Source organism: Zosterops lateralis (genome assembly GCF_965231275.1).
Source record: "Zosterops lateralis genome assembly, chromosome: 24".
Taxonomy (NCBI): Eukaryota; Metazoa; Chordata; class Aves; order Passeriformes; family Zosteropidae; genus Zosterops; species Zosterops lateralis.
This window is the reverse complement of record NC_139784.1, coordinates 6,740,448-6,973,309: the sequence shown is the minus strand read 5'-3', so window position 1 is coordinate 6,973,309 and position 232,862 is coordinate 6,740,448. Positions and strand designations below refer to the sequence as shown.

Genomic DNA, 232,862 nt, shown 5'->3' with positions numbered 1-232,862 from the left:
AAGCATACCTGACTCAAAGAAACCCCTTTCCTTGCTATCAGATGTACTATTTCTTCTTTCCTTCCTGTTTCCCTTCATGTTTAGGTAGACATATCCTTCCTGGGGAGCTGCACAGGCTCCAGGCTGGGACTTGTCCCATGCCAAAACTTCCTTATTCTACATTTTGGATTCCACAGCCACAGGAGGGGGCGAGGAGAAGAAACCCTGTAAATAAAACCAGAGAATCCCAGAATGGTTTGGGTTGGAAGGACCTTGAAGCCCATCCCTGCCACGGGCAGGGACATCTCCCACTGTCCCAGGTTACTCCAAGCCCTGGGGTTATCCAATCTTCAAAGGAAGCATGAAAGGGTTCTGCGCTGCCTTCTGCAGATGGAAGAGTCATCTCACTAATTCCACGCAGTCCTGTCTCTCCTAAAAATTTCTTGTTGTGTTCTCAGCTTTGAAAACAAAGTGAATGGAACACTATATCATCATTATCCAACTCCAGGACAGCGTGGCAGGATATAGACAGGCCTAGAGGTATCTCTGCCCCAGCAGAAGACACGAATCTCCTGTAAAACCCCCTGAAACAGCTTTTCTCAGCCAGGAGGAGCAGCCTGCCCCTGTCCCTGTCCTGCTGCCCAGGCTGGGCCTGGCTGCCAACAGCATTCCAGCAGAGGGGGCTCTGAAGCTGGTTAAAAACCACAAGCTGTTCTGCCTTTGGAATGGCAAAATTAGATGGAAGGTGAAGAAGAACGTTAAAAATATTATATGCTTTTAGATCATTACTTCCTCTGAGCTGACAGCCTGGACTGTTTCTAAAATATCACGAATGAAAAAAGCTCAAAATTAAATGCTTCTCCCAGTCACGGGCCCCAGAATAATCCCTGAGACCACTTTTTCTCTTCAGCTATTGCTGAGCACTGTGTTACCACTGAGGTTTTATTTCGAGTATTTTTGAGCCATTTACTGACAGCTGATTAATTATGTGCTTTTCATTTACAGCTGGTGTCAGAGCAGGGACCTTCCCATGGTCACAGAGCAAGGCAGCTGTGCCAGATGTTGGCTGTTCCATAATATTTACAAAAGGCAGAACCCCTCTCGTCTTTTTTTTTCTACCCATGTTCCTTTACATCATTTTATGGCACTTATTTTGCCACACTGACAGGCAACCTGCTTCCCTTGTTATTTACCAGTCCACCACTTTTTGCACTGCTCGTATTTGCACAAGCTGCCTCTTTCCACTGTAGTCGTAGCTGAAAGTTTTTTCTGAAGTATTCCAAAGCCCAGATCCGGGGAGGGGAAATAATCTATGAGGATGCAAATACATTTCTAGGGTAAAAGACAAACAATTCTTAGAAACAAAGTATTTTTTCCTGAGCAGGGGTTACTAACACAAAGTCCATATATAGCTTAAAAACCACCACGGCATCTTTGCAGGCAACTCTTTCCACTGTGGTCATGAAGCTTAATTAGCTTTTATTTCAAAGCCAGTACACAAAGAATTAGAAAGAAATCTAGCTGTTTAGTTGAACTAGATTTAAATCTAAATACTTAAGGAAGTTATCAGTCCTGCTTGCCAAGGCCTAAGGTACAAATTTCCAAGCTTTGCCACGCTATTCCCCTCTTGGTCCCAATTCCAGGCACGACAGCAGTGACTTTGTGTGTGGAAAAAACACCCTTTAAGAGAGGTGACCTTGCCCAGGAGACACTTAGAGCTACAGAAGTGCCCAATTGCTTTGTTTCCCCTTTGCCTGCATTCAAAACACCCTCAGAGACTAATTATTTGAATTCTAAAAAAAATCCTTCTTCCCCTCATCTTAAAAACAAAACCACACAGCAGGTAATTCCCATTTGTTGTGCAGGGAACAAGCAAAGCATTGTTGATTGAATACAGGGACCCCACAGCAGATTTTTAAGAAAGCAAATATTTAATGTACAGCTGCATTAACCATTCTGTGGGAGTTCTGTCCTGACTGGGTTGGTAATAATGTAATTATTTGGGGAAACTTGCAACTTGAGAGCTGCTGGAATTACCAAGTTTGTTTGGGTATTTGTAGGATGAGGGATCAATATACTTCACCAGCTTTGCAGAGACAAGGCAAAGCAATCAGCCTCCTCTTACAGCAACAAATTCCACACAGAAGAAACAAAGTTCATTTGTGGTTCCCTGCTCCCCCCGAGGTTTTCACTCATCACACAGTGAACTGCAGTCGATCTACAAATGTTCCATTTTTATTACAAAGTATGAAAGGCAGAAAATACTGTACCTAATACACAGGAGGCCGAAACTTAGAAAGAAGGTTAAAAAATCCGAATAAAACTACATAGGAAGCAGGAAATAGCATAAAAGGATGCAACATTCCACTTTCAAGCGAGTTCAGAAAATTGCCTTAAAATTTACAGAGTTTCAACAATATGGTTCCATGACTCAGGTGTTAAAATCCATTGTAACAAACCCTTTTTATATTTTCTCCATAAAAAATAAAGGAATATAGGGACACTGCAGTTATCCATGTCAACAATACATGTCTGTTGAATAGCAGGATACTGGGATTCCTCTAGGACAGAATAGTAGCGAAGTTGCAGGTGGAGAAAAGGACAGAAGTAAAATTACTATTGCTTTAACATACTCTAGTGAGAACAAGAAGTCAGGGATCTCATATGGATGTTTGTACAATCATGCTACAAAGATTACACCTTCAGGAAATTACCACAATGGGACTGTGAATGGGAAGAGCAGAAGGGAAAACACACCTAAAAGTTTCTCCTACTCGGCTACTGGCAACAAAAATGCTTTGGCGCGATGGATTTAAATTACATTTTACACTGCTAGCAACCCAAGGGTTAAAAAAAAAAAAAGGTTCTTTTTAAATAGTAGATTTCATAATTCCTATTTCCCAAATTGTCAAAAAAAAAAAAAAAAAAAAAAAAAAAAAAAAAAAAAAAGCAACGTACCTTTTTCCAGCTGCACTGGAACTCAGTCCTGCTCTGGTTCTTGCCTTTCTGCCTTGCCAGGATCCCACAGACCCACCCTCGGCACTGAGAGGGGGCTGGAGTTGCATGTGCTGCACATGGAAAGCAAACTCCAAGGGATGGGAGCTGGACCCACAGGTTTACAGCTGCACATGGCCACAATATTTTGGTCAGGAAATAGCTTATTTCCTTAACTTTGTTAGATTTCCTGAAAAGAGACAGATTTGATGGAAGCCACTGAGATAATTTTAATTATTTTTTATGACTGTGGAAATTCTTGCTTGATGCTGAGTATCAGAGGCTGCAGAAAAGGCCACTGAGGTCCTTGGCAGACGCACTTGCCACCTAAAACGGGCAGCAGCCACTCTCACAAGTGCCTTTGCATCAGGTGTCTGCCATGAATCACCAGATGAGCCTTCAGTGACTGATGTTTAGCTGCATTTTTAATTACTGTTCTTTTCACTGCTGGTGAAAGGTGCTGATTGGAAGTTCTGGAGATCTCTTCCAGAAAACAAACTGAGTCAGGGGCATCCTAAACTCTCCTCAATACCCTCAAGAATGAAACATTTCTGACTCTTCCTGGGTAAGCAGGGGAAGCACAGCTGCATCACAAAGTGCTCTTTAAGTGCCACATACAAATAACTCCCTGGATTCTCTGCAAAGAGCAAGAAAAAACTGGGACAGAGTTGACAGTACCTTGCTCATTGCTCTCCATGCCCACAGAATAGTAAATACAGGCTTGCTCTGGAATATTGGCCTGAGAGTAGAAAGCAGGAAACACGAGTTAAGAGAGAATTTGTGTGACCTGACAGGATAACAGTTTGCATTTGAGGTGCTGGACCCAAACCACTTTGCAATGAGCAGTGGGAAAACTCAACCCTTTTTTAGGACTTTGATGGGACTGAAACTGTGCAGTCTGTTAGCCCAGAGCTTGCCTGTGCTGCTGCTCATCCTTTCCAGGGTGTCTGCAAAGAGTTAAAACACCATTAACAAGCTGGCCAGTTCCATGTTTCAGGCTGTGTGAATTCACAGGCAGCAGCTGGAGTTTTTCCTCTCACAAAATTCAAGTCACCCAAAGAATCCAGGCACATCCCTGTACAACCAACCCAGCACTGCCACCCATCATGTCCCAGTGGTAAAGAAGAGAATTCCCAAACACCACTAAGTTCCTAAATAAAAAGGACTCTCTGGGGGACACACAGCACTACATCCCTTGGGTTGGCCTTACAGGACAGTGACAGTTTCAGAACATGAAGCTTCAGTTTAACATTTACAGCCTTGTCAAGTGCTCATATTTTTGGCTTTCAGTAAAGACAAGTGAGGGTCCACCATGTCCCCAGTTTAGGATTTTGGTGATGGTCCTTATTTAACATTTTCTACACAACACAGACAAATGCCTACCCTACAAGGGCTGAGGAAAAGATCACTCCTCCTAATCTTACCAAAAATATACTTGTTAAAGTGCCATCTGCAAGAGAAGAAAACTGACACACTCAGCTCTTCATTTCCATTGAACATCTGTGAATTCCCTACATCAGACTCCTCCCCTCACCTGGCCTCTGCCAGGCTGTGATCTACACTTGAGACTGAGGCAGCTTCTCATTGCACCACGAGGCAAAATTAGAGCTTTTTTTAATATTATCCAGAACATTCAGTAGAATAATTATCCCTAAGTTTTGAAAGGATCATTAACTTTGACTTATGAGAGGCAATGCCTCCCCCGTTAAACACATTTCAAGGTTCCATAAGAAACAACCTGTTTTAGCAGACTCCTTTCGTATTACTTGAAACCACTGTGTTTTCTTTCTAAATAGATTGTCAAAGCACTCAAATCCTTGTCTTTTAAATCCCTGCACACACAAGTACAATTCCCATCGATGCAAAGCTACCACAGCCCCCCTCATTTAGACAATTCACAGAGTTGGCACTCTACACACTAATTCAACATTCAACTTGTTAACTGTGGGTTCTCACCTCACCAACAGGTTTTACACTGTCAACATCTCCTGGCTGAGAGTCAGCAGGTTGCCCACATAATAGCGAGAATCTGTGGAAAGCTTGGTTTGAACAGAACATACCAACCAAACAACAGTTTAGTCTCTGAATGAATCAGCTGGAGCAGTGATAGAGAACTACCTCTCTCAGAAGTATTTCTGCCCCAGAATCACAAAGCTGCACCAACAGCAGCACGTGCTTTTCTGCTTTGCTCACCTCACCTGTGTTTGCTCTTCCCTTAATCTTTCTACTCAAAAAACACGAGCTGATTGCAGGCAGTTGTATCCTCTGCTTGTGCAGTAAGCACCAAATAAGATGAAATTGAATATCAAAGTATTTCTTTTCATGAACTTTAGGGAAAAAATAATGTTTATTGGGGCTTTACACCCAAGAAAATTGAGTGCCAAGCAGGGGGAATGTGATAAACTGTCTATTTCAATTCACAGCTGCAGTGACAAGTGTCAGGGTTTGTTTTATCTTGCAGATTAACCTGGCCCACCAAACAGAGCATTTCCCACCCTGTCACTGGGTCAGCAGCTTCTGGCAAAAGGGCACCAAGTCTCTCCCTTCCTTGTCTACATAGATGTGCCATTTGCACTACAGAACACCTCACCCGTGAGGATTTTCATGTCTTTTTACTCATTAACCTTTCAAGTGACATCTTTGAAGTTATTTTAAGTATCATTTCCCTGTGCCAAAACAGCCTCTAGTGATTTAAAATGCAATTTCATGTGAAGAATGACAATGGATTATGCCCAAAGCAATATGCTGTAGATCCAGAAGGCATCCCAACTGTCTAAAAAAACAGGATATAGGCTTTATTTAGAATCCACTGAAACCTCCAAGATTCCTTCACTTGCCTTTGATGCATTTGGAAAAAGTGCCCAAGTCCACAAATAGACTCAAGGAGTTTCATAGATGGAAGAACTCACACTGGATCCTCCTCAGGTCTCTAAAAGAATTACTTTCCAACAGAATCAGAATCCACCTGGCTATTCAGACTACAAGCTCCTTTATACAAACTCTCTTCTCATCATCTTAGAATTCATCTTTGACTGACGCCATCTGCACAGGAATAAACTCTGAAACTAAAAGGGGACATAGAAAGTACTGACATTGCAGGTAATTCCCTCTTAGTAACAGCACGTTTTGCCTGCCATTTGTAATTAAGCAGAGCATGACAAGCCTGTGAATGTGTTTCAGATTGACTCCTAAAGCTGTGAATGCCATTAGATACTCCTGCGAGGAAAATCCCAATTTTCACTTTATTCTACAGAAGTTTTTTCCTGTTTCAGATGAAGTGCTATTGTAAAAAGTTATAAATAATTGTTTGGCTAACACTGCTCTGACATCTAGCTAAAGCCTGCCTGTGGAACACACTCCTCTCAGTTCTGGTGTTGTAAGAAAAATTGACCTTCAAGTCAAATCAAGCTTTGTCAGAAATCCCACAACTGAACACAGAGTGTCAATGACAAAACATCAGCTTGAACAGTGTTGGTCTCTTGGTCCTCTGCTATCAAAAGGAGTGATGGAATACAGCTGTCCCTAATGAATTCCTATCAAATTCCTGAGGCAATGCTTTTCTGAGCTCCGCAGTGAGAAGCAGCCTGCAGAAGAGATATTTCTCTACGTCCAAAATGACAAAACTTTGCAGATTCTGTTCTGTATTTGACAATGTTCTCAGTGTCAGCTTCACTGTTCCACAGCAATTGCTTTCCCAACTTGCCTTTCCTGCATCAACTGACAAGATGCAAGTTTGCCACTGTCCTATTTATAATCTACCTCCAGTCACAGGTGAATACTCATTAGGTGGGAAGAATTTTGATGGTTTCTGACATTCACATGGAAACTGGGCTGCACACCCTTGCAGACCAGCTCTGTCTTCATCAGAGAGCACTGCAGAGCCTTCAGCACAGGACCTGTGTAACAGGTAGACTTCAACAAAGATTTTTATCTTGCCTAATCCACTCAGCTTTCATTGAACAGTATTATTGTGGAGTGATCCACTATTCCCAACAGAGGCCCTCTGGCACATCCCCCAAAGTCAGGAGGGTGACAAATGCCAAACCTTGGCCTCAATGGCACAGTTTCTTTCCTTCTAAATCCACCTTTGTGCAACACATTAGGGAGTAATTTCTTTCAAAAAAAAAAAAAAATAGCTTTCTTTTGGATAGCAGACCAGCTTTTCTGACTTGTCTTGTTCATTCAACAAGACCTGGCAGTACAAAGCAAATACACTTGACAAAAAGATTGCTTTGCACTGCCTTCAAGACCTCCCAGGAACACAGGCCAAACACAACCTCTGAAGTACGGCCCAACCACAAAATCTTGCTCACGTTATTTGCCAATCAAGCAAGCTACAAAGTGTGAAACCATTTTATTTTGATTTAGGTAAGGTAAGTCTTCCGAGGGGAAATCATTTGATTGGAAGTGTCAATCCCAAGTCCATTACAAATACATTTTTTTCAGGAGTTGCTTACCTCCTGAGAGCTCATGCCACGCATGGATCTTCTCTCTCAACCTATCACCGCTCTGTTTGCTAACACCACTGCAGGATACACACAAACTCAGTTAGAATTTAAAAATAAGACCTACCATAGTTAACAACTGCCTTGAGCATCAGAAAAGTGTAAAGGAAATTGTGCAACAAGTACTTCACAGCACCAGAAGATTCTGCCCAGGTCACCAGATAGAGGGAGCCAAGGCAACAGTTAATTCGGGCAGGCCTTTACTGCCAGGCAGCCTGCAAGTGTTACTGTGGTTTGTATCCATGAACAGGTCCTGCTTTGGACATATGGAAGTGGATCACATATCAAAAGTAAGAATTAGGGAGAAAAACCTTACTCAATAGAAAGTTAGCCCAATATATAAAAAACATACAAACGTTGAAACAGTTTAGAGGCAGCAACAACAGGAATGATAAAGATTCCTGCCAAGGTGGCCGTTAACATCATTGTCTTTTCCCCCCTCCCCACCTTGTTTTTGCACCTGCATCTATTAAACTGGTGGATGTGCTGCCTCAGCTGGCTGACAAACACATGGACATATGCAGCAACTTAAAAGCCTGCAAGCTTATTAATACAGTCAACAAACAAATATACAGAACTTTTACTGAGGGGGAAAAAGAATTTCACAAGAAAACCAGAACCCAGAAGGTCCAAGAGGCTCAGCACGTCTCTGCATTTTAGAGTCTTGAGAGACAGGAGAGACCCCTGCCATCGATTCTTGTAACAGTTTCTTGTAACAGTAGATGCAAAGCAACAATAGATACTGGCCACTTGACTGGTGGTGTTCTTACTTTAGAGGGGAGGGGGAATGACACAGCCCTGCCTCACTGTGCATGAAGCAGCAAAGTTAGACTCTGAGGATCTCCAGGCAGTTGTTGTAGCAGATGGCTATCCAGTCTGGCTGGGTGGATGCCCACTGAACATTGTTGATCTCTCCCTCGGCTGTGTAGGCCAGGATTGGGTCCTCAATGGCACGAGGCATTTGCTGGATGTCCCAGATGAGAGCCTGGTGATCATCCGCTGCACACAGACAAGAAAGGGGAGTAAAATCAGAGTGTGACAATGTCTCCAGACCTGCCCACTGCAGGCCTACAGCCAAGGAGCCAGGTAAGACACGGCTGTTCCAGTCCTGAGCCATATTCAAGCCAGATACAACACGATTATGCTCCAGCAAAATAAACTTGGACCATTATACATTATCCAAGACAGAGCTGATAAACAAATGACCAGTGGAACTCCTAACAGTAGAAAACACTTAAGAACTGAGTTGCAAAAAAGCTAAGGAGCATTGAAATAGCAGGAGCTTAGCCAGAGCCAATGCACAGTTTGGCTACTGGGCTCACCACTTCCACACAATAAACTCTAGTGGGTGTCTATTTTTGTAAGATTTTAGGAAAGCCACTAATAAAAGGCTTCTAAATTGCAAGTATTCTTTAGCAAAAGGCAGGCAGAGAACTGCATAAACTTTAGGATGAAGAGGATTTTGTAAATGCAGGGAAAGACTCTGAGATCACCCTGTGGGTCACACTTACCTGCTGTACAGATGTGGCAGGAAGAGTGAGGTGCCCAGGCAATCCCATTTACACATGCCCTGTGGTTGTTTAACCTGGCAACAGGGGTGCAGGGAACTCTGACATCCAGAATCACAACCTTCAGGAAAAAAAAAACCAACTACATTAATAAATTGCATTTTTACAAATTAATTTATTCAAAATTTGAAATATTTTGAGACAAGGCTATAAACATGGCTCTTTCCTAAAGGATGTGGTTGGCAAGCAAGCCCTGTTCCTAAAAAACAGCTTCAAGTTGGTCAGTGTTTCATATGTCCCAAAAGAATTCAGACCTCACAGGGGGCTTGTGAGTTAGGCCACAATGGCAAACAAACTGTGCTTCCCTGAAGGAACCTTGGTAACAAACTAAAACTACCCTGGGAAAGAACAAGGTGACTAAAACACCTGCAGTTAAGATTTTAGGTGAAAATTATTGCCCAGCTGTTCACAGACTCCTCTTAAAAAAATCAGCTGAAATATATACAACCCATAAAGCTCAAGTTTATAATGCCAAAGTCACTTCTTTCACTCCTTAATGCACTAAGAACTAGTCCTTAATCATACTTGGGGTACTGACACTGCCCCTTTACCTTAAACACTTGTGTTAAATCAGTCCCAAGTCACCTCCTGCGTGAAAAGCGGGTAGGGGAGAGGAGCTGCTGCCTCACCTCCATGCCATCCATGGCCATCGTGGCCAGGTAATTGGGGTCCTGCTTGTTCCAGCAGAGGCGCAGCAGCGGGTGGTGCTGGGGGTCCTCGTAGATGATGGTGCTGTGCTCCAGGTGGCGCAGGTCGAACATCCGCACCGAGCCGTCGGCGCCCACCGAGGCGAACATGTCGCGGCCGCCGCCCGCGCGGCTGAAGGCGATGTCGTACACCTGCCCGGGGCGAGGCACAGCTGACACCCCGCACTGCCAGGGCAGCCAGGGTCAGCACAGCCTGGAAAATGCCTCCTGCTCCCCGCCACTGCTGAGTTATTACGCTTGCCAAAAGCGGGAAATGAGTGTTTGTGTAATTACGGCATCGCTCGCTGAAACTAAAACATATCAATTGCCCAGACTTGGGGTTTTTTTACTTTAGTTGTTGAAAGGAAAAGAATTTTGCAAGCTGTTTAATGACTTTGATGTGTAGTTGGTTTCAAGTGTAATTTGATGTTTTACCTCATTTTTTCTACAATATTCTGGAGCACAATCTGTTAAAACGAGCACATTCTTAAGTCAAGAGTCTGTGATGAGTAAAAAAAATTGTTTTGATAGCCAACAGTATTTAGGTACTCAAAACTGTATACAATCTTAGAAAAACTGTATACAAGCTTATATAAATGATCTTTTTGAATCATTAAACTGCCCAAGAAAAAAAAAAAAAAAGGAGGAAAATGAAAAAGTTCTGTTCCTTTCCTACTGCTTTAAGAAGATGCAATGTAAAGAATCAAAACCCCCCTTCACCTCTTTGTCATGTGCAATAAGCTGGGTCTTCACGTGGCCAGACACCAAATTTACTCTTCCCAGAACCTGTCCTGTCTCCAGACCCCAAATAGTGCAGGTTGTGTCAATACTAGAGGTACCTGAAACAAAACCACTTTTATTAGCAAAATTAATATTGTCACAAATGATTTAATCACTTCCTGGGTTAATGTAACATCCCCCAACGCCTACAGATCAAAACAGCCATGAGAACAGCACAGAACTAAAATCAAGAATGTCAAACAGCCAGCAGTCTTCCATGCATTTCAATGACCCAAACCTTTTAGCTGCAGAAATAGCCCTCCACACAGGAATAAAGTGTAAATAGCTCATGTCTGCTTCAATCTGTTCAGAAGCCTGATGTAACTCTGAGATCAACTTTCCCATCCTGTACATCTCCTGTGCATGCCAAACCCCAAATTCAATCAGTGTTTTGATGGCGTGTTATTATTAATTGATTGCTGCTGTGGGCTGAAGGTGGGGTTAGCAGTAAAGCTCTTAAGAGATGAGACATGTAACGAAAAATAAATCATGTAGTAAATAATTACTATGACATATTATCACTGTTAATCTCCAGGCAAATCCCCCTGACATAAATGGCTCTTCTCTTCTGGGACACAAACCTCTGCATCAGTCATCCTGGATTCACAATTTGTCCAGTAGGCTATAATTAAACCTTAAGTATTCAGCCCCCTCCTCCAGCTGAATTAAGGACTCTTGGCTCTCTCCTCCTGCTGCTGAAATGGCTTCAAAAAACACACAGCTCAGTGCAGAGTTTTATATCCACTCCAGAACACTCTGAAATAAGTCACAGTGCTGATGCACATCCTTACTCAGCACTGCAACAACATCTTACCAGCCCTGAAGGCCAAGAGTCCCTATCCCCAAATATCCCTGAGTGACACATTCTGCACTGGACAGGGCACCTTTCAATGAAAAAAAAAATAAATCTCCATGAGATAATTGTTTTTATTTTTTAATGTAAAAAACCAGCAGTTTCTACGGTGCAGCACTTTGTGGTTAATTATCAGATTAGCAGTGGACGTGCAGTGACACAGCAGCAGTTACAGCCCAGACTTCATCAGACTAAATTCAAAAGTGTGCCAAAACCGTAACATTTTGTTAGTCTCACCTAACAGGTAAGGATCCACTTCGTTCCAGTCAAATGATGTCAGTGGAGCACAGAAATCCGAGTTCTTGTTGTTGTTCAGCAAACACTCCAGCCGGGTCTCCGTTTCACCCACCTTTAGAGAAAATAAAACATCTGACTTAAAAAACAACATCCCCTGACTTGTTCCACTGGCACAAAGCATTAGGAGTTAATCCCAGGTTTCTTTCCTCTCACAGCCACCACCTCCAACTCCAATAAGCTGATTAAAACAGCAATTGCCATGATAATTCTGCATCTCTTACAGTCTTCATATAGTCACATTATTGCAGTGAAGAAAATCTTGTCTCGAATGAAAAAGAGATCGATATATATATATATATATAAAACACAATTCATGGTTCATCTTTTCCTAGGGAGGATTTACTCACCCTCCACACTCGCAGGTAGTCACCACTGGTGGCCAACAGGTCTGGGTAAACTCCCTTGGTGTCTGGGATCCACATCAGCTTTGTGGTGGGGTAGGGGTGATCAAAGGTGTTCCTGCAAATGAATTCTGAGCTCTCTTCGTCCAAACCAACGAGCTGCACCTGTGAGAAACCGTATTTAAAAGAAAGCGTTTTATCAAAATACTGATTTCTAATGACAGCGTTAAGACTGAGTGTGTTTCAGGACATTTTCTGCCACCTCAAGGACAACATAAAAGGATCATCATGTCGATGAAATGAGGAATTGTTAAAGTGCTGCTGGGGCATGTAAGTAAAGAGAAGCATCTCCACAGTGCTTTGATTTGAAGAGATGATCCCAAATGGACTGAAATCCAATGCTAAAGGATTAAAGACCACCCTTCTCTTTTCCGCATTGCAAAGCCCAGTTTAAATCACAGACTTAAACTGCACAAACATTCTTGTAATCCATCCTTAACTGAACTGGTGCTGGCAATGCCATCTTCAGAGAGAGCAAAACAAGCTGCAGTTTGCACAATTAAAGCACATTTTATGGAATTTTTGGCCATAACCTTGCAGACTGTGATGGATCATGTCAGGAAGCTTTTTCATCACCACACGACCCAAAATGTTCTGTCACAAATGCATGAAAAAAACTCATAAATTAATCACATCAGAGAGGAAGAAAGTAAAACAGAACTCAAACTTTAAAAAAAAAAAAAAAAATTGAGGAGCTCAAATAGTTACATAATTATTCAAATGTTTTGTGTGAACAGACTAAGAAAGCAGAACATTTTAGGTAACTGAGTTCCAAATTAGAATTTTTGCACAGGGATGTGTCAGGGGAAAGGGTCAAACTTGTCCCATTGTGAGAATGATGCAAAACATCTCCATTCAGCCTGGTCATGACAACAACTGAAGTAATGCTGGAAGCCCCAGACATGATGTTATTAGAAAAATATTGACACAGCAGAAAGTGTGCAGAGAACAAAAAGGTGCTGGGAGGACTCGTTTAACCTGCAGTGACTCCAGGAGCCAAAGAGGATGAAAGTGCCACGGTGTGAAATGCTGCTCAAACACAAACACAAACACCACGGGGATGGCTCACTACAATTAGATTATAAGCTGCTCACAGTAGGAATTTCCTACTACTTTCCACACAGCAGCTTCCTCCTGGGAATAGCAGCTTATTGCACTTTTTCTAGGATGTTTATCTGAAAAAAAATCCTAAATTGATGCTTATTCTGGGATAAGCAATTTGTCTAATAAACTACACATTTCAACTAGACAGGAAATCTATCACATTTTTCTCCCATGACAGAAAAACCAACAAATGCTTCATTGGATCTTAAAGTCTTATTAATTTTTGCTGTATGAGCTCATTTAGAGATTGTTTTAAATGCAAACCTTCCCCCCTCACAGTGAGAAGTTCCATCCTTTCCATCCCATAACAAACACTAAAAGATGCTTCCAAAAAACTGAAATACAGCCTGTCTTGGCCTCTCTTCATTACAACCACTCATTATATAAATCAGTCAAAAATCTCCCAGACCTCTGAAGGCATTGACAAATAGCTTTCTAACTCCTTTAGGGATCAGAAATACTTAAGCAGATTTTACAAAGGAAAGCAAATTGTCCTTGGTGATAGAAAATCTTGTGGCAAGGTTAGGATCACAAGACAAATGACCTCTAATCGTTTCTCCTCTGCTTATGCTGTTTTTTCACTCGACATGAGAGTATTAATCCTACACAAAGCAATCACCAGAAGTAAATCTCCAACAGCAAAAAGATCCCCTTTCATCGCTGGTGTTAATGTAAATATTCCTGCAGTGCATATTCACATTTAAGCTGAAGAGCCTGAGGTCCAGCCCAGATAAGACTGAGGTGATGATCAGATCCATCAGTCTGGATACAATTTGAACCATTCTACACCTCCCTGTAAGTCTTTCCAGGGAGAAAATGAGGATCAGTGTCTTTAGTCTCAATTAGTTTTGTGATTGTGCCATGACAGTAGCTAGGAATGCTAAATATTGATCTGTTTCTCCAACATTTCAAGATAGGAAAGTCCACATCTAATTTTAGCATGTTATAATCCCAGCACTTACCAACATAAATCATAATTGCAACAGTGCGTGTCAGTAAAGAAGTGCCTTTAATCAGAATTCCTTAACTTCTAAAAAAATCCCATCTCCAACTCGATCCAAAAGAAATCAGACAGAACTAAATGATGCACAAGTTGGTAACAGCTTCTTTTTCTTCCATGGTTAGAGGAACAGTGAAGTAAATTCACAGCAGTTTGAAAACCCCCAAAACTCCAGCCCTTTAATCTAATTAATAACTACCCAAAACGACATTTCACAATTATTTTAGGGTCACGTATAATCAGAAAGATGTCACTGCACCAATTAATCTCCAGCATTCAATCAATCTTTCTTTGCAGTGCTGGATCTTACAGAACAAATGACCTTCTGGCAGAAGGAGTGCCCTGAACTCTCTCTGCCTGAGGTGGAAATCCCCGGCTCAGAACTTGTCTGATGGGAGCGAGCTGTGAACAGCACAACCTCTGCTGACTCCCAAACTGGATTCCAGTTTTGTCCTGCAGATAGATCCCAGAAATCATCCTTTCCTGGTGTTTTCCACAGGTTACTCCTGATCCATGAAGCTCCAGCCAGGAGCATTTTAAACAGTAAGACCTGTTCCCTCCCATCGTGACACTGAGGGATTACAGTGGCTGACTGCAGTTTCCCAACCCAACAAGTCTAGAAAACATCACCTCAAATTATTTAATTCTTCCAACCAGAGCAAGGCATGTGTCTTCCTGTGGCAGTGACTTGATCATTGAAGGTGTACAAGCTGAACCAAAACTCGTTGGGGTTCAAACAGAAAATCAGAGACAAATGAGACAAAAATCTCCCACTCTTTCCCCTGATTCCCTCCCAGGCATTGAGCCTTTTTAAAGAAACCCTAAATGAGTAATAAGGAAAAGGTAGAGTCACTTATTTGGTTGGACCTTAAACAAGCTACACCATTTCAGACCGTTTTTGTCACTATGGAAGAATTCCAGTTGTTCCAAGAACAAACCATTACAATGTAAAGAAGAGAAATTTTATTGGGACCTTGTCAGAAACCTCTGAAGAGGAGAATGCAAAGATCATGAGTGCAAAAAGGCCAAAAATGAAAATCAGTTTTCATTATCCTTTTAATTAGCGCCAACTGTACTTATAAATGCGTTTTGATGATAGAGGCTGCAATATAAAACATCTCAACCGTGAAGGACAAATTATATGCAGAAGGACAAAACTTCACACACACTCTGTAAAAAAAAATCTTCTGTTAATCCCAGAAGTCAGGCTACAAACCCCACTGCTCCAGGCCCTTTGCTGCACAATATCATGGACTATTTAAATGGGAGCTTCTGTTTTTTTTGCCTTTGGTTAAACCATGTACAGGGACAGGAGCTGGAGGAGTTTGAGATTAGTGCAGAGGAAACATCACTCCCAAGAGTATTCCAGTCCCCAAAGTAAAGGAGACAACATCAACACTCAGCAATAACAACACCTGCAATTAGCCAGGACAGCTCTCTGTTAACTGCCTTCCTACAAAAAGCACCAAACGAGAAAATAAAAATAGAAAAAAAAAAAAAAATCACTCTGAAATATCAGAGACACAGCAAATGAAGGTTACGTTTCACTGCATTGATTGTACAGGTTTAATTTTTAATCATACATCATCTTTATTTCCACAGCAGCAGCAGCAGCATTTTCTCATCCTTACACAATTAGTTTCCAGCTCTTCACACCACACACAGACCTCACAGCATGTGGTGCTTAAATGGACTGAAGTCAAGAGAATCATCATTCCTGGAGCTCACAGGTCGAGAGAAGCCCTGGGTAATATTTACAGCCAGTGATAATTTACACAGCCCTACACAATTCCTGTCTGCAGCGACTGTGAGTGTAAAGCACAGAGGAGAGGAGTTGACTCAGGGGCTTTACACTGGAAGCTTGAGCTGAGAAAGCAGATCTAACCACACTGGGACAGAGAACAACCCCAGGGAATGCTCCAAAATTAAAGAGGTACAGGCAACAAGCCCCTTATTGACCAATTGTGCCACCTCTAAACAACAACTGTGAGCAGATTTGCTGTTTTACCTTCTCAGAGCACAGACTACAGAAATGTTTCCGAGTTGATCTTTGAACAAATTAGAAGTTTTCGTGCCTGTCCCCAGCAGCATTTCCAGAAGCAGGAAATCTCCAGGAAAAAGGAGACAACTCTCACACAAGGCTGGAGGTGCTGATGCTCAGCAAAGCCCGTGTCCAGGGCTGCTGCAAGGGCAGCCATGTAACCCCTCTGAGATGTCACCCCCTGTCACCACAGCCTTGCACAGAGCCCCATCCCCAATGCCAACTTTCTGACAGTGTTTTCCACAATCTCCGTTAAACACCTTGACAAAGCTACACGCAACAAACCAAGCTCTACTGGCAAACCTTCACTTTCACAGAAATTTCAGAATGCTCTGTAACTTCATCCATCTCCTCCTCATCTCTCTTCTATTTCTACATAACTCATTATACCAGCCCAGCACCTTGGAGGCTGTTCAGAAGTGACTCCGTGTGTTCTGAGAGATGAACACACAACTCTCTATCACCACTGTGACATTCTTCACTTACACTTTTTGCAGGGAAACACTCAAGAGACAATCTCATGCCTCATTACACCCTCGTTCTCAGGGAAAAAGTACTGAGGAATCACTCAGAGTGGTTCATACACTTATAAAAAAAAAAAAGTTATCACACAGAAGTCCTCCACAGCAAGAAAGCACAATGAGAACAGTTCATTTCCATGATCCCAGACGCCCTGTACATCACAGAATTGGAAGGGACCTCTCAAGATCACCCAGTCCAACCCCCCTTTCCAGGCAGGGTCACCTGGAGCAGGTGACAGACACGGGAACGTGTCCAGGTGGGTTTGGAATGTCACCAGAAAAGGGATACTCCACGAGTTGCTTGACCAGCCCGTCCCACTGCTCTGCCACCCTCAATGGAGAGAAGTCCTTCCTCAGATTGAAGTGGAACTTCTTTAAACATCTACAAACACCTACAAACTTCAGTCCTGGCCACAAACTTTCCTTTGTATTGACCAAAACGCCAGACATGCCCAAGCCGGGGGACCCTTGTTTTATTTCTACAGCAGCAGCATCCAGACTCATCTCACACTCCACACCTTTAAGTTTTCAGCTCTTTACAGCACAGAGCACTCCCAGCACGCGGTGCTTGTGTTGAAGTCACCACAATGGTTATTCCCGAAGCTCAGAGGTCAGGGGAAGCCTTTGCAGCAGCTTTATCCCAAAGCCAGCAGCACTCGGGGCTCTCCCCACCTCAGGCTCGTTAGAACCTGGACCTGGTTCAGCACCTCGGGGAGGCCCCTGAGGGTCTGCACAGCCCCGGGAGCCCAGGACAGGGTGGACAGGTGAGCCCCCCGCCCACCTCAGCCCCGGGATGGGGCGGGCCGACCCCTGTTCTGCCCCAATCCCTGCCCACCCACCTTGTTGTTGTACTCCTCCACGAAGCTCCCCAGCGCCAGGCGGAACCGCTTGTCGGGCCGGACGCTCCAGTTCATGGCGTACACGGTCCAGGGCGCCTCATACTTGTAGATCTCCTTCCGCTTCCCGTGCAGCGACATGGCTGGGCCGGGAGGGCGGCGGGCCGGGCCCAGGGAGCCTGCGGGGACACCCGGCCGGAGCGGGCCGGGCGGCGGGACGGGCCGGGGGGAGGCTCAGGCGGGCCCCGGGACGGGCAGCGGAGGAGGCACGGCGCGGCCCCCGGGGTGTCGGGGAGCGGGGAAGGCTCCGCTCGGCTCTCGGGGCGGCGGGGGAGGCGCGGCTCGGCCCCCGCGGCGGCGGCAGGGAACGGGGAAGCCCCGGCTCGGCTCCCGGCCCCGGCCCAGACCCGGCGGCGGCGCTGAGGCCGTTTGGGACTCGGCCTCTCACACAACGGGAACGGAAGCCACGCGGGGAGCCCCGCCCGGCGCGCGCGGGTTGGATGCCTTGGCTGTCATTTAGGGCGCCGGCTGCCTATTGGGGGATCCGCCCGTGCGCGCGGCCCGAGCCGGCTTCCTATGGGTCAGTTCGCCCTTCACTCCAAACGGACGCTCGCGCTCCGGCTGGGGGAACCTATAGCTGCGCTTGGCCCCGCCCAGGAGGGCGGGTGCGCTCCTTGTCGGCATCTTATTGGCTACCTGGGGTCGCAGTGACTGGAGGCGGGATCTTGGGTCCTTGTCGTTGATCGATTGGCTGGAAGGGATGTCAGTCACGCCAGCCTGGGGCGGGTGGGGCCACTTCCAGCCCACGAGGGTATCGCGGGTTCGAGTCCCGCCTCGGCCGAGTGCTGGACGGGGCTGGGCTTATCTCTAATTAACAGGAGGTTAATTATGGTGTTTATTTTTGGCAGCAGTACTAGCGAGTGCTCTGCGCCTTACTGGGGGAAGGGGTGCGGGTGGCTCCCTGGGGAGCTCTCTGCTGTGCCCGGCATCTCCAGCTCGAGGCGGAGAGAGGCTGATTGAATTCCCTGCTGGGGGCGGTGATGCCCCGTCCCGGCTCCAGCCCCGCAAAGGGATGCAAAGGGATGCAAAGGGATGCAAAGGGATGCTGGCGGCGCTTTGTGCAGCGCTCTGCTCCTTCTCACTGCCAGGACTCTTGGCCAGAGCTCTGCCCGAGTTGTATTTGTGAGATCATTTCTCACACGCAGCTGCCTGGGATTTCAGAAAAGCTTTTCCAAATCACTGCAGAGCTTCAAGCGCATCCTTTCGGGAAGGCATTGCTGGGCAAAGCCCCTGCAGGCTCCACTCCTGACCTGACACTCCTTGGATGGAGCAACAGGGGGTTTGACCACAGGAAATTAAATCATGGATGCTCCCAACGAACTCAGCTGTAATTCTCATTAGGTGCCAAAAACATCTTTATTAGCAAAGTGTACACTAAAACTCCAGAGAAAGAGATGCTCACAGTTTGACTACTCTCAAAGGGAGCTGGATACATGACTTTTTGCTGGCAGCATAGGACTATCACAGCATCTACCCGAGCGGCGAGGCGGCAGAGCTACGGGGGCTTCTCCTACGGGAACGCTGCGTGGTCTGCCAGGAGAAGGGATGGCCAGGAGGAAGCACCTATTGAACCTTTATCAAAAGAGAGAAGCCTGGGAGGGAGGGCTGGACACGGGGTGTCTGGGGCTTTTCAGCTCTCTGGGATTGTGCTTTTGAGTTTTGTGCTTTATGCCCAGCCCATCTGACCAGTTGGATTTACCTGGGGGAGTTGTGGGATGGGTGTTGGGGGGTTTGCAAGGCGTGAGCGGCCTTGCTGGAGAAGTCAGTGCCCTGGGACTCTTGCTGAAGCAGGCTGAGGTGGCAGGGGCTGTTGGCTTTTCACCTCTCAGTGGCAGTCAAGTAGGAAAAGCTTCTGTCCTCTGTCCTTGTCCTGGGCTTGCAGTTTCCCCTGGACCACACCATGGAGATCTCTGTGACCACCCTGTCTGTAAACCTGCAGGCTCTGCTGGGCTGAGCCTTGGACCAGCACAGTGCTCCCTGCTCCAGAGCTTTCCAGCACAGCAGCCTCGCAGCCGAGAGCTGTGGATTTGCTCTCCTGTGGTCACTGTGACTCGCTTGGCTTGTGCCCTTCTCGGGAGGAAGCCTTGGCAAGGAGGAGTTGGTGGGAACCACCAGCTCGGTGGTGGCTGTCAGAGCTGCTCTAGGTTCACTCTAATGTGCAAATGAAATCTACTCTATGGGAACCGCTGGAAAACGTTGACCTCGGAAGCCAGCCACTCTACATATTCCTGTCACGGTGGCAGAAGATAGCTACAAATTAAACCCCTGAGCCAATGGCATTGTCCAATGTCTTACCCTTGCAGTCAAAATCGACGTCAACTGACTGGGCTTGCAGTTGAGGCTCCTCTTGACTCGCCCCGCAGCCCCCACGTCTTTAACTCCCAGGAAGCACGGGGTCGGAGAGGTGTCTCTGAATGTCCTGGTGCTCGGAAGATGCCTCCAAGTGCTCGGGGAGGGAAGGGAAACGAGAGCCCCTCAAGAGTCCCTGGGTGTTTGGTGCCCTGTGGTGGGGAGGCTCTGGGCTGGGGAGAGGTGGGGAGTGATGCTCCTGCTCGGAGTGGACGGTCATGGTTTTGTCGGATGACACAGAGAGCTGCATCCCGCTCGACAAGGAGTCCCTGGATTTCAGGTGGAGCTTTTCTACCTCCGTGTAGCTCGGGCTCTGGTGGGAAATGAGGAATTGTATGGGTTATGGGAAAAGCAAAACAAAGTAGCCACGCTCTCTCCTCATCAGCCTTGGAGCCTCATCAGGCTTAGAGCCCCAAAATGTTATTTTTCATTTGAGGAAGCCTCAGAGCAGAGGAACCCACTTCCTTCCCTACTGATGAGGCAACCTGGCAGTGTTGGGGATGGCAGCTGTGCCCCAAACCAGTGATGCACTGGCCTGATCTGCTCCCAAATCAAGACCCCATGAGTGTGTTTGGCTGTGCCTTGCCTGGAGAGAACCCAGAACTGGGGCAGAAGGACCCGGGGGGATGCTGAGCCAGGAGAGTGACCTCACCTGCTCCTGGGTGGGCAGCTCCTGGTCCTCCAGGGGGGCACAGGGGGCGAGAGGCTCCAGGCTCCGCGGGACGAGGCCGTACATGGCCAGGCTGTGGGAGGTGGGCGAGATGGGGCTGTAGGCGGGCGGCACTTGGGACAGCTGGCGCTGCAGGAGCTGCAGGATTATATTAATGTCTGACGACATCCTGGACTCCAGCCTGGGGACAGAGCAGCCCGGCGTTAGCGCAGGGAACCCGTTTGCAGTTTGCATCCCGCAGCTGGGCAGGGGAGGCACTGGGAGGAGGTGCCCACCCTGCTGCCCCAGGGCAGTGATGCTTGGCCTGCTGCTTGTGGAGGTTTTTAGAGAGCTTCAAACCAGCGCTGCCAGAGAGAGAGAGATATCAATCCTACCATCTCTCTCCTGCCACACTCAATCATCCTCTGCCCAGTTTTATGTGGAGCCAAACTGGGATCTGGAGTGGGATTTGAAAAAAAAGCTAAAATTACCCTGGAGGGGGAAAAAATTGCAATGGTTAGTTTTAATCTGGATCAATTCTCCAGGCCAGCTGCCTGTGCTGACAGATGGGGCAAGGCAGGTTAAGTGCCAACCACTTTTAACTCAGGAACAGAAGGAAACAGAAAAGTAGAAGTCTCTTCCTTCTTTCCTTGACTGAAGTGACCAGCTCTGGCAGGAGTGGGCACAGCTCTGCTTGCAGGACAGTAGGACAGTCACAACACAGAGTGGGCAGATCTGTCCTCCAGTGCTGGGATGGTGCAGAGACACCTAAACACAAGTGTGGGGTGAAATGAGCTCAACAAGGGCAGCAGAGCCCACAGGGTCAGCCCCTTAAGTGGGCACTGCCTGGGGACCTTAAACCTGCACCGCCAGTGTGGGCTCTTCCTTCTCCTTCAAAAATCACAGAAGAGTTGGGGCTGAAAGGGACCTTAAAGCTCCTCCAGTTCCATCCCCAGCCATGGGCAGGGACATCTTCCATCAGAGCACCTCCAAGCCCCATCCAACCTGACTTGGAACACTTCAGGGATGGGGTGGCCACAGATACTCTGGGGAGCCTGTGCCAGGCCTCACCACCCTCACAGGGAAGGATTTTTTCCTAGTATCCAATCTAAACCTACTCTGTCAGTTTGAAAAAATCATGTATGTTTTTATATTTAGAGGGCAATGATGGTTGTGAGGCTCATTTGCTCAAATAAGAGGAGCTTGTAGGTCTTTGCAGCAGGAAGAGGGGGCCTGCAAAGGGCTCCAATCGTGCCCGTGGATGGTTTAATATCTGCAGTTGCATTGAGTTTGGAAGCCATGGCAAAGTGACAGATCTCAGGTGGCACTGTGGGAGATCCTGGGGGTGAAGACAGATGCCAAGGGTGGTGGCACAGCAGCAGATGAAGGGCTGGGCTGCAGTCGGGGTCAGGACTTGCCCTTTGAGAAGCTGCAAAAGCACTCCCACCCCCTCCCCAGGAATGCAGTGCCCCAGGGGTCAGGATTTGGCGTTGCTGCACACAAATCCCACTGTGGCCACCTCTAGAAAGCAGAAGGTGATGGCCCAGAGCCCCCCAGGTCCTCTCCAACCCTGCCCACCTGCTGAGCTGGGCCTGCAGGAGCTCCAGCCTGGACTCGATCTGCCCTGGCCTGAGGTCGCTGTGCAGGGGCAGGTCCTGTGAGCTGTGCACCAGTGAGATGTGCTGCAGAGGCTCCGCAGGGTGGGCTGGCTGCCGGTCCTCCCAGAAGGTGAACATGTTGGGAATGTCCAGTGGAGTGGCTGGAAGGAGAGGAGACCTCTCAGCACTTCTGTCCTGCATCCTCCAGCCCCACTGGTGTGGAGGTGCTTCAGATTCTGTCACCCTGACAGTACCTGGAGAGTCATCACCAACACACACGTGGAGACACCACCCTGACATACATGAGCCATCACCCACACACATAGAGCCACCACCCTGACATACATGAGTCATCACCAACACATGTGGAGCCACCACCCTGACATACATGAGTCATCACCAACACATGTGGAGCCACCACCCTGACATACATGAGCCATCACCCACACACATGGAGACACCACCCTGACATACATGAGCCATCACCCACACATGTGGAGCCACCACCCTGACATACATGAGCCATCACCCACACACGTAGAGCCACCACCCTGACATACGTGAGCCATCACCCACACATGTGGAGACACCACCCTGACATACATGAGCCATCACCCACACACGTGGAGCCACCACCCTGACATACGTGAGCCATCACCCACACACGTGGAGCCACCACTGACATACATGAGCCACCACCCTGACATACATGAGCCATCACCCACACATGTGGAGCCACCACCCTGACATACATGAGCCATCACCAACACACACGTGGAGCCACCACCCTGACATACGTGAGCCATCACCCACACACGTGGAGCCACCACCCTGACATACATGAGCCATCACCCACACACGTGGAGCCACCACACTGACATACATGAGCCATCACCCACACACGTGGAGCCACCACACTGACATACATGAGCCATCACCCACACACGTGGAGCCACCACCCTGACATACATGAGTGGCACAGGAGGGACAGGGCAGATCCATCTGGGGACAAAAGGCAGTGAACACCCTTGGCCTTGGTGTGTGGCTCCCCTCAAATGCACACGAGCAGCTTGGACCTGCTCCAAGACAAGGCCACCATCCCCAGGGGTCTCTCCCCAGCCTCCTGCCAGCTCTGCCCCCAGCTGGGTACCTGTGTAGGACTGGCTGCTCTCCGCCACCTGCTTCCCAACCTCCGTGTTGCCAACGCTGGTGGTGATGAGGCTGAGCGAGGGCAGAGCAAACTCATCTTTTTTGGGCGTGGGGAAGGGCTCAGCTTTCACAGGGCTGCCGGTCTTGGCCTCGTCGTCGCTGGCCTGGGAGCAGGGAGAGGTGCTGCTGCCCAGCTCGTCCCACTGGTCCTTGCTCAGCGGGTCCTGTGGGTTGGTGAGCTCGGAGTAGGTGTGATACTGCTCTGCATCAGAGACGCCCGTGTCTGGGTCTGTGGGACAGCACAACACTCAGTGTTTTGGGGAGCACCACACATGAAAAAGCAGCTCCCATTCCCTCAAGGATACCTGCAGGGCTGGGGCACCCCAAGGGGAGGGAGGGAGGGAGGGAAGGCAGTTGGGGTGCCTGCAGGATGGTTTGCAGGGACAGAGGCACCAGCAATCTCCGCTTTGGGACACCTGCCAGGGTGGTCATTGATAATGATCCCAGTCTCCCACCCTGGGGCCGGGCTCTGCCATCGCAGCGGGACTCACCGGCCTTGTTGGGCTGGCACAGGGAGCGTTTGCGGCGCCGAGCCCGGCGGTGGGTGCACTCATAGTCCTCGCTGAGGGGCGAGCGGGGAACGCTGTCTGCCTGAGGAATGAGAGGGGCTGGTCACCAGGGAAAGGGGGCCACGTCCCATCCATGTGTGCCATGGGGGCCACAGCCCTTTCCATGTCCTCTGAGGGTGAAAATACCTCTGCATGGGGGCCACAGCCCTTTCCACGTCCTCTGAAGGTGAAAATACCTGGCATGGGGGCTACAGCCCTTTCCATGTCCTCTGAAGGTGAAGATACCTCTGCATGGGGGCTGCAGCCCTTTCCAATTCCTCTGAAGGTGAAGCTACCTCTGCATGGGGGCTACAGCCCTTTCCATGTCCTCTGAAGGTGAAGATACCTCTGCATGGGGGCTGCAGCCCTTTCCATGTCCTCTGAAGGTGAAGCTACCTCTGTCTTTTCACCACTGCCCCTTCCCACCCAGTGTCTCCTGGACTGATTTCAGATTTCAAGGGATTCCTGAGGCCGCTCTGACACTGAGATAAGGGTGTCAGGGCCATGGGGAGGGAAGGAGCACCCTGAGAAGTGGCAGGACATCCCAGAGTGGGACAGGACATGGAGGGAATTTGACTTTCTTTTCTATATTTCAGATCTCTGAAAAAAAAAAAAGTCAGGAAAGGACAAAGTTCAGTCACACACCATAAAAGAGTTCAAACAGCACTGGCAAAAAATGCTTCAAGCCTTTCAGAGATTGCAAACCTGATTATTTAAAAAGGAATTTTCAGAGGAAGCTGGTACCCAATTCAATGAAGCATGAGAATATTTCTGCTCATTTCTTTGAGCAGCCTCAAAACTTGTGTAGCCCATTTGCCCAGGCTGGGGCAGCCCTGTGGGTAATTTACAAGTGCTGCAGAGCAGAGTACCACTGGCATGGCTTCTTGTGCCAGCTTTTCCAAAGAGCTCAGAAACATATAGCAGGACACAGTAGACATGTCCTGCTGCGGGGGAATCATAACTCCCTGGAGAACGCCTTGAGAAATGTGGCTGTTGCACCTGCTGACATCCTTGCTTCAGCCCTCCCACTTGCCAAATTTGAGCATTGAGCACATTGCTCCCTGGGGCAGCCCTGGCACTCACGTCTCGTAGGTTGAAAGTGATCTCTAAGTTGCTCCAGAAGTTGTCAGAGAAGGCTGGGTACATGTCCAAGACCTCCAGCAGGTCCTCACGCTGGATCTTGTGCAAGTCACAGTAGGTCAGGGCTCTCACATCAGCGTTGGACTTCCCTGGGCGGGCGTAGAGGCTGATGGGCTCCCCAAAGATGTCATTCTTCCCTGTGTTAAGAGACAGCTCATCATGGAGAGGTGGGTACCCACTGCTGCTCCAGATATTCTGGTCCAGCACCCCTGATTTTGGGGCTCAGGAATAAGGGGGTGCCCAGAAACCCCAGGCCTGACTGTGTGTGCTGGGGATGACACTGTGAAGGCCACCACTGGTGGTGACACCAAGGCAGGGCAGTGGGTCATCAGTGATGGCTGGTGACTGCTGAGCCACGCCCTGCTCTCCTCTCTCCCTTGCAGCTTCTGCCTGGCATCTCCCAGGGATCCTCCTTTCCCTGTCCACTGGCGTGGGGACTCATCAGAGGCTGGGGAACAACCTTCCTTTCCCCAATATGTGGGGAAGTCCTTTACCTTCACCTGCCACCCTTTGCCCCCTGCTCACTGCCCATCACCCTCTGCCCCTCGCCCATCACCCCTCTCAAAAGGAAGGACTTTTTCACCTAAGATAGCCACCACAATGTCTTCCCTGAGGATCTCAATGGAGCCCCGGGAGATGAAGTAGAGTGTGGTGAGGACGTCTCCGTAGTGCACCAGGGTGTCTCCAGGAGGTGCATGAGTTGTCTTGAACTTCATGGCCAGGGCCCGCAGGCAGCCCTTGCTGGCTCCCCGGAAGGCTTTGCAGTTCTGCAGCAGCGTGCGGTTCAGGTGCAGGCAGATGTCGGCCTGCAGGCAGTCAGGGAAACCCTTCAGCACCTGTGGAGAGCCAGGGGGAGATGCCATCACACCACTGCCCCTGTGAGGGAATGCTGTGACAGAACTCAGAGGTTGTGTGATGCTCAGCATGAAACAATGGGGCCAAACAGGGAGACCTTGTGCCCAGAAAGCCAAAGGTGGGGACATTTTCCCATCCCTGGAAGTGTTCAAGGCGTGATAGGATGGGGCTTGGAGCAACCTGGTCTGGTGGAAGATGTTCTTGCCCATAGCAGGGAGTGGAACAGGTTGATCTTTGAGATCCCTTCCAACCTCAAATCGTTCTGTGATCTCAATGATCTTTTGATCTTCCCTTGGTGGATCCCTTCCTGCCTGTCGCTTTTACTGCTTGTGGCTGGGGACAACAGCAGTCCCAAGCAATAAATAAAAGTAACCAGTTCAATCTATTTATACTCACTGGTGGCATATCCCCTTTTTCATCTTTACACCCACTAATCTCGGATGAATGGGACCAGAAACTGGCGCAAAGAGCACAAAAAGCTTAATTAAACAGCACCTGCCTGAATGCCAAGAGGCAGCAGCATGGGAGAGTTGTCTGCACTGACAGCTAAATATACCTGTGCAAATACCTCTTGTTGAACAAAAGCTGAATGTGAAGGTGACACCAAGGTAAAACTCACAATATGGAGAAAGCTGCTGCCACCAATGACTCACGGTGCCAAGGTGAAAAACCACATGGATTTGAGTTTTTTTGGAGAGCAGCATATGGCCCTGGGGTCCTCCTTGCTGTCCTCTTTGCTCACACCCCGCTGGTGGCTAAATCTGGAACAGCCATGCTGGGGCTGGTGAGCACAACTTGTTTGTGGCTTCATCCTGATCTCCCGTGCTAGCAGGAGTGTTTCCCTACTGGGAAATCAGGGGTGGGAGAATTGATCAGGCTGTGGGGTGATTGATGAGATCACACCGTGTCTCTGCAGCAGGAATTGGTGTGAGTGGTGGCACGGCTGAGCTGCAAGCTCTGCTCTCACAGGGCATTTGTGGACCTGGGTTTGAGCTAAGCCAAGAGCACTTGTTCTTGGTAGGGTGCCATGGCACTGCTCCTCATTACTGCCACTGATGTCCAGCCCAGGGTGTCTCCTCCGCCGGGGAGGGTTAACCCAAAGCTCTCACAGCAGCAAACCCCCAAATGCTGCCCCCTTATTTCATGTGGCAGCAGCAACTTTAGAGGGAGATGCTGAATTCATACAAATCTGTGGTCCTGATGCTGCTCAGGATCAAATCTTAAGGAAAAGAAGGAGCATCAGCTGGGAATGAGTGGGCTGATAACTTGCCCAGAGCCGAGAGACCAGGAATATGAGATCTCATGTCTCTTCTTGCCTTATCCTTTCTCATTCCTCTGCCTTGCTGCTGGCTGAGCCACCACGTCTGTGCACTGAATTCTGGGCCTGTGAGTCCAGTCCCCAGCCCAGAATCCCTCGGCCCAGCCACATCCTGATCCCTGCAGAGCCCCGGCGCCGTCAGCACCAGCCCTGCTGCCGGCTCGGAGACACGGCGCCTCTCCAGCACAGCCCCGCCATTGATCCCCCCTTTGCTAACAAACAGCTGCCTCTCTGGGCTCTAATTAAAATGGATCGAGGTTTATTTAAATGCCCTCCTTTCCCTGCTGTGAGAGCAGGATGCACTTTGCTTAGCAACCGGTGGTGTGGAGAGGAGCTGGATCGATACCTGCTCCACTCCTGTGACACCAGCAGACACCAGCCTGAAAGTGCTCAGTGCCAACAGAGACTCTGAGCTCCCCACCAAACCTGCTCTCTGGCCAGGAAATGTGCTCATCACCCTGGAAAACCTCTGGGTAGATGTAAAGCAATGGGCAGAAAAAGGAGAGAAGGAGAAAGGGGGACGTAGGCGGTGGAAATGCAGGAGATGTATGGATAGAGTCTGTCTCCAGCCTCCCAAGTCTCCGGCCTCTGTCCTGATGAAAAGGATGGAAGTGGACCCAGATCTAGACGTCGTGTTGTTCAGGACAAAGTGCTGTGGGGACACAGGGCCTGGCTGCCTGTACTCACTGCATTCATGTCAATGCCGTTGGTGTAGGACCAGGCATGCTGGAAATACTCCTCCAGGCGCTGGCGCAGGGGGTTGGGGATCTGGTGGAAGCGGATGAACTCCTTGACCCGCAGCATCTGCGTGTGGTAACGTGCTGTGCCTGAGTAGAGGCGCTGGATGATGGCTGAGACGTTGCCGAAGATGCTGGCGTACATCAGAGCTGAAACGACAGGGCAGGACTCAGTGGGACATGGGGAGATGCATGTCCAGCTAAATCAGACCTGGAACCAGCAGAGTCCCAAAGCCCATATCTGCCAAGACCCAAAAACATGTACTTCTATCACCCCACCCATTTGTCTGTGCGGAACAGGCACAGGCAGAGGGAGATGCTCCAACCTCCAAAGCAGGGATGGGGACAGTGGGACACGTGCCAGGCACTCACAGCCAATGAGCATGACACAGATGGAGAAGATCTTCTCAGAGTTGGTGTTGGGCGAGACATTCCCAAAGCCCACGCTGGTGAGGCTGCTGAAGGTGAAGTACAGGGCAGTGACATATTTATCCTTGATGGACGGGCCAGAGGAGAGGTCGCTGTCGTTGTAGCGCTTGCCGATCTGGTCGCCCAGGTTGTCCAGCCAGCCAATCTTGTGCTCCATGTAGGGCCTCTCCACGTTGCCAATGGCGTACCAGATGCAGGCCAGCCAGTGGGCGATGAGGGCGAAGGTGCACATGAGCAGGAAGAGCACGGCCGCCCCATACTCCGAGTACCGGTCCAGTTTCCGCGCCACCCGCACCAGGCGCAGCAGCCGGGCCGTCTTCAGGAGGCCAATGAGGGTGGTGGTCTGCAGGGGAGAAGTGAGAGACCTCAGGGACAAGCAAAGGATAAATATGGCATGTTCCAAAGGCACGTTACCAGCTGAGCCGTGCTTCCTTTGAAGGATAAGAATGCATTTCTAGAGTGTGAATCACCTTGTCCTGGAGGTGACCTCCGAACTGGGTCAGATGAGTCACAGCACAGGAAGGGTGGTTTTCCTCTGCTGACCATAAAGGCAGCAAGCTCTGGGATTAGAGGTGGGCAAGTGAGACGAGCCAAGGCCAAGCCCATGTTTCCTCGATGGTTCCTCACCTTGCCAGCCATTGCTCACAAGAGAGCAATTCACTCCCAGATGTGGAGCCTCCAGGCAGTACAGAACATCCCACTGCTGTGCAATGCACCCCCAAATTCACCCACACAGGCGTGTGAGGCCGGCTGTTAAGCTGAGCCCCCCAGCCTGCTCTGCTGGGTCAGCCTCAGCAAGGGGAGTGGATCCACTCTTAACATTTAGACTAGGGACTGCTCGGCCCTAAAATATGAAATCCCAGGTCCCAGCTGCTTAAAAGCCTGTAAAGACACTCTCCTCCACCCTGTGACCACCTACCCCTCTCCCCATGGGTTTGGCCATCCACCAATTACATCAAACCATCCACATCCCTTTCTTTCTTTCTTTCTTTCTTTCCCATCCATCTCTCCCTATCCATCCAGGAGTCCCCTCCTGCCCTGACAGGCCTGGCTCTTACCTCATCAGAGCCAGAGCGGAAGATGAGCAGGTCGAAGGGGATGGCAGCCACCATGTCGATGAGGAACCACCCCTTGAAGTAATGGATGGCGATCTTGCCGGGGTGGCTCACCACCTCGTCGTTGATGTTGACGTAGGTGGTGCGGAAGTTGATGACAATGTCCACGATGAACATGATGTCCACGATGAGGTCGATGATGTTGAGCGGGTCGCAGGAGTAGCTGCAGTCCCAGCGCTTCTCCTCCACCTGCTCCTCGTTGAGCAGGAAGGCGGCCGAGTAGGGGGTGAAGACGGCGGTGTAGATGACCAGCAGGAGGATGAGCCAGTCCCACACGGCCTTGAAGGGGCTGTAGTGCAGGATGGTCCATCGGTGGATGCGCGGCGCCTGCAGCTTGTACTCGGGAAGGACATCGGCACCCAGGGACAGCACCTGCCAGGAGAGGGGTGTGAGATGGATGGGAGAGCAGGAGACAGGCTGGATAATGCCAGGAACCAAGCAAGGCACTTCCATGTGCTGGTAGAGCATTAAGGAGCACACAATGGTTTCCTACAGCTTTTTTCACCTTTGTTGGCTGCATAAGTGTTTGCCTAGTTGCCCACTGGCTCGCACCGAGGTCCTTGTCTGTCTCTGATGGTCACAGCACCCTTGGGGCAGCTTCTTACCTGCTTTATGTTCTTCTGACCCAGCAGAGAGGAAAGTGCCTGCTGCTGTGCCTCCTGCCCTCAGCTCTGTGCCTCCTGCCCTCAGCTCCGTGCCACCTGCTCAGGAGCTGCTGGGTGTCCCTGGCACAGGCAATGGGCTGGGCAGCGTGGAGATGCCATCCCATGGCTGTGCCACCCTGGGGTGACAGCACATCAGGCATCCTGCAAGCCTTGCTCCATGCCTTTCTTGGCCATAGCAAGTATCTTCCCCTGTCCTTCTGGCACAGTTGTCCTCCAAGCAGAGGGATGGCTTGGGCCACCTGCAGCAAAGCCTCAGGCAATGCACATTTCCCATCTCACCTGTGGCCACCAATGTGCAAACACCATCTCAAGTGGTGAGATGGTGCAAGCACCCTCCCACTCTGTCATGTGTCCCCATGGCTCTCTGCTTTCATGGGGACACTGCACAGCACCAGTGAGCTCCCCACACACCCAGGCCTGGCCCAGCTCCCCCTCCAGGACCAATGCCAGCTCCTGATGGCTCCAAAGCCACTGTGGGGACACAACACAAGGCACTTGGTACGGGAGAGGTGGAGCTGCCCTGCTTTGGGTGCTGAGGGGTGGTGGCACGAAGGGGCTTATTTGGAGCTGGGGGCAGCGGGATCCCCTTCCTGCCCCTGCTGCTCTGCTGACCTCCAGTGTCCCTGTGGTGCTGGGACCAGTGCCAGTTGCAGAGGAGTGTGAGGGGCGCCTCAATTCTCTCTCCTGGCACTGAGCTCCCCAGCTAAAAGGGAGCTTTTTGCTGGGCTGCAGAGGAGAGGAGAGAGGGGAAAGGAAGATCCACATATCCCAAGGCAACAGCGATGAGCATCACCACGGCTCTGGCAAAGATCTGGAAGAAGGCTCTGACCCTTCCTGCTCTGACAGCTGTCCTGTTCAAGCATCTATAGCCCCATCCCAACAACAAGCAGCCGCTCCCACATCCCAGAGCCCCAGGACACTGGAGGATCCCACACCCCAGAGGTGCCCCCTGCTCCTACCTGCCTGCAGCTCGCCCGGCGGCCCAGGCGGCAGCTGACCCTCGAAGTCCGGGTGTCCACCATGGGGGTCCCCAGCCCCACGGGCCCCGGCAGCGTCCGGCACGGCGGGCGCAGCGCTCGGGCCGTGGCATTGCCCACGCAGGCACGCAGGCACTGGGCCAGGCGGGTGGGAGACATGCGGCTGCGAAGGGCACTCGGGAGCCCAGCGCGGATTAATCAAACCCAATCGATGGCGGGGCCCCCGTGGGGACGGCAGCGCCAATGGAGCAGCGGGAGCCGTCGACGTCGTTGGTGGACGGAGAGGGGAGGGATTGGAAAAAGTGACCCAAACACAATCGTTGGGGAGGGAATGAAGCACCAGCTCGGCTTGGGGAGCGGCTCCTCTGGGGATGGTGGGGATGGGGACGAGGCAACACTGATAAAACGCTTGATCCCGAAACTGAGATGGGATGATGTAGAAGACCTGAGATGGGCTCCTTCACCCTGTGTCTGGGAAAACCAGCAATGCTCCCACCCTCAGCAGCTGAATGCTTGTTCTGCCTGGCTGGAGGCAGCTCTGTGGGACCAGTCCTGAATTCAGGCCACCAAATACTGTCCCCAGTGCTGGGGCACCTGCCCTGCCCTTTGTCCCTGTTCCTGGCACCTAGCTCCTATGGCACAAGCAAGAACAGGTTAAGCCCTCTTGCTTTCCAGGCAGGAATGAATGAAAAATCCACAGCCCCAAAGATCTGAGGCAGAAAAGGGTAAAGAAACAACCCCCAGAAGAGCATCCAAACCAACACAGAGCTAGGGAGCAGCTGCAGCCTTGTTCCTCTCTGCCCCTAAGGGATGGGAGGCCTCGGGTGGCCTGGGTGGCCCTGGGAGTCTCTGAAGGTGGCAGTGCCAGTGTTGCCCGTGGTGATCCTCCTGGGAGCCCCTTCTCTTTGTCCCCTTCCTCCTGCACTTACCGGCTTTAGCCGCAGGCTCGTGGTGTGGGGTCTGGCAGTGAGGGAGGGAGTGCAGAAGGGAGAAGGAGGAGTAGGAGGGAGCAGGGTGTGTGTGGGCTGTGGGTGACAGAGGGGGGAGGCTCCTGTGACCCTGGCTAACCCAGGCTATTGCTTATGGCCCGTGGTGCCTGGCACCCATCACCTTCCCAGCTGTCCCCCAGTGTCCCTTGCCTGGGGATAAGGGGACTGAGCTGAACTGGGGGCCACTCCAGAACCACCAGGAGAGCCTCAAGCACAAGTGGCCGGGCAGGATCAGGCCCATGGTGCTGGCTGCAGGCTCAGAGTGACCCTGTGTCCCTCCCAGCACACAGACTGACACAGCTCAGCCCCCCATCCCTGTCCCCAGCACCCTCCTGCCCAGCAGGACAGATGTGGGGACTGGGACACCTGCCACCTGCAGCCAGGACCCCAGTCTGGCGACACCAACCCCACAGCATCCCCGTGTGCCTCCAAGCTGCGTTCCAGAGCTACAGTCCCCTGAGGCTGAGCCTGAGACCTTTATTGCACTTGTGGCCTGCCCTCCCTGCCAGCTCACTGCAGGGCCAGACCATCCCAAACAGCCCCTGTCTCCAGTCCCTGCCCACCCGATGGTATTTTTAGACGGTGTCTGGCCGCCGTCTCTGCCTCACCATGAATTATTTAACAGCCAGGAGCAGGGAGCTGTGGCTTGGGCAGGAGGTGTGGGGGACATTGGGGTGAGGACAGGCAGGGAGGAGAGGTCCATCCTGTCCTGTCCCATTGCATCCCATCCCATCTGGAGATGGAAGGTGAAGGGAAGATTGACCTCTGTGGGCCCTGCAGCCACCACCCACCAGCTCTGACCCCATCACTCCACAACCAGCTACTGACCCCACACTGAGTGACCAACACCACTGTGACAGTCACCCCAGCGTGACCACTGATCCCTGGTGTGTTCCCTGTGATGGGGACTGGGGCATGGAGGCTGCTCACTGTCCCACGGGGGAGTTCAGGGGCTAATCCCGGGTCACTGGTCACCCCCAGGGGCAAAACAAGCCTAAGAACTGTTCCATGATGTGTGAAGTGGGGAGCCCAGCCCCTGTGCACGGAGACTGTGAAGTTAAAGGTTTGCTGGCACCGAGACAGAAGGAGAATCCTGCATAGCACCCCACTCTGATGGAGAAAACTCCCAAGCCTGGAGGCTTTTCTGGGGTCAGATGGCTGCACTTTCATTAAATTTGCCCTGGGCTGCTGCTGGCAACAGTGGGAGGTGCCTTTAGATGTATTTCTCCCGTGCCTCAGTTTCCCCACAGCTAGAAGAGCTCCTTACTCGGGACTGTGGGACACATCAGCATCCTTCACACACTCTGATATCCCCGTGGGATGTGCTATTCCACGCGCGTCCCTTTGGGTGACAGTGCCCAAGTGTCCCCTGCAGTGATGGGCGGTGCCACACGTGTTGGTGACAGTGCAGTGCCACCTGCTGTCTCCCAGGGGATCCTGTGTGACACCAGGCCGGGTCCTTGGCTGGGCACCTCGGGGCCGGCGGTGTCCCGGGGCGTCCATTCCCAGCCCTGGGGGGCAGGAACAGTGGCCAGAGCTTCCCCCAAAAGAGGCCACATGTGCACACAAACATGTCCCCTTCAAGGCCACCGTCAGAAGCGGTTCATGCTGGTGTTTGCCCAGCCACAAATTACCAGAAATACTCATTTAAGGGACTAAACCAAGAATTTCAGCCATTCAGAGGAAGGCATAACCAAACACGGGGATATTGGCATTTCCTGGGATGGAATCCCCAGGTCTCCTCTCAAAGCCACTGGAGTGTTTGTGACTGTCCCCCAGCAGCAACCCCAGCACTCCATCGCTGCCTTGGTGGCCTCTCACTGCCCCACGTACCTGTGTGACCTTCTCGGTGACGTTCTGGGTGCGCTCCATCACCTTGTGGGGGGCGATGATCTCGATCTCGGTGGTGGAGCCGGAGCGATGCTTCTCCAGGTTGAACTCCACAAAGTTGAGCGTGAACTGGGGGATCTGGCTGATGGTCCGGTACTTCATGAGGTCCGAGTCCGAGGTGGAGTTCGGGGGGTTGGGTTTGACATGGGAAGCCTCTGAAAGAGGATGGAGAGGAGCATTGAGAAGGGCATTGGGAGCAGGGACAGATCCCCAGAGCCCTGACCTCGTATAGGACCTCCAGGAGCTGGAGGTGCCACAAGGTGCCACCAAAAGGTGCCAAAATCTGTTTGGCCATAAAGGCTTGACTTCTTCAGGCTGGCTCAGAAGTGGGATGCCCAACATGGGATGCCTGAGAGAGGGCTGTTTTTCCCACACATCACCCATCTTTTCACCATTAAATCTCCTTCAAGGGGCTCAGACACTCAGTGTCCTTTGCTACCCCGATGACTGTAGTGGGTTGGGGACCAACCCACTGAGATTCTTCAGGGAGAGATGCCCAAACTGGTACGAAAACAGGACAAGGGAGGTCGTTCTCCTCCACCCTTGCCTGTTTTACCCTGACAAACACATCTCCTGAGCTGCTGTCTTGGATTTTGGCCACCAAACTGAACCAGGAGCTGGATGATATTCCTGCTTGGATATATCCTCCACCCCCAGCTCCAGGTAGGGAGGTCAGAGCTTTCTCCAGAAGAAGAGCTGTAGTTGGGGTGGATGCTGATATGTCTCCCTGGGGACCTGCCTCTGGGTCACCCCAGTGCAGGACCAGGGAGGAAGTTGTGTAGGTGGTCATTTCATGGTCAGGCTTTTGGCAGCGTGTTGTCATGAATGGGAGCCTGTGCCCAGATCCAGGGCTCCAGGAACATCCCCAGGCACTGCACTCAGTGTGTACCAACCTTTCCATCTCCCACAGGCAGGGCAGGGTTGTATTTTCAGATTTTTACCCCTTCTAACCCTTTCACTCTGACACTGACCCAAGTGGTGGTGTGGGCAGGAGGTGTCTGAGGACACTGTGAAGGTGCCCCGTTAGCACCAGCCATCCTGCTGCCACCCTTCTCCCTGCTCATTCCCCTTCCCTCCCTCTACATTGTGTCTCCTCCTGAGGGTCCACGACTATTGGAGGATCATGAACCCCCAGCCCATTTTTACACCCACAGACTGATCTCTCTCATCCCCAGCTGAGAGGCTTCTCTTTCCTGACCTCCATCTAATTTGTCATCATCGCTCTCATGAGAACCAGAGGTCTGGGTGTGGATAGCACGGTGAAGGATCGTTCCCTCCAGCCCTTCCGAGTGGCCTGGCTGGTGTCTCACCCACCTCCAGCACATGGACACAGCTCACACTGCACATGCCTGCAGACCCCTTCCCTCCCTCCAGGGAAGGTGGGGTGGCATCGGGATGCCCCTGGTGTGGAATGCAGCCTCACACGGTCTCACATCTCACACACAAACCATGGATGGCTCTACCCACAGAGCAGGACCTGCCTGTGCAGGGAATTGCAGGGAGACCAGTGGGCTTTGGGGAGAAGACCCAGGTAACGTCCACTTTGCAGAGGGAAAAGAGACCGAGACCTCCCCCCCGAGACGTGCTGAGGCCATTGCCAGAACTCTGACTCCCGCAGTAGAACCGACACCTTCGGGGTTTTCCCTACCTGAGTTTGCCCTCCTTTCCCTGAATTTTCTCTGGAACTCAGACCTCGCAGCCTCAAAGTTGTCCAAGGAGGAGACCCTGCGGAGGCTGTGGAAGCTGCCCCCGGGGCGAGACCGAAAGAACCCCCACGCAGGGTACGACCCTCGTGGGCCCAGCACGGGAGGCTCTTGTTTCGGGGACGAGTGTTGTAGGGTGGGATCGGCCTCCAGGCTTGACCTCCGCTCCTTTTCCAGGAGGGATTCAGTCTCTGACTGCATACAGTTTTCCTTGGGCGATGTCTTCAAGTCCCTCAAAATCAGGGAGTCACCACCAGGCTTTAAGACAGCCAGGAGAAAGCGTTGTATTAGAAGGAGTCCCCGCGTGCTGGGGGGGAAGGTGAGGGAGCCAGGGTAGGTAAGAGGAGAGGCAGAGGGCTGGGAAGCACTGCAGCTCCTGAGGTCATCTCCAGCCTGGACCAGGACCTGCTTTGGAGTGGGGCGACCGAGTCCCCTGGGGACCTGGCAGCTCCTTCCTCCTTCCAGCTCCCGCCGGAGGCTGGGCGGCCGCAGGGAGGTTTGCAAGGCGATGCTGCACAGCTGGGAAGCAGGTGAGAGCAAGAGAAGAGGAGCCCTAGGGACAGGCTTGTCTGGAGTTCCTGCTGTGCCATGCGTTTTTCTGAGATGTCCCTCTGTCCCACCACTGGGCTGCCCTTCCCTCAGCTGCTGCAAGAGCTCAGGCTGCCACTGAGGGTCAGCGCCCAGGCCCTGTGCTGGTGTTACGGGAGAGGATGTGCTCTGCACCTGGGAGCACTGGAGGAGCTGCTGGGTTTGCAAATTTGGCCATATTGGCCCTCCTTCTCCTACAGCCACCGTTAATCATAGCTAAACCTTTTTCCCTGGAGACCTGAAGAATTTCTGGACTTTAATTTCTGCAATGGGGTGTGCAAAGCAACCACCTTCTGGAGCAGAAACCCGTGAGACTGTGCCCCTGCAGTGATACCCACAGGAGGGGCTGTGGCACTTGTCACCATCCCTAAGGCCCTTAGGGCAGGTTTTAGGATGGGGTGCCTGGAGAGGCTGGCTGCTGGCTGGCCCTGCACCTGCAGGGCTGTGCTCACTTGACCAAGCTCCAGCAAAACGGTGGATCATCAGGTTGTCCTCAATGCACATTTTCCATGTGTGTGCCCTGAAACGCTGCAGTGCCCCGTGCAGCTCCAGCCTGGGGGTACTCAGAGCTTTTAGCAGTGCTGGTGCCTATAGGAATGATGTGCCCAAAGCATCTGATAACCCTACACACATCTTCAAGCTACCATAAGCACAACCTCTGAGAAGACAGGCACCTTCCATCTCATTGCATCTATGATTTGGGGAAGCAGATTTATCCAGGCTGCCTGGATACACCCCACACACTCTGGCACCTGGGGATGCCTTAGCAGAGCAGAAGCCTCCTCGAGCTGCAGCATTTCAGAAAACAACAGAAAAAAAACCACCTTTGACTGGAGGTACCCTGAGCACTATTGACAGTCAGGAAGCCACCAAGAACAGCAATCTCTAAACAGGCCCCACCAACAGTTTTTCAACTTTGGTGACAGCATCACCCTCCACCATGGGAACTACAATCTTTGGATGGCTGAGAAGCTGGACCTGCCTGTGCTGCCTGGTCCCTGCCAGGAAAACATGGGGAAACGAGCTGCCAGTCCCTGCTCAGAGCACACCTGCTCCACGCTCCTACAGCCACCAGCCCGTCCTTTCCTTGAGGTGAGGGGACAACTCCCTGGAGCTCCACCATCCTGGACAACTTGCAGTTTGGAGCCAGACCTTCCTCCCCACTGTGGCACACGTCCCGCTCCCCCCACGAGCCATGGAATGTGCAGAGCAGCACGAGGAGCTGCAGCCCAGGCCGCCAAAGCCCCCAGCAGGGCCAGCCCAGCACCGGCCCCGTGCCAGAGATGGCCCCAGCCACAGCAGCCAAGGGGGATTGGGATGGGGACAGCCAGGGAGAGCACTGGGACCTGGCCTGTGGGCTTAGATCAGACAAAGGCTACGGTTACCTTTCCATAGTCAATGGCTACTCCATCAAACTCACTGGTGGGCAGAGATTTCCGCTGGATTTTGAGTCGCCGCAGGGACGGGAGACTAAACTTCAAACTCCTACCTTCACCTTGTTAGAAAGAAAAACAAAACACAAGAGAGAAAGATGTGACCTAGCTGCATGTGATGGCTGGAGTGGGGCGGGACGGGGCTGAGGAATTTTCGGGTGGCTTTGGGGGACGCACGTGCTGTGTGGCTTTTCCTCCTCCAAAGCACTTGCTATTCCCCTGCCATCACATCGCCGTGTGCTCGAGGCAGAGCCTGACCTGGCAGCAAGCTCCTCTGAGCTGGAGAAGAGTTCCCTACAACTGCAGATGTCAGACAGGAAAGGTGCAGAGCACCCCTAAGCCAATTAAAGAGGTTAAAGCCACTTAAGGGATTTGGACCCAGAGGAAATCGAGCCTCTAAATCTCCTTGGTGGAACTTAAGAGGAAAAAAAAAAAAAACAACAAAAAACCCAACACACACAATAGAGATGATAATTTAGAAAGCTATTGAAAGAAAAGTAGTTCTAGTAATTTTGTTCCTGGATTTGTTTTGGATTTTCAGTGAGGGAATTTGGACCACACAGGTCCCTTCCTGCCATCACAGGGGACCAGGAGACCACCTCACCAGGGAGTGGGGCTGGGACAAGGGCAGCCAGGGCTGCTAGGAGCTGTGGGAGAGGTGCAGGAGAGGAAGAGCCCAGATATGGAGAGGGCTCAATGCTGTGACATTCCCTGGTTGTGACATTCAATGCAAAGTCCTTTTTCCTCTTCTAGAGGAGACAATGGTCACTTCCTACTGCAGAGTTCACACCCTCGGGGCCTGGGTCAGCCCTGAAGCTCATCCAGCAGCACCAACTGTGCTCCCTAACTGCACAAAAGGGGGCCTAAATCCTGGGGCGTGTGGGATGTGGCATGAACTCCACAAAGACCTTGTCCCCTGGAAAAAAAGCATCACGTTTAGGAGCTCTTTGGTTTTGACAAGATTAGCTTCCCTCATCCAGCCCCAAAACACCACTGAGCTGCCTGGGCAGGGTCCCAGCCTGCCCAGAAATGCCCCTGCCCATGGGGTGCCACATGGGCTCCCTTTGCTCAACCCATCCCCACTGCCCAGAGCAGCTTTTCATCTGGAAGAAGCAAGGCATCCAACTTTCCCTGCACGCCAGTGAGCTGGTGAACAGCAACACAGCCACCTGTGGCAATGCAATTAATGACAGTCAGAAAACCTGTGCACGAGAGCTCAATCTGGACTGGCACCAGCAGCTCTGGCCTTTCCACACTCCCTGTCACCAGAGTGGGAAACCCAAGAAACACCCCTTGGGATGCACAAGGTCCAACATGGAGGGAAGTGACAGGTACTCTTGATTTGGGTGCCTTCTGTCTTTGGATGGGATGGGGTATGGGTGCATCATATGTTGAGATATTTAGAGCTGGTGGGGCTGCAAAGCAACACTGGTTCTGGAATCTGGAATTTCCTCTGCGGGTCATATGCAGAGGGTAGCTAAAGCAATCCATCAAAAAATATGAATCTCGTCACTTCACAGAGCTACGAACACAGGCACAGTGATCTGTCCATTCACACACGCACATCCACGAGCCCCCTGTGTGCATGTCTGGCCTGAGCACATATAAACCCATATAAAACTTGCTGCCATACACAGACACCTGAACGGCTCCAGGATATGGATATGCACCGAGTGGGAATGCGCTGAGACTCACACACTGCAGTTCAATGGGCAGTTGTCCCCATTGTCCCCTGATGTGGCCCTGGCTCTGATCCTGGTCGTGCTGTGCCACCTCATGTGCCATGGGGGGACAGACCCATGTTGCTCCCACAACTTTATTTTGAGGGCTGCCCACAGCCTCCCAACAACACCCCTAGGGAATGTCGTCATGAAGGCAGATGTGGGATTATTTCCCTGACTCAAGTAGAGGTGACCAGCGCTGGGGGCTGCATGGAAGGAGGAGATTTAGATGTTACAGCTCTTTGTCAAGTCTAACATCTGCATCCTCGAATATCCACATCCCCTCGAGAGCCTCACCACAGCTTCCCTTTGATTCAGTCTTCCCAAAAAAGGGAATTTGAATTTTCCACTGTCTCCAAAACCTTGGAATGAGCCTAGGAGAGCAGGGAATAGCCTGAAGCTGGGGCAGGCTGAGCAGTCAAAGCGCAGTCACCTTTGTGCCATTTCCCTGCAGTGACATCCCCACAGCACAGCCGTGCTGTTGGTGACCCCAAATGTCCTCCTGGTGACCCCACACACAGGTCCTGCCCCACACCAGCACCTCCAGCCCAAGACAGCGTTAAATATGAAAAAGATCCAGCAATGCAGGGGCGTTCACAGAGGAGACTCCACTGCTCCACTCACAGCCAGACCTCCTCTCAAAAGGCACCATCCCTTGCAGGAGGTCAGTCCCCAGCCCCGTTCCCCACCTCTCTGGGATTTTGGGAAGTGTATGTGGGCAGCTGTGGATGCGAGGGGAGCACAGCTGGCTCAAACAGCCTCTTCCCATCCAGCTGGGATTTGGCTGGACCAGTCCCTGAGCAGGCAGAGCTGCGGCCGTGCACAGACACAAACCTCTTGCCGTGCAGGATCCTGCCCAGACACAGGTGCATCCTTCAGTGCCCAGCTCTGCTCTTGGGCTGAGGGCACCGTGCTGCTCTCCCCACACACACCCACCTTTGCTCCAGGTCTTGGACAGGCGCTGGTGAAGGCTCCTCCCGGTGCTCTTGGCGATGAGCTGGGCCAGGTCCTCGAAGTTGAGGATGAACATGATGACCACACCTTCCTCGTTCTTCACGGGCACCACGTCCACCAGGCAGCGGAAACACGACGCTGCCGGGCAGAGACAGGCTCAGGGGGGCTGCACAGGAGACCCTCACCTCCTCCTCCCTCCCTCCTGCACCTCTTTTAGCAGAAAAGTGGGGTTTTTTGAGCACTTTAATGGGTGCAATCCCTGCTGGTGGGTAGTGGAGGATACGGAACATGATCTGAGCCCTGGGAAAGGGCCCTATCCCTGGAGCATCCCAATCACACTGATCACATCTCTTTTTTTTTTCTGTCCCAGACAGTCATTTATATTAATGTACTTGAGAGCAGCAATTAAAGAGTGAGTAATTAAGAACTCAGGAAGTCCCAGGTAGTGGTTTAACCTCATTAAGCATCCTGCTTGTAATCACGCTGTAGTTAATTGCCCTGCAATCACCAGGCAGATTTTGGGGAATGGATGCAGGCAATGGGGGTGAGCCCACGGGGGCAGCAGGATGGGGTGGGATCAGTGTGGTGGCCCCCAAGGACATTCCCTGAAGGCCTGGAGTGGTCAGGCATTGCCTCGTCTTGTCCTGCCATGGGGAAACTGAGGCACAAAGGGGGCACGAGGACTGGCTCAGTGTCTTGGGAGTGATGGAGGCTGTGAGGAGGATCCCAGATGTGTCCACAGGGATTTTCCTGCTGCATGTCAGCTCAACCCTGTGGCTCTTCTGGTGCAGCAGCCAGGCACCAGTCTGCAATTAGAGGCAACCGAAAACGCCTTTTCCAAAAGGTGAAAACTTTTAGTTTTCCAGACTGAAAATGGGTCTTTTCCAAAGCACGAAGCGAAGGATGCAGGTGGTTTCCTGCCTCCTTTGCCAGCTTTATTCCCACCAAATCCTCCAAAAACCCAACCTCGGGGTATAATCACTGAGTCCCTTCCTTGAGCTCTCTGCTGTTCCTTTGGCACTGGTGGGAGTGGGACCCCCCAAACCACTGTCATGGTCCCTCTGGCAAAACCCCCTGAACATCCCCAAACTCCTGGAGGTGATGGAGCCCCCAGGTACCATTCCAGCCCATATGGAGCCAACCTCTTTGCATGGCAGTTTTTGCCCGGTGCAGGTCCCTGGTCTCTCCTTTCCCTGCTCTGATCTCCAGGGATTATCAGCCCGGGCAGGACCCAGAGCTCCCACTCCAGCCGGGAGGGGCACGGCGGCCTTTCTGCGTATAATTTTAAGGAGCTCAGGGCCTCCCGTAATCAGGAGCAGATGGCCGGCATCGGGCAACTTCAAAATCTGCCCTGACGTCAGGGATGTGTACATACACGGACACACACAGGAACAAGAACGGGAAAGAAATGGATATGGTGAAATCTGTCTAAAGACCCCAGCAGCCATGATTTCTTTTCTTTTCTTTTCTTTTCTTTTCTTTTCTTTTCTTTTCTTTTCTTTTCTTTTCTTTTCTTTTCTTTTCTTTTCTTTTCTTTTCTTTTCTTTTCTTTTCTTTTCTTTTCTTTTCTTTTCTTTTCTTTTCTTTTCTTTTCTTTTCTTTTCTTTTCTTTTCTCTTTTCTTTTCCCTTTTCCCTTTTCCCTTTTCCCTTTTCCCTTTTCCCTTTTCCCTTTTCCCTTTTCCCTTTTCCCTTTTCCCTTTCCTTTCCTTTCCTCTCCTCTCCTCTCTTCCTCTACTGTTCACCAAAGGGAGAGGGAATCCACTTAAATATGTGAGCTGAGGAGGATGGAGTGGATTTTTGGCAGATAAAGCTGCTCGGGGGCTGCATGGCAGGTGGCAGGTTACCTCTGTGTGGAGCAGGAAGAATTGAGCTCTCTTCCCTCTCTTTGTCAGGGTTTTTAGGGATCTTTAGATCAAGGAGTGCTCTGTCAGTGGTGCTGAGTGAGTGAGGTGTGCTGGGTGGGATGACAGGGTGCCATCCCCAGGATGCCACAGCTGTGCCACTGTCAGTGCTGGCACGGTATGTGCAGGGGCTGTGCACAGGGAGCCCTCTCAGGGATCCTTTCTCCTTCGTACTGTTAGAAAATGAGGAGTTGTTTTCCCCCCCAGGGGTGGTTTTGAAGCATCAGCAACTTCCTGGGACCCTCATGGGCATGGGCACCCATCAACTCCATGCTTCCCCCTGGACTGGGAATTCTGATCCAGAAAGCCCAGTCCTGGCTCAGGTTCTCTGCCCTCCTGCATTCCTTCACTGCCTCACGTTTCCCTCCTGAGTTCCTCCATGGCAGTGAGAAGGGATGGGCTCTGAGCTCTTCTCAGGGGGGTCACATCCTGCCAGGCCCAATGTGGCACGGGAAGGGTTAATCCCATGACCAGTGCTGGACAGCTGAAAACTGGGCCCAGTTACATCCAGTTGGAGGGATATAAGGAGCAGCTGGGAGGCGGCTGGGGGTGGGTTTGGGTGGCAGCTGGTGCCTGGTTTGATCCTGGAGATCTGGGAGGTGCTGAGCTTGAGCAGCCCTGGCCAATGTCACTGTGAGCCCCTCGCTGATCCCTTCTCAAATTAAATAAAATAGACTATTTCTGTTGGGAGGGAACTACAGCAATAATCTAGTCCAACTGCCTGGCCAATTCAGGGTGGGCCAGAAGTTAATCCCCCTCCATAACCAGGGGAATCAGCCCCAAACAGGCACAGCTCTGCCTGCCAGGAACTCAGTGCCTGCTCAGACCCACACTGCACAGCACGGAGGTGTCGAGGGAATGGGGGAGGATCAGGGACAGGGATGGGAGCAGCAGATTCCCTTAAGCCTGGCCCAGAGACAGGGCATTCCCCCAGGATTTGGGCTCTCTGTGCTGCTGTGATTTGGAGCACCCCCAGCTCTGTGGAGAGGCTGCAGATGGGAGAGCTGTGGCACCCTCTTCCCCTGACTCAGTTTCCCTGTGGTGAGCCAGCCTGGGCTCTGCTGAGCACTGAGCCTCCCCATCCCTCTTCACAAAAAGCAGCCAGCCCAGACCTGCTGTAGCACCAGTGGGCTGAGCCAGCCCCGGGGGGACCTCAGCCCTGCCCTCCCCTCCTTGCTCCTCGATCGACTGTCCCCATCCATCTGACTGCCTCTTCCTTTCAGCTGTTCAGCTAATCTGTCTCCATCCATCTAATTTTATCCAGCCACCAAATGATCTCTTGGAGGAGCCCTCGGGGCGTTCACAACCTGCCTGTGCTCTGTGGCCACCAGCACGAGGGTGCCTGTGCCCATCTGGGGTGAAACCCAGCCTGGGGGCTGCAGAAAGAGCTTGGCAGGTGGGGTACAACACAGACACAGGTTTGGAGGGTCCCACAGCCAATGTGGTGGGCTTGTATGGGCTGGGGAAACCAGCTCATTCCCCAAACTCCTGGGTTTGATCTTCCAGCACCCCCAAGCTGAGCGAGTGCCTGGAGGTTTCTCACCCGCCGTGTCTTCTGACCTTGATAAAAGCCAACGCTTAATAACATTAAAAATGTCATTGCTGGGGGCCCTCCCTCCCTGTCCCTCTTATCCCCTGCAGCCACCGGTGGTTAATGCATTTGTCAGTATCATCAGTATTAAACCAATCAACAGGACACGGGGGTTTCCGAGAGCCGGACACGAGCCAGTATTGTTATGAATATTAAAAAAGCGAGCTATTAATCTGCGCTAGGAGCTCTTACCCAGGCGTGCCCTCCCCCCGGCCAGGAGATTTAATCTGCAGGGTCTCATGGCAGAGTGGCTAAATCTATAGTGGTATTATATAAAGGAGTAGAGGAGAGGGGCTGGGAAGGGCACGGAGGGGACGGGGACAGAGATGGGAACAGAACTCTGCTCTGGGGGTGGCTGCCATGCCCAGAGAGAAGCCTGGATGACCAAGCTGTGCTCCTATCCTGGGATACATCAGTGTCGGGGCCGGGGAGAACTTCAAAGGGAAGTGCAGATTTCTGGGAAGCCCTAAAGCAAATCCCTGAGTTGGGATGGAAAAAAAAAAAAGGAGATAGAGTCTGAGCTAGTGGGGGATTGGTCACTCTTGGGAGCTGGGGGGAGCCCCTGCAGGTCTGCATCCCCCCTGTGCAGGGAGGGAATGTGCAACACAGGGTCTGTCCCGGCCACTCTCCCCACACCCAGACAGGGCATCAGGAGACTGAAACCCACAGGACACCAGGCCAGAAAAAATGACCTTATTAAGTAACATCAGTGGGACGGAGGTTCCCCTGCGCAGTGAGGAAGGACAGGGATTCATGTGCTTACAGGCTTCTTCTTAAATTCCAGGCCTTATAGGCTGGAGGCAGAAGTGGAGAAGCAAAACCAGGAGTATCAGGTGGCTGAGGGTACCCACCAAAATGTGGGTATCACAAGAAAGATCCAAGCCTAGCAGGGTGGTTTGGGGTGCAGATGGAAAGATGCTCTGACCCCCAGGAGCCAAAAGAGCTCCTGGATCAATACAGTGGTTGGCAAAATGCATCTTAACCTCTTCTGCAAGTGAAGTGAGTGGCCTTGTCCAGGCCCTCAGTCCTTCCCTTGCTAAATCCCACTGGCTGCAGGAGTTAGTCCATCTCAGAGTGGGGCCGTGTGGCCAAAGCTGCAGGGCTGACAGCGTTTCCTGGGGATATCTGGCCACCCCAGGGCCCTGTTCCCATGGCACATGGGGCTGCCTCCCACTCGGGATGCAACAGTCATTAGGGATGAGGATGGAGAGCTCAGGGTGGGAATCAGGGACTCTGCCAGGGCAGGGATTTCAGGAAAAAGCTTGCTCCAGGCAGCATTCTTGGAGGTGCTGGGCATGATCTGAGCCTGTCCTTTTGTTCATAGGACATCAGATCCAAGCAAAAAGCATCGGTGGAGCAGCAGAGGATGAAAAATGTGTCTCTTCCAGCTCTCTGCCCTAGTCACACTGGCCCTGGGGCACAGCCAGGGCAATGGGGGTGCCTGGAGCTGCAGCACAGCCGTGCCAAGGATGGCAGAATCTGCTCCACAGCACAGGATCTCGAGGACCAGCTCCACAGGAGCAATCCCTGGGACCACAGAACAGGATCTCTGGGACCAGCCTTCCTGGCAGCAGCTGCTGGGGACATCTCTGCAGTGCCATAGATGTGCCCTGGGCTGGGGACAGAGGGGACGTGTCACATTTGTGCCCCTGCCCCCTTTGGGTGTGGTGGCACTTCCCAACCCCTGCCTGCCTGGCTGTTTGCTCAGGCCCCCCTGGGGACCTGTTGGGGGGACATGCTGCGTGCCATGGGGCACCCCAATCACTCTCTGCCCCTCCCACTCCTGGACCTCCCGGGAGAAAATCCTGGCTTCTGCACCAGTGTTATGAGTCTGCTGGCCTGATCCCAGCCCCTAATCCCAGTTCCAAGGGGACTGACACGAACTGCTGCTGGAGGGGACAAGCTGTGGGCTCTGCCCAGGAGAGGATGGAGGGGCTGGGGCTGCCCCATCAGCTGCTCCAGCTGTCACAGCCACATCTCCCCTTTCATATTCATCAGCATCACGTTCACGCGGATTAAGCAGAGTGAGTGCCACCAGCTGCTGCTGCTCAGGCCATGCTGGCACGGTGGCACTCAGCACCTGGGGCCACTCTCTGCTCTGGGGACCCTGCGAGCCCTGGCCAGTGGCTTCACTGCAAACCACACCATCCCTGAAGAGGGAATAAACCCAACCCTGGATGCAGCTCAGCTCCACCAGCTCCTTGGTGCTGTCCTCAGGGGATGCTGGAGGATTTGAACTCACCCTGGCCACGGTGGCCAGTGAGTCCCCAGGGCTGGAGGCCACGGCTGCTCCTCGCTGTGGCAGGAGCTGATCCCGTGCTGACCCCCCTGTCTGGGCCAGTTCCAGCTGTGAAGCATCTTGTAAGGAAATTAACTTTTCACTGATCTCCCAGCTTTGAGCTGGGATTAGAGCCCACACGCGCTGCCAACGGGCTCTTCCCTCTTTCCAAGGCCTTTTTGGGGCTGGTGTGGCAGGGAGGGACAACTGCCCTAGCTGGGCTGCTCCCACCTTCCCCCACAGGTGCTTGGTTCCATTTTGGAGCTGGGCTCACTGTTGGTATTCCTGGCTCGTTTGGCTCTGTTCACAATTAGGTGATGACAGCAGGGGCATCCGGGTGGGGACCGAGCAGCCAGGCTGTCCCCAGGGCCACACATCCCCCATCACTCAGCATCCTGCCTGACCCCAGAACCCACTGGCCCAGGCACCCTTGGGTGGCCCCTTCCCACCTACCTCCCTCCATCCCTCCCTGGCCCTGCTCAGGTGTCTCCAACGGGCAGATTTTGGGTATGATATTGCCTCTGTCAGCCAGAAAAGCGAGGAAACAACCCCGCGAGCTGCAGAGCCGGGAGTACCGCAGTAATAAACAGCAGGTCGAGGCTGGAGATTGGTGCTGCTGGTATGAAAAAGAGGACAGGCAGGTTCGGAGCTCCGCCGGCTAATTAAGCAGCAGCTCCCTATAATGCAAAAGCCTTTTCTTTGCCGATAAGACCCATTTATAATGGGCCGAGCGGTCGCAGGCTGAGAGCTGGGGGGAAACAATTGGAAAGCATACTGCTGGTGGGGTTGGGTTTTAAAAATAGACATGAAGGGTTTGCTCCTGGGCTTTTTATTTTTTTTATTTTTTTTCCTCTCTTTTTTTAATAAAAAAGAGAGAAGAAAGCGGCTGAGAGCTGCAATGAGAGTTCCCCATGGCCTAGAGGAAGAGCAGGGCTCTGAGGACAGCACCGAGCATCCCGTGAGCCCAGCAGGAATGCTTCAAAGCAGGGAGCACGGCAATGGATCAGGCTGGCAAGCCAAGTAGTCCCCGGGGACAGAATGGGAAACTATCCTGAGGGAGGGAGGGAGGGAGGAAATGGATCAGGGCTGCACTTGCTGTCCTTGCCACAGCCAGTGCATGGCCACGCTGGCACTGGGATGGGAGCAGGGGGACGGTGTGTGCTGCTCCTCTGTGTGTCCCCAGCACTGCACTGGACTCCAGCCAGGCCCTGCAACTGCTGAAGGGGGGGACTTGCACCCAGAGCTGGCACCACTCATGGCCCCTCTCCACCCAGGACTGGTCCCACAGGAAGGGCCTTGACCGAGTGGCCCGATCCTGGCACCGCGCAGGGTCAGGTCCTGCTGGGATAACGCCGGGATAACACGCAGAGGTGCTGCCAGTGAATAACTCTGGGGGCTGATATGCTGGCACCTGGATGCCAGCCCAGGAGATAGGGTCTTGGAGGGAGGCCAGGACACCCGGGTGCCAGCCCCCAAGATAGGGTGCTGGGCTGGGAGCCAGGGTTCCTTTTGCTTCCAGTGGTGCTCCTCTAACTGGCTGCAGTGGGGTGCAGCCCTGTGCTCAGGCCAAGCCCCCATCAATACAATCTGAAGCAATGGGAAAGCTCCACAGGTTAAAAAAACGGAAACACTTCATATTTTTAACCTCCCATGAGCACTGGGCCTGCATTTCTCTGCCCCTGGGAGCCCTGGCCACTGCTGTTTTGCAGCATCGAGCACTAAATATTTATTTAACTTCCTGCCGTATTAGAACTAATCACTCGTATTTTCCATCAAAGCTTCATTTTCATCTTAACGTAATTCCATCTGTGCACGCACAGCCACATCCTGCTCACTGGAAAGGCAGCTCTGAGGCCGATGGCTGCACCCACTCCCAGCAGAGATGGGGGGTCTGTCTCATCTCATCTTGGAGCACAGACTGGAGGACCTGTGTCCCAGCCTGGCTTCTCCATGGGCTTCCCACTGGATTCTCATTCCTGGTGCAGGGATCCCACAGGCAATGACACAGCTTGTCCCAGGAGCTCCGAGCCATCCCCAAGGCCTCACAAATGACCTGATTCCCAAATTATCTGGCAACATCCTCTATCGCTCAAGGTCTCAATGTGCTCCATGACAGCAGAGATGCCTCCATCACACCGGGAGCCACTATGGATTTGCTCTCAGCAAAGCCCTGAGCCTGGGTGTGCAATCCTGATGCCCTGGTAGCATCAGATCCTGTTTGCCTCCATCACTGGCTTCTCACAGCCCAAATCCAGGGCAGGTCACACCACCCACCACTGGATCACCCCAGGGAGAGACTCTTACTGTCTTTGCGGTAGTAAAGGATCTCCAGCTTGCACTCCTCGGAGCCGAGCAGGGCCTGGGTGAGCTGGGCAATGGAGCTCTTGGTGGTGTCGGGGCCGGTGAGGAAGTCACAGGTGCAGGGCTGCTGCATCACCTCCACGCGGGAGTAGCCGAACATCTCGCAGAAACCGTCGTTGCAGTAGATGATGGCACAGTTCTCCATCTGGGCGTTGGCGATGAGGAACTTGCGGTCTGCAGGGAGGCAGGAGAGCAGGAGGCTTAGAGGGGACCCACAGGGATTGGGGATCACAGCCTGGGCGCAGGGGGTGAGCTTGTGGTTTTTGATGTCACCTGCTGTGGGGTTTATGCAGAGACAGGCTCCCTGGGGACAGGCCTGTGGGGAGAGTGGCTGACCTCTGCCCACACCATCTCAGGTACTGCTCTGCTCTTCAAAGAGAGAAGGTGTCCCCAGTTTCATGTGATTTGTGGCTGTGGGGACAGGGGGACCCAGAGGGGCGTTTCTCAGCAGAGGCAGTTTTGCTGGGATTGGCCAGTCCTGCAGCCTTGACATCTCACCACTGGCATGTGGGGACTCTCTGCTGACTAATGGGCAATCTGTCCCTGACCAGCACTGCAGGCAGAGGGGAGAGCTGCAGCCTCTGTCCCTTCCCAGGGGCTTATCAGGGAGCTGAGTTATCTCAGACACTTTCCACCCTTGCTCAGATTTGACTGAAGTCAGGCAAGGGGCAAGAGGAGGGATGAGTGTGAGGCTTGGCTTCACGGGAAGCAGGAGTGAAACCCATCACATTAATGATTCTCCTAATATTTTATGGGATAATTGTGCCTTTGGGCTGAAGGTGAAATCCAGACCCTGCTGGGCTTTGTGATGTTCAAAAAGTAAAGTGCTCAAGTGAAGGAAAGGGGAAACTGAGGCAGGGAGTGGTGCTGCCCCATTCCCTCCTGGCGCTGCAGCCACCTAGGCTGGGCTGGGGCCAGACTCAGACTTGCTGCCTTGCCAGGGCGTGTGGCAGCACTGCACAGCCCACGTCATCCAGCCCACACAGAGCCATTTCCATCCTTGTCTTGGGGTGAGCTCTGATTTGGTTTGATTTTGTTTTTTTTAAAGCATATAGAGGAGTGCTGGGCTCTGGGACAGGTTTGCTGGCATGTGAGAGGGGTCTGGATGCTGATGTGGTGGATGCCATGTACCCTCCAGCACCATCTCTCAGCATTTGGCATCGGCTCCGAGCTGGAGCTGAAGGCAGGGCTGAGCAGAGGGTCCATTTGGAGGCTGCCTCCCAGCCCAGACCCCAATTAATCTCCTGGATTACCCAGGAATGGCATCTGCAGCTTGCATGCTCCAGAACCCTGCTGCGCTCCAGCCTCACCAGGAATTTTACCCAAATGGAAGAGAAACCTCTGCACAGCTGCAGCACCGAGCCCCACTGGGGTTGGGGGGGACCCCTCCCAGGCACATCAGGGCTCTCCCCAACAGCACCTGAGAGTCCCAGCTCTGCAGGATGCCTCCCAGTAAAACCAGCATCCCCGGGGATGCTGCACAAGTCTCCTGCTTCATCCCACCCTCTGAGAGCTCCTCGGTGGCCCTTTGTGGGGGGACTCCCACTCGGGCACCTTTCCCTTTCCCACACGGGGCTGACGCTGGTGCCGACGCTGCAAACAGCACAAACCACCACAGACAAATATTTTCCCAGTTCCTTCTTCCCGATCCTTCCATACCCAAATTGCTTTGCCAGCTGGAAGACAGACAGCACAAGGAGGGGACCTTCTCCCAGAGCCCTGCTCCTGGGGCACACTCCCCAGCTGATGAACAGTTTCCCCATCCATGGGCTGGCTCCAGTCTGGAGCCCGGCTGGGCTGGCGCAGGGCAGGATTTACAGGCCTGGCAGGGCGCCGGGCCCGGCTGTGCTGAGCACAGGGATGTGACCAACGCCAGGATGGGAAGGAGCCGCAGAGCCAGATCTCCTTGGGGGGGTTTTTTTTTCACCCCCAGTTTTGCTGCCTGCCCTGCCCTCACCTGCAGATTTTCCCTCAATCCCACAGCACCAGGGCTTTGGCAGGGCAGAGTTGGGCCCCTCTGGCTGCGACAGGGACTCACCAGGAGCAGCTGCACCCATGGGAGCTGCGGGCTTGGGGGTGAAGGCACCCACAGGCGTGGAAAAACTCACTGCCTGGAGCAAAGATGTATTGGGTGTGCTGGTTCGGTGTCTCCCAAACACCTGTCACGGCGTGGGGTGATGTTTTAGCAGATCTCGGCTGGTGCCCGACACGGCTGGCAGGGTGCAGGGAGGGAGGGCAGGGACAGGGCCTGGCTCAGTCCTCGCTGTCACCCCTCGCTGTCACCCCTCGCTGTCACCCCTCGCTGTCACCCCTCGCTGTCACCCCTCGCTGTCACCCCTCGCCTTGGCCCCGCTGCTCCCCGGCCGCCGCTTCCCGGGGGAACTGATAGCAACCAGCGACAGTTTTTCTCACTTTCCATCCCCAGGGTCGCGTCAGTCACTGCCAGGCCAGGCCAGGCCAGGCAGACCCGGCAGGGAATTTGCCCACTTGGACCCCAGAGAAAACCCCAAACGAGGCGGGACAGTGGGGGGCGCACAGCCCCGGCACCCCACAGCAGCCCCCCGAGCTCAGTTTTTGGGGGACCCCAGTCCCCTGGTCACCCCCAGCATTGTGGGGGGTCCCAGCCCTGTTGGGGGTCCCAGAGAGCGGAGCCCCCGCCCAGCCACACGCCCCCCCAGCGCTCCCCGGTGCGGACGGACTTTTCCCTGTGTTTGACGCGAAACCAGCCCGAATATTCCTATAAAGAGATTACTCGGAGCAACAGCAAATGGCAACGTTTCGCCAGGGACGGCGGCGGCCGGGAGCGCGGAGTTGGAGGCGAACAGGCAAACAGCGAGCCCGAGCGCGCTGGGGCGACCCCTGTGCCCCTGTCCGCCCGCCGGGACCCCTCCCCAGCCCTCTGTCCCCCTGTCCGCCCGCCGGGACCCCTCCCCAGCCCTCTGTCCCCCTGTCCGCCCGCCGGGACCCCTCCCCACCCCTCTGTCCCCCTGTCCGCCCGCCGGGACCCCTCCCCACCCCTCTGTCCCCCTGTCCGGCCGCCGGGACCCCTCCCCACCAGCCGGGACCCCTCCCCACCCCTCTGTCCCCCTGTCCGCCCGCCGGGACCCCTCCTCACCAGCCGGGACCCCTCCCCGCCCGCCCTGTCCCCCCGTCCCGGCCCGGGGGCTCCGGGGGGTCGCGGTGTCCCCGGGGAAACCCCCAGGCTGGGCTGGCTCGGTGTCCTGTCTATAAACACCCGCGGGGACACTCTGCCTGTCGCCCACCCCTCTCCCCCCCGGGCGGTCTCAGGGGCTCCCCGGGACCCCCGTCCTGCCTCCCCCTCCTCTCCCTGCCGTGTTTCGGACTTGGGGGGCGGCCCCGGCTGCGGGGGGGGGGAGCGGAGGGTGCAGTACTCACTTTGTCCTTCAAATTTGCGGATGATGGTGTCCAGGTAGGTGTTTTGGGGGGCCACATGGCCCCGGCGCACCGGCATCGCCCCGGCCCGGCCCGGCCCGGCTCGGCCCCGCTCCGCCTCACCCCAGCGCCGGCCGAGCTCTGGAGCGGGGCCGGGCCGGGGCTCCCGTGCTCCCGGTGGCCGGAAGGGGGAACCCCTCCGCCCGCCCGCCCCGCCGCGCCCGGCCCCGGGCGGGGGATGAGGATGGGAGGGGGAGGGGAGGGGAGGGGAGGGGGGGAGGACCCGCTTGGAAGCGGGAGAAAATAATAGAATAAAATAATAAGAGTAGAAATCCCCAAAGTGCTTAGTCACCGCTGCCCCGGCCGGTTCAGCAGCAACAGCTGCCGGAGGGGAGAGCGCAGCCCCCGGGGCTCCCCCGGACCCCCCTGGAGCTCCCCCGGACCCCCCGGGGCTCCCCCGGACCCCCCTGGAGCTCCCCCGGACCCCCCGGGGCTCCCCCGGACCCCCCTGGAGCTCCCCCGGACCCCTCGGAGCTCCCCCGACCCCCGCACGGCCCCCCCGGCACCGGCCCCGCAGGAGGGAGGGAGGGAGGGGATGCTCCGGGCGGGGAGGGGGCGCAGGTGGGCGCTGAGGGGAGGGGGGTCCTGCAGGGGCTGGGGCAGGGGGCGCTCAGAGGTGAAGGAGGATTTGGGGCGCTGGGACGGGCAGTGATTGAGAGGAGGACGGGGATTTCCCACGGGGATGGGATGGGATGGGATGGGATGGGATGGGATGGGATGGGATGGGATGGGATGGGATGGGATGGGATGGGATGGGATGGGATGGGGGGCGCTCGGAGCAGCTGGGGAGGGGGTCCTTGGGGGGCCGGCAGAGGATGTCCCGGAGGGTTGGAACTGCGGGTCGTGCTGGGGATTTGGTGGGAGCGCAGCTGAGGGGTCTGGGGGCGCTGGAGGACGGGGCGGGGAGGGAAGGGGCGCTGGAGGAGAAGCGCCGGGAGCTGGCGGGTGGGGATGGGGAAGGAGGAGGCTGGAGGAGGGAGCGATGAGGAGCGCTGGGGGCGGCAGAGCAGGGGGTGCAGGGGGGGCAGGGCAGGGGGTGCCGGGGGGGCAGAGCAGGGGGGCAGGGGGGGCAGAGCAGGGGGTGCCGGGGGCCAGGAGGGGCGAGGGGAGGGGGTGCCGGAGGGCAGGGGGCAGAGCAGGGGGTGCCGGGGGGCAGGGGGGCAGGGGGGGCAGAGCAGGGGGTGCCGGGGGGCAGGGGGGCAGGGGGGGCAGAGCAGGGGGTGCCGGGGTGCAGGGGTGGGAGGGGAGGGTGCAGGGGGGCGTGCAGGGGGGGCTGAGGTGCAGGGAGCGCTGCGGGGGAGGAGGAGATGCAGAGGTGCAGAGGCAGAGGAGGGGGTGCTGCGGGGGGCAGGGGTTGGAGGGGAATGTCTGTGGGTGCAGGAGCAGGGCAGAGGGTGCTGGGGAGGGGGTGCAGGAGCAGGGCAGAGGGTGCTGGGGAGGGGGCGAGGGGGGCAGGAGCAGGGGAGGGGGTGCTGGGGAGGGGGCGCAGGGGGGCAGCAGGGCAGAGGAGGCCCGTCAGTGCAAGGGGACCGAGGGGGGAGTGCCGGGGGGTGAAATGGGGCGCAGGGGAAGGGGGACGGGGGGCTTTGTCGGGATGTTGGCAATGCCGGCGGGTGCCCCGGAGGAGGTCAGGGCGCTCCCAGAGATCCCTGAAGTTCCCAGGAGCAGGTCAGGGTGTTGCAGAGGGGTCGGGGGTGCCCGGGGTGCCCGGGGTGCCCGGGGTGCCCATGTCCCGGGGGTACCGGTGCTCGGGGGGTGCCGGTGCCGCGGGGCCCCGAACCGGCGCTGTCCAGCCCGGGTGGTGCTGAAGGGGCGCGCGGGGCGGGCGGGAGGGAGGGAGGGGGCACCGGCTGCTCCTTTGGGGGGCCTCGGCATGGGATGACCCCGCCTGGCTCTGCGGACACACAGAATCCTGGAGGAACGTGGAGCATTCCGAGAGCCCTGAGAACTCTGAGGGACATGGAAAGTCCAGGGCGTTCTGGGAGCTCTGGTGGACATGAGAACACAGGAGGTTCCGGGGTTCTGGGGTCACAGAAAGCCCCATGTAGAGCACGGGGGGGTTCTGGGGTCACAGAAAGCCCCATGGGCCGTTCTGGGGTCACAGAAAGCCCCATGTAGAGCACGGGGGGTTCTGGGGTCACAGAAAGCCCCATGTAGAGCACGGGGGGTTCTGGGGTCACAGAAAGCCCCATGTAGAGCACGGGGGGTTCTGGGGTCACAGAAAGCCCCATGTAGAGCACGGGGGGTTCTGGGGTCACAGAAAGCCCCATGTAGAGCACAGGGGGGCCCTGGTGGGTCCCCAGCTCTCTGTGGGACATCAGGGCCCCAGGCTGAAGCTGCACTGCTGTAGCAATGCTCAGAGCCAATTCAGCTCTTCTCCAGCCCACCCTGGGGGTGGAGGCCAAGGGGACCAGCTCCCTTTCCCTCCTGGGAAATCTGCTCTGTCCGACCCTCTCCTCCTGTGTCCACTGCTAAGGACAGTGTCCACTGAGGGGCTTTCTATTATTATTATTTTGTTATGCATGGTTTTTCAGGCATGAAATTGGTCTAAGAGGATTATGGTCCATTATCATCAGCAGAAGTGTTTTGCTGGGATTTTCAATTAATATTCCAATGCACCTCAGCAATGCCCGTGTGGACCAGGCCACGCCAGTGGGGCACTTGACCCACAGCAGGGTTTGCCCTGGTTGCCTCCTGTCCCTGGGCCAGCAGTGCAAGTGGGTGAGGCAGGTGCCCTTTCCAGGCCCATTTCAGAGCCTCGGTGCTGTTTTTATCTCCATGTCTCAGAGAAGTCAGCCTTCCCTAACGCAGGAAAACTTGTTCTATTGTTGAAGAGGGTGAAAAACCCATTATCTCCCCCCATCCACTCTGCACACTGCCTCTGCCGTGATTTACTGCGAGTCGTGGAGGATGTTTTGCTCTATATTACACAGATGCAGCTTAATAGCATGGGGGAGGGAGAGGGACACAGAGTCCAGACTCCTGCCTTCTCTGTTTTCTTGTTGATATACTGTGTGACTCAAGGGAGACAGCTCTGTGCCGCAATTTCCTTTAGAAAACAAGGGACATTGGTCACTTGGCCTGGTAAAACCTCTCCGAGATTCCTGGATGACCACTTCTGCAGGGGGAAAGCAAACTATTACTACTCCAGCTAATATGATAGTAATTATGATTATTAATCACCAGGCAGTCAGGATTTAAGGTTGGCCTCCTGCCCTCCTCTCATCCCATAAATCAGTCCGGGATGTTCACGGACACGTCACGTGGACAGGGATGTGTCTGACGGAAAGGGCACGTGCCGGCTCAGAGTCCTTCTGGGGGGGTCCCCAGGGTGGGGTGTGGGGGACCAGCATAGCCCTGGGCATGGGGAAGGGCACAGCTCTGGGCATGGGGCAGGGCACAGCTCTGGACATGGGGCAGGGCACAGCTCTGGGCATGGGGCAGGGCACAGCTCTGGGCATGGGGCACCAGCACAGCTCTGGGCATGGGGCAGGGCACAGCTCTGGGCATGGGGCACCAGCACAGCTCTGGGCATGGGGCAGGGCACAGCTCTGGGCATGGGGCACCAGCACAGCTCTGGGCATGGGGCAGGGCACAGCCCTGGACATGGGGCAGGGCACAGCTCTGGACATGGGGCAGGGCACAGCTCTGGGCATGGGGCACCAGCACAGCTCTGGACATGGGGCACCAGCACAGCTCTGGACATGGGGCAGGGCACAGCTCTGGGCATGGGGCACCAGCACAGCTCTGGGCATGGGGCAGGGCACAGCTCTGGGCATGGGGCAGGGCACAGCCCTGGACATGGGGCAGGGCACAGCTCTGGACATGGGGCAGGGCACAGCTCTGGGCATGGGGCAGGGCACAGCTCTGGGCATGGGGCACCAGCACAGCTCTGGGCATGGGGCAGGGCACAGCTCTGGGCATGGGGCACCAGCACAGCCCTGGGCATGGGGCAGGGCACAGCTCTGGGCATGGGGCAGGGCACAGCTCTGGGCATGGGGCAGAGCACAGCTCTGGACATGGGGCAGGGCACAGATCTGGACATGGGGCAGGGCACAGATCTGGGCATGGGGCAGGGCACAGCTCTGGACATGGGGCAGGGCACAGCTCTGGGCATGGGGCACCAGCACAGCTCTGGGCATGGGGCAGAGCACAGCCCTGGGCATGGGGCAGGACACAGCTCTGGGCATGGGGCAGGGCACAGCTCTGGGCATGGGGCAGGACACAGCCCTGGGCATTGGGCACCAGCACAGCCCTGGGCATGGGGCAGGGCACAGCCCCCATCTCCCCAGCCCCTCTGTGCAATGACCCCAGAAAGGCTTGTCCTGCTCCAGGCACAGCACTGGGGCCCCTTTTTAACCCACTTTTTTCCAACCAAAGGTGGAAGAGCTTCTCTCCCCAGCCCTCCTCCCCACACAGCCCTTGCATATGGAGTTGAGTCATGTCATTCTCTTTCAGGTTATTATTCACTAAGCTCCAGGAGCCTCCCAGTGCAACCCTGGTTCTTCCAGTCCCCTCAGAGCTCCCCAGTCCCCTCAGTGCATCCCTGTGGAGCCAGGTCATCCCTGCCCTGCAGCTGCCAGCCCATGCCCTGCCTCCCTGCCCTCTTTGGAGCACTTTATGCCCGGACTTCTTTCAATTCCCTGGGTTTTAAGCATATGCTTGTAGTTAATCCCATGCTTACATTTTATCCCAAATTGGAAAAATTGGGGTCTTTGGGCAAATTCTCCTGCTGTTCAAGTCAGCTGAAGGGCTCCCTCTAATTTAACTGAACAGTAATCCTCTCTCTCTCTCTGCCCTGCTCTCCTCCTCCTCCTCCCTCACTCAGTTCTACTTCTCCCCCCTCCTCCTCCTCTTCCTCCTCACTGAATGTTTTTGAGGTTTTACTCCTTTCCCCCCGCCCCCCCGCCCCCTTTTTTTTTTCTTTTTTTTTTTCCTTCCTTCCCACACCCTGGGGAATCAGTGGGAAACTACCTGGTTTCCAAGGGCAAAGGAGACCTGGGTGCTTCCCAAGGGTTTCCTCCCCCTCCCTGTTCCTGGGAGTGCAGGGATTTATAATCTGGGCAGGAAATTATCACCTACTCAGCGAAGGGCTGCCCTGGGCAGGCACAGGCACATTGGGGAAGGAGATGGAGCCTTAATGGGGTACGGATTTGGGGTGGGAGGTGTGGGATGGAGGGGATGGGAGCCCACTTGGATCCCAGCGTGGCAGCTGTCGGCTGGCGCTTGCCAGGAGAAATGTTTGCCAACCCAGACGCGACATTTCTCCATATTTCTGTAATTAGAGCCACACTGCAAACACAGCTGGGGAGGGAGAGGCAGAGCTTTCATGGCCCCCAAAGCTGATTCCAGCCATCAGGGCTGTCCCCAGACACTCTCGGGTGTCCTTCTGCCTGGCACGGCTCATGCCCCTGCTTTGCCCTTTACTTTTGGAAGATGCTCTACGGATGTGACTTGGGAGGGAGGAACTGGGGCTGTAAATTTATTTTGCAGGTGGAAGGATGCTCCTTGTTCTGGCTCCTTTCTCTGCCTCACCACTCCAAATCCTGACGTATTTTTTTCAGGCTCTCGCCGCCACATTGTGTAGTTGTTAAGTATGAAACAAAAACCCAAATCAAGGGTAAAAATGTGCAGCCAAATTGAACCCTCATCAGCCTGGGCCTTCCCAGCCCTGGGAGACTGCAAATCTGGAAAGGACTCAGCGACATTAAACCAAGTCACGGACATTGTTTCCTGACAAAGACACTTCCCACTTGTAAAGTGGCAGGAAAAGCCACGGACACTCTGCTCTGGGACGTGGCCTGCTCAGTCCATGAACATTCCCCTGGCACCCTGCCTGTCCTCACTGCACAGCAGGGGAAACTGAGGCACGGGGCAGGCTCGTGACTCACCTGCCAGGAGGATGGATGGGGCCTGCGGGCTGCAATAACTCGTGATGCTGCAGGGAAGAGCAGGGACAGGCAGGATGCAGCCATGGGAAGGGGGTGCTGCCAGTTTCTAACTGGAAACTCTCCTGGGAAAAGGGGGAGAGGAGCCAAGTGCCAAGTTTCCAGCACTTTTGGTGTGGGACGATTCTCTCCCTGTCACCTGGGATGCCTCAGTGGGACAGTGTCAGCTCAGGGGGGAACCCCCAGGGGTGGGGACAGTTCCCCACCAGCAGTGGGACATGGGCAGAGCCTGCTTTGGGGTTCTGCTGCTGAGGCACCCCGAGACAGGGCCATGGTGCCCATGCAGGGTGGGGACCCTGTGGGGCTGGGGAGGCAGTCAGCCCAGCTGGCAGCCCTGGATGCATCCCCTGGTCAGGATGGGAGCAGTGCCTCCAGCCACAGGTGTGGGTGACACCTCCCATCAAGGATGGACATTGGGAAGGTGGAGGTGTCATTTGGTTTTTTGGATTTGGCCCTGTCCCCACTGATAGTGAATTCCAGCTAAGCCATGGGGCTGGGGGGAGTCTGAACTTGCTTGGGGGGTGGGATATGGGGTCTTGCCCCTCACCCCCAAATTCTCCTTTACGCCCCTCAGCCCTGCTAGAGCAGTGGGGAGGGAAGGATGGTGCTGAGCAGAGCTCACAGGGGCTGCAGCCAGGGAGCTGCAGGGATGGAGCTTTCCCAGCCCCTACCACAGCTCCACAATCCTGCTGTCCCCTGAGACCCCCCCCCAACACCACCTCATCCCTCTCCTCTGCCCACGGTGGCCCCTTCTGATGGCCCCCAGCTGCTGCCAAGCTGTGGCTGTGTATTTCCAGGCACTCCTTGTCCCCGGGGAAGGGGAATGTGAGGAACGCAGCCCTGTGCACCCTCTCTGCTCCTGCCTGGCCACCCGTCGGCTAAGAATAGACCTGGCTTGGCCAGGCCCCACCGGCACCAAGGGGCCATGGGGTGTGGGAATCCCCAGCCACCTTCCTGCGAGGGATTGCAGACCTAAAAATCTGAAAAAAAATGGGTTTCTCTGATGTCCAAAGGGTCTTTGTGCTGGTGAAGGGAACCCCAGAGTGTTTATTGCTTTGTATCCGTGTGATTTAAAGCAAATCTCTCTGGAAGCTCCATGTGCAAGCAGGGGGGGGGTGCAAAGCAGCCCCCCAAGTCCTGGTACCCACAGCCTCCTGAGCTCCCCTCTAGGAGTTCTGTGAATTGAGGGGGAATCTCCTCCTTTTTTTCTGCTTTTACATTTCTTTTTTTTTTCTCCTCCTTAGGGAGTGATTTCGCTGAGCCTCCTAATTTCAGCTGCAAGCATGATGCAGGAGCCAGAAGGCAGCAAAATCTCTCCAGATGTTATCACAACGGGGAAGGGAAATCATCCTCGCTTTAAAGCTGTCTTGTAAAACACTGCTGCTGGCTTGGCAGAGCCCTCGGGGCGCCAGCCAGCCCTCCCTGCCCTCAAAAGTTTCACCCAGACCACCCCATCTCAGCCAAGAAGCTCCACTTGAGCTCAAGGTGGGACTTTCAGCCTCTCCCTGGGCTGGACCGGGCACAACCTTGTGTTCAGCCCCATCTCCTGGGTGACCTTTGCACCTGTGTTGAGGGTAGCCTGGTGTCCAACCCCATCCCATCTGCCGTGTGGACCTTGGCCCTGCGTGGAAGGTTGGCTGGTGTCCAATCCCACCTGCTGCCCAGAGCCTGGAGCTGTGCTGAAGGAGCCTGGTGTCTGCCCGTGTCTTCTGCATGTGTTAGGAAAGATGGGAAATTTCTACCTGCGTGGCTGGTGGGCCTGGGTTGTCACAGCTCAGTGCCCCCATCATCCCCCCTCGTGCCCGTGGTAGGACAAATTCAGCTCCTCTGTGCCTTCCCTGGTGTCTGGCCAATGCTGAGTGTGTGTTGCAGTCTCTGAGTGACAGCCTTCAGTGTGGCTTTTTTATTTTTTATTTTTAATTTTTTTTTTTTTTTTAAATCCTCTCCCCCAGAAAGCAATTTTCATGAAACTTGCAGGATCTTGATGATCTTGGAGACCTCTTTTCCTCCACTAACGGGGCAAAAAAAGGAGCCAAGGAGCCTCAAAATTACCCAGTGAGGCGCTGAGCTGGATGGAGCACACACCTGCACCGGGCTGCAGGTTGAAAATACACTTTCACAGGCTGAAAATACACTTGGCTTCCAACTCAGCTCTCACCGTGCCAGGTCTGTGCTCTGCCGGGAAGGGGGCGAGGAGGGAGCCTGGTGTGCCGGGATATAAAGCAGATGCAGCAGGATGTGGCGAGGGAAGGGCATTGGGCTCTGGGGATGCTGCTCCAGGGTTTGGGGACCGGGACAGAAAGAGGAACGGTCCAGGTGCCACCTCCCCGTGTGCGCCCTGTGCTGGAGGAGGATGGAAAACAAACAAACCCCCGAGCGTGGGCGGGCAGACACCTGCCTCCTGCTCGTCTGCCAGGTGCCACAAGCCGCTCCCCAGCCTCAGTTTCCCCGGGTGTGACAGGACCGAGGGCAGAGGGATGGATGGATGGATGGGAGAGGGGCGGCTGCATCATCCACATCCCCTCATTTCCCCTCCTGCTCCGGCCCGCAGCAGATCACGGCTCTTTAAGGCTGCAATAATCCCCAGCCTGGGATTAGTTTTGCACCTAATCACTGCAGAACAAATAGGAAGTTTTATTTACAGAAGCAGAAGAAAAGACGAGGCCGGGGACGGGCAGGACGGGGAGGGGGGAGGACGGGTGGGCCTCAAGCACGGCTGATCCCAAGATAATCAGGAGCTGGAGGGCAGGAGGGATCGCTGACCTTGGACCCCCCTCCCCGGCTCTTATGTAAATGTGTCACTGAGTGCTGAGTCTCAGCACTGGTGAGCTCCAGCCTTGTCCCAGCCCGGCTTGGTGACCCCCCCAAGCACTTAAAGAGTTCATGTCTGGACTTTGGGGATTCCTGGCCCCGATTCAGCCCCTCCCTCAGGCCGGGAGCCGCGCTTCAGGGGAGGATGGAGATGCTGCAAAGGGATGGAGATGCTGCAAAGGGATGGAGATGCTGCAAAGGGATGCTGATCTCTCAGACGGGGGAAGATGGGTGCTGCAGTTCTGTCACCCCAAAGCCAGGCTGGTCCCCAGGGATTTGTGTTCACACCGGGCTGGGGTGGCAGCTCTCCTGCCTGAGAGCCCCCAGCCCACATGGGGTGGCAGCTCTCCTGCCTGAGAGCCCCCAGCCCACACGCAAGGAGAAGCTGAGCCGCTGCTCACTCGAAGGGTGACAAGACACAGGTTTATTTTTCATCCATGCAAGCCAACAGCCTGGCAGCAGGCAAACCAGGATGTGCTCCATCCCTCCCCAGACTGCCCTCTGTCACTCAAGTCTCCGTGGCTTTGCCCACAGGTCAGAATGGGCTGGTGGGTGACCAGGCTGGACCAGCCCCAGCCCTGGGCACAGGGGGCAGCTGGTGACGGCTCCGTGCCTGCCGGAGCCCCAACTTCTCTTTCCCCTGATTCAGACATTGACAAATAAATAGCTCTTCTCTGCCCTGGCTCTTGCATAGTGGAAAGGAATGTCTGACCTGATAGGAGAGAGGAATCCTGGGTTGTGGAAAACCCATGGCTTCCCATGGCATGGCTGCCAGCCTGGCCAAGTGTCCATGCTTGCACCCTGTCCGTGTTGCCCAGCTGGTGGCTGCCTTATTTCAGTTCCATTTCCGAGCTGGATTTGAAGGCCTTTCTCCTGGCTGAGAAGAACTTGACACCGAAGAAGATGGTGGTGATCAGGAAGAGGAGTGCCAGGGCGAGCAGGACCCAGCTACCCGCTGTGGCTTGACTTTTGGTCAGGGACATTCCCAGGAAATCAGTTTTGCTGGAGTCCTCTTGGTCTGGAGTGACTGGAAAAGAGAGAAATGAGAGACGTGGCTGTGGTATGTGGGATCACCCTTGGATGGCCTTTGGCCCCAGCTCCACGAGGAGCATCCAAACACCCTTTTGGTGGTTTTTGGGATGGCCAAGGGGCACCAAGAGAGTTCCATTTCATTCTGATGCTGGTGGGGGCTGAGCCCTGGCCAGTCATGGACCTGCTGTGCGTGGCTGAGCCCTGCTTACCTGTGTAAGGAGTCCAGCTGTACTCAGGCCAGCCCAGGACCTCCCCATTCTTCTCATTCTCTTTCTCCAGCCACGTCATGAGTGGGTTGAAGTAGCTCATCAGGGCCTCTGCTGACATGTTGGGCTGCCCTGTGATGAGCTGCATGGCTTCGGGCCACGGCTTGCTGAAACCCAGCTTCAGGGCATCCCTGTGGCAGGAGAAATCAACTCCAGTTTGTTCTCCATCACTCTCTTGGCTGCCAGCCCCTCCCTTTCCCTTGGGGCTCTTGGTATCAGCATCCCTGGGTACAGTCTGAACCCCCAGAGCCATGGGGCTGCCAGCCTGGGGTACAGAGAAGGACATTTATCTTGGAGGGGGGAAGAGGGGTTTTAATGGATTTAAACCCTCCAGTGAATCCAGCCTGGCGCAGAGCAGTCCCTGGGTGAAAGGGTTAATTTTGCAGGTGCTTTTCTTGAAGCAAGGGGGTTGTTTTCCCTAAGGAACTGGGGGCTGGGAGGAGGAGGAGGCGGAGGAGGAGGAGGAGGAGGAGGCGGAGGAGGGAGCCTTCCCCCTGCCAGGGGCCCAGCTACCATCTAGTGGCTGTTTTTGCAATCACAGCCCCAGCGCCCAGCCCAAGGTGTCCCTGCCCCAGGTATGGGATGGGAGGGATGACCAGGGGCTGTGTTGCCTCCCTTCTTGCTGGGCTGGCTTTAAGGTGTTTGGGGAAATAGATGCCTTGGCTTTACCCTGCCCACACACCTACCCCAAGAGCTTCCCAGCCTCCTGGGACTGGTAGATGTCACAGGTGTGCAGGGGACCCGTGTGCCCGGCTGCGTCACAGAGTGCCTGGTGGAACTGGAACTGGATCACAAAGCTGACAAAGTACCTGGTGGAGAGGGATGAAGAGATGGGAATGGATCCTACCAGTGCCTGTGCAAGAGAAGATGTGGCTCCTCTCATTCTCTGGTTGCACCCTGCCAGTCTGGAGGAGCTTCACTGGCTTTGGTGCTACACCTGCTTCAGCTCAGCTCAACCTGCTGAGGCCATTTCTCCCGTAGTGTGTTATACTTTTGTACACAGAGTGGATGAGCTTGTCTTCCTTGGGTAGGAAGAAATTCCCCTAAATCCAGACTTTTTCTCTGAAGCTCCAGGTCTCTGGAGCTGCCCAGCCCATGCAGGATGGTATCACCAGCCATGGAAAAAGGTGTCATCGCTGGCATCTGACCTGGGGATCCTGCTTCTATATCCAAGTGGTGTCCCTTGTGCCCCAGCCCTGCTGGCTCACCTAATGTAAGGGACGTTGGCAGGGATGTGAAACTTTGCCCCAGGGTCAAAATCATCTTCAGACCTCAGTGCTGGTGGGCACAAGCCCTGGTACTTTATCCTGGGTGAGAGAGGGAGAGTCAGGTCAGCTTGGGGAGGAGGAGGTGGGGTAAAGTGGGAAGGAACATGGTGGGGTGTGAGGACAGAGGGAGGGGTTGTGTATCCCATCATTCCCATCGCAGTCAACGGGACCACAAGGAGAAAACACCCAGCGGGATGATGGCCAAGGCCCTTGTCCCAGACAGGGGGTCTGAGTTCAATCCTACCTGAGGTTCCACCACTCCTTGTTGTACTCATCCTCCTTGATCCGCCCATCAAACACCTTCCAGCGCCACTGGTCCATGAGGTACCCGAAGGGCAGGAAGGCGATTTTGTCCAGGGCGATGCTCATCAGGTAGTTAATATCACTTTCTGCCCAGGGCGTGAAGACGTGAGCAAGACAGTGCTGTATCCACCTCTCCTCCCTCTGTGGGTCGTTCTGCCCCAGAACAGGGTGCTCCCAGCACATCCTGTCCCCTCCATGCATGCAAAGCCACCATCTATATCCCTGAGCCCTTCACCCTTGCCCAGCCCCTCCTGACCATCTGCATTTCCAGCTATTCCCATCAGCATCCCCAAATTCGCTATGTGGCCCTCCAGCTCACCTTCGTTTTCCGTGACTTGGTCCAGCAGATTGATGCTATGCAGGTGTTTGGGGGTGGAGACAGACAAGGCCATGACATCCCCAACAGCCTCATGGAAGCCAGGGTTGGCCCCGTCACGGAAGGAGACAGGCTGGTCCTTGTACTGCAGGAAGTACTGGACGTGGCCCATCTCGTGGTGCACTGTGATGAGGTCGTCCATGTTCACCACTGTGCACTGCTTGATCCTGGGCCAGGACACAAGGGTTGGGGAAGAGGGGAGGTCAGTGGTGGCATGAAAACCTCTGGGAACCATCACATCCCCTTGAGCTATTTTTCCTTTCTATGTGCCCCCTCCCCACATCCGATGCTAGGCCAGGCTGGCCCTACTCCACTGGGTTGGTCTCTCCCTCCTCCTGCATCTCCTGCTGACCCTGCCCCTGTCCATCAGCTTTTCCATTCTCCAGGACAGGATGGATTGCCCTCCATCCACCATGGGGACTCCTGCCAGCATCTTGGGTACCAAGGGAAGTGTCACCGTTGGGGTGCAACAGCCACAGAGCAAGATATACTGTGGTGGCATCAGCCCACGTGCCCTTATTCTACAAGACACTTTCTGCCCCAGCACCACGTCAGCAGTGCCCACCACCCACTCCCCCTGGGCACCTGAAGTCCTTGCGGTTGTAGAAATCCCAGGCTGAGGCATGACACACCACCTCCCTCCCATCCGACGGCTTCTCAATCATGGACTTGTCCCAGAACTCCTGTGGCATTGGGATGAGGCCCAGAGAGGTGAAGAAACGGTCCGACTCTTCAAACATTTTCTTGGGTGTCCAGCCCTGGGGAAAGAGCAGAGACCTGGTGAGGGGCAATGGGGGGTGCTGGGGCTGTGGAAGGATGGGAGGACAGGGGCAGCCTTGCTCTGGGCAGGGGGATCTCCTGGAGCCAGCTAGACTTGGATCCAGGTCTTGGCATATAAAGGTAGGGAGAATACAGATGAGGCATGGATTTTTTTGAAAGCATTAGAGCATTTGGCAACATGAGTGGTGGCAACAGCCAAAAGGTTCCTGGGTCCCAAGGGGCTTCCCCAGAGCAGCTGAGAAAAGCACTGACCTGTTGTTTCATGGCTGGGGTGGCATCCACCTTGGTGGCATCTGGGAAAGGCATCACCAGGTCGAAAACGTTGGACCACGACTGAGCCCACATGTTGCCTGCGAAGCACAGAAGGACGGGACATGTCAGGAGGGAGACAGGGAGAGGAGAGTCACTCCCTCCTCCTGCACAGGTAGATCACCCTGCCTGGTCCCTGCCTTGCCTGGTCCCTGCCCTGTCTGCATAAGGGCAAGGTAGGCAGGAGCCCATCCATGGAAGAGAGGTCAAATCATGCTGAGCGCGCTGCCCTTCCCTTGGGCAGACTGGCCTCTAGAGACCCATCCCAGGGGACATATTCCCTTCAGCCAGAGCTGAACAGAGACCAGCTGTAACTCTTGGCGTGGCACAGAGACAGCCACACCTGGTGGGAGACACAGCTTAGCTCAAGCAGAGCTCTTACCTAGCAGATGGGCAGGGATGGGACCCTTCAGGTTTATGTACTTTGCACCATACTTTTTGTAGAGGGCTCGGCGTACATAAGCATGTAGGTTGAGGTACAGGGGCTGCAGCTGCAGATACAGCTTCTCCAGATCCTCCTCGAAGGTGGGTGTCTCATACAGGGATCTCCAGTAGTCCCCGTTGTCTTTGTAGCCTGTGGCAGGGCAAGAGCAGAAGCTGTCAGACACTGTCCTTGGGCAAGACTCTGTTGTGCTCTTCAGACACTCCAGGTCCCTTCCAAAACTCTCCTGGGAGTTACTGAGACCTCCACACCCTTAGGATTTTGACCCTCAGTTGGATGAAGGGCCCAATCCTCTGCTGACAGGGGGTAGAGCCATGGTGGGCTCTGGGGGAGCAGGGCACTGACCATTGAGCACGGCTGCCTTGTTGCTCAGTTCCACGTATCGCTTGTAATTGTTCCTCATCTTCTTCCCAGAAGCGTCCCGCCAGCCCTTCCAAACGAAGAGGAGCTCGTCATAGTCCCGAGAGGTGGCCATGATGTCTGTGAGGTCTGAGAGAGAGCAAATGAAGCCACTGTGATGCTGTTGGACGGGCTGAACGGGTGCAATGGTTCAATACCCAAAGTGCTGCTCAGGGGCCATCACGAAGAAGGTGAAAGAACCTTCATTGCCTTTCTTCATGCCCCAATTAAAAAAAAAAATCCCTCCCTTCTGGGCCACTGCTGATGCCCTGCAGGACACCCTGCTAGATCTTACCAGGATCCAGTGGGTGACAGGTTTTGTTCTCTCTGCAGACCTTGGCCACGCTGTACGTGGTCTCCATATCTGAGAGGATGGTGTTATACTGCAAAAGAAATCAGAGTATGTAAACTGGTTATCCTTGCTCCTGATATTGGAGGATGTCCCAGCCCACTGAGGTTTTCAGGTGTTTTATTCTGGTCCCTTCCAAGGTCAGTGTCAATACAAGAGGGCCTGGGGCCAACAAGCTCTGTGCCATTGTCACCCAAACATCCAGGCCCCACTGCAGCCTGGGATAGGCAACCTTTGGGTGGGAACCTGAAGACAAGGATTTTGGCTTTGTGTAGAAGGTACCAAGCTATCACCTTTTTTTCAAGACAGATGGTGGCTGCCCAGCGGCATTTCTTAAATTTTGAGAGAAACTTGTGTCTTCCCACAGGATGATGGCAAAGGACACCCTCTCTTGCCACTCACCTCCTTCAGCTCATCCTCAGGTAGGGCTGCCCTCTCAATGACACTCAGCTTCTTGAGGATGCGGGTGACACTTTGGTCCTGGAAATCAGAGCTGTCAAACTGCCTGGCCTTCATGCCGTACTCCAGGGTGTGCTTGGACATGGCCAAATTCTTCTCCAGCTACAATGAGAGAAGAAGAGTTACTTCAGGGACAAGACGCAGGCCAGTACTAGAAACACCACCTGGCATCCCACGACTGACACCCTCCCCACAGCTGCCTTTGTGGGTACCTCACTGGATGATGAGGGTTTTCAAGGAAAATGCACCTCCTGGCTGAGAACCTTATCCCTTTATGAGGGTCAGAGGCTTCCCTGCTTTTCAGAGATTCTGTGAAACGTGCCCTGGGGTACCAGCTGCCTTCCCTGGCTCTTGGTTCTCCCTGCACAGCCCCAGGGTCGTTCCCATACCATGATCTCCTTGTTGTGGTCGGTGATGTTGGTGTTGTAGGCCCAGGATGCCTCGGTGTAGGCGTTCCACACTTCCTCAGCTGTCCTGTTGTACTCAGACAAGAACTCTTTAGCTTGTGCCTCATCTGCTATTTTGTCTAGAGGAGGAAATAAATGGGGGAAGAGACAAGGAAGGTCAGGAGAGTTGCAAGAGCACTATCCCATAGAGAAGCCATTGTAAAGCTTTTCCCAGAACTGCAGGTCCATTGAAGGAATGCCACAACCTGGGAGCAGGCTGAGCTAAGAAATGGTGGAAGAGGTGCCCTGCTGGGGTGTCCCGTTGGGCAGAGGACCAGAAAACAGGACAAGCTGCATGCCCTAGACTCTACCACGTGAACACAAATGATAGAACAGAGAAGGGAAACTTCACAACACTGATGGCTGATGACATCACTACACAGCTTCAGGCACCTGCCTCCTGGGAAGCAACACCCCCTGGGACTTCACTGGAGCTGGGTATTTCTCTTTCCTTGTATGTGGACCAACCCACCCACAGCAGAGACCTCCCTCTGCTTCTGCCTGTGGATTAATGATGTCCCTTGGGGCACCTCTTCCTGACCCTCCCCAAACCTGAGATGGAGCTGCAGCCTTACCAATGCCTTCAGGGTAGCCTTCAGGGATAGGGGGACGCCAGTCAAAGTCAGGCCAGCCCAGCTCCTCATTGGTCTTGTTGTTCTGCTCCTGAAGCCACTTGGTGACAGGGCTGAAATACTCCAGAAGGGCACCAGCATCCATCTGACTTGTGCCAGTGAGATCGAAGAGGATATCCTGCCACGACTTTGAGGACCCAGCTTTCAACACTTCCCTGCGGAGGAGCAGAACAGCAAGAGCCAGCATGAGGCCAGGGGATGGAAGGGAGAGGAGGAGTGATAGAATCTCAGCATCTTAAGGGTTGAAGATGCTGTTCCTGAGTGGGACATGAGCCTGCCTTGGAAGCCACTGCCTGTCCTGCATGAACTGAGGACTCCTTGTCACACACTCATGCATTTAATACCCAGGGAATCAACAGGAGTCAACTGTGCTTTAGTGACCTCTTGTCTGGCTGGGAGCTGGTGACTGGGACAATAGCAATACTCTGGTGAGGACCACTCACCCCACCCCAGTGCTTCCATACATTTCCATCCATGAATGCATCCATCCATCCATCCATCCATCCATCCATCCATCCATCCATCCATCTGCAAAGCTATTTCTCCAGCTCATTTTTCCTTCTTTCCTTCCTTTCCTTCTTCTTTCCTTCCTTTGCATGCCATCAGCTTCCATGCACCCATCTGCCCATGGCGATTTTCCTGACCCTCCTCTGTCCTCACCTGAGTTTGTCTCCAGCCTCTTTGGACCTGTAGATGTCACAGGTGTGCAGGGAACCGTTGTGGTTGGCTGCCTGGCACAGTGCCTTGTGGAACTGGAACTGGAGGATGAAGCTGACAAAGTACCTGCCAAGGAAGCCCACAAAGGTCAGAACTGGGGACAAGGGGAAGCAGACAAGTCCAAGAGCTCCATCCCACCATTTGTGGTCACAAGTGTTGGGAGATCTCTGTGTCTTGAGCAGGAGCTCACGGGGTCCTGCCCACAGAGGTGATCCCCCACCCACTGCACGGCAAACCTTGGTCCCCTTGCCAACACTTCCTCTACCTGATGTAAGGAGTGTTCCCTGGGATGTGGTACTTTGCTCCAGGGTCAAAGTTGCTTTCATTCCTTGAAACTGGAGCACAGATACCCTGATATTTGGTTCTGTGGACAACAGAGAACAGCATGAGCATGGGAATAATAAGGGATCAGAAGAATCTAGTCAAAGAATGGGAAGGCTTGGCACAGTACTGAAGAAACCTGCACAATTAGAGCACGATTCCATGTATATCCATCCATCCATCCACTCATCTACCCTTCCATCCTACTCACCCACCCATCTCTCCATTGTTCTCCCGCCATCTCCATAGCTACTTTTATGCTTTTTTTCTTTCCTTTCCTCTTTCCTGCCTCCCTTCCTTGCACATCCCCAGCTTCCACACCCCCATGCACCCTTGGGGACCGTCCCCTACCTCAGGTACCACCAGTCGTAGTTGTAGCGGCTTGGCGGCGTGCGGCCGCTGAACACGTTCCAGCGCCACTGGTCGATGAGGTAGCCGAAGGGCAGGAAGGCAATCTTCTCCAGGGCCATCTTCAGCAGGTAGTTGATATTGCTCTCTGCGTGAAACAGAGCCTGAACCAGGCTGGAAAGGAGCCCTGCACAGACACCACTAAAATTCTGGAGGTACCAGAATTTTAGTGGGCAAGAGGGTGGGCAGATCTGGATGAGAAATGGGGATAGTATTTCAACACGTAACCTTGCTCCCAGAGAAGGTTGTGTAGGATGCAGGAGACTTCTGTAGATACAGTTATTACCTGGGGCAACATGTGCCTTTTAATGAGAGGAGACAATGATAGTGACAAGTCTGGTGTCCCCTTGCCCTTAGCCCAGGTCTCAGAGTTAAAAGGTCTTTGGTGAGTGGAACTCTTCCTGGGGTCTCAAGGTGGGGGGCTTTGGAGGAGTTTGATCTGCAGTCACACCACTGCAAAGGTTCTGATAGTTTAGACCCAGAACCAGAATAAACTCTAGGACAGTCACCACTGTATCGTAAGGAGCACAGGGGATGATGACATCTGTTTTTCCCCTCAAGGAAACCCGGGGAAGGAAGACCCTGGGTTTGGAGAAAGACCTGCTGGAGACCCAGCTGAAGCTGTGGGGTCAGAGAGGGGTTGGCAGCACTGCCCTGATGGGCTGTTGGCTGCCATCACTATGGTGGCCTGGCTGCCAAAGGCTGGCAAGTCGAGTAGCAATAGCTCGAGGCAGAGACCATCTGCTTTGTTGTGTTTATGCAGCACTGGCCCAACGCTCTTGGCTGCTGTGATGTCTTTCTTGTCATAAAACGTATTTAATGACACGGCAGGAGGATCCCAGGACTGTCCCTCCTCCACCAAGCAGCCGCCTGGGGCAGGTCTGGGAGTGCTCAATTTCCTTTGCCGCCATCTGCTTTGATGTGTGGGCTGAGGGGTGGCGGGTGGGAGGATGAGGCTCTTGACAAGCTGGGCAGTGCCTGCAGGGACAAGTCCTGCCCTGCCGTGCTGGCCGGCAGCTGGACATGTCACCCGCCGACCGCCCTCGTGACTGTGCGTGTCAGTGCTTGGTGCCACCTCCACAGGGCCACGCTGGGAGCTCCAGTGGTGGATGCTTCTTGTCAAGGGAGGGAGGGAGGGAGGGAGGAATGCTGGAAAGGTCAAAGCCAATCAAGCACAAAAATGTTGTTTTCCAGTTTGGGCTCTGTTGGTGAAGGGAAAGGCACAGACAAGCTCTGGAGAGCATCCCTCCTGCCTCAGGGGTGAAGAGGATGGAGCCAAGAAGGGCTCTACTTGGACCCATGGAGACAAGAGGGGGTTGTGCGTGGACCCATGGAGATGAGAAGGGGTTGTGGCAGCTCTGGGATGCATTGCCAGACTGCAACCCACCCTGGCACATCTCAAACCCTTCCCACCGCCACCGGCAGTGCCAGAGCCCTCCAGAACACCCAACTCCCCGGGGTGGCTGCCATACCTTCATCCTCAGTAGCATTGCTGAGGAGACCGATTTTCTCGAGGTGGCTGGGAGTGGAGACAGAGAGGGACAGGACATCGCCGATGGCCTCGTGGAAGCCGGGATTGGCCCCGCTGCGGAAGGACACGGGCTGGTCCTTGTATTGCAGGTAGTACTGGATGTGGCCCATCTCGTGGTGCACTGTGAACAGCTGCTCCATGGTCACCGATGTGCACTGCTTGATCCTGCCACGTGAAAACAGCATTGCCTGAGCTGAGCGAGGGACCCTGGCTGCCTGTGCACCCCCTTGATGGGAAGGACTCCCAGAGAGGGTGGCAAGACCCCACAGGGTAAGGGAAAGTGGAAGGGGAAGGCAGGGCACCGATATCACTCCAGACCTCGCCTCAGAAAGTGCCATATTGGGCTGCATGGCCTGGCTGAGGTACCCAAAAGGGTGATCACCAAGGGTGGTGGGGGAGGGTCTTGCCCTGTAGCCCTGGGACCCTACGTGTCCCCACAGACCTGAAGTCCTTACGGTTGTAGAAGTCCCAGGCCGAGGCATGACACACCACCTCCCGCCCATCTGTCGGCTTTTCCAGCATGGAGTGATTCCAGAATTCAGGGGGCATCTCCAGAAGCCCCAGGGAGGTGAAGAACTCTTCCGAGACCCGGAACATGTGGGTGGCATTCCAGCCCTGGTGGGCAGCAGGCAATGGGTTATGGCTGAGGAAGGGGCTGCCTGTGCCATGGGGCATTGCCTCCAATGCTCCCCCCAGACTGTGGGAAGGAGGTGAATTGCTCCCAGGGACTGAAGTCTTGCCCCTCTCTCTGTGATGGGGAGGCCTAGCTCCAGAACTGGTGTGAACATCTCTAAAAAGCACTGAGAAATGGTGCTGGAGCTCAGCAGGGGCAGGAGAAGGGAGCAGGACTGACAGCCAAGAAGTGCTTGGAGCTGTGTGATGGTGTGAGCACAGCAATGCAGCCCCCAGCCAGTGCACTGCCCACTTTTGTCCACCTGCTGCCTCTTTGGTCATTGCCAGAAATGGAGCAAGATCATTTCTTTGTCCCTTCCCCTCCCAGACATGGATTTTCTGCTGTCTCCTATACGAGTATGAGAAACAACTACCATGGGGTCAATGTTATGGGCCAGCCTTGGTAACACCTGCTTTTTCTCCCTGGTCCCCCCAATGAGTCCCTCAGCCCATCACCTGCTGCACCATGGTGCTCGTGACATCGAGGTTGGGCTTATCAGGGTAGGGGATCATCAGGTCATAGATGTTGTTCCACTGCTGAGCCCACATGTTCCCTGAGAAGAGAAAATAGCTGGAGTAGAAGCTTGTGGCACGTCAGAAGAGAAACACAGTGATAACGGGGACCTCTCCGGCCTTGTGTGTGCCCCTCTGACACCACCAGCACCCCTGGGGAGAGGCTGGGGGAGTCTCATGTCTTACCCAGGAGGTGAGCAGGGATGGGACCCCTGAGGTTGATGTATTTGGGCCCATAGTGATCATACAGCTTCCTCCGGACGAAGGCGTGCAGGTTGAGGTAGAGTGGCTCCAGCTGGTTGTAGATGCGCTCCAGGTCCTCCACAAAGGAGTCTGAGTCATACCAGGAGCGCCAGTAGCTGCCTGTGTCATTGAATCCTACCAGGGATACAGGGAAGACCTCTGTCTCCAGACCCCAAAAGCTGCCCCCACTACCCATCCCCAAAAGGTGGGACCAAGGACTAGCAGCAGGATTTTTTCCTCCTTCCTCAAAGTGCTGGTACTTAGGAAATACAAGTTGGACGCCTGGCTGCATGTAGGGTGGGGAGAGAAGCAGGGCATCTCAATGTCCCAGCCCTGATTTGCACCCCAGGTCCCTGACCACCCCCTGGCTGGGGACCCCCCGGGTTTGTACCATCCATCGAATAGGCTTCGTTGCTCAACTGCACGAACTCCTCATACTTGGGGCGCAGCGGGTTCCCCGCGGCGTTGTGCCACCCCTCCCAGGCGTACAGCAGCTTCTTGTAGTTGCGGGAGGTGGCCATGATGTCCGAGAGGTCTGGGACAAAGGGGACAAGCAGAACATAAGGAAGCAGCCGGAGAGGGAGGCACATGCCACAGCTCTGCAGAGGTGCCACCACCGCCACGCCAGGCTCCAGTGCTCATCCTCGCACTGGGACAATCCTGATCAACACGAGTGGCACGTGCCAACCCCAACCCACTAAGGATGTGGAGACCAGGACAAAGTCATGGCCATGGGGTGCTCAGCAGCTGGCAGGATCAAGGGGACAGGGACCATACCTGGCTCCAGATCCCAGCAGGTGCCATTGAATGGGCACACCTTGGCCGTGGAGTAGATTTTGTCCATGTCACTCAGGATGGTGTTGTACTGCAGGAAAGGAAAAGGTGTTGGGACAGCAGGGGGACAGGAACAGCCCTTAAGGAGGGATCTACAGGCTTCCCAGCTCTGGAGTGTGTGTCCAGATGGATGTGGGGAAGGATTGGTGTGTTTATACAGGATGTTTTTGGTGAGATAAGTGTGCTATCACTCAGGGTTTTGGCGTGGTAGGAGCAGGGAGGCACTTTGGGACAGACAATCATTCCTGCACAGCCATACTCTGGAGAGGGGCTGTTTATAAAGCTATTTGTCAGCAGGGCCGTGGCACAGGCTGTTTATCTAAATGGGTTAAAAAAAATAGAAGAAGAAAAGCAGGAGGTTAAGGGGTATTTATTTCTGTGAACTTCAATAACAGCAAACAATAGCAACAGGAGGTTTCCTGGAACATGCCTGGGAAACCTATTCCCAGGGAAGGAAATTCCTCTGGTCTATCCCTCTCTCCACTCCCATTCCTCTGCTCCAGCTGTGCAGAGGGGATGGAGATAGGGACAATTGCTGGCTGTGGGCTAGAGTTGCCCAGGGATGGGGGAGACATGCCTGATGAGCAGGGAGGAGGCATGATACTATCTGTTATCTGGGAGAAGACAGGGATGGGTTTCCTGGAAGGAACTGGGGCCGACAGTTGTCCGGAAGGGATTGCATCACGAGGCTTTGCCAGGGTTTTGCTGGGAATGGTTGGGACAGTCAGGGAGCTGTGGGTCAGGATGGAAGGGCCTATCCCTGGGCTCACGTAGAGCAGAGTGGCTGCCAGCCTCAGCCTGGGCAGTATTTTCATGCATGGAAATCAAAATTCAGGTAAACTGCTCTGAAAGCTCAAGACTCTGATGGGGAAGGCTCAGGATGTCCTGATGTCCCTGCCAAGGAACGGTGTCATCAAGGCATAGCATTCCTTATCTTAGGAGGGCTCAGGAGCTGGGTGGCTGCATCAGCCCTTCTTTACAGTGGGCTGCATACCTGATGAGCCCAGAGGGGTTGGGACAGCTGGCTCCAGCCATGGGCACAACCCGGCTGGTGTCCAGGTGATGCCCAAGACTGCTCTGTGTAAGCAGGAATTCTCCAGTTCCTGCTGGGATAGCTCCAAGAGAAGGTTAGGACTGGCTAATAGGGCCAGAAGGCACCCCACATCCCCTGAAGATAGCACCCCATCTTCTCCTCAATCACTTTGTAGAGGCAGTGACACTCTCCAAAATGCAACAGATCAGCAGCAGAGTCTGGATGCTTGTGAAAAATTCCCTCTGAAGCATCTCACAGCACCACCCCAGCCACGCCCAGGGCTTCGCTGCCACCTCACTTACCCGCTCTCTCATTGCCAGGGGTAGATTGGAGGGTCCCAAGGTCTGGATGGATCCAATGATTTTCCTCAGCTGGGGGTCGCTGAAGTTATTCAATTTGTCACCATAAAGTTCCTTGGCTTTCTTCCCCCACAGCTCTGTGAATTCCTGCTCCTCCAGTGATGCCTCGACCTGCAGGGCGAAAGGGGACATGGGGGCTCAGGACCAGCCTCAGGACATGTCACCACCCAGCTGAGGACTTGGGGGCCAGGGGCAAAGTCAGGAGGGTTTGTGGGAGTCAGAGGTGACAGGACATGGGGTGACAGGCAGGGATGTCCCCAGCCCGTGGCACCCAAGGATAGAGACAGCAGTTTCCATCTGGCACAGCAATCTGCACCCCTGCTCACCTGTGGAGCTCCCCATGAGCGTCCACTAGGGTGGCCTGTGAGGGTGTTTTGGGGGGAGCTCTAGGGTCTCATATGAGATGGGAATGCTGGGGTTGGGTGTCTGGGCCATACAGTCAGGGTGTCTGGGTGCTCCTGGGCTGGCTTTGACATCTGCTGGACCCTGGTTTTGGAAGGAACTCTGAAGTCTGGCTTAATTTTATTTCTATCCCTGCTGTTTTTCACTTTCACAGAAGGCCATAAGATAACTATAAATGTGCCACATTCACCCTTCTCCTTCCTCTATGTCCTCACTATGTCTGTACACTTCAATTCCCATACATTTCCCAGTTGGCTGTCTGCACCCTGTGGCCTTTAAATGCCACGTCTGGAGTTCACCCATTTGCTCTCAGTCCCCAGTTTTGGGTGTCTCACTGTGCTCCAAGTCCTTCCAGCCCCGATCTCCCTTCCTGGGCCGTGGGCTGGCAGTAAGCTGCCAGCAGCGTGGGGAGTTATTTAGGCAGCTGGAGCTGTGGCCGCAGTTTTGGGATGGGGTGCATTGCAGATGGTTTTATCCCAGCCTGATCAGTGTCAGCTGTAATTTTTGGGAAGCTCTGATCTTTTAAGAGTTGTCCCTGGCCCAGTGCAGGTGGAGTGAGACAGGGCAGAGTGCCTGGTCGGTGTCCATGTGCCATCCTGGTGTGATTTATGGAGCTCATTAGCTGTGACTTGTGGCATTTTTAGCCTGGCTCCAACACGCCTGGTTTATTTTAATTTTCACATTCCCTCAGGAGGAAGCAGGGAAGGAAGGGAGTAGTGGTGTGACAGAGCTGGGGGCAGATACCCACGCAGCTGTGGGACACGGGGGTGGGAATGGCAAAAGTGCCAAGTGCCTCTGGCCACCCAGCACTGCTCCCACCACTTCCTTTGGACATCCCAGTCCCCACAGCATCACTGGTATCAACTGGCCCCGATCCCTCAGCGTGCCAGGATGTGCCAGCCCCACAGACACCCTGCTCTTGCATCACCACTCCAAACAGGAGACACCTTTACCCCTTCCCAGACCCCATGCAGAGCTGGAGGAGCTGGAGGAAAACAGAGTCCAGCTGTGTTTTTTCTTCTCCTTGAACAGGCACCTGTGTTTGGTCAGGCAAATTGTACCATAAACTCTCCTGGCAGCTCTTGTGGAGTGAGTCGAGGCCAGCAGTGCTGCCTGAGACCCCCTCGGTGGCCGTGCCCACCAGTCCTGGCCCTTCACCCCCACACCTGGGATGTCTCTCTGGAGGGGATGCCCCTGTGGGGGGCTCAGAAGCCCCTTGACACCCACAGCCTCAAAGCCTCCCTACCAAAACCTCCTCCCCAGTCCTCCCCACTTGTGGGTGCACAGTGAAGACTCAGGATGCAGCTCAGGACACTGGGGCTGTCTTGGCCCAGGCATCTGCAGTAGTTCTGTGCCCAAACATGAGCAGCCTCCAAGCTCTGTTGCCACCCTCTTGCCCAGAATCCCAGATTACAAAAGGTGGTACATCTATCTGTCTGTCCAGCATCCCTCTGTCCATCCCTGCCTCTGACCTGCTGCCTCTCATGTCCCTTTGTCACAGGGTCCCCTTTTGTGGCAGACCCTGGTGGCCTGACTCAGCCCCTCTTGTGTTATAGGGTTTCCCTGGCCCAGTGCTCTCCCAGATCCCCCAAATCCAGCCTTCTGGGTCCAGCTGTTATTCCTTTATCAGTCAGTGACTCCCCATCCCACCACACCTGGACTGATCTCAGGGGTTCAGATCCCCTCCCCTACCTGGGCTGGATTAGGAGCCTTGACATTGCAGGGAGCTCCTGGACATGATCCCCACACAATTAATAGCACATAAAGCAGGGGGGGAAAGCTGGTCTGGAAATGCTTTTTGAGAAGTCCATGCAAGGTGCTCTCCTGGCCCTAATTTTCGACTCGGTGTAGCTGGGGATGTTCCTGCTCTGCCCCAAGATCCCCAGCCCCACCACATCTGCAGCTAGAGCTGGGCGCCTGCCCAGACATCACGTCAGCTTGACAAAAAACGGCTGAAGGGGCACCTGGGGCCCTCTCGAGTGTCCTGCCAAATTGGCAGTGGCCAGACCTGGCAGTGATCTCTCCCCTGCGCAGGAAGATGCATTTCCTTCCTGCACAGGGCACGCTGTGCTCCCATCCCCACGGCATCTGGGGGGCTCTGTGTGGCAGCTCCTGTGTGACACTGGCATGGCTCAGCACACCGTGGTCAGGGCTGGGCTGCACCTGTAATGCACCCCGGGTGACTTGTCCCCAGTGACCCCAAGCTGGGGCTGGGGACACACCAGGGCAGCACTGCCATCCCTGGCCTGGGCTGTGCTGCAGCTCACCCAGCCCAGAGCACACCCGGCTCCCCGCTCCACTAAATGCAAGGCAGACACATGGAAAGCCCTGAGAAAACGCCTGTGGGATGCTCACACGCCTGTGGGATGCACACACGCCTGTGGGATGCTCACACGCCTGTGGGATGCTCACACGCCTGTGGGATGCTCCCAGCGCCGCTCCCCGCAGAGGCTCCTCCCGCGGGCACCTGGGCTGGGGTCTAATTCTCCATAGCCCGGGGTCCTTTCCCACCCCTGCCTTTGTCCCCCTGGGCTGGGGACGCAGGGACAAGAGGTGGCAGCCTCAGTCCAGGTGCCACCCGGCTGTTTGTGCACTTTGGCTCCTGTGTCTGCCCCAAACTAAACCCTGAGCGCTGGGATGTGCTGACACCAGGCAGGGACGGGGACAGGGACAACACTGACACCTGGCCCAGTCCTGGGAAGGGGGAAATGAAAAGTGGAAGGTGCTGGGAGGAGGGAATCACCTCTAAAAACAACCTTGATTCTGCTCTGGGACCACAGCTGTCATTCTTGGGGCAGAGTCTCTCTGAAAAACCAATTTGGGGCAAAACCCCGCAGCTCCTGGGCTACAAGTCCCATCCCTGGTTCGCCACCCCGAGGTGCTGAGACAGCAGCGCTGAGACAGGGAGGAAGGGACCCACAGCGAGCCCCCCCAGGCCCCAGAGCTGGGGACACCCCCGTGGTGGCATCGCCCCCCACCCACCTGCAGAGCGGCGTTTTCCTCCGTCAGGTTGGTGTTGTAATTCCAGCTGGCCAAAACGCTCCTGAAGAGAACCAGCTCGGCCGTGCTGTTGTAGTCGCTGGCGAAGAGCCGGGCCCCCGCCTCGGTGGGGTCGCGCTCGGGGGGCTCCAGGCCGGGCTGCAGAGCCCCCGCCAGGCTCAGCCCCAGCAGCAGCAGCCCCAGCCCCGGCATCGTTCGGTGCCTCCCGAGAACGGCTTTGCCTCCGCTGCCGGCGCCTTATAAACCGGCAGCTTTCGCTCAAACCCTGCCCACCGAGCCTGCCTCTCCTCGGAGATAAGAGAGGAGTATTCCCTTCTCCCTCCGGCGGCTGCGATGCTCCAGGGAAAGAGAGAGGAGCCTGGGGGAGCAAAGTCCTTCTGGCTGCCGGCGCTGCCCGGAGGGAAGGGAAGGCGCTGGAGGGGAAAAGCAGGAAAAAGGAGCAAGGCTGGGGTGGATGGGGTGGGGGAGATGCAGCTCCATCCCTGCAGAGTCCCCTCCCGACTTGGCACAGAGGGATGGAGCTCCCTTAGCAGGACACCTTCCCCTGGCGGCATCACCCCCGGCCAGGCCAGGGGGGAAACTGCTCCTGCAGGACACAGCCAAGGTCTGTCCCAGTGCTTCCTGCCCCAGTGAGCCCCTTCCCGGCATAACCTCATGTCTGAACCAAACAGCATTTCTCCCGGCCGCGAAGGGAAATCACATCACGCCGAGTGTTTTTTTGACTCGGAGGAATTTCGCTGACGACAAAACGAGTAAAACAAAAAAGTTCCTTCGAAATGAAAACCAGACCCGTGTTGGTGGGCTTGATAATTCATTTGTTTTGTTTTTCTGTTTAATCAACTAAATCAGTTTTCCCCAGGGCCTGGCCTCAGCCCTGGGAATGGTGCCTGGGCTGAACTTGGGCCCTGGGCTGAACTTGAGCCCTGGGCTGACTTGACCTCATTGCTCCTTGTTGGAGCAACCGCCCCACAGGGACACTGGGAACAGAGTGTCTTTGGTGGGGAGGAGAGGGAAATCCCCTGACCTTTTGTCCCTGCTGAGAGCTGCAGAGCACTGGACACCATCGTGGCCCCTTGGAGTGAGTCAGTGGGGTGACTCCATGGGGACACTGTGGGACAAGGGACAAGGGACAAGTCCTGTCAGCACTGTGGACCCCATGGGGTGTGCACAGCCATAAAAAAAAACAAACCCACAAAAACCAAGATCTTAAAAGACTGCGACACTCTGATGTCTATTAAACCTCGCTCCAAAAATCCCAACTTCACCCCCTGTTCTAGCACCCACCCACCGCCTGCCCAGGCTGATGTGGGCACATGAAAACCCTTCATCCCCCTGACCCCAAGCCCACGGGGGAGTCCCCCATGCACCAGCACCACCTGCGAGCCTGGACATCACAGAGCTGCAGGCAAAGTCAGCATCTGCCTCCAGCCCCCCTTGATGACCCCTTTCCCCACCAGTCACAGTTCTCTGGAAAGTCCAGTTTACTGGGAAGTTGGAAAAAAAAAAAAAAAAAAAAAAGGGTTGGTTTGGGTCCAATTTGGCTGGAGACCAAGCGCCAGTGAATGGAGATTTCCTGCCCCCTCCAGTTGCCGTTCCCAGCTGCGCCAGGGAGGGGCTTTCCCAGCTCTGGGTCCTGGTGCAGCCTCTGGCACCAGTGGGAGTTTCAGGGGAGCAGTGAGGCTGAAACAGTCCGTGCAATGTCGCTGGTGCCCCGAAATCCCAGCATGTGAGACTTTTCCCAAGGCTGATGTGTCCAGTGGAGGATCCTGCAGGAGAAGGAAGGGTAGTGCTCCGTCCTTTTACACAAGAGCATCTTCCAAGGTTGGTGCAAGAGGGGCTGCTGCTGCTGCTGCTGCTGCTGCTGCACTTTGTGCAGGAGAAGAAGTTCCTCTCGAAGGCTGCATCTCCAAGAGTGCCCACGGCTCTGTGCCACCCTATGTTATAAAACTCCAGCTGCATCAGGTAGAAAAATACCCCACGTGAAGGAGAGCACTGGCAGGTTGGTCCAGGAAGGCAGGTGAGATGCCTGCAAGCTGTCAGATGCTCCTTGCTACCTCTGTGCTGCCCCAAATCCATCCTGTGCTCCAGCAGCCACCAAGGACAGGTTCGGAGTCACCTGTGGAGCAGCGAGACCAGTCCCTGCTCTCCCCACCCCTCTCAGGGGTGCTGGGGTGGGTGATGGACATCCACCAGCTCCCAGCCTGCAGGGTACCCGGCGCTGCCAGCACCACAGACCAGAGGGGCAGGAGATGCTGAGGAATGTGGAAAACGCGTTGCCACGGAGACGGATGCGGAGCTGCTGGCGGGGACGTGGGTTGGGGGGACGCTGGGCGAGACGTGATGTCCCCGGCAGCTGCCCTGGGCCAGAGGATGCTGCCCATCGCTTTGCATTGCCATCATCACTCCGTGGAGACTTTGTCCTCCCCCTCCCCGAGGCACGTGTGAGAGGACACGTGTGCCATGGCCGGACTGTCACCGCGGCGCATCGCTGGTGACACGGTGACGGCGCCTCACACATGGAGGAGCATGACTTGCTCTCAGCATTTTGGGGTCAGTTCCTTGGCCTGCAAAATCTCCCAGCCCACGGTCAGCAGTGCTGGAAAGGGGCACCCACTGGTGAAGCCCAGAATTCCCAAAAGAAAGAAAAAAAAATAAGGAGTTTTGACAGTAAATATTTCTTAGGGGAGCTGCGAAGTGTCCGTAGTGGTGGCGTGATTGATGGAAGATGGTGAGCAGGTGTGGTGGAGCAAAGGAGCAGGAATCTGGGGATGGCCCTGGTGCTGGCTGGAAAGATTTGGTGATTTATGTGCCCTAAGACCTCTGCCTGGGGATGCTCAAGTTTATTTTCCCCTTCTTTTATTATAAACCACATTTTTGGCTTCTCCATCCCACCATTTCTCAAAGGGTTCGAGGTTGCTTCACAACTTCTGTCTGATCCATCTCTCTAAAGAACCAAGGAGATTCTGGAGGTGAGAGAAAGGATTCCCAGAAATCATTCTGTCCTTATTTAAACCCAAAAAGAGATTTGAGTCCAGAGCGCAGCCCTGTGTGTCACTTTTCCTGGTGGCTGTGGTTTCATGGGCAGGACAACTCCTGCACCTGTTGGTACAAACCACTGCATTGAGAATTTTTCCTGCCTCTCCAGACCCTGAGTTTAAAGGCAGCTGCTTTATTTACTGATGAACTCAATCAATTATCATAGTGTAGAATTCGCTAAGCTGCTTTCCCAGCTGTGGTGACGGTGTCGTGAGGGAGAGGGGAAAAAACACCCCTCCAGTCCAAATTTTTAATCTAAACAAACAGCTGTTTTTTCCCTCATCCTTCCAAAAAAAAAAAAAAAAAAAAAAAAAAAAAGAAAAGAAAAAAGAAACGCCCCAAGCAATCAGGTTTTTTTACCATTTATTTCAGACCTCTGATTGCTAAAACAATTTTCAGCAGCTCCAGAGAGTGTTGAGGCTGGTGGAACCTCCCGGTGTCACCTGGATTTGGGGACACTAATGGCAAGAGGAACACAGAAGTCCTTGCTCCTGCTGTCTGATTGCAAAAGGTCTCTGCTGAGCAGTTTTGGCAGCACTGTGAGGCTGTTTCCCGCTTTTTTCCCTGGATTTAAGGTGTGTTGAAAGCCTGGCGTGTCCCCTCTGAGTGGGAATGGGGGCAATGGGCTCACCCTGGCCCCATGGCAGCCAGTGGTGCTTTATCACTCAAAGTGCACACTCAGTCGAATGCAGCAGAAAGCACCTTATCGTCACAATTTCCACCCCACCCCATGAAAACTCTTTCTAGCACAAACCTGCCCTGGGACAAGGGTTTATTGTCCCGTGAAGCCTGGACCTGGTGCAGGTGTTGGGGTGCCTGTGATCTGGGCTGGCTGCATGGGGCAGCCCTAGGGGGACCCTGTGTTGTGTTTTCCCCTCCTGGCTGGCTTGGAGAGGCTGGAGGTCAGCCAGGAGGGGATGTACATTGTGCTTTTCACCATCATTCCTCATTCCCAGACTGGGACCAGTGCCAGCAGCCCAGGGGTGTGCCCATTGCACAGAGAGCCCTGAGGATGTGCTGTGACACTGCAAGGCCCTGAATATGCAGAGTGCTGAGGGCACCTTGGTGGGCTCAGGGCTCCTAAATGGCTCCCATATTTTGGAAGGGTCCTAAATAAATGTAAGACCTGAATAGTCCAGCCCTTGGGGAGCCCCCAGCCACAGTGCAGGATATGTGCACAGTCAGGAACATCACAGGGCAAGAAGTAAAAACCTGGCCAGAAATCATTGCTAGTTCTTCGTCCTTCATCCTTCATCTGTCCCCTTTCATCCCTCTTCCCTCCACCTTAATTTCTCATCTTTCACCTCTCATCCCTCATTCTTTGTCCTTCATCCTTCATCCCTCACCCTTCATCACTCCATTCCCCATCTTTGCCACTCAGCAAGAGCTGGGCATGACACAGGGTAAGGAAAGAGGCCAACGTGTTCCCTCTGCACCCATCAGCCCAATAAAACATGGCAAAGTCCATTATTCCCTTCCTCCCCCCCCTACCCCACTTCTTAATAAATGAAAACAATCCCAGCCCTGAGGCGAGCGAGCGTGACTGTTCTGGGAGCATTAATCATCCTCCGGGAGCCCGGCGCGGGTTATCGCCGCTGTTTATCCAAGCTGCTATTAAAAAAAATCGCCATAAACGTGCCTCAGCCTCTTCTGAAGGAGATGGAAGTGCTTGCAGGGCTGTGCTGGGCTGATTGTATCACCCACCTCACTCAGCAGAGTTGTGTTCCCTGGTGAGGAGGGACAGGGTGGCTTAATTGCTGCCAGGAGGAGAACCAGAGTCTTTTCCAGCTGATTTGTAGCCTGGGAAGGATCCAGGTTCTTGAGGAAGCTTTGTCCCAGCTGGGAATTACCTGTTTTTCAGCCTTCACAGCATCACAGGGAACCAGAGATCAACCCTTTTGATGTGTGCTTAATCCCAAGCCACTCCTCAGCCACTCTCTTGGCAGCCACTGAACCTTACAACACGGCTCTTATATATTTTTTTTCTCCTATATTTAGTGAAAAAATGGTTAATTTAGCCCCAGGTTTGGAGTTTCACATAGAATAGCAGCGGCTGAGGTTGTTTCAGGCAGCACCTTGGCTCCTCTGAGGCAGCTGGGCTCTGGGATTGCAATCCTCTGGGGAGGCATCTTGCAAATTAGCATTTCTTAGCAATAAAAAAAAAAAATTGATTCAGGAAGGAGAAGATAGAAACCAACCCAAAGAAGTTAGATCAGCAAAATGGTAATTTTATAACCTGTGGTGGAAACAGAGAAGATGCCTGTGCCAAGGTGGGAGGCGCAGCTGGGCGAGGACAAGAACTGCTGTTTATTCCATGAATTATCAGTTGATTGTGCTGTTATTGATCCCTGGGTTCCTGATAGCCCAGGACAAACCCGGAATGTGTTCCAGGCTCTGCCAATAGCTGGGTAACTGGAGCAGCACCTCACTGCTCTGAAGGAAGCTATGGCAGTCCAAGCACAGCTTTGAGCAGCCTTGAACACCTCTAAGCATCCCTGAGCATCCCCCAGGCATCCCTGAGCAGCCTGGAACATCCCTGAACACTCCTCAGCATCCCTGAGCAGCCTGGAACATCCCTGAACACTCCTCAGCATCCCTGAGCAGCCTGGAACATCCCTGAACACTCCTCAGCATTCCTGAGCAGCCTGGAACATCCCTGAACACTCCTCAGCATCCCTGAGCAGCCTTGAACATCCCTGAACACTCCTCAGCATCCCTGAGCAGCCTGGAACATCCCTGAACACTCCTCAGCATCCCTGAGCAGCCTGGAACATCCCTGAACATCCCCCAGGCATCCCTGAGCAGCCTGGAACATCCCTGAACATCCCCCAGGCATCCCTGAGCAGCCTGGAACATCCCTGAACACTCCTCAGCATCCCTGAGCAGCCTGGAACATCCCTGAACACTCCTTAGGAGCCCTGAGCAGCCTGGAACATCCCTGAACACTCCTCAGCATCCCTGAGCAGCCTGGAACATCCCTGAACATCCCCCAGGCATCCTTGAGCAGCCTGGAACATCCCTGAACACTCCTCAGCATCCCTGAGCAGCCTGGAACATCCCTGAACACTCCTCAGCATCCCTGAGCAGCCTGGAACATCCCTGAACACTCCTCAGCATCCCTGAGCAGCCTGGAACATCCCTGAACACTCCTTAGCAGCCCTGAGAAGCCTTGAATGTCCCTGAGAGGCCTCGAGCAGCCCTGAGCAGCCCAAGGGGTCCCAAACATCCCCTCAAGCTGCAGGTCCATGCCAGGACAGGTTCAGGTCACTGACACATCCCCGTCCCAGCAGTGCTGGGAGGATTTCATTACCTCCAGCTCAGGGAGAGCTTAGGCAGATTTAATAAAGCCATTATGCCCCTGGCAATGCCTTTAATTAAAGAGCTCGTTACAAATGGCTGCTGCTCCTGGTAAGAGGAACTGGGCAGTGAAGGGTTTGTTTGTCCCTCAGCTCAGCAGACACTGCCATCCTTCCTGCTGCACGGACAGGACAAAATCCACCTCTCTTCAATCCTGAACACTTAAGGACTGTTCTCTTTCCTTGTCTGCTGGAAGTTGAGACAGTTCAGCTGGACACATGTTTATAAACATTTCTAAACCTGTTTGCTATCGGGTGACACAGCGCTGTTCTGGTCAGGGCGAAGCTTTGTGCTCTTGCCAAGCATCCCAAAGGATGAATCCCCAGATCTCACCCCCTCTGTGGATTTTCCAAGAGTCTCAGCTGGGCTGTGGTGTGAGGAGTCCTCCTCTCTGCTCTGCCCAGCCCATCCCAGCCGTGGCACGACCCGGTGCCTGAAGGTTTTCGGTTTATGGTGGTTTTTATGGCATCATCAGCTGACGCAGGTAAACAATTTTCCTGTCAGCGATAAGGCCCCGGCACACAGCGGGTCCCCTGGCAGTGCCATTCCCCATATCTCCCACATCCCTTTTCCCCGGGTGGTGGCTCTGGGACTCTGCCCCGGGCCTGGACTTTGCTGTTGCTGTGTCAGGGCTCCAAAAGGCTCTGGGGTTTCAGTTCTGCTGAGTCAGGCCGTGTGTCAGCTGTGGGTCCCCAGCTCCTGGGGTTTGTCCCTGCCGGGGGAGGGAGAAGAGAAGGGGGATGTTGTTGGGGGTCTCAGAGGGGTCTGTGTGAGTTTTTGCAGAGCCGAGTGCCCCAGGGGAGGGCTGGGAGAGCAGGGGCTGTTACACCCCACCTTCTGCCCCCCGGGAGCCCCGGATCCCACCAGCTGCTCCAGTGCCAGGACACTCCAGGCTCCCTTGGGTGGTCCCGGGGCAGAAGGTGCTGCAGACCCCGCCGTGAGTGAGGGTTCCCGAGGGCGCTCTGGCCCTGGGGGTGCCCCGGACCCCTCTGGGGCTGCCCCGGACCCCTCTGGGGCTCCAGCATTGAGGCTGTTGCCTGGTCCCTCTGCCTCCTGCGGAGGATCCAGGGCCAGGGATGCTCCCGGTTCTCCGGGCGGTCCCTCCCTGGGCTCCTGGTGACATCTAGCGGTGTCACACCCAGGGACAGACACAGACACGGACACACAGACACAAACACGGACACACAGACACGGCAGGGGGTGTTGGGGGTCCGGGGGTGCTGCTCGCCCTGATGCTGCAGCCCCAGGGACTGGGCCAGGAGGAGCTGGGGTGGGCACACATCTCCCCTGATTTCCCCCCATGTCCTGTCTCCAGGCTTTTTCTCGCTCAGGGATTTTGCACAGGATGTGCCCGGCGGTGCTGGGAGGGTTTGGGGTGGGGTCAGGGGGTCAGTGACCCCTCTGCCACTGCCTGACCCACCGGCCCAGCCCAGGGGCGCTGCTTCCAGGGATGTCACTCCAGTGCTGCTGCAGCGTGCAGGGATGAGCCAGACCCCTGCAAGGCCCAAACACAAATTCAATGGTGTCAAAGCCCCTGTGCAGGGAGCAGTCCTTGGGCTGACTCTGTAGGGCCTGGTGGTGCATCCTGGCCTGTTTGGGGCTGGGGTGTCACAGGGGCTCAGGTGGGTGCCTGGAGCAGCTGGGGGGTGTCACACACCCCGTCAGTGACTCACCCCCCTGGGGACTGTCCCCAGAACACAGGGACCCCCCTTGGTGGTGATCCCCCCTCTGAGTTTGGCAGCCCCCGGTGCTGCCTGCGGTGACACCCTCCCTCTGCAGCGGTGCTGGGGGTGCAGCTCCCCCTGGCTTTGTCATCGCTCCGTTGCCGTGCCAACGGTGGCCCTGTCCCTGCTCAGTCACTGCCACCGCTGGGCCTGGCACAGGCAGCACCACACGGCACCCGCAGGTAGGGCTGGGGGACAGGGGGAGCTGCGGGGGTGTCTGCCTTCACCCCCCAGTACATCACTGAGACCCTCCTCAGCTCTGGACTGGAGAGAATCCCCTCCCCTGCATGAACCTTTACCCCCATGGAGAGCAGAGACAGCCCCTGAGACCCCCCTGGCATTTTGGAGAGTCCACAGGGAGGGGCTGCCAGGATGTGGAATGTGCATTGTCCCTCCCAGGGCACGGGGGTTTGACCAGATGAACCAGAGAAAACACCCCACCAGAAGTAAGGAGGACGTGATTTGCCCTGGGAAGAGGGAACTGGGGATGTGCTTGGGGCTGCAGGGGAACAGAGGTTGGGAGAGGAACAGGCAGCTCCTGCTGACGGGGTCCAGTCACCTCCAGTTTTCCCAGCACTCAGTGGTGGCCAATGGGCAGTTAAGAATATCCTGCCCCCAAAGAGGCACAGCCTGTGTCCTGCTGCCAGGCCCTGTGGCTGGGGGTGATCATTCCCTGTCCCTCCATCCTCAGTGCTGTGTTTGCCCTGTGTGAGCGCCAGCAGGGCCAGATGTTTGCATCTGGTGAGAGGGCAGGACTGAGCTACGTGGGTCCCCATCTGCAGCCCCCAGATGTGCCAGGAGCCCCTCGGTGCGATGAGAGTTTGGGGCTGGCTGTTGTGATATGGAGAGACCTGGTGCCTCTGGCTGTGCCCTCCCAGCCTGGTCCCCCTGACTGTCCCACAGAGCACCCCATGGCCCCAGGCAGTGAGGCTGGACACAGGCGGCCTTTGCAGTGCAACTTAATGGGATAAACCAATTCCCTTAACCCACTTATCTGGCTGATCCAATAAAGGTGGCTGGGAATAAAGTGTGTGCGTGGTCTTAATGCATTCCCCCTCTCCACTCTCCCCCCAGTCCTGACAGCACCGTGGGTCTGTCTGCCACAGCTGGCAGAGGGCTCCTCCTCCCCAGAGCCCCTGCAGAGGGGCCACGGCAGGAGGGGGGACACTGGACCTGGGGACTGGGACCTGCTGGCTCCAGGTGACAGGGAAGAGGAGAGGTGGCTGTGACAGTGGTGAGGGAGGCTCTGATCCATTGAGGGATAACCCAGCACAAAGAGTGAGGCAGGTGAGTTGTGGGGGCCGTGGGAAGGGTCTCTGGTGTGGCTGTGGTTGGGGGTCACCGTGTGTTTGTCCCCCCCACCAGCACAGATATTCACTCAGCCCCACATCCCCATTGCTTTTATCATGGAGGGGGTCCCTTGCTTGCCCCTGGGTGCCTTCCTTCAGGGTTTGGGGGTCGTTGGGGGGTCTGGGGAGGGGGTGAAGGTGGGACACGGGATGGGCATGGAGGGGAGGGATGGGGCTGAAGGGACAGCGCTGGAGGGATGGAGATGAAAAGGATGGAGGGAGGGACAGGCACAGAAGGACAAGGATGGAGGGGTACGGATGGGGGGCCGGTTGTTGCAGGAGGGCTGGGACAGGAGGAACGGGGCAGGCAGGGCACAGACAGGGGCAGGAGGGGTGGGAAAAAGGACAAGAGCAGGCAGGAGGTGCAGGAACACGGGGATGGGTGTGCCCTGGCGGCTGGGAGCCACCTCCAGGTGTGGCTGACGCAGCGAGACCAGGAAGCTCCGGGGCAGGTGAGGGTGGGGCACAGGTGCAGGACCCTTCCCCAGCTCCGGCCAGCGGGACCTGCTGTCGCTTGGGGCCCCTGTAGCTTCACTGCCCCTCTGTCTGTCCCTGCAGGCTGCCATGGATGGGGCCCCGCCGCCCGCCAGCCCCAGCGGGCTCTCGGTGTACGTGGCCGTGTCGCAGCTGCTGGGTGTGACCCTCCTGGCCACCACGGGCGCCTGGCTGGGCCGCTACCGGGGCGGCGTGGCCTGGCACAGCCCCCTGCAGTTCAACGCCCACCCCCTGTGCATGGTGCTGGGCATGGTGTTCCTGCAAGGAGACGGTGAGCAGGACGGTGGGACACCTGCCCTGTCCCAGCTGCAGCCCCCAGAGCCTGGAGCTGCGCTTGGGGGGGGAATGAAGGGGACAAAAGACACGGGGAAGGTGTGCCAGCACCTCTGGGCGGTTCTGGGTGACTCCTGTCCCCTCTCTGTGCAGCTCTGCTGGTGTACCGGGTGTTCAGGCACGAAGCCAAGCGCTCCACCAGGGCCCTGCACGCCCTGCTCCACGGCCTGGCGCTGCTCATCGCCCTCCTGGGTGAGTGCTGGCCTCAGCTGGCTGGGCTGGGCAGGAGGCAGCCCTGGTGCTGATGGGCTCCTCTCCTCAGGCATCATCGCTGTCTTCGAGTCCCACCGGGCCAAGGGCATCTCTGACATGTACAGCCTGCACTCCTGGTGTGGCATGGCCACCTTCGTGCTCTACCTCCTGCAGGTGAGGGGTGGGAAGCCCCTGATGGCCCCCCCTGTCCCCTCCCACCCCACTCTGCAGTGCCCGTGACATCCCTGTGTCCCCACAGTGGTTCCTGGGCTGTGGTTTCTTTCTGTTCCCCAGAGCCTCCATCTCGCTGAGAGGGTGGTACAAGCCCCAGCACATCTTCTTTGGCATCACCCTCTTCATCCTCTCCATCACCTCCTGCTTATTGGGCATTACTGAGATGCTCCTCTTCAAAATCAGGTGAGTGACTGAGCTGGGGTGAGGGGGTGGCCCCCCAGACCTCCAGCAGAGGGATGCCCCTGTCCCTGCTCAATCTGTGGCTCTTAAATCTCCCCTTGAGGCCTTTTTTTTTTTTTCTGCTGCTGCTGCTGAGTCACTTACCAGATGATGTTTGACAAGGGCCTGGATCCTGCAGCAGCTTTCTTTGGGCATGTGGATAAAATGACTAGTGCCACTTCCCTGTGTCCAGGTGTTTGCAGAACCACTCAGGACACTCGTGTCCCCGTGGCCTCTGCTCTTGCAGCTGGAGGACACAGCGATGAGCCCAGGAGACACTTCCCTCTAGCAGGGAGGGTATTGGGCTGCCTATAGCCCCAGGACAGGACTGTGCCACCAGTTTCATCTGCTGCCACCCAGTGTCTCTCCCAAAAGTGAGCAAAACACCAACACTCCTCTCTGGCTCTGATTTGGGGATTTGGGGAAAAGGACCTTTCCCACAGTGTGTGCCTGAAGGATGAGGATGAGGAGAGAGCCCCAGCCAGGATAGGAACAGGCCACCCATCCCTTAAGGCTTGAACATCCCCTTCCATCCCTGCAGTGATTCCTATAGCCATTTTGTGCCTGAGGGCATCCTGGCCAACACCCTGGGGGTGCTGCTGGTGGCCTTTGGGCTGGTGGTGGGCTTCGTGCTGACCCGGGAGGAGTGGAAGCGCCCACCACTGGCAGAGGAGCTGGCCCTGTCCATGGACTTCAAGACCCTGACAGAGGGAGAGAGCCCTGGTGGTGGCAGCCAGTGACATCCCCTGCTCCTGGTCTCTGGCTCCTGGTCTCCTTGTGGTGTCTGAAATGTTCCTGTGCACCCTGTCCCTGGTGGTTTGTATCTCTGCCCGGCCCAGGGTGATGAGGACAGCTGGGGAAGGACATGCTTGGTGCAATGCTGCCTGCTGGACTCAGCCTTGCTTGGCCTTAATCATCCTCAGCTCTGCCCTGTCCAGCCCCTGGTGGCCCCCAAAGCCATCCCAGCCCTGTGGGAATGGCAGTGCTGTGGGCAGGGCAAGGGCTGGCAGGGGCACAAAGGAGAGGGGCTCCCAGGCTCTTCCCTGCTCTGGGGATGGAGTGGGAGAGCAGAAATTTCTGCACTGCAGGTGGCCAAAGCCTCCTCCAGCCTGTTCCCAGTGCTGACGGGCAGAGGGGATGTTTGTCACCACTGGGATGTCCCACTCACTGGCAGCCCCTCACCCCCAGCATGGCCACGTGTGGGGGAGGCTCCCCTAAAGGGCTCCCTGGGGGTTCAGAGTGACCCTTTGCCTGTGCAGGTTCAGCAGCTTTGTGTCTGAAGTGTTTTCTCCCCACGCATGATGTGTTTGCTCAGTGGATGCTCCTGACCTAATAAATGTTTGCAAATAACCCTGTTGGTCCTCCTGACTCTGCCCCCCCCAGATCACAGTTTTGGGGAACCCTCGAGGGCAGTTGGGAGAGGAACTGCCCGGGGGGCTGGGGAGGGTGGGTGGGTGTCAGGGGTGGGATTGTCCTGCCCAGCGCTGCAGACCTCAGTGGTGGCCGTGCGAGGGACCCCATGGGGACATCTCCAGGGTCTGGCCATGCACTGCATGTCATAATTATTATCCAGGACATTATTATGTGCCTTTTGCTGGTGGCAGCAGTAACGCTGCCTCTGTCACCTCCCGCTCCTGGTGGTTCCCAGGTCCCTGTCCCCACCTCCACGCAGTGACTCTGAGACTGAACCCTCACACCATCATTTCCACACCAAGAAGCACCAGAACACTCCTTCACTGACCCCAGTGTGGGAAAAACAGCAGCCCAGACACCACTTCCAAGTGTTAACCATTTATAAATAAGTACATTTTTTTCATACATACAGTTTTCATTGTACAGATTACAATCTGTATACATTGGGGAGGGGGAAATGCATTCTTTTGAACTTTTCACATCTATCTCACAGCTCACATGTACAGACAAGAAAACTCTGCTCAAGCAAATACAGCAAAGGAAAAAATATGTTTTCTTCTTTCCTTAGAGATGAGAGGCGAAGGCCTCTGCTGTTGGCAGGGGCTGCTCTTCCCACTGCACAATATCACAACTGTGTGGTGTTCAATATATCAGAGAGAACAGAACATGCATTGGATAATATACTGTACAGAGAGAAAGTCCTTTACATCAGAATTATAGAAAAGCTAAAGGAAAATTTAAGTGTCTTAAAGATCTTCCCAGCAAGTGTCTCAGAGGATGGCAACCAGGGAGTTGTACAAAGCACAAGGCAGGTGTAGTGGACGTGTTTGTACCCAACTCAGATCCTCTTGGATGTGAAGACAGACAGGAGATGGAACGCTGAACGCGACACTATGGCAAAGAAAAGGCTGGACAGGGATGAGCCCGGCAGTACTGGCAGAGTCCACACGAGTCTCTGGGTTATCGGTGTAGCAGCACAATGGACTTTATGTAGCACACAGTGCTGCTCTCAGTGGCTGGGCTGAGCAGTGCACAGCGAGGCAGACCTGTGGGGACCCAGCTCTATGGGCATGAGGCTTTCCCAGCTACCCATCCTGACCCTGACTCGCCTCCCCACAGCCGTCCCTGGACAGCATCACCCAAAAGGACCAAGTCTTTTGGCAAAGCAGCCCTTTGTTTTTTCACAACCACAGGATGTGATCCCATCAGATGGGACCTGGCTGCTGACTCCCCAGTACCATGACACTAGAAAATGAGCAGGAGGCAGGATAGGCTGGTGGGTTGAGTGTCTGTCGGCCTTCCCCGCGATGGCCGCGCTCGCTGGGACCTCCCGGCTCGGTCTGTACCAGTTATGGTGAGATCCAGCTGTATAGTCAAGAGTTGGACACGAACGCATCTTGCTAAAGAATTGAGCCCTTAGTGGTTTGTATTAGAAAAAAGAGTTTGATTGAATGAAAATCCAGCAATTATTCACACAAAACTGAAAAAAAAAAAAAAAACAAACGCAGATTCACTTTCAACCATTGTGCTTTGTGTCCAACACACCCCCCCACCAGCCTGCGCGGCGCAGCCGGCGTGGGGTGAAGGCATTGATTTGCAGAGGTCCCAGCAGGTACAGCAGCTCTTTCCCTAAGCCCTTGGGTAAAAAAATGATAACCCAGTAAGAAGAGTTACCTTGAATTCCCAAGACTACAGCAAAGTACAACCACCAAGGAGCTCGCGGCAGCGCACTATGGACCCCCGCGGGCGAGGAAGGCGGAGGACGAGCAGGCACGCTGGCTTGCTTGGTTCTCTAGATAAGGCAGAGCTGGCACTTCGGTTTTAGCTAGACTTCTCCTGGGTAACCCTGAAGATACAGCAACCTTTGTAAAGGAGACTGAATCGCTCCCAGTTTACTACCCACCCTGGTTCCAGACTTTATCCCAGCATGACCCCGGTGTTTGGCATACGAAGAATGCTCACGTGTTCACACCAGCCACATGGTTTTTATTCACAGCCAGGTTAAAGAAAAATAACCAAAAAAGTTCAATGCTTGGACAGACTCAGCTGGGCACTGGTGCCGCAGCAGACAGACAGATGGACAGACACACGTCTCGGATTGTTGGAACTGTCAATGTCCTCCCAAACAGTGACACAGAGAAGGCAGCTCAGGCTGTGCCTTCTTTGGAGACAGATCTCAAAGGATCTGTCTTTGTAAAACCCTCCTTTTCCTAAGCACTTCGATGCCCACTCAAGGCTACGTCCAAAGCCCACTGATGCCACTCCAAAACTGGCTGGGGGGACCCTGCAGAGTCCCCCCCTCCAGGAGGGTGTCCCCTCCCCTGGGACCACAGGGAGAAAAGCAAGAGCCAATGAACCCCCACTGACAGATGGGGCAGACACCTGATGCTGGGAGACAAGATTCCAGCTCTGTGGGGGCACACCTGGGTCTTAGAACAGCCACAGGTGAGGATGAGAGACACCTGGTGGGAAGGCTGGTTAAAGAAAGGGGTCAGCTTCAGCATCACTTCTGGCATTGCCTTCCCCGTGCACCCCAAGAATGAAAAGTGGAGTTCCAATGTCATCAAGAACCTGCTTTACTCGGTGGACCCAAAATCCTACTTGGTCAAAGATGGGGCCTGCCAGTGGTACCACTGCAGCTGGGAATGCATGAAGGCACCAGCTGGCAGCGTTGTCCTGCATCTTAATTACTCAAAAAAGTAATTAAATACATAGCACAGACATACAGGACAGCTCAGTGTCTGAAACTGAGTGTGATCCCACAGCGTGGCCTGGGCTTGTCAGACCCAGATCTAAGAGGAGGGGATGAAGGGTCCTCAGGGTGAGATCTGACCTTGTGCTCCCCCCAAGCACAATGGGGCCATGCCAGCACGACACAGAATGACCTCTGCTTCTCCTCCATGCAAAGACCAAATCATGACTTTGAAGACATAGGGGACTGAGCAAGAACAGCTTTTCTAGGAAGAAATGTGCTTCTTACCCACCTGGTGGCCACAGCAGCCATCCTGTCTTGACTGTCCCTAAGAAAATTGCCAGGGAAGTACTTTAAAACCACTGCAAATAATTTTGTATTCAAAAATTACTCAATCTGTTGATGCTTATATACAGGAGTCAGTTCTTGTGCTATAAATGTTATGATTCATTGCTTCATTTCTTTTCTTTTCTCTTTTTTTTTTTTTTTGAAAAATACACTAAGAGACATGAGCTGTTCTGCTATTTTTCTAATGAAGACACTACTCACGCTTAAATATCCAGTATTTATCATAGTAACAAATTCAAACAGTAAAGTGCACCCATTTACAGAGAGAACAGATGGAAAACCATTAGTGCAAGAATCCTGTGGAAAATGTAACACGTGGAACCGTGGAAAAAAACCTGCATGCCGCAGCGTTTCAAGCCTTCTTCAGCTTTGTGGTTGCGTTAAAAGCGTGAGCTGTTTTCTTTTTCCCTTGAAACATCTTCAAAAAACTGAAAAGTTACACATGGGAGTGCTGTGGGGAGATGTTTTGAAGGACAGGATGTTTTGAAGGCGTTGAGTGGCGAAAGCAAAGCACGGGCAGTTCTCCTGTCACTGCTCCTGGAGCACCCTGTTGGCGTCGCAGGAGAGGAGCCACCCGTGGCCAGACAAAACAGGGACAGGGCTGAACTGGGTTACTTTTTCCTTTCAAAGAAGCAACTAAAGATAGGAAGCCACTCACTCAGGCAGAAAGCTGGAGGATGGGAGGCACTAAGCAAAGTGACTGACGCTGCTCCAGACCCCAGGATACATCTCCCGGTGATGGGCGTGTGGGATGTGGAGGAGAAATTGGTTATTCCTTACAGTAATACAGAGCGTGTTATTTCAAAAAATGAGAGGAAGAAAGAAAACCATCACAGCCCATTTGCAAGGAGAGAAACCAAGCTGGGTGTCCCTATGGGGTACCCGCCCCACTGAAGGGGTCCCAGCCAGCCCCTCATTTTACAGAGCCCTGGGATACAGCAAAGAGTCAGCACTGGGTTGCACCTCAAGGAAGAAAACACCAACCTCAATCCAAATACTGGCTATGACAAAGACCAAATGGCCCAAGAGAGCCCCAAAATCGCCAAAACTTAATGAGGAACCCCCCCTCCCCTTCCAAATGCTCTCCATGTGTCTATGAGACACACAGGCCTCCCCTGGCCCAAGGTGTGCATGTCCCAGCTTGCTCTGAGCAAATTAGGCAACGAAAGTAGCAGTAAAGATGTGCTGAGCCACACACAGGGGGGGAAAAAAAAAAAAAGCCCCATCAAAGCCAGGGTTTGCTTAAAGAGTTCTGGAGCCTGTCCTGAGCTGGTGTGAATGGGTGCAGCTGCAGTGATGTGGCGCTGGGATGTGCTCACTCACACCAGCAGAGGTTGGAGCCCCTGGTTTGGTTCAAGAAGTCTTGCAATGGATTCGCAGTAGCCCTTTGGAGGTATCGCTCCCCTGCTCAGCACTGAATCGCTCCCAAGAGTTGATATGAGTGAGGTTCGGCATTGGGCAACAGGCACTATTTTGCTTTAAAACAAGCTACAGCATTATCGCTCTCCCTCCCGTCATCCCACCCTTCACCCTCGGAACAGAAAAGGCAGATTACAAACCCACCGGGAATAAAGGAATCGGTAAAGGAGTTCTTGCCCCCACCTCAAAAGAAATTTTCAGCAAATAATTGAAAGATTATTGAAAATCCTATAAAAAGGATTTTGGAACCGGCCTCTGCTTTTTATGTTGTCTTGATGCGACTTGCATTTGATTACAAAACTGAAAATAACAGAAAAAAAAAAAACCCAACCCGAACTGGAAAATGTCCTGAAATAGATAACATAAATAAATTATAAATAGGTCTCTCTTAACTACACCTTCTCAAAAAGCAAACATGGTCCCTACCACGTACAGATATGGAACATGCTGTCCCTTTCCAGGATTTTGGGAACAGAGGATCTTAGAGGAGCATCGCCCTTGCTGCAGCCCCTGCTCCTTGGCAGGATGGAGCCAGAGGGAAGGGATGCTGCAGGGCTGGGTCTGCAGAAGAACCCTTCCTCTTTTGGGACCATCATGCCATATTCTACATCCTCATCATAAAAAAAAAAATGTAAAAAAAAAAAAAAATAAGAATTGCAATTTTCTTCTTTGAATACCATTTTCTAAGTCAGATTTTTGCTCTTCCTTTCAACTTATAAATCCCGCCCCCCCCCAGATGAAGTTCCCAACATTAACTTGTCCCATGCAAATGCTGTGGGTGAGGTGCAGTCTGCCAACAGTGTGAAGAAGTTGGTGCAATCTCAGTTCATGCAAAAGAGGTTCCTGGCTAATTCCCTTGGCTGATTAAAACACATAATAAAGGGCCAACCTTAATCCCTCAATGCTTGTACAATGCCCCAGAGCAAAGAAATCAGTGTGAGGGCACCTGACAGGTACTTGGAAAGCCAGAAAGTGCTGTGTGATCCCCACCCCTTCCGGCCAATGACAAGTTAAATAAGGAAGGAAAAGTGCTGTAAACCAGCAGAATCAGGATGGGTATTGTGGGTGCTGTGCATAGCTACCGGTGTTAAATCACATCACCCGGGGTAATCTGCTCTTTGGGGCAAAGAGCCAAACAACCTGGCTGGCACGGGGACCTGTGGATGCAGCCTTGGGAAAGGCTCCTGTGGAATTCCCTAGGAATTCCCATCACAGTTGGTAAGAGATCATTGAGACAAAAGAAACCAATTTAAATCCAAGGCAATTGTCTCTTGAAAAAGAGCTGATTACCTCCTGCTGCGTAGGGATATCTCTGGACCAACCCACACCATGGTCTAAGATATCCTGGTTGGAACTTTGCTGGAATTGGGCAAACGATACTGGCTTGGCTGATGTTGGCTTCACAGTCAGCTGGGGAACACAAGGGCTGGAGCACGTGCATGGCTGTCTGACCACCACATAAAGTACCGGAGAAACTTGATCATGTAGCTATCAAAGAGAAATAAAAATAATAATAATAGTAATAATAATAATTATAATAGTATGCATGGAAATCAAGCTTGGAACTGTGTGCTGAAAACATGAGGGTCTCACTCCAACAAGTGTTCTTTTAGACATTAGACTCCACAAATGGTCTCTTTGGTTTGATTGGGGACGTCTGCCCTTGCCTGGAGTCCCTGGAGAGCTGCCTGTACAGGTTATCCTGGTAGGCCTGCGCCACGGGCAGCGTCCTTGCCACCTTGACATCGGGGTACGAGGAGGCTTGGGTGACTCTCTCCAGGAGGTCTCCCCGGGACCCATTGGCCAGCATCCCATGGGGGCTGTAATAGTCTTCCTCTAGCAAATGGCCATTCTGTGCATTGTTGGTTTTGTTATAAAAGGCAATGTTGCTGATGGAAGAGGGTGGGCTAAAAGATTCCGGCTGGGGCAGATTGCCGGGAGACGTAGGACTAATGACAGTGTCCACTGACGACACGGCCCAGGTCCGGTTCTGCTGATGGAGATGGGGGTACTGCTGAGTCCGAGCAGTTTTGTCTATGATTCCCATGAAAGGCGTGGTCCGGGAGCGGGCTGGCTCACTGGGGTAGCCCCCCTGCGTGGGCGAGACTGGAGACAGCTCATCGCACGATCTGTCATAGGCCGGCTTGAGGGGAATCTCCATTTGCTGAATCGAAGCAGAGGGGCGAAAGTTGGGAGTCAGGTTGGAGGTGGAGGAGATGCTATTGCTGGAAGGGGAGAAGCGGAGGCCGACGCTCTGAGAGTGGAGTAGAGGCCTTGGAGTCGGTGGGTGAGGCTTGATTTCACTGGGATTGACTGTGATGGGCCTTCTTATGAGATGAGACACATCTGGAGAGCCCAGCTGGTTGGCGGGGAGGGAAGTACGCTCCAGGTCAAGCTTCGAGTGGCACACGGGATAATAGGAGGCGGACTGGCTTCGCCCAATCTGAGGTGTCTGGCCGTATCTCATCCCTCCTCTGTATGCTGAGGATGGTCTCTGTGGAAGGTCTTCTTTGGCCAGCCCTCCATGCTGACAGATGGCTCCGGCGCTGAGACTCGCCTGTACGTGCTGCACGGGCCTGCTGTCACCCACGATGCCCCCGATGGAGCCCTGGTAGACCAGCCGGCTCTGGCTGACCCCCATGTCCCCTGATGACGACTGGTACTTACTGGCCATCGAGTGGGCAACCTGGCTGTAGGCACCAGTTGGGATGACAGTACTGGAATGGACGGCAGAGCTGGGCTGGTTGCTCCTCACGATCTGTGCCTTGGCCGGCTGCAGCCTCAGCCCTGGCTGCGGCACGGCCACGGGGAGCTGGGGCATCTGGAAGGATCTCTGCGTCATCTTGGACAGCGGAGACTTGGGTCTGCCGGGGAGCTGCGTGACCCCGCTGGGCTCCTGCTGGTAACGGACCGGGGAGCCAGACTGGGACCTGTAAACGCTCATGCTCTCTGCGGGGGGACTGGCGCGGTACTGGGGGCCTCTGCGGAGGGGAGACGGTGGTGGGCTCTGATACTCCTTCCCTTGGCTTCCGACAGGAGGGGGGCTGAAGCGGTAAGTGGAGCCCTGGTGAGCTGGGGACGTGTGTGGAGGGCTGGGTCTGTAATGTGAGTTTTGGTGTGTCGGAGACAGAGCAGGAGACGTGGACTGGTAGCCCTGCCTGGTCGGTGAACCCACAGAGCTGTTGGACCTGAAATCAAAGACCTGATGAGAGCCAAGAGGCGATCCGGAAATATAAGCTGAGTCCCTGTGAGCTGGAGACGGGGGTGGGCTCTGGATGATGGGCAGCCCTTGGTTTGGCCTGGACTCTGTCTGCAAGCCAATGGAAACGTTTTCTACATCCTGCTCAAGGTATTCCTCCTCAAAGATGTCTTGCACAGAATACAACTCTTCATGCTGGGCTTCGGGTTCTGGCTCTGCTGGGAGTGGCGGCGGTGGCTGCTGCTGCTGCTGCTGCTGCTGCTGCTGCAGCTGCTGCTGCTGCTGCTGTTGCTGCTGCACCTGCCTGCACTCCTCCTCCACCCGCATCAGCAGCCGCTGGATCTCACGGTTGTTAGGACACAGCTTGATGGCCTCGTTCAGGTCCTCCAGGGCTGCTGAAAACTGCCTGTTTGACAAAAAGATCAGAAATGAGAACTGAAAGTACTCTGGATTTGAATGGAGCTGTTTTCAGAGATTCCAGGGGAATAAAGTGGCTTGTGCATCTTACTGAGGGAGAGATATGTGATTGTACTGCTTGCTGCACCTCTCACACGCTGCCTTATGGGTCCCCCTTGGATTTATGCTATCTGAACAGAGGGAAAATTCTGGAGGAAAAAGGGAACACAGCCCTGAGATGGCACAACCCAGACTAGCAAACATGCCTGCCTCTGCAGCTTACGTTAGGAGCTAATGAATTACTCCCCCTAGGACTACCATGAGCTTCACCTCTGTTTTAGCAAAGGGGACACCAACACATCGATCAATGTAAGCCCAGCTCACCGCTGCTGTAAACAAGCTCTGACAGAGCTACAACCACTTACGCCAGTGAAAATTTAACTTCTGCCTGATGCCAAGACCACACAGCGTCAGGCCTGGCTCCAGAGCTCAGGGGCTCCCACAGGTCAACGCTCTGGGCAAGGCTTGTCTCTCCAATTCTGCACTGGATTTGGCTAACATCTTCGGAATGAAGCAATCGAGCAATGTGCCAGAGGCTGTGAGGCCAGGGAAGCCTTTGTGAGCACGTGGCAGGCTTGCAGAGGCTGCACACCCTTCTCTCTGCCCCTCCTTACCTGCTGCTGCGTTTGGCCCTTGCTCTTGCATAGTAAGCCTCGTAAGATTTCGGTTTCAGCTCCAGTGCTTTAGTGGCAAATTCCTCCGCCATTCCAAAATCCTGTCATTTGAATAGGTGTGCAGATAAGTAACTGAATACATTTAGAAATAAAAATACAAACATTGTGGGAATTAAAAAAAACTTAGTATGGACTTCTTTGTCTTCATACTGCATGGAAAACTTGATGGTCTTGGGATATTTCACATGGATTCCACATCATTTACAGACAGGGAGCTATGATGGCATTTCCAAAGGCTCAGGTGTGGTTAATGCAAGTTGCTGTCACCACCCACAGAGACTAGCAAGCCTCATTGTGTCCCCAACATGTACATGTAAATCCCTCTCCAAAAACCTAGTCTGGAGGAAACATCTGGTTCTTGCAGAGGCTGGAATGTTATCTCATGAACGATTTTTTTTTCCATAGTTGAAAGCAATAGGAAACCTTTCCCACGCCCTTCTGCTTCCCTGAACACACTGACATTCTTCAAGGGGCTGAAGAAAATTGTCTGTGAAGGACAGGGCTGCATTAGCTGCAAACAGGACTTGCCTGGCAAAGGTTTCCTATCAATCCCACTGTTCCTCATTTCCTCATGACAGCTCACCTGGGAGGACAGTTTGGGAGCAGGGAGAGGGTGACAGTCTGGGATATGGGGCTGCTCTGGGTGCTTTCTAGGGGCAGTGCCATGAGAGCAGATTATCAGCTCTGGTTCAGACCCTGTCACCCTCCCTTGCCTTGTCCTCAAAGTTCATGTCCTGCTAAGCTCAGCTGAAGCTCAGCACTTTTGAAGGAGAACTCCTCCTATTGGGGAGGATTCCATTTCACAGCCAAATTTCACTGCTTTGGATTGCTGCACTGGGCTGTGACCTGACCAGCTCTGGGAGAAAGGACTGAATAGTGCTGCTCCTGGTTTGTTCAGAAACTTGTGAAGCCAGCTCTTGCTATGGGCATGCCCTGCCTGGGAAACCTTATCCTTCTGTTCGTACCTGCAGCAGAGCAGGTACTGAGGAGTTACTGTCCAACAAACTCAATTGGGAATGCAGTCATGGGACAGGTGCCTTTATGGTCTCATCTATGGATGCAAAAATTTCAGGAGCAACTACAACCCTCTGAAATTTTCTATCACAAAACCTGGCATTCCCCAGTTAATGATAAACCAAAAATCTTGTCCTGAAAGCATAGGACAAGAGCTGGAGTTGATTAGCTGTGAATTTGGCTGTGATTTAAAGAGCTGTGATTTAAAGAGAAGGTTTACACTTTTTCTCCAAACTGTGTTTGTTCACCAGCATTAAGGATTTTAATCCTGTTCTTTTCCACTTTTCTTCCTCACAGAAAAAGAAACGAAGGTGTCCCAAAAGCTCCTTCCCCTCCACTGTAACCTTTGCTGGCTCATGACCTCAGCAATGTTGCTTTCTGAGTTTATGGTGACTTTGATTTGTGGAACTGAAAGCCCCTGCACTCCAGGGAAGGCTGGCAGAACAGACATCTGCACAAGCTGGTTGCTGGATGCTGCCAGATTGCAGTGGGGAGAGTGACAGGGATCTGGAAGTTCTGGGATGAGAGGGAGTCTTGTGGAGGTGTTTCTGGATGAGTCACTGCCCTGGGGAAGTGCAAACCCCCTAAGCATATGCTCCTTCATTTGAAATTAATTAGTATTCAAAGGAGCACATCTCCTGGCTCCTCCTCACTGCTGCCCCAGAAATCTGGAAAATGCCTCCACCCCCATGTGACGATGTGAACATCATCATCAAAAAGGGAGTAATAAAAAATTCAAAGAGCTATAAACACAGCGATGAATTTTTAATCATCTGAAATGCATACTAAATCACTACTGCTTTGGAATTATAAAATGTCAGTGCTCTGTGAAGGACAACCAGGTTACAGAGAGGAGAGATGTGAGAGGCCAAAGCACGATGAGGGGTGGACATGTCTCTGCAGAGGCACAAAGCTGTCGGGTTTTGCTTAAGGCCATGAAAAGACAGGACACTTACATTCATTTTCCTTCGACACCGGGAGAGGTTGAGAAGCAGCGACACCTTCAGCTCACGGAAGGTTTTCAGGTCTTCTCCAAACCCTTCTCTGGGGAATTTTTTCAGAGCATACTGGTAACGCTGGGCAGCCTCTTTCACTTTACCTTTCTATTAGAAGGAAAACATGTCAATACTCATCCTTGGGTTGAGTTTACTGCAGAGAGTTCACTCAGCAGCCCCACCAATGTTTTAGGTGGCTAACGAAGCACAACTTCACTACTTAGCTCTTTCCTAGAAAGGAAGGGCAAAACATTTGATCAAGGGAACACCTGAGCTGGAAAGGCAGATGCCTTGTGCAAGTTGAGATCTCCCACTTCATACAGAGCTGTCACACTAGAGCAGGAAACATGGAGAAAAGGTGTTAACTCGATACAACTCCATCTGGTTCTTGGCTGGTCTTTTGAGCTGGATGATCAGTTACCCATTCCTGGAAAACACCCTCCACCCAAAGCTTAATACACATCCAGGAGGGTAAGAAACACAAATTGTGGGACTTTGGGTGGAGCTCTGGGGCTCAGAGAAACCTCTGCAATAGCAAAGACAAGTGTTACGGCACTGCCGTGGCTCTGAACTTGGACAAATAGGGTTAAGATTCACCTTCCTGGACTTCAGATGTTTAAAACTCTATGTCTAAGTCTGTTAACTGGGTTTCGTTTATAATTATTGGTATGCAACAGTCACCTTCAAAGGTGACTCATCTCTGCTATTTTGGGCAACTAATTTTGGGATGGGATGATATGCACCCTGAAGGGGGGCAGCCGACAGGCAGGGTGAGAGAAAGAGGGCAGGATGGGATCAAGGACACACACACAGTTCCTCATGACCCAGACAGAAATTTTGCAGCTACAAATAGCGAGTTTTTAAAAACCTGTAGACTCAGGTTTCTCAGCTGTATCACGTATCTCTGGCAGATAACTCCCATTACAATGCCAGCTTTGCGTATTTTCCGCTTCACTCTTAGAGTGAATCATTGTTGTACTTGCACATTTTCTATGTGTGTGCAAATCTCCAGGTTTTAAAGCAAAAAAAAACTTAAAACAAACACAGAGCAAAAAAAAAGACTCCCTAACTGTAACAGTGGAATGTCTCCCACGGGCTAAAGGACATGACAAAGTCAGCTGTATCCTGACAATCTGTTTTAATTTCAGAAGTTTATTCCAGGAGTTTTTCTGGGATATTCTATCCTTTATCCCCAAGAGTGAACCTGCTAGGTAATGACAAGACTGCCAGACCTGATGCAACAGCAGCAGCACTCACAACAAAAACTTAGGCCCTGCTGCTTTCAAAGAGGAAATGAAGTGCTGGCTCAAATCCAGAGCAACTTGGCTTTGCTTCAGCTTTGTTACAGATTTGGGCAAGCAATCCCCTCTTCTCCAACCCCACTAACCAAAACCAACCAGTTTAGAGCACAAGGAACGCTGCGAGTGGGAGCTTTTTTACTCGCCATGGGTTAAAGAAGCAGCATTAGAATCACAGAACCATTTAGGCTGGGGAGGACCAACCAGTAACCTAACACAGCCCAAAACCCCACATCAAGTCACGCTGCAAAGTTGCCTCTGTTCCATGTCCCAAACCCACCCTTCTCACCTTATAAAACATGTCTCCCTCCTCCATCAGCTTGCTCAACAGGATGATCATGATGTCTGGTTTGGAGGTTGCCATTGCCCAAGTTGCTGGACCTGTAGTGTACAGGATGCATGATGGGTAAAGAACTCATACAATGCAAGGGTGGTAGGAAGCTGGGTGGAAAAAAATACCCTGGGGTGGGAATTTCTGCTGGAGAGAACAACTTGGCATGGTCAAAGGGCAGAGCGCTCCAAAGGACTGGGCTGACAATTCCTCTGATACCTAAATTAATGTCATCCCCTTAGCAATGGTTTTCCTTTGCAGTCATTAAGGCTAATCCCAATGGTCTGGGAAAGAACAGGGCCGTTTCCACAAGGGGGCAGTGCTGAATGTGGAACAGGCTGAGATGGGGGAAACAAACTGTATTTAAAGGAAAAAAAAAATCAGAGTGGTTACATAAAAGCATTTCTAAACTCAAATCTATGGAAGTGTACTAGGGCGTTTGCAGTTTGACTGTTGATAGGTGGTTTGTGGTTAAGTGGATTGTGATTTCCAGCTTCACAAGATGTGAAAGACTAGAGTAGAAAATCCATTAAGGCAGGAAAAAAAATGACAAAGGAAAGGTCATATGTAAGTGCTGCCAGTGCCAAAGGCATCATTGGGCTGTGGGCATTAGCTCTGCATAGGGGCCACCCTGCAGAGCCAGCTCATATCTCAAGGACTGATATTGGGAGGGAAGGGGTGGCAAAAAATTTGAGGACAGCTCATTAGTGTGGGTGAAGAGTAAGTCAACAATTTTCTATAAATAGATTCAGTACGTTTTGGGGGAAGGAGGTTAGTTTTTGAGTTCAAGTTATTCTCTGCAACAGTCATTAAAAAAATTATTTGAAGGTGAGGTAAATTAAAAGATTAGAGGTGTTGGGGACGGCATGCAGGCTAAATCAAACAGGAGAAAGCAAGGCTGACAAAGCTATCAGATCGAAGCTGATGCTGACAGCAATGAGATATACCTCGTGGGCGACTCGGTAACGTCTGACAACCTTCAAAGAAAGGAAAAAACAAGAAGTTGTAGGAGAGAGGGGGGGAAAAAAATGGATGAAGGTGAAAAAAAAAAAAAAAAAAAAAAAAAAAAAAGAAAGGAAAAAAGCAGCTGTGAGAGGCAGGCAGCGAGGAAGCCAATGCACCAGCAAAATCCCCTTTCACAGGAAAACATAACGTGAGCAGCTGTGTGGCGCAGTGCAGGTACACTGAGGTCTGGAAGCATACACAGAGCAAGTGAACGCAGCAGCTCACAGCAAGGCACGGACAGAGTACACCTGGCAACTCAGACTAGTAAAGACAGAAAAAGCATTACCAGAGGAAAGACCTTGCCAAAGAAACAGTTGCTTATTGATTAATTTTGCTAAGTAATATGACAGGAAAAAAAAAAAAAATAAACTCCCCATTTTACTAAAGAGAACCAAATAGTCCTGACTCGCCGTCTGCTTTCCAAGTGCGAAGCAGCGGCTGGGGCTGAGGCTGCCTCTGGGTTACACTTGTATTTTTTAGGATTCTAACCCCACTGCTTGAGTCCTGCCTGAACACAGAGCCCATGGCAGTGTCGCCCTGTTCCTACCTATCTTTGCCCCTTTCTTCAGGAGGGTGACGACAACCGAGGTGTTGCGGCAGCCCACTGCTCTGTCCAGGGGCCGCATCCCGCTGTAGTCAACGTGCTCGATCATGGCCCCGTGGTCCACCAGAAACTGAACCTGCAATCAGAAGGCCAACAGTCAGTTCTGTTCCTGGCTGAGAGCCCCCGCACGCTGGTGGGGGGATGTAGGATCAGCAGAAGCTTGTTCTCTACTGCCTGGGCTAAAAGCACCTCCGTGGGGTGTGAGGGTAAACTGTGGGCAGCAGGTCGAGGGAGGGAATTCTGTCCCTCTACTCCATTCTGGTCTCTGGTGAGACTGGAGGACTGTGTCCAGCTCTGGGGTCCAAAGCACAGTCCAGAGAAGGCCATGGAGATGCTCCAAAGGCTCGAGCACCTCAGTTAAGCAGGCTGAGAGAACTGGGATTGCTCAGCCTGGAAAAGGCAAGGCTCCAGGAATACCTTAGAGCCCCTTCCAGTGTCTAAAGGGGCTCTGAACAGCTTGGAGAGGGACTTTTGGACAAGGGCCTGGAATGACAGAACAAGGAGGAATGGCTTTAAATTGAAAAAAAAGTAGGTTTTGACTGAATATTAGGAAGAAATCCTTCCCTGCAGTGGTGGTGAGGCCCTGGCACAGGGTGCCCAGAGAAGTTTTGGTTGTCCCAACCCTTGAAGTGTTCAAGGCCAGACTGGACAGGGCTTGGAGCAACCTGAGATAGTGCAAGGTGTCCCTGCCCATGGCACAGGGTGGAACGAGACGGTTCCTAAGTTCCCTTCCAACTCAACCTATTCTGGGATTCTCTGATCAGCTTCTGTGGAAGCACCTTCCCACGTGGAGGGCCAGGACTCCATGTGTTTATTGCTGCATTGAGCTGAACTCTGTATGATTTTATGGTTTTTACACCACCAAGTGCCCATTTTCTGTGTGAGTCCCACGGGTCACTCACCACCTCCGCGTCGCCGTAGAACGCTGCCAGGTCCAGCGGCGTGCGGCCGTTCTTGTCCGCGTGGTCTGTGGCAGCTCCATTCTCCACCAGGGAACGCACCACGGGCAGGTGGCCCTTGAGGCAGGCCCAGCTGAGGGCTGTCAAGCCCTCTTTGTCCATCAGAGAGATGGAGGCACCTGAAACAACAAGCAGCACTTCACTTCAGAGCTCTCCGTTGTTTAGCGCTGTTTACCACAAACCCTCTGCTCAGCAATGACAGTTTGTTTTCAGAGAGCTCTGTACGTAATTATTAATTCCTTTATTAATGTTTCTCCCACCACAGATCCCACCCTCTGTGGCAACTTCAAATACACTGATGGGAACTGTGGCAAGTGAGTTGATTCACACCAAGCTGCAAACACTCTCACGCCTCCCTCTGTGGGCTTTCCTGGCAAACATCTGAGCAGCACGGTGGATCTGACTTTGCTCATCTGAGGCATCATCTTTTTAACTGTTTGTTTTTGTTTTTTTTTACTTAATCTAACCCCGTTCCAGCCTGTGTGAGTCAGAGATGAAGACCATTTTGCTGTTTCAGCAGGTCACCATGGGGAATTAAGTCAATTCAGCTCAGTTCTTCTAAAAAACCACATATTTTCCCTTCTTCACTCCCCTCCCCTTTACCCAAAAGTACACAATTTCCAGCAGTATTTCTCCCTGAACTTTACCCAATACAAATACAACTTTGTGGGATACACTACTGCCAACTACAAGCCAAGGAGAGGGGGATTTGATGTTTTCTTGGACAAGGAAATGGTGCTGCCATATCAACAGGTCAGTATTGCTTCACACGGCACATGGATATGGATATGAGAGCTGAACAGCAGCTTTAAGTGAACACTCTGCTTCATGGCATGAAGACAACTCCTGTTGCCATGGCACAGCCATGGCTCTGGCTCTGGAGTGTGCAGAGATGATCTGTATCAGTTCTGCTCCTCCGAGGATCTGCAGCTACCTGCGGGATGCTCCTGCCAGCAGCTGGGATGAATTGCTGCTGCAGTGCTTTTCTCCTAGAGGCAAATTCTAAAACCTCCCAGCATGAGATTCCCTGCTTCTAGAATGTTCAGCAAATTCAGTGGGAGCGATGTGAATTTCCTAAACGTTCCTGTTCATCCCAGCCAACACATCCCTGTCTGCGCAGGTTGCCCAGCTGAGGTCTCCCTGCTGGCACACCCTACCTGTGGAGCAGCACAGCACGGGAATGTTTGCTCCAGGTGTGCTCAGAACCCTCCAGCCAGAGCTCTCAACAACAGCGTGGAGTGTCAGTGGGGGAGGAGACAAACAGCAGCTGGGGCAATCATGAATGCCAAGGTGAGACACAGGCTGCAAGGTACAGGCTCAGGGATGACACCACAGAATCACATCATCCAGTCCCACCCCCTGCCGTGGGCAGGGACACCTTCCACTACACCAGGTTGCTCCAGGCTCCATCCAGCCTGGCCTTGGACATTTCCAGGGATGATGTGTTCTGAACAGAGGATGTGCACAAAGCTGCAGTGCCCAGGCAGGGTGGGATCCACCAAGGGATGATGCTCAGGTAGAAAACCATCAAGGGATTGATTTTTGCAGGAAAGCGAGATTCATAATCAAGCTCCTGCCAAATGGAACGAGCATGAGGAATTATTTTGCTTTGTGTAACACAGGTCTGTATAAATATCAGATTTGGCAGAGCTGCTATCAGGGAAGTTTAATTCTCTGTTCACACATCCATTATTTCTGGGTGTTGAGCCACAGGTAACTCCAAAATTCTGGGTTTCAAACTGATTGATGACTGCAACTTAGCTAATAAAATGTGTTTACATTTGCTGACCGCGTTAATCAAGTAGTCCTATGAGATTTGCTTTGCAACATGCTAACTAATGCTTGTGGCTTACGATTCACACACTTTGATTTTAATGAAACATTGAGCAGGACTGTCAAAGCCATTTTAATTAAATGTGCCATATATCACTGTACTCTGCCCAGGCTCGAGTTAACTTTTCAGGACCATGTGTTATTACAGTGGATTTTAGAAGAATGGATCTTTTAAAGTAAAAATTTTCACGTTTTTGACTTTTTTTCCTCTCAGCATCCAAAGACCCAGAGAAACATTACGTGCACAGCCCAGACCAGATTATTTTCAACCTCCTCTGAAGGAGCTGGTGTGGTGGGATGTACCAGAACTGGTCCCCAACAGCTCCCAGCAGGTGCTCTAACCCTGTGCAAGCAGGAACTCCACAGTGGCCAGGTGTCCCTCGGACGCGGCCATCATCAGCGGCGTCCGGCCCTGCTTGTCTGCCATGTTCACGTCAGCGCCGTGCGTCAGCAGGAGATCCACGATCTGCAACACACAAAGCCACGACACGGGTTACACAAGATAAGAAGACTGGCCAGAGCCAAGGAAGAGCAGAGCAGACCCCATGTTCTAAAAGCTCCCACCTGCCTCTCCAGGCATGGTGCCCCTTGGGATTGCTGAATGGATGATTAAGGGTTATGAAAAGGAAGGGAGGTGTAAGGACAGGAAAAATGTCTTTGCCAAGTGGTGAGATAACAAGAGAAGCTGGTGCTGCCCCATCCCTGGAACTGCTCAAGGCCAGGCTAGATGGGGCTTGGAGAAACCTGGGATAGTGAAAGGTGTATCCCTGCCCATGGCAGGGGGATGGAATTAGATCATCTCTTAAGATCTCCTACAACCCAACCCATTCCAGGATTCTATGATAACACAAGACTTAAGCAAAGCTGTCTGTAGCCAGCCAGAGCTTGGGGCAATAGAAACACCAGTATCACTTTTCACTCTGACCATTCTCCCAAAAGAGCTGGGGCTTGTCTTCTCCATGCCTATTCCAGCACGATGCAAGGGATGGCCTGACCCCACCACCTCTGGCCACCCCAAGGGCGTGAGGAACCCCACTGACCTGCCAGTGTCCCTGTCTGACGGCGCTGAAGAGCGGGACGACCCCGCGGCGGTTGGGCTGCGCCACGGCGGCGCCCTGCTCCAGGAGCAGCCTGCACACCTCCAGCTTCCCGCGCCCCGCCGCCGCCGTCAGGGCTGCACCGGAGAGAAAACCAGTCAGGGACAGAGCCATGTACTCACTGGAGTGTTTTCCTATCTGGAAACGGGTCTTTCTGCTGGATAACAAAGCGATGAGGCTTGAAATGCCAAACTTATTTTGTGGCAGGCGAAACGAACAAAAGAAATGGGCTGGGTTGGTACAGTTTCAACTCTTGTAATTTTAGTTACCTCAAAGGTCAACTCTTCCATGAGAAGTTTACATGATGTCATGGAACGAGACTGTTTGGGACAATCAACTTCTACTGTTTTCTGCAAGTAACAGTGAAATGGGATGAGAATCCCAATAATATAAAATAATCTACAGGCACTTGTGACTGAGGTTAGGAGTGTGACTGAGGTTCAGGTTTAGCTGCAAAGAAATGTGATTATGAATTCCCTTACTGTTTTCCCTACTGCCAAAGCCACAGGCTGTGAGGCTGAATGTGTCTGAGTAGGGGCACAATTTCCAGTGAAAATACAGGTCTTCAGGTACTTGACAAGACCTTCTGCAACCTGTCATTGCCTCATCCCACCACGATTACAGAGAAACAAGTGAGGGATCAAGCAGGAGGCCCTGACAGATCCTGCCAGCTACTGATGTCAGTCCCATTGGTGGCTTTCCTTTGCCCAAACAAGCACAGAGCAGTGTAATCCAGGAGGACTTTTACTTTCCATATCCCGCTTTAGTCTGTAGATCTTTGAAAGCCAGGGAAACAACTGGAAAGCAAAATAGGATGGGTTTGCTCACCTGTTTTCCAAGAAGAACATTATTTCTGGGCTTTGTTTCTGGCCAGAGCTAATCCTACCAGCCAGGGTCTTTGTGCAAACCCAAAAACATCTCTCGTTTTCATATGCTCATGATATTACAGGTGGGTAGAAGCAATACCTGAGAATTCTTTCCATGACAAAATGGGCTCTGTTAACTCAGAAGTGTGGATGAGTTAGAGAACACATATTCGATCTGAAAATAGTTCCAAGTTCAGGACCTGCCGATGACTTGTTTCAGTATTAATTTTAGACATTCTGGTTCCTCCCTCTTCCTAACTTTCTGTGCACTTCAGCACAGCTCCACTGGCTCCACGTTCTGCTGCTTCTGGTAGGAGTTGGAGCAGAAGGTGGGAGTCTATTTCTGACTGATGCCGCTTGTTTTTTCTTTGAAGTACATTTCTGTGGGTTGGCTGATTACAAGGTGTTGATGGGTTTCCAACTGCAACACTGTTAATGTTGGGGGATTTAATTAATTCTCAATCCTCTTCCATATTATGGCTGAATTTTCTTCTCTTGGGGTTGAGAGACACCAAGAGTTAAAAGAAAAATCATTTTGCTGCCACAAGCAGAACATTCTGCAAAATCTATAATCAGATCCATGTGGGTTTTGAACGTAAGCTACAAATATAGAAGGAGGCAGAGGGATTGGCATGCAGGGCTGCTGGGTTCTACTTCTAAACCTGCCTGCACTTGAAACGTTGAGGCATTTTACATCAAAATTACTTATGTTTGCAACAATAAAAAAATATTGTAAATCACTCCAGTGTTTGGTGTTCGTTAGGAAATGTTCTTTGGAGAAGACTTTACTGCAACACGATGATTTGATCCATGATTTCTCTACTTTCCTTTGCAATCCCTTCTGCCTGCAGTGAATCATCTTTTTCTGCTGCTCTGTTCCTCAGGGTCCAAGCAACTGCTGTGGGTACGTGGCTCCAGCCTGTCCTTTGCAGCTCCAGCTCAAGGGAAGCTCAAAAGCTCCTGTGCTACTGAGCAACCAGACCTTGCTCCTCCAGGAGGAACGAAGGGGGATGAAAATGGGCTGGTTTGAAGTTTTACTCTCTGCTGGAGAGCTCCCGTGGCCCAGCACAACCACGGTGAGTCCACCAAAGCCAGCCAAGGAGCAGCAACCAGGATCCTGTGCTGGTAAACAGGAATGTTCATTTTGCAGCTTTTCCATGAGGATGCAGTGCCAGAAGGACAACTCACCATGCAATAACCAAGGCTTGGCATAAACACCACACAACAACTGCTGTGTTTTGCCTCAAAACAGCTCCAACGGAGCCGGAGATGGGGTTCAGGTGTGGAAGTGCCCATCTCCATCAGTGAGCAACATCAAACCACGGCCTCCCACACCAAGGATCTGCAACAGCATATTCTGCTTCTGCTGCTTGTTTTCTTGTAGAAAAAAACAACTTTATCTGGAGAAGGAATCATTAAACTGCTCCTATCCAGCACGTGGATCTGTTTCACAGCCTGGCAGCAAGACAAACAGTTTGATGGAGATGCTTTTTGCACCTCCAACTCTGATGGAGATAGCCTAAGTGACTCAGACACTTTTCTGCTGGGTTTTGATATTAGTTTTGTCCCAGGGGGAAATAGTCCATCTGGAGTTGGCTAGAGTGTGCTGTCAGCAGTTCCTAAACTTATGATGTCACTTGGCACTGCCATTTGGATGATATCAGGCTGATATCATCGAGCCAGGCACTCAGCTCTGCTCTGTGGAAGATGAGACATGAGCAACAAGTACCAAAACCCAGACAAGCCAGGATTCAGATTTTCAGAGCAGTTTGCTATTTTTAGGTGGAAAAACCTGCATTTCTCTCCAAATTTATTTAAACTCTCTAATAGAGAAACTCCCAGATGTTTAGTTAGTCCAGCTTTTGGCATTTTTGGGGGGCAGAGGTGTGGGACAACAGAGATGGAAACAAGCAGGCTGGGAATGTCAGAGCTACCCAGGGAAGGGAAGGGAAGGGAAGGGAAGGGAAGGGAAGGGAAGGGAAGGGAAGGGAAGGGAAGGGAAGGGAAGGGAAGGGAAGGGAAGGGAAGCTACAGCTCCTACAGAAATCACCTGTCTCTCCCCAAAGGCTGTCAAAGCTGTTGATCTGTGCTCTCTCCACCTCCTCTTCATCTTTTTCTGGAAGATCGAGCAGGTAGGAGACAATCTAAAACAAAATGATGTGTCAGATCATGAACCCGAATGTGTTATACAGGAACTGCCAACATCAATGTGTTATACACAAGCTGCCTGGAATACACTGAAGGAAGGGAACAGTTTATGCCTGGCACGCTGAGATCAAGGAAATATTCCTTCTGAGATTAATCACTGAACCTGCTGCCCTGTATAAGGCAGAAAAACCCAACCAAGTGTCTTGATATGAGACTCAGTAGGGTCAGTTCCCTGTAACTGTGTCTGCTCAGCTGGAGATGACCTGGTGTGTGCAGTGGATGCATCTCTTGGAGGAGGTGAGGCTGAAAGGAGGTATTTGGTAGGAAAGAACTCAATTCTCAAGGGAAGGAGAAGGAACAGGGGCTGCCATGGGTCACTGGGGCTCTATGGAGGGGACTAATGGCAGTGGTGGGCTTGGCACTGGGTTAATGGTTGCACACAATGACCTTAATGGTATTTTCCAACCTAAATTATTCTATATATCTTTTTCCCCACCATAACTCTTTGTCAGGACGGCAGGAGGAAGCTCTGGCTCTTCCCTACCCCAACACAGAGTCCAAAGTTACGTGTTCTCATACTCCCCATTCGTGCTGGAGGAGTGGTGTAGGCAACGTGTGCCCATCCATCTTATCCCTGCTTAAAAGTTTAATTCCAAAAGTTTATTCTGACAACTTAAAGGCTTGTTATGCTTCCTCTCCTGGACGCCTGCCCAGACCACAGGGTTTGCCAAGGGATCTGTGAACACTGGGATGGGACAGAGAGGAAGAGCAGGACAGAAGCACTCTGGACTGTAGGGATTTTTTCCATGGACAGCAGGGACAAGGAACTCTGCACACCTGAGATGCTCTAAAAACACCTGGGTTTATTATTACAAGGGTGGTGGGTAAAGAGGGCTTTGCCTTCAGCCACCAGCCTGGGCTGGAGCAAAGCCCTAAAGAGAGAATGGGGAGAGAGAGAGAGATAGAAAAGAGCTCAGGGGTAAAAACAGGGCAGGAGCAGGGGAAAAACGTGGGGAGAAAACAGGAGCAAGGGAGGTGAGAGAGAGGAGTGGAGATGGGCCACGAGAGGTGAGGGAAGAAGAGTGGAGGAGAGAGGAGAAGAGAGGACGAGAGCGGGGAGGAGAGGACAAGAGAGGATAAGAGAGTGATCCTCTTGTGACAATACAATATATCCTTTTTTTCTGTTGAATATTCTAATTCACATTGACCAACCGGCGTGAGATACAAAACCTACAAACTTTGCATTCAGCCTATAAGAACGACTGCATTACCATGTCATTTTACTCTCTATAGACTTCTTTCTTATGTATTTGTTCCTGGATGTCTTTGCCAAGGTGGAAAGGCAACATTCTCGTCCTTTTGTCAGCTCATCCCCGTCTTCCTGCCTGCCATGCTCACATCTCCAAACTGGCTTTCATTCCTATTTCACTCAGGTTTTACACCTACAGTATTTCTTGCCATGCAGTCATATCCATAAGTCCTTCCTGTCCCATCTTTCCCAACACTGGACTCCCCCTCCAGATGTTCTTTGGTGAGTGGGCAGCAAAGAGCCAAGCCCTGGTTCCCCTCCCTGCAGAGGCAGAGCAGGTCGTACCTCGGTGTAGCCCATGCTGGCAGCAGCAATCAGGGCCTGCTGGATGGCGTGGCTCTTCTTGAACACCCCCTGCTGCTGCCCGGCCATGCTCCAGTCACACTGGATCAAGAACTTCACCACCTCCAGGTGTCCCCTGAGAGCGGCATGGACCAGGGCACACTGCCCGTTTTTGTCCAGATGATCCACCTTGAAAAGAGATGAATAAATGCAATTAAACAAAATCATGACCGACGTATCTTTGCTTCTTCAGGATTTCCAATCCTGGTTTCAAAATAATGCCACATGTACAAAGAGTGCATTTTTCTGGTAAACTATCACTTCCATGACCAGAAACCAAACATTTCCAAAGCTACGTCCCAGGCTCTGGCATTATCTTGGCCACAAATGTTTGCTTTGGGAAAGATATAATTACTTTTTTAGGTTTCTTCTGCTTTCTTCAGACTATAAAAATATTTTTCCTTTGTGTCCTGAATCCAGCATTCAAATTTTCTTGTGCCCTGAAATCATGCACATTGGTATTATCTCCTTTAGCCATATCTACAAAAGGAAAACCAGTTTGTTTTCCAGGTTTCAGTTCTTTTGAGAGTCCCAGAAGTGCCCCAGCCTGCAGTCACACACCGTAACGTGAACTCAGTGCAGGCACAATCAATAGGAATTAGAGACAGTGCTTGACATCCCTGGAGGAACATATTTGGTTGTATTTTGGGGCATGGTTTCCACTTGATGCCTGAATACATCAACTGGGATTTTTAGATACTATCCCAACAGTGATACTTGGAGAACACAAGAGAGGTAGGCCAGTTATCATCCTCCTGCTGGTTAACCCCTCCTGGGCTCTGCAGTGTACTTTTTATCATAAAAATAAGAAATAATTATTATATTAACATATTTTTTACTATTATTAATTCACAGAATGGTTTGGGTGGGAAAGGACCTTAAACACCATCTCATTCCACTTCACTGCCATGGGCAGGGACACCTCCCACATCCCAGGTTGCTCCAAGCCCTGTCCAATCTGGCCCTGGACACTTTCAGGGGATTCAGGGGCAGCCACAGCTGCTCTGGGCACCCTGTGCCAGGGCCTGACTGCTAAATTACATATGAGAAATATTTCATACATTATAACACATTCACATTAATAATCTATCAATATTTCTCCTTTCTCAACTCCTGCAGTAAATCAGTATTGCCGTTTTCTGCAAATATCTCAGTCTTTAAACTGCACCAAACTGTGTTTTGAGGTTATTTCCTCTGTACTGTCAGGAATATTCAAGGAAAACTACGAGTGGCGGGATTTCTGTCACTAAACTCTCTCAAAATATCCAACAAAAGCAAAATTCTTTTTTTTCCTTCATACCATTCTCACATTATTACAGACAACACAACCCAGCAAGATCTAAACAGTCCCTCAGTCATCCTGACATCCATACCCAAACTACACAAACCCATATTTTGCCTTTTGAACTGAAATTAAAGATATAGAGGAAACCACAAATTGTTTCCAGGAGGCTCCACTTCAAAAATCAGCATAATTTTCTTCTTCAACGAAGTATTTCAACTTGACTCATTATATACAATTAAAACTCCAAACACTCATCACAGAGCTAAACAAAGGGGATTTTTTCTGGGCCAAGCCTGATGAAAATTTTTGGAAAATGTGTCTCAGGAAGATATTTAAAGAACGTTTTGTGCTGGAAAAGCAGCGTTGCCATTTTAACCTTGCAAGGTTCAAGGATTTCTCCAGAACATCCTTATTGCAGGTCAGCAGTGCAGCATCACTAGGCAGCTCCTACCTCAGACCTGAATTCCAGACACCACTCACTGACCTTCAGGAGTTGGGTGTCAACGTGAGCCTTTTAAACCCACTACATTTTAGCAGAAAAAAAAAACCACCACCAAAGCAGCCTCCTGGCTTCATCTGCTGGAGGATGTTCCCTAGTAAGTGCTCCATGTCCTGCCTGCAGCTCCTACCCAGCCTTGGAGCAGTTTAGATCAGCTTTTGAGCGGCGTGGCTGCTTTACCTTGGCCCGTTTCTTGCACAGCAGCACCACGATGCTCAGGAAGCCGGCGGCGGCCGCGTAGCCCAGCGGGGTCAGGCCGCTCTCCGAAGCGGCGTCAACGTTGGCCCCAAACTCCAAGAGCAAAGCCACCATCTCGGCATATCCCAGGTGAGATTGGACACACAAAATGGGGGCGTTGTTCAGAACCTCCGTCCGGTAATTCACGTTTGCGCCTCCTAAAATCAGCAACCGACTGACCTGCGCAGGGAAGGAGAGTTGTTGGCTGAGCTTTATGGGGAGACAGGAGCTTTTGGTCAGAGCAACACCCCAACAGAGACCTCAGTACACCTCCAAGCAAACAGCAAAGGACATAAAATGCTGAATAAAAACATCTGCCCAACAGATGGTCCCGTTTGATGCAGATGGAGCAGTTTAATCGTTTCCCAAGTGGCTGGGAAGTGGTCTGAAGGGTGCGGCCGCCCTTTGTGTTTTGGAAGAAAGTCACTCAAGCTCTGCTGCAGCAACTGGGGACATGGCAGGGACGGGGAATCAAAACACACTGAGCTGGAGAGAGCTGTGCTCAGCACTCTTCCCAGACGATTCACCTCTAGGGCTGGTTTGGCTGTCCCACTGCACGGCTCCCTCTGCACTTGGTGCCAGTGGAAAAGGCTGCACCTGATGCTGGAGAGTGACAAGGAAGGGACATGGGGACAGACACTGAACTCACCTTGCCTGGGTGGGAAGGACCTGGGCTAAACATCCTTTCCATGTGAGAAAACATTTCCAAACCTGTATCTCTGTCTGAAATCCTTTCTGCTGTAGACGTGGGCTCACCTAAGTCAACACATTCATCTCACCACTGCGAAAGAAGTGCCTGAAGCAGCACGTGAGCCCCAGCACATGTTGGACTTGATGTCACCTCAGAGTTCATGCCTATCTAAGCCAAAGCCCTTTACATGTCAAGTTTCAACATCAGTTGTTGCATTCCACATCTTTGGGAAGGAAAAAATCCCATTTTGCACAGGTACAAACTCACTATTTTCTCATTGCAATGAAAAGGACATCCCTGGCCAATGTAGCAGAGTTGACAGACTACCCCAAATGATAAAAAAAAAATCTCAGCTGACTGAAGGCCTCTCCTCAGCTCAGGAAAAACACCCAGAAAGCTGCTCAGCCTGGACACTGGACACAGTGAATAATGCTCTGCATGGTCACTGCCCATTGCTGGAGCTTCTTGTGTGAATTCTGAACCCCCTGGCTCTCCCCATCCTCCTCCAGTACCTTGATGTTCGGGGTGTAGAGATTTCTCAGAGATGCCAAAGCCATTGAAAGACCTTCAGTACTGTAGGAGATCCAAAGGCCTTGCAGGATGGAGGAAGATACCCCAACTTTTTTACTCAGACCCTGAAAAACAGAAAGTAACTTAGATCCAAGCTTATGAATCCACTCAGTTACACTGGGCAGATCCTCTCGAGTCTCTTCAAAGGAGTTTCAGGACAATAATAATGACTACACCCAAGATAATGTGACAATTTGCCATATCTGACCTTCACAATCAATTAATAAGCTTGCAGAAAATTACTTGTAAAGATAAAGTAGCCACCTCCAAGATCTAAGTAGGCAGGATTTAACTGTGAGCAACCAGATCCATTCAACATCCTCACAAAATGCCATGTTAAGGAGCACAGATTGCTGCTTTTTTTTTTTGTTTGTTTTTTAATAAAGTACACAGTATCTGCTCACAATAAGATATATTCAGGAACTTTCGACCACAGCCTGGAGCAGATATCTCGTACCAGACTGTCTCCAACTTTTCTAGTTGCTGTCCATGATCAGGTTGTATATAATACATTGAAGCTCTGACATATTTTCCAGCATCCCTAATTGGCAGAGCATAGTGAAGCAGGTTTTTCCCTCCTGTGGACGGAGCCATAATTTCTCCAGAGCCAAGAGATGGGAGGGAAGAGCTGGATGGAGGAGCAGAGGGGTGGGATGGTGGCTCCAGCCCTGAATTCTGCCGCTCTGCTACTGATTCCCCATGAAATCCTCCTGATTCCATGGAAACCGCACAGGCATCTTGAACGGCACATTTAATTCTGGTTTGATATGCAAACCCTGATTTCTGCTTTCTTGGTCACCTCCACCTGCAAAACAAGCAGGGTCCCAGTTCTGGTTTGTGGGACTGGGATGGTGCTGGTGGAACAAAACCAGCAGCACAAGGTGGGATTTGTTTCTTCTGAAGGAAAATGTGTGGGAATCATCATCCCAATCCATTGCTGCAACCTCTAATTCCTCTGTGTGAAAGATAATCTGCAGCATCATCCCAGCCATCAACAGATTTGTCACTTGCAACAGTTTTATCACCAAAAGAAGCAATAGATTAGACAAGCTCTTATAAATAACAGCTCCATGTACTTGTTTCCTTAAAATTCAGAGAGCTAAATCAAGAAAAATACCTGCTCGTGTTGAGGAAAAAAAGAGCTCAGGTTTTTGAGCCACTGTTAAATGCTTTTTTAAAAATGACACAACACAGGATATTAGAGGTCAATATTAAATTTCATGAACTCAGAATGGTGAAATTGGAAAAGGAAAGCGGTTTTATAATAGATGGTTAAAATAATTTAAAAATAGTTATACTACTATCAAGCCCATAAATAAGCTGCCTGAATCACCATCAGGGCCAAGGAAAAGGGTAGATATTTTGAGAATAGCCCTCTGAAGATATTCACAGATGCTACAGAAATCTTAACTGTTGCATTAGAATATAAATATATATACACACTTAGATATTAGTGCAAGACATAAAAGGTGACATTTACGCTTTAAAGAAAAAGTGCATTCAACACTATTATCACTCAGTGGCCATTCAGGCAAAAGCCTGCCCTATTTCTCCTTTTACAGCTCATATCTCTCTTTTCTAATTCCCTCTTCAGAACTTTGGAGCAGCAAACACAAATCCCAGCTCCACACAACATCAAACCAAAATACACCATCAGTGGTTCCCACTTCATTGGGACCATCCAACGTGAGACCAGCGTACAGCCTGACAATTTGAACAATTTTGACAGACTCCACAACCCCCAGTGTTCAAACAGTTGTTTTTTTTTCCAGTCCTGTCTTGTATGCAGCTGTCAGCATCTTTAATTTTTACCTTATTGCCTCCTCTGCTAATTAGCCATCAGCCTGTACAGAATCCCAGAATTCCAGACTGGTTTAGGTCAGAAGGAACCTTAAAGCCCATCCCATTCCATCCCCCTGCCATGGGCAGTGACATCTTCCACTAGGCTGCTCCAAGCATCATCCACTTCTGCATTACTGACACTTTAACTAATTTAAGATGAAATTAAAGCCTTCTCTTTGGCTGATCTGCAAAACATACGTCAGCCTGAAGTTTGGATCTTCTGCACGTTTTGTGTCCTTTTATTCCATGCCATGCTTTTCAAGCTGGCTTTCTATATGCTCCTGTTAAGACTTGCAACTGATTTAAAAGACTAAAACATTTGTACATTTTTTTTTTCTCCTAAACTGAGGATGTTTGTGTTTAAAAGAGAAGACAAAACCATCAGATCTCAGCCAGCAGTTGAAGATGGGAAGGTGAAAGTGCCTTCCCACCCCACATGCCAGGTCAGCACTTTGTGTCTGTGCATCACTCACTTTTTTTACACCTGTAAATTCCAAGTGTTCCATCATCACCTTGCTAAGGTACCAGTGGATTCAAACTAGGAAGGATTGGAGAAGGATAAACAAATTTTTCTGCTCTGATTTATCAAAGTTTGCCTCTATATCCAGCTCTCAGTACTCCCTGGCTGGACAAAACGCTTTAGCTCTAGTCTAATATATTCTCCTGGCTTCCTGATGGGTACATAAAATGGAATTATAACGGCACCAGGCCTCCATAAATATCTTCAAAATTAGGATCTTTGTGTCTGCAGAAAGATCTTTGTGCCTGCTGCTGTAATATGGCAACTTGAGGAAAAATACCCTGAATTGATGACCTGACATGCTCCCGACTTGGCAGAAAGCCTATGGCCACACTGGTAATGGCTTCAGCAGAAGATCAGCCAGAATGAAAAGCCTGAATGGGAAAAATGCTTGTTTAGAAACAAATACAACTGGTAACAATTGGCAAAGAGTCTGTGCACGTAGTCTTGGAAATATTTTCCGTAAAGAACGCTCGAGCTCTTAGATATGGTGTGCAATATTCCAACCTAGTGCCTCCTTCAGAAACGAATGCAGCTCTTGTTTCGCTCAGTAAACATTCACAGACCCTCAGTAAACACTCGTTAAAACAAGCGATAAAAATAGATCTATTCACGGAAAAGCAAAACACTAAATTATGACTTCTAATCCAGCTAATTCAAACCCTTTCAAAACTTTGTAGTACTTGTAAGCAACGTTCTGTTATGATTATCAGTCACTGTGACACTGGTCTTCCTGCAGGGTTGGAAACCCAAGGATTTTGCTGAGTGATGAGGAACAGAATGCTGGACTGACATTTGTCATATGCTAAATGGCGTTTTCTACTATTGTAAATATTGCTCAATTAAACTTGGAATCTATTGGAAACTTATCCACTTAATGAAAATTATTAAATGGACAAGTGAATCCCTGTTATTGGTTCCCACCTTGGCAGAGTAGAGAGGGGCTGCACCCTTGGGTCCTTTTGTTTTCTATTCCTCAGCCTATCTTCAGCTAATCACCGTCTTCCTGCCTGCCATGATCACATCTCAAAACTGGCTTTCATTTTTATTTCATTCACATCTCCAGTATCTCTTGCCAGGCAATCATATCCACAAGCCCTTCCTGTCCCATCTTTCCCAACACTGGGGCTCTTCCCTTGGGCTCCAGTCATCATCTTCCCAAACAAGGAGACTTTGCTGCTCCCCCTGACTGTGAATCCAGCACAGGGAATACAATAAATAAATAAATCCAACAGGAGTGACACAAGGCAGAAATCACCTGTTGGCTCTAGGAACAGAAACCAGAGCGCCAAAGCCCTCAAATCTATCAAATCATACAAAGACCAAATGAAAAAAGCCTTGTTTTTACTAGTATTAAGCACTCACAGGTCCTAATAGTTGTAAGAAATTCTGTATTTCCTGTGACTTTACAAATCCACCCTCTCATTCTCACCTTCTGGTGCCTAGGCCAGCAGGAAGAATGATTTAGTTAATGGGTCATATTGATACTCACATCCAAGTTTGTCTTTCAATTACCCAGCTCTTAAATGTCTGTGTGAAGAGTGAAGATGGACCAATCAGCCAATTTCAACAACGATTGAATTTTCCCATCACAACCTAAATTTCGCATTAGACTCTTCAAACCCACTCCTTTTAAAAGATTTCCTTTTTTTTTTCTAGATGCTGCAACAGGAACTCATCTCTCAGGGCAAGAAGCATCTCATGGTAGAAAACCAATTTTAGGTAAGGAGGCTATCTGCTGAATTTACCATCCGAAGGAGGGTTTAATTTTAAGGATTTCTTAGATACCAGGGCCAATTTTCTAAAGCTCACTTCTACGTGCTTCAGCAGCCTCAAGCAATGACACTTCTTACACCAACCCCACGACAAGACGAGACCTTCATTTGAATTTTTGTTACCTTAAAAATATGTGCCTTCAGAATGTGATGTCCCAGTTCAATAGTTTGCTGTCTGTTTAATTTTCCTTCTTGTCGGGAAAACCAGAAGGCGAGCAGTGTGTGGCCACTCCTAAAATCAGAAGGAAAAAGTATGTTAGTATTTCTTATTGCACCAGCAAAAGAACTTTGGAGGACAAAAATGCAAATCCTTTCAACCACACCCAGCTTTGGGGAAACAGAACTGGCTGAATTCTCACTTGTAAACCAACAACTAATTGCATCTTTTATTACTGGTGATCACTGAGAGCTCAAAAGCCCCCAGACATCAGCAGACAGCAAAAAGTGCCCCCAATATATTTTCTATGAGCAGACGTAAATTTAGAAACACCAGAGGTACAATGTCATGAAAGCTGAAATGTTACTTCTATATATTTAATTTATATATTAAATATATATTAATATATTTATAATTAATATAAATATATTAATTATATTTATACTTTTATATATGTAATTTCACAGAGGACAACTACATTTGCAAAGCATGTAACCAACCTGAAGTCACTAGAAAATGCCCTATTTAAAATATCCACACTTTGAATAAAATGTCCTTTAAATGACACCTGCACTCATTACACTGTGGACAGTCCCATGGAGTGAAACAACTTTTAAAACTCCTTCTAAACATGTTCTCCAGCTTTTCCAGTAATAAAGATGCATCTGACAATGCCCTGCCAGATTGATAACCACAGCAAATTAACTGAACTACACACCAAGTCCTGTTTAAGGCAAAATATAATAAAACAGACAATAACCTCTGTTGCTAGAGGTGATTTTTACTGACATTTTTAAACATTAAAACATTTACAGATTTCCATCTTGTAACGCTGCAAGTTCAACGTGGCTGAATCTCAAAGATGTGAAGAGATAACTCTCCACAGACATACAAAACACACAAAGTGTGAAGTTTTAATACCATTTCTGGGTGAGATCAGCAAATAGCTGCTCCTGCAGGTGCCCCACACACATGTGGATGCCACAGCAGGAGATAAAGTGAGCAGGGCAGGAGCCCGAGACGTTCCATGCTGGGACCTCAGGGGTCTGTGTGATTTTTTTTCTGGTTTTACCAACAGAACTATGGTGAAAAATATTCTTCCTTAAGCCCCTGGATGCTCCCAGGGGAGTCCTTTTAAGCCACTTCATTTCTGGAAGGAGATAAAAATGTGACTGCACTAAAAGCAACCAAACCCCTTCCAGCCAAGGAAAATAAAATACGCTATCAGCTGTGGCTTTAAAAGGGCTTTTAAGGACAGGAAATGTTATTAGCTCATCCCTGTCTGGTAAAGCAAAGAAATACTTTGGTTGGCCAAACATCTAGTAAATATTACACAAGACAGAAGCTTTCGCAGCAGTGGGGATTTACCAGCTCATCCCCATTCAGGGTGAATTACTGTCCATCTCAAAATAAAACTCAGAAAAAAAAAAAAAAAGGTGAATGACTCGTAATGCCCTGGCCAGGTTTTTTGGCAAGGTGCAGCCTGAGCCCTGCCAATGAACCTCCAATGTTTGGATGGGTAACACAGGGATTTGTGTCAGCAGAGCCCAGTGATGCTCTGTCAGCCCTGGTGGTGCTGGGAGGAGAGGAATGTGCCTGCTGGAGGATCACATTTGGCACTGTGATTCCAGGTCTGCTCTGCCCGGGCAGAAATAAACAGGATGGGAATGATGGAGTGGCCCAAAGTAGAACTTTAAAAGGTGTCTGATCACAACACAACAACCACATGGTTTGGGAGGCAGCATCCAGAGACCCGGGGGCGTGGTCAGCTTAACAATATTTAGGGTTATCTGGGGGCAGGGGTCCAATCCCAAGCAGGAAACAGGGGCTTGACTTTCCATGTCAAAGGTCCCGAACCAACAGAAGACCAGAACTAGAGACATGAACTATTTTGTAATGATGCCCAATTTCCATATCCCATCTCCCATGGTCTCAGGTTTATGGTTTATGGTTTCTGCCCAGCCTAAGGTATTATCCATCTCAGCTAGCTCAGTTGCCACACTGGAGAAGAGGGATGAAAAACAAATTGCATTTTTCTTATGAGGCAGGATTTGATTCCCCAGGTTTGGACAGGTGAGAGAGCACCAGATCTCCATTTACAGGTAATAAATCGTTGCACTGGTGGGGAATTCTGTTGTGCTTCATTCCAAAATGCAGCTCTGTTTATAGAGGCACCATCAACTCAAGTAACTGCTTTCTGAAATGCTTTTTATCGACTGATGGTACTTTCACTCTTAGGGTGACTTGGCCGTAAAAAGAAACTGAAGAAAACCCCCTTTTTTTGCCTGTCAAGTTGCTCTCCACACCTTGGCCTGGCACACGGCCCGTGCTGGGATTCCACTGCTCCACTCTTCCCATGACTGGAGGAAAAGCCTCTCCAGATGGTGACTGTGCCCATCACGACACAGCTTTGAGTGCTGAAAATCCATCACCATGTCCTAGTGCACAGGGCAGCGCCTTCCATCCCGTGCATCTGTGCTGTGAGAATTCTCCATACAGCACCAACAGAAGGGACAAAACATAAAAAGCTGGAACAGAAGGGCCCTGAAAGTGGTTACAGCAGCTTGAGTCAACCCCAGCCTGTTGCCTTGCCTTCCTTTGGCTCTCCCCCTCTTTGGAATGGGAGGAGAATGTCAGGCCTCTTATTAGAGGAAATAGATAAATGCATTTGCTCATTACACTCTTTAACTTCTGAGAATGTCCATGAGGATGAATGAGAAACAGATCAGAAGGAAATGAGTGACTAGGAAACACGGCTGGAGTGTTGCTAGACACTGCTGGAAATGGAGTGGAACAACAACTGCTGGATTGAACCTGGCCCCATTCAGCCAGATAATGAAAACCTCTAATTGCCATAATACACTCGATCCATCCCAACAAATCATCAGATTCACAATGCTGCAAGGGGTTTTGAGAGGGGCCAAGGTGTTCACCTCCACCCAAAGGTTGTTACCAGTTCAAGAACTTGTAGGTCACTGACAATGAAGCTGGAGAGAGACTCTGGACAAGGGTCTGGAGGGACAGATCAAGAGGGAACAGCTTCGAGCTGACACAGAGTAGGTATGGATTAGACATCAGGAAAACATGCCTCCCTGGGAGGGTGGGGAGGCCCTGGCACAGGCTGCCCAGAGAAGCTGTGGCTGTCCCTGGATCTCTGGAAATGTTCAAGGTGAGGTTGGACGGGGTTTGGAGCAACCTGGGACAGTGGAAGGTGCCTGGGCCATGGCAGCAGGCTGGACTAAATGGCCTTTAAGGTCCTTTCCAACACAAACCATTCTAAGGTTTTATCATTCAGAACCATCAGCTCCTTCCCTTTCTGGGGAGATCCTCAGGCAGGGGTTTTTAGGAGCTGCATTTTTCTGCTCCAGACTGCAAGTGGCTGCACACAAGGACTCTTCAGCCACGCCCCTCTGCCTCTGTGTTCTGCTTCCCAGGAGAGCAAATAATACCAGTTTTTTTTCCTCGTTGGTGAAAAACTATTTGAGAATGTTTAGGAAGGCTCTGAATGGATCTGTAACTGCATTTAATCCTAAGCATGAATTGAAAACCCAGAAGATTCTGAGGTGCCTGTTCTTTGCAGCTCCCGCCTGACAGACCAGGGCAGGTTCCTCAGTCAGCTCCTAAATTGCTTTTCAGCTGCAGTTGGAAGGGTATTTACCTAAATTTAATTATAGACATGACTTTGGTGTTATGAATAAGGCATGTAGGAACTACCCCAGAATAAAGTAGAGTATTCATGAGTAATACATTACCTCTGCAATGCTTCCCAGACCTTGGCTTTTGGCTGCTTGATAAATACATGTTCTGTCAACATTAATTGGAAACTAAACCAGACTGCAACAGCACAGGCTTTTTTTTTTTTTTTTTTTTTTTTTTTTTTTTTTTTTTTTCTTTAATACAGCAGAGTGGCAGTAATGATTTCTACATCAAGGAGCTCAGTGAAATGATACGCTTTGAATTTCACCACTGCGGAGTTTATCATCAGAGATTTTTCTATTTTTAATGTAAGATTTCTTTTTTTTTTTTTTTTTTTTGTGAAAAATTAATAGCTCTGCCAGCTCAGCTCCTACAGCTTTAATCTGCTCTCCGTGCCTGTATCAACTCCTGTAATGGTCAGGAGTTTGCCTAGATGGGCACATATATGTGTGTATGTACCTATGTGCACATATATACAGTGTGAATAGAGATACATAATTATATATGTGTAAGCATAAATATATATATATATTTATATATGTAAAAAAGACATAAAAATTAATGTCTAATCATCCCAACACCCTACGCAGCATGAAGCAGTGCTGAACACCCTCTCAGGAAAGAATATTTTCCTAATATCCAATTTAAACTTACTCTCCCTGTCAGCTCAAAGCCATTCCCCCTTGTCCTGTCACTTCATGCACTTATAAATAAATCCTGGATCTGATCTCTACACATCCGGTCCCTTCTCCACCCAAACATGAGTCACACACAGTTCTGGGTGCAGAGCAGGATGTTGGTCCCCAGGTGACCCCATTCCTCATGCCACAGCTGGAAAAGGACAAAGTCTCACTGATAAAATACTGATGTGACCAAAGAGCACTGAAGGAGAATGATTATAAATACAAAAGAAAAATATTAAAAGCTTCCAGATCTGTGTGTGTGTCATCTAAACTCTTCCAGTTCTCAGGTAAAAAAAAGATTTTAAAGGGTATAAAATTACTCCAGTGTTAAGGCATTGCAGCACTAGAGTAAAAGGCAAGCAAAAAAAAAAAAAAAAGAGAAAATCAGTTCTGTTTGCTTCTGAATCTATCAAAGACCAAATTCCCTGATTTAAACCCACATCTCCCTTCTTCCAGCTAATCCCACGAAAACATTCCAAAATCAAGAGATTTGACACTGTGCCCAGTGAATCTGGTCTTCAAAAGATGTGTATTCACATTTTATTCAGCTCTGCCAAGTGTAATGTCAGAACTGCAGTGCAGAGAGCGACGTGTGCTCTGACAAAGCCCAGAGCCTCTTCCCTTGCAGAAGGAGATCTCCATGTCTGCCCTGCAGAAAGGCCCAGCTCAGCTCCAGGAGCCCCTCTCAAAGGGACAGTTTATCACCTAAATTGATTTATTGACTATTTTTTAATGTACTCTCCCCCTCTGATGTTATAATTGCAAATTAACTTGGAAGGAATTCACACTATAAAAAAAATTAAAACAAAACAGTCAAGGCTACTCTCTCCTGCACTGCTGGAAGATGATTTTGCTCTAAAACTGGGTCTTAATATTTGAAGAATAAAATAATAGGAAGAAATTCAGTAACATTTCTTCCTTTGATCGATTTCTGGTTAACTCCACTCCACTCTTCTTGGTGGCTCAGTGCCACAGGATGGATTATTTGGTGAATATTTTCTTCCATTTAGATGTGAAAATGGCCCAGCAGACAGAAGTTTAATGTCCAGGGAAAAAAAAAAAAAAAAAAAAAAAAAAAAAAAAAAAAAAAAAAAAAAAAAAAAAAAAAGAGCAGATTTTATGAGGACAGTAACTTAAGATACTAAATATATTCAGCCCCCCGCTGCATCCCAGTGCTGAGGTTTGCATGTCTAATGAGCCAGTTAAAACGAGCTGCTCTACTGATGTCCTTTATGGTGGTAGTGATCACATCTGCTCTCCATCTCATCTGTCATCATTTATCATCCCTCTGCCTTTTCTCCTCGTCTCTTCCAACTGACGCTGCAGCTGCAGCTCTGACTGCAGTTCAGGGGAAAACCTGCAGGGAGGTCACTTCACTGGACTGCTAAATCCCTGTTACACATCCCCAGCTTACTACCAGTGCCTTAAGTAATTTATTTTTGACCTCTGACTTCTGCGTGAGATTACAAAGGGACTCTGGAGAGAGACACTGGACAAGGGTCTGAAGCAACAGAACAAGGGGGAATGGCTTTCCAGACTCCCAGAGGGCAGGGTTAGATGGGATGTTGGGAAGAAATTGTTCCCCACGAGGATGGGGAGGTCCTGGCACAGGTTCCCAGAGCAGCTGTGGCTGCCCCATCCCTGCAGTGTCCAAGGCCAGGCAGGAAGGGGTTTGGAGCAACCTGGGACAGTGGAAAGTGTCCCTTCTGGAACTGGATGGGCTTTGAAGTCCTTTCAACTCAAATCACTCCACGATTCCCTGACTAGAGTTAATGTCTGAAGATGCTGGAGATGCGGCATTTGCATACAGTAAGTTTCCTACACTCATTTTGTTTAGTTATTGCCCGTGACTTTTACATTTCAAAATGTACTGGGTTCCAAGTCATGCAATCAAAAAAGCTTTTTACTCTGGAAGACATATGGGAAGCCTAAAAGTTGTATTCTCAGAGTCAGCACTCCATACTTGGGTGAACAGACTGGGTTTGCCTCTCCAATTTACTGGAGGACACGACGATAGACTCATCTCTCTGATTCACAAATATGGCAACTCATGAAATATGGCTTGAGGGTTAAGTTAAAAGAGTGAGAAATGTTGTACTGCGCTGCATTATTTTTAATCTTCTGCTTGATATATAAGGAATTCAAATAAATTCTAAACCCATTATTCTGCCTCACCTTGAATTCAAACAATGCCTTTGCTTTGCTGAGTAAAATCCATCCCTTATGGATGTGGAGAAAACAATTAAGACCTACCCTGGGTTTGGTGAACATTTGGTCATTTCAGCTGAACAATCAATTTGAGTGTATTTTAAGAGCTTTTGAGAGTCTTAAAATAAAAAAAGAGGAAGAAAATAAATTAATCCATGCAATTATATATAAAATATTATATATAATTATTATATATATTATATTATAATATTATATATAATCAATGCCCAAGTGAGGACTGATCTGGGGGTAATTTTTAAGAAGTTAAGCTGTGTAATGCAAAGACCATTTAAAACTATTTGTTGGATCTTTGAATTGTTAGAAATATCACTTTCACCAACTTCTTTTTCTCCCAACTTTCTAAACGAATTATCTTTACACTAAAGACTGTTTTTTGTCAATCAGATTCAGCATTTCATCAAAATAAAACAAAACCCCCTGATTTTCCTCTAAAGCCCTCACTCTATCATTTTGCTGGGTAATACATAAAAACATTAATTTTGTGTAGGAAAAGTCTCCACTTGCAATGTGATCCCGAGAGAAAAAAGGAAAATGTAAAATACCTACAGCATATTGTACTAAAAGACAGCTCTGGCAGAAACCATGGCAACTGGGGTGTTAGATGAGAGCTCTATCCTCCTGCCTGGATTGCTGCTGCGTGTTTATCCACGAACTGTATCTTGATTTGAGGTCTGAGCAACAGATTTGGTTTATGGATCTAGAAGAGGAGGTAAGAGGCAAGGAAATGGCCCTGCTGAGGGTTCATAAAATGTTTATCCTTCAAAAGCCACCGCCCTAGGAACAGCAACCAGGAGCAAACCTACACCAACAGCATCACCTCTGCCAACTCCCAGCCCCACGCAGGTTCCCCCCCTGGGGCAGCGTGTCCACGTCGTCTTTGCTTTTCTTGGTTTCAAGTGTTTGAGTTTTTGCAGCAGCTTCTCACGCTGCTTCATGTTAAACAATATGTATTCTTAGAATTTATCTGTGTGTTTTGCATTTTTGTTCTCTGAGAGAGAACTTAACTAATGGTCATATTGACCATCACCTGGATGGCAGGTCCCTAAAATCAGGTGAGGTTTGGCTTCACCAAGCCAGAGGTGAAGCAGTTGAGGTGAAGATCTAAAATGCTTCATTTTCCTGTGGTCCCAGGGATGCCAGGAAACCCCAATGCAGCACAAAGAGCCTCTTCCCTCAGCCACCACCACCAGCACACACAGCATTGCTTGGTCCAGTGCCACCCTGAGACACAAAAGCCCAAACTGGGATATTCATACTGGCAAGAGCACTGAGAGCGTCTTTTTCTCGAATAAGAAAAGAAAAAAAATCTGTGAATCTGCTTCAAAGGCCCATGTGTGGGGTAGAGGAGCAGCCTGGAGAGATTCACCTCACCCAGCCTGGTCCATACTGGGGACATTGCCTGGGGAGCCCATCACCCTGAGATTCCTCATAACTCAGCTGGAGGAGATGCTTCCCAGGCATTCCTCATCTGACCTACTGCAGCCTTTCAGCTCAGGATGAAATGAATCACTCTTAATTTCTCTCCTCTGACTATAAAGCAAGTCTAGACAAGTAACTCAGATGTTTATACTTAAAGCTGGATAAAGTAATTTCACTTCTGGGGTCCATATCTGACTACAGCTCTCTTACTGCCTTGCCAGGGCACATTACTCCATTTCTGCCTCACTCACAGCCCCTTCAGCAGCAGCAGCACAAGGATAAAAGATTTTATTAGTGTTGTAAAAGCATGGAAAATAATTGCATAGTAGTTTCTGATGAAGTCTGGGCAGAAAGAAGCACTGCATTAGAGCAGAATTTAGGTTTAGAAATACCAGTGTGGGAGGAATGTGCAGAAAAAACCGTTTTCTCCACGCACCAGTCACAAAGGATTGGGTCTTTCCCTAAAATGTTTGATGTTATTTGTCAAGGAAGCCACTCGGTTGATGTGCTGGCCTGACAGGCTGGGGAGGTCGTTACTGCAATGCTGGTGAAGTGCTCTGACAATTGCCTCACTGGAGCTGGGTTAAAAACTGGAGGGGCTGGGAGGGGGTTCCTCTCTGGGGACACCAGCAGTGAGAATGTTGCCCTTCAGAGCCAATTAACCTTTGCTTTGGGCAGCAAATGCAGAATGAGGGCTCAAAGAAGAGGGTCAGTATCTCAATGGGCTAACCAAAACCCCAGAGGGTGGAGAGCTGCTGTTTTTCTTAAAAGCATAGAAAAAAATGTGTTAATTCCTGGACTCTGTGTTCCCCCTTTCCCCTCCCCTCTTTTCCATGCTTCCCAGAACAGGAGAACTCGCTCTCACTAATGAAATCTGGAAGATTATCCCAGCTGCAGTGCTGGGATATGAGTGGACACGAGGCCCATTATCCCAATTTCCTTTGTCATGGCCTCACACCCGGACACTCTTGTCAGGGTCAGTCAATTAAAAGCAGCTTCACAAACCCACATTTCACTTCAAAGCTCCTCTGGCAGGGAAAAAATATCAGCCTCAGCAACCTTGCTCTTCACGTGCTTTGACATGGTGTGGTCAAACTGCTCCACCTACGACAATCCCGAGGAGAGCTCTGTACAGTTGTCATGTCTTCTCAATCCCCAAGTGAGCAGAAGGAAATCCATCTGGCTGTGAACAAACCAGATGCAGACAAAATTTTCACAGGCTACTGGCTGTGAGCTCTGTCAGTGGCCAGCTCTGCTTCTTTTCCAAGAAATAAAATGAAAAAAATCGTTATTTCTCTTAATTGCTGCTCAGGGTTTCCCATGCTCTGAGCTCAGTAGCAGCTGGACAGGAGGATTTTTAAGGAGTGTCGGTAGCTCAGGGATCCCTCTCAATTAATCTCTGGATTGTATCTGGTTGCATTAGTTACCATCAGAGCATAATGCAATTTGTGCACATTATACATCAGATATATATATATATATATATATATATATATATATTAGTTCTCCAGTATGTATGGGCTCATGCCCATGGTCCTGAGAGCCTGTTGATGCACTGGAATTTCTTTTTGCCTGTGGGAAGAAGCTAAGCCAGGTCAGCTCTGTGGGGATACTCTGCTTGCACAGAGCGTGAGTGGTCCCCATAAAGTCATTATTAATTTCCTCACATTAATGGCACATATGAGATGGAAAGTGATACCTGAAAATCTCCTAAATGGTCTTGAGGGCAGCACGATGTGCTTGTAAATGCTTAGGAAAGGCAGCACCAAACTCAATGTTGAGCAAAAATCTTTCTGGTGACTTGTTGAGTGAATACAGCCTGATTTGTGCCTTTGTGCTGATTACACGCTTTGTTTCTGAGCAAAACCACCTAAAATGCAGCACATTTGGAATTTCCTTCTGAATCTGGTATTCTGAGAGTGCCCCTTCCACCACTGTGAGTATGAAGAGAACTTCTGGACCCAGAGCCCCCAGGTTATCCAGCCACAGGCACCCAATACACGCCTCACCCAGCAGGGAAGCATCCTGAACCCAGACTCTATTTTCAGAGTAATGATGGAAAAGCAGTGACTTGGAAAACACAGTGATTTTTTTTTCTGAGTTGCTCTTGTTAGGGATTATTCTGGCAGGTGCTGTGTGATCAGTCAGAATTGCCAGGAGTATTGGTCACCATCCCCTCACCCAGCTGACAGCGACCTCTTCTGCAGCCAGGCCACACAAAACCTGGTGGGAGTGACTGGGATGGAGGAAGATCTCAGCTCCACTGGAGCAAACACCCCACAGACACAGCAAACAGTGCAGAACAGCATTACAAGCACTCAGTGACTTCCAAGCAAGGATATTAAATAATTCTTTGATCTGAAGGCACCTGCTGCTGTGAGATGCTTCACCAAGGGCTCACTCAACAGGAATATTGTCAGAACCCACTAAAAAACAAGAAGATCCCTATTGGGAGGAGCTATTTCATATTTTTCTACAGCAGCCTGTTTACCTCAAAATTCAAAGTGGTAAATTACTCTGACACCACTAACAGCCACCTTGATCAGCCAAGTGCTTTCCAGCTCCAGCAGATACCACGAGATTGTCTTCAGACTGACCACTGGGTTATTGACACAACCTCGAATCTGAGTGTTTCCCTGATTATTATGATCGTATTTTAAGAAATGGGCAGAAAAATGAAACAAAACTTATGAGGATAAACGACGAGAATTGTAGTCAGATCGTCTGTTTCCACTTGTCATTTACAAACAAAAGTAATGCTGTTGATAGAGATCACTGGGCTTAGAGGATAGAAATCTAAACGTGATTAAATTCTGTTCCCTGTGAGCTAAACCAGGAACTCAGCTGCTGTCAGGATGGAGATTACAGATGCATTTACAGTCCAAAATCACTCCAGAACAATTCTGCTATTTTGTTTTCAAAAAAAACCATTCAGTAGAACTATGAGGAGCACAACTTGAAAAAGAACCAACTGCAAAAGATGTGTCCACACTACTCATCTTTCCACTTCTTATCTCCCACTTCCTGTGCTTTTGATACCTTTGGAGAAAGGGATGATGATTCCCCTTCTCGTAACCACAGCCATGTGCAACCTCATAAAATAAAAATGATTCAGATTAACAGTGCAGAGTAACACGTTAGTAAGCTCTGATTTCTCAGAGAAATTTGCTTACCTTGGATCACAAAGAAACTTGGTTTTTTCACCTTCTTCTCTCCAAATAAGCCATTCTCGGAAAGAGGGGTGAACAAACATTCGCGTCATGTCTCTACGTTTGATAAGAAACATAGAAAGGTTCTCCATCCTCTGCTGAAAGTCCTCCCACTCCAAAGTGCCCTCAATGTTACCTGCATTAATGGCCTGAAAAATATGTTCATCTGTTAATGGGTGCAGAGAAGCCACTGCCACGTTCAAGAGAGGCATGACCCGATCAAAGGAAGACTGTGTTGGGAACTTCATATTGCACTGCAACAGGTACACTTCGGAAAGGGACACTGGGACCACTTTGTAGCTGGAGCTCTTTAGAACTAGGTATCCTTTCTCTATGAGATCAAAAGTAAGTTTCAGGTATAGGTAGGAGCCTTGGCTCAAGGTCTTGAGGTGAGAACTGAGTTTGCCAAATGTGGTGTTGTCCATTTTGCCGTTGAGCGAGATGTTGTTCTGGATCTCTGAGCTGCTGTGGATCCGGTGAAGGATGTATGCCTGCAGGTCCTGGTTGATGGCTTCGTTCTCTTCCAGTCTATCCAAAAATATTCTGTGGAAGGGCAACAGCTTAATTATTTCCTACAAAGAAAGAAAGAAAAAAAAAAAGACACTCATGCTGGCAGTGTTTACTATTCATTAAGTAAACTTAATTTCTATTACAATAGCACCTTTGAGATTCCTTTAAGACCTTCCATCAGGGCAAGAACACTAACAGTTTGTGCCCTCAGGGCTTCACACTCTCATCTAAAATCAAGCAGGTTTTGTGTGAAACGTGACAAATAAAACCAAGGAACACTGTTTCTAACAGTACATCCATGGAAAGGAGTGGTAAATTCACACAGAGCAGTGCCCTCGTTATTCCCATCCCTCCCAACCATGGATTGACCTCCCATCCCTTCTGCTGTCCTGTCAGAGGGAATGGACACCCACATGACAAATCTGAGGCCACAAGAAAATTTTCTGAAGCTGAGACCAAGAACTTCCTTGGGAGCATCCTTCTGCATCCCACATCCACAGATGCGTGGAAATATCAGGACAGACATTAGTGAGTATTTTCCAGAGCAAAGCAACTCTGTCTGTCTGCTGCAGGACACTGCGCTCAGGGAATGCTCATCTGCTGAACTCCCCGATTCAACATGAACCAAACATCATCAAAGGCCTCTCCAAAGAAATTCTTGCCTCATGTGCTCTCAAGCCACTGTGAGGAGAGGAGGAGCGATGCAACAAATCTGTACGAGGCCGACTCCAGAAAAGCCAGAAGCTCTCCAACAAAACAGAGAGGGAGAGCACAGTAGTGCAAACTCAAGCTGCAGTGAAGACTTTAGGGATGCAAAAAACCCTAATCAAATGAGGAATTCAAGCCATTGGGATGCAATTTACTTACAATTACAAAAAAGATTTTCTCCAAATGATATTTAATTTACTCCATTACTGAGCAAAAAAAAAATCGAGCCCAGCACTGAAGAGCAAATAGTCTGTGCTCTCCTGGATCTTGGGAAGCAGCTGCCATGACCAGGGCCAATGACTACGTGAGGACTGGCTGCCCTTTCTTTACCAGAATCCATCAGGACAATAACAGTTTATCTCTATTTTGGGTCTCAACATACCTGTAGACTTGTCCTGACTGTCACTACCAGCTTCAGCCAGGAAGGGAATTTTCCAATCATTTTGCTCAGAAACGATACTATAGTGTCTCCATAATCCGGTTTGTGAAATTCAGCCTCGTTTAAACCATCAATTAATATAATGAAATCTTCATCAGGGATCTTCCTCTCTGAGAGAAAGAGAAAAAGCATTTATTGGAAAGGCTATAGACACACAACCATAATGTACTGCAACATCACTACAGTAGAGTTTTAAACCATGACCAGATGTTGCCAAAGAAGAAAACACCCACAGCAGCAGCATTTTTTAAATGATGCATTAATTGCATATTGACCTTTACAGATCACCTCCTTCCAGCTGGGCACAGGGGCATCTTCCACTAGACCAGCTTGTTCTAACCTGGTCTTGAAAATCCTACAAAAAGTCAATCATGGGCTGTTTAAACAGGATTTTTTTTGCTGCAGGACAATACAGTAATCCAGGTGATGCTGACAATCGTTTCCTCTATGTCAGACACTGAGAGCTGAGTGTGGCTTTACAAGTAATGACAGAGATACTTTTTGGACTTGTATCTTAAGCTCAAGGGGCATCTTCTCAAAGGTAATTTTGCCTAATAAGACTCAAAACCAGGTGTAAAATGTGAAATCTATTGATGGCATATGCTATTCACATGTACTACAAGTCCTGATCTGTAAAGTACTACAGATAAACTCCCACTATCAAAAAGCTCAATTATTCCCAGTAGCAGGTGTGGTTTTGACTTTAAATTGCACCAGGAACTTTTCTGTAAAAGACCTGCTGGTACATGAACAAGCTCTTAAATATTATGTATTTTAGAACCAATTTCCAGGTACTGTTCATCTTGTTAGAGAACACTTGGTGCAAATTAGCTCGGCAGCACTCTCAACCAGCAGGTTTGAAATGTGGAGTCCTGGTCAGTGGCTCTGTTGGAGCTGTGTTGAATGCAGAGCCCAAAAGGAAAGGAAAATAAAAAGGTTTCATATGAATTTTTTTCCACCTCTCAGAATTTAAGTCCAGAGAGGGGGTCAACCCCCTTGACAAGAAAACTAAGAATCCTCCGAAACATTCTGAATTCAAAAGGTGAAACATCTCCCAAGGAGACAGTGTAATAACCAGGAATTATTTTCCTTCAGAGCCATGGTTCCTAAATGTATCCTTTCTCTTTTTGCTAAGAATGACGATAGGAAAGAGCAACCAGGCGCCTTCCACGGTGACATTTCTCCATGCCAGGAAAACCAACTGCTGTCGTGCTGTGCTGGCTCTGCACATGCTTTGTGCCTGGTGGAACTGGGCAGGCTGGACCCAGATGCTGCTGCTCAGAGCTTGGACACGGTTTTGAAGAGCTGATTTGAACATCAGGACTTTGAATCTGGCAGAAGCTGCATCTAATTTCATGTTGGATCTTACACTGTAGCGTGTAGGGTGGTAACAAAATTATCTGAACTATTTTTGCAGCCAAAGATGCAGCACAGGCACAGCAATAAACATGATTCTGCAGGACAACAGTCTTGGATTCTGCAATGCTCTGACAGTTTTCATGGCAACGAGCAAAGATCTTAAATTTAGTGACTGTCACAATGAATTATTTATAGCATGCAGAGGGGGAAAAAGAAAAGAAGACAAAATCAATGCTGTATTAGAAAAAAACTCTAAGTCTGTAATCAGGACAAGGCTTGTCACCAGCTCCCCCAGAAGCTTTTACACGGGGTGTCTATGGACTTTCATGATACCAGTCCTTTGGTGAAAGCTTCAGATTCTCCAAAGCCCAATAAATAGCAGCAGAGAAAGGGAAAAAAAGCCACCCCTACACAAATAAATCAGAACATGTTGCTGTAAGCAGTGCTGTGAATGGAACTGGTTGGTTGTTTTCACCTTGAGAACTGCAAGGACAGGTTTGGGATATGAAAGAAGCAAGAAAAGGGGAAGCCAAGTGGGATATTGGAAAAAAACTCCTCCCTGTGAGGGTGGGGAAGCCCTGGCACTGGTTGCCCGGAGAAGCTGTGGCTGTCCCTGGATCTCTGGAAGTGTCCAAGGCCAGGTTGGACAGGGCTTGGAGCAACCTGGGACAGCGGTAGGTCCCACAGCAGGGGGTGGATGGAATGGGATGAGCTTTAAGGTCCCTTCCACCACAAACCATTCCATGACTCTCAGTCTTCCCAGCTTCTCCAGGTCCCACCTCTTCTCTTCAGCTCGAGAAGCGACGCAGACAGGTTAACCCATCCCTTTGTTTAAACTCCCAGATCCAATCGAGGCGTCATTTTAAAAACCATAATAAAAAAAAAAGGTGCACGGGAGGTCGGGGAACATCCGTACCTTTGTGCAGGTTCTCCAGGGGCTCCAGGACCCCCCTTCGGAAGGAGGCCATGGGGTCCTGCACGCAGGAGCGGAGGCTGAGCAGGCTCTGCAGGTGCGGCTCGCGCAGCAGCTGCTCCCGGTAGGCGACGAACTGCGGCGAGCGGCAGAGCAGCGCGGCCACGTTGTGCACAAACTCGGGCACCAGGCAGGTGTAGGCGTTGTCAGCCTGGCAGTAGTGATAAGCTACGACCTGGCAAAGAGAAAAGAATGGAAAACTCTTGTGTCTTCATCAGAGCCACGTCAGGACAGCTGTAAAAGCGGCATTTTTTTTTTTTCCTTTGGTGAGTTTGATCTGTTCTGGCAGGTGAAGTCTTTAAGAGCAGCGAGTGCTAACTACCCATGACAAGAATTCAGACAATTCAGTTGGTAAAAACAGGCACTGATCCTGAAAAATGACTGGACCTCCCACTTGAGGAATAAATTAAATAAAGCTGTAGCTGTTTGCAGAGACAGACAGTAACAGCAGTCAGGGGCCTGGTGCCAGGAGTAACTTGTGATTGTTTTCTTGAACTTATTCTTTATTTCCTTTTTCACACGTCAAACTCCGTGGAAGTGGACAGACAGCACTCCCTGAGTCCATCACAAGGAGGCAGAACCTCGGAGGTCCAGATTCGCCTGAGCTGGGAGTGGTGTCAGACTCCTGTACTTTATTCATACACTGTGATCCCACACTTCATTCAAATAATCGATTCAATTAGAAAAAGGTCCCTTTTCCCCAGCTTTCCCCTGATTTTTCCAGTTCAGCAAACTCTGCTAGAACCCTGCTACAATCTACCCACTTATTAAAATAAGCAGAAAACCAGTGATACCTTCTCAGGCCATGTTGCCAACTTTCTTGTTTTCTTTTGCAATACAGAAAAGGCCCTCAAAAATCTGTCTCTGCTTGTGAATCCCTTGGGAAGCTGCTCTGGCACCACTCCACACCAGCTTCTCCTGCTCTCTTGCTGCCTCCAGCCTCAGGCACTGCCTGCCCATTTGGAATGAGCCTCTGCCAGGGCACAAAGCTTTTCTCAAGTTCTCATTCTGGACTGGGTTTTTTCTTTTCAAATATCATCGAGTCTCCAAAAATATCCCAGCAAGGCAGGTGGGAGCAGTTCTGTACCAAAACCACCGCTGCCCTGGAGCACTGTAGCACAGTATGTTGCAAAATAAACTGCATTTTTGAACTTAGGGAAGGACAATATAGCTGAGGACACTGTGCTCCTCTAGAGCTTGGTGCAGCTGAGATCAAATGTGCCCATGGCTTTGGACATGATGAAGGCTTTCTGTCTCTCCACATGCAATACCCATCCCTTGGATTGCAGGGATGCTTCAGGGTGGCCAGGGCAATGAAGGAATGAACACATCCAGCTGTGGGGTCCTCACCCATTGCTGGTTCAGCACTGGCTTTTAATTTTCAATATGAAATTACCGATGGAGAATAATACAATAATTTCCTTTCCCAGTCAAAACGAGGTGTGACACATGCGGTGATGAGAAAGCTGGGCTGTTATTTCATCAAGCCCTAATACATGTATTTAAGTTTTAATGGATACCTCCAAATTCCTTGCAGAATTTTTTCCTACCAGCCAGTTAAAATATAATTAATTCCCTTAGAGAACAGCACTATGTAAAGTAATTACAAAGGTAATAATTTCTTTTCATCAATCCCATTTATTTGGGGATTAGAACTTGTGCCTTCACAGAATGAAGTTTGTAAGTTGCCATTCCTTGATACCAGGTTCCACTAACAGAAATTACTCTGATTTGTTATGCAATTGGTGTGTAGACACAAAAATAAAGTCTTTTTTAATGAGAGGCTAATTAATTTCTTCCAGGAATCTGAAGAGTCCTGTCATGGAAAATGGGCCATGCATAATACTCTTGATGGGAATGGTCACCATCAGATGTTGGGACACACATGCAATTACAACACAATTAATTTCAACCCCTTCCCATACATTACAGTTGGACTTGATGATCTCAGAGGTCTTTTCAAACCTTAACAATGCTACGATTCCACGACTCCTCATCCTTGTGCCCGATTTACTGATGTATCAACTAAACCTTTATAACCAGTAGGGTAAACATAATGCTTAATGGATTGATCTGAGGCTAAAGCAGTAAGTAAGGAAGATTCTGGGAAGTCAACCAAAGCAAAGGCAAGATGACACTCTCAGAAAACGCAACCTGAGCCAGAATTTCATCTTGATGTTATTTATTCTCTGTGAAATTTTCTCTTATCTTCAAATCACAGAGGGGCTGCCAAAATCCAGTGCTGTGAGTGGAGCCTGGTGCTGGAGATGGGGCTGGGAATCAGGCTCCTCACTTACACGGAGCTGGGTGGGAAGCAGTTTTCTCACACTGTGAAACTTTTCAAGGTTTCCAATCCTGTTCCACCCTTGGGAATGAGACAAGGTTAATGTGAGAAGTGAATGCAAGAACCTCCAGGATGGCCAAGGGCTGGTGTGGATGGAACTCACCCACAGAACAGGTTCAAACTGTTCTTTCTACCCTGTCTTTGCTGAATGCCAGTAATGCTCTGGGAAAGGTCCCTTTCCAATGATTTCACCTTAAATACTTCATTAATTGTTCAAGGTTAGTTTCTCCAGGAAGAGGGATGGATGATTACCAGCTTCACTGCTAAGGATTCTCTTCTAAGATGTGGGAGATCACATCCAGACTTTGCTCAGCACCTGAAATGACTGCCCTCTGCTCTAATCATGGCTTCACCTTTGTAACTGCCAAAGCAGAATGATGAAGACGTTATTTGTATTCTCTCCAGGTCTTCAGGAGCCTCTTCTCCTAACCCTTCCAACACCAGCCTCCCTTTTCTGCCACAATCACTTCCCAATTCTGCCTCCATCCAGCCTCATGTAACCTTCACCTTCCTGCTGTCCAAGGGAAACAGCTGCTGGATGAAGGATGTTAAAAGCCAAACAGCTATTCCAAGCTTAATGGAAAACACTGGTGGATGAGAGGGCAAGAGCCACATGAATGGAGCAAGAGGAAGAGGGTGAAAGGGGCAAAGGAGAGGGAAAAAAATGAGACACAAAAGAGATTATGTATCAGTCACCAAGTACAGAGTGTGAGAATGGAATGAACCGTGAGGGAGGAAAAGAGAAGAGAAGAAAGAGGAGGAGAATAAGTGACATGGCAGGAGAGGGAGAAGATGACAGTAACAGCAGGAAAGGCAGGAAGGGCAGCATGAACATCAAAGGAGTGGGAGGGTCTGGAGATGGCTCAAGGGAAATAGGTTATTTTTAATTATTAGCACAGGCCAATTTTAAGTTCTCCAGCACTACTTCTGAAACAGAATCTGCTCCATTTAGGCAGTGTTCCTTCACCATCACACCTCCTTTGTGGTTTGTCTTGGCTTCCTTCTGGAAGCGTGTCGTGCAAGGACAGCCAACCCTTCCTGGACCAACCTCCCAGACTCCTGAGCTCACAGCAACCAACACTTGTTACTCCAAGCCACTCCCTCCAGCACTTTTAAAAGGCTTCAGCACTGTATTTTAACCTTAAACAAGATTTTTTTTGGGGGGGGACTCATACAAAATAGCTTCAAATAAAGGCAGTGTAACACTCTGACCTCCCACAGTGCCACATACCAGGCTGTGATAAAGGAAATGGCCACCAGCACTGCACGTGACTGTGACCCAGGATGTGGCATGTGGTGACCCAGTTTATTGGGAATGTTCATTACTTTTACAGAGCTGAGTACGCTGGTAAATGCCCTCTGGAACTCATTAGTGGCCCAGGGCATCAAGGCTCAGCAGCAACAAACCCCTCCACCTCTGTGTAAGGTACAAGCACTCTCTTTTTTACATGCCTGCAGCAATGTTAGTGATGCTTTGGATATGGCTTGGAGGATGGGGAGAAGAGCCTCTGGAGCCACCAGCTGTGTTCAGCCTCAGCAAAATGCACTAATGCAATGGATGTGCAGCTCCTCCACCAGCTGCTCTGCATGGGATACAACTCATTAGTGCAGCTGAACTGGGTTTCAGGTCCATTTGTTTAAGTGCTGCTACCACAAGCCACCACGCAGCATCCAGGAACCCGAAGAATAAAGCTGTTCAATGGGTTAGTTAAAACTGGGCAGCCAATCCATTAAAAATCCTTTGTGAGTGAAGGATAAACCTTCAGGGAAAATGGAAGGTCAGCATGGCAGGACCGAGTGGAGCTCCTGCTTGCCAGTCAGCAGTTTACTTAGTTCTAAAATTAATGATTTGCTCATCTCTGACATTAAGAGCTAAATGCAAACTTTGCCCCCAAGAATTTACTGTATTAAAAACCAGGCAGAAAAGTACAACCCTGAGTAATCCAGAGGAGGAAAAGCAACTGCTCGTTCACCTTTCATTTCTGTCATCATAGATACACAACTTCTGAATATTGGGATAAGTGACATTTTCCAAGGGAAGGGAGTGGGTGAGAGGACAACGAGCTTCCCACCAGCATTCTGGAGCCTGTGCCAGCCATCACCTAAAGACTATTTGTATATTGATTAATCTGCTTTTGGAATGATCTGCATTTCTCCAGCACAGTGACCTCAGCTCAATCTGAGAACCTCCTGCTCTGCTCAGTGCAGGCAGAGGTGGAACATCTGCATCCAGCTACATCCAGCTCCTCACACATGGTTCATCCAGCTCCTAAAATAACCCTGACACTTGCGGCTGTCCATCACTGTCAACACTTTCTTCTGCACTTCAATTCTGACTTTAGTGTAAACGTGACTATAAAACACAAACATCCAAGAAATACTTTTCCACCCAGATTGACCAAAGGGCTCTTCCCTTCCTTTGGCTCTTTTTCCTTCAGCTAGTTGGACAAAACCTGTTTAAGGAAACCATCAGCAACTCTTTTTTTATCCCACAGCTACTGACACAGGAATATGCTGTTCCTCTCCCCCTCTTCCAGTGCTAAAGGACATTCCAATCTTTTTTTCTCTTCCTTTTCTTTTTTCGTGTTAGACTTTGGAAAGCCTTTAGCTTATCTATATGAAGGTTTTCCTAAACTGTCCCCACAAATGCCTGTTGGGAGAATGTGGCATCAGACATTCAGATATAGAAGCTGAATTATTTTAACCACCTAATTTTACTATTGTCTACTTTTCCTCAGCTAAGAGTTCAGCATCTTCAAAGCCTCAAAATCCTCACGACGCCTCAAAGGCAAGACAGACGTGTGATCAAGTTTCTGAAGGAGGCGACTGCACGCACAATGAAGAGCTCCACGCTGTTATTTTATTTTAACAAATTTCCAATTTTATTGCCAGGTCAGTAATGCTTTTTTTTCCCCCCAGTGTCACTCAGAGACATCAAACCCCAGAGCTGCGGTAGGACAGGGAGTGTTTGTTTTACTGAGGAGGACATCACATGGCACAGCTCTTTCCAAACAAATCAATTCATCTGCTGTTGACAGCAAGGATTCCTCAGTGGCCGTGCTGAGTTGTGCTACCCAGGAGGCTACTACGAGTGCACTCCCAGCTATCAGTTTGACAAACATGCTTAACCATTTTATTTGTCTTTATTTTTCTTCCTGAGGCTTGATAATCCATCAAACTCACTTTTGTTTGTAGTGTGCTGCACATTTTCCCTTCTGGAAAAAGGTTTTGATGCAATAAACCAAAGAAAGAATGTGAACTGGAACACGGAGCTCAAAAAAAAAATTAATTACAAAATTGAACAAAACAAAAAAACCCCCTGTTTTTTCAGAAAAATTTCCCTTCAGGGCAGGAAATGAAGCTTCGAGTGAGGATTTAAGGATATGCTTTATTTCAATGGGTGTTTTCATCCAACGCACCTGGAAGTCACCCGCTTTTCCTAAATAATAAACCACTAACACCTGGTTGGATGTCCCTTCCAGCACCAGTTCTCCAAGAACCATAACCTGCAGGGATTGCTTTTCCTTTGCTAGCCAGGGAATGGGAGATGAGATGCTGGTCTCCAAGGATCCCAAAAAGGGTAACACTAATGCTGGGAACAGACCCAAGGCCTCCAAATGCTGAATCAAGCTCTGAGTCATCCCAGGATCTGTTTGCTGAACACGTTGGAGCTTTTTTCCAAGTTCCATGTGCTGTGTCAGCAATTGGGGCATAAGAATTCCAAGTGCTCTAAGGTCAAACTCGTCAGCCCTGGCACTGATCCCTTCATCAAGGCCTGATGTCTGAAAGCTGGGGACTGTTATTTCAGGAATCTGCCTTCATTTACAGTAGTGAAGATTTACTGGGAGATGAATGATCTTGCTCCCAGTGGGTCAATCCTGCTGCAGGCACTATGGGCAGCACATCTCCCAACCTCAGCTCTTGTGTTCTGACAGTAACACACTGGATTTATTCTACAAAAAAAAAAATTAGGCTAAAGGATAAGCAGGACCTTGGATTTATTCTACAAAAAAAATTAGGCTAAAGGATAAGCAGGACCTTAAAACCTTTACTAAAGAGTCTGCAGCCAAGGTATAACAACCTATTTTTTTACTCTAATTTTTAATTTTAAAAAATTATATTTTTAATATAATTAAATTTTATTTTAAAGGACTGGTTTTTTTAGCTCTTTCTCCACTGATCAGAGATGCCAAAAAAAGCTTCAGTGAGTGATCTATGTGACACAGAAAGAGCCATATTCCTTACCTTTTCCAGGAGGAAACTGAAGGTAAAACGGCATCCATTTATCAATTACCTACCCAGCAGGATGACTTAAGCACTCAGGAGAAGTGACAGATGAGGTATTTTAAGCAGAGATAAGCACACTTTACTGCCCTTTCTGGTAGTCTGCAGAGCTTCAGATTTGCAAGGAATACAATGACTAATGCATCCTGAACAAAACCAGACCTGGGCATTGCATTCCTTTCAAGAGCTCCATGTGGAAGAGCAGAGTATCAAATCTCAGTATTTATTTACGCAGCACATGCTCCCTGCCTGTGCAGCAGGAAAGCAGACAGGACAATACAGGATCTGGCACAAAAAAAGCCAAGCAAAACATGTCCTGGTAATAGCTTAGAACAGAGACTTTTCTTGCTATTTTCCTCACCACTACAGAATTAGGGTTAAATCTCAGTAATACAATAAAATTCAAGCTGTAAATCTCGTGTCCACAAGTGACAAGTTCCGTATGTTCCATACAAACCACTCCTGCCATAACAACAAGTAATTTGTCTATTGTTCCAAAGGCTATGGTCTACTTTGGAGAATTTTCTGAAAAATTCCCCAAGCGCACACACAGCATTTAACACTCAGCTAGTGCCTTTCCCGAGTACAGGATCTGCCCTTTTCAAACAAAAACACCACTCAAACACTGGGCAATTTTCTTCTCAGCACTGAAGAAAAAAACCACAATTATTTAAGTAATTGTGTCATATCCTAACATTTGTTATGAGAAAGTAGGGTGGCTGTGAAAGACAAACAGGGGAGTGTATTTGATGTAGCGGGAGTTTCATTTTAGAGAAATAAATTTTCCTGGGATAATAAAAACTTCTTCCAGAAGTCTCTCTCTCGAGAGGCTCCCCAAGCGAACATTTGAACGCATGGATTTTCCAAGTGACGTCAAGCAGGAGAACTCCCAAGGAGTCCCATTAAAAGGGACATTTTCTCAAGGATTTTCCAAGTGACGTCAAGCAGGAGAACTCCCAAGGAGTCCCATTAAAAGGGATATTTTCTCAAGGCCTGAAAAGCCCCAAAAAAGCCCCAAAAAGCCCCGGGGGGGTGTCTGTACCTGCGAGGCCAATCTCCTCATGGCCTCCTCCTGGCGCCGGCGCATCTCGGGCGTCCCCGGGCAGCTCCCGCTGGTGATGGACGGGTGGGCAGAGGGCGGCTGCGCCAAGGGCAGCTCTCGGTTGGCATCCACGTCTGCCCAGGGAAAAGAGGGAAAACAAGCAAAAAAATTATTATTATTACAAACCAGGCAGCTGCTGTTTCCTATGCATGACAGTTAAAACGCTTCCCGCAAATACTCCGGTTGGGATTTTCAGGGATTTCCAGGCCAGAGGCTTCTCAAGAAACTTCTTTTGGAGGCAACAAATAAAAAGCCTTGAGCTTGTCTTATTCATCTTCCTCGCTGTAATTTCACTGACTTTAAAATAATGACAATAATGGAGCGAACTGGGCCCTCTGGCAGGCTCTGCCTTCAGGTTTGGTGGATTTGAGTGCAGAGCTTTCCTGCTCTGCACTTCTGCCAACACATCTTCCCTTGTTATGAACAATCGCTGGTTAATTTGGTTCCAAGTCCTCCTTCAGCACAGACAGCCAATTTTTCTGAATTACAGGCCTATTTTCTAACATAAATAAACGAAGCGCCCCAGCTAATACAGCCATCTGAAGTCCATTAATTTAATCAGGGGGAGAGGAGCAGGAGCGGCACAAGGATCTGCAAAAGGCTTGCAAGCAAATAATAAATTATCCTGGAATCATCTCTGGCAACTTTAACTGTGTTCTAGTGCATTTTAGCTGCTTCTTTCACTTGGTAAAGCAGAAATTGGCTTTACCAGCAGATTGCTACAGAAGCCTTTCCACCTGGTCTTTGTGGATAACATTCCCAAATGATTTTTTATTTTCATTCCTAAGTACTCATATGGAGGATTTTTGAATGTGACACCACAACGTGCAACACTTGGGGACGTCTAATTATTGATTATTTTAAGAACACCACCACTCTGTGCTGGCAGATGATTCTCCTGACTGGATTGCTGCAGTGCAACCCTGAGCTTGAGTGGAAATAATCACGCAAACAATGACCCATTTAATGGCAAACAACAGAGGAAGACGACTGCTGCCTCCATAATTAAACCCTGAATGTGTTAGAATGAGACACATTCCTGAATCTGAGCGTAACACGACTGTCACCTGTATAAATTTTCTGAGAGAGGAATTAGAACTGTGAGGCTCTGCTGAAGCCAGTTTAATTAGCTGATTGCACAACTGCCGTAGCAGAGCCAGACCACCTGATTAACACGTATTAATTAGCATAGATTTAATAAGCATAATAGATTTTTTTTTTTTTCAGCATGTGGAAAAAGAAATGACAAAGAAACTCATCACAAAATCAGAGATTAATCATAGAATATCCCAAATTGGAAGGGACCCATGAGGATCTTGTAGAATAATTATTACCTTCTACAGCTAGACTAGTACCTGTGATCTCTTTAGGAAATCAAGTCAAATTAATTATTGATTCTGAAGGTTTCCATCCTAATAACTAACACTGAGGAATCATTCAGCTTTCAACTCCATGGACACACCAGAGTGAACTAAACAATGTGTTAGGTGGGGCCAAGGATCTTCACCATCTGTGGATAAAGAGTGCAGGGCACCTCATGTGAGAAATCCAACTTTTAGTCCAGAAAGGGTTAAGCACAGTCATCTCTTTAATGTCCACCATCACCCTAAGCAGATGGAGGACACACACTTGCAGTTGGTGCACTGCAGAGCTGCAGTTAAAATCCAGAAACAAGCCCTGCCTTTCACTCCACATTGTTCATTCAGCTCTGACAAGTGACACTGTTCAACATGCCAACCTCAGTGACATTTCAGCTCTTCCGACAGGGGGAGAGGACAGCAGTTCAGTAAACAGATTTAACAACAGCTTCACTGAGATACAGTGACCTACATCCTTAAAGATACCTTCAGGTACCTAACTCGGTATTTTTAGTCCTGTCTTACTCACTTACTGAGAGCTGAGTGATTTTAAAATGTTGTCATCTCCACCAGCAAACCTGCCAGTGATGGGAATTGGATGGGACCAGAGGAGGCAGAGCAATCTTGGGCTTGTGGCTTGCATGGAATATTTGTAGCATGATTCAATGAGATAAACAATCCATATGGGAGGAAGAACAAACTGGCATGGATTCATAATCACAAAGTACTGGCTGCCTGGTGTGGCTGGAGATGTCATGAGCAGGGGGATTTGGACTGTATGACCTTTAAAGGTCGCTTCAAACCCAAACCATTCTGTGACTCCATGATTCTAAAATTGGAGTCTTCCCAGCCAGAGAAAGTCTGTGATGTTTCTAATGCCAGACAAGTCAGAGACAGACTACTGTGACTCTTCAAAAAGCAGCTTTGGATCAGGAGCAGTATAAAAGCTGCCTGTAGCAATACACAGAGGGACTCCAAGAAAGCTGAGGAGGGACTTTACACAAAGGCGTGGAGTGATAGGACACAAGGAAATAGCCTCAAGCTGAAGGAAGGTAGATCTGCATTAGATATTAGGAAGAAATTGTTCCCTGTGAGGGTGGAGAGGCCCTGGCACAGGTTGCCCAGGAAAGCTGTGGCTGCCCCATCTCTGGAAGTGGCCAGGGCCAGGCTGGATGAGGCTTGGAGCAACCTGGAATAATGGAAAGTGTCTCTGCTTATGGCAGGGGGTTGGAACGAGATAGTTTTAAAGTTCTTTCCAACCCACACCATTCAGGACTCCTGTGACATATTTCTCAAAGGTCCTTCCTTTGCTTTCCAACAAAGACTGGGCTGATTTCTTGGGCCTGACGAGAAATGGGATTATTGCAGCCAAGACCACTCTAAAAGCCAACGTAAAAAGCTCTCTGAGTTTTGGAGACCCACGTGCCGCCGTCCTTACGTTTTGGAGAGGCGTGGGGGCTGTCTGAAGCAATCTGCCTCATCCTGGTGCCGTGGCAGCTGAGCGCCACCAGCCTGGAGATGATGGCGGTTTTGCCGAAGCCGATGTTGCCGACGATCACCACGCCGCGGTTGACGCTGGCGTTGGAGCTCTGCAGCTGCGCGTCGATCTCGTGGAACACCCAGTCCCGGCCCACGAACACGGACTCCGTGGTGATGCTGGGCACCTCAAAGAGCAGCGGCTTCAGGGAGATGTCGGGGGGTCTGTAGGGTGCGAAGCGCACTGGAAAGGGAGACATGGGGAAGAACATCAATATCAGTGCCAGAAGGGAAAGCAGAGTTTGGAAAATGGATGTTTATCTCACACAGAAATCTTTCCGTTACAGAAGGTGAAAAGAAAACACAATTCTGTATCATCCACAGGTTTGTTGTGAAAGCATCTGTCTCATCAGTATTTTCCACCAAAGGCATTGAGGATTTTACAGGGAGTAGCTTAGAGCTGGGGCAAAATTGTGTCTGGAGAAATTAATTTTCTTAAATCCACCACAGTTAAAGGCCCTGGGCAAAGTGTTGCACTCTGCACAGCACCTCCTGGGAGACACGACTGATGGCTCAACATAGAGACACACAATGTGCATTTATTTACCTGTTCAATCCAACGAGCCCACAATCTCAGCACCTAAAAGTGTTCAATCTAAAGCAAAGTAATTCAATCTAAGCAAAGTTATTTCAGTTCTTCTGAAGTAACTAAGTTAAACCAGATTGCTGACAGGATGTTCCTGTTTGGCAATTAAAACATCTTCTCCTTTCACAATGAAAAATGGTGTTTTAAAGTATCGTGAAGTTATCAAGAAGAGCAAGAAATACTTCCCCAACAGACCATGTGTGCTGGTGCTGATGAAATACCGGGCAACTTCTGCAGAGCCCAAGCAAGAAAATAAAAAACTGAATTGAAACGCTGCCCACCATATGCAGCCAGGCTCTTTCCTGTGGCTGAAAACTTCAATTCAAGCAACCCAGATATGGGTGTATTATATTAAACTAAGCAAATGTCTGGGTTTATTTCCTTTACTTGCTTTAGACTGCAACCTTTTGGATAGTAGGGAAAATTTCTTCGCTTAAAGGGCTGGCACAGGCTGCCCAGGGCAGTGGTGGAATCCCCATCCCTGGAGGGATTTAAAAGAACGTGGCACTTGTGGACATGGGTCAGTGGTGGCCTTAAGCAGTGCTGGGGGAATGGTCAGATTTGATTAACTTACAGGATGCCTTTCAAACCTTAATGATTCTGTGATTCTTTCAAGTGTCATCTTAAACATCTACATCCACTGGGATGAAACCAGTTCCTTTTCTCCCCCCCAGCCTTTGTGCCTGAAAAGGCTAAACTATTTTTTAGCGTTTCTAAGAAGCACATGAAACTCTCTTACCCACAAGACAACGGTATTAAACACACATGGTGAGGAAAATCCCTTGAAAATTATAAAAACAACTTAAGGAAAGTGTACCACTGCCACATCACATATACAGATCCACAATATATTGGGGGAGTGGGAATTATCCTCTCCTCCATCCCAAACCTCACCCAGAAATCTTGGTTCTTCCCATCCTGCAGCACTGCTGACATTTGCTTTTTGGAGAAGAAAACCCACAGTACATCACAGCCATCAGCTTGTGCCTTGGCTTGCAGCAACCTGAAAAGCCTCAAATCCCCGGGGATGAAAATACGGGATGCAAAAATCGCCTTCCCCATCCTATTAAAAATCTGTCACTGGCTCAAGAATCGTCACGCTCAGAGTGTTGGGATTCCTCTATTGCTCCCTTGCTTAAAATAATTGATTTAACAAAAAATAGCAGAGACAATCTCCCATTTAGTCTCTCTCACTGGGATTTTGGAGCATTGGGAACACACAGTGGGCTGTAATCGGTCCCCCAGCAGAGGGCCAGGAGTGTCCTCACTATTTCAGCCCACTGCCAAGACTAAGGATATTAAAATTAAACACAAGTTTAGGATTTCTAGCTGCAACAAAGAGCTGCAGTTTGTAACAGCCCAGACTGATGCAATTTCACAGCAATAGCTACAAAATGCAACATTTCAGGGAAGAACCCTCCCTTGCATATGCAATGACATGGAAATATTTCCAAATAGTGCTAAGTTTCCTTTTTCACATCTTCTTCTCTCTCTCTTTTTAAAAACAGCACAGCACCTCAGGTAGGTTCAGAAACAAATTTTAAAAAAACTGAAACACTGCTGCTACTATCATGCAACTGTCACAAAAAGCGGGGGAAAAAAACCCAAAATGCTAAAGGAAAATATGTAGCGTTACAAGGGTTTTTACAAGTGCGTCTGGAAAACAATTTGATTCTGTTCCTACAATAAAGTTGAATGTTTTGGATGCAATCACTGCAAATTACACAGCCTTGGCAAGCTGCTACCTCGGAACATATGGAAATTTGGTCTGTCAAACTTTGCTTTCTTCACTTACTGCCTGCTAATGCACTTTGTAGAATTGCCTCAGCAGCCAGGAGGATTTCATTACAGACTGCCATTCAAAGATCACAAACCCACTCTTTGGGGGCTTGTGTGTTTTGTACAAAGCCCAGTCAGGCTGTACCAGGTCGAGCACGCTGTGTGAAAACCCAGCCTGTGCCTTCCAGCTCCCCATTTCCTCCCCCTAAGATGGTGGGCTCAAAAAAAAACTCCTAGAGAACAGGAAAGTTTCATGTATTGCCAAAAGAAATCCCTCTTCAATGCATAGGGGAGAACAAACCAATCTCATGGCACAGAAACAACCTGAAAATATCCAAAAATGAGCTTTCTCAGCCATTTTATTCGTCTGTGCAACAAAAAATTGTGGGGCTGAAGCATTAGCCTGGTGATGTGCTGCAGAGTCAGGACTGCCACAGTGACAGTGGTGGAAGACTGGGCTCAGATTAAAAGATGGATGTAAGTTGAAGGGTGGGCTGAAATCCCAAGGACACGGAGCAAATCGAGCAGGAGCTGCCTGGGAATAAGCAAAACACTAAAATGTCAGCCCTGGAACCCCTCCTCTCATGGCTAACATCTTTTTTGCGGAATTTTCTACAAAGAACCACAAAAATTTCCCCTCTCAAAAGGCTTTTTAGAAGGCAAAGAGCTGCCTGAATATGGGCACTGTGAGCATCCCTACAAGCACTGGCTGAGCTGGTGGCTTTGTCACTGGGCTCCTTTCCTGCTGGCACACTGCAGAATGCAACAGAGAACTGGAATCCCCAGCCTTGATTGAAAAAAAATAAGAAAAAACAGAAGTAGTCCATAAAAGTTCTTATTTTTATTAACTTATCAAAGTCTTAAGCCCAAGGAGACCAGCTGAGAGCTGAGGATATTCATCCTGGAGAAGAGACAAGAGAAGGCTTTGGGATGAGCTTATTGCAGCCCTTCAGAGCCTAAAAAGGCTCCAAGAGAGCAGGAGAGGGATGTGAGACAAGGCCCTGAAGGGACAGGACAAGGGGGAATGGCCAGAGGGCAGGGCTGGATGAGGAACTGGGCAGGAATTACTCCCTGGGAGGGTGGGCAGACCCCAGCACAGGGTGCCCAGAGTGGCTGTGGCTGCCCCTGGATCCCTGGAAGTGTCCAAGGCCAGGCTGGACACTGGGGCTTGGGGTGTCCAAGGCCAGGCTGGACACCGGGGCTTGGAGTGACCAAGGCCAGGCTGGACACTGGGGCTTGGGGTGTCCAAGGCCAGGCTGGACACTGGGGCTTGGGGTGTCCAAGGCCAGGCGGGACACTGGATCCCTGGAAGTGTCCAAGGCCAGGCTGGACACTGGGGCTTGGGGTGTCCAAGGCCAGGCGGGACACTGGATCCCTGGAAGTGTCCAAGGCCAGGCTGGACACTGGGGCTTGGGGTGTCCAAGGCCAGGCGGGACACTGGGGCTTGGGGTGTCCAAGGCCAGGCTGGACACTGGATCCCTGGAAGTGTCCAAGGCCAGGCTGGACACTGGGGCTTGGGGTGTCCAAGGCCAGGCGGGACACTGGGGCTTGGGGTGTCCAAGGCCAGGCTGGACACTGGGGCTTGGGGTGTCCAAGGCCAGGCTGGACACTGGGGCTTGGGGTGTCCTAGGACAGTGGAAGGTGTCTCTGCCCACCCCTGGCAGGGGTGGAACTGGACGAGTGTCGTCCCTGAATTTCTTGCCTTCAAGTGTTTGAGTCTTTGCAGCAGTTTTCTCACGCTGCTTCATGTAAACAATATGTATTCTTAGAATTTATCTGTATGTTTTGCATTCTTGTTCTCTGAGAGAGAACTTGACTGATGGTCATATTGACCAATGGAGTCAGGAGGTTGTAACCTCCTTGGGCCAATCTTGGCCCTCTGTACAAAATGTATATAAGCCTATTGGAGTCAGATAATAAAGAGCTTTCCATGATTCACCAAGCTGCTGCCTGCTGTCCTCTGTCAAGGTCCACTCCCACGTCACAACGTGTTGCCCCTCTAAAGGCTGGGGTAACAGATGAGCTTTAAGGTTCCTTTTCAACCCAAACCATCCTGGGATTCTGTTTTTCACACGGACACGGATGAAGCGGCTGCTGCCCGAGTTCCCCACCCAGACAGACCCCCCCAGGAGTGGCAGCCCCAGAGCCCCCCTGTGCTCCCACCTCGCAGGTCCTGCTGTGCCCGGGCGCTGGCCACGCTCTGCCGCGGCATCCGCAGCGACGTGCGCAGGGGAGTGTGTCTCTGCTCATCCAGGTAAGCCAGATCTTCCAGGTGAGCCGAGCTGGTAGCTGCCAGGAGAAAGCAAAGAAGAACATCACACCTGGCTTTTGGATCTCGTACTCCGGTTATTGTATTTTTCAGGTTTTTTTTAATGAAAATACACGGAGATGTAACTACCTTGAGACAACAGAGCTGATGTGAACCAAGTACCATTTCCCCTAGGAGGAAGTAAAGTGTTTTGGTGACTTTTTTTCTCATGCTTCATTGGTATTTGCTCTCGTCTGGTCTCCTGTTGGCATTCTCAAATGAAAGAAGATATATGGAAAACGGAGATATGGAGTCTCTTGTATCTGATCTCAGATCTGCCAATCACAAACTCAGTGCAAAGCTGATAGAGACACTCAACGTTTCCTACAGGTCAAAGACAACTCACTGGTGCAGCTTATGTTGAAGCTCACAATCTCTCCTTCACTGATTTTAGAGGTATTTAATTTGGATATTAACATTTATGTGTCCCTAAAGCCAGAACTAGTGGCAGAAAAATTAAACTTTGAACAGCCCAGCAAAAATACATGAATAAATTAGGAAAACGTTATCTGAACTAATGAAGATAACTTTACTATTCCTCATGGGAGAATTTAGTTTTCTTTACAATGCTGGATTAAATAGGAATAATTTACTTGTCTCTGCTGAAGGTGCCATCACTACACCTATAAGCACAGTTGGGGCAGACAAGAACTAACACTGGCCACAAAGTTGTTTTGAAGAGATGGTAAATTCAGAGAGTGTACTGTAAACTGCTAAGTGACAGCAGGGACACAATACATTCAGTGACTGCACTCTGGAAGCTGCTATTAAAAAATGGGTATTTTTGTGCTGTTTTGGAAGATTCTTGGGAAGAACCATTAAAAAAAAAAAATATATATATATATATATAAAAAAGTCAGTAGATATAAGTGCTGCTATGCTTTGCTTCTCAAGAATTTGTATTTGTACAAATTCAACTGCATTTAAAAAAAAACACAATAAGAGAAGAAGAGGCTGTTTTAGCAAAGCTGTGAATTCATGATTACCTTAAAACGTGGAATACCATGGAATATCACCAAAGGGCAGCTTTTTGCCTCGCTCCCAGCTACACTGTCTCCACACTGATGACCTTGAGGCTCCAAATTAATATACCTATTTTTCTGGTGGGTTAATTTGTAGTTGGATTAGTCAACTAATCTGGTTTATCAAGTAGCCACCCAACATGTGTCACTGGAGCAAGGACATGGAATTGGCAGCCCAGCATTAACTCTTTGAGCAATGTCCCATTTGCAGACAGACTTAAGTCAACCTTGCAACTACATTTGGTTTCCCTTTCCCGTTCAGGCACAAAGATAATGAGGTTAAACTGCTTGGGGAAAACCATCCATATAAATCCATCACCTAAACCCCACCATTTTCTGGTGCCATAAGCATATAGGAGCTGATATGTGATAATTTGATGATAAAATGTTAAGCCAAATCTTGAATTCTCATCATAGTTTCTTCCACAATTTAACCAGGGACATGAGCTGTGTTAGCTGACAAAGTACCACAAAGCAGCAAAATCTCTACCAAAAAATAAACATCCAGAAGGAAAAGTTGTTCCTGAACTTTACTGGATAGATAGTTTCCTCTTGAAATAGTATTTGCCTCCTAAGTGCACCAAGCAAGTCAACAACTTCCAAAGACAATTAAATCAACCACGTGTATTGAAATTTATGGTGCCAAGCCTGCTCTGTTTGCTTTGGAAGGTGTTTGTACAATGTCATTTATAAGGAATTCATCTAAAGCAAGCAGAGTTTTCGAGTTTTTTTTTTTCTATCCCCTCTCTCCAGTCTGAAATCTCAGATTTTCTCCTGCACCTGCATGCTCTGGGCTTGTACTTCACCATCTATAAATCTCATTTCTACATCGCTTTTAGCTCTGTGACTGGCTAAAGTAGGATTAAAAAAGCAAAACTGATCCAGTTATGCAATGCAGCCTGGCTCACCAAGGGATGCTGATTTAACAGACAATATCCCAGGCTCTTTGGGGTATCTCAGAATCATCTCTGGGTTTTCAGGAGCAGCGTCTGCCAGGACTCAGAATTCAAAGTGTGGATTTCTCCACATGTCTAAACAGACACACAGACAACATGTTTTACCCCAGAGAAGTTATCCAGCAAGAAAAAAAAAAATACGGGGAAATAAAAGAACAGGAAGTAATTCCAGGCAAGCAGCTTTGCAGCAGAGCTTTAATATTTCTAATCCCATCACTTTTTTTCTGCCCTGCTTTTTTCTGCCCAGCTTCAGGGGAACGCTCAGCAAGCTGGTAAAAGACATGGCACAGCATCATTTAGAAATGTTTCAAAGAGCAGACATGAATTTAAATAAAAATAATGTTGACTTGATGCCAAGACAAGAAATGTCAGTCACTAGCAAACGCCAGGGGCTGTGAGGTGTGAGATGTTTGGGGCACAGACCCAGAGCAAATCTTCTGTAGACAGAAAGCACAACCACTCCCTTCACTACAGAGCTCTGAAGTTCTTCAGAGAACATCAGACACTTGATTTTATTTGCAATGAATCCTCTGACACAGTAGAAATGGCTATGATGTCTTGGCACCTTAAACTGAAGACATTTGCATTGTAATGACAGTAAAGAATCTGTTTTTTTTTTTTTTCTTTTTAAACATATTCTCCCATAACCTTGTTGTACAATTTTTTTAAAAAAGGCATTTTAAGCTGCTGAAATAACCATTAACCACCATCAGAAACAGTTTTCCGCAGAGGAATTTTCCCTTTAGAACCAGTAAGTCAAACAAAAAAAACCAATTTTTGTCATTCTTAAGGACAATGACTCCAGGAAAGAGATTTCTTCTTGGATAAGGATGCACAAGAAGGGCTGTTTGTATCTGTGTGCCATGCCTGGCTCTGACCTAAAGGCACAAACATGAATTTCTTACCTGCTACTGAATTTGGCCGTGGCATAAGGTAAAGAGGAATTGACTGCACTGACTGGGACAGGACGGTCTCCAGGTTCCTCTCGGGGATTTTGTTGAGGCTGTAGGTGGAGGCTGACATGTTCTCGTCCACGCGGTACAGGCAGGAGTCCATGCTGGATTTCTGTGATTGCCACTGTTTCAGGTTTCCCCCAGATCCAAGTTCCTTACTGCTTTCTCCTCCGTATTTAGTACGTTCCACATTTTCAGAGTAACTCGTCAACGTAGCTTGACAAGAAGAAAGAAATTATAAACAAAATGAGTAACAAAGCAAGAATGGCTTGAACACACGCTGCTCGATGCTGAGCTGAGCCATGCAAGAGCCAAAAAATGATCATCATCATATTTTCCACATCCACATAAATCAGAGATTATGGATTTTAGTTTAATGATAGTGTTTATGCTTATGACTTCTAAAAGAACATTTAAGCTCTCATGTTTTGGCTCATACTGTTAAAAGCCATTTGTAATTACAAAGAATATTAAAAATTCTGTGCTGCATTGTATTCAAAACACCATTCCAGAAAGAACAGAAATTATTCAGGAGGAAACATTACCATGGCTCCTCACATCTTTCAATTGGCGTCAGAGTTTCTACCTTTCCATTTCCAGGAAATGTTTGCAAAAGTTTGCAAAGTCTGACACGGAGAAGCCTCCACTGACCTGCCTGAACAACCAGCTCCCATGGATGAGTTTGGTTCAGAAACTGAACCCCTTTCCCCATTTGACTGACAGGTTTTTTATTAAGCTTTAACTGCAATCCACTCATTTTCCCCTATAGTATTTCATTTTATCAGATGAGGATTGCAGCTATATTGACTTTCCTACTGGGAAGTGACCACACGCAATTGATCCAAAACATCCCCGAGTTCTCCCCATTTGTATCAGCCCCTGGCTGTAAATCCCTTTGGGCTGTTGACTTTCCTCTCATCTTTAGTCCCCAATATATCCATTCAAGGTCATAATCTCAGTCACTGAGACCAGGTCCCAACACTCCACACCAGCTTATCTGAGTGTGTTAGAGAAAAATACAATGGTTTGGGTTAGAAGGGACCTTACAGAGCATCCCGTCCCACCCCCTGCCACGGGCAGGGACCACCTTCCACTATCCCAAGTTGCTCCAAGACCCATCCCCAGCCTGGCCTTGGATACTCCCAGGAACAGGGCAGGAGCAACATGGGAGAGTGGAATTGAGAAGCCACAGCTGTTCTTTATCCATCCTAATGGACTCCACAACAGCTTCAGTCTTCACCCCTATTTCCATGGCTTGGTCACTGTTGGGCTCAGTATCTTTGCATCCCATCAAGAGTTCCAAAATTTAGTTACTTGCTAACGTGTTTTGAAATTTAATATCGACACGTGCATCTGCTAAGAACTGGTATTTATTTGTTGGCATTTATGCATAAGCTTGTTGTCAGGTAAATGTGTTTATGATTTAGGATATCTTCTTGTTTTTTCTTATTTTATTATTCGTATTTTCTTATTTAGGATAAGAAAATTAGTTTCGCACACTTTCGCTGTTCACACACTTCTCTTGCTCCCTCATAGTGTCTAAGAAATATGTTTGAAATGATTCTCTATTAAAAACTCCATTTCAAAAACTGGGTTTGCAGGGAAGGGCATGCCATGTTTTCTATTCACAGAAAAAAAAAACCACCCCATTGATCCATTAGAATCCATTAATTTTAAAAGCCCATCTCAGTATGTGTCTAATTAGTATTTGTAGAAACAAATCAGCAGCTGACATCAGTCATCTCCCAACACATCAAACCAAGGAAAAACAAAATAACCATGTGTCAAAATAAGTTTTCTCTAAGTGAAACAACAAAAAAAGAAAAAAGAGCTATTAAGTCTTCTGCCCCTTTTTCTAATCAACAATTTGTGTTCGTTTTAAACATAATTTTCTCTGGTTTACACTAAAGCTGTTTTATGCACAAACTCGTCATTGAATCAGGTATTTAGGATCGTTCCCTGTGGATTAATTTACCTGCTGAACAGCCCTGGATGATCTAAATGCTGAAGTGATGGCTCTATGGATTTAATCTCCTCTAGGAGCTATTATAAACCAAAATAATTTTAATTTTAGTTAAAAAGCAAAAAGTATCAGGTTAGCTGTGAGTCAGCAACGTGAACTGACACGTTGAGCACACACACCTCCAACAGTGTGACCCCCACAGCTGCTCAGACATCACACCTTCACAGTGACAACTGGAGAAAGCATAGTTCAGAAAGATAATTCCAGAAAATTTTCATTACCTAAGATGCAAACTGATATTCAGAGGAAAAAAAAAAAAAGCTGTGAACACCAAGGTGGCAGATAAATACGATGACAGTGCAAAGATTTGGGCAGCTCTGAAATGGTCAGGGAGTTGGATGAGGTGAACATTGTAGGTCTCTTCACACTGAAATATTCTAGTCTAGTCTAGTCTAGTCTATTCCATCCCATCTTATCCCATTCCTATTCCCTTCTTTCCCATTCCATTCCATTCCGACAGAATGAGAGGAAACAACCTCAAGTTGAACCAAGGAAGGTGAAGGTTGGATATTAAGGAAAATTTCTTCATTGAAAGGATGTTGAAGTCCTGGCTGTCCAGGCCAGCGATGGAGACACCATCCCTGGAAACACTAAAAAAACATGTGGATGTGGTACCTGGAGACAGTGCAAGGCAACTGGAATTAACTGGTCTTTAAAAGCCTCTTCCAACATAAACCACTCCATAATTCTGTGTTCTTAAACACAAGGACACCTCATTAATCAAAAGCTCAAAAAACCGCAACCTTTGAACTGACAGCACACTCCAAACTGGGAAGAGATAAACTGATGAACTCAAATCTATCAAAGAGCAGGAATTTTTGCCTTAAGCCATTTGCAGAGAGGCAAATCTTTCAATCCCATTCTCCAAAGGGCACAGATGGGACATGCTGGGGGTGCCAGGGCAGGAACCCACTGGCACACAAGAGGCTATGGGAGAACCCTTGAGGCTCTTCAACTGCTTAATCCAGACAAAAAAGCACAGCCCTGGTGAAAAAAAAAATCTTGCCCTGCTCCATCAGATCACCAACCACAGCGTGTTCTGGCAGCTGCTGGGAGCAAAGAAGACACTGCAGGGATTGAGAAGGATGGGACAGTCTGTGAGTCACACACAGAACAGGAGAAACCTGACAGGCACAAACAGCTGAGGTTCTCCATAGCACTGAAGTAATACCACAGGGACATAAATACAGACAAGTGTGCATATAGATCTATATATTTATAGATACATTGCTGGATCTCCAGTCTCCACTGGCGCAGTCTTACACTATTTAACGTGGACACAGACAGAATTAGAGGCACCCAGATCATCTGACTGCTGGAAAACACAGAATGAATGATATCCCCATGTGGAAAGCCCCATGGATGAGTGTGCAGGCAGTGTGGTGCCTGTCCACAATCCTGTCTGCAGCTTTTTCCTGGGATTTGCTGAATCTCTGTCCCCATGATCCCAACCCACCCACCTGCACCAGCTTCAAGCAGCTTTGCAGGCACGTGGAGGGAATGCACTCCAGAAGGGCTGAAATCACTTCACAATCCCACCCTGCTTTGAATACTCAAGGTTTACTCCTCTGTTTCCTCTGTCAAACTTTCTTTTGCCAGTGTGGCTTGTTCCCCTTGGAAAGAGAAGTTCTGATTTGAACTTTTTTGCAAATTACGTGGGTGAAATAGTTTTATTTCTTTGGGAAAATAACAGAGCTGTACCAAAGCAGCAGCCCCACCCCGTAAAACAGCACGTCAGGACAGACAGCATGATGTTTCTCAAGACAGTTTTGTGCATTTATAATTTTTGTATCACAAGTATTACTTCTCATTTAGTTGCAAGTTGGCCCATGCCCTGGGAGGTTTTCAACTGAAGTGTCCCTAGTCAAACGTGCAAAGGAATTTTTACCATTCCAACCAATTCTCCTCGAGACAAAGTGTGAAAAACATCAACCTTTACATTCACCTTCCAACTGTGACTGTGGGAGAAGAAGTTTTTCAAGGTCCCATGTGACAATGACCAATAGCCGTAAAATTAATTCCATGTAAAGATTCATAGTGACTCAAGTAAGAAACAGGGATTTTGTTCATTTAAAGAAATAACTGCAGCAAAGCAATGAGCTTTCATATGCTGCACTGCAACAAGCTACAAACTCAGCTTGAATTAACCTCATTTCATTTCAGCACCACTTGCCTCATTCCATTAGAGATGTCCCAGCTAACACATACAAAGTTGGCAAGGAGTGAAATAAATTTTTTACCCTAATCTACATAAGCCTCCATAAACTCAGCCACAGAAGGATACACCTAAATATAGCCACATCACCCCAGACCGCTCCAGCTGCCAAACAGAAAAAAAAATTTGGCAGGCAGAAAGTGTAAGTCCAAACCGTTCCCAAGGGTGGTCTGTATTTATGTGGCAGCCTCGGGCAGTCTGTGCCCCAACCTTGGCACACCTTTAGAACATTATTCTCTGCTGGACACCACCAGTGTGTGACTTCATGGCATTTCCATGCAAAAAAGACCCAAACCCCCCAAGGTCTGTCCTGATCAAGGCTTGAGACCAAAATCCACACCATTTCCTGGATGTTTAATTTCTATTTCAATAATGGTCTCAAATAAGAGGGAAAAAAAAAATTAAGATCACTGGCTTAATTGATATAAACAACCCCACAAATAGACAGAGATTAAGTAGGTAAAGCCACTTTTTCTGTGTCAGGCCTGAGGGTGTTATAAATCAGGGTGAGCACACAAAAGGTCTTAAAACGAAATGAAAAATACCTCGACAGTAGCATCACCTGACCCTAAATCCATTCTGTGCCAGATCTGAATTCCCTGCTGCACCAGCAGACAAACAGGATGAGGAATGGGATAAAGAATGGGATGACAAATGGGATGTTTGCCTTGCAGGGCTCTACACAGGCTAGAAATGCATGGTCTGGATAAAACAGCACTTGCAACAGAGTGAGACCCTCCCTGAGACCTCCTGAGCCCAACTCCCTGCAAACACTGCGAGACAGAACAGCCCAGCAAAGCTTCAGGTTAGAAACCGCAGCTTATTACTTGCAGAAACAAAGTAATTAATGTTGTAAAGAACAGTTCGCTATCATAAACATGAATGAAATCTTGTTAAAAAATGTCACCGAGATGAGACATTTTTCAGGACGCTCCTCTTTGGGGAATGAGCTGTTGAGACTCAAAAAAAAAAAAAGATCTGTAATTCTCACAAATGTTATTCATTATGAACAGAACATTTCATAATACCGATGAGAATGTCAGAATTCAAATGCTTTAACTGCAAGATCACAAAAATATTTAACCTGAGTTAAATTTATCTTGATGTGCTTTTTGAGCTGCTCTTTGTTCCCTTCTCAAAGCAGATAAAGCTGGAAACAAATCCATCTTGTTTCATTGTCAGCAGCATCTATTCTGCTTAGTAGCATCTATTTTGCTTAGCAGGCACTCAGGCAAATTTACTAACAAACCTTTTTTTAGCCCACAAACACATACATCTGTAGAAGGCAGCATCTTGATAAAAACTCAGGAATAAGAGGAAAAAAAATAGTTTAAAAAAAGAGTAACTGGAAGAAGCTACAGGCTAAGGACTACCGGGAAGGGATAGAGCTCCTTTATATGTTATTTTCCATCAAATAAGTCCACAAAAATCTAAGCCAAGACATCTGGTCCATACTGTACCAGACCTGTACACTTCACTGCAGCAGTGGGGCCAGAGGATTACGCTGCTCATTGCTTTCCCTTTTAAGCTGCTTTTCCCTCATACCTGTGTCCCTGCACAGGATGATTCCCCTGACAATTCAGCAGGGAGCAGAGTGCAGATCATCACAGGGAAAAAGTGTGGCCCCATTTCAACTTGGGGTGTATGAACAAACACACTTCTACAGGAAGCTGCCACATGGAAAACAGCCATTCCTTATAGAAGATTGCTGCTAATGACATAAAGTGCTGCTTGAACATCACTTGGATAAGCTTTATACAGTGGCAAGAAAAGTTTGCTGGTTATTTCAAAGGATTGCTAAGACTGGTGGAGGTCTTCCTGTATCCTGCTGCATTCCAGCAGGCAAAGCTTCCAAAAGCCCACACTGGAGGGGCTGTGAGGTGCAAAGTTCCCCCAGAGCAGCACATGATTCTTTGACCAGTTTTCTTTCCAGTAGCAGATTTTTTGAACATTAACAGTTGGCTGCTTCTACATAGTGAGAGCCAAAAAAAAAATCCTGGAAGCTATTCAGAGGTTACAGTCAGGTCAGGATTTTCACCAGCCATTCTGTTTTACATGGAAACGATTTCATGGCATCCAGGAGAAAGGGCTGACTTGCTCCCACCTCTCCTCTTGGCTCACCTTCTCCCCCAGTTCCCACTGCTTTGCTTTTCCAAATAAACAATATCTGAATTTGAAGATCTGGACCTTGTAATTTTTTGGTTTTTTTTTTTTTTAATCCTTTCAACCTTTGCTCAGCTCTTAGAACTGACTGACAGCTTGGGCAGAGGCAGGACCAACGCGGATCAAACATGAACTTGTACTCACTGTGATCCCTCCAGCCCAGCCCAGCTTTGGGGTTGGACACGGGAGAAGGTGCAGCTCTGATGGTGGGACATGATGAGCATGGAAGCGAGGGGGTGGGATCCTGCAGTGACTTTTCCCAGGATTCATTAACCTACTTTGGCACACAGCTCAGAATAGCTCACCCATTTGCATTTTAAGATCACGCAGGCAGAAGTGCTGCAAGGGTTGCTGTGGCATCCGAGAGCTGAACTAAGCCCAGATTCCCTGATCAGTCAAGCAAAATGTTAACCACTAGTGCAACTAACCTCCCTAAATTATCAACCTGCCTTTTTTTCTTTTTTTTTTTTTTTGTTTTTTAAACACTACATAAATTGTTGGCAAAATAAAATCTTCTGAAGCTGGGGAAATAATCAACCTAAAACACGTGGCAAAGACACCCAAGTGATGACCATCCTGTTTGATGTCATACAAACATTAATATTTTCCCATTGTGCCTGCACAGTTACTGAACTGCACAGAATTAATCTGTGTATGTTATTTTCTCCAGATTCTTTACACCTGCAACCCACAGATCACTCAAATGAAAAACCTGCTACAGCATCTACAGAAATTCACTGGAATTTGTGATAATTTAATTCAGCTCCTGCCCAAGGCTTTCTCTTGCACCATTTAAGCAAGTTCCAAAAGTAAACTAATTGATGCAAATTTATCAACCTCATACATCCCAATTTTTTTTACTATGTAGTTTTACCTATGTGGAATGGAAGATGGAGGGGTACAGATCACCTTGGCCACTTGCAGTATTAACCTGAATAATGCAAAACCATCCCCCTAAATAGCAAACACAGATAAATGTTATCTAAATAAGAGTACTGCATCCAGCTCTGGGGTCCCCAAGGGACATGAAACAGCTGTGTTTAAGTTGAATAGTTCATGCTTTGTTACCCCTTATTCTTCCTGTTATTAAGACCAAATGGCAGTTACCTGTCAATCTTATTGTTTACATGGCACCTGCTCCTGCCAGTCAACCAGAGACCTCTCCCAGTGTCTGGAAGCTTCTAAGAAGAGTCCTGGGTGATTGGCTGGAGCCAGGGTTTCCCCCTCCTACAAGTTAAATTCTGTACCCTGAATTCCTGTCATTGGTCCCCATGCTCTGCTGTCCCACGTGTTCTTTTTCCCCCTTTAAAAACTGAACCCTTCAGGCGCTCAAGGTCTCTCCGTCTCTCCTGCTCTCCATCTCTCAATCCTGGAGCCTCGGCCCTGGGCTTGGAATAAAACCTCAGTTGCTGTTTCATCGGAGGGTCCCGTCTCTCATTTCATCTGCGCCTCAGCAGTGACTCTGTTTCACTGACTCAGAGACCCCCAAGTTGCGGCGGTGCCGGGGCTGGCCGGAGCCAGCGACACCGGGAAAACCACAGCAGTCCAAGGCCAGGCTGGACTTGGAGCGACCTGGGAGAGTGGAAGGTGTCTCCGCTCATGGCAGGAGGGTGGAATGGGATGATCTTTAAGATCCCTTCCAACTGAAACCATCCTGGGGTTCTCTGACTATAAACCAACCCTTGTTAGACCAGCCCAGCGCACCAGGGCTCAGCCAGCAGCAGTGACGAGGAAGAGGAGGAGGAGGAAGAAGAGGAGCATGGCCTGGCACTCACCAATGATGCCACTGTCTCTGCTCTCCAGCGTGGACGTGGGGCTGGTGACGGCCCCATAGGTGCAGTCCTTGGCCGTGACGCTGGTGCTGACGGGCGGCAGGGTGGAGCAGGGGCTGCTGGCGGGCGGCGAGGCCGTGCTGCTGGTCAGCGTGGAGCAGGGGCTGATGCGCTGCGTCACCGCCGAGCTCTGCAAAACGGGCAAGAGCAGCAACACATCACTCACCACTGCAAAGGCGAAAAGTCTTTCTATAGCTCACACTTGAGGATTTTGCTTTGTCTGGTCAGGCTGAAAAGTGCTGTATGGTTTGAAATGAAAATATCTGCTAGGCTACCTGTGGCAGACACTGGGCTCATTTTCTCCTTCCTGCTTCAGAGATTCCAGCTTCCATGTTCAACAGAAGCCACGGGAAACATAAATAGTGGTATTTATCAAAAGCCTGATTCCATACTTGATCAGGAGTTTTGATTGTTTTGTTAGTATCGAACTGAAAGCTTCAAAGAAAAAAAGCCCAAATAAGCAAAAACCGTGACATATAAAGGTAAACCCCGTGCCTCTGCTGAAGTGGAGAGCACTGGGGAGGGAAGCACACAGTGTGATCTCACCTTTACTTACAGCTACAATCACGACATCCCGGAAACCCTACAAAGACCTCTGGGCCATTTCCATCTGCTCAGAATCCTTGAGGGGCTGCCATTTTTATTTTGCTCTATAAATGCTTCCTCTATTCCAGGAAAACAACAGAGATCCCTTATCCAGATACCAGATGGCCCTTTTCTGCCCAGGCATGATTTCCCCACCAGATGAAGTTTAAACAAACCCTCAATAATATAGAAAATAAAGCAGTACAAAGAAGATGCTGTTTTAAAAGTGATTTTTGGTAAGACTCTATAGGGTACTGTGCCCAAGGAACCTGGAGGAGTTTATCCATCTGATACAGGGAGACGTATTTACTAAAAATCCAAAATCATTCCTGAATACAATTTGATGTGTGACAGAGCCCTTGTTTTAACCACAGGCTACTGGATACAGAAAGTCCCCTGATAAAAGGTTCTCCCTGCTGAAGACAAACCCTCGAGCAGGGAACAAAACTGCTATCCAGGGCCAAGGGGGCTGGCAGGCACAGGTGGCTTCTTGTGTACTCAACACACCAACTTCATCACTCTTACACCACACTTCAGAGCATTTTTATTTTTTATTTATTTTTTTTTTTAATAAACAGGCAATTTCAACACTTTCCTTGCACAAGACTGAGCAACAGAACAGGCACCCACTCACAGGGTGGGCACTGGAGAGCCACACCTCAGGAGGGTCAGTCCATTGCCCCCCGAGGATGGGCAGTAAATAAGCATTAAAAAGTGTGAGTTTCAGCACTTGAATTCATCTTTAGTGCTCTGCAGAGGGAGGTGACTCCACATTCCCCTGGCCCAGGGGACACTGCAGTGCACAGCCAGTTCTCCTGCACTGCTGCCTCTGCCTGAAGCTGGGCTCAGCAAGCAGCACTTGACTCACTGTACCATGAGCCTGGTCCCAATTAAGGAACAGCAGAGGTTCATTCCTCATCTGGAATTTGGTCAAATGAGATTTCTTTTATTCTGTGTGAGCCATCCCCATGTAATTGTGTGGCTTTGTATCCCCTTCTTAGAAAGCATCATACCTGCAAACTGCATAACAGGCTTGATATGTAATTTTTTTCCCTCCTCCCTATTCCGTATTTGAAATTTAAAAACTGTCTGGGAAGGACTTTTTTGAAACCGAACATGGTGTTTTATACAAGGAAGCAGCTACCACATGAAGCTACCAGGATAAAACCTAACTTTGTCCAAACATCCCCGTGGGGTTTTGTGAAAATCCTTACTCTGAGTGTAACTGCCCCGGTGCTGGAGGCAGCACAGAGCATCCCTGGCAGGGGGGGACAGGGGTAGCCCCTTGGCCACCCCACAGCTCTGCTCTCATCCCAGAGGGAGCTGAATCGATCTCAGCCTAATTACAGAATATCCCCAACATGGATCAGTGCATCAGCAAAGCAGGGACACAGCGCCAATGTCACAGCTCTTTGTGTATTAACACAGACATCCCAAAACAGCAGAAAATGAACTGTGAGTGTTTCCATGTTCATTTATTATCTCCCTGTGGTATCCATCAGGGTCGGTCTCTTCTTCCAAGCAACGTGCAATAGGATAAGGGGAAATTGCCTGAGGCTGGGATGGGAGGTTCAGGTTGGATAACAGGGAAAATTTCTTTGCTGACAAGAGTGGTCAGGCCTCGGAATGGGCTACCCAAGGCAGTGGTGGAGTCGCCATCCCTGGAAACAATCAAACAACAGGCACTTTGTGATATGGTTCAGTGACATGGTTGGATTCAGTCAAAGGTTGGACTTGATGATCTTGAAGGTCTTTTCCAACCCTGATGATCCAGTGATTCTGAAATACCCACAGTGTACGTGGTGGCTGCCGACACATGGTCGTTCCTCTTGAAGTACCTGGGACAAGCAAAGCAATGCTCTCCTGTCTCCATCCAATTTAAACTGCCACTGGTAAATCCCACGTATTGTTATTTTCCATTCTTTCACATTCTAGGCACTTACCAGTACCTCTCCTTTTTCCCCACTGCCTTCTGGGAACTGTAGGCAAGCTGACTGCTCTGGTGATTTTGGCTCTCTGAAAATTCTGGTTGCACACATTTATTACATCACCTGTCGTGTCCTTTCTCTCTCCATGAACCTTTTCCATCTCCTCACACTGCAAGTTTTTCAGATGTCTAAATACACTACTGATTTTCTAAAATCTGCTTTTAATTTTATAAAATTTATTTCCAGCTCATTCGTTGTAGTGGCCAAATTAAAAACTACTCGTGTGTGTCATATTCAGTGAAAATATTCCATTATTTTCTTCCTTTTAAAACTGATGAGGTTTAATATTATTCATAATACAACCTAACAGGGGGCTCTTTTTGGCTTGTGCCACACAGATGTTTTCACTGAGCTATCCATCACAGTGGGACTATCTACTGATTTTTGCCAATCTCAAACTAACAGCATCTAAAAATTCCATCGGTTTACATATGGGATCTTCCAGAATGTAAAGCTTTATTACTATTATAAATTCCTTATGGTGGAGTTTTTCTGTGTCTTTTTTTTTTTTTTTAACTGTCACTTAAAACGAATCCCCACTGAAACTTATCTCAGTACAAAATAACATCCACTAACTTTAAAACACAGAAATCATTGCACTTTAAAAGCAAATTAAAATTCAATGCAAGGATGGTACACTCATCTTCCCTCCAGCTGATAAAACTATTGTTTCATGAAATGCCAGAAGTGATAGAAGTTCCTTTATTTGCTGTGTTATCAATGCAGCTCCTGAAGAACAAGCTCCTTGCAAGTGGAAATTATGAAATAACACAGTATATCACTTGGCATTGATTGACATGTTTTATTTTTGTATTGATATAGAAAAATGTTCCTCTGTGTGAGTTTTAAATATAAATTTCCATTGACAGAACATTCTGTATTATTATTGCTGCTGTTTCATCTGTCACATTTTCACTGAACTTTGAAAAATTACTCTGTTCTGCCAGAGCCTCAATGTCCTTTGTGCTGCTCTGGCAGACAATACAGTCACAAAGAATCTCCCAAAAAGTGGGAGAAAAAAAGATTTAATCCCCAGTATCCGGGATCTCCCATTAGGGAAATCACAATTAAAAGGACAGAAAATATACTATTTTATTACAATCTGGATCAGAGAATATATCCTTGGATATATTCAAAATAAGGCAACTAGGGGGAAAAGGCAATGTAGAGATGTAGAGATTGGGCAGTTTCAGTGCAAATACTCCCATTCCTTATCTTTCTTTCAGCTTAGATGGCAAATAATTATTGTCTCGCCTGAGAAGGCAAAGCATGGCTGGAATAACAAGCAGCAGCTTTTGATACAAAGAATGTTTTCTTTGCTCAGCTCATGTAAATTAACACATTAGAACCCAGAAGATTGTTCTAATTTTAGATTCAAGTGCAAACTACCGGTCAAAGTCTCCATCGGATTTAAATTAATCAATGATTAATAGAAGAATTAATCTCTGCAAAATCTCATAAACCTCTCACAGCACGATTTTCAACATGACCGGAAAGCGGGGTAGAGGAAGAAATTCAGTTTTGGATGGAAATCTGGAGAGGTTTTCCCAAAATTTGCTGCAATTCAGAAGCAGCTTTACCTTGGACAGGATTTGTTTGCTGAGGAGGGAGGTGGCAGTCAGAGGAGAGCCCCAGGAATGTGAGATGGCTGGGGCTGATGGAGAGAAGGAGAAGGGGCTGATGGAAAAGGTTCATTCAGCCCCCAGAAAGGACAGCTACACTGGATCCAAGGATAGCTGATCCTTCCACTCTCTGCAGGGCCTGGAGAGAAGACACAGCCATGCTCCTCTCAGAAAGGACAAGGAGCTACAGTCACAGGTTCCACCGAGGAAATTTCCTCTACTAGGTAGAAGAAAAATGTTTTTCACAGTTCAAGCTGGTGAGCCCCAAGACAGGCTGTCAGGAGAGCCCACTGATCTTTACCAGGGGAGATCTTCAAACCCTGCCTGGGTGAGCCCTGAGAACCCCCCTGAAGCCAGCCCTGCCTCCTGGGGGTGCCTCACCAGGTCATTTCCAATCTTGATTATTCCAGGCTTCAAGGCAAGCCCTGACATCAGGAGATGATTACAAAGAAAGGAAAAAAATTAACTTGGTAATTGAGGAACCAGCCTCTCTTTATCTTCTCCCAAACATGAATGGTATTCAAAGGCCCTGGAAAAAAACTTTTTCATGCAAAAATTAGCACACAGCCCAAGATACCAATCTAGTTTAGAGGACAAGCCTCTGATATTTCTCTTTAGATTTTTTTTTTCTGTTTATTCACCAAAGACATCTTTAGCTTTAGAGAAAAGAAGGCATTTTAATTTTTGTCAAAAGGTAACAACAAAAGGGACCATTTATAGTAGAAAGTTCTGCTTGGCTTTGAAGTATTTGGTTGAAACAGGTGCCTGTTAAAAGGACATTTCCTAGCCCAATGTATAGTATAGTCCATTTTAAATCCACTACTTGCTTTAAAATATTGAATGGGAAGTGTTAAAAGTGTAACACATGTGTTAAAGGCAAAAACTTTACAAAATTACATTTCTTGGCTCTCAGTCAAACCAGCTCATGCAGGAGATCAAAAACATCTTGTGTCAGTCAGTCAAGCCAATCTGGCCTTGCAGAGTCACCCAGTAGCAATTAAAAGAACAGAGAAGTGCAAGTGGCTGCTGAGTTTTGTGCTCTTCTGCTACATACTGGACTATCAGTCTGTGAATTTAAATACAAAACGGGGTGGAGAGGAAATGCCTCCTATTTTCCCTCTCAGCAGAACTGCAAATTGTCCATACCTGAGGAGAAGGAGGGAAAAACTCAGGCTCAGACAGTTTCTACAAAATCTCTATCACACCCCAAAGCTTTCCAGCCAGTCGGGGTGTAACAAGCTCCATGACAATAAAGATTTTATGATTTGCTTTCTTTATCTGTTTTCAAGCATGAAATCACCTTGTTGGGCAAACACGAGCAAGAACTGTGACTATCTGTAAAATCATGTTATTACTATTGCCATCTCCCTTCTGCAGAGACTGTGAGTCTTTATGTAACTCTACTGAAGCACTTCTGAAAAACCACAGAGAAGATGCCACACGCAAGTACAGATTATTTTGGTCACTATAATCTGATTAGAAACACTGCCCACTCCTACACTTGCAGAAACAGAAAAAACAACAGAAGCTGTCTCACATGGCTGATCCCTGAACCACAGCCTGCTGCTCTGTAAGGATGAGTCACCATGTGATGAGGAGGATACAACCTTTACCTCAGAACTATTATTTCATCATTAGGAGACACCTAGTTGCCACAGAATTAAGACAACAACCACCCTTCTCCCAAACACCACAGTAATCCCAACCCGTGCCATTTTTGGGATTGGGAGCAGGGGGTCATACCTGGTTCTCGTCCTGCACCTCCATGCTGTACTGGGGCCCTGGCTGAACCTCTGTGACTTTCTCTCCGAGGAGGAAGCCCAGGCGAGTCATGAGTGTGTTTGCTGCCTCATCTACAGATGGAGGGGGTCCCAGCTCTTGCTCAGTATCACCTAAAGAGAAGAAAACCAGATTCAGACAGGAATTGTTTACTTCGGTTGCTGCTCAGTGGCTTTACCGACACAACACCACTACCTGTTGTGTACCCTCAGTATCTGGGTTTTCAGGTTATTCAACGTTATTCAGGTCTGTTTTATCATTCCGTGCTGGACATTAATTTTAAGTTATGTACCATAGATACAAGTTTTCTCCAATGTTAACTGTTGCTTCTCCTCTCACTGCCTGTTGTTTTCTCAGCACCTCCCATGGAAGCATACCTAGGCATCTTGTCCCTGCAGCAGAAGCAGCAGAGGTACCAAGATGTTCTGGACAAGCATTGGAGAAGAGAGTGTGTTTGCTCTCCTCTCTCACTTTTTTGGAGGCACAGAAACTGTCTCCATGTTACTCACAGAGAAGAAAAGGCTATGAGAACCATTTGGAAGGTGCTCCATAAGCTGCAGGGCAACCAACCTGTGCTACTGAGCAGATAACAGGAAAGACCAGGACAGAAATACATGTGGAACTTCCCCTGTCACCTGCTGTCCCCAACACACTCATGGTCATATGGAGATCAAGTCTCTCCAGATACCACTCACCCTATGGGCATGCCACAAAGCAGCCTGCCTGCCAATTCATCAATTCAACAAAACAGGCCAAAACCAACATTCCTAATATTTTTTTTCTATTTTTTTTTTCCACCAACCCGCAGGAAAAGCAGCACAGACAGGCTTTCAGCTAGCAATGCACACTGGGAAAAGGCCAGGCGTGTATACCGGCATTTCTGTATCCTTTTAATTTTATAACAAAAGTCTGTGGAGGTTTTTGGCTTGTAGTATCACACACGTAATTTGGGTTCTGAAAGTCAAGTTCCTTCCTGCTCACACCAGCAGCAGGGTTAAAGCCTGAAGGTCAAGTTCTTACCACATTACACTGAAGTAATACTGTGCTTAGTGCAGTTATAGGAGACTAATTAGGATTTGCAATTACTCTGCAGTTAATTATTCATCTGATAATGTACAATCTGGAAAAAAGCCCATCTCCATTTCCCAGCTCTGTCCTGGTTTGGGCTCCTCCAGCACTCAGCCTGCAGCAGCAGCAAAAAGATGCTACTTTCAATAAAATATTGCTTTTTGATAACTGTAACTGAAACCCACAAATCACGGAATCTGGGATATGTACAAAACATCAAGTAATTTAAGCCAGTTGCTTCCAGAAATTCCCATTTAACCTCACAGAAGCTTACAGCTCACAGAAGCTTACAGCAATTTTTGGATGTCTCATCTGCACTACTGCAAATTAAAAACCCGGGAGCATCTCCCATGCAACCATGACTGCATTCCTGAGCACCAGCAGCTCTGGGAATTGAGCATCTGGAGCTGTCCTTCCACAGTGGCTTCACTGTTATGAAAATGGATGCTGTAGTAGGTCCACATAAGCTGTCTGAGTTCTTGAATTCCCACTGCACTGCTTGAACCTATGCTGACGTGAATCCAATAGATTTAAGAGAGACAAATTTAGACGGATGGCCTAATTTGTGGAACTGCTGACCACCCACAGTCAATATGTGGGCATTTTCTGGCTCTAGGAGCCCAAGCCAGAATGGAGACATTTATGTAAAAATGAAAACTAGAGACACTTTTATTTCCAAGGTTCCTTCTTTCTTTAAAAAGACAGACTATCTTTTTAAAGGTAGGCTTTTTTTGTAAAAGCCATTCCCCTGGATGGCACTGATGCCCTGAGAGGTTACCTAGAACAGTTAAAAGAATAAAGTAGGTATTTATTAAAAAGTCTTCAAAGGATACACTGAGGGCAATACAAGAGCCCGGCCGAGGCCACACCCAAGATGGACAGTGGGTCACATGTTTTTACACTTTTATAAATTTTGGTCCATTTACATATTGGGGTTAATTGTCCAATTACAGCTTCAGGTTATGAAGTCCCATCCTCCCAGACTGCTCTCCTCAATTTGCTGTTGTTTACACTTCTTGAGCCCGAAGCTGCAAGGGGTGCCCTTGGCTCTGGGGCTGGAAAAGGTTTGTTTATATGAAGTTCAGAGTTATATACTAATGCAGTACAGAATCTGGAAAATATGAAAGCTAAAACTTAGGGGAATCAGCTTCACAGCTTATTTTGCATTCCCCCACTCTGTCTTCACAACCGTGATACTAAAAATATTCAAATGATGCTGACTTACACATCTGGGCAGAAAAGAACAGCTGGATCTACCTCTGCGCTGCTCACCTGCTGGGATTTAGGGAATAATTTCTTCCTCACATCTGATCTAACTCTGACCTCCTCCAGCTTAAAGTTCTTCTGCCTCGTCTTGTCACTCCGTGCTCATTCCCTGCGAGATGCTGCTCATGGTACAAGGTAACACCAGCTGAACCACAGCACTGGAGCTGTCAGACCTCCATATTTCATACAGAACTATCAATTATTTTATTATAACCTGGGTTTCAAAGCACAGATAACTTTGGACTTAAGCAAAGCTCCATTGTACTGGATTATCCCCTCCTTAAGTCTTATAAAATAAGTGGAATCATAGAACTGAATGTCAAAGAACAGACGTAGCAGCTCTGAGGTGCTTGTGAATGGGTATTACAGAAAAAAGCTCCAAGTTGCCTCTCAGGGCTGACAGTAAGACCTAATACTCTCTTCCTAAGTTCAGTGAAAGGGCAGAACTGGTTTTTTCTCCCTTCCCACGTGTGTCATCCAGTTGGTGCCGCAAGCACATTTTACACTCACTTCAGCACACTCCCTTCTCACCAGGAAATCTGAGTACAGAATTGATAACAGAACTTGCCTGAGATATTTTTAACTGTTTTGACACCACGGCTATAACCAGCTACAACAGTTTTAACACACCCCTCCCCAGCCAACTCCAATAATGGAGGTGTATCAATAACCAGTAACACACTGCCCAGCTGTGTACATGCAAACCCAAAGCCAAACAGTGGATTAAAGAGATCCCAACATGCTGATGGTCTGAAGCTGCTGCACTTACGTGAGCTGATGTGCTTCTGCATCAACACTCAATCAATAATGCCAAAAGCAACAACCAAATGCTTAGTGCCAGGAATTTTAAAGAAGAATAAAACCCTGACACACTGCACATGCACTAGTGTTTTAAAGAGTTCTATGGGGTGTGTAACTTGATGTCCCTTGACGTTCAGCAGAAAGCTTACATTTTTAATAATAACACCCAAAACAACAGGAGGAAAAGGGTTCTTGGGAGCTGGTGTGCTGCTGTGCTGGAAGGTGACTGTAGCCACCCACCAAGGCAGGTTTCTGTCAACTTCCTCTTGGCCACCAAACCATGTAACTCGGGTTTTCACGGCAGCTGACAGCTTTACTTGGCTGTTCCTGTCATTTATGTCTCATGGAATCACTCAGTAACAATCTCCCAACATTTCCCAGCCAGGTAAATGCTGTATCTCAGCAAACTGTCACATCTCCAAGTCAGCTACGTTTGCCTGTCCAGCTCTTTCAAGTGCTTTAGAGTAGGCACGTCTTGAACACACCTCTAAATTCCTGTTAAAGCCACTTATGTATCAGTTTAACCATGGCAGGGAAGGCTGAATTCAGCTCCTAATGAAAACACGAGAAACAATTCTTCTACAGAGAAAATGAAAAAAAGGTAAAATTCTTTTGTTGGCACGATGGAACTTGGGATACTGAAGTGCTATGGTTTGTTGCCCAGTAGAACAGAGCCCATCCTGTCCCTCCACTGGTGGATCCCCAAAAAGCCTTGGTTGGCTGTCAGCAAGAGAGTTTAATGTCAAAGCCCTCTGCAGTAAAATGGCACTGGAAAGGACACCAGAGGCACCACAGCATGATCCAGCCTGGCACCCAATGGTAACTGGCCTGGCTCCAAGGGGAAACCCAGAATGGTTTGGGTCGGAAGGGAGTTTCAAAGGCCATCAGAGAATTAAGTCACATTTATGTTGGATTTTTCAACTATTCCATTCTTGCAAAGATGAGACTTCTCCAAAGGGAGCGCTGAGCACAGGAGTCCATGGCTGAGGCTGTGATCCCTTCCCTTCCCTGGCTCTGTGCTGGGAACAGGAAACTCTCACCCTCCTGGTTTTCCTGCTGTTTGTCCCATTCCCAATCCCTCTGTGCCTGCGGCAGCTTTACATCCACAGGCTCTGAGTTATTGTTCCCAGCATTTTAATGCTCTGGTTAATAAAAATGCCAGATAACCTGAATGCAGGGAGTATTTTGTTCTAAAAGGAACAGCCTGTTTCACATTTCTCTGAGAGCTTTTAGTTCCTTCTGACATGCAATCCTGCAGTTACCTGGCTTTTCTGAAGATTAAGGATTAAAAGAAAGAAGCACAGCTGTTACCGACTACCTAAAATTTGACTGCGAGTTTCATGTAATCTTTTGAATATTATCTTTCACTTTTTAGAAGATACGTTTAATTTCTGTATGGCTCACTACAAAAGCCTCTCAATGTTTTATTTTTGATTTCTTTTGTTTTTGCAGTGCAAAGTAAGGCTGATTGCTTACATTTTTCTAAAAAAAAAAAAAGAAAAAAAAAAAGAAAAAAGGAAAAGAAAAATCTCTCTGCTCCTTGGACAAATTACCTCTGCTTCCAACCAGGCTGCAGCTTGGGAGTCTAATCTGTCTTGGAGCTGTTCATGGATTTTTATTTATGTTATTAGAAATAAGGAATGCACTGCAATGTGTTTGTGCTCTGCAGGCTGGATCTGTGATGAAGTCCTTGGACTGGCTGCAAAGAGCTTGTAAATCTTTGACTTCAGTATTACCTGAATTGCTGACTTCAACTTTGGAGCACTTGCCTTCCAATTAACCAGAACAAACTCCAAATGGGGGGGAAAAGTTTTTTATATTAATTTATTAGGAAATTATTTTTAAAAGAGCTCCTCACCAGTTTGATACTGCAAGAGCAAACTTCAAATATTACACTTACGTCATTAGCAATAATAATTAAATCTAATGTTCAATAATTAGACATCTCAGGAGGAGTGAAGATACCTAAGGCTCACAAAGATACCTTTTTCTCTTTATTTTAAACAATTTTAGTAGAACCCAGCAGTGAACACCCCCGTACTTTCCATCCACTTCTGCCTCTTTTTAAGTTAATGACTTTTTCTTTTGACTGAACTGCAAAAAATGCAAATTAGAGAGAATACAACCTGAGCTTGTCAAGCGATTTAATACCTCTGCTTGTCCCTTCAAAAAATAATTCAACCCACTTTAAATACGTCAGCAGATCTCTGCAATTCACCCTGGAATTCAGCTGATTTAGGCCATTTAGGAGCAATTTTACAGAGCCTGGCAGCTCTCTCAGACATCTTATCTACAAATACCCTTTGGATTTCTGAAGGGGTCAATTCTAACACCTCTGCAGGCATCACATGCAGCAGGATGGAGTTCATAAGTGCTCATAAATGTTCAGAGTATTCCTTGAAAACCAAATATATCATTATACAGCAGAGTTATTAGGTTTGCTCTTTTCAAGAAACCACTCGAAACCTAAAATGTTTTTGTACATTGTCATTTTCAAATCGAGTTTCTGTTACCTCCTTTCAATTCCTATATGAAAGCTGCCACGTATTTCAGCTGAAAACGTTTCCAAGCAAATGAAATTTCTTTATGATTTATTTGGTAATTCTGTGAGTGGTTTGATAGCCACCATCATCTAATTTTAGATAAATGATAGAGGGTAGTGCCCATGGGAGACATTAACAATGCATCTGTAGTCCACAGAATATTTTTTTTGGTTTAATGGCTGCACTTTTACTTTCAAAACATCTGAAATCTATTTCAGTTAAGTGTCTAACAAGAACTGGTTAACAGTTCCCTTAGTGGCACCTGTCCCTGAATTTGCCTGACACAGATTTACTTTAAGGAAATCAAAAATTCTTGAATTAGCAATGAAAAAAAAAAAAAAAAAAAAGAGAATAGTTATGTGCAAAGAGTGAGCATCTGTGGAAGGCCAGAAATAAATGATACCATTTAGGACCCTGATCTTCAATTACATAACTGCAGAATTTTATCTAACAACTCCCCTCCCTCCGTGTGACCTGAATCTGTCCCATTATTATGTACATCTGCTTTAAATTATTCTGGATACACTTGAGCTGTATTTGGAAAATGTCCTTGACCATTTCTGCATATCCCCCTAATCTCAGAATTAATGGAAGATTTTTTTCATTAGTCTTGTTTACATCAAGAAGAGATTTTTTTAAAAAAAAATTAACCACTAAGGGATGAAGGCTGCTCTATAAATGTCAATTTTTGTACTGCTGCACCTCCAAATTGGGGTCAGTTTTGGGAAAGACAATGAGGGGCTGGAGAATGTCCAGGGAAGGGAATGGAGCTGGGGAAGGGTCTGGAGCCCCCCAGGAGGGGCTGAGGGAGCTGGGGAAGGGTCTGGAGCCCCAGGAGGGGCTGAGGGAGCTGGGGAAGGGTCTGGAGAATCCCTGAGGGAGCTGGGGAAGGGTCTGGAGCCCCAGGAGGGGCTGAGGGAGCTGGGAAGGGGCTCAGCCTGGAGAAAAGGAGGCTCAGGGGGGACCCTGTGGCTCTCACAACTCCCTGCCAGGACGGGACAGCCAGGGCTGGGGTCGGGCTCTGCTCCCAGGGACAGGAGGAGAGAGAACGGCCTCAGGCTGGGCTAGGAAAAGTTTGGATTGGATATTAGGGAAATTTTCTTCATGGAAAGAGTTGTCCAGGAACTTCCCAAGGCAGTGGTGCAGTCCTCATCCCCAGATGTGTTCAAATAACGTGTGGATGTGGCATCTGAGGAGATGGTTAGTGGTGAACAGGATGGTGGTGCTGGGGGAATGGTTGGACTTAATATTTTATCTTAAGGGTCCATTTCAACCTGAACAATTCTGTGAATCGAGTATTGGTAGTTCTGAGAAGAAATTCAAACAAAAAAAACTCTCCTCAGAACAGCACATAAATACTACTCCCTCCCCACCACTTTTCCTGATGATGTTCTTTAATATTCCTTCAAGTGGATGGTCAGAAAGTTATTTTTAATTCACATACCCTTCTGAGCCAGAGCAGCTAATGAATGTAACTTCACTACTATCATAGGACCTGGTCCAATGCATTTCATGTTCCCAAGTTAAAACTCCCATGCACACTGGGGATGAATTTTCCTGGAACTGTGCTCCCTATTAAGGACCAAAAACAAAAACAAAAACAAAAACAAAAACAAAAAACAAAAAAAAAAAAAAAAAAAAAAAAAAAAAAAAAAACCAAAACCAAAAAAAAAAAAAAAAAAAAAAATAGGGGAAATGGAGGGCATTCATTAGTGAACACATAAATATATAAAAGGCCAGTTATCATAAATATGACACTGGACATGTAGAGTGTCTCCTGGAAGCAGGATTACACTTTGATCCCCAGAAACGTTCCTGAGCTCTTTAACAAATGAAAGCCACCAGTATGGCAGCAGTGAGCTCCCCACTTATGGAAAGCAGAGATGAAATTATTTCTTCTTTTACAGTTTTTTTGGCTCTTCAGCTCAAAAAATGAATATGGAGCTGTGCTCCAGCTCTGGACATCCAAAACTGACTGATCAAAGGCCTTGGCTTGTAAATAAATTTGTTTTTATTTATTTTTAGGTCTTAAATTGACCTTTTATTCCAGACAAGTTTGAGGGTAATGTATTACACACTTATTGATGCAGAAGGCATTTTTGGTATCAAAAAAGAAAAAGAAACACTCCCTTAAATACTATGTGTTTGCTCCTCATGGGAACATATGGAAGAGCCAGTGAGGATCTGACTCTGAGAAAACCAAAAACAGCAAGCAAAGGAGTTGGGGAGGAAGGCTGCTACAGTCTCAGTCCAAATAAAAAGGATTTTGGAGTAAGTTCCACATTGGAGGAACTTGATGCCAGGCTGGTACAACCAAGTGCTTCCAAGCAAGGCTGCACTTTCAAATTGGCAGCTGACCAAAATGGTCGTGGTTTGGACCTCAAGGTAATTATTTTCAAGTGATTTGGAGTCAAATAATTAGTGACGTGAAGTGTCAAAAATTCTGCTTAACGAAGCGGAAAATCCAGTGCGGTACAGGAGGCTGTGCACAAATTGATCTCCTTTCTTCAGGGCCCAAGGGCAGCTGTGCTGCCCTGGAGAACAGAGCAGATGGGCCAGAGGGAATATTGACGACTGAAGCCAATTTCACCAGGGGAATAACAGTCACAGTTCTGGATAAGAATAAAGAAGTTCTTGTTCTGCAGTCCTGGGGAGGGTGAGGAAGTCACAGCAACTGGCAGGAGAGCACAAGTCATGGTGCGTATTTTCACTTATGGGCAGCTCTCCATAGCATCACTGAAATTCAAGGACTTTCATCTGTAGGCACTGGGACATGGGAACCAGCAGTCTTCTACAAATGCAACCACCCCTTCTTCTATTGTTACAGCTAACAATAATGGTAAAATGGTAAAATAAATAAAAATAAATAAAACTGAGGGGGTTGCCTCCATAAAGAGGTGAAACAAAATAACAGCATCCCAAAACACTGTAGTAAAAAAAAAGTAGTAGCATTATTGATCACTTCCTCTAGACTCTGAAGTATTTGGGAATAAATGTCTGACCCAGAAGGAAAAAGGGAGGACTGATGAGTCCCTCTGGTAACTCATCAGCACAACCATGAGCAAGACCTCCAGCAACCATCATCTTCCTTTCTGCCTTGTTCACCGTATCTCTATTTCCACTCAGGGCAGGTATAAATACAAGGCAAAGCCTAACTTCAAATAAACCCCACCTAAAGAGCTCCTAAAAACTCAACATGGAACTAAGAAAGAAAATGAAGTTTTGTGTAAAGACATCGAGGGCATTACGAGCAGGAGCCCAAACAACTGGGATGGTCAGGTTGTGTCATGATCTTTAAGGTGCCTTCCAACCCAAACCCTGCTGCGATTCAAGAGCATCAGTGTGGGCTGCTCTTGTCAAAAAAATAATACACTACAAGAGGAAACTCCTCTGCCAGAGTCACTCCATCAATAAGAAATCTGCCCCACCTGCTCAGAGGTGGAAGAAAAGGTTTTACAACACTGATCCTCACAGGCCCATCACTGACAGTTTCAAAACGATCAGGGTTAGTTTGCTTATGTACATATTTATTCACTGGCAGAAAGCTATAAATATTCAAAAAAGCCAAAGTATTAGCACAAAAATGTTACTGTTTCCCAACAGGCCAGTTGAAAGCAAGCACTGCTGCTTCCTGAGGCAAAACAACTCCTCAGATTCCCTGGGATCCATCTGGATGGGGCAGCCAGAGTGCCAGGCTGCTGCTGCTGCTGCTGCTGCTGCTGAAGTGATTCACAGCTCAGGAGGATCTGGGTTACATCTCTGAAAGCAGTCACAACACTTTAAAGCTGGGCAGTTCATCACAAAAACAGAATTTGGATAATTTACAGCCTTTTCCCCTATTTTTTTTTCCCTTTTTTTTCTCTTCCAGGCAGATGAACCCAAACCTTAGGTTTTAAGGGTTGGTTATTAACAGATTGCACCAGGAAACTTCAAGAAAATCATGTTGTCTCCAATAATTTAACAGTTAAAACATACGGGAATAATCTATGGGATCCATATTATTTTCACTTTTTATCCTGAACAGCTCGGCTTTGGTAAGAAGATTCAGTAAACCCTAAATTCTGCACGCAGCCACTATTCTCCAAGTTGCAACTTTCAGTTCAAGCAAACTCGATGACATCTGATGGCAACTGGTCTGTGGCCAATCCCAAACAGATTCACACCTGGAAACTCCAGCAATGCCTTCAATATTCCTCCCTCTGATCCACAATTTCACAGACCAGACTGGGGCTTGTTTGATAATCCAGGAGTTTATTTTCTGAAACTGCTTCCATCTCTTGATGTGGCAGAAGGAACCAGCAGCATCCTCGCAGGAACAGTGCGAGAAAAGTCAATCGCTTCCATAGCAACCCATGTGCCAAATTATGGCTCTTCTGCAATTAGGGCTGATCATAATGATTTCCCATTCCCTTCAGGTCAGTAGGTTTGACAGTGCTGGGACAACCACAAGATTCAACAGTAAAAAAAACCCCATTTGTCAGATCACAGTTGGTTTGATTATTCCCTCTCCTTCTGCCCAGTTCATCACTGTTCAATATGACAGAGGCTGGACCAGAATCCTGCTGGCTAAATTTGTTTGGGGTTTTGTTAGAATCTTTTGGCTCAGCAGCTGTATTTTTACAATGAAAAAATCAGACAGCAGTGCTGGTTCCTGCATTCCCTCTTAAAGGGCTTTTGCTAAGACATGAGAAGCGTTTTGTTGTGCTTAGGAGAAACACGTGGAGAGTGTAAAATGAAAAATACACATTTTACACGACAGAGAGAAGCAGCAGCAAGCAGATGTCAAGCTCAACGATTCTTTAACCAAAGGAAGAGAAAAAAGAGTGACGAGATGAACGGAAGTGCCACTGCCATGGGAAATCACTCCCCTCCCTGTCTGTGGTGGGAGCACTGCAGTGATTCCTAACTCAATCAGGGATGAAAACAGACACCTGCCAGCCTCGTGTGCAACGAGCAAACCAGACGTGCAAGATTTGTGCCCCAAAATTTCTGAAGACAGACTTAATCAAATTATAAGATAATGTCATAGCAGACTTAGCCTTTAGAACACACTGACAAGGAAATAAATGACATAAAATGCGACTGCAAACATTAATCTGCAGCAAAAGGCCATTAACCTGAAAGCACCATCCATCTCTGATAGTTTCCAATAGGTTTTCTGAGCACTCAGAAGTCAAAACATGTTTTAGCTACCGTGAGAAATGAAAACCAGCTCAAAGAAAGATCCTTTGTGACCACAACTAAGAACCAAGAAGCCAGGACAGCGTTCACCACACACAAGCAGGAGTGAGATGTGATAAAGTGGGGGGAAACCCCTACGTATTCACCTGAGTCACCAGAATCACTGCAGAAAAAGGTTTGACAGTTGAACAAAAGAGGTTTGAAGGTCAATTCCTACTATTCTTGAAGAGCAAAGATGGATGTGAGGGCGTCACATCCAGCCTCCCTGCCTTCAGAAGGCTGACAAGAGGGAAAACACAAATGCCTCTGCTGAACAGGGATTGGAGCAGACACGAGGAGGGAAAATGGATCAGAAACCTTCCAAGAGCCTTGTTCCAAAGTCTCTGCTAAGTCACAGAGTCACAGAATGGTCTGGGTTGGAGGAGACTCGTAGCTCATCCAGTTCCACAATCCACCTTCCACTAGACCAGGTGGCTCCAAGCCCCATCCCAGTTGGCCACAGACATTTCCAGGGATGGGAAACCTGTGCCAGGGCCTCACTACCCACACAGAGAAGAGACAAGGGAGAACTCCTTCTCCACCACCAGGGGCACTTTCAAGTCAAGAAGTGCTGGATTGAAATCTGAATAAAATCTGCAACTACAAAAATATCAACAGAAAAATAATCTGACTCAGTGATCCTTGCTGGTCCCTTTCAACTCAGCTTGTTCTGTGATTCTGGTAAGAAAGGGGTTTTTTCAAAGCCCTTTTGAAACAGCTTTTTTTGCCATCATCTTAGTTGCAGCAACTATAAAACATGAGCCATTTTCTAAATTCATGTAAGAAGATTTAATTAATTTTTAAGTATCTACACTTTTTTTTCTCTATACAATGAACGCAATTAAAAAAAAAAAAAAAAAAAAAAAAAAAAGAAGATATTATACCAAGCTTAAAACTTTTACTATTTGTGCTTGGCATTAGAAACTTCCCTCAAAAGACACTCGCTATCGTGATCTTCTCTCTCCTTCCTCGGCGCTGGAACGTCGCAGCACGTCACTCCCCCACACTGACTCACGCTGAAGATGTCACAGGCAAATCTTCCCCTCAGCAGCATTAGGGGCACTGTGGTTGCTCAGGAAACCACCTCCCTGGAATGTGCTGAAATTTGCCTGAAGCCTTAAAATAAACATTTTTGATACTGAACAAAATTTCACCTCTTCTCGGCATCTCAAATTGAAATCGTTATTCCTATATATATGCAGAGTAGCTAATGTTCTCCTTTTTTTTTTGCTATTTAGTGTTTTAAACTGCTTTCAAGTGTATAATTAATTACATTTTTTTGTCAGGAATCACATTAAAAACCACTCCACCTCCCCTCCACTGCCAGGTAGATCATCAGCCTATTTTTTTTTCCTTCTTTCAACTCACACCATTATTCTTGGAAACGCTGGGGATTTAGCACTGTGTGCTATATCCTTCACAGGATGTACATGTTTTACAAGAGGGTTAATGTAAGCCTGGCACGAAAGAAAGGAGTTGCTTTTCTTTGGAAAACTGATGCCAGCCTTTCCTTTCCTTTCCTTTCCTTTCCTTTCCTTTCCTTTCCTTTCCTTTCCTTTCCTTTCCTTTCCTTTCCTTTCCTTTCCTTTCCTTTCCTTTCCTTTCCTTTCCTTTCCTTTCCTTTCCTTTCCTTTCCTTTCCTTTCCTTTCCTTTCCTTTCCTTTCCTTTCCTTTCCTTTCCTTTCCTTTCCTTTCCTTTCCTTTCCTTTCCTTTCCTTTCCTTTCCTCTTTCCTTTCCTTTCCTCTTTCCTTTCCTCTTTCCTTTCCTTTCTCCTTTCCTTTCCTTTCTCCTTTCCTTTCCTTTCTCCTTTCCTTTCCTTTTCCTTTCCTTTTTCCTTTCCTCTTTCCTTTCCTCTTTCCTTTCCTTTCCTCTTTCCTTTCCTTTCTCCTTTCCTTTCTCCTTTCCTTTCCTTTCCTTTCCTTTCCTTTCCTTTCCTTTCCTTTCCTTTCCTTTCCTTTCCTTTCCTTTCCTTTCCTTTCCTTTCCTTTCCTTTCCTTTCCTTTCCTTTCCTTTCCTTTCCTTTCCTTTCCTTTCCTTTCCTTTCCTTTCCTTTCCCTCTTTACACATGGATCTTCTCCCAACCACCTACTTCTCCCAAGGAATCATATCTCAAGCTCATTCAATCCAGCCTTCCAGACCAGCAAAACCTCCAGCCCCTACATTACAGCTACTTCCACAGAAAGGATCCAGAAATCTGAGCAGTTCCTTCCATGAACGGCTTCAGAAATCCTTCCCCAAGGGATTCTGTTCTCCTCGCTTCCCCTGCCTGTCCCCAACTGCCAACATAAACCTGGCCACAGTCCCTGGACCTGAGCAGACATGAAGATCCCCAACAGCTCCCTGGGATCAAACTCAAGGAAACTGAAACAACCTGAAGTTTCTACCTTGACTTCAAGTCCATGCTCTTCCCTGGTACGTTCTCTTCTGTTCTTACCCCGTTTCCCTGTTTCAAGCACACCAAGATGGCACTTGGGGATATAGTTTTATGGTGGTCCTGGGAGAGCTGGGTTTACAGTTGGACTCAATAGCTCTGAAGGGTTTTTCCAACCTTATTGGTGTCATGATTCCACTGGGACAACTCTGCCATTGTTGCTTTTTTTCCTTCCTTAATGACGCTTCGTGTTCCTTTAATAACAGTTCAAGGCAGTACAAAACTCTGCTTTTCCTTTCAGATCACTGAACTATCAGCAAGAGAAGGAGATCAAACAGCAAAATAAGAAATTAAAAGAAATTGCAGATGCCATTGTCAGAGCCCATTCCTGGGCTTGGCAGGAGTCCTGCCCTCCAAAGCTCTGCTGGAGGGGAGGCACATGTCTGCATGTGCAAATGTGGAATACATGGGTTTTTTAATCTTAGAATGCAATGATAATTCTCTGTGGATGTAATCATAATAAGTTTATAATTATTAACAATTATAAACATGACAGCTGAAGTTGCTCAGTTAGAAAAAAGGGCTGCAGCAGCACAATTTTAATTGTAGTTCATAATGACTGAAAAAGTAGAAGCACTTTTCAAGGCAACTGTGGTCTCAAATTAGGCATTTCCAAGCACAGGAACTGTCTTTTGATTTTCTGACACAACTTCTCTTTCAGACACAATACGTTCAAGAAAGCCCACATTCAAAATCTGGACAACATTCAATTAATTCCTCCAATTTTGATTATTCTACAAGTTCTTCTTCAAGTTCATCAGCCACAGAAATAAATAACACCCTGATTTCACAGTCATTTATTAATATGACCTTGGCTACTGTAGCTACAGATCTCAGAGGCAGATGTCACACATTTACACACCATTTCAACATATTAAACACACTTTTTTTTTTTCTATCCAAAGCCTATAGTGAGTATGGATCCTTTTGGTTCATAACAAGGTTCCCACAGTTTTGCTTTAGCTGATTTAATGCTGTTTCTGAGATGTGTGGTTTTATTCCGGCCTCTCTGCAGAGCAGCATTAAAAATTAAATTTAAAGCAGTATTTTTATTGGCTCATTTTTATCTTCTCAAAAGCAACTCTCTAGACCTTCTAAATTATTCTGTGAGGAGAGCATCCACATGCAAAATTGGAAAAAACAAACGTAAACGGCAATTATCAGGAATTAATAATTATTTAAATTTCCAAGACAGTGAAACTTGGCTAGAGAAGGTCCAACCAGCCATCTAGCCAAAGGAGCCATATTATACATCTAAAAAAATCTAAAAAAAAATCTTTCTGCCTGTTGTCTGTGTTCACACAGAGCCTTTGCATGCAGCTTACCAGGACAGAATGAATCAACGTCCAGCTTCTGGGCAGAGAGGGTTGGGGAGCCAAGCTCAGACTCTGGGATTCGAGGGCTCTCAACAAACTTTGCTTTCCTCAGAGGGGCTAAAGGAGAAGGAAGGGGAGAGAAAAAGAGAGGTCATGAGTAAGGGAAATAGCAAGCAACAGATGGAAGCACTTAACTAAACTACACTGTCAGACTCAGATCAGGTTACCTTTTTTTTTTTTTTTTTTTTTTTTCCAGGAAAAAAAAAAATATCTGCATTCTTTACAAAGAAGATGGCTTTTGGTTAAACTTTCAAAATGCACAGGCTGACTTTAAAGTGTGTGAACACTGAGACACATTCCTCATACTCTAAAACATTTTCTTTTCTCCTACTTTAAAAAAAAAAAAAAAACTTTTATAGGAAGCAAATGAGCCTGGATTCAGCAACTGTGAAAAAGCAAAAAAAATCATAGAGAGGTACACAGAGCCCATCAGGTTTTAAGATATTTAACTGTAAATATCTGAACTGAACACATAAATGTGTTCACATAAATGTTCAGTAATTGTTTCCTTGAACATAAAATTTCAATTTCAAGGCAGTCTCATTGTTGGACCAAACAGGTTTGGTGTTCACCACAAAAGAGCAGAGCAAAGCTAACACTGTCCAAGCCAAAAAGAATCACTCCACTTTTATCCTCACAAATCCATAAAAGATCAAGAGACTTAACAGAGGATGGGAAAAGGTAAAAGTGGCTGTAACAAAGCAGCACTGAGCACTAGTGCTAGAAAAATGGGATTTTCTCCATGTTTTAACAGTCTGAACTCTGAAAGACATGAAATTCTATACGTAACAATTTTTTGGCGTAAAATTAATAAAAGTTGTTTAGTAAAAGTCTTTGAATATATTCCAGACTAGAGAAAGAGAACTAGAGAATAAGTTACATGCAGAGATTGTCATATTGCATTTCCAAGTTAAATTCTCACGCTCGTTACAATGAAAAGCTCATTTGAAAAGCCCCTCAGCACTGATTCTGGGGGTAATGTAAATGGCATTTATATAATTTATATTTATATAATTTATATTTATAGTTTCACATCTTGCAAATTAAATTTGGGATCTAGTCAATCTTCAAATTAAATTTGGAACTAAAGATTGGGAAGTTGTTCTTTTGTATCTCCTGTAGTATCCTGCAAGTTCAACCATAGGCATAATTTTAATGCATTTCATGGCAACGCAAAATCACAGACTGGGTTGTGTTGGAAGGGAATTTAAATATATATATATATATAAATATATATTAAAAAATATAAAAATATATATAAATATATAATATATTATATATATATATATATATAAAGGATCCCTTCCACTACACCAGGTTGCTCAGAGCACTGTCCAGCCTGGCCTGGCATCTATTTTATCATATTTTTGTTCCCTCAAAAACAGGATTTGAGACTTAAAAACACACACTTCCACCGCCAAGACACATCATGTCACCACAACTCACAGACAATTGTTACGTTAAAAGGCTCAAGTCAATAAAATCCTCTCCGTGTAAATACAGGTGGGGGAAAGTCACAGAAGAAAAGAGTTTCTGTTATTACAAATATCCTCAATATGGAAAAGACAAAAACTCCTCCTAACTCACCCATAACCCGATTACAAGAAAGGAGGATTTTCATGTACAAGAATTAAGCACCTCTGACTCATGTTCAAATGAAGATTATCCTGACAGATTCAGATTTTGGCATTAGTTTTCTACTGGAATAAATAACAAATGGAAATGTCATCAACTCTAAAATGTGTTTTGACACTCTACAGCCAAATGTTAACGGATGACACAGATTTTTTTTTTTATAAAAGTGGCTTTTCAAGGCACAACAGTTTTCTTGGTCCTGAACCCCTTCCTGAGAGCAAAGGCAAATCTTGTGATCGTAGTCATGGGATGGGCTTCTGGCACAAATTATAAAAACTAACAAAAGCATGAAAAAATTATTTGAAGTATTCTGTACCTGCTGAGTTCTTTAGGCCTCTTATTCCTGTAAGGATTTTCTGTATGAAAATTGACCAATTCCAGGCCTTAAACAGCATGAAAATAGCCCTTCCTGTTACACAACTGCAGTTTTTTTAGACCAGAGAAAAATTACATCTTCCAAGAAGTTCTTAAGTGAGATTAATCCCCATGGTTTGTCCAAGCCAGCAGAGCAAAACTGAAAATTCTTCTGTCGATGCAAATAAAATTCTCATTTGACTTTGCCAGCAACTCTTCCTGCACGAGGAAAGTGATGGTTATTCCGGGGTAGGAATTAACCATGTGATGCAAAACACTTTAGCAGGGCCAGCAATCAGAAAATTTAATTAGCTGGCTCATTTATGACGCTTTCTGCAGCAGGTTGCCTGTCTTTCAGTGGGGACAAAGCCTGTTCCCTGTGAGGGTGGGGAGGCCCTGGCACGGGCTGCTCAGAGCAGCTGTGGCTGCCCCATCCGTGGAAGTGTCTTGGAGCAACCTGGGATAGTGGAAGGTGTCCCTGCCTGTGGCAGAAGATGGGACTGGATGGGCTTTAAGGTCCCTCCCCACCCAAACCAGGTCTGGGATTCTGTGATAAACCAACACTAGGGAAAGTATTTCATTAGTAACTGCAATGTCAGCAGCCTGACTTTTTTTAAGACTCTCTTTAAAAACAGAGATTGGGAACAGTAGGAAAAGTTCTGTTTCCACCTGGCAAACTGAAACAATCTGCCCCATTGATAACATCCCTCAAACTTGCATGCCCACAGTAATTAATTACCACTGAGGTGGTAATTATTTATTTATTTATTATTACTATTATAATTATTATTTATTAATAATCATTCCTGGGTCTGGATGAGCAGTTTGGGAGAGCTGTGACTCCTGCTGTGACCAGGAGCTGATAGTGGTTCATCCTTTTGAACACTGGGATTAATGCAGTGCTGTTTGTGATCAATGCCAAGCATCTACTCCCACATCAAACCAAACCAAAATAAATCTGGATGTGTCTATTCTTTTAGAATAATCACTTTATCTCTAGTAGCGCTGCATTCTCCTTCAGCCTATTGAGTTCCCTAATTCTATTGCATTTTCTATGACACCGTTTAACCGTTTATAGATGAGTTACTATTTTAATTAAAAAAGAGTTTCCTTTAGATTAAAAGGCATCGATAAAAGAAAATTATCATGGATTAGCAAAAGGTTTCAGCTATGAAATTCAGTTTGAGCCCTGAAAAGAATCTTTACTAACAAGGGGTTATAGTAACACCTGACTGAACAAGGTTTTATTTCAGGAGATCTGAATTCACACCACAGTTTGACTACAACACATACATGGACACCTCTACCTGTGTGTACATCCACAAAGATACACAGATTTATCTATGTCCAAGGAACACCAACTCTCTTCCTATTCCATGGATGACAGACTGATCCATCCCAAGGAACCTGGAAGCCTCTCCGTGTACCAGCCCCTAACAAGAACTAGGAAAACGGACATTACTGCCCAAACTGCATCAACACAAAGCACTGCAGCTTTTTACTCACAGACTCTCACACACTTCACTGCTATAAAACACAAACACACTGTTTGGATTCTCCTGGCTCGCTCCTATGGCAGGTTCCAGGCAGAGTCTGCCCAAGGAGTTGGCTCAAAATCAGCTTTTGTGCCCAGTTTTGTGTTCTCTCCATGTCAAACAGTTGGATTTCACCCTGTGCTTTAACCTCCTTGCCACAAGAGGATGAAATAATGAAATTTGCTCTCTTTGTGTAAAAATACTGTATTTATCACAGGTTGCTCAACGCTTTATCCAACCCGGCTTTTAACACTTCCAGGAATGGGAAAGCCACAACCTTCATTACCCCCCACAAAAAAATAAATTTGGTATTTGAATTAAATCCTCAAAATCTCTAAGTTTTACTTAAAAATCCTGCCCAAGTTGCGCTGTGTTTTGAAAAGCAAGAGTCGCGGTTTGAAGAGCAAACTTTGGATTTAAAGAGAGCAGAAACAGTTGCTCAGTGCATCCTCCATCCCCATCTTTCATTCACCCCAGCTCATGCCAGAGCCTGACTCACGTTTGGAAGAACCCCAGGAGCTCCGCAGTGCTGTGCAGAGCTGACTTCATTGAAGTCTCCCTCGAAATAAAATGTTTTTTAGTGCTGCAGAGTTATTGATCCGTGGAGCTCCTGGAACAAGTAACTGTCACATTCAGCACAGCTGGACAAAACCCAGCACATGGGAGATGAAGCTTTGGTCCTTCCTCCGGCCCAAAAAACCCTTTATTTGGTTGAGGCAAGAGCCATAAAGAGGAAATTATGGACCAAATTATGGATTATTTTTGCTCTGGAACCCTAGAATGGTTTGGGTTAGAAAAGACCTTAAAAAATGATCCAGTCCCACTTGCTCCAAGCTCCATCCAACCTGGCCATGAACATTTCCAGGGATGGGGCAGCCGCAGCTTCTCTCGGAAACCAGAAGAAATATTCTATCAGCTGTGTGTGTAATTAGGATTTTTTAAGGTATAATTTCTTTTAAAAAAATTTTAAATGAAACCAGTGACAATACATACAATGAAGGTTAACATCCTCTTTACATAATCCAGCACTATTTTACAGAATCCATTGCATAACGGTTTTTCCTTTTTCTATTATTTGCCACTATAAAAGCTTTTTAAATTCCATTCCCCAGCCTCTCTCTCCTCTCATCCCACGTTATCACAGCAGCGAGGGCAGAACAGCACAGAAAAGTGCTGAGAACAATGTGTTGTCTGGAAACATCATACTTGTTCCAAAACTTTTACAAAACATGTTTAGTTTAGGAGATAAGGCCCCGAAACAAGAAAATTGAAGGAAACATAGGTGAAAAGAGGAAAAGAATAAATAAAAAAGCAGGAAAAGAGTTCAGCAGGCTGGTGATGGCAGGACAGCAATGGGAAAGGAGAGCTCAAAAAAGCAACTACATTAATGTGGAAGTTCTTTAAACTGTAGATGTCTGTAACATGAAGGTTTTGCCTGTTACTTCCCCTGAAACTTATTTTTTCTTTGAAAAAAACGAGGAATAACTTTCTCCAAAGGAGTGGACTCTACAATCCCACGGGACTGCAGAAACCTCTTGGAACATTCTTTCCTCCGCTCTGTCTCTTTCCAGATGAACCAAGATATTGCAACCATAAAAGAGAGAAAAGTAAACTGTAAAAAATATCTGACTATTCACAGCCCAAGTAATCCCAAGGTGGAGCATGTGAGACACTGGACCCTGTTCACTACATAAACCACTGTTTATGACCAGGACTGCACAGCTACGAGCCAATATAAATTCATGGCTTGATAACAACATTTAAAATAAAGGCAAGAGATTAAGAATAGATAAGGTAATTTTATTTCTGTGCAAGTCAATCAAATTTTGCTATGCTAAAAATAATTTAGTTGGGTTAGTTGATACCACCAGAGCTGTAATTACGTTGACACATATGCAAAACAGATCCATTCATATGAAACTGGATTTAGGATCCCTATAGCTCTGCTGGTAGCAGCTTCACAGAATATTCTGTCCTTAAAATGAAGCTGCTTATCTGGCAAGGCACAAGTCTGAATTAGCTGAACTTGTTTGTTAACACTTGAAAAACTGCACTATGCAGTAAACAAGGTGGGTTTTACCCAAGGAAATTGCTAATTCAGCCACCTGTTGTTTTCAGTAATTTATGTTTTTTTCCAATTCTTCATTTCCTTGCAAAAATTAAAGGAGCTGTTAGAACTTTGTGTTTTGAGGAGTGATGACTGCTCATCATCCTTTCCTTGCACAGAGGAGCAGGGCCAAGGACACGTAACATGCCTCAAGGATTTAACTGAAATATCAAATAGCCATGGGATTATTTGTGTGAACACAAAGGGCTGGAGGAGACTGTCACTGACACAGGAGTGTCACACTAATCATCATTGAGGGGGATTTAAGACCCAAAACCTTTCTGAGGCTTTGGTGCACACAAATCCCGTGACAGCACCCACGTCCCAAGACCAGGTTGAGTCCTTTAAGTGCAAATAATGGGAAGGCAGCACTCTCAGGGCCCCTTTCCAAGCTGAAAGAGCAACAGCCATGACACGCAACAGGGCCAGGACCATTCACTGACAGAAGCAAACCTAGCTGGTGACTTCCCTTCCAAAAACAACTTTCTCACTTCCACCTACTCACTTCCACGGCTGAGAAGATGAAAAGAAAAGCATAACAAGAGATAAATCCTGTACTGTCCTAATCCTGCCTTCATCTCTGCAGAGAAAATGCTTGTAGAAATTTCAAATTTTAAGCCTTCCACAATCTGGAAACATCCACAACCAAAGAGGCACTGATGGCTCCGTGACGTGCCATCCGTGAGTCTCATCAGACTGGGCTGACAAAACACAGCCACAGGTGACTCTGCGTGCCTGAGAAGAATCACATTCACTTTTTAAAGCAGGGGAAGAATAAATAAAATTAAAAATCAGCCTATAATCCAAGAGCAACACTCAGTCCAACTTTAAAAATCATCCAGTCCCACCCCTGCCACGAGCAAGGACACATTCCACCATCCCAGGCTGCTCCAAGCCCCACCCAACCTGGCCTTGGACACTGCCAGGGATCCAGGGGCAGCCCCAGCTTCTCTGGGCACCCTGTGCCAGGACCTCACCACCCTCACAGGGGAAAAAAAAAAAAAAAATCATCCTAATATCCAATCTGAACCTACCCTCTGCCAGTTTAAAGCCATTCCCCCTTATCCTGCCACCACGAGCCACGGTAAGAACTCCCTCTCTGTCTTTCTTGTAGCTGCTTTATCTAGGAATTTAGGAAATTTATCTGCCTTCTAGCTATCGAGGAATGACTGAGCATCAACAGCTACTCCAGGAAAATCACCACAGAGCAAGGAGAGAGAAGTGCCAAAGCAAATGGTCCAGAGCCAAAGATCCAGCTCAATCCTCAACCTCCTGTGTGGTTTGAGCATCGCTCAGGGGATCTGTGATGAAAACTTGGCACGTGGCTCTGCAATGAGCCCACCAGGACCCTGTTCATGTTGTGCTGGAATGTCCCATCATCCCCAAATTTTTGTGATAAGACCATGAGTTTAACTGAACCTGATCACGGCTTCCTGCGTAGTTAGAGCCACCCAGGTACAAATCACAATGAGAAATTAACTTCTGCAAAAGTAACGCTCAATCTTTGGGGGAGTGACCCAACCCAACACCCCCATGTGGTCATTCCTTCTTCACACAGGAAGAAGTTTCCAAACCGGGTTGTCCTGTTGTGACAGAAGTAGGAGAGGACCAGAGAACGTGCCCAGCTGAAGATAAGGGCTTTTCCTTAGAAAACACGTCACCCAGGAGAATGCAAGGCCTTATTCCACACGACCATCCTGTGAATGCCTTTCTGCTCTCGAGTGCACAGGACATCTCTGAAGGCACGTTCCAGGAGTAGGAGGAAAGACACAGCCAAGGGAAGAGTGATGGCCTGATTTAACTCCACAGGAGGCTTTCTACACCACCTCCTCTTGCTATAGAAACCTCTTAGCTATGTCTAAAAATTAAAAATTCTCACATACCAGAAGTGTAATCGTGACAGATGCTCCATTTTGTGCAGCCCCAGTGTGAAATAAGGACAATTTCTCTCTCTGAGCCTCTGAAAACCCGTGGAGCTTCAAGGCAAATTTTTTTTGCCTTTTAAACACTATCTACACTAGAGAAACTTTTGGGGTTCTCCCTCTGTTGAAGCATCTACACGATTATCTGAAATGTAGAGCCATTATCACCTTTTCCCAGCTCCAGTGCTGTGATGACATGTTTACCACGTCCTCTGCAAGGCTGAGCAGTCCAACAGCCTTGATGCAAATAAAAATATCCTTGAGAAGAGCAAATTCTAAAGGTTCTGCAACAACCTCACATCAGCACCAAGGGGAAAACGTGGGACTGATTTCCTGCATATCTCTATTGCAATTTCTGCTCTGTCAATATGAAAGACAGTTGGGTGTCAAAATAAGACAGATAGGGTTTGTCTTGAAAACAGCACTGAGGAAAATCCATGCTAGAACTGGTAAGTGTCTTTCAAAAGCCAATAAAAATTATATGCCAGTTTTTTTTTCCTTCTCTTTATTTAAGAAAATAAAAGTTACATCTAAACTATCCTGAAACTAATGCAGAAACATCGTGAGTTTGACAGGCTTCCAACAAACAAAACCACAGGATTTGATTGAATTCCAAAAGTTACAAATTTTATTTCTAAATAACTATTTATCTGCATAAATTTCAGGGAGCTTTGCAGCTCCAAAAAAAAATTTAGCTCAGAAATTTTCCCATTTCACACGAAGAGTTACGTTGGTTTAACAGAGATAGAAGTCCATCTGTGAGTGTGCAGGGACACATTCATCCACCTGTTTCATCTCTGCAAGCCCAAATGGTTTCCATTTGAGTATGTGCCTGTCAAAACAAATCACAAGTTCCCAAAATAATGGATGAAGAATCCCAAAAATGGAGAGTAAGAACTGACAAGGAAAAAAAAAAAAATACTCAGCATATGTTATTGCAACTGAATGAGGATCCTCCTTCTCATCAGATTTCATTGCTGGAGACAGAATCCCAGAATCACTAAAACCTCCGAGACCACGGAGTCCAACCTGTGCCTGATGCCCATCTTGTCACCAGTCCAGAACACTGAATGTTCACCACCCTTTCCATGAAAAAATTCTTCCTGAGACATTGGGGTTTGCAACCTTAAGACCATAAAACAGGACTGAAAAATCCAGATGCTTAAACCACGGTGAAATGCTGTGTGTATTTTAGGTAATTTTTTTAAAAAAAGGGATAAGTCGGTAATTCTAACAAAAAACACAAGTTTTCTACTTGTGGAACCTCTAGGCAGACAGAGATTGCAAGGAATCAGGGAAAATTCAATGGACAACTAATTTTGCCTAGAAAAAATACATTATATAGCTGGAACTTCCCAAATCTAATGTCCCTTTGCAGGTAACTGGGTCCTTGGCACTGCTGTGGATTCTGAGACACAGAGAGGGCCTCCCACCCAACCTCCACTCCCACACAGGAACAGGAATTTCAGATCAGTGTCATGCTGACAGCATGACAGAGAATTCAATGAAAAGAAATGCAAGCCTACTGCAAGCCCTATGGTATAAAAATACTTTAAAAAAGTCTCTCCTGACACCAACAATTTTAAGCACAATATTCTTCAAAAAATTAGCTTCAACACGAGCATCAGGCGCTTCAACAGCTTTTCCTACAATTCTACCTTGGCAATGATTGTTTATTTACTTTGATTTCTAGAAGCTCAGTCTTCCAGTGAAAAGCAAATATTTCTTTCCCTCAGCAAGAAAAGGTTTTATAACCCGCTCAAATCAAATTTGTGGTCATTTCAGAACACAGAAGGAAAACAGTATCTCAATCCCATTGTTCTAACATTTTGAAAACAAACCTGGTGCCTGTAGCATTTTCAACTCATTCCTCCCTCACCACTTCTATTTCAGCTGTGCTCAGAAATTGATTTTTCTCATTCCACAATCATTTCAACATTTTGTGTGAGAAAATTCTGCACATCTGAGCGAGGAGGTGACCAAACTCAGATTACGTAAAACTACCGCAACAACTAAAAGACAAACAACCACCAGCAGCATCACTCTATCCGACACTTAACTCCCTCCTAGTAATGGCTTCCTTACCAACCAGCAGCGCCAGGATCCTTTTACTGTACATTGATTTTTCTGCAGTTAGAGGAGGCTGAGGAATGCCAAACACGACCCCAACCAAAGACCACGCACAACAACCACGTCCAAATACTTACAGGGCTTTGCTTGCTCTTCCCATCCCCTGCGTGTGCAGTCAGCCAGGCTGGGAATTGAGGGCTACGGCTGCCTGGAGAGCACTCTGGCACAGATCCTCCTCCGATCCCTCCCTCTCCCTAGCGCTGGCTCCATCCTGCTGCTCCCCACGTCAGGGTGATGTTACAGGTGACACCTCCCGCTGCTGATGTCAAGCTCTGTTCCTAAAAATCACAAGCGCCGTCTCCCTGCAGCGCCCACTTGTCCCTACAAGGATCACCTGCACATCCTCTGGGTGCCAGGAAGGATTCCAGGTCTCCAGGAGGATTCCAGAGAAGCTTACAGACACACACAAGCCTTTCCTCTTCGTCAAGTCTCCCAGTGTTACAGAGCTGCTGTAATTCCTACCAGAATGCTGCAGCAAATGTAGCCTCTACGCCTCCCTTGGGGGGGGAAAAGGAAGGATTTTTTTACAGTTTCTTTCTGTGGCGCAGCTTAATTTGCTCCTTTCCTAAAGCGAACTGCAGAAAGAACAGGGAAATAATGGATCAGGAGACCAGAGCGATTGACTCATGGATGCTCTCCCAAACATTTTGGAGTAAGCTGAGGGGCTGGTGATGCAGCCCAGGACCAGAGCTGATGAATGGTGCAGTGCTGCTGTTGTCATGGCAACTAAGAGGAAAAGAAAAAAAAAAGGCAGCACCATATAAGGAGCTGTGACATGGATTCTGGGAACAATTTATACTGAAAGGCTGTAAGCCCAAGGATGCTTTAAAGCTGCAGCACCCCCTTGGTTGGGGACAGGTTTCATTGTCCACATTGAGGCAGCTGGCACAAATTTCTGACAGGATTGCATCCAGCCCGGACACGTTTGCATCGGGAGAGCTGCACTAAAACAACACGATTCTGCAGTGTGTGCAAATAACTTCAACTGAAATAATTGAAATTATTAATTAAGAGAAATGATTCGTTAATGGCTGGACACTAATAAGGACCCAAACTAACACCTGTGAAAACAGAGCACCCCCAGGTTCAGCAGCCCCACACAGGTGAGGAGCTCTGTCTTTACAGAGCAAGGCTGAGATGAGCCAAACTGCAGCACCATCAGGTGGCTGAGTGCCTGAGCGACACTGCCACCAACACAGATCCTGCCAGGCCTCCCAGAGACAGGAGAACATTCCCAAATTAACCCATAACCCAGGCACTGCTGGGCAAGGGAGGCTGGCAGAGCCCCCAAAGCCTCTTGAGGTATGGCAGAGCAGAGAAAACCAGCTGCATGTGCAACACTGGGGAAAAACACAGTATTCTCCAGAACCATCATCAGCCGCTTTTCACTTAATGCATGAGCTCAAACAGACCAAACAATGAGGGAGAGAACAGCCACTGTCGCATCCAGCAAAACCACAACACTGCAGTGCTGGAGCCTGGGCTCAGCAACTGAAACTTTAACCATCAGAAACGCTTCCCATTGATGATTAATTTTATTTTTAGACACAGAATCGCAGAATGACCTGGGTTGTTGAAAGGGACATCAGACATCATCCAGTTGCCATTGCTGTGCCCATGGGCAGGGACACCTTCCACTGTCCCAGGCTGCTCCAAGCCCATCCTGCCTGGCCTTGGACACTTCCAGGGATTCAGGGGCAGCCACAGCTGCTCTGGGAACCTGTGCCAGGACCTCAACACACCCACATCACATCACAGAATCTTTGTTATAGTTGGAAAAGACCTTGGAGATGATCAAATCCAACCATCAACCCTGCAACGCCATCACATTCCACACTTAACCCTGCAGTCAAGTGCCAGAGCCACACATTTTTTTTGAGCACTTCCAGGAGTAGTGACTTCACCACTTCCCACATGTGGCAGCAGTGACAGCTTCCCCCCAGCACTCCCACCCCTGAAGCTGTGCCTCGTCATCTCTCACGCTCCCACCCAGCTGAGCTGGTACAATCTGGAGAGAACAAGTGGTCTGGGGGCTGCAATCATTCATCTGGGCTTATCACGCCACTAAACAAGAAGCAATAAGTTTTCAAGTAGAGAGATCTGAGCTATTTAGTTCCACAATTACAGTTAATATCAAAAAAATACTGAGCCATTTGCTGAGGCTGTAGAGAAAGGAGATGTGACACTCCTCGTGGCTACTCCCAAGAGATGAAAGGGGAGTATATTTATATATAATTATATATAATTTATAATTAAATTAAATATATAATAATAAATATAATAAATTTAAATTAATTTATAATAAAATTAAATATAATAATTTATATATAATCATATATAATTTATAATTAAAATAAATATACAGTAATTAATATAATAAAATTAAATTAATTTATAATAAAATTAAATAATATATAATTATATATAATTTATAATAAAATTAAATATATAATAGTAAATATAATAAAATTAAATTAATTTATAATAAAAATTAATTTATATTTATATATACTGAATTTTATTCTTAGGGAAAGTTCCCACATTCCCCAACACAAGGGAGGAACGCTCTCAAAGAGAGGATCTGCAATGAAACCAGTTCCCCAGGCCCATGTCTTTGAAAACACTAATTCAGCAGGAATTAAGGAAATAAGCAGCTAATTCACACTGGATACTGCAGGAGTCAGACCTCTAAGAATCCAAACCGAAACATCTAGGCCAGCTTTTTGTTAGAAAAACATGATTTCTTTCCTAAATTTCTTGCTAATATTCTCCTCTCTTCACTCTCTGCACAGGCACTCACACACGTGGCTCTTTCTAAGAGAATCCCAACGCTTGCAATCTGTCATTCAATAGAAAAAAAAAAAATAGCAACAGCCAAGTACAGTGATGAATAAAATTATCCCTGCGCATATAAATGTACAATATGGAAATGAACACTCCTTCCCATGGAGGAGGAGGAGGAGGAGGAGGAGGAGGAGGAGGAGTGGGATGCAGCAAAGGGCTTTGTGCAAACCCTCTGCACATGGTGGGTTCCACAGGAGTGGAATGAAACATCATGAGCTGAGTCTTTCAGTCCAGCATCTCCTTTATTAACCCAATGCACGTATTTTTGGCATCCATTCCCAAAAAGCACTTCCATACATTCATCCCTAAGCGCCCTCCTGGAAAGCACTGCTGTCCTCAAGGCAGGTACACAGAGCACCTGAATTATTCTCATCACAGTTATGGCTTGGAGTCAGCAATAACACAGAATATTTATAGTATATAATAATAATAATATAATATATAATAATAATAATAATATATATAGTATATTTCTGTATAGCAGAATATTTAAGCCCACTGTTTAAAACAGAATATTTAAGCCCTTTGTGCAGCAAGCACGGTAACTTTAAATGCTAATCTTATTGCAGACACAAACCAAAATGGTGTCTTCCATTCCTTATCCTGGGCTGGGAGGGTGGCAAGTTTTTCTTTCTCTTTATCACACACTTTTCACGTTATTTTTGTTAATAAAGCCACTACTACAAAAGAAATTAAATAACACACACTGAGGTTGAACGTGCTGATTTAAGTATGTTTTCAGGCAGTGCTAAACAAGAGGTGACACAGGCAGGAGGGGCAGAGCTGATTACTTAAACTGACTATTACTTCACCCCTTAGAGCCACAATGATGGTAGTTTTTCTTAAATCACCAGACTATTCAGCAGAGTGGAAATTGCACCCACGTGGAATATTTAACACCCTCTGAATCCAGCCAAGTGTTCATATCCAGCAAACCCAGATACCAACATGTGAGCGACCTTAGTTCCTCTGGGTAGAAAACTCTCAACTCTGGAATGTGTTTCTGAGGCTTTTTACCAAAAATGGACATTTTAACTTCTTCCATGCTCTGAAAATCAGTTTCAAAAATCCATGAAGCAACTGTCAGCTGGACAAAAGCCTCTCTTTTTAATTTCAGCTTTCCAAAAATCACCTTTCACCCCTTTTCCAACAGAAATCGCTGTTGTATTGTGTATGATTAACATACCCAATATGGAGACAGTATCAGTGGGAATAAAACAGAGCACAGGAGGAAATCATTACAGAATTACAGAAACATGGAATATCCTGAATAGGAAAGGACGCACAAGGATCCTCACAGTCAGCAAGCCCTGGTGAAACCTCTCTGGCCATTCAGTGTCCAGCTCCTGGTGCCTTGGTTTTTATGTGAAAGCACCCACAGTCAAGTGATGATTTTTGAATCAGGTTTTCAGTGTGTTGTGACAGCATTTACAAGGCTTCTGTAAAATCAGAGAGGGGTTATTGGGTGGAACTGGGCAGAAATACATAAAAAAAAATAGCAAAAAGGCAGTGAAGTTGTCTTCACAAACCTAGTTAATACTAGGTTTGTGAAGACAACTTCACTGCCTTTTTGCTATTTTTGTTTTATATAGGGTGCAATTTTTGCAACTTTTGTTTTATAGAATGTGCTGGTTTACCAAAGAATTAAAACGAGGAGGGTCTTTACCAACTGCCAGTCAATATCCCCTAGCAGAAAAAAAAAATCCCAACATTTTATTTGCTCACACAGTACATGGTCAGGGGAGGTTTAGGCTGGACACCAGGATAAAAGGCTCTTCCCCCAGAGGCTCCCCAGGGAATGGGCATGGCCCCAAGGCTGCCAGAGCTCCAGGAGTGTTTGGACAGGGCTCTCAGGCAGGGTGAGACTGTTGGGGTATCTGTGCACGGCCAGGAATTGAACTGGATGATCCCTGTGGGTCCCTTCAAGGTCAGGATATTCCACGCTTTAATGATTTTTTTTTTTTTTCCTGCTGCTGAGGGGTATTCTTTTTTAAATCTCTCAGATTGATAGTAAAAGACAAGACAACAAGGAATAGTTGAGGGAATGTGATAAATACAAAGAGCAGCACTGCTCTTCCAGCTTCTTTCCATGTCACTTTAACGAAAGTAAACAAATTCCTACCATGATTTTGGGAGGATGTCAAATAAACAGCTTTGTTTTACAACATCAACAGTAAATTAAACTAATAATTTAAAAAAAAAATCTTCTCCACCAATGTATGGAAACACATCCTGAATTCTAAGTGTGTTGGCAGCTTTGCTGGAGTCATCAAGACAAGGATGTGCAAAGCACGAGCAGAGGTTTGCCTGGAGTATGGGACTGGGTCCAGCTGGAACAGGATTTTTAAAGCGGATGGAAAAGGCAAATTGTGCAAGTACAAGACAAATGCAGTCACCTCCCCAATCCATTTCCAAAAGTTTTGTGTGAGCCCCCCAAAATGAACCCCTGAACAAAACTGGATGCCTACACTTTTCTCCTCTTCCTTCTGTGCAATAACAGTTATCAGCATTTTATTGACACCTTGGTTTGTACCTGACTTGTTCAGGTCTGGATTTCATGGCATATAATTTCCCAACCACACTGACAGAGGAATATGCACTTTCACCAGGTGAGCACAGGCTCTAGAGAGGTCCCAACCTCTTGAGGTTTGTAGGAATCCTCGTCCCTCTCTTTAAATTACCACCTGCAACAGCTGCTGCTGCAATTCCAGGACTTTGAGGAATAAGTGATAACGCTCCAAAGAGCAGCCCTGGCCAATCATGGAATCATAACTCTGTCACAACTCAGAATCTCTTCCCCCACATCCTTTCCAAGCTCTCCTTTCACCAGAAGGCAAAGGAAACAAAAGGCACCAAGTGTGTCAAAGCCCCCTTTTGTACACATAGGTCAGATTATATCCAGTAAAAACTCTCTGTGGAGGTTTCCCTCAGTACAAGCACAGGAGCCTGGCTGACCATAAACCTGGGCACAGAGGGAGGTCAGATTTTAGGCAAGAAGCAAGTTTCTCACAAACTGTTACCAGTAGAAATACTTTTTTTTTCAGGCTTTTATACGGATGTTGGATGCCATGTGCTTTTGAAAATTACACTACTGCACCATCTCTAGGTATTCACACCACAGTCCTGACAGGTTAGATAAACAAAGCGGTATCTAAAAATGTGTATAAACCAAAAAAAAAAAAAAATCACTTTGCTACAGAAATTCATAATTTCTCTGATATTCTCTCAACATTCAAAATTTAAGCATCAGCTTCTTTAAAATCACTGTAACGCTTCCACTGTGCATAAACAGCAACACAAAGTGGAATTAAAACACCCTCTGATCGAAATTTCTCAAAAAGCAGAGAGTATTTGTAAACCAGAGAGATCTTTTTCAGCAAAGGAAGATTTCTCTGTCAACGCAAAAAAAATCCAATCCATCCCCGGGTTTGACTGAAGCAGATGCTGCAATAAACAAGGGAATGACTTCGATACAGAAAACCGTTCAAAGCTTTTTTTCTTACAGATTTTTGCACCAATGGACCTCAAAAGCCCCAGTGAACTTTATTTAAGTCCTTACCAGTTAACTTCTTCACAGGTTGGAGCCGAACACTGATAGACTGATGTGTGAGTAAGGGGGAGGATGGAAGGGAGCGGGACATGCCCTCCATTATCCGAATGTGCTGCATACCTTCGGTCACTGCGAGCGGCGGAATAGCGTAGTCGGGTTCAAAAGCACAGTCGTTCTCTGTGGAGGTGCCTGATGGGGGAGAGGAAAATAGAAATGAATTGGTTAGAATGCAAGGGAAAAAAGAATCCTGCTGCCATCATTCCAAAAGGGCTGGCTGGTGGAAGAGCTGTGCAGAGCTGACTTGCAAACTCCTTGTTCCCTTTGCACACTGGTGAAGAAATTTGAAAGAGCGCCTCAGTATCCCTCTCTATATGATGAACAGCAGAACCATGAAGAATTTCTTTCAGTGTTCTTAATTTGTCTTTCAGAGTCCTAAAAGTCACCAGTTTTCAACATAATGACCATAGGTTTAGATTGTCAGTTTCTAATAAAAATCCTCCCAGCTAAATTTAATTTCAAAAGGAGAATCTTTAGCCTTAAAAACTCTGCAAACCCCCCAAATAAAATGAACAAATGCCTCTAGAAACAGCCAGCAGCTCCAACTCTGCCAAGAGACACACAAAGCCCATGTGGGCGTCACATCGCTACAGATCCACAATGGAATACATGGAATAGCATGAGAACAGGTGAAGACAGAGCAATTAAAGGACTCATTGCTAATTGTAATCAATATTAATGAACAGTGAAGGGTGGTTCAGAAAAGCAAGAGTCAGGAACCATAAGGTTCCTCCTATTAGCTGCAGATACGGAAACCTTGGGACACCTGGATCTCCACTCCTGTCAGGTGAGATGAACAACCTAACCCAGACAACAATAATTCATATGCACAAAAACCAACCCAAACTGTTAGCGTTAATATTTCACTAATATTTCAATAATGTGAGAAGGCCAGACTTGTGTCACACTGCTACAAGATGGGATTTTAGCTCTTATTGGCTGCTGATGTTTTCCCTACATAAAGACACTCCTCACTGGATTTCCACTGGATAGCTACGCTGTTCTCAGTGGCTTGTGAGAGTGTGTTAATAAGAGAAAATGTTTGCTGGACAGAAAGAGAGATGGACAAGAGGGGGAAAAGACAGAAGGGTAAGAGCCTCAAACACATGGAACTTCAGAGGAGACGATGGACGAGCTGTATTCCCAATATTCAAAATAAAATGTGAACAACCCAACATATCGTCTGGAAAAACCCATGTTGAAATAACTGTCAAAAAATCTTGGACCAGTTCCTGAAAGGTTCTAGGAGGCTGCAACACCGATGACTAAAATTCATCCATATTCCTGATGCCAGCACTCTGGAATGTCTCTCAGCAGTTTTGTATTGCTCTTTACACGAAAGCCAAGTAAGAAGCACTGACTCCCTTCACGCTTACACTGGTTTTGACAGTTGAAACCACAGCTCACTCTCTGCTTGCTCATCACTCACCAGTTACCACGAGCTCTCTGCAGGCTCTGCCAGGCTCACCGCGACTGTCAGGGAAGACAAACCATCGTGGTATCCAAAACTAGCATCCAAAAAGCCAACCTGTGGTGGGTTTTTAAAATACATTTGGCACCAGGCATGAAAGGAAAAGATTTGCCACCAATGATTCTGATTCTTAAAAAATAATTTCAATTGCCTCAGGCTAAATTTTAAGGAACTTTATAAACCACGGGCATCTCCTGCAGCTTTAAGTCTATGGGCATTTCACTGGTTATTATAGTGTAAGTTCCCAGTGTCTTTGATCAATCTACTTAAAATCAAAGGAAGTGTCTTATATTGAAATAGAAGTAATTATACGTTGGCAAAGTTTTCCCTCTTAAATGGCAAATGCTTTACAAAAAAACAGTGAACTCACAAAACACCCACAAGATACTACCTTCATTTCACTTGCATCAAAATTTCTCTCTCTTCCTTGGCAGAGTAAATAAACACACAAACAAAACCCCCTGAAACGGTTTGAAATTTGTTTTGGATCAGAAAGAATATTTGGCTTATCAAATCCTGGAATTAGGGCTCATTGATGGCTGAACTGGAACTTTTAACAGTTTGCTTATATAATACATTCAAATAAAGTGTTAACTGCAAAGCGCATATTTGAACTAATGAACTGTTTATTGGGATTTTCCAAGATTATCACAGAATCATTCAGGTTGGAAAAGACCTTTAAGATCATCAAGTCCAACCCAACATCACCATGTTTAGTTTACCACTAAACCACATCCTCAAGTGTCACATCCACGTGTTTTTGGAACATTTCCAGGGATGGTGACTCCATCGCTGTCCTGGCCGGTCTGTTCCAAGGCTCGACAATTCTGTCCTTGAAAAACATTTTCCTAAACCTACCGAACCAAAACCTCCAAGCTGAACCTCCCCTGGCACAGTTTGAGGCTGTTTCCTCTTGTCCTGCCAACGAAGCTTTGAAGACACTTGGGCATCACACACACGGTGACACGGAAGGTCAGACAGCGGGAAGACAACTGCCCCATCTCAGCTGGATCCTTTATACAAGGATAATAAACTTCCTTAACCCACCACCATGAAAAATACCCTTTAGCACGTGCAGACAGGTTTCAAGTGATGGGCACAGAGCTGGGAAAAGTTAGAAATAATGCTTCTACAGAGCAGAAAGACTTCTCCTTCAATGCTGCAGAAAGTCTGCCTCTACGATTGCTTCCACTGATCCAAATGGAAATATTTAGCTCAGAAGCTTGTTGCTCCAAGAACTTGGAAGCTTTTTAGACTTTTCCCTTTCTATTCCCTCTCACACTGAAACTTCTTGCTAGTTATTGCAGTTCCTTCACAGTTACAGTCACCAAAGTGAAGAGGTACAGATTGCTGATTATTGGGCAAGGATTTGCAAAAACAAAAAAAAAAAAATCCCCTCTTCCTTTGCCAAAACCCATTGTCTTTTCCACAGCAGCAGAGATGCAGAATAGACGGGTTGAAAGGGAACCTGAGAGAAGAGAATGTGTTCAGGTAGTTCCCAGCAGCGGCTGCAGCTGAGCTGTTCTGTCCCATAACAAGAAACCATTGGGCACAAGGCAAACAAAGGGAAGGACATGGCAGAGTAAAGCTCAGCCTCCGGCACACAGTTACACAGCAACAACTTCTTCTGAGCTCAGAGTTGTGAAAAAACAGCCCCCCTCTCTGAACATCAAAGCACTGCTCCTCGTACACGAGCTGCCGTGGCGTAACTACAGCTACAAATCCCCTGGTTCCTTCCTAATTTTACTTTAACTCTACTTGAAAACAATAAAATTCAAAATAATAAATTTAAATACGGTAATTGAAAGATCCTATGTGAACAGATCAGTTGACACTTCGGAGCTTCAGGGTTTTAACTACCAGTTCCAATCCCTCTAATTTTGATCAGCTTCAGTCGCTCAAAAATCATCTCACCCAGGCAACACTGGAATAGTGCCAAAAAAAGGACAATTCTCTGGAGAAAATGTCCCCATAATAAGTCATTAGGACACCATGACAACAACAGGCTTGAGCCTAAATGAAAGGAAAATTATTGCTGCAATCCCAAAGAGAGAATAAGTCAATGCACACAGAACCTACTAGAGCCCTACTTCCAAAAAATGCTGCTCAATCTCAAAGCTGTGTGAGAATACAGCATTTTTACAACCCTCACAAATGAGAAAATGCTTAAAACTAAATAAACCTGCTTCAAAAGGACACGTAAGCCAACACAGATGTGCGTAAGACCGGCTGCTGTCAGGGACACAAATCCCCATTACAGAGCTCTGTGTAGTGTTAACCAACCACCAAACCTACTCTGAGTGATGGATATTCAACAAAAGAGGCTGTTTGAGTGTTATTTAAAGAATATAAAGCCTGGTTTTAGTACTTCCTTCCTTGGATGTTTTGTCCTCTTGCTGTGGGATGAAACAAAGCAAAGCAGAAGATGCAGACAGGTACACATGGGTGTTCTACCACTGCAGGGCCTGGGGAAGGATAACCTGGTTATGGTGAAGCCATCAGGTTCCCCCTTTGACATCAGGGGGAAGGCAAGTAGAAACTTGGAAACCCAGTGTTGATTTGGGCTGGGATGTGCTCGGGAATTCCAGCACCACCAGCAGAACACTCTGTCCCTATGGCTGCAGTTTGGAGAACCTGTGCTTTGTAGGTCCACCCGTGCCGTGCCAGGAATTAGGTTAAACTCCTTCAGCCACTCAAAGATTGTTCTGGTTTGTGACTTTCAGTAGGTTGGCAGCTGTGTGGGTAATAACCATGGGGTACAAAGTCTGTCATGTCACAGGGTTTGATGAGAAACACAACACGTGGGAGGTATCAAAGGTGAACAAAGGAGAGGAGTCCCCGAGGCAGAACAACACTCAGGTTTTACCTTGCCCAGCTCGGCTCTGACGGGAGTCTACACTTGCCTGTCTTCGGTCTGGTGGCTCCTCGTTCCCTCCATCTGCATGAGAACCAAAACAGCACAAGTAGAACATCATAGTGGACAGGTCAGGCAGACGCAACTTTTCCTTCAGTCCCATCACCTATCTCAGAGGAACAGCAGGACAGAAGGTCCCTCTGGCAGACTGAAACTGGGGAAACTGCTGCTTGACTCTGCTGCTCCTTCCACCTTTGCCCCAGCTCACTGCAATGAAATCCATGAGGTCCTCAGGATAGAGGGAAGGTTTTACTTGTTCCTATTGATCCCACAGATATCTGAATGAGATAAAAACCAAACTGTGCATCTTCAAAGAATTCCTTCACTTTAGACTGTAATATCAAAATATAAAAATATTAAGCATTGGAATAAAGAGATCCAGAAAAAAGGCAAAAAAAATATTTGAAATATGAAATTGTGTCTCTTTAAAATTATTTGTCTGCTAAAAATCAGGAAGGCTGGGAAGAACAAAACTTCTTATTACATCCTCTTGAAACTGTTTAGGAAAGCAGCTCCAGTTAACAAATCCCAAATCCATCTGGGTAAATGCAGAGTGGGACACTGTGTACAATATTATTCAATTAATTACAGGCTGCTCTTCATTGATCAACTGACCAGATTAGAAACAATAGATACACCCATCAATACAGATGCTTGAGTACATGGAGTTTCTGGCAGCTGAGAGCAAAAAGAAGTCCAGCTCTGCAGACTGGGAAAAAGCAAACCCAGGGATTTCAAATGCAGGCTGTATTTCAGCAGTCCTTACCCCTTATGGCAGGGGAAGCTTTTAAAATCTTTAAAAATAGTTTTGAAAGAACTGAATTCTTAAATAGCTATTTAAAAACTCAATAGCCAGTTTAGCATTGATGTGTTTTTGATAATAATAAAAGCAACTGCATTTTGATATATTTGTATCTCTGGATAGCTCTATAGAAGTTATTTGTTGGAGGGGCCTGTTATGCCATAATTTATCAACTCCTGCTACATGTGAGCTATGTCTGGTTTGATGGGAAGTTGTGATTTTTCAGGATGAGATCAGAACTAAAATGAGGACTAAAAATTTCAGCCTACCCCTACCCCCAAAAAGAGAGGAACCACAGCCCAGGCTGGGAGAGGTTTTTCTGTTCCCTTGGGAAAAAGCTCCCAGCCCTCAGTTTTCCTGAAGCAATGCTCAGGCACCTTGAACAGACGCCAGCCAGGCCATTTCTGTCACCTTTGCATCTTTCCCTGCTGACACAGCGGCTGCATGCCAAGGTCATCCGGCTACAGCAGCCCAGAATCCTGATCTTCAATGAGCTGCACCCGCCCTGATAAACCATCATTTGCCAGGTCCCAGGGAGGCCACAGACCACGACACCTTCCCAGCTCCCTTTTGCATTCTGGCTGCCAGAAGGATGTCACACTGCACATACAACTGCAACTGGGATATGTCTGCAGGAGCTCTCATTAGCCTGGAGATGCCCTCTTGGAATTAGCTGCACTGAATCTTCCTGCAGCCAACAGGATTAACAGAGCCCTGACTGTATTTTTGCTAGTAATACGCACTGTTAGTTTGGCCATTGCTGTGCACATGGATATCATCATCATCATCATCATCATCATCATCATCCCTAATGGGCCCTGGCTATGAGCCCCCACAGACAACCTCTAAGTCACAGAGAAAACAAAAATCTTTCTGAGCTGCGAACATAAATCCGAACGCAAAATAACTGTAAAGACAAAACATTTCAAGAGACGAGAAAGTCCGAGTATTAAAATCAGGAGTAAACCCCTGTATTTAACCCAAAGACACACGATCATCAGCAAAAGACAAACTCCCTCCCTTTAAGTTTCCACCATCCTTGCAAGTGTTCCACACCAAGCTACATGGAACTGGGTGAGCTTTAAGGTCCCTTCCAACCCAACCCATCCTGAGATCTCTGATGGTTCTATTAATCAATCTCCTCCTATGAATCAATCGCATGGAAAGACAACACCTGTGCTGTACAGTTACCCAGGCATATCAAACCCTGCTCTGAGAACAAGTCATGGCCAAGGGGGATTGGCTGAGGGCAGCAGACCTGGGGTCCTGCCCCCCAAAAAGCTCCAGCACTCAATGGTGGGACACAAACCAGTGACAACAGGCTGCCAAAGTCATTGGGTTGGAGAAGATGAATAGGAGTCAAGAGTTTAGGATGGATCTCTCTGCAAGTGACACAACGTAGTAAGGGGGGAAAGGCAGCTCACAGTAAATTAATTTCCAAAACGCAATTAGCGGGTAGGAAAGGAAAAAATAAACCAGATGACTCAGCAGATATTAAATCTTCAGTCGGCAAACAATTGCTGCTGCGTTTGATATGGCTGCAGCAAAGGTGGAGCTTGGGGAAAACCAAGGATGGAAAGGAACAGCCAGAGTTAAGAGCTGAATAACTGAACTATTTAATTCTTTTTTTCTTCACTACAAATCCACAATGTTGAGCACAATCTGCTCCCGGCAGTGGAGGAGCAAGGTTAGCAGGGAACAGTACCACGTGTAATTATGAAGTTATCTCACTGTACAAAAATGCAAAAAAAAAAATGGGAGATTAGCGTTTCTGAGGGAATATTAATCCTCCTATTCTCTTGAACTTCCAAGTGCTTGTATTTACATCCACCTCTGTGTGTGCATCAGGACTCTGTCATGGCAATAACACTTCTAGTTATTTTATCTGTGATTTTAGGTAGTTGTTACTATTTGATTTAGCAATAGCTATTGTTTATAGACACGATCTACTATTCAGACAACACTTGTGAACAGTATCACTTCTGAAGTTCAATCAACTCAGTTGCTGTAACGATTGCCAGTGTGGCGAAACACCAAAGTTATTGACAATCCTTCAATGCAACAACTAAAAAGAGGGTCACCAGAAGTAAACCAGTTGTGAAATCATTGCTAAAGAACACAGTTATCTGTGTTAATTCAAAATAAAGATCAGCACAGACCGAGATGAACCTGTTAAAGGAGCTTTACGGAAGTTGTCACGCAAAAGAGAAAATAGTCAAATGCCACAAGTGAAGTGAATAATATAGTAAATATTGACTCGGTAATTCATATTCTCTTGCATCTCACTACAAAAGGGAGAAAAAACTTTAGTGATCTTCTAAAAATCTCAGTGTTAAGAAAATCCATTCACTTTTTACACATTATTTTAGTTTTTGAAAGCTGCTCTCTCATCAGTGTCCAGCATCTGTCCACCTGGGATTCTGGACACAGGTCAGAAACCTGCCAAGGCTTCTGAGTGCCTGATTCTGTGGCAAGAACAGAGTAAACAGTCACGGCTATTAACTCTTTCTCTCAGTTACAAAGAGATTAAGGGATCTCAAAGATGGTGATTAGTCACGGTATCATCAGAGCAGCCTCTCCTGCTGTAGCCAGGCCTGAGAAACACTCCTGCTTCCTCTCCTCCCCCCATCCTCATCCCACCAGTTCTCCACGAAAACCAGTGACATAACAAATCCTCCCCAACACACACAACTGGATGCTGTGAACTGACTGCTCTGACGGGGAAAGAAAATCTCAAGGTTTCAGCATTCCGAAACAAATCCCCTGCACAAAGCAGCACAATTAATATGAGGAGGCTGCAATCAGGAGCCAGATACATCTGCACGAGCACAGCTGATGTCAGTAAATCCCACAGCTCCTCTGTCATCACCTCTGTCAGCACCTTCTGCCAGGTATTCTCCTTAAAGGCAAAAACATAACAAGTTTCATACAATATCAAGTGCCAGCAGCCCAATATTTCTGGTTTCCTATTTAATTAAAAGGCCTTTTAAAACCCACACCGTGTCTAAATGTCTCTCAAGGTATCTGATCTGACGAAGCAATTTTTAAGGCAGAAGAATCCAAGGGTAGGTGAGGCTGCTCCACGCATGCTGGGGAATCTGCGGCAGGAACCGACTGCATCGGATGTGCTGCTGCTCTCACAGCAACTGGCAGAGCACGCTCCACTCTAAGACCTGATAAATCAATAGTTTTAAATCCGTATCGTATCAAAATTGTATCTGGAAAAGGTGGAACACTCACACAAAAGCCAGTCAAGCTGTTATGGATGGATCCGATTCCAGCCCAGCCCTGCAGAAGTGTCCTTGTGTACATGGCACAGCATCTGGACATGCAGCTCCCAAGTGCTCCCAAAACAGAGACACAGGGGGAAAAAAACAAACTCAAAATAAATAAATCAAACAGCTCCAGGGGGCTAGAGCCCACCGGGAGGATCCTGAAGCTGCCGGCACTGCTGCTGCTGCAGCCAGCGCTGAGTCTGACCCTGGAACGCGCCGCAGAGACGCCGGCGTAGGAGAGGGAGTTGCAAATCTTGTTCTCAGCATTCCCGATGGATTCCAGCCTGGTAAGAAATGACACGTGCCACAGGATGTGCCTGCTGCTCTCCCAGGGTGAGATGTGCCTGCAAAGGGGCAAAGTGTTCCCCAGAAGAGGGAGCCCAATCTGGCACTGAAAACAATTATTTTAATCCAAAGTCCTTTCTGATTATTTAATTTGTTAGTATTTTTCTGCCTCAGAAAACAATATGCGCCACCATCGCTAATTATTATTATGATATGATTAATTCTATTATAAAACTATTACTATTGTTGTTGTTGCTGTAAAATTATTATTGTGGTTAAAAACTGATATTATGGGTTAGAAATAGCATTATTGCAGTGTTATGATTAAAATCACTATGATATAAATTATTATGATAATTAAAAAATATTACAGAACCGCATTAAATTACTAATGGAATAAAACATCTACCCCCATGAAAAATAACTCCCTGGTGGGAGTTTCAGGGTGCAGGGGAGGTATGCAGGAATGGTTGTGGGTGTTGAGGGTAGAATATTTTTACTGATGGAACTCTAGCACAGACCTAGGTTATTCATCACCGTATCATTAAAATCCAGCTCCCCAATCACTTTCCAACACGTTGAATCCTTTAGCACAGGATCATTAAAGTGGGAAAAGACCTGCAAGATCATCAAGTCCAAGGCACGACTGATCCCCACCTTGTCACCCAGCCCAGAGCACTGAGTGCCACGTCCAGTCGCTCTTTGGACCCTTCCAGGGATGGGGACACCACCAGCTCCCTGGGCAGCCCTTGCCAATGTTTAAGAAACCTTTTTGAGAAGAAATTCCTGCTGATGGCCACCCTGAGCCTCCCCTGGCCCAGCCTGAGGCCATTCTCTGTCCTCCTGTCCCTGTTCCCTGGGAGCAGGGTCCAATCCCCCTGGCTGTCCCCTCCTGGCAGGGACTTGTGCAGAGCCACAAGGTCCCCCCTGAGCCTCCTTTTCTCCAGGCTCAGCCCCTTCCCAGCTCCCTCAGCCCCTCCTGGGGGGCTCCAGACCCTTCCCCAGCTCCCTCAGCCCCTCCTGGGGGGCACCAGCCCCTTCCCCAGCTCCCTCAGGGATTCTCCAGACCCTTCCCCAGCTCCCTCAGCCCCTCCTGGGGCTCCAGCCCCTTCCCCAGCTCCCTCAGCCCCTCCTGGGGGGCTCCAGACCCTTCCCCAGCTCCCTCAGCCCCTCCTGGGGGGCTCCAGCCCCTTCCCCAGCTCCCTCAGCCCCTCCTGGGGCTCCAGCCCCTTCCCCAGCTCCCTCAGCCCCTCCTGGGGGGCTCCAGACCCTTCCCAGCTCCCTCAGCCCCTCCTGGGGGGCTCCAGACCCTTCCCAGCTCCCTCAGCCCCTCCTGGGGGGCTCCAGACCCTTCCCCAGCTCTCTCAGGAATTCTCCAGACCCTTCCCCAGCTCCCTCAGCCCCTCCTGGGGGGCTCCAGCCCCTTCCCCAGCTCCCTCAGCCCCTCCTGGGGGGCTCCAGCCCCTTCCCCAGCTCCCTCAGCCCCTCCTGGGGGGCTCCAGACCCTTCCCAGCTCCCTCAGCCCCTCCTGGGGGGCTCCAGACCCTTCCCCAGCTCCCTCAGGAATTCTCCAGACCCTTCCCAGCTCCCTCAGCCCCTCCTGGGGGGCTCCAGCCCCTTCCCCAGCTCCCTCAGCCCCTCCTGGGGCTCCAGACCCTTCCCCAGCTCCCTCAGCCCCTCCTGGGGCTCCAGACCCTTCCCCAGCTCCATTCCATTAAGGTCCCACTATGTTGGCGGCTTGAACAAAAAACGCAGCAAGAAAACACCCTTGTCATAATAAATTTACTAAGGCCTGTTCCTAAAAGAGACATTGTCAGCAGCATTCCTGCCCAGGAATTTCAGACACAAGTAAAATGGGGATTTTCCCTGGCGTGTATAGTAAATCAGTAATAATATACACCAGCATCTGAGTTATTCTTGAGCAGAATGAATCCTAAGTAAGTCCAGATAGCAGTTACACAGATCTGTACCTTCATCATCTCAGAAGCTGTTATTTGTCACTGGAAAAAAAGCAAAAAAAGCATGTACTTCTAATCTGGGGTGCAATTCTGTATTTCTGAATGTGGCACCTTTGTTTCTAATAACATCAAGTGACACTTTCACCCAGAGACACCTATACTGAGAATGTAAATCAAACCCAACAATCCTTCCTTTTTTTTTTATTTTGATGTGGGAAGATGACATCATTACAAAAATATATGGAGTAAAAATTGTGTTGCTAATAATATTTGGAAATTATACAGTGTATTTCATTTGTTAATTTTAAAACCTATTTAGATGACAAAAAGTATGTTCTGCTGACATCTGGACACTTTATCAAAGCTGCTAATAAAATTATGTCCGTAACTTGCTTAGGTTTTGAGGGGGTTTTGTTTGCTTAGAGAATATGGGTCGGCTTCTATACTGATCCCATCCTCAAAAAGAAAATTACATAAAAGGAAACATAAATCCTCCTGCTTCAGAAAGATCTTGCAGCAAAAATTTCCACAATTCCTTCAAATAGGTCAGTTATAGATGGAAGCTCTAGCAAAAATTATCCATGACTTATCTAAAAATATATCTGATACTAAAAAAAATAGTCCTCACAGACATGCTGAGAGGAGAAGTTTGTGCGAGCAGCAGAAGAGGCTGAAGAGGACAAACTCCTGAAAAAGGTGCAGCTTAAAAGTCAATCCCCCCACAAAGAAAAGGATTTTCCATTAAAAGTATTAGCAAGTTATAGATATTTACTCTTCCTTAAGGAAAAGAAGGAAAAAGGAAAGGCAACTGCAACTCCAAAAAGAGAATTTAATGATGGAATTGCAGAGTCATCCCTCACGCCTGGCACAGGTACTTCCTGCAGCCAAGAAATGCTTCATGTGAAACAAGTGGAACGCATATATTGGGAAAAAAAAAAAATCACTTCACATATAGAGTGCCGACCCTAAAAATCCCTCAAAAATAAAAGCATTAGTCATACCTGGAATATAATCCTAAAATGGATCAATATGGATTCAACATCTGTCAATATAATAAACAACTGCAAAGATCTGCACGAACAGTTCCCAGGGACAAGCAACAGTGAATATATATAATATTTATCTTTAGGAACTGGGGAAAAACGTGATATGGAAAAATCTCACATTCTTGGGTGGAGATTTAAGTAAAGGCACGTCAAGACTAACAGGGATTAATTCTATTGAGGAGAGTGTGATGTAAATGGAGCTGGGTAACAGACACTAAGTAGAGTGGGGTTTGTTTCATTTTGTCTGGGAATGCTCCTACCACAGATAGGAGTGAACAGGAACATCTCCAGCTGGTACCCAACTGTTTATAACCACAGAATTAGTATTCAGCCTCATATCCTGCTCCATATGATCCCTTCCTTCTTCTGAAAATTTAGGAAACTGCAGAGTGTGGTCAGAGCCTGGCACAGGGTGCCCAGAGCAGCTGTGGCTGCCCCATCCCTGGCAGTGTCCAAGGCTGCTGTGGTTTTCCTGGTGTTGCTGGCTCCGGCCAGCCCTGGCACCGCCACAACTTGGGGGTCTCTGAGTCAGTGAAACAGCCACTGCTGAGGCGCAGATGAAATGAGAGACGGGACCCTCCGATGAAACAGCAACTGAGGTTTTATTCCAAGCCCAGGGCCGAGGCTCCAGGATTGAGAGATGGAGAGCAGGAGAGACGGAGAGACCTCGAGCGCCTGAAGGGTTCAGTTTTTAAAGGGGGAAAAAGAACACGTGGGACAGCAGAGCATGGGGACCAATGACAGGAATTCAGGGTACAGAATTTAACTTGTAGGAGGGGGAAACCCTGGCTCCAGCCAATCACCCAGGACTCTTCTTAGAAGCTTCCAGACACTGGGAGAGGTCTCTGGTGACTGGCAGGAGCTGGTGCCACGTAAACAATAAGATTGACAGGTAACTGCCATTTGGTCTTGAGAATAGGAAGAATAAGGGGTAACAAGGCATGAACTATTCAACATTAACACATAACACATCAGCAAAGGATAACCATCAGTGCTCATCAACCCACTGCCACATTGGACACTTACAGGGATCCAGGGACAGCCACAGCTGCTCTGGGCACCTGTGCCAGGGCCTGCCCACCCTCCCAGGGAGCAGTTCCTTCCCACTATCCCATCCAGCCCTGCCCTCTGGCAGTGGGAAGCCATTCCCCCTCATCCCGTCATTTCAGGCCTTTGTATCAAGCCCCTCTCCAGCTCTCCTGAAGCCTCTTTAGACACTGGAAGGGGCTCTAAGGTCTCCCTGGAGCTTCTCTTCTCCAAGCTGAACAACCCCTGCTCTCCCAGCCTTGCTCCAGAGCAGAGGGATTTCAGGCATGTCTGAAATCAATTGAGTCACCTCCTCTGGACTCATCCCAGCTGTTTCATGTCCCTTGGGGACCCCAGAGCTGGATGCAGTACTCTTATTTAGATAACATTTGTCTGTGTTTGCTATTTAGGGGGATGGTTTTGCATTATTCAGGTTAATACTGCAAGCTTCCAGACACTGGGAGAGGTCTCTGGTTGACTGGCAGGAGGAGGCGCCATGTAAACAATAAGATTGACAGGTAACTGCCATTTGGTCTTAAGAATAGGAAGAATAAGGGGTAACAAGGCATGAACTATTAAACTTAAACACATAACATATCAGCAAAGGATAACCATCAGTGCTCATCAACCCACCCCACACAAGGCCAGGGTGGACACTGGGGCTTGGAGCACCCTGGGGACAGTGGGAGGTGTCCCTGCCATGACAGGGGTGACACTGGGTGGGCTTTAAGGTCCCTTCCCACCCAAACCATCTGGGATTCTCTGATGCTATATTTAGCTTAAGACTTTTCTCCGTTTTAATTCTCTTCCCTGCACAGGAAGATGTTGCTTATTTTGGTTAACGGGTCAAGTTCTGATGGCAAGAAAACGTATTATATATTCGGCATGCTGAGGTAAAAATGGCGAAATGGCAAAATCAACATGCGTGTGTTGAGTATTTCTAAAACTATTTATTTATTTAGAAACAGTCAATGCTTAGTAAGTTTCTAGAATTGTGAGAAACGTTACTTTTAGATTGCTTGTACAAAATTCCGAAAATCCGTTTTAATAGATTAGATTAAAGATTTTGTTTAAATCCTGCTTTAAGGGAAGGAATCTAAGTTTGTTCCTGGGGCCAGGCCTCTTCCAGGAGAGAACCCCTAAGTTATTCGAAGTATCAGTGATTTCTTACTGATTTTCCAGACAAAAATGCTGAATTATCTGAAATAAGCATTATTTTCTTAAAAGATTTGACTGGATTTTTAAACTATTACAGATATCATTCTGAGGAAGGACATTCCACTTTCCCAACAGTTTGGCTGAATAAACGCCTGAAATTGGTATTATTTCCTTTTGAAACTAGTGTGCACATTCTCTTCGAATGGTATATGAGAATACATTTTTTTATGTTGAATATGAGAAGACGAGGTCATTTGATGTGGGAAGATACAACTTCATCTCTTTTTGCACATCAGCACAGGAATTTCGGTGGGATTTGATGGAAAAACTCCTGCTGCTCCCTCTACTGGCTCAGCCCCAGTAAAGCAGCAATACTTCATCACAAACCTGCCAGTAAATGGGAGTGATGCCACAAAATCCAACATGTATCCAAAACAGGAGTCCTGTGTCCCTGGGGAAGGGCCTGGAGCACCAGGAGGGGCTCAGGGAGTTGGGGAAGGGGCTCAGCCTGGACAAAAGGAGGCTCAGGGGGCCCTTCTGGCTCTGCACAAGTTGGTGATGGTCACACACGTGAAAATCTTGTCTGGTATTTGTGAATCAGAAGGAAATAAATGCATTTATTCTAATAGAAGCTGCTGAAATTCCCTCTGCAATAGTAGTGCAGGAGAGAAGCAGAAGCTTCATTGTCCAAACATCTTGTATTTGTCTGGGAAGAGAAGTTTGGTACGTGAACAAGACATATTTTGATCAAATAAATCAGAATACTGGGAAGCAAACAGCGTGCCTGTGTACATACACATCTTACTGATACCCTGCCTTCTTCAGAAAGAAAACCCTGAATTACATAAATGCAAAACAACTTCCAGGAAAGGTCAGGTTCATGCTCAAAACAAACTCAAGGACAAATTTTACCGCGGTCAGAGGATTTGTCAACATACTCAAGCCTTGTTTAAAAATGGATTTATTTATGAAAAACCAACCATCTTTGTGGAAGAACAGGATCCGCATTTCTGTTTGGAATACCTCAAAGATGTGGATACAGTATTCAGGACCATAGTACATGATGGGTCTTTTAATGTCTCTAACACTTTTCTTAAATTAAGTTACCCGACATCCATAGGATCAACCAGCTGGAGATCTCATCACTCAGCAATTTCTTTCAGAAATTAAATTGGAAAAGCAATTGTGACCCTCAAACTCCGCTGGGTTAAAAAATTATCCTCAGATTTATCCTCCTCCACAAGAGAGGAGAGAGATGAGAAACTGCACAGAGATGTGGCCAAGAAGAAATGAGACCTCCACAGAAATGCCTTTTATCTTGGGAAGGCAGGAATCGAATGAGAAGAGCATTTGACAGGGGCCCTTTCAGTCCCAGAATTAAAATATAAAGTGGCAGGTTCCAAAAAGCCCTATAAATACATTGCAAGTGAGAAGTAATTGGGTCTTCTGTGAACCAGGAAAGAAGAGGTTTTTTTAAAAACCCTGCACCAAAAATATTCTGAATGACAGGCAGGCTCCTGGCTGGGAAACTCCAGATAAAAATTGTGCATTTTATAGTTAAGAACAAGCAAGATGTAATTCCTAACTAACTCAGAAGGGAAAATCAGACCCTTTGGCATAAGGATTACACACAACTCAGATACTCAGATTTTAGAGTACTTATTTTGGTTTTTTTTTTTCTGTGTGTGGGGGGGAGTTCTTTGTTTGTTTGGGAGTTTTTTTGCTTTGGTTTGTTTTTTTTTTCCTGGTTTTGTTTACTGTTACATTTATCTCGGCCTCTGTCAGAAATAAACAGTACAAATTCTTGGGCTTTACTCCCCTCAAAGTGAAGGGAAACACAAACCCAAACAAAACGTGCATTTTTGCAGCTGAATTTTACCAGTTTCTAAAGGGAATCCGAACTCTTACAGCGGCATTAATTTAATGTGATAATGTAAGAGGGAAATAGTTCATCTGCTCAGAAAAGAGCAAGGACAACTGTAATAGCTGGAATGACTGGATCCATTATATGGATTTATTTTCCTAACAGGATACTGGAATGAATACAAGTGCACTGATTTGATGCACACTACTTCAATATATATCCAGACCAATGAATGATTAATACAAGCAAGAAAACTGCAGGTACGAGGCAGGTCCTTGATAAAAACAAGTGAAAACAAGAGCGAACCTCACAGTCTCTGGATTCAGAGAAGAGAACTGCCCTGGAAGAACTGAATTAGGGGAGGAAAAAGCCACAAACATCTCCTCCAAGCAGCAGAAGCAGGTTTGCCTAGCTGCAGGTTAATACAGCTGGTAGCCTTGGCCACAGGGCTCTGGCCACAACAATCCTGCTGGATCTTCATCTAGAAGGAATAACAGGATGGAGAAAAACATAGTCCTTTTACACTTGAAAACAAACACATCTTAAATTATATAGCTCTGGATATAAATGACTCAGAAAGCTTCTATGTCTGTGCATCTCTGAGTTAGTTTACTGGAAAAACAAAGGTAATCTGCAACTATACTGAGATGCCATTTCAGCAGCACAGATGCTGCTATCTGGCAGCTTTGTGGAATATCCATTTAGATCAGGAGAAAACCCAACCTAATCAAAAGACTGTTGCAGGCATATTGTGTCCTCAAGGCATTACTGGAAACCACCCTGAGTGCTCTTGAGTCAAGAGTAGAATTTTTTCTTAAGACAAGACATGAAGTATGTCCACACACGTGTCCAGAGCACTCAGTGTGAAACCCCAGCACTGGAGCTCTGAAAGGACACCCAGACATCCAGAATTAATCACAGGAGATTACACAGGCTGAAATGCTGCAGTAGAAATTAATTTAACTGGCACTACTGTACGTAATTGTACATTAAGATGCACGTAACTGAATTCTTCTTTCGTAGATATTTTGTGTGTTCCCAAATCACAACATCATCAAGCAGCAAAGGGGGAAAACCCACCCTGGCTGAGGCAAAATAAATGTTAACCACAGTTCTCAGAGAAGTCACTCACCAGTTTCTAAAGGAGGAAAATTAGGAAGGCATTTTACTGCTATCACTACCAGTGTTCTTTTAATCATGAATAATTACCAAACCCACAACACATCTAGGAATCATTAGCTTGACTCCACTGCTCCTGTTTGTCAAGTGGTACTGCAAATGAAAGACACAGCAAAGCACAGGAATTTCAAAGGCCAGTGTGCACCTTTGGATTCCACAAGTAAAGAAGGCAACACCTTTAACCCTGCTTCAAAGGTTTATTCCCACACTGGGATGCAAAATGACTGGAGTCCAGGAAATGAAAAGACAGTGCAATTTCACAGAGACATCTAAGTGGACTGTCACCAACCCACCAAGGCTCAGATTCAGTACGTGGCACACCTGAAACCTCCAGCAGATGATTTTCCCAAAATGGATCTCAGGATTATGAGTTTGTTCACAGTTCTCAGAGATGAGTGTATAGCTCTGAGGTCGTGAGACAAATCAGAACACCAAAACCATCACGGAAGTTTAATTTCCAGCTTCTTACTAGCATTCTAAATCATGTTAATGATAAACAAAAAAATTTTTAATTTCGATAAACACATAATTTTTTTAGAGTGCTTGAATAAGAGGAAATCCAAAACCCACCAGTGTCCCACCTATGTCCCTACAGAAACTGCCAAGACAAAACCCACCAGTGAAGACAACACTGAAGGACAGCACTGACCATGTGAAAATGTGTATTATTAGGTAAATTCTGTCCTTTTAAATCTGCTTTTAAAGTACCAAATTTGTAGTTTGCCAGAACTGCAAAGCAAATAAAAATAGCAAGTTTCAGGCTTACAGCACTGCATGCAACACAGAAATGTACACAGAAGATTAACTGATTTTTTATTTTTTTTCCTTACTGTGTCACAAAGAAATACAGACTTAAATACATTTATCTTAAAAAAAAATCTAGGCGTCATTGAATTCATCTAATGTCATGTAAGAGTTTGGAAGACTAACAACAATGTGAAAGAATATTATGGAGGGATGTTTGCCACTTAAGTCACAAACAATATAACAAACCTGATCATCTCATTTTCCCATTCCCTCTCTTGCCCTGAAGAATGCCAAACAGAACTTCTCAATAGAGCAACTTATTTCAAGGGCAGAATGGCAGTAAATTAAATGTACAGTAAAGTTCACTAGGCATTAGAGAGAACCTCATCCATTCAATTCCGTCATATTAGTTTTCAATATATGAATAAAAAAACCCATCTCTTCTTCTGCTTTGCCCAAAAATCAAGACTGTCAAATCTTGGTACTTCAGAACTGACATTTTTTCATTCATGAAAGAAGAAACACATATTTGCAGAGCTTGGCATATACAAAATCCTTAATATTGCTTCTATTCTGGGAGATAAGCCAAAAGGAATACTCCGGCCTGTTAGCAGCACATCTGCCAAAGAGAGGGCTCTGTATAAAAATCACCACTTAAGGTGATTTGTTTATGTACAGTTTTCTAAAGGTATCATCAAAGGACTTGTATATTAACAATGGCCAAATTCTGGCAGCGTTAGAAAAACACAAAACAACTTCCTTAAACCAAGGGAAAAGAGCCTGTTTTACCACTGCCTTTACCAGCACATCCTCATCCTCATCTCTGGTTTCTCAAGGAACATCCATATGAACATCCGTAACGTAAATATCCACATTAACGCAGATGCATAAGCACAAATAGACGCTGTATCCCAAAATATTTAAGATGTATTGCCAGATGGCTTTAAAATTCAAAACGAAAGATCTAATTAAAAGCTGTTATCCTGCCAACACTCAGTTTTTTGGAAAGGACTACGGAAGTTAAATAACAATGTTTTTAAAGCTTATCAATATTTTTGCAATGTTTTGTTTTACAGCTACAATCTCCCCCAATCTCTGTCACGGATAAAACAGGCCAAGCCACATGAACCAATACTAACTGTAAACTCCTTTCCTGAGAAGGTGGAAAAACAAAATTAACATAAGTGATGACAAAATTTAGGCAATTTCTCCTTTAATTTCAACTATTTCCATACCTCTCTCCCCCTCCTGTTTAAAAATAAAAGCTTAGAAGAAATTGCTGCTGCTCTCACAAGTTTTGGCTGTAATTAAGCAGGTTTCACCGCCACAAGTTTTGACAGACATTTCAAAAGAAAGAAAAAATTTTCTTACTTTCCATAAATGAAACGTGAACCTTAATGCTTGTTTACTGCAAGATTATGTAGAACTCTCATTTGGTTTTCCCTGCATCTTACGTCCCCAATAAAACCAGATGATGGTTTACATACATTTTAAAATAAATATACATAAGAGTTTCAAATTAAAAGTGCGGCACAATATTAAAATGAATTATAACGACGTCTGGAGTCTGTAAGATCATCAACTGAGTACATCTGCTCATTAAGAAGAAGAAAGTCCTGCTAAGACCAAAACACCCATAAAAGGAATGGTTGTAGAAGTGCCAGTATTCCACATGCACGAGGAGGTGACAATCACTTACCGCTGGACCTGTTTTTGCGGTTTGACTTCCCTCCTGTCAGAAGCATCTTGAGACTGTTTCGAAACATGGCGATCCTGTTCCACTTGGTTTATTGCAAACACTGCAGAGAGCAGAACAACAGACACAAAATCAACACTCTCATTTGGATGACAGGAAGCCATTGTGGAGAAGAGGTAAAGAAGAGCTATAACCAAGATAAAATGACGAAAAGCCATTTTTGCCAATACAATTCCTAACAACAACATCCACATAAAGCCTACCGTTCAGTTTACTTTCAGTTATCCAGGCTTTATTTCCAGGACAACACAATTCCAGCGCTGCTGGTAGAGCCAACCTATTTTGCCAAATAATTTATCATCACACAGAAGGGGGAAAGACACAGCATTTAGCAAACTGCCTCCATTTCCCATCACTACTAAAGCCAAACCCATCAGAAGGAGCTGCTGCCCTTCCTGTTGCTCAGAAAAATCAATCCTGCTGACACCAACCGCGGCTCCTGGGCTGGTTGACTGTCAAATTCTCCTGCAAGTTGAATAAATTGTCATGAGGAGACAAGTCACTCAAATCCAGAGTAAGTGATGCAAAAAAAAATCACACGGAAACATTATCCTTATATTTTTATTGCTGTAGATGTCTCGGGGGGTGGGGGGAAGGTTGTCTGAGTATCGCTGAAGATAAAAGAGTGTCTGGGATCACCAGGCACACTGACAGCCTGTGCTGGGGAACAGCCACTTATTAAAGCATGCAAAGCATCAAAACACCTACGACAAAAGCAGTTCAAACCAGACCAAAAGAATTGTAAAGAGTGTTTGATCCGTACATACAATAAACGACAATTTTTCTTTCTATTGTACACATGATATTCCATAGTTACAAGGTTAACACATTCATCTCGTAAAAAATAAATAATGATTTTTTTTTTTTCCTGTAGCAATATTTGGTTCCTCTTGGAGGATGCTCAGTAAATGCCATCTTGCGCTTCTTCACGTGTCTGATATTTTCAAGTCTAATAATACAATAATGTCCAGTTCAAAGAGCTTTCCATGTATATTTAAAGCTACTGAAAGTCCTTTTAATATGATTATTATCTGCTGAGAGACACCAGCATTCCAGGGCAGCAGATCAGAGTACACACATCCCGAGCCCCAGTAAACATACAAGGATGATGCAGCTTTTTCTGACTCAAGTGACAGATTTATAAAACTAATTATCACACGATGAAATAAATTGAAAAATAAAAACCAAACACACAACGGGGCTTGACTTTGAAGCATTTACTCCACCCCTGTAACGGGCATTGTACACAGATGTGTTCCACATTTGCCTGTAACTGCTGCCAGACTGAAACTCCTCTAGCTCCTCAAATTAATTATTCAAAGTTTGACCTGAACTCTTATTTTAAATCGCCCTGAAATTCCAAAGGATGTTTTGAGGGACAGCCTGATGACAAGGATTAAAGAATGCCTAAGCAATACTTCAATGCTCACAGGAGGACTGGGATGGCCACAGTCATCACTGAGAACTGTCAGGAAGTGGCAGAAACTCCACGAACTCTGTAATAACCAAATCCATTAAACTCTGACTCCCAGAACACTCTGACTCACCACCACAGGGGTGGGAATAACTGATTACAACAATGCTGAAGTCAAAGGAAACGTGTATTCGTAGGCTTAGTCGGTGCACATTTAAACACACAGGAGCAGAATTTAGAGATTAAATATTTCCAGGAACTTTAGGAATGAAAACAGCACTGTCAAGACCTAGCAAGCTTGCCAAGAACTTCTAGGATTATTTGGAAATAGGAAAAACAACAAAGGTATTAAAAGCACTAAACCCTACCAACTAGAGGTCTTTAAGCAATTAAGAGTTTATTAAACAGAGTTCTCTAATAGGCTTTAGAACAACAAAATTAATTGTTTGATCTTCTGTTTCTCCACAAAAGCCTGACCACTAATAACTATCACGGGGGGCCTGACATGAAGCCAATCTGTCCAACGCTCTTAAAACAAAATACTTGGGAGATTTCTGGACTGCCTTTCCTACAGATCCTGCACTGACTCCCATAATTTATCCTGGAGCCCCTGCACTTGTGCTCTCTCCTGTCCTCCTGATATAACCCCACTGTCTTTGCTTCTCCAACTATCTTTGATGGAAATACATAAAATACACCTGTTAAACACTTAACGGTGTTCCCACTAGAAAAAACGTGTGCAGCAGGTCAGTGTAACATTTCACAAGGAAGCAGGAGGTTGGAACCTCAATCCCTGCTTTTATTTTATCAAATGAGGCAGCTGTTAATGCTCCAGTTAAAAAGCAATTCTGAGAGCATAACAAAGTAGTACTTCCTTGTTTGTGAAAGTTCCCAACAATAGCCCTGAGGTGAATGTGGCCAGACAAATTTCTTGATGAGTCTCTGATCATTATGTTCACTTGAAGTCTGTGGCATTTATGCTCAGAGGTAATTTTTATACAGTTACAGCCTGAGAGGAAGGAGACAAGCACTGTATTATTATGGAAACCCACAGAACTCAGCAGAGGAACAGCTCATTTTGTCGCTGTGCTTGGAAAGCAGCATTTCCAGAGGCAGAAGGACACCACCAGGAAGGTGCAATGCTCAATCCCAGGCTCAAGCTTCCCCTTCTCTGCCAACAGGAGATGGTTTCTCCTTTTGTCTGGAACACAGTCATACTTTAGTAAGGACTAAGGAGAATAAAAGCACGGCTGCCCTCAGAGAAAGACTGCACTGACAGACAGCTTATGACTCATTCTGAATCCAGAGAAACTCACTACTCTCCAAACAGTAACAATCCTCATCAGATAACCCTGCCAGCCACAGAACACCAACTAAACAGACTTCCTAACCGTAACTTTTCAGTCAGCATTTGAATTTACTTTTCTGGGAAAAAGATTTCTCCAGCAATACTTTTTTATTTAAGTATTTATTTAAGACATTTAATGCCTATTTGAAACAAGATCGGAAACACTGCAGAATGAATGCAATCACTCACTAGGAGAAAGTCAAAAGTCAGTTCTCTCCTCAACATGAAAACGTGATGACCTTGAAATTCAGGAAATTTAATTTTGAACCAGGCTTTGTCATTTTGCATAACCTGGTTTCTAATTCTAGATTAATGTTACAGACTGAATTCCCAAAGGATGCTTCCATTCTCTATATACAATGTCATAATTATCCAGCCTTGGAGAAAAAATGGTTACCAACCAAAAGTCAGAAATGCCATCAACTCACTGAAACTTCCTGGGCTCTGGCATAGACTATCAGACCCCTCTGAGTTTCCTTGGGACTCAGCCCGATGGCAACTTAATTGGAGAGAGATAGCTTCGATCTAGTTGTCCAAAAAGTACTTTTAATAATACAAAAATAACAAACAATAAGGCATCCATTGTGTTGGACCAAACGGAACAAAGCGATACAAGGGGCAAAAGGCACGAGGGCAAAGGTGGAGTTTGGGGGCAGAGAGGGGTAGTTATACACCCCAGTGTGGGTGGGGTCTGAGGGAAGGGTCCAGTGGGGAAAAGCAATTAAGAATATTACAATTCTTGCGCCAAAAATCAACCTGTGATAACAGGGAGAACGGAGAACTTTCTGGTAACGACTAGCATAGAGAGCACGTCGATCAGCCTTCTGCTTATGGCACTAAGAATGGGGTTTCCCAAGGCATTTTTCTTTTTTTTTCCTGGGTAAACTGCCCTCTACGCTTCACTTTCATCAATTCACTCGTGGTGCTTTTAGTGTCTTCTATGTTGCTTGTAACAGTTAAAAATTATTGCTTTGGCTTTAAATATTACGAGCAGCTGCCTCCATCAACAACCATGTGAAGAGGTATTTAAGCTTGAAATAAAATGTGGCACAGTTCTGCACAAGCTGAGTCTTGCTAAACTGTCTTGAAAGGAATTTTAGGGCACTTCCTACAGCTGGAATCATAGAATGGCCATGACTGAAATGGACCTTAAAGGTCCCACTCCTTACCACAGGCAGGGAGACTTTCCACAATCCCGGGATGCTCCAAGCCCCAATGTCCAACCTGGCCTTGAACACTTGCAGGGATCCAGGGGCAGCCACAGCTGCTCTGGGCAACTGTGCCAGGGCCTGGCCATCCTCACAGGGAACAATTTCTTCCTCTTATCTAATCAAACCTACTCTCTGTCACTGAAGCCATTCCTCCTTGTCCCGTCTCTCCAGGCCCATGTAAATAGTCTCTCTCTCTCCATTTTTCTTGCAGGCTTCTTTCAGGTGTTGAAATGCTGCTTCAAGGTCACCCCGAGCCCTCTGTTTTCTGAACAATCCCAACTCTCTGAGCCTTTCCTCACAGCAGAGCTGCTCCACCCCTGTGATCATCCTGGTGCCTCCTCTGGACTCACTCCAACAGTTCCTGTGCTGAATCAACAAACTTCACTGTGCCAGGATCCATCATTCTGATTCTGCCCCAAACCACCACAAGACTGAAATGCAAAGAGCTTCTTGCATTTCGACTTTTTGGCTGTGACATGGAGCATTCCAAAAAACTTGTCACTCAAAAAATCACAGCAGCCCCCATGCTGGACATTCTGCTTGAGTCTCCTATCAATCAGAAATTACTTTTGAAGATTAACTGGTACAACAGAAAATGACAACAACAAAAAAATGGGCAATGTATAAAGTCAGAAAATGTTATAGCACTCATCTATTTCAAGAGATTAAAGGAAACTGTAATTATTTTTTAATTTTTATATAATCAAATATACATCTCAAAATGCAGACCTAATTAAGGAGCTGCTGTGAGCCTTTTCTGCAAACTGGCTCAAGTCGCAATAATATTTAACATGAAACTGGAGACAGGCAATCCACTGGCAAGCACTGGAGATTTTCTCAGAACGTGGAATATTTTGTATTTTATATTAAAAAAAACCCCCGACCTTGAAAAATTAAAATACCAAAGTACATTTTTATAGAATGCAGTGTCATTATTACACATTACAAAAAATAATCAATATTTTAGTTAGCAGTTAGAATGAAGTCAAGAAATAACATGAAAGCCCACATATTGCTTTATTACATTCATTCTCTTTCTATTCCTACCTCCAGCAGGAAAAGAGAATGATCAAACACTAATATGTGAATGCTCTTACATCTTTTTCTCAAATACAATCAGGTCAAGAATTGGTAAAACTATTACAGAAAGACAGTGCCCTTGTTCCAATTTCAGGTGATCACACATTAACAACGAAACAACAGAAGACAACTGTAACTCTGTTTAAACAATTCAATCACTGTGCAAAGAACACATGGGATTGTAGGAAGAAAAAAAAATTCTCCTACCTTGATATCTTTTGACAAGTTAAATCTCTAGCAAAAAGTGTCCTCCTCCATTCACTCCAAGTCCTGAAAGACATAAAGAAACACAAGAGAATTTAGTGGCATCTTCTCAGCGCCCTGTCCAGACGCACACACGGAGCTACAATAATTCCATCCCCAGAATAAACCCAGAATTTTTCCAGAGTATTGCTGTGTAAGCACCAGGCAGACCCCACTCTTCATCCTTACATTTAAAAAGTGAATGTTCCTGCTTTAAAATCACTGTTAATCAATACTAATTTTGGTCACTTGACTCTTCTTTCTCACCATTTTATAAAGAGAGAAGAAAAGCAGATAAAGCGCCCCTTGACACGCATCATACAGTACACAAATTAACAAATGTATTTCCCTTCATCCCATCAAGTTCTCCTCCTAAAATCCTAAAACCTCCCCGCTGTGTTTTTTTTTTTTTCAAACTCATTCCTTACATAAACATAACTCCCAAGAGGAATCCAGCATTAAATCAAGGGTTCAGGACTTGGCCCTTCTCTCTGTCATCATCTACATGAAGTTCATCAATGAAAATCCACAAGAAACGTATCTTGCCACTTACTGAAAAAGATCAGAGCAGCTATTTTTATTCCCAGCCTGTGTTTTATTTGTGCTGACGATATCGTATCACAGACTTCACCAATCTATTGTTTCGGAAATCTCATTTGACAACCAGCAAGGAGAAGGAAATACAGACGTAGCTCGTTTGTCATCCGACAAAAAAAACAAAAAGAATCAAAGCAAATTGAGGCCCATTTTGTATTTGAAAGTTATAAACAAAGTAGAATAAGCATTCAATTGCATCAGTCAGGTTTTTTGTCCTCTTGCAAGAGGATACTGAGAAGTAATTGCGCCTCCCCCTATGATCTTAGATTAATAATTCTGAATGTAAAATTGTAAAGCATTCCATAAATTCATCAAAAACTTTATTTTATTTCTCAGAGCTGCCTATTGCCTCCCTGCTTTCAGTTTTATTCGTTTCTCTGGAGAAACAACTCAACAACTCTGGAGTTTTCATAAAGGCATGGAGTGACAGGACAAGGGGGGGAATGGACTTAAGCGGAAGGAGGGCAGGGTTAGATCAGATACTGGGCAGAAAGAGTTCCCTGTAAAAAAAAAACCCAAAAAAAACCAAAAAAACCAAACAAAAAAACAAAAACAAAAACAAACCACACACACACACAAACAAAAACAAAACAAAACATACACACAAAAAAACAAAAACAAAAACAAAACAAAACAAAAAACAAAAAACAAAAAACAAAAAACAAAAAAATAATAAAAAAAAAAAGACCACATTGTAAAATATATATTTGGCATTCTCCACAATTCTTTTCAACGGTCCAAATCTGGGTACTTGCCAACACCTCAGGTGAGTGAGTGAGTAATTTTTTTCTTTCAAAAGCGGCAATGTTACAATTTTTTGGAAAGCAGAAGGCATTAATAGAATAACTAGAAATAATTCCTTATAAATGTTTCAGTTTGCTGCCATCTATCTTCCTAATACAGCTCTTAATGTGTAAAACAAAGAGCAGGAATGGCCTGAGCTGCAGACAAGCACTTATAAACCATCATCTGCTCAGGAACTCCAATGAATCTGCTTTGCACTGAGCTTTTATCTGCTCCCAGGATTACATTAGAAATCTTTATGTGAATGCAGCAGATATTAGCGGCGTTGTCAATAAAAACTGTCATTAAAGTGCTTTTATTCTTTAAATGTCTTTAACCCTCTAATAATAATTGTAAATTCTGCTATTGAACCGTATGAAGGTTATAAATTCTGACACGTTGTGCTACAGCAAATACATTTAGAGACTAATATACAAACAGCTTTGGTGGCGGGGAATCTCTTTTAGAATCATTCCCTCTTTGATTAAACACACAAATCACCAACTGGCGCGGTTCAATCAGAGGCAACATTCAGTCAGGGTTTCTGAAGATAATGATAAGTTTGGAGGGTTAAACCTCTGGACTGTGACATGGTTCTAAGTCACAGTATTTAAAAAAAAAATATATTATAAAAATACTCCTTTTGATTATATCAGCATTGTTTTCCCACGTTCTGTTAGACTTGGGAGGGAGAAGGGAACGGTCCAACATCTTAACTGGTACCACAGTCCCTGCTGGGCACTGTCTTGCCAACTGCTGAACTGCTGTGGTCTTCAGACTCCTGTGGGATTTTTTTCCCATAAAATCAAGGTAGAAATTGCCAGCTCTCAACTCCAAATTGCCATCCAGGTTTGCAAATGCGAAACGTGACATGGAATAGGAATATTCCCAATATTCCCCATATTCCCCATATAATGAATATTTTTGCCAACAGAGTTGGGTAATTTACATGAGGAACAACAAAAACAGAAAGAAAACCCACTGAGTGTCACAAGGCCCTCCTGTGATACAGAAAAGCAGGAAAACACCCTTTGCCCATGGATCCTTCCACTGGATTCCTTTTCTTCTGAACAATTGTCAGCCCTGAACAGAATCAATTGAACTGTACATTTCTTACAGCACGTTTACTGTTCAGTGCATCCATCGCTTCGTTCACATCCATCACTGTAACAGAAATCATCCAATTTAAACAGTTTTTGAGAATTTTCTGTGTTTGGGACCTTTTCACTGCTTCAGATAATTTCTGAATGAAGCTCTCCCGGCCAGAGCTGCTCAGAGAGTTGAGAATAAACAGACACGATGTCATTTCTAGAGTAAGAGAACAAAGATATGCTATTAAAAAAGTACAAGTTGGTAATAATGTCACAAAGCCAAGTAAGCAAACACTTAAAAACTACACACTCAGGAGAAGAGGTAGTTAAGTAACTCAGACACAAACTAGTCATCCTGCAGTTCCAAATAATTTCTTGCTTATAGTCCTCTGGTAGGTAATAACCACTGAGCTCCTCTGCAGAAAAATGTGTTAAAACAACTGAAGTGTAAAACAGCAAAAAGCTGCACATTTGCCACCCCTCTAACATCCTTCACATCCATATTCAAATATTTCTTAGAGCTTTTCTTATATTCTGTTAAACCCATAAATATGTGGCACAAAAATTAACACAATTTTCAAATATCCTAATGCATGAATGCACAGAAAAAAAAAAAAAAAAAAAAAGAAATCAGAGGCAGCTGAGTGACTGCCCAAGAGAGGGGCTCCTAACTAATACAGGAATTACTGAAACAGGTAAAAATGGTTTATGAAAAAAAATAATCCCCATATTGTTGACACTTTCAGCTGTCAGAATTCAGCACTTTCCTGTTGCCCTAATACAGAAAATTGTCTGTAAGGAATGAATACTTTCACCCGCAGCAACACAGATTGTAGCTGTAATATTTTCATGTTAGGCCAAAATCAATGAAGAAAGAAAAAAAAAAGATTTAAAGCTTTAAGATTCGAGGCAGAAACCAGAACAGCTGCTATCCACGGCAACTTGACTATATAGTCTGAAATCATAGCAGAATGTTTGATTTCAGAGCAACAAGTTGGAGAAGTCTCTTGAGATATCTTGAGCTGAATACCACCCATGCTATGTTTGAAAATATTGAACATTAGTACTGAGAAACATTCAAATAAAAGGCTGAAGTAAGACTAGTTTTCTACTCATCCTGGAATAAACAAAGGAACTTTCTTCCCCTCAGCCCAAGCAAGCAGGTAAAAATTCACATAATTTTGCAAAGCTAATTGAATCTGAAGCTTCTCGACCAAACACAGCACAGGTCGCACATATCCAGATCTCATCAGTTTAATTGTATTTTCCCAGAGAAATTAGCAACTTACTCATACTTTTATCAACAGAACATTAATACACAGACATTAAACACAATGACCATCTGTCTTTGAAAAGAAAAAAACTACCCCAATGATCAGAACATGCTGCTCAACCAGTCCTGCTGGAAAGCAAAGGCTCTGAAATGGTCTCATGAATAGGGATTTCCATCTTTAAACGAGGTTATTTTTCTAGTTTTGGCTGTCAGATGCACCAGCTGGTATTCATCTGATAAACTGAGTAAGCTTGGATGGTAGTCTAAAATCAAATCACAGTTTAAATTCTTTGCACATATATACATGTTGGAAACAAAATACGTACTGACTAAAAATAATCTTGATTCAAGTTCTAACTTGTCCGAATTAATTTTTAAGCAAAATGTGTGTTTTAATGATGTCCGTGACGTAACAAATCACAGATGAAGAAAATGACGACATTCTTTAAATTATTGTCATGTAACTATGACTGACCTAATTTTTACTGGGGATTAATTTGGAAAATAAGTCTTGTGTTTCCATCTTGACGAGGAGTTTGTCTCCTTAATCTCATATTCTCTAATTAAAACCAAGATCTGAATCATATGTTACCATACATCATGACTGCACTTACACAGTTCATTACACAGGAATGCAGACCATTGATAAATCATGAATTCCACAAATAAAACCATACAACATAACACTACCAGAATTAGATACGTCTTGGCTGATTTTCAACAGTATTAAACTGTTGAGGAAAAAAAAAAGCATCCACTCTACCATATTTTAAGTTGGCAACAGCTTCTTCATGATCGTCACTCTAAATAACTATGGGAAAGCATCCAGACCTCAACAGAATAACGAAAAAAAATCAGAAAACTGACCATACTTTAAGATCTTTTTGCTTATCACATGTGCCTTAAAATAAACCCACCGTGTGTGTTAAATCTAGATGACATCCACATTCTGCTCTTAACAAGACCAGACTCCTGCTTTTATATGTAAATTATAAGGAGCTCCCACTTTATTTTCTGTTTAAAAATAGTTCTGACCTATTCATGAAGGATTGCACTTTTCAGCATCTTAATCACGTTTATCAAAATCTACAAACTCACCTATTTAGCACATTTTCTCCAGCTGTTTCTGGGCAGGAGCTGTTGCTGTCGTGTTGTTACGGTACCTGGCGGTCCCCAGCCCTCGCTTCTCTCATGTCTTCACACTCTGATTACCATCCTATGTTTAATAATTCTGAATACAACCTGTCTGTTCACCCTCCCTCCTCTATCTCATATCACTTGTTGTTTATTCACCAGCTGCTTTGGGTCCTGCACTTCCCATGTGAAGAGGAAATGTTGGGTTATGGTCAGGAAGCATCAAGAAAAATATTTTCCTTCCAGAGTGATTCAAGGTTAGAGGACGAGGACTTACTGTAATTTTCTGACTTTTAATAGTTGTCACCAAATACCTTGACGAAGAGACTTAATGGTCCAGAGTCACCGTGACACAAAGCAGGATTTGGAACATCTCAAGCCCATTCCCATCCTCTCAATGCCGCTGTAAGCTTTGCCAGGGGCTTCAGTAAGAACCAAACAAAAAAATTCTGACCACGCTGCTCAAATATACACAACTCAACCCGGTCCAGTGGACCAAGCATGATCTAGTGGAAGGCCTGAGGAGGTTATCTCAACAGCTATCACTGTGCTGCTTTAGCTCAGAACCCTCTGAGGAGATAAAATAACCCGCAAGAATATAAAATATCTACTTCAAACCTACTCAGTCGGCTTCTACAGAAGAAACCACCAATATCAAAATCTTCTCTCTGCTCCTTCAGAAAGTGCAACCAGAACTCAACTAGCCAAACACTCCTCTTCTTCCCAGCCTGTTTTCCTCTTTGTAAATACACCATGTGGAAACAACCTCGATCACAGGGTCTTTTATGTACAGGAGTATTGAATATACAAACTACAAATGCATATTCATAACTCTGGTACATCCCATTCCCTGTTGTGTATGGTAATTAGCCCAAAAAGCCATTAAACACGAGTAGTTTGTTCTTTAAAATGGGTCAGTGGTCTTTTTTATAGGGTGGGGTCCCAAAATGATGAAGTAAGACGGGTCTTCCTCCCTTGACTTTTTAACCTTTAGTGTTCGTGACAGCTGAATCCTGTTTTTTTCCAGGACTGTTTGATTTATGATTGTATTGTATTGTATTGTATTGAATTGATGGGGTCTATTGATTATTCAGGATGCAAAAGCCTCGTTTGACAGGTTCCCTGATTTATCAGTTTTTTCCATGATTTATCAGTTCCTTCCCTGATTTATCAGTTCCTTCCCTGATTTATCAGTTCCTTCCCTAATTTATCAGTTTCTTCAGTCTGGCTTCTGTTAGCAGAAGGGAAGTCCTGGCTACATTATCTCAGCACTATCTATTTTGACTACAGTCTTTAATTCTTCTAAATCAATGCCTCACCTCCTGCCTCCTTTTCTGCACGGTCCTTTCCCAGGTGAAGATGGCTGGTGGTGATGCTGCAGTTCCAGTGTTTTCTGAGTCTCTCCAGCACCAGAATTGCCTGCGGACACTGTTCTCTTTCATTCTGGGAAAGGAAATGCTCTGCCCGTGACTCATGGATAGAGCCAAGAAGTACCAGAAAGTCGATGATAACACGGCAGAGCTGAATACTGCAGTGTTGGTTTGGGGTTTTAGACAAAGTCTTTACACCCTCTCCCGTTTTTATCTTCAATAAAACTTCAGCAGTGAGGGGTGAGATTTCTTCATAAAGTTACATAACTACAAAAACAAATTGATTGTTAAAATCATATCTATAGCCTGTCCTGTGGAGGAAATCCAAACACTTCCTAGAGATGGAAAGAGAGGGAAGGTATTTTCCCCCTACATTTGGAATGTCAATGATTGCAAGTGGCACGTACAATTATCAGTGACTTATGCCACCATTCACTGAGGCAAATCCCAAAGCCTCTCCATTCCTTGGCATTGAGGAGCACACACAATGAAGGAAAACAAGAAGAAACAACAAAAACAACTGGCTTGCTTTTCTTCTGAAGCCTGCAGTGTCAGAACACTTAAACTGAAGACCAGTCAAGAAATAACCAAGACTCACTCACACCTGTTTTCTCTCTCTAAAGCCACTGAGCAGATTTGCTGGTGCCAGTTGCACGACCCAAGCCTCACACTCACTTATTGCTCCTTTCTGCTGTGGCACCACTACTGACTCTTAAATGACTCTAACAGCCTCTGTCAGGAAGAAGGATTGGCACAGAAGTGTTACAAACTCTTATTCCAGAGCTGGAAGAATTCAAGGCTTGAGGAACCCCTTTGGTTACATTCTTTGGTCTCAGCCTTGAACAGCAGCCTGTTCTCTGCTGTAGCTGACACAGCCAAAATGCCTGATTCACCTTTATTATACTCTGGAACAATGTCTACTAAGAAACAATGGTCTGAAATTTCCTCAGGCAAGTTCTGCAGAAAAAACATTTCTAACATCAAGATGCGTTACAGCAAACGCAGCGATCGCCTGGCTGTATCACCGCTCGTATCAAAAAGGTTATTTTTTTTATTTTTTTTTAAGCAAGAATGAGTCTGAAACATTAAAAATAGTTAAAGGTTCAGAGTCTTGTAGCTAGATTGGATTATCTTAAATCTAAATTGAGCATGGATAGCACATTTTCCAAAGTTTATTGTTTTTAAAGCGAAATAACGCAAACGATACTGCAGAAACCACTTCAGAATTAGTCTTAACACAAATCCAAAAAAAAAGGCATATTTTCTCAGCTACCAGAGAGAGCTTTTATGGTCTATAAACACACACAAGGAAACCAAAGGAGGGGGAAAATCTCTGCTCTTCGCTTTTGGGCCCTTGTTATAAAAGCAATATTCATAATCCCCGCTGCCCAGCTGTGTGATACATTCATTTAACTCGTTAACCTTTTAGAGATCACAAGACCCATGAACAAATCCCTCCTTAATACACGACTGAAGCAACTCCCCAGCTCAGGGACACCTCCCAGGAACCGAGCCAAGGCAAGAAGATGAACACAGTTACTAAAGAACACAAGAAAAGTGGCGTGACCTCACTTATAGCAGGGATTTAAAGGGCATCATGCTGAGAGACAAACATGGTATGTACATATATTTGTACACATATTCCACTTGAAATCCAGGCTTCGTTCACTCTTTTCCAACAACTGGTTTTAAAATGCATCTCCTCCTCTGCTACACAGTTCCTCTGTACTCTATCATTCCTTTTCTAGCCAAGTTTGAAGTCTTCCTCAGATCTATCTTCGACAAAAGGAACTGACCAAACCTCAGGCTTCAGGACGTGACCACTCCAAAAAATCTCCACAACAGCTCCATAAGGCTTTCTGTTATTCACTGCTTCTCTCCTATTAATCCCCAACAATTCTCACCGAGATTTCATCGCTTTGTTTACATTTTAAAGATGCCAAGATCTGAGCAGATGTTTCCACGGCTCCGCTAGTCATAATCCCAAGATTCTCTCCTAAGCTGTAACAGTCAGTTAGAAATCATCATTTTCTATAACTTGGATTTGTTTTTCCAGCACACGCAGCACCTACATTTGTTGTATTTCATTTTGGAGTTATAATCAGTAATTAAAGACTTAAGACCCTTCTGCAAGCCTTCAGTCATTCTTTGCTTCCACTGTACTGAGCCTGTATCATCTCCAGTCTTCTTCATGTTTGAGCACCATTAATTAGACAATTCTGGTGCCAAACTCCACAGGTAACATCCCTCTGCTGTGACAGCTGACCATTTATTTCTACTCTTATTTCCCCCTTAGCCCATTACTGTCCATGACAAGATTCTCTCATGCTGTGCCCGTTGAGTTTTCTAAAATGTCTTTGCTGAAAAGCTTCGGATGAAATTTTGCTGAAAATCCAAATGAATTATATCAACTGCATCTTCTCCTCCGTGATTTGCTGAAGCCTTCACCAGAACGTGATGTGTTCAGAGAGCAGCAATTCCTTTTACAAACCCCACTGCTGTTTTTTCCTGTATTTATTCACATGCCATCTAAGGAACACGAAGGGTGATTTCATTCCAGATGAAGCAATACAAACATGGAGGTACCACAAGTTCTCCAATAATTTATTTGCTCATCTTCCTTCACCCTCAGGATGCCCAAGTGAGAAATATAAGCCCTGGTACTTACAGTCCTGCAGCTGCAGGAGCAACTCACAGCAAGGGAGAAGAAAATAACATTACTCTGACACACAGGCAGCTCCTGGGTCATCTTGACAGGCAGGACATCTCAGGGGGAAAAGTATTCAGGGATGCTGGAAAAATACAGAGACTGCCATCCTAGAAAAAAGATTTTCTTTCAGCCTACTGGAAGACACAGAGCAGTAGCTGGAGTTCCCAGAAAATACACTCT

At 47.8% G+C, this 232,862-nt stretch overlaps 5 protein-coding genes across 5 annotated transcripts; 1 reads left to right on the top strand and 4 right to left on the bottom strand.

Annotated features, from left to right (window-relative positions):
- Nucleotides 1–2,860: 2,860 nt before the first annotated feature.
- On the bottom strand, nucleotides 2,861–17,733 carry DCAF7 (DDB1 and CUL4 associated factor 7). The gene is made up of 7 exons (XM_083877655.1): nucleotides 17,569–17,733; nucleotides 12,010–12,168; nucleotides 11,603–11,714; nucleotides 10,453–10,571; nucleotides 9,676–9,885; nucleotides 8,990–9,107; nucleotides 2,861–8,477 (listed from the first exon to the last, which is right to left on the bottom strand). The coding sequence occupies exons 1-7, from the start codon at nucleotides 17,704–17,706 to the stop codon at nucleotides 8,305–8,307; spliced, it is 1,029 nt and encodes a 342-aa protein (XP_083733781.1). The 5' UTR covers nucleotides 17,707–17,733; the 3' UTR covers nucleotides 2,861–8,304.
- Nucleotides 17,734–19,014: 1,281 nt separating this feature from the next.
- On the bottom strand, nucleotides 19,015–52,125 carry KCNH6 (potassium voltage-gated channel subfamily H member 6). Its single transcript, XM_083877718.1, has 14 exons — nucleotides 52,021–52,125; nucleotides 48,568–48,798; nucleotides 40,475–40,630; nucleotides 34,037–34,248; nucleotides 29,516–29,944; nucleotides 28,401–28,800; nucleotides 27,979–28,178; nucleotides 25,702–25,954; nucleotides 25,062–25,255; nucleotides 23,922–24,021; nucleotides 23,372–23,659; nucleotides 22,202–22,382; nucleotides 20,627–20,825; nucleotides 19,015–20,287 (listed from the first exon to the last, which is right to left on the bottom strand). Exons 1-14 carry the CDS (start codon nucleotides 52,094–52,096, stop codon nucleotides 20,000–20,002), a joined length of 3,207 nt encoding a protein of 1,068 aa, XP_083733844.1. The 5' UTR covers nucleotides 52,097–52,125; the 3' UTR covers nucleotides 19,015–19,999.
- Nucleotides 52,126–60,989: 8,864 nt separating this feature from the next.
- On the bottom strand, nucleotides 60,990–78,304 carry ACE (angiotensin I converting enzyme). The gene is made up of 25 exons (XM_083877409.1): nucleotides 77,913–78,304; nucleotides 74,472–74,639; nucleotides 73,080–73,167; nucleotides 72,694–72,837; nucleotides 72,246–72,437; nucleotides 72,003–72,100; nucleotides 71,317–71,489; nucleotides 70,816–71,039; nucleotides 69,287–69,431; nucleotides 68,880–68,978; nucleotides 68,558–68,680; nucleotides 67,841–68,052; nucleotides 67,209–67,345; nucleotides 66,763–66,921; nucleotides 66,307–66,394; nucleotides 65,958–66,101; nucleotides 65,553–65,744; nucleotides 65,114–65,211; nucleotides 64,667–64,839; nucleotides 64,025–64,248; nucleotides 63,647–63,791; nucleotides 63,343–63,441; nucleotides 62,821–62,943; nucleotides 62,078–62,265; nucleotides 60,990–61,863 (listed from the first exon to the last, which is right to left on the bottom strand). The coding sequence occupies exons 1-25, from the start codon at nucleotides 78,120–78,122 to the stop codon at nucleotides 61,667–61,669; spliced, it is 3,843 nt and encodes a 1,280-aa protein (XP_083733535.1). The 5' UTR covers nucleotides 78,123–78,304; the 3' UTR covers nucleotides 60,990–61,666.
- Nucleotides 78,305–87,120: 8,816 nt separating this feature from the next.
- Nucleotides 87,121–90,207, top strand: CYB561 (cytochrome b561). The gene is made up of 6 exons (XM_083877745.1): nucleotides 87,121–87,334; nucleotides 87,955–88,162; nucleotides 88,318–88,416; nucleotides 88,487–88,590; nucleotides 88,676–88,833; nucleotides 89,411–90,207. Exons 2-6 carry the CDS (start codon nucleotides 87,961–87,963, stop codon nucleotides 89,607–89,609), a joined length of 762 nt encoding a protein of 253 aa, XP_083733871.1. The 5' UTR covers nucleotides 87,121–87,334; nucleotides 87,955–87,960; the 3' UTR covers nucleotides 89,610–90,207.
- Nucleotides 90,208–93,901: 3,694 nt separating this feature from the next.
- TANC2 (tetratricopeptide repeat, ankyrin repeat and coiled-coil containing 2) lies at nucleotides 93,902–218,450 on the bottom strand. Its single transcript, XM_083877449.1, has 27 exons — nucleotides 218,372–218,450; nucleotides 203,285–203,356; nucleotides 198,900–199,079; nucleotides 182,763–182,870; nucleotides 168,072–168,220; nucleotides 162,077–162,263; nucleotides 153,853–154,116; nucleotides 150,825–150,950; nucleotides 146,199–146,480; nucleotides 143,343–143,476; nucleotides 135,616–135,847; nucleotides 133,284–133,450; nucleotides 131,648–132,255; nucleotides 120,414–120,522; nucleotides 116,096–116,218; nucleotides 114,836–115,072; nucleotides 112,815–113,000; nucleotides 111,123–111,216; nucleotides 108,150–108,283; nucleotides 107,452–107,575; nucleotides 105,220–105,395; nucleotides 104,261–104,393; nucleotides 103,656–103,685; nucleotides 102,667–102,758; nucleotides 101,041–101,187; nucleotides 99,011–99,111; nucleotides 93,902–98,346 (listed from the first exon to the last, which is right to left on the bottom strand). The coding sequence occupies exons 1-27, from the start codon at nucleotides 218,436–218,438 to the stop codon at nucleotides 96,351–96,353; spliced, it is 6,258 nt and encodes a 2,085-aa protein (XP_083733575.1). The 5' UTR covers nucleotides 218,439–218,450; the 3' UTR covers nucleotides 93,902–96,350.
- Between the last annotated feature and the right edge of the window lie 14,412 nt (nucleotides 218,451–232,862).

Excerpts from the sequence above, each read along its gene's own strand:
- DCAF7 (XM_083877655.1), bottom strand. The coding sequence starts at position 17,706 with ATGTCGCTGCACGGGAAGCGGAAGGAGATCTACAAGTATGAGGCGCCC. Across the intron at positions 12,169-17,568 it reads TGGAGGAGTACAACAACAAG|GTGCAGCTCGTTGGTTTGGA; the intron begins GTGGGTGGGCAG and ends GGTTTCTCACAG. Across the intron at positions 9,886-10,452 it reads TTATTGCACATGACAAAGAG|GTGTACGACATCGCCTTCAG; the intron begins GTGAAGGGGGGT and ends CGCCCCGGGCAG.
- KCNH6 (XM_083877718.1), bottom strand. The coding sequence starts at position 52,096 with ATGCCGGTGCGCCGGGGCCATGTGGCCCCCCAAAACACCTACCTGGAC. Across the intron at positions 40,631-48,567 it reads CCTTTACTACCGCAAAGACA|CGTCGTGTTTCCGCTGCCTG; the intron begins GTAAGAGTCTCT and ends TCTGCCCGGCAG. Across the intron at positions 28,179-28,400 it reads CTGTGTCATGCTCATTGGCT|CTCTGATGTACGCCAGCATC; the intron begins GTGAGTGCCTGG and ends CTGTCGTTTCAG.
- ACE (XM_083877409.1), bottom strand. The coding sequence starts at position 78,122 with ATGCCGGGGCTGGGGCTGCTGCTGCTGGGGCTGAGCCTGGCGGGGGCT. Across the intron at positions 64,840-65,113 it reads CCCCAGCCATGAAACAACAG|GGCTGGACACCCAAGAAAAT; the intron begins GTCAGTGCTTTT and ends CTCTTTCCCCAG. Across the intron at positions 64,249-64,666 it reads TACAACCGCAAGGACTTCAG|GATCAAGCAGTGCACAGTGG; the intron begins GTGCCCAGGGGG and ends GTCCTGGCCCAG.
- CYB561 (XM_083877745.1), top strand. The coding sequence starts at position 87,961 with ATGGATGGGGCCCCGCCGCCCGCCAGCCCCAGCGGGCTCTCGGTGTAC. Across the intron at positions 88,163-88,317 it reads GGTGTTCCTGCAAGGAGACG|CTCTGCTGGTGTACCGGGTG; the intron begins GTGAGCAGGACG and ends CTCTCTGTGCAG. Across the intron at positions 88,591-88,675 it reads TCGTGCTCTACCTCCTGCAG|TGGTTCCTGGGCTGTGGTTT; the intron begins GTGAGGGGTGGG and ends GTGTCCCCACAG.
- TANC2 (XM_083877449.1), bottom strand. The coding sequence starts at position 218,438 with ATGTTTCGAAACAGTCTCAAGATGCTTCTGACAGGAGGGAAGTCAAAC. Across the intron at positions 199,080-203,284 it reads TCAGAGCCGAGCTGGGCAAG|GCACCTCCACAGAGAACGAC; the intron begins GTAAAACCTGAG and ends CTCCCCCATCAG. Across the intron at positions 146,481-150,824 it reads GGCACAGCAGGACCTGCGAG|TGCGCTTCGCACCCTACAGA; the intron begins GTGGGAGCACAG and ends CTCCCTTTCCAG.